General features: G+C 33.9%; 23 protein-coding genes across 30 annotated transcripts; 10 read left to right on the forward strand and 13 right to left on the reverse strand.

The window, feature by feature from the left end:
* Positions 1-5,488: 5,488 nt before the first annotated feature.
* On the forward strand, positions 5,489-9,470 carry LOC146532314 (nose resistant to fluoxetine protein 6-like). Its single transcript, XM_085197779.1, has 7 exons — positions 5,489-5,553; positions 6,551-6,739; positions 7,077-7,256; positions 7,815-7,959; positions 8,617-8,803; positions 8,897-9,039; positions 9,462-9,470. Exons 1-7 carry the CDS (start codon positions 5,489-5,491, stop codon positions 9,468-9,470), a joined length of 918 nt encoding a protein of 305 aa, XP_085053905.1.
* A 1,567-nt stretch (positions 9,471-11,037) lies between these two features.
* On the reverse strand, positions 11,038-13,859 carry LOC146532315 (uncharacterized). The gene is made up of 5 exons (XM_085197183.1): positions 13,685-13,859; positions 12,705-12,849; positions 12,101-12,287; positions 11,715-11,857; positions 11,038-11,422 (listed from the first exon to the last, which is right to left on the reverse strand). Exons 1-5 carry the CDS (start codon positions 13,846-13,848, stop codon positions 11,291-11,293), a joined length of 771 nt encoding a protein of 256 aa, XP_085053309.1. The 5' UTR covers positions 13,849-13,859; the 3' UTR covers positions 11,038-11,290.
* Positions 13,860-15,198: 1,339 nt separating this feature from the next.
* LOC146532316 (nose resistant to fluoxetine protein 6-like) lies at positions 15,199-16,249 on the reverse strand. The gene is made up of 2 exons (XM_085197780.1): positions 16,087-16,249; positions 15,199-15,391 (listed from the first exon to the last, which is right to left on the reverse strand). The coding sequence occupies exons 1-2, from the start codon at positions 16,170-16,172 to the stop codon at positions 15,199-15,201; spliced, it is 279 nt and encodes a 92-aa protein (XP_085053906.1). The 5' UTR covers positions 16,173-16,249.
* A 12,689-nt stretch (positions 16,250-28,938) lies between these two features.
* On the forward strand, positions 28,939-36,464 carry LOC146532317 (nose resistant to fluoxetine protein 6-like). Its single transcript, XM_085197781.1, has 10 exons — positions 28,939-28,986; positions 30,974-31,322; positions 32,608-32,725; positions 33,044-33,128; positions 33,592-33,755; positions 33,960-34,148; positions 34,721-34,900; positions 35,252-35,396; positions 36,027-36,220; positions 36,458-36,464. The coding sequence occupies exons 1-10, from the start codon at positions 28,939-28,941 to the stop codon at positions 36,462-36,464; spliced, it is 1,479 nt and encodes a 492-aa protein (XP_085053907.1).
* A 1,882-nt stretch (positions 36,465-38,346) lies between these two features.
* LOC146532318 (nose resistant to fluoxetine protein 6-like) lies at positions 38,347-46,135 on the reverse strand. Its single transcript, XM_085197398.1, has 12 exons — positions 45,876-46,135; positions 44,566-44,702; positions 43,247-43,583; positions 43,037-43,151; positions 42,791-42,878; positions 42,144-42,310; positions 41,517-41,702; positions 41,047-41,220; positions 40,337-40,487; positions 39,575-39,761; positions 38,909-39,051; positions 38,347-38,562 (listed from the first exon to the last, which is right to left on the reverse strand). Exons 1-12 carry the CDS (start codon positions 45,952-45,954, stop codon positions 38,443-38,445), a joined length of 1,884 nt encoding a protein of 627 aa, XP_085053524.1. The 5' UTR covers positions 45,955-46,135; the 3' UTR covers positions 38,347-38,442.
* A 1,684-nt stretch (positions 46,136-47,819) lies between these two features.
* LOC146532319 (uncharacterized) lies at positions 47,820-55,840 on the reverse strand. 2 transcript variants are annotated; one of them, XM_085197339.1, is made up of 3 exons: positions 55,033-55,839; positions 48,712-48,942; positions 47,820-48,328 (listed from the first exon to the last, which is right to left on the reverse strand). In XM_085197339.1, exons 1-3 carry the CDS (start codon positions 55,798-55,800, stop codon positions 48,146-48,148), a joined length of 1,182 nt encoding a protein of 393 aa, XP_085053465.1. In that variant the 5' UTR covers positions 55,801-55,839; the 3' UTR covers positions 47,820-48,145. The 2 variants fall into 2 exon arrangements, with proteins under 2 accessions (XP_085053465.1, XP_085053466.1); XM_085197340.1 differs by having other exon boundaries at positions 48,193-48,328; positions 48,668-48,942; positions 55,033-55,840.
* Positions 55,841-65,708: 9,868 nt separating this feature from the next.
* Positions 65,709-72,938, reverse strand: LOC146532320 (uncharacterized). Its single transcript, XM_085197783.1, has 12 exons — positions 72,899-72,938; positions 71,321-71,460; positions 70,836-71,181; positions 70,195-70,312; positions 69,889-69,973; positions 69,228-69,391; positions 68,563-68,751; positions 68,045-68,257; positions 67,664-67,808; positions 67,024-67,210; positions 66,318-66,460; positions 65,709-65,916 (listed from the first exon to the last, which is right to left on the reverse strand). The coding sequence occupies exons 1-12, from the start codon at positions 72,936-72,938 to the stop codon at positions 65,773-65,775; spliced, it is 1,914 nt and encodes a 637-aa protein (XP_085053909.1). The 3' UTR covers positions 65,709-65,772.
* A 4,155-nt stretch (positions 72,939-77,093) lies between these two features.
* Positions 77,094-79,586, forward strand: LOC146532321 (uncharacterized). Its single transcript, XM_085197602.1, has 3 exons — positions 77,094-77,902; positions 78,600-78,830; positions 79,179-79,586. The coding sequence occupies exons 1-3, from the start codon at positions 77,135-77,137 to the stop codon at positions 79,359-79,361; spliced, it is 1,182 nt and encodes a 393-aa protein (XP_085053728.1). The 5' UTR covers positions 77,094-77,134; the 3' UTR covers positions 79,362-79,586.
* Positions 79,587-83,381: 3,795 nt separating this feature from the next.
* Positions 83,382-96,885, forward strand: LOC146532322 (nose resistant to fluoxetine protein 6-like). Its single transcript, XM_085197253.1, has 12 exons — positions 83,382-83,513; positions 87,494-87,630; positions 90,864-91,194; positions 92,489-92,603; positions 93,183-93,270; positions 93,611-93,777; positions 93,918-94,103; positions 94,624-94,797; positions 95,054-95,204; positions 95,403-95,589; positions 95,849-95,991; positions 96,702-96,885. Exons 1-12 carry the CDS (start codon positions 83,435-83,437, stop codon positions 96,819-96,821), a joined length of 1,878 nt encoding a protein of 625 aa, XP_085053379.1. The 5' UTR covers positions 83,382-83,434; the 3' UTR covers positions 96,822-96,885.
* Positions 96,886-98,819: 1,934 nt separating this feature from the next.
* Positions 98,820-103,956, forward strand: LOC146532323 (nose resistant to fluoxetine protein 6-like). Its single transcript, XM_085197784.1, has 11 exons — positions 98,820-98,829; positions 99,020-99,131; positions 99,359-99,443; positions 99,898-100,064; positions 100,367-100,445; positions 100,675-100,778; positions 101,302-101,475; positions 101,589-101,739; positions 102,263-102,449; positions 103,247-103,389; positions 103,771-103,956. The coding sequence occupies exons 1-11, from the start codon at positions 98,820-98,822 to the stop codon at positions 103,954-103,956; spliced, it is 1,398 nt and encodes a 465-aa protein (XP_085053910.1).
* Positions 103,698-120,438, reverse strand: LOC146532324 (nose resistant to fluoxetine protein 6-like). The gene is made up of 13 exons (XM_085197254.1): positions 120,286-120,438; positions 116,255-116,394; positions 115,585-115,903; positions 115,017-115,125; positions 114,411-114,495; positions 113,868-114,034; positions 113,607-113,685; positions 113,124-113,227; positions 107,120-107,293; positions 106,446-106,590; positions 105,898-106,084; positions 105,440-105,582; positions 103,698-105,247 (listed from the first exon to the last, which is right to left on the reverse strand). The coding sequence occupies exons 1-13, from the start codon at positions 120,356-120,358 to the stop codon at positions 105,086-105,088; spliced, it is 1,887 nt and encodes a 628-aa protein (XP_085053380.1). The 5' UTR covers positions 120,359-120,438; the 3' UTR covers positions 103,698-105,085.
* Positions 120,439-129,571: 9,133 nt separating this feature from the next.
* On the forward strand, positions 129,572-139,326 carry LOC146532325 (uncharacterized). The gene is made up of 4 exons (XM_085197255.1): positions 129,572-129,731; positions 132,044-132,801; positions 136,006-136,236; positions 138,844-139,326. The coding sequence occupies exons 1-4, from the start codon at positions 129,668-129,670 to the stop codon at positions 139,024-139,026; spliced, it is 1,236 nt and encodes a 411-aa protein (XP_085053381.1). The 5' UTR covers positions 129,572-129,667; the 3' UTR covers positions 139,027-139,326.
* Positions 139,327-139,962: 636 nt separating this feature from the next.
* Positions 139,963-173,939, reverse strand: Eps-15 (Epidermal growth factor receptor pathway substrate 15). Its single transcript, XM_085197256.1, has 17 exons — positions 173,836-173,939; positions 173,344-173,388; positions 171,978-172,112; positions 160,202-160,300; positions 156,915-157,073; positions 155,964-156,074; positions 155,348-155,572; positions 154,647-154,921; positions 153,918-154,098; positions 150,583-150,744; positions 150,124-150,213; positions 149,291-149,488; positions 149,036-149,206; positions 147,932-148,066; positions 147,447-147,539; positions 147,111-147,275; positions 139,963-145,119 (listed from the first exon to the last, which is right to left on the reverse strand). The coding sequence occupies exons 1-17, from the start codon at positions 173,860-173,862 to the stop codon at positions 144,358-144,360; spliced, it is 3,033 nt and encodes a 1,010-aa protein (XP_085053382.1). The 5' UTR covers positions 173,863-173,939; the 3' UTR covers positions 139,963-144,357.
* A 202-nt stretch (positions 173,940-174,141) lies between these two features.
* On the reverse strand, positions 174,142-181,112 carry LOC146532327 (glutathione S-transferase E14-like). Of its 4 annotated transcripts, none has more exons than XM_085197262.1 (5): positions 177,077-177,215; positions 176,889-176,962; positions 174,885-175,082; positions 174,469-174,585; positions 174,142-174,388 (listed from the first exon to the last, which is right to left on the reverse strand). In XM_085197262.1, exons 1-5 carry the CDS (start codon positions 177,081-177,083, stop codon positions 174,215-174,217), a joined length of 570 nt encoding a protein of 189 aa, XP_085053388.1. In that variant the 5' UTR covers positions 177,084-177,215; the 3' UTR covers positions 174,142-174,214. The 4 variants fall into 4 exon arrangements, with proteins under 4 accessions (XP_085053388.1, XP_085053387.1, XP_085053386.1 ...); XM_085197261.1 differs by lacking the exons at positions 176,889-176,962; positions 177,077-177,215 and adding exons at positions 175,550-175,703; positions 180,932-181,112 and having other exon boundaries at positions 174,145-174,388; XM_085197260.1 differs by lacking the exon at positions 177,077-177,215 and adding an exon at positions 175,550-175,703 and having other exon boundaries at positions 174,145-174,388; positions 176,889-177,028.
* Positions 177,493-180,040, forward strand: LOC146532328 (uncharacterized). Its single transcript, XM_085197258.1, has one exon. It carries the CDS (start codon positions 177,493-177,495, stop codon positions 178,795-178,797), a length of 1,305 nt encoding a protein of 434 aa, XP_085053384.1. The 3' UTR covers positions 178,798-180,040.
* Positions 181,113-183,057: 1,945 nt separating the features above from the next.
* On the reverse strand, positions 183,058-186,391 carry LOC146532329 (dnaJ homolog subfamily C member 2). Its single transcript, XM_085197257.1, has 2 exons — positions 185,254-186,391; positions 183,058-184,385 (listed from the first exon to the last, which is right to left on the reverse strand). The coding sequence occupies exons 1-2, from the start codon at positions 186,121-186,123 to the stop codon at positions 183,396-183,398; spliced, it is 1,860 nt and encodes a 619-aa protein (XP_085053383.1). The 5' UTR covers positions 186,124-186,391; the 3' UTR covers positions 183,058-183,395.
* A 264-nt stretch (positions 186,392-186,655) lies between these two features.
* LOC146532330 (pyroglutamyl-peptidase 1-like) lies at positions 186,656-188,452 on the forward strand. 2 transcript variants are annotated; one of them, XM_085197264.1, is made up of 4 exons: positions 186,656-187,011; positions 187,237-187,475; positions 187,614-187,845; positions 188,140-188,452. In XM_085197264.1, exons 1-3 carry the CDS (start codon positions 186,790-186,792, stop codon positions 187,825-187,827), a joined length of 675 nt encoding a protein of 224 aa, XP_085053390.1. In that variant the 5' UTR covers positions 186,656-186,789; the 3' UTR covers positions 187,828-187,845; positions 188,140-188,452. The 2 variants fall into 2 exon arrangements, with proteins under 2 accessions (XP_085053390.1, XP_085053389.1); XM_085197263.1 differs by having other exon boundaries at positions 187,614-188,452.
* A 477-nt stretch (positions 188,453-188,929) lies between these two features.
* Positions 188,930-191,363, reverse strand: RpS9 (ribosomal protein S9). The gene is made up of 4 exons (XM_085197265.1): positions 191,206-191,363; positions 190,462-190,696; positions 189,926-190,112; positions 188,930-189,125 (listed from the first exon to the last, which is right to left on the reverse strand). Exons 2-4 carry the CDS (start codon positions 190,682-190,684, stop codon positions 188,951-188,953), a joined length of 585 nt encoding a protein of 194 aa, XP_085053391.1. The 5' UTR covers positions 190,685-190,696; positions 191,206-191,363; the 3' UTR covers positions 188,930-188,950.
* A 922-nt stretch (positions 191,364-192,285) lies between these two features.
* On the reverse strand, positions 192,286-200,512 carry LOC146532332 (protein KRI1 homolog). The gene is made up of 11 exons (XM_085197266.1): positions 200,284-200,512; positions 199,957-200,160; positions 199,725-199,867; positions 199,173-199,321; positions 197,999-198,143; positions 196,212-196,421; positions 195,553-195,688; positions 194,385-194,470; positions 193,933-194,214; positions 193,288-193,457; positions 192,286-193,136 (listed from the first exon to the last, which is right to left on the reverse strand). Exons 1-11 carry the CDS (start codon positions 200,396-200,398, stop codon positions 192,335-192,337), a joined length of 2,442 nt encoding a protein of 813 aa, XP_085053392.1. The 5' UTR covers positions 200,399-200,512; the 3' UTR covers positions 192,286-192,334.
* A 357-nt stretch (positions 200,513-200,869) lies between these two features.
* On the forward strand, positions 200,870-213,489 carry Cpsf73 (cleavage and polyadenylation specificity factor 73). Its single transcript, XM_085197267.1, has 15 exons — positions 200,870-201,120; positions 201,367-201,430; positions 201,766-201,863; positions 202,352-202,480; positions 203,088-203,265; positions 203,679-203,768; positions 204,484-204,634; positions 204,927-205,102; positions 209,846-209,975; positions 210,287-210,462; positions 210,959-211,099; positions 211,199-211,307; positions 212,011-212,333; positions 212,860-212,982; positions 213,184-213,489. Exons 1-15 carry the CDS (start codon positions 201,047-201,049, stop codon positions 213,292-213,294), a joined length of 2,073 nt encoding a protein of 690 aa, XP_085053393.1. The 5' UTR covers positions 200,870-201,046; the 3' UTR covers positions 213,295-213,489.
* On the reverse strand, positions 205,594-208,544 carry LOC146532334 (delta(24)-sterol reductase-like). Of its 2 annotated transcripts, none has more exons than XM_085197268.1 (4): positions 208,395-208,544; positions 207,799-207,999; positions 207,136-207,403; positions 205,594-206,889 (listed from the first exon to the last, which is right to left on the reverse strand). In XM_085197268.1, exons 1-4 carry the CDS (start codon positions 208,401-208,403, stop codon positions 205,742-205,744), a joined length of 1,626 nt encoding a protein of 541 aa, XP_085053394.1. In that variant the 5' UTR covers positions 208,404-208,544; the 3' UTR covers positions 205,594-205,741. The 2 variants fall into 2 exon arrangements, with proteins under 2 accessions (XP_085053394.1, XP_085053395.1); XM_085197269.1 differs by lacking the exon at positions 208,395-208,544 and adding an exon at positions 208,233-208,256.
* Positions 213,490-214,379: 890 nt separating the features above from the next.
* On the reverse strand, positions 214,380-227,637 carry mrn (general transcription factor IIH subunit 4 marionette). Of its 2 annotated transcripts, none has more exons than XM_085197271.1 (11): positions 227,262-227,637; positions 226,959-227,063; positions 226,537-226,668; positions 225,779-225,964; positions 222,995-223,067; positions 222,716-222,823; positions 222,272-222,355; positions 221,503-221,771; positions 221,061-221,175; positions 220,685-220,825; positions 214,380-214,799 (listed from the first exon to the last, which is right to left on the reverse strand). In XM_085197271.1, the coding sequence occupies exons 1-11, from the start codon at positions 227,411-227,413 to the stop codon at positions 214,653-214,655; spliced, it is 1,512 nt and encodes a 503-aa protein (XP_085053397.1). In that variant the 5' UTR covers positions 227,414-227,637; the 3' UTR covers positions 214,380-214,652. The 2 variants fall into 2 exon arrangements, with proteins under 2 accessions (XP_085053397.1, XP_085053396.1); XM_085197270.1 differs by having other exon boundaries at positions 226,537-226,677; positions 227,262-227,578.
* A 424-nt stretch (positions 227,638-228,061) lies between these two features.
* On the forward strand, positions 228,062-230,574 carry LOC146532336 (protein spitz-like). Its single transcript, XM_085197272.1, has one exon. It carries the CDS (start codon positions 228,523-228,525, stop codon positions 229,039-229,041), a length of 519 nt encoding a protein of 172 aa, XP_085053398.1. The 5' UTR covers positions 228,062-228,522; the 3' UTR covers positions 229,042-230,574.
* The last annotated feature ends 13,219 nt before the right edge of the window (positions 230,575-243,793 follow it).

The raw sequence follows: 243,793 nt of genomic DNA on the forward strand, positions 1-243,793 counted from the left end.
TGACGATATCAGACTTAGCATGGACAAACAAAATCTTACAGTCATTGCTTTGCTGGACTTTAGCAACGCCTTTAATTCTGTTGATACTGATCTCTTGGTTGCTGTTCTGCGTTCAATAAATATCTCTCCTGAAGCCACTGAGTGGTTCAGAAGCTATTTATGTGATCGGCAACAGTACGTTCAAGCCAATGACAAGTCATCTTCCCTTTGCTCTCTTTCTGCCGGTGTTCCCCAAGGTGGTGTCCTCTCTCCTCTCCTTTTCTCCATTTTTATTAATTCAGTTTCCCAAAATCTATACTCTTCCTTTCATCTATATGCTGACGACCTTCAAATTTACTTAGCCGCCCCGTTTGATGATGTTAGTGAGGCTATTCATAAGCTTAACGAAGATTTGCGGAATGTTAGTAGGTGGAGCAAATCTTTTGGCTTAACTGTCAATCCTGCCAAGTCGCAGGTCAGTATTATTGGTGGCCCTAAGCAACTAAAAAAACTTGACCAGAATAGCCTCCCTGCTATACAGTTTGGCGGCGTCGATTTGAGCCTGAGTCCATCTATTAAGAACCTTGGTATTATTATAGACAATTCCCTATCTTGGTCAGTACAGATAGCTGAGGTTAGCCGTAAATTATTTGCCACTATCGGATCGCTCAAACGATGGAAATATTTCCTACCTATAAAGACCAAAACTGCTCTAGCTCATTCACTACTGTTACCGATTTTAGACTATGCTGATTCGTGTTACCCAGACTTATCTGAGGAACAACTAAATAAACTAGCGGTTACAAAATCTATGTATTCGATTTATCTTCGGTTTACGTAAATTTGATCATGTTTCTGATCATCGTCGTCAGCTTGGATGGCTTTCTATCCGACATCGCCGAAATTTCCGCATGCTGACTCTCCTCTATTCTATCCTGTACAACTCTCTCTCTGCCTCCTACTTAAAAGATCGATTTTGTTTCCTAGGTGCCGATTCACTTCTTCACCTCCACCTTAGATCCCGTTGTGATAATCTCCTTAAATTACCAACTTCCCATACCCTATTTTATTCCAAGTCTTTTACTATGAAATCTGCAATTCTTTGGAATGAACTTCCTACAGAAGTTCGACATTCCAAATCTCTATACAGTTTTAAAAATCGTCTAAAAAAGTACTTATTTAATTTAGTATAATAGTTTATCTTTATTTATTTTTTTTAATATTATGTATATATTTTTGAACACGTTTTATGTATGTATGTATATATGTGTAAGTATATATTATTTTTCAATATTTGTATGTATGTATGTGTAAAGTATATAAACATTAAACACATTTTATGTAAGTTTATTTTATATTATTGACTTAGTTTATTATATATTATATAATAATTAATTATATTTCATAAGATTTGCACTGAGACGTTGTCCCCTTTCTCCTCATTACAATTTTTCCGTAATGTTTCAAAGGTTGTCTGGTGGAGATTGCTGAAAGCAATAAGACCGCCTATGCATACGTGTTTTTCTTTAAATTTTATTTGTGTTGTTCTTTCTATATATTTCTTTTATGTGTGCAATAAAGTATATTCTATTCTATTCTTTGTTTGAGCGTATTGATATACAACAAACTAATAAATTGCGCGAGACTATAGTAGAGTACGTATGTCGTAACTGGAATGATTTAAGTATCTACACTAGCGCTCGAAACGGGAATCCTTACTCTTCTAAAGAAGACATGCTTTGCTTAACTACGTACGGAGCTATTTCCGAAATAAAGGCTGCAGTAGATTTGTACAATATTAAGATAGAAGTGTATTATCACAATGGTGTCCTACTTGGTTTATTGGGCAAAGAGAAATGTCCTATGAAGCGCTTACTCTAAACTATCTTTTAAAAAGAGCAACTCTTGAGTTTCTTGCCGTAGTAGCTTCCTATAGGAAAAATACTTGTAATGGGCAAATTGAATAAAGAATATTTTGATTTTGATTACATTATGAATCTTCCTACTTATAATTTCTGAACAAAAAGTAATGATATCCCATCAAAAACATAAATGTAAAATGAAAGCCAAGTTTTGTAATAAAACGTATGCTTTCAGCGATAAAAGAAGTGAGATGTAAATGTATGCCAAGTTCAATGGTCAGTCCTGAAATTTATTTTTAACAATATAAAATATTTTATAACAACTGAAAATGCCCATTCTTCTTACAACTTGGAGACTTTATCTATGTGTAATATCTGACTTGGCTAGTTTTCAAATGAATTTACATCGATATAAATGAATGTATTCAAATTCTATTCTACTCAGATTCTATTGTAGTAAGTACTTGAAAAGATTAGTAGCACAGATTTAAAATTACGGTACCTACTAAAAAATCCTTGCCGAGTAAAACAATTGGAAAATCCTTATTGAAACTACGAAAATGCGGATTGCATCAGAGTTTAATTAATTTTCACATTATCTTAGGTGCTTTGCAAACATACATTATATGAATAATCCAGTAGTAAAAGCGGGCGAAGCCGCAAGGGGGTCGCTAGTTTTGTATAAAATGAACTAAAATTATAAGTTTGCGCAGCGGTACAGGGGTGTGACTGTAACGCGACGTTTGTGGGTTCGATCCCCACTCGAGGAAGTGAAATATTTATTTAAGTTAATATTTCCATTTATTCGCTCTGGTGTCGAGGCAACGCGCGGTGTTGAGTTCTGCCACTCAACACGTAAAGCCTCCAAAATTACTAGGTTCCCTCTGCCTACTCTGCTGCGTGCGGGATACAGCGTAAAGCTGATTTTTTTTTTTAAGTATCCATAAATTTACACTTCCCGTATTTTTTCAAATATTTATACTGCAAGTTCTCACTTCTTGTTAAATTTTGTAACTGATAGGTCTACGGGAAGTACCCTGTAGGATTTGATTCCCTCGCGAGTTTCGAAATTTTGCGGAAATTTGCCGTTTATGCCAAACAGCTTTTGATTGCATTGGCTCAGAAGATTTATTTTCAAGATTTTTTAAAAGATCTAAGGGAGAGTAGACTTGAGTATTCTACGCGTTTTTGAGAAAAAGGGTCTTGACAGACGGACGAATAGCAAAGTGATCCTATAATGGTTCAATTTTTTTTCAAGGTAAGGAAACCCTAACAAGGATTAAAAGTTTTTACTTCGCCGTATTAATGTATAGGTTTAATATCATTGATTTTAACAGAAATTGAATATGAAAAACTGCCGACTCTATTCGAATTGGAAAACTATGAATTATGTCTTGAACATCCGGAAGCCGTATATTGTGTGGCCAGTATGGAGCTATATGGAAATTCTAGTAATAAAATTTACAATACCATGATACTAAGTATTTATACACAGTCGTAATATACGCGACGGTTGTGGGTTCGATTTCCAATCGACAGATGAGGGTTATATTCCGCCACTACACACGTAGTGTCTCGAAAATTAGGAGGATGTTGGGTAATAGAGTAAATTTCTTCTGTCAACCCTATTAAATGCAAAATAAAAGGTGGAGTTAAAAATAACGAATTGTTTGTAAGGTCGGTCAGATCGTCCGAATTTTAGTGATAACGTTATAAGAAAACATCGATAATATAAAGAAATTACTATTTTATTGATAAATTAATTTGAAATATTTTTTTTACTTAAACTCTATAAATTAATTACAAATAACAATGTGGCTCTTAAATTAAAAGTAACAAGCAAAAGTATTTTCAATACAAAATATTGATGATATTTGTTTGCTTACAAAAATCTATATTTTTCCATTAAACAGTATGGAAGCCACTCGTGACGCAGGGACACAAGCATGCGACTGTAAACGCCACAGGTTGTAGGTTCGATTCCCACCGAAGGAAATGGAATTATTTATTTCTTTATATTTCCTCGCTTTGGTAACGCCACTCAACATGCAATATCTTCAGAATTCTTAATGGGAACGGAGTTTTTTAGCACTAGGTTCGCAGGTTTCCCTCTGCCCTCTGCCGTAGCAAAGTATGCTACGTGTGAGATATAGCGTGAAGCAAAAAAAAGCTTTATCATATTTTATTTATTGCAGGGGTATTCCGAGCACGGATTCAAGCATTTCAATTATTCTACTATCGAACGAGGGATATGTGTTACAAAAACCTGCGAGAAATACATCCATAAGTCTAACTTAGATATAAAAGAAGACCTAGAACACATCCTTGATGGATGCCTTAACGAAATGATGAATACTAAATATGGCTGGAGTACACGCATATACAGGCTGAACTGTGACGAAGCGGGAGAAGAACAACTGGATATCGATCTTTTGGATTATACAGTGGCAATATTATTTGCTATTTTACTTGTTTTTATTGTATGTGGTAGTTACTATGACTTACGATATAACCGTGAAATCAATATTGTAACCAATAGTGCAGGTGAGAGTTATCAAAACTTATATATAAGTCGATAAAATTAGATACTAGAGGCCAGTCGTTGCTCTGCGCCAAGTGCAAATGCAAGTGAGTGATTGTAAACACGACTGGTTGTAGGATCGATCCCAAAAAACTCGAGGAAATGAGATATTTATTTAAGTTAATATTTTTTTCGGCGGAAAGTGGGGAACGGAGTATCTTAACATAAAATTTTCTTGGTTTCCTGGTTTCTCGTCCTGTTTTGCACTTACCTAAAAAAATAGTTATTAAAAGTAGCAAAGATTTTAAATAGAGTGGTTTTTCGAGTCATGAATATAATAGTACTGAATTTTTTTACGATTCTATTAAAAAGAAAAACAGACGAACAGACGGACAAAAAATCTGTACTATGAAACTCTAGATTATTCTTTCGATTCCGTAAATGCGGTAAATGCATAATTGGTAATAAACATTATTTAAATTTTTATGTAAAACTATCAACTAAATATTCAGATAGTAAATCATTTTATATATTACACGTAGTTTTAGCCTTCATGATAATTAAGTATAAAATCTCGGTATTATCTAGACATTTTGTAGAATGAAAGAAAATATAGGGGCTGCTACTGTAAACGCTATAGTCGTATATTCCATTCCCACTCAGGGGAATGAAATATTTAATATTTTTATTTTTTCGCTCTGGTGATGAAGAAAACGTGACTTTCTCTCTGCAACACTCTATGTTTTTAGAATTTGGTAGAATTCTCGAAGGTAAAGTGCTGTGGGAACCGAATGAAAAAAAAAACAAAAGAAAAACACAATTCATTTGTATGTACAAAAGTAAATGAAAATACAATATGATAATTACAATATTTTTATTAACTAAACTTAACTACTAAACTTAAGACTAAAATTAAGTTTATACACGCAATTTTATAAACATTAAATAAGATAACATAAATTAAAATTAAAATTTATGTTATCTTATTATTAAATATATTTAAAAATATTATGCTATAAATATTAATTATTACAACACATAATATTTTTATACATGTGATGATGCATTTTCGGAAAATAATAAAAATAATGTGCTACTGTGTTTTTCTGTGTTCCGCAACACTGAGATGTTGAGTCGTGAGCTGGATGTCGATGAAAGACTTCTTGAATTGAAAGGGCTCTATGGAGTTAGGTAAGTTCGATTGACTCGAGGCACAAGCGTGTGACTGTAAACGCGACAGGTTGTGGGTTCGATTTCCACTTGCGTAACTGAAATAATTACTATTTTTATTTCTGACCTCTGGTGTGGAGGCAAAGCGTGGCGTTGAGTTACGCCACTCAACACACAATGCCTCCAGAATTCGGCGGACACTTTCCGCGTAATATTAAGATACTCTGCTTCCTTTGCCTACAATATAACATGTGAAATATAGCGTGAAGCTGAAAAAAAATTATTCAGCATTTGGTCGGCTCTACACTAGGATGGTTTTGGGTTCGATTCTAACTTCACAAAGCTCCATTAATAGTAGTCATGTTATGTAACTACCAACATCTTTATGTGGTCGAAGAATTGAAGAAACAACCAGTTCTGAGAGCTCAATATTTTTATACTCTATATGTTTCAGGACAATAGGCCATATTCTAGTAGTGTTTGGTCACTCAATATTTACCTTAACTGGATTTGTTAGCGATCCTCATAACTTTGAAAAGGTATGATTTAAAATGTACTGTTATGTCGAAAAATCATAAGACACAATTTTTTTTAAATATAAAAGGAAATAGAGTAGCGTTTTAATTCAAAAGAATAACTCTACTGGAATAAAATAATTTATTTTTTCTCTCTTTTGCATGCATATGAAAGTAAATTTCGATTAATCTTTAGTTCCACGAGTTTAGTTCAGTTGTTCTTTTTCATGAGCGGATTCTTTATGATATACTATTTGCAAATCGCTTCGGAAAAGAAACAAATGTCTTGGAAATATATACCGTTAATACTTCTTCGCAGATGGTGGAAGTAAGTGTTTAATATTTTCTTTCTTTTTTGACTGTAAATGGAAAAGATATGGGTTTCATGTTATATCAGAAGTATATTTTCGTTTCATCGCTCTGGTGACAAAGAACTGCGTCCAGTTTCCACTCAACAAAATTAGTTGAAAAAAGAAATATTTATTATATTTTAAATTTTCCAGATTAACCACCCCATTGGCTTTTGTGATAGCATTTATAGCGACCTGGCTCCGTCACGTCGGGTCCGGGCCGCTGTGGAAGTACTTCGTCACAAACGGTGTCACCGCGCAGTGCAGGGACTACTACTGGGCCCACTTCTTCTATTTCAACAATCTTATACGGGATGACAAATTTTGCGTTCTTCAGACATGGTATGCTTCAAATACAAAATAGTTTTCTGTTAAATATACCTTTGCAAGTCTTAAATTATTTAATGAACATAAAGTTACCACTGGTTCGGAAGAGACCACCGGTGTTTGGTGCTGCCTGTGATTTTAAACACAATGGGGTTCGAGTCGTATTCAAGTTATTAACTAAAAACTATATTGAGATGAACAATTTAGTTTTAAATATAATATATTTCAAATTAGCAAACAGTTCAAGTTTCATCAAAATCGATTTAGTAGTTTTTGAGATATGTGTATCTGTATCCACGAATTTCTACCTAGGTAATAAATAGATATTATGCTTTACTATCTATATTTTCAGGCACCTTGCAGTAGACATACAGTTATTCATCATCGGTCTCATAGTCCACTTCATGATCCGTCGCCGAGGCTGGAAGACTAAATGTGCTACCCTACTCGTGTTACTAGCCATCGGCGTTCTGAGTCCTATTTATCACATTTTACAACATGACATAGAGGGAGTCGCTGTGTATAGTCCTGAGTATGTATTAATTAAAAATATGAAATATTGTCGAAGCTTTGAACTTTGCCGCCAATACCTACGACTCGATTTCGGAAGGTGCGTGAGTGTCCCTTTGGGAGGTCTGTGTGCATCGTCCTTAACAAATGGCGTTTTATTTTGAAACGAATTTGTTTTTATTTATTTTGTTTGAAAAAAAACTTTTTTATTTTTGGGTTTTTTTTATTGTCTTTGGCTTTTATAAAGTATTTAAAACTGTGGTCCCATTCAAAGTGGTGCTGATAAAAACACTCTGTATAATCGAAAATTAAGTTATCTCTTCATACATACATAGTATATGTATATTTTGAAAAACAACCGTCGCATAATATTGTAGGTATTATATTTAATTTACTAAACGAGGAGTAACGAGTGATGCCTCAAACCCACGCTGGGACTCTTAACCATCACATTTAATAAGCAATGTCTCGATTTCGGACGGAAAGTGGAGAAGTGTCTTAACGCTTTCCTTTCATCTGCCCTGATGCATGCGGTAAAAGCCTTGAAGCTGTTTTTTTTAAATTAAAATATCTTTTACAGGGCCTTGCGTACTATGAATGATAGGAATTTACATGAACATCATGTGCTAGTAGAAAACAACCTGCCGTGCTTCATCATCGGTATGGGTAGCGCTTACCTTGGCTACTACTTGAGACAGAGGAAAATAGATCTTCGTAATTTTAAGGTACTATTAATACCCGTGTTTTAAGATATTTTGAATTATGCTAATACTTTAAGCTTGTATACCTGTCCTATAAGTGCGAGTATTATGTATGTGAAACTTTATGTGAATATTATATTTGGATACTTACGTATTAACTACCGCAATACAGGTAATTAAGTGCAGGGTAGGTGGGGTTTTCATAAGAAAACATAATTTATAGTATTATAACATAATAAACTAACCTAATCTGTACTTAATAACCTGTATTGCGAAAAGCACAGAAAACTTTTTGCTGAACCGCTAAGAATTTTTCTGTGATCATGCAGAGGGAAAAGATCTAATCCATATACCCTCTTCCAGATCCAGGCCTCCATTTTTCTCCCATAAATTTTACTACCCATGCTTATCAAATCGATAGCCCTATAGCTTGCGTTCCTATCTGTGAATCTTTGGCTTTAAGTCTAAGCGGAACGCAGCTTTGAGTTCGGCCACTCAACACGCAACGCCTCCAGAATTCGGCGGAATATGGGGAATGGAGGGTCTTAACACTAGGTTCCTAATCCACAACCTGTCGCGCTTACACTCACACGCTGCTCCCCTGCGCCACGATTGGTCCCAATAATATAATGATTTTCTTTATTTACGAGTATGCTTCATTTCTATATTTGGTTCTTCCAGCTCGGCAATATTCTCTGCTGGCTCAACATTGTATTACTGCTCGGTGTTTTCCAAACGTTGGCACTTTGGTTTGAAGACTCTAACACAACAGCCTCTTTGGTTTCTTTAATATTTGCAGCGTCACATAGAGTCGTGATTGGACTTATAATGGGTGTGTGGACTTTGGGGATTATATTGAAGTTTAATGGTAATTGGTTTTTTTATTCACTATCATATTGAAATTTATATTTTTTTACCTCACGGCATAGTCATACATATAAAAAAAAATATTGACTTTCAGGTTTATCCCGAACGTTGCTTGAATGGCGCGGCTTTGAAATAATGTCGAAACTGTCGTACGGTGTGTTCTTACTTAATATTGACGTTTATAATTTTATGATGGCTTCGAGGACTCGTCTGGCACCTGTTTCGTTTCTTAATTTGGTAATATATATTTTTTGTTAAGTAATTTTGCATAGATTAGTCCGAGAATCTACAAATTTTGTTTCGGTAAAAAGGGCAGCACAGAGTTTACTAATGGTGGTGTCAATGACTCGAAAATTGGGCAAAAACCGGAGTATCTTAGCACTAGGTTCCCTCTGTCTGTCTTAGTATGCGAGGAAAATGTTGAACCTGTAAAAACATAAAACCCATTTAGAAGCCATTGAGAGGCAGTTGCAAATAACTTGATTGAACAATGGTTGTCTATACTATTTACATATTTGTAAAGAATTACCATATTTAAAAGTATAACCATAAAATCATTCGACTGTAAAGAGTTCTGAGTTGGATTCTGTCTCGATTTTTGTTCTCTCTGTCCTACTAGGTGCTTGAATCTAAATATTAACAAAAATCTTTTCCCATAGAAAACATAGTTGAGTAGAGTGATAATGGCTTTAAATATCACCAATGCTGAAAATAAAGTACAAAACTAATAAATATACAGAGTGGAAGAGGCAGAGCTTCTTTTATTGAAACTCATATAGGGTAATATATTTCAAACCCACACCTAAGAAATTAATCAAGGTACCTCAACAGTTTGGACATAGGATTTTTTTTTCATTTCACGATTTTTATCCATACCCGTATTTCGTGTGACGCACACATACGTGTGCGACGTTTCCGATTTGACAGGTAAGTGTGTGCGTGCCTATGTTATACTATACAAATGGTGTTTTATTTTAAAACGATAATTTTATTATTTATTTTGTTTGAAAAAATAACTTTTTCATTTTTGAGAATATTTTTTTTTCCGAATTATATTAGGCTTTTATAGAGTAGTTAAAACTGTGGTTTCATTTAAAGTGGTGCTGACAATTCCATCCTGTATAATACGTTAGTTGATAATTTGACATTTTTAAATATGAAATTAAATATGAAACAACCGGTTATACATAAAATTTCTCTATATAGGCTGAAAGATTTCCCTACATTGCCTACAAAATATTTAAAATTAATTTAAAAAAAATTACGAGGCTATCGTGGGGCAGGGTGCGACTGTCGGTCGGTTAGATTCCCACCTGGCGGAATGAAATATTTAATATTTTCATTTCCTCGCTCTGGTATCGAGGCAACACGCGACGTTGAGTTTCGCCACTCAACACAAAACAAACGGAAAGTCGGGAACAAAGTGGCTTAACATTAGGTTCTCAAGTCCCCTCTGCCTACTCTGCTATGTGGGTTACAGGGCGAAGCTAAAAAAACATTTTTACAGTTCTACACATTCATTGGAGTGGTGTTCATCTGTTACGTGTTGGCTTTCTTTCTTTACCTGCTGGTAGAGGCCCCTGCCAGCCAATTATTCAAAATGTACATGAAAAGAGGCCCGGTGAAGAAGAAAAAAGTATAAAAAACTTAAACTTATCTTTATTTATCATAAGTTATGAAAAATTAAAATAAATCGGTTCTCTAATAAATTATGTTGTTTTTTTAAGCATCACGTTTGACTTAAGTATAAATAATAAATATTCTATTTATGGTGACAAAACATTAGTATTCAACTGTATGATGGTTATAGGATTAAACATAATTTATATCCAGAGGGTGCCTTGACTAATTAATAATAGTCCAATATTTGTTCTTGGGCATACGTGATCCCAGATCCCCGAGACACCACCTACTATATAATAGTCCAGTCCAGTCCAGTCCTCCATCCAGTCCATAAAAGTCTCCTCTCCTCTTAACCCTCCCCCTATTTCCTAACCTCCCCTTCTACCGCTTATCCTTCCCCTTGTTCTATTCCCCGTGTTCTGGTGTTTTGGAAGTTAAATGGCAGTCGCTCCATTTAAATGCCGCTATATAGACAGACAGAAACTGAGTAAGGCGAGGACTTCGTCGCTAAACGCCGCGCCGCCGGCACAACGACCTACACCTACATTAAAATTGTCTAATGTCGTTTTAAGACAAACTCGTTTCCTTTACGAAGGTAATAAAAAACAATAATAATTATATTATTTATTTATAATTTGCTGATGTCATATTATATTATTTTGTTGTTTAATGAGTGACAAGCTGCGTATTCCTGTAATTACATTTATTTGTATGTAGGTAATTTTAATTACAGTTTAAGGTAAGACAGACTATAATTATAGTCTATTATAGTCTATTCTTCTTCGATACGTAGACTATTTTATAGAAGCAAAAAATAAAAATTGTAATTATTGTAATATTTTGTTATTTCATTTATTTATACTTTCTAATCTTTTTTCTTTTTCCTTTTCCCTTCCATCAACATTTTGATGATCTCATTTGCTGGAGCTTCTACGAATAAATGTAGAAGAAGGGCCAATACTTGGGACAAAAACAGCACTCTGAAGAAGATATATAACTGAAATAAAAGACAATGCTTGAGAATATTTGTCGTTAAAAAGACTTGTCAATAAAGCGGGTTCTATTCACTCCAAGCTACAGTATTGATACGTGTAAAGTCAACCAAGAGGTCATCGTGGTGCAGTGGACAGCGTTTGACTGTTAACGCGGTAGTGGTGGATTTGATCCCCACTTGGGGTCATGAATTGTTTTCAGTTCCCTGCTCTGTTAAGCGGGACGATAGGTCAAGCTAAGAAAAATGAAAGTTAATCAATATCTTTGGAGATGAAACAGAAGTTAAAGTACCTTACCGAATCTGTAATGACAATTTCCATTAATTTAGTTTTTGAGGCTATCATGTAGTGTATAACGTTGTCGTGTATCAAATATAAACAATATGACAATTTGCTCGGTATTAGCCATCCTTTCCATTCTAAAAATGCGTAGGAGTTTCCTGGAAAAAATATGTTTATTGTCAGTCTTTTAAGATCGATCGATACCTTTAAAGTATATTTTAAGGATATTTTTAAACTATTAGTTATGTCAACACAACGTATCTCCTTACCTAATTGAATACATGTGTTCATTTTATGTCTACACTATGTCATTCAATATTAATAGTAGTTTCGTTCTGTCTATCCTGCTATATGCGGCTATATCAAGATAAAGATAGTGATTATAAGAAGCAGTTTCATACCATGAAATTTCAAAGTTAGTCCCAAAATCCAAACGCTCGCAATAACGCCAATAACAAAGCGATGTAACGACGCGTACAATAGACGCCATGTCAGGGACACCTTTTCAACATCATCGAAGGTGCAACCAGTGTAGAAGTAAACTCCATAAGCCGCAGGTACAGTGAGCCAGCATAGGACTTTACCGAGCTTAAAGAAAAAAAAAAGATAATATATGTTAGAAATCAGTATTTATTTTTTTTTTTTTTTCATTTTTTCGCTCTGCTAGTAAGGCAAAAGGCAGTTCCCTCTGCCTTCTTTGCTGTGTACGGGATTTCATCGTCTCTTAGGAGCGACGGGGTATATAAATAAAGCCCAGAAGAATTACTACGATTATTATTGTAGCTGCACGCTGCAAAGTAAATAATTCCACAATTGTGTTAACACATTTAAAGCAATCTCTTCCAGAAAATTTTTGGATACTGGAGTTGTCTAAAGATGAGTCAAAGGTTATCAAATAGAATATTTATATAAATATGTAAAACATTAAGTGTATATTAATTATTGAATCCGTCATGGCCCGGTGCAATGAATGTGTGACTGTAAATAATTGTTCACTATATTTACCGTAAAGTTGGGGAATTCTATTTTGTTCTTTTTTAAATAATATATCAAATATCCATTTCCCATTCCCATGAAGAAGCATGTTAAGTTGTTATAAAATAATGCATGGTACTTCCGGAATGTATCGTCGTATAGCGTTCTGAAGAATCTGTAAAGGAATGCCAACTTAAAACTATGTGTTATGACGCCCCCTTCACTTTTAGCCAGAATTCAAAATACTGCGTGTTGAGTAGCAGAATTCTACGCATTTTTTTGTCTTGCCGGAGCGTAAAGAGACCAAACACACAACCAATTCACATAAAATATAAATTTATCTCCAAGCATCTCCTGATTCAGGCAAACGAATCTATCAATGCTCTGTTTTCAATTTTCTGCCTATTTTAAGAGAATTAAATACTAGTGGGCCACCAGCGATTTGTCAGATATATACAATTATTTATTACAATTAATTTTATTGTAGTAACTAAAATAACTACACATCTACTTTCTTTCATAACTTCCTTAAATACTCTTAAATAATATGAAATAATAAATGTATAGTACACAAAATAAATTAAATGTAATCACACAAATGTATTACGGGGGCAATTACAATCCATTTGGTAGATCCCATTCTACATCCACGTAAGCTAATATAGAATTTTTCTGATGTTTGATATCTCTTGCTAGGGGCAAAGCAAAATTAATTTGTTAACGGAGTCTACAGGGCTATTAGAATCACTTTTATGGACTGGATGGAGGTATAACAATGGTGGCTCGAGAATCCGAGTACGCATACCTGTATGCAACACAGTTTCCGTATTTTAAGACTGTGATATCTTCTAAAATATCATTTGCATTATCTGATGTAAAACTCATTTTTGATCTACTTAAGTTGCACATAACTAACGTATTTATTTGGATAAGAAACAATTATTCCTTGCTACATGCGAGATAAAGCCCGAAGCTGTAAAAACACTTCGATAGATATATAAAATACTAACTCAGGTTTGATTAGTAAGAGTCCGTCCAAGTCCATCGTCCATATATGCAGTGCAGGACTTAGCATACCGGCCACTATGAACAAGCCCAGTGTCGCAGCTTTGAATCTCCAGCTTTTCTTGTGAATATACAAGTACACTACAATGCCAAGGAGGAACAGCTGCATGTCTGTAGCTATGTGCCTGGAAATTATATTGATTATGATTTGTTGCAGTTGATATATCTTAGTGAATGTGATTGCCACGTGATTTTGAGATAAATGCTCTTGACAGACGGATAATAAAATGATCCTATTAGGGTGCCATATTTACTTTTTAAGATACGGGACCCTAAACAAAGAAAAGATAGAAACAGCAAAGAACCAATATGCAAATAATCTTATTTTATTATTATTCTTTTTTAGCTTCACGGTATCCTTATAAGTTTATGCTTATATGTATATCTGTAGGTTTAAATAAAAACATATTTTAACATAATTAATTAATCTATATATATAAAAGGACTTGTCCTCACTGACTGAGGTAAGACGCACGCGCAGCCGTAACCGCTGATGGTAGACACGTAGAATTTGGACAGATGTTTACTTTCGTAATCTGGACATCTACCAAGAAGGAATTTTGAAAAATTGTAACCCTAAAGGGGTGAAATAGGGGTTGAAAGTTTGTATGGAAAAAAAATTAAATCGGCGCCGATTTCTATAAAATTTGAAATTTAGATTTTTAAAAGTATTTAATTGAATACGTGTTTCATCGTTTTCTAGCATTCTCCCCCTAAGGGTGCAAATTATGGGTTGAAAGTTTGTATGGAAAAATCCTTAAATGGTCACTGATTTTTATAAAATTTGAAACTTAGACTCTTAAAAGTATTTAATTGAACACACGTTTCATGATTTTCTAGAATTCTTCCGCTAAGGGTGCAAACAAGGGGTTGAAAGTTTGTATGGAAAAATCTTTAAATCGCCACCGATTTCTATAAAATTTTAAATTCAGACTCTTAAAAATATAACATTAAACATGTGTTTCGTGGTTTATTACATTTTACCCCCTAAGGGTGCAAACAAGGGGTTTAAAGTTTGTATGGAAAAAAACTTAAATCGGCATCAATTTTCATAAAATTTTAAATTTAGATTTTTAAAAGTATTTAATTGAACACGTGTTTCATCGTTTTCTAGAATTCTCTCACTAAGGGTGCATAAAAGGGGTTGAAAGTTTGTATAGATTTTTTTTTAAATCGGCACCAATTTTTATAAAATTTGAAATTCAGACTCTTAAAAGTATATAATTGAATATGTGTTTCATGGTTTTCTAGAATTCACCCCCTAAGGGTGCAAATAAGGGGTTGAAAGTTTCTATAGAAAAATCTTTAAATCGCCATCGATTTTTAAAAAATTAGAAATTTAGACTCTTAAAAACATTTCATTGAACACATGTTTTATGATTTATTAGAATTCACCCCCAAAACACGCAAGCGAACCTGCGCGCGTGCGCTAGTCTATGATATGACTTAATAATATTACTTACCAAGATTCTATAGAGCACATGATGTCATCAATCATGAAATTATTAAAATAGAAGATATGGGTCCAATAATACGTCCTACACTGAGTCGACACTCCATCAACGACGTGGTGTTTCCATGTGGGGCCGGACCCAATGTGACGGAACAGAGTCGCCATTATGCCCAATACGACGGCAAACGGTGGTGTCAATCTGAAATGTAAAATATAATCATTTTAGATTAGATAACAAAATAGTTTTATTTTTATCGATTTATTAATTAATTAAGAGATTTACGGAGAAATTTTAGCAATATACAACTCCGATCTCTCCGCAAAAGGATGCATTTTCTGCAAGTACGCAGACAGGTCTTATGACGTGTTTGTGTACGAGTACATGTGTATCTGTGTATCAGGCTTTTGCATCAGAATTCCAAAACAACTGGACTGATTTTTTTTGGGACTTTCACTGACTGATAAATGTAATGGAGCAATGCATATGCTACTTTTTACCCTGGAATTCCGAGATAGGAATTAGCGCAAAAAGATTAAAATTATATAATTTATATAAAATATACAATAATAAGTATTTAGCGGATGGAGTTACAATTTTGTTTTAAATATACTTAAATAATACAAAATAAAAAAGAAGCGGACGTAGCTGCGGAGGTGTCACTAGGGTCACGATACTCTTTTCATGGTCTCATGGTCACCTAATTTTAAAGATATTGTGTATGTAGTGGCGGAACTAAGCCTCGCGTTTTCTACTAGAGCGTGAAAATTATGGTAATTTATAATATATAATAATACCTGTAAATACAATAATTAGCAACCATTGCATTTACAGTAAGGCGTGGTTCCACGGCGTCACGATGGCCTAGGCAGTTTAGATGCAAAATATTGTCTTACCTCCACCATCTCATGAATACGATTTTAGGTAAATTCTTCCAGGACATTTTCAACTTTTCTTCCTTTATTAACATTATATAAGTCATGAGGAAGCCAGAGATGAAGAAGAAGTATTGTACTATGCTTGAGTAGGTATAAAAGCTTCTGAACCAAACATTTTCGAACGTCTGAAAAATATAACACATAAGTCATTAATTGGCAGGATCTATTTAATTCTGAAATGTAGATTTAAATTCCTCTTATATATAGGGTGGAAGAGGCAGCGATTCTTTTATTGAAAGTGCATATAGAAATAAGTAAAATATTTCAAACACAGAACTAAAGAAATTAATCAAGGTACCTCAACTGTTTGGACGTAGGATTTTTTCTTTTCACGATTTTTATCCATACCTGTATTTCGTGTGACGCACGTACGTGTGCGACGTTGCCGCTTTGACAGGTAAGTGTGCGTGTTTATGTTATACTTTACAAATGGCGTTTTATTTTGAAACGATAATTTTATTATTTATTTTGTTTGAAAAAATAACTTTTCATTTTTGGGAATTATTTTTTTTCTGAATTATATTAGGCTTTTATAGAGTAGTTAAAACTGTGGTTTCATTTAAAGTGGTGCTGACAATTCCACCCTGTATATTCGCATATATGGAATTTCCAGGATTTTATTTCTATTTTGAATGCGATCCAAATAAAGATAGAATAAATGACGTCATAATTGTCAATTCCAATTATAATTCTGCCATGTCTGAAAGCTTTAGAATAGATACATTGTCTTTGCCATACGTCAAAAATAAGAGAGAAAAAATATTGTCTTAAAAAAAATCTTCAGTCACCTTCCAGTTTCATCGACAAGTGAAAATGATATATCAAGAAGATTTGGTTTGATTTTAAGTGAGAATGAACTAGACATTTTCATTTCCAATTCTCTTGTAACAAAATAAAGCGCCGTTGAATTCTACTACTTTACATGTAATGGTCGAATTGGACTGTGCGCTAATTGCCATTGCCTACCCTGCTATATGCTGGATCTACATCCAACTTCAAGCTATCGTGAACAAATATAGAATTACTAGCGGACGCGCGCAGCTTCGCTTGCGAATTTAATAAACCATAAAACATGTGTTCAATGAAATGTTTTTAAGAGACTAAATATCTAATTTTATAGAAATCGGTGGCGATTTAAAGATTTTTCCATACAAACTTTCAACCCCTTATTTGCACCCTTAGGGGGTGAATTCTAGAAAACTATGAGACACATGTTCAATTAAATACTTATAAGAGTCTGAATTTCTAATTTTATAAAAATTGGTGCCGATTTAAAAAAAAATCTATACAAACTTTCAACCCCTTATATGCACCCTTAGGGGGAGAATTCTAGAAAACGATGAAACACGTGTTCAATTAAATACTTTTAAAAATCTAAATTTAAAATTTTATGAAAATTGATGCCGATTTAAATTTTTTTCCATACAATCTTTCTACCCCTATTTCACCCCTTTAGGGTTAAAATTTTTCAAAATCCCTTCTTAGTGGATGTCCAGATTACGAAAGTAAACATCTGTCCAAATTTCACGTTTCTACACACAGCGGTTACGGCTGTGCGTGCGTCTTACCTCAGTCAGTGAGGACAAGTCCTTTTATATATATAATAGATATAGATTATCAATTGTAAAGACTACATTGTTTCCATACCTTTTCAAATTCGTGTGGATTCTTGATATATTTCGCTAATATGAAAAAGCTGTGACTGTACACTATAATACATTCGACGATTACACTGAAAATGAATTGTTAAAGCTTATCCTCTGATCTAGAAGTACTAGTATTTTCATTTGCTTTTGAATTTAATGTTTTACTATGGTTGCAATATGTTTGTTTAATTAATAATATATTTTCACACAAAACTACTTAAAAATTATAGTAAGTAAAACTTACCGAATCCCGTGAATTCCTTTCAGCTCTGTCAATCTTTCATCATTTTTTTCCACTTCAGATAATTTTTGTAAATTTCGAAATATTGAGAAACACAGGAAAAATTGAAAACCTAAAATTTATTGAAATATTTTCTCAAAATAATAAGCCTTTATCTCAATGGGTTATTTATTTTGAGAAAATTAATGTTTCTTGCAAATCCTAAACATCTACTACAAAACAGTAGCGCAGCAACAGAGCATTTGTTAATAAGCGTGACGGTCGTGAATTGGACTCTCCCTCTCACTCTCAATTATTTTAATTTCCTAGTAACAAGACAAAGTACAGTTCCGAATTCCGCTACTCAACACGTAACGTCTCGAAAGTTGGGCAGTGTGTGTGTTGGGGAACGGAATGTCTTAACACTGGGTTCCATTTACCTTCTATATTCATCATAAAGTTAATTTTTCAAACTATATAGGATACTAAGATTTGATTTAGATGCCATTTTAAAGTGCATTGTCGACAACATTGAAATAACAATAATTTTGAAGTTGAGAGCACTATACGAAACAAAATGTGTTTTTTTATTGAATGATATTTCAAAAACAACGTCGAAATTTGAAAAAAATGTAATTCATCTCTAGGTTCATCTATTTTAAAAACATTAGATTCCGCGTTATGGACTTAAATTTAAGGTTAAAAGTTCATGTTAACAAACCGCGTGTTTTCTATTCAATTTGAAACTTGTTTTAATTTTGGTACACACTTTACTATACCTTTAGGAATATTTTCATTTTCATTGTTCCTTTGGCGTAAGTCGTAATAACTCCCTATAACAACCGACGCGCACAAACTCAGTACAACTACACCCATAATGACATCTGTAGTATCAACAGAAAGCTTTGTTTGAGTAGGTCCTTCGCAGCTTCTTGATTGTAATCGTGAACTCAAATTATATTCTTCCTTCATCGTTTGATTAAAGCATCCCTCAATTATCATCTCCAGGTTCTGGTTTATATCAAAATTATATTTCTTTATGTATTTCTGACATGTCGTCTCAACACATATTCCTCTGTTCACTCTCGTGTAGTTAAAATGCTTGAGGTTGTATTTTGAGTATCCCTGAGAAAGACATAGACTATAAAAAAAAACTTAAACCCTCACAAAAAGCTTGATGCTTTTTATGAATAATAGTTTTTTTTAGTTTAACGCTGTATGTTTTTCCATTTCCAAAAACATTTTTTAAATTCCGTCTGTACTAAACGTACTTCTCAGATATACCATTTTATTTACTTCTGTATTATTTTTCGGTCTAATATTATTTTCACATTCTTTTTTCAAAATGCGTGACAAGTGTGTCTTAAAAATCTCGCATTCTCGTGATACAATGAATAATAGTTGAGGCAAATAATTATACTTAAGGCAAATATAATGATGATAAAATTAAAGTATGTTCGATGTAAGGCGCTAAATGAGAACACAAAAAATAACAAAAATCTAGAAATACAAAAATATAGTAATCTTAATATAAATGCTTACTCGTATAAGTGTATATATTTCGTTATCATCTTCTCCATAGAGGTCGAAAGTTGCGAGGCAGTACGTATGAGAGTCCTGCAAACAAGCGTCATAGTCTTCTAGTCCGAATAATTGCGGCATTTTGGCATGTTCCTTGTCTGCAAAGTTACATTAATTTAAATTAAAAAAAATGAATATTTATAAAAGAATCAATCAATGATTCCTTTATAAATATTCATTCTATTGTTGTCTTTGTAACCTAAAACTATAATTATATTTAAAAGTAAACGTAGGTGAGGCGTCTGGATTGTTTTCAGGCACAGGGAACCTATTGTTAATATACTACGTTCCAATTATCTAGACAATGCTTGTTGAGAAGCGTAAACCAACGCCGCGCTATGTCATGTTACCAGAGCGAATAAGTATTCTCCAAGGGCATCAAATCGACGTCCATACCGTCACGTTTACAGCACGACGATGTGCCGCTGCGCTACGATGGCCTCGGTGTCGTCCTGGTTGTTAAAATATTTTTTTTATAATGTATATATTTATATACTAGCGGCTCCAGCTCGATTTCGTTCGCTTGAAATAATCGAATATATATTTAAGTGCTTAAGAAAAGATAATAATTTATTTCAGTAAATATTTTTTTACAGGATGGAAGCGTCTACGGTCCTTTTACAGGAGCAGCATATAGGGAAAATAATATAATATTTCAATTCCATTAAACACATAAAAAAAGTTAAGATTCGTCAACAGTTTAACGTAGTATTTTTTTTTCATTTCACGATGTTTATTCATACCTGCAATACGTGTGACGCAGGTACGAATAGATGCCAATAACGTTAACACTTACTACTACAAAAATACTAATAGAGGTTAAACAACTTTGAACTTTATCGCCAATACCTACAACTCGATTTCGGAAGGAGGCGTGTGCGGCGGGGTACCTTTGTTAGGTTTGTGTTTGTGTTCCGTTCTTAATTATTTTGTTTAATAACTTTTTAATTTTTGGCAAAATTTATTTTGTTTTAATTGTATAAGGCTTTTATAGAGTTGTTAAAATTGTGGTTTCATTTAAAGTAGAGATGATAAAAACACTCCAGTAGATGGTTATCTATACCGCAATGCACTAAGTAAATTAAGTTAATTTAAGTTTTTCGATAATTTATTGAGATTTTTAAAAACATTTTTAGTTATTTAACATCTATTTAGGGGCAAACGCAATTCCGCGTAAATTTCGACTCGACAGATGTAGATCATTACAAACGAAATATGACAAAAAAAAGAAAATTAAAAAAACCTTTCAAAATTTCCGTAATATCTTGAAATCTCGGTGATCACACAACCTCATTTTTTTATCATAACATAAATCACCATTTTAGAAACAATATTAAACAACGAAACATCGAAAACTAGCCAAATCAATAAGACATTTTAAATATTTTAATTAGCAAGTAGCAATTTTGTCGAACAATATACTTAAAATTTTTATCGGTTTTTTTAAGAACCGATTGTAATAAAACAAACGCACAGACAAACAGATACACAGACAAAAATTATAAGAATTATTGCTTTGGGTTCTATTACACTAATAAATGCCCCCAGTACTTAGATAATCGTTTTTCTAATATATTTTCCATGCACATGCACCGATCAGTTACGATTTAATTATAAGTATAAATTTATTTCGAAATATATTTTTATCTGTAATGTTAAAAAATAAAAAAGTAAATAATATAAAAAACTCACCACTTAAATGAAATATGAAACCTAAACTATTATTGAAAATATTGAATAACAGTAGCAAATATAAAAAAATCATTGTAACCACAGGCGTCACTAGTGCCAAGCTGCTATAATGAGACTATCCACCTTTATATAGATACATCTGTTTATTAACTAGCTCCTTCGTGCAGCTACATATATTTGAATTTTTTTAAATTGCTTTATGAGTAATATAAAAATTAAGTTATATGAATGTTTTTGACATTTTTAAGTGTCATTCCACACTAAGGATTTTTTTTGAAACTATACAAGACGGTTTCAGGAACCAATGTTTAAATATCATTCCCAACATTTCGATACGTAGCACTCTACTTCTGTGTGTTTGAGAGGAATTCCTTATGTATTCCACAAAGCCGTAGAACGACCTACCTGCAGCAGTGTTTCCTTGTTGATACAGCATGTATATACCTTCAAAAAAGATCTTAAAGACCGGCAACGGATGCTGTAGCCAATTTTAGTAACACAGGGTCGTGCCGGCCTCTGGTGCTGCACGGGGTCGTGGGCGACGGTGATCATCATCAGGTGACCCGAACGCTCGTTTGCCTTGTCCTTTTTCCATAAAAAAAAATATGTATATTACTTGCCATCAGCTAAGACGTACGCTCGTTTGGTTTGTCTTTTCTATAAAAAATGAAGACAAAAATTTACCTTTTCAGTCAGAGGAAACGAAGCGCCAAGCGTTACATTGTCATCTAATGTCATCTTCTTTACAGAAGCTTTCCAGGTGGTCCTCATGCTTTTGATATGATCTTGCTCTAGTATCATTGATACTGTGTTGTAAATTTCTTAAAAAAGTGCGAATATTTTATATAGGGCTATTCCTTATGTTTTAAAAACATTGGACTATGAATCGTTAAATTAAAAACACCCATTTGAGTGAAAATGTTAGTTGTTTAATATACAGAGTGGATATAAAACATAATAAATATTCTGAAAAAAGAAACTTAAATAAATAAACTGGCAGTCACCCTGTGTGATATTGAATAGATTTTAATTCCATACATCTTTATTTTGTAAATATTCTTGAACAGTAGAATAAGCTTTAATTATTAGTATTGTTTTTATGGTTACTTAAAATTTTTATGTTGGCAAACTTAAATTTCATTGCGGAATTTTACCTTTACTAATATTATAAAGAGGAAACATTTGTATTGTTGTATGTATGTTTCTATTGTTTTCACACAAAAACTACCGGACCAATATCAAAAATTGTTTCACTATTAGATAACTGCAACTTCACTGGTACATCACTTCCAGGTGCGTCGATATCTACACTAAAATTATAAAGACAACAGATTATAGTTTTTGTATCTTTCTTCCAATTGAGTAGATTCTGAAATTACTGGACCAATTTTGAAAATTCTTTTACACTGAGACGATTAACGTGATGAAATGTGATGTATTACAGTTTTATACAGGACATCAGTTATCCTCTGTAGAATATACTATTTTATTTTATGTCATAATAAACGCTAGAATTCATAAAATACTTAAATATTCTTCATAACACAGCATTTACTAATCTAACGTCTGACGTTAAGGATAGACATAAAAACTTGACAATCCAGTAATCAATTTAACGTAAAACAATCATATTGGATAGACATTTTATTCTTATACGTCGTAGTTAAGTAGGAAAGCGTTTATAAACTTTTTTTTGACGAGCGTTTTTGTTTTGGGTTCGATAACTTACTGCACCGCTTTAATAGGTACGGCCGAGCACGCATTGGTACATAACTTAACTAACTAAGGAGGTAACTTAATGTTAAGAAACTCTATTTCCCACGTTCCGACAAAAAAAGGAAGAATCACGATCAAAACATTCCATTCCTGATTCTAACGGGTTGGCATATAATTCATAAACGTCACGTTTCACAGGCGGCGTGACGTTCTATCCGGCACGTGCAACTTGCGAGAGCACACTGCTAGGGCGTCCTCCCTAGGCGACGCGTTCCCAGCGTCGCGACCAGTGCGTCCCAGCTGCCATGTCCGGAATGGTTTGAGATGGAGGACGGAGCTACAAATAGCAAAAAGGTATGTAAGAGAACATGAATGAATCATCACTGGGTCTGCGTACTAGATAGTGAGCGGGGCCGTCAAGGTGTAGGTGTGTTATTGTCCATCCATTGTTTCTGAAAGCGATTTCGAGCTCCAATTGTTAGGCTTCCAGCTATTACTGTGAGCGCAACTTCTGTTTCAGTTATTAGTTGAGACCTTGTTCTGAAGGTCAACCTTTAGTCTATCTCCAAAAATGATAATAGTAGCCTTTACCGGTATTTGTATGTGAGTAGTGCATGATGACGTGATGCCGCTGCTTCCTACGTATAGTTCCTGTACTAGAGCTATCTCTATACCCGCGTCTTTTGCCATTTATTAAAGGTGCGATCTTGGCCCTATATAGATTCACCTGGATGAAGCTTATATATGCCGTCTCAGGCTACATAGATTGTGAGAAACTTCGTATTTGTCCGCCTGCGTGACTTTAGCAATACACTATCTTAGATCGTGCGAACAGATCCCACCTGGCACGCTCGGTGCATTCAACGCTAAATGCTTTGTGTTTCAAGTTTATGTCTTTTGCATTGGATTTTGCACAATTGTCACAACAAAATGTCGGGGCCTTCCCCTCTGTGGGCGTTACCACAGTAACTAGAAAGTTCATTCTTTTCTCGGCATCTGAGAATCTTTGCTATATTTTCGGTGATAGCTCAAGTATAGCATGGCACTCATGAGGATTTCTTGCCCTTTGACCAGAGGCAACTTGGAAATCTAGTGTTCCGTTCCCATTAAGACACTTCCGTTCCCCATTTTCTACCAAAACATGGAGACATTACGTGTTGAGTGGCGGAACTCAACGCCACGTTTTGCTTCGTTGCCAGAGCGAAGTAATTAAAATATTAAATATATCTATTTCCTCGAGTGGGAATCGAATTTACAACCTGTCGTGTATTTGAAAAAATATTCATGTTCACTTTTTTAAAGCTAAGACCAGGCGACCGAGCTAGTTGATGTTAAGTGCCATTTCACACACAAACAAGGTCCTCATATAAAACAAACTTCCGTAACAAATATAAAATGTGGTACAACACAACTGTGAAATGGCCTATTTGCGGCAAAGCTTCCTGGTCCAGATGACCCAAGCGCTTGTTTGCCTTTTAATAAAAAAATCACTTTCAGAAATGATCATATATCATCATAAAAAAATCTCACGTCACTCAAACTCACACTTGAACTTGCAAGTTCTCAAATGAAAAACGGCAGAGCCTGATTAGTATTGAAAGGATACGTCTATCAGGATAATCCTCATCAAAACTATTCTTGGCTCAAAGTAGGAAGTAAGGAAGCACGAGCGCCTCGTTTTAACATAGACGGTCGGCGGCTGCCGCCCGATACCATGAACAATTTCTAAATATTTTTTAACGTAAGCTTAAAAAAACATTCTAAAAATAAAATATACAGGATGGAAGAGGCAGCGCTTCTTTTACTGAAACTGCATATAGGGTAAAATATTTCAAACTCAGAATTAAAAAAAATAATCAAGGTACCTCAACGGTTTGGACGTAGGATTTTTTTTACATTTCACGATTTTTATCCATACCTGTATTTCGTGTCACGCACACATACGTGTGCGACGTTGCTGCTTTGACAGGTAAGTGTGTGCGTGCCTATGTTATACTTTAAATGGCGTTTTATTTTAAAACGATAATTTTATTATTTATTTTGTTTGAAAAAATAACTTTTTCAGTTTTAAGAATTATTTTTTTTTCCGAATTATATTAGGCTTTTATAGAGTAGTTAAAACTGTGGTTTCATTTAAAGTGGCGCTGACAATTCCACCTGTATAATAATAAATTAAATTTGAGAATATTCATATTACAGTAAAAATTTACATATCAAGGTTATAATATAAGGTTTGATATGTAATTTTTTTTTACATCCGCTGTATGCCGTCGTGGCGCAGCGCTACAAGGGTGACTGTAACGCGACAGTTGTGGGTTCGATCCCCGCTCGAGGAAGTGAAATATTTATTGACGTTTATATTTCCATTTTTTCGCCCTGGTGTAGAGGAAAAAGCCACTCAACACGCAATGCCTCCAGAATTCGGTAGAAAGTGTGGAACGGATTGTTTTAACACTAGGTTCCCTCTGCCTACCCTGCTTTGCGCGGGATACAGCGTGAAGCTGACATGTGAATTACACAAATGTTCTACGCAGTTAAAAGATAATAAATTAATTAGTTAAAGATAATTTAAAATGAAAAATGATAAATTTATACCATACATAAAAATAAGATAACTACATAAATAGATTTATGGTTATAGCTTTGAGTTAGTTCTCGTTGTTTTTGATTTGAATACAGTTGTGTAGCAACTAATTTTGAACCAGGCTTTTTTTATTTTAAACCAAATCTTAGTTTGCTATTTGATTTAAAATAATTTTAAATAATAATAATTTATTTTTTTGTCAAATGTTCAAAATTATATAATCTTAGTAGAAGTTTCATTTAAAAATACAAAGAAAAAATATATAAAATTTTAAAAATGTATCAGTTTATTTTTTATATATTTTTATTATTTATGTGCGATAAGAGTTATGGAGTAATATATGATTTGAATGGTGAGTTTTTTTAAATATTTGATAGTTTATTATTATATATAATAAATAATAATAGCGGCATATTCCGGTTTTCTTGATCTGGACCATAACATTTTTATTTAATAAAATTTAAATTCAACACATTTATTTTTACAAAGCTTTTTTATCGTTATCGTAATCGTTTAATTTTGAAGATTTTTGTTCTTTTTACACATATTTTTTTAGATTTTGGATGAAACGCAGAATAATATTAGTCAAATTAATGTTGTGCAATCACGATTCATGAATATTCAAAATTGAAAACTAAGACTTCAATATTTATGCTACCATATCCATTTTTTATTTTTACTTTTTTATAAAAAATCCGTATAGATAATATTTTGATTAAGTTTGCTTTGAACAGTTCTGCAACTATTATTTGATTAATTTCCTGCCAAAATAATATATACTCGTATATATCTCAACATTAACCGTTGAACCGGTTATTTATCATTTTTAAGTAAAATACTCCAGCGGTGATATCACGCCAATCGAAAAACCGTTGATCGGGAAAAAGTCAATCATAGGATCTTGTGTCTTTTCGTGAAGAATGCTCTGAGACCCAGAAACTGATGACGGCAAGGTGACGTACTGTCGGATATTGCCGGTATTTACGCTTGCGTGTTGCTTCAAAACATCCGTCGTCTGCTCAACATTTTGTTAGTTTCGGAAATTAAAATACATTTTTTCTGAAATCATCTTTGCCATGCAATACACACAATACTGATTATCAAATCTTTTTTTTAATTTAGCTATTTCTTAGCAGAATTGTTTAAGACATAAGACTGTGTCATGTATAATATACGCAGAACTGAATACATGACACAGTCTTACGTCTTAAACAATTTTGCTAAGAAATAGCTAAATACGAGAACATCCGTCATCTCGTGATACGAACATAACGCATATTGTCATCGTCGATCATATGCATTACCATCGTTGCCAGCGTAGCGTTTGGCGGGCGTGGCGTGGTTTCTCTTTTTCTGGATTATTGGATCCAGGCGATCTCGGAATAAATGGTGTTGACAGACGGACAGACGGATAACAAAGTAGTCCCGGTTTTACATTTTGAGCTACGGAATCCTAAAATCGGGATATAGATAAAGAAATAAAAATATTAAACATGTTTAATTTATGTATATTTGTAGTTTCATATCTCAAAAACCATATCGTCGATAACATTTACTATGACAGTGTAGTCACGGTAACGTCAAAATTTTGCTAAATAAATGTGGTTAGTAAAATGTTACTTAATTTTAAATAATTATTTTTTATCATATGTATTAGAATAATTTAAACATTTATAAGCGTATACATTAATTTTAAAATATTTATGGCTTTGTAATGTACGTTTATACTTATTTTTTTGTTAAAAATCTCTAAACTTTTCTTATTTAGTAGTCTATTTTTTATTTTAACGATAAAAAAGACTATCCTTGGGTTCCGTACCTTGTATGTAATTGAAATCTATAGGGTACTTCTCAGGAGCTTACAGTTACAAAGTTTGGCACGAAGTGAGAACGTACTATACGTACAAATAAAAGAAAAAGTCCTAAAAATTATTGGTATTTCATAAAAATAATCGTTATAAATTTATTTGTACTTCATTTCTTAGCTAATGCTATAACAAACTTACTACAATTTTAAATTATGGTATGGTTGTTTAATAATTTAAGCCTGTATATTATACTTGGCACCGACTGCAAAATTATAAAATATTTTATAAATTATTTTTGTTTAACAAAATAAAAGTACGGCCTACTTTATGTAACATTATTTTTGGAACGAAGTTCCTTACGGCTGATTTACTTTTTAATTCGTTTTCTGAAGTCAGTTTTTTTTTGTTAATAAGTCGGTGTCGATGAAAAATGAGTGGAAATGTGGACAAATTTTAGTTTTTTCACGTAGTCAAAACCTATTAAACTCACGTAGGCCGACAACTATGAAATGAAGAAAAAAAATGGTAAAAAGAGAGAGCATGTAAGAGAGCGTATGTGAAAAATAGGAATTTATATTTAAACTAGTGGACCCGAACGCGGCTACGCCCGCTTCAACTATACGGATTTTTATTAAATATATTTATGAAATTATTTTCAGTTTTCAATAAAGAGATGCGTTAAGCAAACTCATTTTGGGTGACGTTTTCTAACAACAAACTTTGCAAATCGTTGCTTAGCAACGGCGGTTGTTATAAACATGGCGGAATAAATTGCATGTCAAATTAATAAGTATTTTAATATATTGGTATATATCGACAGTATTAGAAATATGAGAAAAAAAAGTATCCTATGTTCATTCCGAGACCCTCAAGTATCTCTATATGAGTATTTTATCACAATTAAATTGTAAAAGACAGACAGACAAACAGACAGAGTTACTTTCGAATTTATAATATAGGCATGGAGGTATGGATTACAGATAAAACTATTATAAACTTTATTAGTATTTATTAGTTAATTTCACTCAAAATCAGTATATATCGCAACCTTAAGTAAAAGCCCGCAGGCCAGTGTCAGTGTCAACTTTTATAACCTTTCGTTGTACTTCCCGTTGACCTGCAATCATTAAATTGTTATGAAACTCTCGGAAGGCGATTGCGACTAGTTTTTTTTTAAACTTAACCGGTTTTTTTTAAATGGTGGTAACAGCTTAGAGATGTCTAAATATGGGCACATATATATACGATATTTCGGCTTTCAATTCCAGCTCTGGGGTACTATTATATGTTAGATACACACGACGTTCAGTTCTGGGTTGAACAACTTTCACAAATATTTCTATGATCACCTTGATAAAAACAATTGATACATAAAGCTAAATAAAACTGCTATTTTTTATAACGTTATATAAGTTTTATACTTTGTCTTGCCATAAATATTGTTTAGATTTAATGTAATTTATTTCAACAGAAATTGAATATGAAAAATTGCCGAGCCTATTTGAATTGGAAAACTATGAATCGTGCCTTGAACGTCCTAAAGCCGTTTATTGTGTAGCCAGTATGGAGCTATATGGAGATTCAAATAATAAAATTTACAATACTATGCGAGTAAGTATAAATGAAGTTGTTGTATGGGTGTTTAATAAATGTTTATTTTGTTCTGCTGCTACTATAACAATAAATAGTATTTGTTGTTATAGCGGAAACAGAAATATATAACCTGTAAAAAAATTACTGTCTAACTATCACGATTCATGAGATATGAGCTTGGTAACAGACTAACAGAGAAACAGATATGAGGGTCTTAATAATAGGGTCTCATTTTACCCTTTGGGTACGGTGGTGGTGGGTAAAAAGGAGGCTGGAGGCTATTATGGCACAGAGGGTGACTATAAGTGACGGTTGTGAGTTCCATTTCGAAAAGCAGGATGAAATTATTTTAATTTCTCCGCTCTGGTAAATAAAAGTAAAGTGGGTACAAATTGTCTTAAAATTAGGGGCCGTTTGCCCTATTATATGCAGAATAAAACGTGATGCTATAAAGATTAAATAAATATATTTTTTAACATTTTCTTAACGCTCTTAAGGAATAGAAGAGAAAATCTATATATCAGTCTTTTCTACTCATTTTGACGCATTTTGCTTAACACTAGAAGCGCCGCCGTCCCATTTTTGACCCAAACGCAAGGTTAATTGTTTATAACTTTTTTGTTTGTTAATGTATGTAGATGAAACTTTTTGACTATTACCAATTTTACACCTTTATTTAATTAAAAATATAAATAATTTTATAGCAGTTATACTTTTTGAAAAAAAATGAGATTTACCTAGAACTGCCGCTGGGTCATTTTTGTCCCGCCATTATTATTTTATTATTTGAGGGTATAATTTGACATATTTCCATGCCTCGGGGACGAGGTGGAGGGGAAAGGGCAATGCGGGGGCGGAAAAAATTTGAATAGTAGGTTTAGCAGTCAATGCCTAAGTTTTTAGGGTTCTGTAGCTTTTAAGGAAAAAAAAACCCTTATAAGATCATTTTTTTGTCCATCCGTCTGTCTGTGCCTTTATCTCAGGAATGCTTGGAGAAATCGAGTTGATATTCATATGAGTATATGAATATGAACTATATGACGATCTACAGTCCCTTGATTTCCTGAAAAAGCGCCCTTAAAAAAAGATATGACTATTTATATAGTAAAAAACATGTATTTCGACACTATAAAGGGAATCAAATTAATAAGGTACTTTCAGTTAACTTAGAATTATGAAATTTGGCAGCTAGCATCTACATGTAGTACTAGTACAGGAAAAAATCTGAAAACTATACATTTATGTATAAATCTTAAAAAATAATAGCCTGAAAAGTGGGGTAAAATTGGTGTCAATACTAAATTTTGCCGCTAGTCCAAGTGAGGTATCAGATGAAAGGATGACTAAGCTAGGCTAAAATTTCAGAAAAACACTTGATACCAAATGTGGGCAATTGTAGGGTAGGTAGAGGGAACCTGGGAACCTAGTGCTATGCACTCCGCTGGCATTTTCCGCTGAATTCTGGAGGCATTACCACGCAATGTTATAAATCATCTGTGATGTATCACTGATGAAGAATATATTAATGCATTACTTGGCCTACTAATAATATTAACTAATTTCAATAACTTATAATTTTGTAAGAGTTATTCAGTTAGTTGTCACGACCTTAGAACGTATTAGAAATATTTGATTCTTTCTTTGTGTTTAATTTTTTGGTACTTTTATGTTTGTTAAAGAATAAGAATTGATTATTAAATATGGTCTACATATTTTATGAATTATTTTAATTTTTTTTTTTTGTATTATACCAACAATCAACATAATAAGTAGAATGGGACAAATTTGTCACGACGGCGGTTCAAGGAGGGTATCAATCTTCGGCACTTCTAGTGTTAACCAAACAGATAAGCAAAAATATTTTAAATTATAAGTATAGATAAAAACAGATATTAACAGCTAACTAAAGGCTTTTTTAGAACATTCTTAAAGAAGATCTATTAAAAAATATTTTTAATTTTTTGTATTTTTTCATATAGCTATACCAACTTTTTATTTATTGCAGGAGTATTCCGAGCACGGATTCAAGCATTTCAATTATTCTACTATCGAACGAGGGATATGTGTTACAAAAACCTGCGAGAAATACATCCATAAATCTAACTTAGATATAAAAGAGGACTTAGAATACATCCTTGAGGGATGCCTTAACGAAATGATGAATACAAAATATGGCTTGAGTACACGCATATACAGGCTGAACTGTGACGAAGCGGGAGAAGAGCGAGTGGATATCGATCTTTTGGATTATACAGTGGCAATATTATTTGCTATTTTACTTGTTTTTAACGTAGCTGGTAGTTACTATGACTTACGATATAACCGCGACACCAATACTGTAAAAAATACTGCAGGTGAGAATTTTCAATACTTATATATAAGTTTTACACTGTATATACAGCAGCGTAGGCAGAGGCAACCTAGTGTTAAGACACTCCGTTGCCCATTTTTCGCCGGATTCTGGACGCTTTGCCTGTTGAGTGGCGGAACTCAACGCCTCGTTTTGACTCGACACTAGAGCAAAGAAATGAAAATATTATAAATTTAAATAACTACATTTCCTCAACAGACGATCGAACGAACCATGTCTCATATTTGTGCCTAAATAATGTAATAAATCGATAAAGAGAAGTACTAAAGTTAAGACTTAATGTAATCGCGGTTTTTGAGAATTTGATAATTACGAGGACAAATTATTATATTTAAACTATTTTCATTTTCTCCTGAGCTTTGATTTGAATTGGTTCAGTGTCTTGTCTCTCCTCCTATTTTGCATATATCTAAAATAATAGTTATTTAAATTACATAAATAATAATTATTCATACTGACGTTTTTACGATCCTATTGAAAACAAAAAAAGAGATGGACGGGCGGAAAAAACCGACAGACGGACAAAAAATATACATATACTATGAAATTTTAGAATTTTCTTTTGATATATGGAATCAAAAAAAAAAAACATTTGCAAATGCATAGTTGGTATTAAATTTTATTTAAATTTTAATATCGGTAATGTAACCAAGTATGAAGACCTTCATGGTGATTACGGAATCTAGATATTATCTAGATATTTTGTAAAACGGATGATAACATAAGGTCGTCGTGGAGCAGGGCCACAAGGTTGCGACTGTAAACGCGTTAGTTGTGGATTCGATTACCGTTCGGAGTAATGAAATAGTTCATATTTCTTATAATTCATTTCTTTGCTCTAGTGATGAGGCAAAACGCGGCGTTGACTTTCATTTCGAATGAACACGCTATATATACAGTTTGGCGGAAAATGGGAAACGGTAATGCTTAGGGAACGGAGTGTCTTGACACTGGGTTCCCATTTTCCATTTGCTTACCCTGCTGTGTGCTGGATACATCGTGAAGCTATCAAGTTTCGAGGAATCGTCCCACTGGGGGGAATGCATTTTTTTATTTCCTAGCTTTGGTAACAATACAAAACGTAAAAATTTTACCACCTATAACGTCAATTCTGGAAAGTAAGGCGCTGTGTGAACCTAATGAAAAAAAAAACAAAAAATACACCATTTTTACATTTAAATTATTTTAATAATAAAGAGAATTTTGTAACTACTTAATATTGAATAAGATAATATAAATTTTAATAACATTTTATGATGTATTTTCAGAAAATAAAAATAATAATGTGCTACTGTGCTTTTCTGTGTTCCGCAACACTGAGATGTTGAGTCGTGAGCTGGATGTCGATGAAAGACTTCTTGAATTAAAAGGGCTCTATGGAGTTAGGTAAGCTAGATTGACTAGGTTAGGTAGTCTAGGCAGGCAGGTCGAGCGTGTGACTGTAAACGCGACAAGTTGTGGATTCCATTGTAGTGTGGAGTGGGGAGGGGAGTGTTCTAACACTAGGCTCTACCTAAAAAGCTAGGTGAAGTTGAAAAATAAATAAGTTTAGGATTTAATTGGGTCTACTTACACTTAGGATCTATGTGGGTTCGATTCCGCTAAGTGGGGAAAATGCAATGTCTTGTTATGGGACCCACAACATCTTTATATTGTCGAAGAATTGACGTAACAATTTGTTATGAGTTTCTCTATATGTTTCAGGACAATCTGCCATATTTTAGTAGTATTTGGACACTCTATATTTACTTTAACTGGATTTGTTAGCGATCCTCACAGTTTTGAAAAGGTATGGCGTTTAATATATTATTTTCTCGAAAACTATTGTTTAATATATTTATACAGAGAAATAAAGTAATATTTATTAATGAATGGCCAGCGGGAAATGAACTATATTAAAGTCAGGTTTTCCCCGTCTACCCTGCTATTTCAGTTAGTAGATAGATTCAAATTCAAATTCAAAATATTCTCTATTCAAATAGGCAATAATTACAAGCACTTTTGAATCGTCGAATGAACATATGAATAAAAAGCTACCACCAACTATTAACCGCAGCGTTGAGTCACCCTTAACCACTAAGCACTAAGAGTTGGTGGTCAGAGCGCCTGGACTACATTCAGTTTCCAGGAGGCGCGAATTTGAATCCCGCTACGTTCAAATTTTTATACGTTTTCTAAATAAATATTTTTCTATCCTTAGTGTGGAATAATACTTTAAAAATGTTAACAACAAATTGTTTCTTTTTTTCCAGGCATACGATAGTAAATTTCGATTAATCTTTAGTTCAACAAGTTTAGTTCAGTTGTTCTTTTACATGAGCGGATTCTTTATGATATACTATTTGCAAATCTCTTCGGAAAAGAAACAAATGTCTTGGAAAGATATACCGTTAATACTTCTTCGCAGATGGTGGAAGTAAGTGTTTAATATTTTCTTTCTTTTTTGACTGTAAATGGAAAAGATATGGAAGGTTTGATTTTAAATCAGAAGTATATTTTCGTTTCATCGTTCTGGTGACAAGGCACTGCGTCCAGCTCCTCCACTCAACACGTAATGTCTGGAAAAATTGGCAAAAATTAGGTGAAAAAAGAAATATTTATAATATTTTGAATTTTCCAGATTAACCGCCCCATTAGCCTTTGTGATAGCATTCGTAGCGACCTGGCTCCGTCACGTCGGGTCGGGGCCGCTGTGGAAGTACTTCGTCACAAACGGGGTCAGCGCGCAGTGCAGGGACTACTACTGGGCCCATTTCTTTTATTTCAACAATCTTATACAGAATGACAAATTTTGTGTACTTCAAACGTGGTATGGTTTATACTAAACAAATATTTTTAATTTAATATACCTTTATAAGTACCTAATTTTGAATTATTGAATGCACATAAGTTACTAAAGGTTCGGAAGATTGTGCACGTCACCGTGGTTTGGTGCAGCCTCTAACTTTAAATATATATATATAATAGGTTGTGAGTTCGATTCCCATTTAAGTTATTTTCATTTTTTTAATAAGGTTTATTTTTTTAAAAGTACTTAAATATAACTCCCAAGGGCAAAGGACGTTATTAATTTGAGTTATATATGAAGTTGGAATTGGATGCTATTTGAAAAGATGATGATTTAATGAGGGTTATGTCTGATAAATTTCGTAAATGTATGTATGCTTGTACAATTATCTATTATCGTTAACTAAAAATCATATTAATCCATTTAGATTTAAATGTATTTAAAATTAGGGTACAGTTCAAGTCTCATTAAAAACGATTTAGTAGTTTTTTTATATATATCTCTATCCACGCATTTCTACATAAGTAAATATTTTAAATCAGTTATTAATTTTAATTGTTATTTTTATTATGCTTTACTATTCATATTTTCAGGCACCTTGCAGTAGACATACAGTTATTCATCATCGGTCTCATAGTCCACTTCATGATCCGTCGCCGAGGCTGGAAGACTAAATGTGCTACCCTACTCGTGTTGCTAGCCATCGGCGTTCTGAGTCCCATTTATCACATTTTACAACATGACATAGAGGGAGTCGCTGTGTACAGTCCTGAGTATGTATCAGTTAAAAATTATCAAAGCTAGCTAAGTTAAATTAGTTAAGTTATTAAGGCCGTTGGGGCGCAATGGAAGAACGTTGGTGGTGTAGGGTACAATCTCCAGAAAAAGCAAAACGAGTAACTTAACAGTTAACGCCAACTTCTTTCGGTCTAAGAGTTACAAAAAAATGTAATACAAAAAAATCGTTTTAATTAAGTCTCGCAAACTGCAGGAGCTTTTATTGTTTACTATACTACGGTATAATAATGTCAAAAACAATAATTAAAATTTTTATATATTATATAAATTCATATAAAAAAAAAGAAAAAGAGTGAATGGTTTTTTTATTAAAATAACTTTTACAGGGCCCTGCGTACAATGAAAGATTTGAATTTCCATAAATACCATGTGCTAGTAGAAAACAACCTGCCGTGCTTCATCATCGGTATGGGTAGCGGTTACCTCGGGTATTACTTGAGACAAAGGAAAATAGATCTTCGTAATTTCAAGGTACTATTAATATTCGTATTATAAGATCTTTTCATTTAGACTAATAATTTAAACTTGTTAACCTATGTTATTAAACTAATATTATGTGTTATTAAACTAATATTATTTTTGATTATTTATTTCGATTACCACTCGGAGCAATGAATTATTATTTGTTAATATTGAGGCTGTAGTGGCGCAGCGGCAAGGGTGCAGTGGCGTAGCTAGGGGGGTGCGAGCGGGGCGGTCGCACCGGGTATTAAAAGGAAAAGGGCATCAAAGTCGACGATTAGTGTGTTTTTTCTTTGTTTTTTAGACCTTATACCATTTTAAAGTGCATCAAGTCCTCTAAGCCGCACCGGGCATCAAAAGGAAAGGGGCATCAAAGTCGACGATCACTTTGTTTTTTTTTTTTGAACTCATCAACAGGAAAGGGGCATCAAGTCCCCCAAGCCGCACCGGTCAGCAAATACCCTAGCTACGCCGCTGCAAGGGTGTGACTGTACGCGACCGTTGTGGGTTTGATCCCCATTCGAAGAAACTCTCTTCAGTGGTGTTACGATGGGCCTAAATCATCTGTTTAAGTAAACATTACTAAATAAAGTAATATTTTAATTAGTCATATTTAATTTCTCGATTTCTTTCTTCCAGCTCGGCAATATTCTCTGCTGGCTCAACATTGTATTACTGCTCGGTGTTTTCCAAACGTTGGCACTTTGGTTTGAAGACTCTAACACAACAGCCTCCTTGGCTTCTTTAATATTTGCAGCGTCACATAGAGTCGTGATTGGACTTATAATGGGTGTGTGGACTTTGGGGATGATATTGAAGTTTAATGGTAATTGGTTTTTTTTTTATTTTGAATTACCTATAATATTGAAATTTATACCTACTTTTATTAGGTTCACGCTGTATCCCGTAGCGTGCTCGACAGAGGGAACCTATTATTAATACACTCTGTTCCCCATTTTTCAAGATTGCGTGTTAAGAGGCGGAACTTGTTTTCAGTCAATGTAGCCTACCCCAGTATACTAACTTGAATCATGAAATAATAATTCTAATTTTACTACATATTTATATAGGTTATGAGTTCGATTCCACTTTGAGTAACGGGGCAATGCGCGGTGTTGAGTTCCGTCGCTTTACAAGCAATGCCTTCAGAATTCGGCGGAAAGTGAGGAACGGAAGTGTCTCAAATATGAACGAAGTATCATAATACTCTATCCCAGGCCCTTTCAGCCTATCCTGCTATGCCAGGGATGCAACGTGAAGCTAAAAAAACGATAGAGAAATATTGTTTTTCCGTAGAAAATATATATAAAAAAAAAATATTAATTTTAGGTTTATTATTTCAGGTTTATGCGCGTTGCTTGAATGGCGAGGCTTTGAAATAATGGCGAAACTGTCGTACGGAGTGTTCTTACTTAATATTGATGTTTATAACTTTATGATGGCTTCGAGGACTCGTCTGGTACCTGTTTCGTTTCTGAATTTGGTAATATATATACTTTTGTAATATAATTTTGCGTAGATTAGTCTTAGAGTCTTAAAATAAATAAATTTTGTTTTGGTAGACAAAGCGTAGCGTTAAGCTTCGCCACTCAACAGGCAATGATTAGAAAATTGGACGAAAAAAATGGGGAAACTCGGTCTGTCTTAAAGCTAGGATTTCTCTGCTTACTCTACTATGCGCGACAAATTATTATATTTATAACCATACAAGTATCGACTATAGAGGGTTGTGGGTTCGATATCCTCTGTCCGTATACATAATACATAAATAAATACTACAAAAATTTAATTTTTCCGTAGAAAACGAGGTTGAGTAGAGAAATTACGGGTTTATATATCATAAATGTCATAAATATTATCTACATAATATTACATGAAATATTTTTTTTCTCTATAGGCTGAAAGTATTCCTGCATTGTCTACAAAATAATATTTTTTTTATTAAAAAGAATATTTCTTGCCGAGGCAGTCGTGCCGCAGCTTGTGACTGTAACTCGATGGGTTCGATTCCTACTCGGCGGAAAAAAATATATATATATTTTCGTTTCCTCACTCTGATAACGAGCGCGCCGTTGAGTTCCGTCACTCAACACCCCCCAAGAATGCCTCAAGACTATGGTGGAAAGTGGGGAATGAAGTGGGTAACAGTAGGTTCCCAAGTTTCATGAAGCTAAAAAATAATATTTTACAGTTCTTCGTATTCGTTGGAGTGGTGCTTATCTGTTACGCATTGGCTTTCGTTCTATACCTGCTAGTAGAGGCCCCTGCAAGCCAATTATTCAAAATGTACATGAAAAGAAGTCCGATGAAGAAGAAAAAAGTGTGAAAAACTTAAATTTTCTGTAATTTATCATAACCTACAAAAATATATTAAATAAATTGTTTGTCTAATAAATGATATTGTTTTATTTTTGGGCATTACTTTTGACTTTGCTGTAAATAAGGAATTATAGCGAAGTCTAATTCTATTCATAGTCAAGAAATATAAGTATTTAATTGGGAAATATGATGGTTATAAATACATTTAATATTCAGAGCCATTCAAATAACCTAATTCCTAACTCGGAAACATTCACGACATAAATTCTTTTCGAATTCAATAAAATTATTTTGATCTATTTTTAGTTTTTTTATTTCATTAATATATAATAGAATAGATTACAATTCCCTAAATAACCCTTGACTAAATGAACCATAAATGTAATAAAATTATTTTCAGTTTTATTTTATTGATAACTTGTTTTAAGCAACCTATTTGTATATATTTATTCTGTCCCAGTCACTTATTAAATGTCAATTATTGGGAATTTTCCTTATTTATGGTTAATACAAATTTTATCTATGTATTAACCATAAATAATTTGAACATTTTTTACAAATACAAATTATAATTATAAATTAATTTTTAACAAAAAGAAAAACCGACTTCTAACAACGAACTAAAAAGTGAAAAATAATTTTACAAAGATTTTATAATTTTGAAGTCTTTTGATTTCAATTTCATCTTATATTATTATTTATTACTATAATGTTGCAGTAAAACTGTAAACCTAACCTATTCTTTTTTCTTAGTCAATAATGCTTTAGTGAGTCCAGCGACGGGCGCTTCGACTAGAAGCCAGAGCCAGGCTCCACATAAAAATGAAAGGAAGACCGACACGCTAAGCAGAACTAGCTGAAAAGGAAACGAAAGTATTAAATTAAAATGTTTGGCGGATTTTATCTTCGAGGAACTCTAAAAAACTAATATTTTGTTATTTATAATTCAATTAATTTCAAATTTTGACTGTGATATGAAAGTTGTGAGTTCGATTCCTACTCGGAAAGTTGAATTATTTTCGTTTCTTCTCTCTTCTTGTCGAAAGAAAACGTTCAGCACACAATATTTTAAATTTTATGCGAAAAAAGTTAAGAAGTTTTCATTTTACCTCGCGCACGCTTTACACTTTTACACGAAAGTAGCAGAGGGAGCGATCCATAGAATATTTCTATTCTATTTTCCCATAAAAATCCCAACTTACCACATTATAATCCGACATAGTTAAAGTCGTAGTTTGACTTCCTATATAAGTCCTTTGGAATATAGTGTGCAGTAAGAACGCGCAATAGGACACTCTGCCCATCCATGAGAATCCTCGCCACTCCACTATACCTCGGTAAACAGCTGAAATGAAAGAAAATGTATGAGAAACTGGTGGTCGCCCAAAATTTCGTTTTAGTAAGCTATAATTGTAAGTAAGTAAGTTATAATTGTGGGTTTCAGTCCCAATCAGGGTATACTGTAAAATGTTTTGTAAAATACTAATCTATATATAAAATAAAATTGGAACTGATCGTTGTCTGCATATGGAAGATATACGAGAAAATCTAGTATGTAATGCATGTAATCTAAGGCATGTATCAATGTGACAGAATTCAAAGCTATGGCCTTTAAAATATTTGTTTGTTTGTGTGTGCGTTTTTGGCTAAACCATAAGTTTTTTATTAGTATTTTAGCATAGGCATAGGTTCGATTCCTATTTAGAGGAGGAAATAATGATAAAATAAAATATGAATAAATAAAAAAAAATGTAAAAAGTAGAATTGAATATCGCCAAAAAGGCAGACTCTAGATCTACCTCTCTATCTCTGCCTACCTTGCTCTATGGATGTGAGCTTAAAAAACATATAAGAATATTACTACTTACATTCTAATTTAAATATAGCACCAAGTATAATCAGAACAACACACAGTTGAAACAAGGGTTTGTATAGAGACGCGTAAATGACTTTCACAAAGACTGGTGGTGTGTAGTCATCGATGTAGAAAATGCCACCAGACAGAATGATCGCCACGGCCAGTGGGAACATCAACCAGATGAGGATACGGTATTTCTAGAAATTAAAACAATGTTTTATATTATATTAAAGTGTTGCTTTTGGGCGAGGAAATGAAAAAAAATCAATAATTCATTTCCTCGAGTGGGAGTCGATTGCACAACCTGTCGTGTATACAATCGCAAGCTTGTGCCCCCGCGCCGCGACTGTATTCTAAAAAGATTACGCTTTTTTATAATTTGACTAAAATTTGTACATATTACTTTTAGTCAAATCATACAAAAATATATACATTTCATTGAAATTACATCAGTGGACAGCGGCATTCTTATTGCATCATAAAATAAAATTAAAATAATTTCCGTTAATAAAAAACGAACGTTTGATATAGTTTTTATATTTCTACACTAGTAAAATAGTTTTGATATTAATATAAATAATATGCCTTATAACAGAATTCACTAACAAAATATATTAAAATTTAAAGCGTTACTTTAAAAAAGGAACATGAAATATTAAATATTAGGACTCTAAGTCATTCGAGTCAGAAACACTTAAAAAGCGCCAAAGTATCGTATATATTCGTATAAATTGATTTAATGTTGAGTTTTTACAGTATTTTTTGTACTAACCTTATATTTAGACATATCCTTTTCCTCTGTTTGCCACTTGTAGCAAAGGAAGCCCGCGGCGAGCCCTAGCACGTAAGTGGAGAGATTCGTATGACCTCTGATGAAAACTAGATTGAATGTGTCGTCGTGGGCGTAGAGTAAACGATATGATCTAAAAAATATTTTGTTTTGAATCCAGATTATGGTTCTTCTATAAAATTAAATATTTTGGCATATTTAAGGTTCTGTACCTCAAACATAAAAACGGAACCCTTGTAGATTACTTTTCGTGTAACTGTACCACGAAGTGACAACTTACAACATACAATTAAGGAAAAAGATCAAAAATTGTAAATAGATATTTTGTAGAAAGAAAAAAACAACATATTACATTATATATTAAAACATTATTTTACCCGAGCTTAAGTTCGTCAATTTTTATAAGCTCCTGTTGACCTAATTTCTGAAATTGGTCGGAACCTTTAGTGGGTGAGTGCAACCCTTTATTTTAATTACCTCTATTATTAAAATAACATAGTTGGGGAAGGGGGGTGGATAATTTTCGATACCCCCTCTAAAAAGAAAAAGCTTGCACACTTACCTCGAAAAGGCTTAACCGCTTTACTTTACATGATTCATAAGTATAAAAGTTACATCACTTTTAAGCGGACGAAATGAGTGAATAAAAATACATATAAAAGACAATAGATAGAAAAAAACAATATTCTTACTCGGGAGATTGTATGACAACCGCGTCTAAGTTGTCGAAGTAAGTATGAGCGCCTGTAATGACTATAGACGCCAGAAGTAGCGTAATGAGAGCGACCTTCCTGTAGCGTGGACTTTGGATGAGCACAAACACGATTAGGGCAAATATGAAGAGTTGGGTATCTGCTGCCAAGTACCTGGTGAAAAGAAATTAATAAATAAATATTATTTGGCTTATAATATTTTTTTTGTTACGAATTGAAATAACTTATATTTTTATGTCTTCACTCAAAATATATGTCAAAATAACTTGTTATATTTAAAATATTTTCTATTTTCGACTCTTTTAATATATAGATAGTATAATAGACTTTTCGAATGTTGGGTGGCGCATGGAGAACGAAATGTCTTAACAATAGGCTACCTGTATTTACCCTGCTAAGCAGAAAAAAGCGTGAAGTTGCAATTTTCTAAAACAAATGAAATGACTTACCATCCTTGAGGGAAGCACACATCATTGGAGTAAATATAATTATTGAAATAGAATATGCTCGCCCACCAGTACTGCCTGCATACGTTAGATTCGTATGTCACTAACAAGTCCCAGAGAGGGCCAGTTCCCAAATGCCTCACCCAAGTGCAAATAGAAGCTATTATGAGGAAGTAGGGGGGAGTTAGCCTGAAACAAAAATAATAATAAATAATAAAATCCTTAAAAATAAAATAACTTAAACAAAGCTCGGCCTTGAGTTCCGTCACTAAGCACAAAATGTATTGAAAAGTGAATGGAAAATGGGAGACATTTATAATGGGTGATATACGACAAAAAGCGTCTCTGTCTTTTATCAATAATAAACAACAAATTAATAAAAAATTGAATCAGCGTTACGCGCAATTTTTCGAGACATTGTGTGTTAGTGGAGGAACTCAACGCCGATTTTTTTGCCTTGATGCCAGAGCGAAGAAATGAAACTATTTATATATAATAATTTATTCCCTCGAGTGTCGAATCTCGAGTGGGATTCGTTTCCTAGAACCCTCAACCGTCGCTTTACCGTTATAGCCATCTGCCCCTACGCCATTGCGGTCCCAACAAATTAAATAATAATTACTTATTTACCTAATCCATCTAAATATAATGCCTGTCGGTATATGCGACCACGTGACAGCACGCTTCTCGGCGAGAACCTGCAAGTTGAATGCGAGCAAGAAACTGGACATTACGAAGAATGTATAAGTGACCAAACTGCCGTTGTAGAGGATTTGCTTCAGAGGATCATCGTAAGCCTGAAAATTATACAAAACTTAAAATGTATTTAGGATTTGAGTCGACTTGGAAAAAGATTTTTTTCAGCTTTACGCTGTATACAGCAGGTAGCTGGGTAGGCAGAGGCAGCCTAGTGTTAAGACACTCCGCTCCCCACTTTCCACCGAATCTTAAAGATATTTATACCTCATCGCCGCGGAATCCTTCCTTACAAGTGCGAGGAAATAAAAATATGAAATATTTCAAATCTCAGAGTTGTAATCGAACCCGCATTCTATCGGGTTCACAATCATGAAAATATCAAATATTTCATTTCCTCGATTGAGAATCGAACTCACAAACTGACCGATTGAGCTGATGTTGTTGTGAGCAACTTTATTCACAATTTTGCTTTAATATTAAAAATTAACCAAGTGGAAATCGAACCCACAATGGTCGCGTTTAAAGTCCTTGTGTAAGTGCCTTGACATAAAAAATATATTATTAAAATAAGATATTACCCTTTCCATGTATAATGGATTTTGAATATATGTCATCGACATCGCCAGGGCGGTGTGGGAGAATATTACGCACACCATTGTCATTGATCTAAAATATGAATAGTATATTTTCTCATATTAACAAATTTTAATATTTTTTAACGTTAAGATCATTAAGATACTTTAAATATAATCATCGATTGCATTTAAATATCGTGTAAACAAGTATCGGCCAGCCTATCATTATAGATAAAAGTTAAGATGTACCTCAGTCCATTAAATAATTTCAATCTTTCATATCTAGGGTCGGAACCTTTTCCACCAGGCGCTACAAGCTTGGCCCAATTTCTCTTTAATGAGAATGCTAATAAATATGGATTGCCTGTAAACAAATACAAACAAAAGTCGCGTTTACAATCGCAAACTTGTACCTCTATATGTATCCTGGCATACTATAAAAACAATATAACTTATTACCTTTAACTTTTTTATTGTCACCTTTGCAAATAATAATGTCGTAAAAGCTACCAATTATGTTGAGTATTATTATAATCGCGTACACGGCCGCCATCACGAAATCAGTCGCATCCAAAACAATTTTCTCATCATATCTCTTACAATAATGGAATTTTGCTAATTTAGCTTCTATTTTGTATTTTTCCCATATAGTTTCGTTGACGCATTCTTCAAGGCGTCTCTTTAGGTCCGGTGTTGTTTCCAATATATGGTTTAAGTGCCTGCTGCATTTAGTAACACAGGTACCTCTGTGTATGACTGTGTGATTGAAGTGCTTTATTTTGTGATCTGAATATTCCTGTAAATTATTATAGAAATAAGAAGCTGAACCCAGAACTGTTGCGGCACCTGACTGTGTCGCCGGGCCACGATAGCCTCTAATTAAATTAAAGTATGATAAGCATATTGCATCTTGTTTTTATTTATGCAAAGAGTGCAACCACTCCCTTGACCTACTTGTCTTATACTAAAATGTGAATATAAATAAATATATAAATACATAAAATAGGTTTATTAATAAAATTTGTACCTACCTAAAGAAGACATTAAAGTACTCTAGCCAACTATTCAAATTTTATGCCCCTCCGCCACGACGGCCTCAAACAATTAAAATTAATTTATAAATAAAATTTTCAAAAAATCAGAAATAAGTCGGGCTGTTCATTTAAATGATCGTAAAATTGATAACAGTGTACGTGAATCGTAGAATATATATAAAAACTGTAAAGTTAAATTTGACCAGGAAAAAGTATGGAAATAAAAAAAATATAAGGATACGGCCATGTGTAAATTTATTAGGATATTCATATAATGTGAAGTGAATTGAATTGAATTCTTGATATATGGGGTTTCGAGCGTGCCAGTTGACATATAATGTGAATATCCTAATAAACTTTGCAGAGACGCAAGCATGTCACTGTAAGCGCGACGGGTCGTGGGTTCGATTTCTACTCGACGATATTTAATAGTTTCACTTCTTCGCTCAGATATCGAGCCAGTCCGCCACTCAAATTGCAATACCTTTAGAATTCACCAAAAAGTGGTTAACGGAAGTGTCTTAACACTAGGTTCCCAGGGTTTCTCTGCTTACCCTGCTATGTGCGGAAAAAGCGTGAAGCTAAAAAAAATATTAGCACCTGAGCTACCTACGAGTATAACTGACTAAATTATTATATATTTGGCTTGTATAATTGGGTCTTCACTTCTTAGATACTTTTATTTAGTTAAATAGATATAAGCATGTTAAAACAAATATGGTGAAACACATATAAATATCTTACCTTTATTAAATTTAACAGCTCAGAGTAATATTTGCTATATAGATCGTAATCTGCTAAACAGTACACGCCGCCGGGCTCCATGCACTCTGCATAGTTGTCCATAGCGAAGAGCGGCGGCATTTTGTGATACTCAGTTTCTGTGACAGGTAAGCATAGGTTGAATTCTTAGGTGATTACTTCATTTATAAGTGATTGTATTTTAGGCTCACTTGCAGTTGCTTTGGTCCTCTACAACAGTGCTATCACCTGCGTACCCGAAGATTCCAGGCTTGAGCATACTATTTTATAAAGATTAGGAAAATTTTTGCAGAAAGCTAACCCTTGAGGAACACCGACATTTATTCAAATTCAAATTCAAAATATTCTTTATTCAAATAAACTTTATAAGCACTTTTGAATCGTCGAATGTACATGTCAACAAAAAGCTACCACCGGTTCGGAAGGCAGTTCTGCTGAGAAGAGCCGGCAAGAAACTCAACAGTTGCTCTTTTTAAAGTCAATGGTATACTCGTATTTTACTATTACATTAGCTGGCGGCTGTCCTGCCTGACATTCAATAGACCTTAATTCCATACATGCTTATCCTCTAAATATTCTTGAACAGTGTAATAAGCTTTACTTGTTAGAATTTTTTTTACAGATATTTTAAATTTTGGAAGTGGCAAATTAAGAATACACTGCGGAATTTTATTATATACACGTATACTCAGACCCATAAAGGATTTATTAACTTTCTGGAGGCGAAAACTTGGTGTAACAAGCTTATCTTTATTTCTCGTTTCTATCATATGATTGTCACTATTTTTTCTATGATAATGTATATTTTGTCGGACAAAGAGCCTGCATCTTTGAAAACATCTCGCAGAGAATCTCGAGCTTTATATGTATTATATCTTGTATTATAGCTTTATATGTATTATATCTGACTAATAGTCATCCATGATGAACTAGTGTTATTGGCCAATCCCTTAAGAAAACCAATGAACAAGCACATAAGCTTTCGGGTAAGCCATATGCTGGTAGCTTTCCAATAAGGCTATCATGTTTAACCTTGTCAAAAGCCGATGCGAAGAAAAATTACGATTTGCCTTTCAATAGTCTCATTTCAGGGTCGCTAGCAATTCTATACCGAGAGAAAGAGATGCTATTAATGTTTTGCTTCATATAAAGCAGGGAAGCGAAAGATGCTTAGTGATAAGCCACAACACACATCTAGGTATCTCTAATATGATCTAATATATCTAGGTATAATAATAAACCTGGTTGTCCTTAATGTAAAACGTTAAAAACTCAAAATATTATGAACTCACCATTAACTTTAAAAATGACACCGGAACTTCCATCGAAAATTAATAAAAAAAACAATATTTTAAACATTATTTCATACATTATGCTTGCACACGTCCAGTTATAATCGAGTATTTCGCGCTTAATAAGTAATATTTAAGTTAACATTGAATGTCCTTATTACTCTCAATAATAGAGTGACCATAAAATTAATAGGACAAATCTGTCAAGATCATTTATCTCATGATTGTATCATTAAACTGAAATTAATAGCAAATATTCAAGTCACTACGGTCCCTTGGAGCACAGAAAAAAAGTAAATTATAGGTCATCGCAATCAAAAGATACAAGTATTTATGCATAATTTTTTTGCATTGTGTATAAAGGATACTTCTCGTGGACCTGCACTTCTAAAATTTGGCATGAACTGAGAACTTACAAAACAAATAAATAAGAAAATCCAAGTAGTAAAAACTCATAGGTATTTCATAGAATAAAATCACCACACACTTATATTATATTAAACATAATTATATTTAATTTTATATAAAATGAGTTTCACACACCTGCAAATTTAAGTTTGTCAACTTTTATAAGTTGTACGGAACGGATACGGAAACATCGGTGGACGAGTCCTACTTGCACTTGACCGGTTTTTTATCAAGCTTATTCTTCATTCTGACAAATTTTAAAATAATCGAATGAAGCTAATATGTTAATGCCAGTGATAGACTGGCTCGGTGGCTCTGCTGAGAAGAGCTGGAAACAATATCTTCTAACCAAAAAATATGATCATAGATTCCTAATATTAGGTTAATTAAATAATAGAAGATGATTGAAAAAAGATAATAATCAATTTAATTTTGATATTAACTTTGATTCAATTGTAACTTTTACATTTCTTGTGTTTGACACACATAAAGTAGCGCATGCTATATTTATTTAAAAGTATTTCTAATGTACTGTCGTAATGTTTTTGTTTCTGCACTAATTCTTCACTTTAAGTATAAAATACTAATAATATAAGTATAATACACATCCACAATTTTCGTTAAAAATTCAAAATCCTTAAGCCTTCAAAATTACCATAATTATTAATATTAGGAAAGAAATATATACATAAAAATCTTCCGTACTGGTTGAGAGTCGCCAAATAGCCTAGAATAAATGCCGGTGTCCCAGTGTCCGAGAAGAAAAATCATAATTCATAGTCATGATGTTCAGCCAGGCATATTCCAACACTAACAATGACGTAAAATGCAGATTTCAAGTTTATAAGAATTTAATAAATTTTTTAGTTACATTTTTTCTCTTTCCAGATTTATTATTTATACATGGATACCCATTTTAATTTCATGCATAATCTATGTAATAATGTTCTAAATTTTTATATTTTAATTATTAGCATTGCTTTTTGTGTTCATAATATTAGTTATTCTAGTTTTAGAATATTCTAGTTTACTTATATAGTTGTATGTATTTATCTATGTACTTCTATTATGTATGCATCTATTTATATATGCTTGAGTACCCTTGCACTTAAATATTATTAGAAGCTCTTATCAAAAAGCTTATTTTCTCCCATACCTTAGAGATAGGTTTATCGGGTGACTATAATTTGATATTTTTTTATATATTTTACTTTTACAAAGTGTAATAAAGGGAACAGTAACATCAGTAATGATAATAGTAGGTATTTATAATTGAAAAGCCATTTGTTTAGTCTTTATATTTTTTTATTTTCACTTAATCTTAAATTTAATAATTACCACCCGCACCAAGAGATGTTAATTAAGATTATGTTGGTGACAGTGCTTCACGCTGTATCCCCCACAACACTGCATCACGCTGTATCCCGCACAAAGCAGGGTGGTCAGAGGGAACCTAATGGGAAGGCAGTTTCGTTTCCCACTTTTCGCCGAATTCTAGAAGCATGCGTGTTGAGTCACGCCCAGACCAGAGCGAAAAAATGAAAACATTAAATATTTTATGTCTTTTTAAAACCTTTAACCGCATTTACAGAATAATATACAAAGTACAAAACATTTTATTAAAAAAAATGCTAAAATTAATAATGTTGCTTAATTAATTTCTTTTGCTTAACTTTGGCTTTCAATGTCCTTAAAATTATACAGATGATAAATTAAAAGAATACAGTTCTTAGATTTTAAAATTAAAGAAGTAAGAAAATCGTGGGCTATGTTTTAACAAATTTCACATCTATCTATCATCGATTTCTTCTTATGTTCCACGCAGTCGAAGTCGTAGATACAGCTAATTCTCAATATAGATGTTAAACGACTCCCCAAGCGAAACAATCATTTACTATGCCGCTAAATCTTTTAGCGTATAACTCGTTAGCTTTAAATACAAAGGCTTCCACTTGTATTTCTTGGTCCATTTTGGGTGCTGACTCGGCTTCCACCGTCACTATGGGAAGAATCGCTACGCCGAGTACTAAGCCATATGTGAGTAACTGTAAAAATAATAACATATATATATCTAATCTAATTTATCTAATTTAATACAGCCATCGTGTTGCAGTCGAACAGTCTGACTGTAAATGTGACGATTGAGGGCTAAATAATCGATTCCCATTTGGGGAATATATTATCTTCATTTCATCAATCTGATCAATACGCAAGGTCTTTAAAAATTTACTAGTGTATGGGGGACAAAGTATTTCAACATTGGATTTCTTCTACCCACGCTTCTATGCGGGAAAGCGTGAAGAGCTCAAAGCTGGAAAAAAACATGCTACTCGTATATATGTATAATATAATTATTATACTACTGGTAGATAAACGCTTATTACCATTTTTCAGTTTGGAGATATGTGTTTATCATTCATAAACTGACCTCTTTGACATCATCATCGAATTTGTTTCTGGGATAAACTTCAACGGCATCTATAGACAATCTTTCCAGCGCTTGTTCTAAATTCTTGTAGTAGTGATCAAGTAGTTGATTGAAGTGCTCCTTCCTGAACTCCTCATCTGAGCCCAGGAAGATGAAGTACAAGAGGTCAGCTACTGGGTTGCCAGCGTGCACCGTTTGATAGTCCACTGTGATTGTGTTTAAAGAATTGTCCTGAAAAAGAAAAGGTTTTCTTATTATTATCGGAGAAAATACAAATATAGTTGACTTGAAGACGTCGTGGTGCAGGGGCATAAGCGTGCGACTGAAAACGCGACGGTTGTGAGTTCGATTCCCATTACAGGGAATGAGATATTAAAATATTAATTTACATTTTATCGACAAGATACAGTCACCTCATTCTGGAAGAATTGACGACAGTAGACGAGGTGACTAAGAAGTCGTTGCAGATAGTTTAACCTTTAACTATGGACGTGATTTTTTTATCACACACATATGGACGTCGGGTCTGCCAGACCAGTGTATTTATTGGTCATATTCCGTCTGTTTTTTAAAGGAAGAAGACAATTTTATGTTTTAGTTTACATGAATAGCCTCAAATGAAGCAAAATCAATATAAATAAAATCGCTTTTTATTAAAGTTTACGCATCACAACGATTTAAGTAACTTAAAGTCACAATTTCAGTCTTTGGCAACATGGGATGACTCTTAAGAAAATAATACTATAAAAAAAGACAGATAATAAAATGAATATTTTTTTAACAAAATATAAAGTCTTACAAATAAAAAAAATAAACAAATTACATCTTATGTTATAAAATAAAAATTTTGACAACACCTCAAGATAAGGTAGTAGGCAAACAGGACGATTGCAGTCAACATAAGTATGTGTGGTGTTTCTGTTACTATATATCTTTTAGGGGCAAAGTGTACATGTTTTTCAAGAACCCAAAACTATTTTTTTAGCGTCATGTTCAATAAATGATAGATCAGATCGCGAAACGCGAGTCAAAGTCGTTCTCAATTCTTAGAGTAGTTTAGTATACGAAACGCGTCTTTTTATTTGATAAAGTGCTATTTTCTTTATAAAATGTCGTCGTCCAATTCTTTTGTTTGATGTTGATTATAAAGTACCGATATTTTTGTCCCTGACGTGCTAGGTCGATCATTTTTTTCCATTTTATCATAAAAACAAAAAAAATTGAATCTTTTTTAGGTAAATAATATTTATATTACTAAAATATATAACAAACAATGCAAAATAATATATGATATATAACAATAAAAACATTTGAATACAATTAAAATATTAAAGTATATTTTGTAATATTATAAAAATATATGGCGTTTGAAATCATTCAAGTATGGGAAACATGGACGTCGGGTCTGACAGACCCAGGCCTCGTTTAAAAAGTTAAATACTCACGTGTTTTGAACCCAGAGACACAACCACTGCTATCTACATTCATTTTGTCATTAATACGAAAGGTACTGAGCGACTCAGTGGCTGAGGTCACCGAGAAGTGGTCGATTTGTAGAAAGAATAGAACTAGATGGGTCTGTCAGATCCGACGTCCATACTTAAAGGTTAATATAATAATTCAATTAATTTCAATCAACTCCTTCGTTCAATCTTCACTTGGAGAAATTATTATATTGAAATTCCCCCTTTTTCAGTTCCTGCCTTTGATTTACCTACAGTGCGAAATTGACACGTTCCGCCACACAATACACAATTTATTCAAATTTAGGCCGCAAATGGAGGACGAAGTTACTTAACACTAGGTTCCCTGTGCGTACCCTTACATACCTACATTATATATTAATGATAATCAACAATAAGTATAATTATTTTATTTTTGTTGTTCAACAAGACGCGGTGACACGCATATCTTGATTGAAGGTCAAATGGAACTAGAGATCGACATTAAAAACATTGCCTAATTCGTTCGGCCTTGACGCTCGAAATCATTTGGCAACTATTTGTTAGCTTGTTTTGCTATCAGTGTTTTTTGGCCCGATATTAAAGTTAAATTCGAAATCAAATAATTTTATTCAAAATATGAATAAAATATTTCTTGTTATATCATGCTGCTATTAAAGTTACTTTCTAAGACCCGAGTAGAACCAGAGCAAAACTTATGACGCTCAGGAACTACTGGTGCTAATAAAAGTAAAAAAAGAGAGAGAGAGAGATAGATATCTGTATCATGTCAAACGCAACCATCTGTCACTTTCATTTGGTCACGGGGACGAAACCTTTTTCCTTGTCCTTTTTCCATAAAAAAAAACCGCATGTAACAGCGACTAAGAACTCAACGTTTGTAATGATCGTATAAAATTTTTATCTCACAACTCTTTAATTGAAACGTATACAACATGACAATTTACTGCCATTAATGATTTTTTTCTTTATTCATGACTATTTTTTATAATACATTTTTTTAAACATTATATTTTATTAGGTATTTTTAATTTCTATTTCTTTCTATTTAATCTTATTGTATATTATTGCTAGTCGTCATAAATTATTGTTTTTTTTTTAACTTTTGCTTTATTATGATTTTTCTGTATATTTTATATAGAAATGTAATTCGATTGTATATTATTTTATAAAATTTCTAATGCTTGTGAACTCTGCATTCTGTTTGTTTGTTGTTTCCCTATTCTTATAATAAGCTGCCGGTACTTGTACCGTCTGTTTATCGTCAACTATAATCAAAGCAGGTACAGTATTATTAATAGGTATATACTTATGTATTTAGCTTTCGTATTTAATTACTTCTTTATATATTATTATGTCTACTATATATTTAACTTAAAGGTTAACTTATATTAACTTGCCAATTATTGCCGCACTAGCACAATTAAAATTTTAATTCGAATAATCCAATTCTAATATATGCACCGATTAATTTAAAATTAAATTGTAATTGTAGTCCTACAGAGCGATCGTTATTGGAATTAGAGCTGAAGAGATATAATTTAATCTCCTGTAAACTACTCGTATCTTTCTCGCTTTGAATACTTTAGAAGATATAAACATAAGTAAGAAATGACTAAATTTGAGAAATTAATTTATTAGCTGTTATGTTATTAATAATAACTCTACATGATGTGAATGTTATTATATTTAGTTGGGGCCGTAACGGCGCAGGGGCACAAGGTTGTGCCTGTAACGCGACGATTGTAGGTTCGATCCCGGCGTTGAGTTCCGAAAATCAACACGCAATGCAAAATGGGGTACGAAGTGTGATTTAATTAGGTGAAAAGAAACAAATGTTTAAAATATATTAATAAACAATAATTATTTCATAATTTATTTACATCCGCATAGTTTATATGGAAATCATAATAATATAACCTAGGTATTACAAAACTTCGCCGACATGACGTAGTCACTATAAGTGCGCACTGCGCAGTAAATATACATATTATATTAGCAGTTAAATCACGGACGCTATTCATATAATTAAATAAATAATCAATTGGATTAAGCCGGCGAAGCCGCCGGAGGGTCGCTGGTAATTTATAATTAATAATCTATACTAATATAATAAAGCGGAAGAGTTTGTTTGTTTGTTTGTTTGAACGCTAAGATCTCTGGATCTACTGGTCCGATTTACTTTGTTTTTGTTTTGTATGAAAGCTGCATTCTTCAGAAGTGCTATAGGCTATATAACATTACATTACACATATATACTAATATATTTTAAATTTCTATTTTAATTAATAATAAATTATAAATAATAAATTTAAATTTCTTTCTAATTTGACATGCAATTTATTCTGCCATGTTAATAACAACCGTCGCGTCGCTACGCAACCGTTACCGCGACATTTTGATATTCCTCCTTATGAAAATAAATATAATAATCAGTTTTAGCATTTTATCTAGATTGAAATTATAGTTTACTGTACAACATTCTAATAAATAATTAAGGAGATGTCACTGATTCGAAATGACCTAGCCTACGGGCGGCACAGTATGACCGACGCAAAAATATTCTTATAGTTCAAGCAGGCGTAGCTGCGTCCGGGTCCACTAGTATAATATATCCCCCGAGTGAAATCGAACTCACAAGCATCTCGGTACAGTCAGATATATGCTTCGTTGATCAATGAGCCATGACGGCTTTAAAATTTTAATAATAATGTTAAGTACTCGACATGTAAAACCACCCAGTAGGATACTTCTTTATAAAGATTTAATGATAACACAAGTAATATTGTAACATGTAATAAGTATGATAATGATATTATTTTAATAATGATGTATTTAAAGGTCAAACCTTATCACAATTATTTAGTTTTGATAAGAACATCCATAATAAATATATTGCAATCATATTTGAAAATGAAAGCGCTCATTTCCTCGCTCAGGTAAAGTAAGTTGAGACGTTGAGTTACACCAAACAATATAATTATATAATTTTAAGACATGGTGTGTTGAGTGACAGTCTTTAACGCCGCGTTATTTTCTACATAAGTGGTAAAATTAAGATAATATAAACATAATTAACAGCATTCCCATGAGTGGTTCCGCTGCGCCTTCACCAATACGAACTTCTATTTTTATGGAATAATTTTAGATAACGTGTTAACACTATTTAGATACAATTTAGAGTTATGTCACTTTTATTACATGAATACGGCATGTTACTGTGTACACGTTAAGTGGGTTAATTATATGAACATTAGATCGCAGTCTATTTGAACAAATATTTACTTTAAGTAATCACAGGCGCTGCAGGCGCAGGGCACAATGGTTATAGGTTCAATTTCCATTCATTACTTCGGTCTAGTAACAAAGCGAAGCGTAGCGTAAGGTTCTGCCATTCAACACCTATTGCCTGGAGAATTAAGGGGAAGTGTCTTAACGCTAGGTTACTAGATTACCCATTAAGCCAAAAAAAATTCTTTCTATTCCATACGAACAATGCTATTTCATAACTAATTTACTGATTTTTTATCGTTTATAACGTCTAACATAGGTTTTTAGTGGTATGATCTCCATCGCCACTATGGCTCTCCTCTCTCCAGCAGAGTAGGCAGGTAGAGATTAATGCTAACTTCATCGAGTTCCATTTTCTAATTTCAAATTCAAAACACTGTGTAGTGAAAGAGTCGAACGACGACGAAACAAGACGTTTTAACTAACCAGAGTTAGAGGGGATAATATAACTTTAAACATAGAATGTCATTCGACTGGGGAAGTTAAATATTTTTAACTGCAATGCGAGGGCCATAAATCGATATATGGGGCTACGCTACGCTAAATATTTTTAATCAACAAAATTGGCATAATAAATTGATATAATAGTATTTACTTTAGGAGTTATGGGGGCTCAAGTCGTGAGTAACTGTTGGACACAGTGGACATGCACTCTTTCAAATCTCGTTATCCAATATTAATAAGTGACAAATAAATAAATAAAGTCGTGAAATAGCTTCTTCATCAAATGTGCTTTTTAATGATATTTCAGTTAATTATAATTATTCTATTAGCTGGCGCAATCTCTAACTCTAAGGTTTTAAAGGACGAAAGTAACTCGGATGAGAAAAAAATATAATATATATAGTACATGCGGCCGAAGCCGCAAGCAGGGCGCTAGTATGAAATACATTTATTTTAGAATGTATGTTCAATACAGATTTATCTTAATTCAACTACAACTATTCTCACTGGGAGAGATAACAATTGACAAACGTCGCGTGGGCTTCCGATTGAATTAACTTAAAAATTTACAACTTTTTAACAATAGGTTTCTAATTTTAGTAATTATATCATTTTTATAGAACAATTTATAGAAAAAGTTCAAAATATAGAATTAGAATATTGTAAAAAAACTTAATATGTTTATAAATATTATAAACAAACAATGACATATTATTATATTAGTTCAGTTTATATTTGCTTTTAAATAAGAGATAAACAATTCAATTTATTTATAAATTAATGATATCATTATAATGTTTAGATTAAATGGTTACGAAGGCGTGATAACGTTTTATTGGCGCTGACACAGTTGTAAAATGTCTCATTGTACAGGATTCGAATCCATATTAAGGATTTTTTTAAGCTTCACGTTTTATCCTTATTTTGTTTTCCACGCATTCCACAATTTTCGAGATATTGCGTGTTGAATAGTAGAATTTAATGTCGCGATTTGTCTTTTTGCCAGAGGAGGGATTATAAAATAATACGAGTTGAAATCCAAATTACAACCGTTGCGCTCTAACGTGGCCTCTGCGTAAGTTAGTGAAGTAGCAATAAATAAATTGCACATAAATAAACTCACCCCTTCACAAAACAAAAGATTACTCATCCTGTAGTCTCCATGGGCAATGACGGGATTGCCAATAACTCTATTATACGTCCGTAGATTGAAATTATTTTGAATAAATTTGCCCACTGACTCCTTTTGTTCGTCTTTGATGACATCCAATGACCTTTTGACCATCTTCTCAAATATATCTTTCATTGATTCATCTATTTCCTCGTTGGCATCTCCGCCAATTTTGTAAGGCATATCTGCTGTTAACTTTTCAAACTCTTCCGGCTCATACTTAGCAAAAGCAAAGGATAAAGCGTGAAATTTTGCCAAATTTTCGACAGCCTTACTACCGTGAGCCCAGTCCATGGACAAAAATCTGCTATACGGATTATATCCTTTCTCTGTTAAATTCTCCATAACAACAATTTCGTTACCAAATTCGGCGTTGCATCCGTAGCACTTTGGGAATGTGTATCTGTGTTCTTCCGGAACATTCATCTTTTCTTCTAATTTTTTGTATATTTTTGCCAGTTTCCCATAAACGAACCTCTCTGTGTCGAAAAGCCAATCGGCATTCATGCGTTTCCTCATTTCCTCTTTCACGATAGCCACTTTCGCGAATAATTTGAGTTCATCTTTATTCGGAGAAGTTACATTTACTAGGAAAATGGCCGATGTAAAATTTCCACCACCAGTCGATATAGCTTTTATGTCAGTTTCTCGCGGTATATAATTTATTTCATCCAATATTTTGTTTAGATATTCACGTAGAGTTTGTTCCGCGTCCGCCATGGCTCAATGCTAATTTACAACTGGTTCTATTGAGAGCCGCCTGAGCAATCAAAGTAGTTATCTCCTATTGGTACAGTCATTGAGATTTACGCTCAATGGCAATACAGGCGATATTTGTGTGTAGTGTGTGCGCTCCATGTTTAGATATAAATAATAACAAAGGAAGAATACGTGATAAGTCATTTGGGTGTTGTTATAATACTAGCTTCAGCTCGCGTTTTTATAAAAACCTAATAAACCCTTTATTTTTTACCAACTTTTATTTCTTTTTAAGATTTAAAAATGTCCATTGCAGAGCGCTTACTGTAAATAGGTGAAAGAAAGTTACCTTAATGTTGTCTATAGAATGTCAGCTTTTTACTCTTTTGACTTAATTCACATTATTGGAACGACCATTTACAAAAGTAAATATTGTGACATTAGCTTACACGCTTTTATGATCTATTGTTAGGTTGTTATGATAATAAGATGTAGAATTATAAGCATATATCATTGTAAATACACCATCAAGGAAAATATATACTTGTAGGGGTATTACACAAGTCTTATTATATTCTCTATAAACACGCTAAATCAGCGCCCTGAATTTATTCGCTACAAATTGTAAAATAATGTTCCACTATTATTTTGTAGCGTATAAATAACCAAATTAAATATATAATAAAATAGTTGAATATAAGGTCTAGCCTTAGTAACATAGCCATATATCCGTTGCCCACATACTCAACTAGTGTACGACAAGCAGTATTGCCACGTGGACTACACGATTTTGACATGTGGGTGAAAAGTTATACACGGACTTCGAAATGGGTTTCACAGACCCATTTTTAGATATCAGTTATTGCAATACTTTATTTATGAAAATGGTAAAATTTATATTATTTGATTTTTTAAGTATAAATTATGATTTTTTTTATTTTCAAATTTGTGCTCGTACAACTGCCACTATATTAAAGTAAAGTATTTACCTGTACAGAGAGCAACAACACTGACCCATCCCCAATGAACCCAGGTTGACTGTTATAGAAATCTGAAATCGAGCCACTTGAAATAATTGTATCTTCATGAAACTTATTGTTATACGTAGTTAAAGTGACAATATAAAATTGTAGAATGATTAAGCTAATCTGTCAACTCTGAGAGAGCGAAAATATATTTTTGAAAATACCTTTTTAGGGTTCCCTTATATTATATCTCCTTTGTCGGTATGTATGTCCATCTGTCCCTTAGTGCGTGTCAAAACCATTTATTTTCGGATCGTTTAATTCACCGTGAGTTCGCAAAAGTGTATACAATCCGTCCGCGTCATTTCCTTTTTGAACGCAATTATATCAATATCAGATCATAACAATTTATAAAACATATATTAAATATATATTTATACCTACATATAAAAATAGAAAAAAATATATAATATAATAATAATTGAGTCTGTCGTCGCGCAGCGGTAAAGCATCTAATTGTAACGCGACTGAACTAAACGCGGCGGTTGTTGGTCCTTTCGAACCGGGTTAATCGAAATAGTGAATTATTTTCATTTCTTTGATCTGGTAATAATACAAAGCGCAGCGTTAAGATCCGCCACTCCATACGCATGTCCCGAAAATTTTAAAAATTGAGAATAGAGTGCATTAACACTAGGTCACCTCTGCCTATCTTGCTATATCCGGCATCAAGCGTAAAGGTTAAAAAAAACAATGGAATTTTTATTCTAATCAATTCTATTTCAATGTCATCTTTACTTGATTATTATTGTAGTATATTGAAATATTAGTTTATCAGTAAATAACAGTCTGACTATATATTTAAATACTCAATTGATATGATAGCCTGATATACTGCTTGGGAGGTTAGACAGGATAGGATAGGAATAAGAATACCGAGCTCGTATTATAAACTAGCTTTTTGATTTTAACATTGGCCACGTGGTATTCGATTTTCTTATGAGATATTTTCTCGAGGCAAAATAGAATCTACAATGTCTAAAAATGGATGAACATTTAAGACGAAGGAAGACGGTAGTAAATGATACTTCCTTTTTTAAAGCTTCAAGCTGTATTCTGCATTTAGCAAGATAAGAACCTGCGAAACTAATTTAAGGCACTCCGTCCTCACTTTCGTTCCTCTCTCACTTAGAACGTTTACAATTGCATGCTTATAGTATTGCTTTATTATATTAACTTGACTTCTCCTTTAGAGAAGTCGGTAAAATACTATATATAAATGCTTTCAAGCAAGCAATCTCTTAAGCTTTATAACATTGATTATAGATAGTATATGAGCAATGCGTGCACGTGCCCGCTATCACTGCTTATTTATTGAATAGGATAATCAGCTTTCTAAGATAAGTGAATGACTGTACCTGACGATTTTAAATTTGATTTCAATTCTGAGAAATGTTTGACAAACTAGAAAGGTCGCGTTGTTAAGTTACGACACCACACATGATATCTCTAGAGTAGAGTCGAAGACTGATATTCTATTTGCTTATTCGCAGTGGTGTAGCTAGGGTTTTTGCTGCCTGGTGCAGCTTAGGACTTGATGCCCTTTATAATGGTCAAAATAATTTTAGATTTCAGAACACAGTAGAGTAGATATATAAATTTTATTGCTTCAAAACTATAATAACTATAAATAAGTTTTAAAATTAGATTTTGGTAAAAATTATTGCAAAAATTTGAAAACGGACATTACGCGCTTTATAACTAGCAAATTGATCGTCGCCTTTGATGCCCTTTTCCTTTTGATGCCCGATGCGACCGCATCACTTGCACCCCCACCGCCGCGCACCACGCACCTTGAGAAAACAATTGGAAACGACAGCTTGTCACAAAAATTTGACGTTTCTGTGACAAGCTGTCATTTCCAATTCCGGCGACTATATATCACACGATTAAAAGGGGATTTAAAAAATACCACGAGTCAAATTTCGGATTGCTCTTTATGAGGTCATCATTATTGGAGATACCTCCTGTACTGCAGTTTGTCAAATAATCTGTAAGGGTGAAATTAAAAATAGATTCAACCCAAACCACGCGACTAGATCTAATATTTAAAGAAGAAAATAAATGAGTCAATTTCTATATAGTCTCCAAATTCTCCAATATACATTTAGCCGCTAGTGACAGGTTAAAGATGGGTATGATAAGATGGCTTTTTAACCGCGACGCGTCGATGTGAGTACTCTGTGCGCGTGCGCATTATCGCTATTTATAAATTATTAAGTTGATCAGCTTTCGAAGATACTTGTGTGATTGTACGTGATTCGGATTCGAAGAATTGTTTACATATATTTAAAATATTAGCGTTACCCCGGTCTGATCCGTTTCTCCCGTCCGGTCTTTCTCTCATGTCTCTAAATGAGTGTAAAGCGAAGGGTGGATATTCTCTCTGCGTATTCCGCAATAGATATAGTCAAATTCAAAATATTCTTTATTCAAATAAACTTTATAAGCACTTTTGAATCGTCGAATGTACATGTCAACAAAAAGCTACCACCGGTTCGGAAGGCAGTTCTGCTGAGAAGAGCCGGCAAGAAACTCAACAGTTGCTCTTTTTAAAGTCAATGGTATATTTTACTATTACATTAGCTGGCAGCTATCCTGCCTGACATTCAATAGACATTAATTCCACACATCTTTATCCTCTAAATATTCTTGAACAGTGTAATAAGCTTTACTTGTTAGAATTTTTTTTACAGATATTTTAAATTTTGGAAGTGGCAAACTAAGAATACACTGCGGAATTTTATTATATACACGTATGCTCAGACCCATAAAGGATTTATTAACTTTCTGGAGGCGAAAACTTGGTGTAACAAGTTTATCTTCATTTCTCGTTCCTATCGTATGACTGTCGCTATTTTTTCTATGACAAAGTATATTTTGTCGGACAAAGAGAATATTATAGTATAGAAATTGGAAAGCAACTGTAATAATACCTGCATCTTCGAAAACATCTCGCAGAGAATCTCGAGCTCTTAGATTATAAATATATCTTACGGCTCTTTTTTGGAGAATAAATATTGAATTTATGTCTGAAGCACTGCCCCATAACAGCATTCCATAAGATAAAATACTATGGAAATAGCTATAGTAGACTAGTCGGGCAGTTGCAACGTCCGTCATTTGTCTTATTTTCTTAATTGCGAACGCGGCAGAGCTGAGTTTATCTGCAAGTGCTTCCAGATGAGCGTTCCACTGGAGTTTGGAATCTATAGTAACACCTAAGAAAAAAGCTGATTCCGACACATTAAGAGATTCTCCTTTAATTATTACATTAAAATTATGTTTTTTAACATTTGGTAAGGCAAACTCGATGCATTTCGTTTTTTTAGCATTTAACATTAGATTATTAACATCAAACCAACGAAGAATATGCGATAATGCACTATTCACTTCGTCATAGTTTATTATATTTCTGTCAACCTTAAATATTAAAGAGGTATCATCCGCGAAAAGTACAATATCACATAGGTTAGATAGAATAGATGTATAGAATTATATAGTAAAAAGATAAATATATATATTCAAAAATGAATGTAGTCTTGGTTGGTTGGTTGATATATAATAAAACGCAGGTTATTAAGTTAATATGAAAAAAAAATACTTGACATTCCATGGATTAACCATGCAGGTGCTGAACAAATCGCGTTGCAGACGAGCTCAGAGCAGTAGTATAATGCGTATAACACCTCCGCTGTTACATCTTAAATGTCCGACCTAATTTCTATCTCTATCGACTCCAAATTGGAATTTTTTGTTCTATTGCCACTTTCGAAGTACGCTATATAAATCAATTAATAGTAATCTAGCCAGGCAGGGGTCGTTTAAAAAGCTATAGGGGTCATAATCAGAAAAGTGGACATTTTCGAATTCGTAACGTAACTGATAAGTAACAACACTGATAATGTTTGTTACGAAACTGATGTCATAAGGCATTATACACAACAAAATAAGGATATTATATGAATAAAACTATTGTTTTTTTTTTATTTAATGAGACACAGATCAAAATTTTAAAGATTCTATCGTTGAATTAACAGATTATAAATGTAAGAAGAAAACATAAAGTGACAATATTAACAATATAATAATGCTAGTTCGTAACGTAATAAACTTATATTTCTAGTTAGAGATCACAAAGTTAATGATAAAATTAAATCCACTTTTAAATATATCAAAATTTGAGTCGTTATCACTGGAATTAAGTTTAATTCTTTGTAAGTGTTTATTCCGCATATCTTTATATTTAATAGGATTGGTCTTTTTAAGACGTTCTCTGCATCTTTTATGTTTCAGCATTTGACATAGGAGCCATGACGCTTACTGAAAATACAAAAATATTTATCAAGAAATAATAATCACAAAATCACAACTAATTTCAGGAAGAATAAAAAAATATTTTTAACTAAATCGGTTGAGCTGTTTCTGAGATTAGCGTGCACAAACACAGACAAACAAGCAAACAAGCAAAAAACTTAAAACTCATTATTTTTGGTTACTTTACTTTATGAAAAGTCACTAATAGTTTTTTTCATATGCCAGCAATTTTTTTTTCTTATATACATATCTTCCACTAGTGGACCCGGATGCGGCTACGCCTGCTTAAACTATAAGAATATTTATTAAATATATTTTCAATTTTCAATAGAATTAGTAAGATAATATAAGCTTAAATAATCAAAAAGAATAATAGTTAGAGACATATTATTAGAAAAATTATCTGAGAAATTGAAAACCAACATAAGAAGTAAAAGTAACTAAAGGATATTTTTAATATTAGAAAAAGTACCTAAAAACTACCTAAAAATATTTTTTGCCAACAATATCAAATAGAAAAAGAAGAGAACCAAAGTGTATTTTAAATTAATTATAAACAGCAAATAAAGTTCGAAAATGTATGAAAATTTATAAAACCATCAACGTCATCTGCCCGTTCGCGTCGGTCATAGGTACTCATACTATGCCGCCCGAAGGCTACGTCATTTCGAATCAGTGACATCTCCTTAATTATTTATTAGAATGTTATACAGTAAACTATAATTTCAATCTAGATAAAATGCTAAGAGTGACTATTATATTTATTTTCATAAGGATGAATATCAAAATGTCGCGGTAACGGTTGCGTAGCGACGCGACGATTGTTATTAACATGGCAGAATAAATTGCATGTCAAATTAGAAAGTACTTTAAAATATATTAGTATATATGTGTAATGTAATGTTATATAGCCTATAGCACTTCTGAAGAATGCAGCTTTCATACAAAACAAAAACAATGTAAATCGAACCAGTAAATCCAGAGATCTTAGCGTTCAAACAAACAAACAAACAAACAAACAAACTCTTCCGCTTTATTATATTAGTATAGATATACAAGCACCGGTTCGATACAATTTTATTATAAACACTAGCGGACCCGGACGCGGCTACGCCTGCTTCAACTATAAGAATATTTATTAAATATATTCATGAAATTATTTTCAATTTTCAATAGAATTAGTAAGAAAATATAAGCTTAAATAATCGAAAAGAATAATAAACAGAGACGTATTATTAGAAAAAAATATCAGAGTTATTGAAATGAACCAACAAAATCATTAAAAGTAACTAAAGGATAGGTATTCTTAATAATAGAAAAAGTACATAAAGTTTTCCGTGCGTGCGTACATAGATATCGACTCTATGAAATAACTAAACATTTCTCTCTATTAAATAGGATAATTTTAGCGGGCAATATCAAATAAAATAAGAAGAGAATCAAAGTGTAGTTTAAATTAATTATAAACAGCAAATAATTACACAAAAATTAACAATAATTCGAAAATGTATGAAAATAAACAAAACCGTCAACGTCATCTGCCGGCAAGTGACTATTATATTTATTTTCATAAGGATCAATATCAAAATGTCGCGGTAACGGTTGCGTAGCGACGCGACGGTTGTTATTAACATGGCAGAATAAATTGCATGTCAAATTAGAAAGTACTTTAAAATATATTAGTTTATATGTATAATGTAATATTATATAGCCTATAGCACTTCTAAAGAATGCAGCTTTCATACAAAACAAAAACAAAGTAAATCGATCCAGTAGATCCAGAGATCTTAGCGTTCAAACAAACAAACAAACAAACAAACAAACAAACAAACAAACAAACTCTTCCGCTTTATTATATTAATATAGATATATAAGAAAACATTGGTACCGTAATTGTGAACTAGGCTTCATATTTTCTCAATTTCGTTACGTATCGAAATATAACGAAATTGAGAATGAAATCTGAGAAATTCTAACCCTTTTAAATATTTGCTCATAAGCCACGTGTTGCATCTGCAAGCACTGAAGTTCTTTTTTGAGATTTTGTAAAAAGAAGCAAATAACATAAACAAGAAAACGAAATTATAGAATACTTACCAAAATAAAAGCCGTTTATAACCCTGAGATGTAATTTCAGGCATTCCCTCTAAAACATTTGAACCCCTCAACTGCTGCGAGAACACTACTTGTTGTAGCTACGACAGCATTGACTTTTAGAAATATGGAGCCACAAAAAAAAAAATATTAAACACCATCCAAAATAATTGCATTCATAATTTAATTGCACGTTACTAGCCCTGAGTAACAAAAAGACAATATTTTGGGACAAATTTACTTAACTAATATATATTATTTATTAAATAATGTATCAATAAAAGTAGTTATATTTAATATTATGCATAAAGTAAAGTAATATAAACATATCTGAAATCAAATAAAACCATAAATATTCGTAACAAATCAATTCTTAAAAAGTAAAGTGGTGAATGGGACACGAAAAATTGTATGGAAGCATTTTGAAAGGTTTTTTGCAACTAACAACAAATACTACTATTTGCCATAATACATTTAAAATATTACAAAAATCTTTAAGTTAATAAATAAATTTATCGTAAATGGCAAAATATTTAAATAATCTTTAAAATTGTATTTTTAAAACGCATTCAAAGTAGCGGGACAAGAAAAGACACAAAAAGGAAACTTTTTCTGATTATGACCCATAGATCTTTTGTTTTTTCTACTCTTACACCTTCATGTTGCTCTTTTTGTTTCATTTTTTTTTGAAAAAAAATTGAAATTATTTAGTAGTAAAAGTAGAAATATAAAATCAAAAGTAAGGAGCATTGCTCTATACAAATGAACAGGCACATTTACGTATTGTTGTTTCTTGCCGGCTCTTCTCAGCAGAACTGCCTTCCGAACCGGTGGTAGCTTTTTGTTCATATGTTCATTCGACGATTCAAAAGTGCTTATTATAAGTTTATTTGAATAAAAAATATTTTGAATTTGAATTTGAATTTGGACTTGTCATATAGGTCATAATGAAGTTCACTATTAAGATTGATTGAAATCAAAAAAAGCAGATAAACATTATTTCCTAAATGTATCATAACAAACCGGTTTCCAATGTGTAACTGACGAAAACCACTTCAATGGATACGAAAAACTGTATGAAATACAAAATGTATTTCATACAGTATTTTAAAAAGAAATCGTGGCAAAACTGGGTAAGTACTCTCACGTGACGACTTTTAATTCATATCTTTATTGCATATTTAACCTTTAACTATGGACGTGATTTTTTTATAACACACATATGGACGTCGGGTCTGTCAGACCAGTGTATTTATTGGTCATATTCCGTCTGTTTTTAAAGGAAGAAGACAATTTTATGTTTTAGTTTACATGAATAGCCTCAAATCAAGCAAAATCAATATAAATAAAATCGCTTTTTATTAAAGTTTACGCATCACAACGATTTAAGTAACTTAAAGTCACAATTTCAGTCTTTGGCCACATGGGATGACTCTTAAGAAAATAATACTATAAAAAAAAGACAGATAATAAAATAAATACTTTTTTAACAAAATATAAAGTCTAACAAATAAAAAAAATAAACAAATTACATCTTATGTTATAAAATAAAAATTTTGACAACACCTCAAGATAAGGTATTATTGAACATCGATACATAATGGCTTTCAACATTGTAGGCAAACAGGACGATTGCAGTCAACGTCAGTTGTCTTTCTATATATATTTTGGGGACAAAGTGTACATATTTTTCAAGAACCCAAAACTACAAATGTTCAATAAATAATAGATCAGATCGCGAAACGCGAGTCAAAGTCATTCTCAATTCTTAGAGTAGTTTAGTATACGAAACGCGTCTTTTTATTTGATAAAGTGCTATTTTCTTTATAAAATGTCGTCGTCCAATTCTTTTGTTTGATGTTGATTATAAAGTACCGATATTTTTGTCCCTGACGTGCTTGGTCGATCATTTTTTTTCCATTTTATCAAAAAAACAAAAAAAATTGAATCTTTTTTAGGTAAATAATATTTATATTACTAAAATATATAACAAACAATGCAAAATAATAAATGATATATAACAATAAAAACATTTGAATACAAATAATACAATTAAAATATTAAAGTATATTTTGTAATATTATAAAAATATATGGCGTTTTGAAATCATTCATGAATGGGAAACATGGACGTCGGGTCTGACAGACCCAGGCCCCGTTTAGAAAGTTAAATACTCACGTGTTTTAAACCCAGAGACACAATCACTGCTATCTACATTCATTTTGTCATTAATACGAAAGGTACTGAGCGACTCAGTGGCGGAGGTGACCGAGAAGTGGCCGATTTGTAGAATTCGTAGACCTAGATGGGTCTCTCAGACCCGACGTACATACTTAAAGGTTAAAGGAGGACGCCAAACAATGTAGTTGTTATAATTTTAATTGATCCCATCTGCTGTAAATGAATCAAGTGTAACTTAGAGGTTGCGTGCTGATGTCGATCCTCAATGATATAAAGTTAAAAACAAAACAATAAAATGTATATGTAAAAGTATTTATTTTAACATTTTGTAGTCAATTATAAGGTATAGTTATATTATTAATAAAGTATAGTAAATTTAAGCGTCTTTATTTTTTTGATTCTTGATAGGACCTCTTTCGAAGAAAATTTTGAATAATTGATAAGCTGGAGCCTCTACCAGCAGGTACAAGATGAAAGCCAACACGTAACAGACGAACGCCACTCCAATGAATAAGAAAAACTGTAAGGAATAATGTGTTATAATTCATATTTTTAATATTTTATAGGAACAGTGAAAATCTAGCGAAAAGTCACTACTTTTAACTCATGTAGAGTATTGTATATTTAAAGGAGAATGCCAAATAATATAATTATTATAATTTTAATTTAATTATTTTGAAAGGAAATATTTATTTAAATTGTAATCGTGTGAGTCGAACGCACAACGATCGCGCTTATAGACACATTCACTTCATTTACTATCATTCACTACTGCCCCATGATAGTTATGTACAATGTAAATATCATTAAATTAATTAAAATTAGTTATGTCAAAAATATGCGTTATTTTTAGGGAATATTTTCATTATAAGTTGTCGTTGGAACAATATATAAAAAAAATATTTACAAAAAATATCTTACCAAATTCAAAAACGAAACAGGCATTAGATGTGTTCTTGAAGCTATCAAAAAATTATACACGTCAATATTAAGTAAGAACACTCCGTAAGACAGTTTCCCCATTATTTCAAATCCGTGCCATTCAAATAATGCTTGTGATAAACCTAGAACCAAATAAAGCATGATGAGGTTAAAAGCTGATACGTACCGACCGTACGACCGTATCTATACCGTAATTCTAATTACTTTATTATACGTCCGTATATCTGTCTGTCCAGGTCCAAATATTGAAAACTGACTGAAATCTATATACTCGTAGTCTACAGTTCCATGGAGCACAGTAAATTAGCTAGAAGTGACTGCCATCGAAAGATATCAGTCATTATTATATATTGTCGTTGAATTACGAAAAAAAGAATAAACTGCAATTAACTATCCGGTACACTTAGAAGCATTTTACTCTTGACTTACATGCATTCTCCTATCGTGTAATATTATCTCTTTTTTACCGTACAACCTCCTTTGTGTGTTCTCCATACAACGTGACATTGGCGAAGTGAATAGTGCTCAACTGGCACGCTCGAAGCGCCATAAATAAAGAACCGAACCGAACCTCTTGACTTATGTTTGGGTTTCGTACATACTGAGAAGTATGCATATAAATAATAATTTATTTCCGTTTTTCATTTCCAACCAGTTGCCCTTTTGTTATTAAAAAAGAAATTACCATTAAACTTCAATATAACCCCCAAAGTCCACACACAAGTTATGAGTCCAATCACAAATCTATGTAGCGCTGCGAATATTAAGGTAAACATCGGCGGTGGTGTATAGGGATGTTCAAACGAGAGGCTCATGCTTTGAAATACACAGATTAATAAAACAATGCTGAGCCAGCACATCACATTGCCGAGCTGGAAGAAAAAAATACAGTAAATATGTGCAATATAAAAAAACACACCTTTACGCAAGCAATAACCGTATAAGAATTTCCACGTAGCTCAATAAGTATGACTTAGTTAGTCAGAGCGCTAGAACGGTTTCCAAATGGGCTCTATTCCCGCTATGTTCAAATTTTTGTACGTTTTCTTAATAAGTATTTTTCTTTCTTAAGTGTGGACTAACACCTTAAAAATGTTTGAAACTACAATCCTTGATTTGTCCAAAACATTTGATTGTGTTGAGCACTCAACAAAGGTCATGAAGCTATACCTTTACGGCATAAGAAGAGGACTTATATTGGCTAATAGACTTGTCTCAACAGCTTTCGCAATTAAAACATAAGAATATTAACTAAAACGAAACTAGCCTTTTTCCAAAAATAATTAATCATTAATAAAAATACCTTAAGGCATTTTTCATACTACCTTGAAATAACGGATTTCTGTTTTCCTCTGTTTCAAGTAATACCCAAGGTAGGCGCTGCCCATACCCGTTATAAAGCACGGTAGATTATTTTGTACAAGTACGTGGTAGTTATGAAAATTTCTATCCGTTAATGCACGCAGAGCTCTGTAACATAGTTAGTAAATTAAAATCTAATACTACACCAATAAGTAAAAAAAAACAAGTAAAACAAAATAAGTAAAAAAGCTTCAACATTTTATGGACCTATTATTAAGATTCACGCACCGGCTAATTCTGGAACTCTACGCCGCACTAGAGCGGAGAAAAGAAATATTTTAAATGTAATCATTCCCCCCAATAGTAATAGAATCTGCAACCGTCAGACGCTGTCACTGCAGCACGAAAGCCTTAATGTCATTTTTTTAAAAACATACTCAGGGCTATATGCCGTGACACCTTCCAAGTCTTGTTGTAAAATGTGGAAGATTGGGCTAATGATGCCAATGGCTATTAACAAAAGGAGCGTGGCACATTTAATCTTCCAACTTCGGTTACGAAGCATGAAGTAAGCAATGAGCCCGATGATGAAAAGCTGCACGTCCACTGCAAGGTGCCTGAAAATATATATGGTGAAGCATGAGAAATGGATGAATATCATAAATTTGTCGTCGTTGACGAGTCGTTTTCGTTTAGTTACACAGACTACATAAATGTCAGTAGTTTTTGAAGTCTCTTGTGCTCCCGAAAGTTATTGGTTAAAATTAGTTTAATGCTTTATCTATGTTTTCTTTGTCTTTATGTTTTTATAGCTGGTTTTTGAGGCGAAAAGAAAAAAGTGTTGAGACACTCTCAAAAATTGTAAGGAAAACCTAGGCATTGTATTTACAGGCGAAGGCTTACTCAACTACGCAGTACTTACCATGTTTGTAGTAAACAAAACTTGTCGTCTGGTAAAAAATTGTTGAAATAGAAGAAATGGGCCCAGTAGTAGTCCCTGCACTGCGCGCTGACACCGTTTGTGACGAAGTACTTCCACAGCGGTCCGGACCCCATGTGACGCAGCCAAGTCGCTATGAAGGCTATTACAAAGACTAATGGGGCGGTTAATCTGGAAAATTAAAATTATCAAATATTTTTAGCATTTTAAAGGTGTTTTTTTCCACTTAGGAAAGAAGCATACTTATTTAGAAAATGTATAAAATTTAAGCGTAGTTTGACTTGAACCCGCGCCTCTTGAAAACCATCTTAGTGCCTTGACTGCTAGGTCTTAGTTCTACCTATCTACCTCGTAATTCTTATAAGCTTGTTGCAACTTATTCGTATTTCTCATAAGGAAACATGCGTGTGGATAGAGAAAATCTGCTGTTTCGATTTTCCTATGTTTTTTTGAATGTCAAAAAATGATGTAAGTTTTTATTCGGAAGAGCAGAAAGAAATAAATAAAAAAGAGTCTAGTCAACCGTAGAATAGGTTTGTTTACAAATAATTGACAAATTATTTTATGTAGTATCTTGTCCTATAAATATAAGGTCCGTATGAAATAGCATGAACTGATCTTAAAATATTAAATATATTAATACTCACTTCCACCATCTGTTAAAAATTAATAATAGAATATCTCTCCAAGACAATTTATTTTTTTCCGTATAAATTTGCAAATAATATGTCATGAGAAATCCGGTCATGAAAAAGTACAACTGAATTAAACTTGATGCACTGAAGATAATTCGAAATTTACTATCGTACGCCTGCGAGATAGAAAAAGAAAAATACAATATTTTATTTCTTCAAGCTTTATCGAATGTATAGAATGGTATACTTTTTGGTTTCTAACTTTTTTTAGAAAGTCAGCTTTGATTGTATTTCTTGCAACATTTTAAGTAGTGCAATTGCCACCAAATTACCAATATGATGCTAAAAATGAATTCTGCATTTTCTCTAACTCGAGTACATAAAAAAGCGTGAGGGCACAAATGGTCGTGGCGCAGAGGATTAGTATCTGTCTTCATACGCAACGATCATGGGTCCGATTCCCACTCGGGGAACTCCTCTTGAATCATTGAATGAACATAAAGCTACCACTGTCCAGAAAGATAATTCTGCTGAGAAGATCCAGTAACAAAGTCAGGAGTAATTTTTTTGTAGCTTCACGCCGTACTGCGTATTTAATAAAGTTTTAGTAAGTGTTAAAAATGTATAAAAAATGTAAAGAAATATTTGATATAAAAAATATTGTATACCATACCTTTTCAAAATTATGAGGATCACTAATAAATCCAGAAAAGGAAAATAGTGAGTGACCAAACACTACTAAAATTTGGCAAATTGTCCTTAAAAAAAATAGTGTATTAATTTTTGATTATTAGTACAAGAAAGTATAACTGCAAAACTGAAGGTCTTTGAAAATAAATATATGATTTTTATCTATATATTTTGTATTGTATTTGTTTTGTATCTAGAAGTTTATAAAGAAAGCTTCAGTAAATAGCTTCACCTAGTTTCACAAAACTTAGATTAACTTTTGTAACTTAATGTATATAGTAATACTTACCTAACTCCATAAAGTCCTTTTAATTCAAGAAGTCTTTCATCCATATTGGATTCCCTCATCAATCTCTCCGTGTTGCGGAACACAGAAAAACAAAGCAGCGCATTATTTTGTTTATTTTCTGGAAATTGTATTGACAATGATGCAATGATGCAATATTGCAATGCAATTACTCTATTGCATTTTCATACATTTAAATATGTTTTTCACCTCCTAATCATCTATACATTGCGACAATCAGATTCACAATTATTAATAATACTCAATATTGGCCTATTTTAAATAATAATATTTCAATTTTCCGCATTTTTTTATAAAATGACGTCTAAAGTGAATGACATGAAAATAAAAATAATATAAAACCCATATACATACATACATACTCAGTACTTTAATATTCATAACTTACGCTCACTTTACATGGAAACTTAAGTTATATTGTCTACTACTCTCTGTCTATAATGTATGTGCGTTAGTCGTGGGTTTGATGCCCACGTGGGACAAATATTACATTTAAGCATTTCATTTGAAGATAAATAGAAAAAGGAAATATTCTTCAGGTCTCAGATATTAATTTTAGTGACCATGCAACTACGCAGTATTTTTATTTTGTTTATGTATGCGCATATAGAAAAAAAACTCACCTCCACTTCTCTTTCCATTAGCGGTACAGTTATATCGTAAGTCATAGATACTTCCGGATACAACGATAATAAGTAAAATAACGAATAATATGGCCACTGTATAATCCAAAATATCAATATTCATTTGTTTTTCCGCCGCATCATCACAATTCAACCTGTATATCCTGGAACTCAAACCATATTTTTCTTTCATAATTTCATTGAGGCATTCCTCAAGGATGTGTTCGAGATCCACTTTTATATCTAGCTTAGACTTTCGGATGTATTTCTCACATGTTTTTGTAACACATATCCCTCTATCGATGTTGGAGTAATTGAAGTGTTTGAACCTTTGCTTTGAATATTCCTGCAATAAGAAAATATGGTAAAGTAATAAAAAATATATAAATAAATTTCATCTTTGATTTATCTTTCTGTGCCAGTACTAAATTATTATTTGTCTAAATTACTTGCAAGAAACTTAAACTTAAATGATTTGCACTCACTCGTATGGTATTGTATATTGTACTATTTGAATCCCCGTATAACTCCACGCTCGCTACACAATATACGGCTTCAGGATTTTCGAGACATAATTCATAATTTTCTAATTCGAATAGATTCGGCAATTTTTCATATTCAGTTTCTGTTAAAATTAATTTTATTCAATAGGTTATAATTAAAAATTAAATCAAAAAAATCCGCTTCACGCTGTATCTCGCACACAGCAGGGTAAACCGACAACACCTAAAACGACCACAAGTAAAACGAAGTATCTTCATGCTAGATTATCCCTACCTAACCTGCTATGCATTCCGCATTAGCGTGAAGCTGAAAAACAATTAGCAGGGCTAGCTTATCTTACCCAAATTAAAAAAAGTATAACTTATATTTATGAATCATTATAATCCATCTCCAGACACATTTAGCTCTTGTACTTTAAGACCTGCAAAATTTTAACTTTCTCCCCCACCTGTAAATATGTCTGGAAGAAATCCCTATCAGTGAACTTAAGCAACATTACCCAATAATATTCTGGGCTATTTATTAATCATTGTTGCTAAATACAATAAATAATAATAAAGAATACTCAATTTGCTTTGAATCTACAACTATGTGAAATGAAGTCTATATGAGTGTCATATTTTTATGTCATATTTTTTTTCAGTTTCACGCTTTTTTCAGTGGAAATAGACTTCATGTCAATTTTATATATCCTCCTTTTATTTATAAATTCTCTTATTATTTTATTGCCATGCCCCGTTATCACTGCCTTCAAACAAAAAAACTGAATGACAATTTTTCACTAATCTGTCTCAGTTCCAATATACAATTTTTTTTATTTTATTTATAGCTTAGTTTATAATAAACCAAATGACTCACCATTTAAATGATGTATCACTCCATAACATCTATCACACATCAATATAAAAAATATATAAAAAAGAAACTGATACATTTTTAATTGCAATATATATATTTTTATTTTACATTAAAATATTTAAAAAAATTAAGATTATTATTTTTATATAAAAAAAGTTAAAAAAAATTAAGCTTTATTATATTTTTTTCAAAATCCGTTGCTGTACCTGTATATTCAAATGGCAAGCAACGAGGACTGACCACATGTTATAATTATAAATCTATATAAATACTTAGTAATACCTTATATTTATGTGCGATATTAAATTTTTATTTTACTATATAATATATTATGTACTTATGTAAAACTTACATATCGAGGTCGACGAGCAATAACTTTGTAAATGAATATTGGTACATTTTATTTACTTTTATTTATATTAGTTTCTTGATTTTTAGGGCTTTGTGTTCAAGAGGACTATCTTAACACTGAATTCGCGGGTTCCCTCTGCCTTTCCTTCTATATCTAGTCATATTTTCAACAATATGAAAAATATGCATAATATAATACTTTGTAGTGCATCGAAACTGGGAAATAAAAATTATACGTATATGTTTTATATATATATGTGTGTTTTTCGAAACTTAACTTATCTTCACGCTTTATCCCTAGCGGGGTAGTCAGAGAGATCGGAGCGCCAAACGCTACGGTCTCTACATACCTCTTTCGCCTCGTCCATTGTCATTTACCTCTTCATACATGCCCTCCGGGAGGTCCTAATGCTTTTTACGGAACCTTCCTCCAGTATCTTTGATACCGTGTTTTCGAAGGTCAACCGAGGCTTCCCCCTACCTCTGTTAGAACTCACTTTTCCATCAAAAATCTTTTGCCATTCTTTAATCACTCATTCGTTCTTTTGTTAATTTTAATTTGACAATTTTCCATAACCTCGTAAATGTATGTATGACCTAAGTAGTGACTTAAGCAGCACAAAAACGGAAAAGAGAAAATGTGCAAAAAAACTATATTATTATTATTATTTTATCTTAACGCTGTATATTGAATGGAACCTGTTAACCCTGTTTATTATCACGCTGTATCTCTCCTACATGTCTCTGTCTTCCACTTCGCCACGACAGTGTTTACAAAACGACAGCCAATTATCTATACTTCTATACTAATATAATAAAGCGGAAGAGTTTGTTTGTTTGTTTGTTTGTTTGTTTGTTTGAACGCTAAGATCTCTGGATCTACTGGTCCGATTTACTATGTTTTTGTTTTGTATGAAAGCTGCATTCTTCAGAAGTGCTATAGGCTATATAATATTACATTACACATATATACTAATAAATTATAATACTTTCTAATTTGACATGCAATTTATTCTGCCATGTTAATAACAACCGTCGTTGCTAAGCAACGGTTTGCAAAGTTTCTTTGTTGTTTTAAGAAAACGTCACCCAAAATGAACTTATATTTTGATATTCATCCTTATAAAATTAAATATATTATATAATATTTAATAAATATTCTTATAGTTCAAGCAGGCGTAGCCGTGTTAGCCACTAGTTTTTAATATATAGAATATATTGTCATTTTAATAATATGTACAAAAAATAAATAACCAAACCAGTAGGTATTTTTTAATAAACATAAATACTCTTTATTTTTTAAAGTGATTATTCGATATTATTTTAATCCTCGTAAATATATAAAATGGATATTATAAAATCAATAAATTCAAAGACTTATTTATTTAAGACTTATTTTCCTCTTTTTTATTCATTTATGTGACGTCATTATTTTGGATATTTATTTTAATATCTTACTAGTGACACTCGCGGCTTTGCTCGCTTGAACTGCATAATTATTTAAATAACTAGCGGACGCGCGCAGCTTTGCTCGCTTATTTAGGGGTGAATTCTAATAAACCACGAAACATGTGTTCAATGAAATATTTTTAAGAGTCTAAATTTCAAATTTAATAAAAATCGGTAACGATTTAAAGATTTTTTCATACAAACTTTCAACCCCTTTTTTGCACCTTTAGGGGGTGAATTCTAGAAAACCATGAAACACATGTTTTATTAAATATTTTTAAGAGTCTAAATTTCAAATTTTATAAAAATCGGTGGCGATTTAAAGATTTTTCCATACAAACTGTCAACCCCTTATTGGCACCCTTAGAGGGTAAGTTCTAAAAAACCGTGATATACGTGTTCAATTAAATGTCTTTAAGAGTCTGAATTTATAATTTTATAAATATCGGTGCCGATTTAATTTTTTTCCATACAAACTTTCAATCCCCCTTTCACTCTTTAGGGTTAAAATTTTGCAAAATCCGTTCTTAGTGGATGTCCAGATTACGAAAGTAAACATCTGTCTAAATTTCACGTGTCTACCATCACCGGTTACGGCTGTGCGTGCGTCTTACCTCAGTCAGTGAGGACAAGTCCTTTCATATACAGGATGTCCCAGGAGTCAGTGATAAAACGAAAACAGGTGATAGCCCAAGTCATGACAGTTATGAAAAAAAAATAAAAAAAAATTGTGTCATGTATTTTTCATATTATATTGATTTAAAAAAATATCGGAAAAACCGACAACCTGTGATGATTTTTCAAGTTTTAAGACTACAAATATTACTCTTTTTTATTTATTTTTTTCTGTAATGTAATCATGAGTAACCCTTCTGTGAATTACAGTTCAAAATTGAAACATACCTGCATCGGTTTTCAATAAAATTCCGTGTTTTTGCCAAACATTAAATTCAAAATATTTAGTACACCCAACTTTAACCGACTGTACTATAAAAAAAATGTACTACACTGTTTTTGCAAGTAACTTTAAAAGTTGGCGCATTTAATCTGGATTCCGAAATGGTACGATACTTGCTGGACTTCTTTGTTGAAGAGAGAAAAATCTAAATATACGATAATCGGGATGACGTTCAACGTTTTGGTATCTTTTCCGATACATTCTAGCTACAGCATTAGCATTACATAACCTTTCTCCATGAATGAAATGCATATTGGCAATGTGTCAAAGACCGAGTATATGGCCTGCGAAAGCCCGAACTCGAGCACTATCCTTATAAGTCCTGGGCCAGCCTCTAAGTCGAAAAAGTTCAGGTATCTTAGATTCGTCATGCACGAGTCTGGAGGTATCGATCACGATCTCCATGGTCGGATAAGCGTTGCCTGGGCTAAATGGCGGGAGGTCACTGGTATGGTCTGTGATCGCAGGATACCGTCCAAACCTTTTCCGACCAAACCATGTACCGTCCAAACCATGACTTGGTCTATCTCCTGTTTTCGTTTTATCGTTGACTCCTGGGACACCTATATATAGATAACTATAGTAAATTAAATTAATACAAATAAAGTAAATTACAATTCAAAAGTGTTTATATTAGTCTATTTGAAAGAATATTTTGAATTTGAATTACATTCATGCTGTAATATATGTTTGCTTTGTCGAACTAAGTACTTTAAATTGATATATATATATATTATTTATGAACCTATTGCAATAAAACAAACTATATAATAAGTTAACGGCAGTTTGTGAGAATCCCATAGTGAAAACCACATTTTAATCGGTTTAGCTAATCTCATATTAGCGAGAACAAACGCACAGACAATTTCACAAAAAAAAATAAAATTCATTGTTTAAAATATGACGATTTTTTATCGAAATCGTTCATATAAATAAAGTTTTTCCTCAAGTGAAATGGCACATGCCAAATCGATAACAAAGACTTGCATCAGCTAGCAACAACTAATTAAGTTGAACAGGTATTTTATCAACTGATAATATAAAAAAACCAATAAATAATCTAGCAATCGATAAAATCAAGAACGTCCAAAATTCATCACAAAAATATAAACAAATTAAATAAATTTGTTAAACTACAAATACGATAAGAAAATGGAAAATTTTGATACAGAAAATAAAAAAAATAAAGAAATAATGCTTTGAATAAAGAACATTTTGAATTTGAATTTGAATATTAAATTGTCTATGTCTGTATGATAAGAGATGGTGACTAAGTCTCAGGCCAAAACTACCACTTTAGCTGTAACATAGCGCTAGTGAAGATCTAAATTAATAATAATTCGTAAATCGTAGTATACCATGACAGTTTCTCTGAGCTATAGTCAATGAAATACAGAAGAAAATAATTTCAGGCAAAACTTATTTTACGTAAAAAAAAAATATCTCAGTAATAAATTATAAATTAAAATTTATTACTGAGATAATTGCGTTTCACCAGGTATGACGTGCATTGCCTTTACTATTGCGAATTCACGATGACTCTCCACTGATTGTAATATGTTTTTACTTTAACTTGCAATGCAGCTAAGGCACCGCGAACTCTCTTACCGGCAGCAATACGCATTTCTACATTTATTTCGTATCTTCCGTCTCTACTAAACATTCTTCCCAAACAAACCTGTAAACAAACCTTCATTCAGTTGTTACCATTTACTCTGATCTTGCAGTCCAGGATGGACTTCATTTCTTTAAAATTTCAGAATTTTTATTAAAACGGCGCTACAAATAGCTATATATTTTTTTGCAGGAAAAAAATCTCTCGATCTATTATAATGAAATATATGATTAAATATTTTTATGAAAATTAGCTGTCTTCAAATAAAGAACCGTATAACTTGTAAGTTCAAGTCTTGGTAAACAATAAAGTATTTATTCATAATTGGAGACAGTAAGTTACTTCCTAATAATAAAATAAATCTTGGGACTACTGATAACCACCCGAGAATGTTTTGTTAAAACGGCATTGTTATTCACATGCAAACATGAACGTACTTATGACATACAAATATCGCCTGTGTCGTCTATAAACGTAACACCCAATGACTGTATCAATATAAGATAACAACTTTGATTGCTCGTTCAGGTCTCAATACAACCACTTGTAAATTAGTATTGAACCATGGCGGACGCAGAGCAAAATCTACGAAAGTATCTCAATAAAATATTGGATGAAATAAATTATAAGCCGCGAGAAACTAATATAGAAGCTATACCGACTGGTGGTGGAAATTTTACATCAGCTCTTTTCCTAGTAAATGTAACTTCTCCAAATAAAGATGAGCTCAAATTATTCGCCAAAGTGTCTATCGTGAACGAGAAAATGCGGAAGCACATGAATGCCGACTGGCTCTTCGACACGGAGAGGTTCGTTTATGGTAGACTAATAAATATATACAAGGACTTAGAAGAAAAACTGAATGTACCGGAAGAACACAGATATACATTCCCAAAGTGCTACGGATGCAACGCCAAATTTAGTAACGAGATTGTTGTTATGGAGAATTTAGCAGAGAAAGGATACAATCCGTATAGCAGATTCTTGTCCATGGACTGGGCTCACGGTAGTAAGGCTGTTGAAAATTTGGCAAAATTTCACGCTTTATCCTTTGCCTTTGCTAAATATGAACCGGAAGAGTTTGATAAGTTAACAGCAAATATGCCTTACAAAGTCGGAGGTGATACCACCGACAAAATAGACGAATCATCGAAAGCTATATTTGAGAAGATGATCAAAAGATCATTGGATGTCATTAAAGATGAGCAAAAGGAATCGGTGGGTAAATTCATTCAGACTAATTTCAATCTCCAGACGTATAACAGAGTGATTGGTAAACCAGTAATTGCTCACGGAGACTATAGAATGAGTAACCTTTTGTTTTGTAAGGAGGTGAGTTTATTTATGTGTATTAGTTTTACGTCTATTTTACTTACTTAAGCAGAAGCCGTGTGGTTTCGATTTAACATTATTATATTATTCCCCTACCTCGAAAATGCCAAAAAAGGGAAAACTTATTTATGTAGTTTTTAAGTGGCCCTTATGACATTTTACAATTTTCTTAAGCTATAAGAAGATAATATTTTAAGCATATATAAACAAAGATCATTCCCTTAATCAGGAATCCATTCCAATCCACAACCATTGATAAGCCACGATAAGCCACGATTGATTGTCAAGACACGCGCCAAAGTGACCAGTGAAGTTAAAAATGGTTCGTGCAATTAAAACAACACATTGTGCTTTTTAACTTAACTGGATATTCTTTAATTTTAAGCACATACGGAAATTATAGAAATTAGAAGAGTCTTTAGAACTTTTATTCATTATAGTTCGTTGATTTTACATTTAGTGTATGTATAGAAAGACAAAGAAAAGCTATTGCTTGTCACTAATCACTGTCGCTTTTACAACTGTAAAAGCTGGAGCAAATAACTCGTCTCTCAAGTAAATCACCTTTCAAAAATAATTAATTAAAACCATTTGAGAACTACAAGGCCACAGCTGCAATGTCAGGGACTAAAATTGTTAAAAACATTTCATATTATTATTATTTTTTCTCCAATAAAAATAAAAAAATATTTTTTAGGGCAATTCTTTAAACACAATCACAGTGGACTTTCAAACGGTGCACGCTGGCAACCCAGTGGCTGACCTCTTGTACTTCATCTTCCTGGGCTCAGATGAAGAGTTCAGGAAGGAGCACTACAATGAACTACTTGACCACTACTACAAGAATTTAGAACAAGCGCTGGAAAGGTTGTCTATAGATGCCGTTGAAGTTTATCCTAGAAACAAATTCGATGATGATGTCAAAGAGGTAAGTTGAGCATTTGATTTGAATATAAAGAGCCGCACCTAGGAAGGCACCTAGAATTATTGTTTAGCATTTAATGGACTTTACATTGGTATAAATAAACATACATATTATATTGTATATATTTTTTAAAACTTTCCGGCATAGAAGGGTAGGTAGAGAAAACTTGGTATTAAGAAAGTCTATTCCCCAGTCATTTCCAATTCCCTTAATGTTAAATTTCCAGACATTGCGTATTTAATGGCGGATCATAACGCCAAGCTTTACCTTGTTACCAAAGTAAAATGAAAGTAATATACTCCCCGAATGACTATTATATTTAGATATATATTTTTTTAATTATATTTACAGTTACTCTCATATGGTTTGTTACTCGGCGTGGTGGTTCTTCCCATAGTGACGGTGGAAGCCGAGTCAGCTCCCAAAATGGACCAAGAAATACAAGTGGAAGCCTTTGCTGTTGAAGCTAACGAGTTATACGCTAAAAGATTTAGGGGCATAGTAAATGATTGTTTCGCTTGGGGAGTCGTTTAAAATCTATATTAACATTTAGCTGTTTCTGCGACTTCAACTGCGTGGGAAAGTAAATTTGAAGAATTCGATAGATCAGTCTTATTTTGATGGCTCTACATCATAGATTTTCAAAACATAGCCCACGCCTTTCTCACTTCTTTTGTTTCAAAATGTTGAATACTGTTATTTTTAGTTATCATCAAAACAATTACATCATAGCAATTTTTTTTAGAATAAAATATTTAATTTTCTATAATATTTTCATTTAAAAATCGATATCAAATATTAAGAGGCACTTACCTAAATACAACATTAAGAACTTGCTTGAATAAGTTAAGTTTTTTTCTGAATTTACAGTGCGCAAGCGCACTGATAACTAGTTAAAAAAAATTATTGTTTTGGATTCTATCACATTGATAGATGTCCCCAATAATAATGTTTCTCAAACATCTTCCATGTACAGAAAGCGATGAGTTACACTTTTTTATATGTACTTACCTATAATCGAATACATTTACCATAGACCAGTAAGACCAGTCGTGATGCAGGTGCATAAGCGTCTGACGGTGAACGCGGTAGGTTGTGGGTTCGATTCCCACTCGAGGAAATGAAATATTTGATACGTTCTTTTCTTCGCTCTAGTGTCTAGGCAAAGCGTGGCGTTGAGTTCTCACTCAACACGCAAAGCCTCCTGTTTGAAATTGAATTAGTGTTTATGAAGCATTATGTTTGTAACACTATTTATTATCAACATAATGTTACCAGCATAATATTAATTTTCGCCTTTATGTGCTGGGGGTCATTATTAAATTTAATATAAATAGTGAAAATAATTATTTATTAAGAGTAAATAAAAGGCTTTCAATTATAGATCCTTGTAATTATCACTATTATTTATATACTATACTAATATTATACTAAGGTTATCTCTCTTATGCGAGAGATACCTACAGCATAAAGCTAAAAAAAATAAAAATATTTAATATTAAATAAAATATATCCGACTTATGATATAATGATGATTTATTACTGATTATCACGTCGGTAACATTCCACTGCTCATTGTATCGATATCTTATCTGTGAGTAGTAAATATTTATATTTAGTGTATTTATGTCTGATTGTATTTGTGTGTTTTTAGGGTACCGCATAAAAAAACGGAACTCTTAGAGTAGTTACAGTATTACTTTATTGTCTGTCTGTTAAGACAATGATTTATTTTGAGATTAGCGGAGGTAACGAGCTGTAAAGAATACATTTTTTTTAAATATTATGCAAAATATTAGTGTAGATCTACAATTATGAAAATAAGCAATGTTTATAGTACTTATATTATAGATAATCGCCCTCGCCGCCTATGACGTCCTATCATATATACCAGTAGTATAGTGTTCATGATCGAATGTATCAATCCGTTTGCAAATGCAGCATAATAAAAGTATTATAGGTGGTACGCGGGCGAAGCCGTGAATACCTTTTATAAACATATAATTATAGTTCATTTTAAACAAACTTACATTTGTCAATTTGAAGCCTCAGACCTAGGTAATTCCGGATTATTGAGTTTTACAATGACAGTTTAATTAATATAATATATTGCGGTGAATTTTGACACTTGCATAAAGGTTCTATTTCTTATCGATGATGCATTTCGATAAAAAAAAACTGCGAGTAGGACTCGCCCCGCTCTTTCTGTACCAATTTTAAGACTGTAGATCAACTGGAACTACCACTTATAAAAATCAACAAATTTAAAGTTTGAATATATAGAGCACTCATTTTGTATGAAGTGAACAACAGGTACAGGTTTGTAATGGCTGTCAACTAACTCAAAGCTACGTTTTGTCTCGAAGCCAGAGGAATAAATGAAAATATTAAATAATTCGTTTCCTCGAGTGGCAATCGAACCTACAACTACACTGTACTAAGCCTTAACCCTTTGCCGACGCTGCTATATGCTGGATATAGTGAGAAGTATCAAGGGAGCTTCTCCTACAGGAAAATATATAGCAATTTTTTGTTGAATCGAATATCTGGTGCTATATTTTTTATAAAGGAATTTTGCTTGTTTAATTAGTAATGATGAATAGCAAATAAATATTATTTCAGACTGTAAGCTGAGAGGCATCGGCAGACAGTGCGTCGACGATGTTTGTGGAAGCAGGACTAGATGATTTTTATCCAATCAAGTGTAAGCGGCTCTCTTCCATGATAAGTTAATTTACGAGGAGCACTAACACTCTCCTCTACACATTGGCACTTAAAGCGAGCAAGCAGGAGGTAGCCAGACCTCGGCCTTATTCTCGATAAGATCCGCGTTGCCAGATGTCCCGATGTTGGAGGGACGTCTCTATTTTTTGCCAATAAATTTTTATTACTAATTTTAATTAGTGAGTAACAATTTCATTGAAATAATGATGATGTGTAATCGTAAGTTACGTATAATTATTCTGAATTCTTAACTGCCTTCCATAATATGTGGAAACCAAAACAACATCTTTTAAGTTATAGCGATGTTTTTCCGTTAAAAAACATTTTGAATCATATATATTACTATTGAAAGCTTTATTTTTAAATTAATGCTAAATAATAAATTAAATCCTAATTATTATTTTTTTTCGCTTTTAACAAAAGAATTCCGCTTTTTTACTTAAAATGTTTATATTAAATCTATACCGTCTACCGATGTAGTCATAATTGATACATTATTGAAGGTAATGCTGCGGAAGCGGAGGCACGTATGCACGCACAGAGATTTTGGACATTATCTTCGCATCTGAGGAAGAAAACATTATAAAAACCTATATTGCGTCTCATCTGGCTATCGTGAATACGTTCGTTTAAAAGAATCCTCAGCACCTCATCAAGTATGAGTGGAGAGAGAGAATTCCACTCGACTCTAATTAATTACTTGTTGATCTGAAACGTACCTAATGTATGAAAATAGTATTTTAATATACCATTCGTTCGTGATTTTCTTCTTCAATCACTTGTTCTGCTAGAAAAAATGTAATAAAAATCTGTCGCGCACTTTAATTTTCTATATACATATAGAAGTGCTTAAAAAATAAAATATAATTAGTTTATTAAATAACTTCATCTTCGTACTTACTTGTGATCTGTTACACGCGATTAAATCATATAATATTCCAATAGTATAATTGTAGGGCGACAATAATTCTTACTATTATTTTGTTTTTTCTTGCGATAAGCAGAAGACATTCGGTTTTTTCCCCCCTATTTCTAGAAATTAAGTGTTATATATATAGCATTATCTAAGTCTGCACTTGGGTTGTTTATCTTTAAAGTTTGATACAAAGTTACATCCCACCGATATACGCCGTCGATTTTTGATAGTAAATAACGGATGTTGAGACGGTTTTACTAATAGACAAAATTTTATGAGAGGATAATTTGTATAATATATTAAATTAGAACAACAATTATAAGATCTTAGATTTATAATGCAACTTATAAAAAACACACTTGTGCTCTAAATTGGAATTAATGAAAAAACAATGATCGCATAGAAACGGACAGAAAAATATTTTATGCGATGTATATAATATTTACGTGTTAAATTAAATTTCATTTCTTCGCCCTGGTGTTAATGCAGGGAGTGTTTTAACACTAGATTCCCTCTAACTGAGAATGAAGTTGATTGATTAAACTATGTCTTTACATGGAAGATATAATAGAAAATTCATTATAATAGTACTCAAAACAAAGTTCCTTGATCTCTCATCATTCGCAAGCTAGCTTAACTTTAGCTTTATGTTCAATTGAAGATTTAGAAATTCTTGTAAAAGTTAAGTATATAAATAAGAAATATCTCAAATTTGAATTTGAATAGCAGAACCTAAAACCAAATCATATTAAAACAAAAATATTTTACGAAACTACAAAATAACACTGACTCAAAAATCGAACTAGCATTCGTGGTACCTACATACATCATTTACGAGTGTGTCACGTCAGTTTCTTATAAAATTCATGGCCACCCTACAACTGATGGTAATAAGGATATACAATACTAACTTAACTGTTACTTACAAAGCGTGATATACTCCATTCTAACTGGACGTGCGTACATCATGTATGGAACAATGTTGAAAGTATTCCTTTTTTTCTTTATCTTCGATGGAAGTTTAGCTGTCATTTATAAAGTTAATGGTAAGTTAAAAGTTTTTAATGTTTTTATTGAGGACCATTTTATAATTCTAAATATTTTATTAATACATATAGGTTAAGATGTTTCTATTTGTTTACTTAGATCCTGCACCTATCATGCCCCTAGGAAGTCTAAGCCGACATTATATATCTAAAAAGCTTTGTTGAACGCGCTGATCTTAAGGAAGACTGGTTCTAATTGGAAATATATTTAATAATTTAATAATCGTCGCTAATAATTGTCGTATAAATGCCGCAGTAAAACACTAGTATCACGATATTACAATTTTAATATTGTTCGGGATCCAATATCCGCTTTTGTCTTTGATGTTAACCTCAATAGATGATAACAATATCGACTTGACATGTTTGAACTATATCTAACATCCGGATTTTTATTCTTACAATTTGAATAATAGTTTTTGTGTATGACATAATTTCTCAAAAGAAATTTATCTTTGCCTCTCATCAGTATAAAAACCATTGAGGCCAGTGGCGGCGGAGGGCACAAGCTTGCGTCTGCGAGAAACGTTTTGAGTTCGATTCCTACTAGAGGAAATTAATTGTTATATATTATTATTTCTTCGCTCCGTGGCAACAAAACGCGGTGTTGAGTTTCGCCACTCAAATTAATCAAGAATTCGGCGAAAAGTAGGAAACGGAACAACGAAAAGTATGTTAACGATATTTAGAACGGTTTACTGCGTCTAGTCCGTGGTCACAAGTAGCCAATCTACATCGTAAGTGGAGAGTTTTCTAAATTATATTTTCATATGCGCGAATAATCCGATCAAAATAGATTCATTTTAAATGTACTTAAATCAAAAAATTAACTACATATCTTATTTTATCTATACTTCTATACTAATAGCAATATTAAAAAGTCTAAGAATTTATTTGGTGAACACACTAAACTAGGGTTTTGAAGAAAAACCCATTTTTAAGATCCTTTTTGCGTTGTACTATCCTTATATCGAGGCTATAAACTTTATCATGTAACTCGCTCAGCACCCACGAGGGCGAAGGCGCTAATCTAGGAACCAAAGGCGAACTCTAATTTTAAATATGCTTATTAAGAGATGAGTAAGTTAGGGCAAAATAATTTTAAGTTTTGATATCGTAAGCCTTGGTATCTAGAAATATATAAAAAACTAAATTCTGTAAAGGAAATAAGTATATGGGTATAAACAAAATATCCTTTAGATTAAATAATCATTAGTTTTGGAAATTACGTAAATAAATCAATAATAATTAATATAAAAAATTGTACAATTTAATCCGTGTTTTCTTAAACTTTAACTTTTAATAATTATTATTTATTTTTATTTGTTAAGGTACATGACCTTAATAAATAATAATATAATATAAGACACTAATATAATAATTATTATTCATTACATCGGTTTTTTTTCTAACTCCGTATCTCGTATATAGCAGGGTAGGTAGAGAAAACCTAATGTTAACACACTGAGACGTCGAAAGTAGTGCTAAGCCACTCTGCTTGCTAAATTTTTAACACATAGCGTGTTGAGTGGCGGAACTCACCACTGTAAATTAAATATTACCATTCCACAACCAGGAATCGAACTCAAACATATCAATAAGTCGAAAACTGTTGCACTGCTCCATAATAACAATTATTATACCTGTATAGTCTACAATACGTGCTATTAAGTCATTTCCTTAAAGTGTATACTTGAACTGTAGGTCAATGTAATGTCCAGTGACAAGTTACAAGTGGCCTTCCTTAGAAGCTAATTTCGCAAATTTAGACCTATTTGAGTGTTGGGTGCAAGCTCTCAAAACTTAGTTTAGTTACGTACGCAATGCAATGCCGCAAAAATTCGGGGCAAAGTGAAAAAATGAGAGTTTGATATGTATGTATCAACAATACATATTTTTAAACCCTAAAGATAAATATGCACTTATACTATGTCTGTTTGCCCAATAATTTCTCAGAAACTAAAAGTGATGCAGAGACAAACGTCGACGGATTATGAGAAATAGGTTATAATATAATTGTTATATTTCAACTGCACGTATTCCCAGCATCGGGGGTCAAAAGCTAAATAAATATAAATAATAATTAATTACCTCGAGTGGGGATCGAACCCATAACCGTCGTATTACAGTCACACTCTTCTGGCTGCTGCGCCACGTCGACGTCGCCTTGCAATGAATAATAATCGTGAAATATACAGTAGAATTGAGAACCTCCTTTTCTTACAAAAGTCGGCTAAAAATCAAACATCTTTTTTACTTCCGACTTCAACAGTTGGTGTCTTTTATATAAAACCCTTGTTTTCTCAGTACTTAAGTATAGTATGAACATGTTTCCAAAACTTTTAAGAAGGCTATTTAAATTCTTTGCGCTTATTATAATACCGACATAAACATTTTCCTTATTGTCAGTGTTATCTAGATCGTATTATTATGACCATTTTACCTTTTATATGGTCAAAATTATATTGGCGGAAATAATGTGAAAGAATATTAAACGGAGAAGAATGACAAGACTTTAAATAGATAGATAGATATTTTTTCTTTGCTTCACGGTGTATCCCTCACTTAGTAGGATAGGCAGAAGGAGCCTAGAAAACTATCGTTAAGACACTTCTGCTGAATTCTAGAGGCGTGTTGACCGGCGGAACTCAACACCTTGGCCTGTACGTACTAAATATTATTTTGTCTTATCAAATAGTGCATTAAGGACTGCGATTGCTATTTACAGTGTAGCATACAGAATGGTAATTATTACCACAAAATAAAAATGTTAACAGCCGAGACATCATTGAGACCTACTATGTTGCACATGACATTGATTGACAAGTGTTAGAGTCTGGTTGTGTCGATTTCTAGATAAAATTCTTTATTTCATTTTATTTTTTAAGGAGGCAAACAGGACCCAGTTCCTAACGATTCTCCAATTTCTTATTTATTAACGGAACGTTAGACCGCGTTATGTCGTACCAGGGGCTGGAAATGAAAATTATTCCAAACTTTTATCGATATTGATGTACGTACTTACGTCGTTACCAAATCCTAATAACGCATTAAGTAGGATATGGTAACAAGGCAAAGCACAGCGCTAAGTGCGAGCACAGAAAATGGGAAATTAAAATATCTTGATGGGAACACTAGGTTCCCAGGGTTCCCCTATCTACTCTGTACGTCTGCTATGTATGGGATACAGCGTGTAGCTATAAAACATACATTAAGCCAACATCAACAAAATCTAATTTATAAACAAAAAGTTAATAATTGTGACCGCAAATTACTTACGGAAATATACGGATTAACCCTTTTGTACTGATAAGCTGTTAGAAACGAGATCATTTTAATGTTTCATATTTTTTTGGTTAATGTTATTATAGTTATTACTATGGCATAATTGAATTTCCTTTAAGTACCCAAGTTCGTTATATTAGGTTAGTTTCATTTTGAAAACTTATAATTTCTAGATAAGATGTCTTAAAGAAAATAGAAGAAAGGATTTGTTTTCTTCCATGTTCTTAAGTAAAAAGTGTACTTTGATTGACATAAGTTTGAAATCGTAACGTCACTTCCACTGAGACACTTCCGTTTCACATTTTCCGCCGAATCCTAGCAGTGTTGAGTGGCAGAACTCAACGCTGCACTTTGAATCTTTGTCAAAGCGAAGAAACGAACTATAAACTGTGTGCATTATACTAAATGTAATAATTTTTTGTGTCAGTCCGCTCCTTTTGATCGTGATGTTATCAGCTTTCCTCGATAAATAGACTAAAAGACAAAAAAAAATCTTAAATCGACTCCACAGTTCCTGAGATTAGCGCCTTGAAACTCTTCATCTTTATAAGATATATAAAAGTACATATATATAAATTTAAAACGTTATTTATTCAAATAGATTTTTACAAGCACATAAATAAGGATATTTTCGTATGAATTTTAGTTTTTTAGAAGTGTAAATATTTTAAGATTCAAATTCACTCTTATTACAGAAACTGAGTATTTAAAAATGCCACCGCTCTTCGCTATGGACGACTATGATACATGTATGGAGCCTGGCGGCGTGTACTGTTTGGCAGATTACGAGCTCCACAGCAAAGACTACTCTGAACTATTAAATTTTATAAAGGTGAAGTATTTATATATTCTATTTTTAACCGGTTTTCTTAATACGTCGACGTATTTACAAGTCAAAAAAAAACAAGAATTGGACCATACATCCCCCTTCATTATATCAACGCCATAAACTGAGAACAGAACATCAAGAATCTGTAGAATCAGGGTAGTTGATAACGAAAGCTTAGCATGGTCAATCTTGAGGCCAGTCGTGATCGTGGCGTTTGTATTTCATATTTGCATTTCTTCGCTCTGGTGTCGAGGAAAAAGCACGTCTTAACAGTTAGTGTTTTATTGTATGGTACGATATAACTATTAAGAAGTACTAGTGCGAGTAGAAGTAATCGACGTATCAGCGAGAGGAAACCGAGGAACCTGCTATGTGCGGGACATAGCGTTAAGTTAAAAAAGTAACATTAAAATCTTGAGTTGGTTTTAATTTTGAAACTTTTAATATACGTTGACGGCACATATTTTTACGTTAAAATATGTTTATTTAAAACATTAATATGAATATTCAAAAATATACAAACTTTAACGCTTTTTATTTATTTGCATATTAACTAAAAAAATATTTTAAAGAAAAAATATTTCTTTAATTATCACCGTTTAGAGAGAAAAATATTTAAACATGTTGTCATTTAAGTGATTATATCACATATTATAATTATTAGTGCTATTGTAAAGATTGGTGTTAAGAGTTCAAGCTTATATTTATAAGTGAATATCCTTGTAAACTACACACGTGACTCTTGAATAGGTAAAATAATTCCTTCAGTCCTCTAGAGCAGAATAGACAGGTACCCTCTGCCTACCACGAGTACCACGCTATGCGCGGGATATAGCGTGATGGTAAAAGAATTGTTTTTAATAATAAGTCAGCCCCAGATAAATAAACAATTTCAACAACAACTAAGTTTGATATTTTTAACATTATAAGGAAATTGAAAGAATTGAATTGATTGAAAGGAAAATATAATTTCAAAAGCGAATAAAATTTTGAAACCTTCCAAGCGCTCTGACTAGTAAGGTATACGTTTTCATCAATTTACTTGAAGATTCTGATTTGCTCAATAAAATGTATTTATTTATGTTGTTAGCATCTCTGCGGGAATATTTTTACTAAATTATTCTACCCAAAGATAATTGCTTAGAATTGAATTTGATAATTTGCATCTCGTGAGATGGGGGTACGCACTGAGGGAAGGGGGACATAAGTCTCCCTGTGACTGTGGCGCGGATTCACAAACGATGGCACACTTACTCTCCTGGCCGAAATGTCCAATCACCTGCTCACATGACGGTCTGATGGAGGCAACAGATGCCGCAGTCGACGTGGCTAAATACTGGCAAAATATGATATGAATTCTCCATTCCATTGACACGAAGAAGAAGATTGCTTAGAATTATCTTTTAAGGAGATAGAATGTACATATTTTAAATAGTCTTAGACTTCAAATAGAGAGAGGAACTCAGACAATGGCGGTGAACGTTATTAAAAATTTCAAAAGAGTCTTTAAATCTATATTATCCAACTGTTCCAAGTCGCAAGCACTTCTCTGAACTCCTCGACTTCCATTGCGATGGTCATCCGCAGGGTTCCGCAGAGTTTATTTTTTTAGCATAACGCTGTAACCTGCACATAGCAGGGTTGATAGAGGGAAGCTGGGAACGTAGTCCGAGGATACTCCAATCGCCATTCGACACATGCTTCTCCACTTTCCGTCGATTTTTAACGCTTAAGACATTGCGTGTTTAGTGGCGGCACTTAACACCGTGCTTAACCCGATAACCAGAGCGTAGAAATTACAATAATATTAAATATCTCATGCCCTCGACTGGGAATCAAAACCACAGTCATCGCTTTTAAAGTTGCACGCTTGTGCTCATGACTACATCGGAGTTTCTTTTATATATAATTTGTATAAATATTTCTTTTTACATAATTATAAAAACAATATAATTATATTTAATAAACACTCGTCAACACTGAACCAGACCTTATCTACCTCTTGGAAAATTATATGTTTCTGTAACCTCAACAAGGTTACTTTATTTATTGCTGTTTATGGAATAAATAAAAATGTATAATTTTTCACAATCGCGAATAAGTCCTAGTTAGACTTTTTCAATAAAATCTTTATACATTTTTTGAAATATTAAGGAATTAGCTAATGGAGGAAAATGACTCCTTCATTCAATTACATTGTAAAAATATTGAGATCTTAGTGGCGCAGAGGCAGATGCGTGTGACTGTTAATTTCGTGATAACTTGTTTTCTATTTCTACTCGTAGAAATAGAAATATTGAAATGTTTTCATGAGGCCAGTCGTGGCGAAGAGGTACAAAGTAAGACAGTAAATGAGACAGGTTGTGGGTTCGAATCCCCGCTAGAAGAAATGAAATATTAATCTTTATGTCGTTTCTGCGCCTGTTCCCTTTTGCTTCGACAGGCCTCTAAAAGAATCCAAAAAATATTTTTATACTATAAAAATATATTCTTTAATCTGAAGAAAATTGTAATGTAATCTGTAGTTTTGAATAAACTACTGCTAGGATACATGGTTAATTATTGCTAATTCATAAAATTTGCAAAAATTTACAATAAATCTAGTTTTTATTTTGGCTAATGATTGTAAGACTGATAAAGTGCATGTAAACCGTAAAGTACACATAAATTAAAACAACTTTAAACATATAAAGCGCATCATTAAAAAATATATATTTAATATTTCCATTTCCTCGCTCTGGTAATGAGGCAAAGCGCGGCGTTGACTCAACGCACAATGTCTTGAAATTTCGGCGGAAAGTGAGGAAAAAAATGTATTTGTTTATATTTTATATTTCAATATAAGACAAAGAGAGTCGTCAATTACACCAAGACTGGGTGCCCGTGTCCTATCCAAAATAATCTGGAGCTCACTCAAAATTTTTTGCTAAAAAGAATTAAGACTGAAAAATTATAAGGCCGTCGTGGCACCAGTGGATGATTGTACAAACCGAAACGAGACGGATCTATTTCCACTCAGGGGATTAAAATATTTAATATTTCCATTTTTTCGCTTTGATAATAAGGCAATCCACGTAGTTGAGTTGCGCAACTCAATATGCAATGCCTCAAGAATTTGGAAATAGAGATCAGTTCGACGAAAAAAGATAATTATTAACTACATGTATATGTACTATGACTATCTTATTTAAAGTATTTTTAATTGTATGATATTTTTTTTCTACAACAATTTACAGGAGTATTCAGATCACAAAATAAAACACTTCAACCACACAGTCATACACAGAGGTACCTGCGCCACCAGATACACCACCCACCTAAACCATACATTGGAAACAACACCGGACCTAAAGAGCTACCTCGAAGAATCCGTCAACGAAACTATATGGGAGAAATATAAAATAGAAGCGAAATTAGCAAAATTCCATTATTGTAAGAGATATGATGAGAAAATTATTTTGGATGCGACAGATTTCGCGATGGCAGCCGTATGCGCCATAATACTAATACTTAATATAATTGGTAGCTTTTACGACATTATTATTTGCGAAGAGGATATTAAAAAAGGTAATTAATAAATACAATATTGTTTATTATTGTATGAAAGCATGTATTGGCGTGTTAATTTTGAATGACTGTAAATGATTCTAGATTCGAATCCAGGAGTGGGTTAGGCAGAGTATTTTTTTAGCTGTTCTGCATAGGTATACCATGATAGGCAGCCTAGTGTTAGTGCGTGTCGAGTGGTGATACGTCCACCACTTTGTTTAAGAAGAGGGAAAATAAAAATAATTCCATTCCCTCAAGAAGAAGATCCTACATAAAACCGTCACTTATACGATAACACGTCTCACTGTGCTGATGACAAGTTTATTAGTCAACTTTTACGAATTTTTAAACTTAATTACAGAGTTCTCTTCTTCGTTATATTATATATATTATTCGAGTATGTTTTTGCTTTTATGATAATAATCTAAAAACACCATAATAAACGTTCGCAATAAAATATTATACAACAATTATAAAGTTAATGTTTGTAATCTTGGAAATGCTAAATCATACGTCACGCATATTAATTACAATGTAAACAAGCACAATTATTTTGTTGACTTTATGTTGAATTTAAATTTTCATCACTAAGGAAAAGAATATATTGAAGAGATTCACGTTTCTCTAATTTAGCAGGGTTGTCAGAGAAGAAGTAAGAGACTCATTCTTCACTTTCTTCCTTTCTTCGAAACCGTGCAAGCAAAATGGCAGTACTCAAAGCCACTTTTAAAAACAATTCATTTCTCCGCCGGAAAGTCGCACTCAGACCTGTCGCGTTTCTAGTGAGACGCAATGCCGCGGCGCCACGATGGCCTCACTAAGTTCACTACCTATCTTACTTATATACTTAAAATGATATATCTTATAGATAACAAATAATAAGGTTTTAATTGATGATACCAATCACAGATTAAAATCTCACGTAAGGTAATGTTAATAGATTTATTAGACCCGCGGCTTCGCTATTGTAAATCACGCTTAAACACTTTCATGGGAATCGGTCGAATAATTTACGCATTAAAATATAAAAACGTTTGGTTTTTATTTTAACACATATTAACTCAGTCAATACAGCGTTTACTTACGCCACTCAACACAAAATCTCGCCAGAATTCCGCGGAAAGTTCCGTCTGCCTGCTTCGCCCGTCTGTCAGCGTAAAGCTAAAAAACATAAAAGAACTAGCTTGTTTGTCTAAAAAAACGTCTTTTAGTCATTTCTACAATAGTCAAACAGCAAAACGATGACAAACGTGAAATATATAGAATTTTTCTAATTCTATTTTTCTCAATTTTTTTTTTGTTTTTTTTACAGGCAATCCATATTTACTAGCGTTTTCGCTAAAAAGAAATTGGGCCAAACTAGTGGCGCCTGGTGGAAGAGGATCTGACCCAAGATTTGAAAGACTGAAACTATTTAATGGACTAAGGTACTTATTCAATTTTATTTTTTTGCCTCACGCTGTATCCCGTACATATCAAAATAGATAGGGACCTGGGAATCTAAAAAATTAAAGATCTGAAATATCTGATGAAATTATAATTAATAACATAGATTGTCGTACTTAAATAAAACATTTCTTTTAATTGCTATGGTTATGAAATTGATAGAGACTCATGAATATTACTCTATTTAAATTGGCTTTGTTTCTTCACTGTGGTAACACAAAGTGTAATCCTAATTCTGAGATCGATCTTGAGCTGAAGTTTCTATTCATAGATTATTAAAATGGCATCTGCGGATCGATCACAGAGTTGAGAGCAGTTTAAGGATACAAGCTGTAATCACAGTCGCAAGTATATCACGCGTATAGGAGAGAGGGCAGCCATTAAATTATTATGTATTTTTTTATCTCTTTATTTATTTTTAAGCCTAGTTTTAGGAGAGCAATAATACGCTTTCACAGTTAATAATTTAGAAAAGCAAGTAAAAGATAAAAAATAAATTATTATATTGGATCAAAAATATTATAAAATTATAAAAAATGCAATTAATATTTATATTTCAGATCAATGACAATGGCATGCGTCATTTTCTCACACACCGCGCTCATCATGTCGGTTACATATGTTGAAAATCCCTTATACTTGGAGAGGGTAACTTTTTTTATAAGTTATAATATCTTACTATATTAATTTTTTAAATAATTAAGGACTGTGTGGCTGTAAACGCGAGGATTGTGGGTTTATTTCGCACTTGGGAGAATAAATTAAATTAAAAAATAAATTAAATATTGTCATTATTCTTGCTCTGGAAACAACACAAAGCGCGGCGTTGAGTTCCACCACGCAACACGCAATGCTTCCAGAATTTGGCGGAAAATAGGAGGCAGGTGTTTTAACACTAGACTCCCTCTGCCTACGTTACTACATGCGGAATGCAGCGTAAACTGAATGGAGGATCCTAAATGCATTTTAATATTTGTATAATTTTCAGGCTTACGATGATCCCCTGAAGCAAATTCTCTACAACGGCAGTTTGGTCACTCACACTTTCTTCGTAATGTCCAGTTTCTTGCTGGCGTTTAACTTACAGGTCCTCGCCGAGAAGCGCGAGGTGACGTGGTCGCATATACCGACAGGCATTATATTTAGATGGATTAGGTAATAAAAAAATAAATAAATAGCAATGGGTAAGCCTTAGTAAAAGCCTTCTGCTACAGGAAAACCGAATATAACCAAAAATTAATATCCTTAATAAAAATTGCAACAATTTTATTTATTTATTTTCAAAATTATTTCAGGCTAACTCCCACCTACTTCTTCATAATAGCATCTATTTGCACTTGGGTGAGGCATTTGAACACTGGCCCTCTCTGGGACTTGATAGTGACATACGAATCTAACGTATGCAGGCAGTACTGGTGGGCGAACATATTCTATTTCAATAATTACATTTATCCAAATGATGTCTGTTTTCCTCAAGGATGGTAAGTTTTATTTATTATTTTACTTTTACCTATTATTCCGAATATAACACGATAGGCAAGGAGAACGGAGAGTACTGTAAAAGGTCTCCTGCCTCCGCTCTTTTTTCTGCTCTTTTATTAGATTTTATATAAAGATCCGCACATAGCAGACATAGATTAGGTAGGCAGATGGAACATAGTTATCCCTCCTTACTCTCCGTTGAATGAACTGGTTCATTCAACGGAGAGTTAACCAGAATGGGAAAATTGTTGCCTTTACAGTTTCATACAGTGTCATACTTTTCGTCGATGACCTATCTCTGCGTACATAATTCGCAACTTAAAAATATTTGAATTTGAACTTGAAAGTCAAAGGGAATCTGGCAATCTTATACTAGGTTTAAAACACTATATTTCGATTCAGAAACACTTCTACTCCCGTTTCTCATTTTCTGCCTAATACTTGTGAAGCAATGCGTATTGAGTGGCGAAATTCGTCGCGTTTTGCCTCTAAATTTAAATTATCTTTTCTTTTCATCAGGTATTTAGCAGCAGATACTCAACTCTTTATTTTAGCCATTACCCTGTTTGTGCTCATCCAAAATCCACGCTACAGGAAGTTCACTCTCATAACGCTTCTTTTAGCGTCTATAGTGATAACAAGCGCTCATACTTACTTTGACAACTTAAATGCGGTTGTCATACAATCTCCCGAGTAAGGAAATATTTTTTATTTATCTTTTTCTGTTAAGCCGTCGTGTTGCAGTGAGAATAATCATATTTAAATATTTTAAATTCCCTTGTTATGGAAGACAAGGCGGCGTGTTGTGTTTCTAAAATGGGGAACCGAGTGTTTTCGCACTAGATTCCCTCTGCCTAACCTGCTATTACTCATAAAACCTGAAGTTTAGTATCTATTGGAGCATGGATAATACTCTAGAATCTCTGATTTAAAATAATCTATTTTTCAGATCATATCGTTCTCTTTACATCCACGACGATACATTTAATCTAGTCTACATTAGAGGACATACGAATCTCTCCACTTACGTGCTAGGGCTCGCCGCGGGCTTCCTTTGCTACAAGTGGCAAACAGAGGAAAAGGATATGTCTAAATATAAGGTTAGTACAAAAAATACTGTAAAAGCACAATTTTGAGTCGATTTATGATAATTATGTTAGACTTGAGAACTTATTCAGATTTGTATCAATTTTTATACTACGGTAAAATATAACGACTTGAAACTTTTGTAGCAACTTTGTATTTTTTAAATTATTTTATTAAAAAAGAAATTACTTTATAAATATTTTAATTTTTAGAAATATCGTATCGTCGTGTGGTCGCTGTTCCCATTGGGCGTGGCGATCATTCTATCTGGCGGTTTCTTCTACATCGACGACTACACACCATCAACTCTAGTGACAGTTACTTACGCGTGTCTATACAAACCCTTGTTCCAATTGTGTGTTGTTATGTTTATACTAAGTGTTATATTCAAATTAGAAAGTAAGTATGTTTCATTTTATTTCTCATTGAGGCCAGTAGTGGCACAAAGGCACAAAGTGTGACTATAAAACCGTTTGGTTGTGGGTTCGATCCCCACTCGGGGAGTGATTTATTATTTCAATTTATATTTCCATTTATTCGCTTTGGTGTCGACTTCCGCCACTCAACACGCAATGCCTCCAGAATCCATGATAGAATCCATGTAGTCGGGGACAACTAAGTACTAAAATCACTTTTATTTCATATACGTTCTTTTCAGCTGTTTACCGAGGTATAGTGGAGTGGCGAGGATTCTCATGGATGGGCAGAGTGTCCTATTGCGCGTTCTTACTGCACACTATATTTCAAAGGACTTATATAGGAAGTCAAACTACCACTTTAACTATGTCGGATTATAATGTGGTAAGTTGGGATTTTTTCATTTTTTCATTAGTTAGAAAAAAAAATAGCAAGTAATAAATGCTTTGTTATGTCCCGCCACTCAACATGCAATACGACAACACAAGGTCCCCAGGTTCCCTTTGCCTACTATGGTTTGTGCAGGATTCAACGTGAAGCTAAAAAAAATAAAACCATCGTAGCGCAGTGTACAGCGTCATTTTCCTGCCCTGACAAAACAAAAGAGCGGCGTTAAGTTCCGCCACTCAACTACTAGTAGTATGGATGGACTAGATTATCTTTATCTACCCTGAAAAAAAAACAAAATATTAAGAAATTCTCTGTTGAGATTAATGCACATTATTCTGTAATGTTGCGTACTACGTTTTGTCAAAAATAAATAAAAAAAATATTATATATTTAAATCACCTCAATAAACTAAATTTGCTGTTTAACTTTTAGATTTTATCTTAAAAAAACTGTTTGGCTATATTTTTTTTGTTTTTACTGTTGTAGAATTTATTTTGCGTCATAAATGTCTGTAAGAAGAATTATTTTCGACAATTTTTTTTGGAGGAATTCTGGAGGCATTCTTTGCTAGAGCTAGGGAATTTCCTCGAATGGAAATTGGACCCACGTTTAAAGTCACACGTTTATGGGCACAAGGGTGCGCCACGACTGGCCTCAAAATTAAACTAATAGATTAACTTTTTAATAATTCCTTTTATTTTCAGCTAATTCTGCTTAGTGCATCGATCTTCTTCTCATTTTTATGTGGAGCTGGACTCTGGGTTCTAGTCGAGGCGCCCGTCGCTGGACTCACTAAAGCTTTATTGACTAAGAAAAAAGAGTGAATGTTATAGTAAATGTAAAATTAGTGCAATATTATTGTAATAAATGTAACGTATAGGTGTTTTATTCCTTTTTTTGGTAATCCTCTTGAATGTCACCATTACTACATATAGTTTTTCTTTAGCTTTTGAATTGAATTCTTGATATATGGCGTTTCGAGCGTGCCAGTTGAGCACAATTCATTTCGCCAATGTCACGTTGTGTGGAAAACACACGGAGGAAATTGTACGGTAATAAAAAAGATAAATATACACAATTATAGAATGCCTGACACGACCTGACTTGACGTACAGACACTTGTCCCTTTTTCTGCTCAATTTTTGAGATAATTAATCAACAACAATTTTCAAGTTGAGTGACGCAACCTAACGCCGCCGTCTTGTTACGAGAATCATAGAATCATCAATACAAAAATATTTTTTAGCTTTGCATTATATCTTGCATACAGTACGTTGGGCAGACGGAACCAGGGAACCTAGTGTTAAGACACTCCGTTCTTTATTAAGACACTTCCGTTTCCCACTTTCCGCTGAATTTTTGGGGCATAACGTGTTGAGGGGCGGAAGTTATCGCCGCGCTTTGCCACCAGGGCAACCACAAGGGCAACCTTTTTTTTGCACGCTTGTGCCCCTGCGCCACGACGCGACACTGTATAACAAAATATAATAATAATGAACATTTTTTTATAAATTTAATCGCGAAGGCTTATATTCGGAAAAAAATAAATGCTAGTATAACATATTTTAATTTTTTTTTTTTCATATCTAAAGGTTAAATCACCTGTATAAGCCTAATTGTGTTATTATAGTAATAACTCAAGTAGTTAAATTTAACTATTTTATGGCAATGGCAATAGTTATATAGTCTTGTACTTATACAGTAAAACTCACATTTGCATTGATTTGTTAATAGAGCCAAGTTCTTTACAATATTCACAACTTAATTTTATATTTAGATAATGTGCAGAAACCCGGTTTAAACTAAGACTTAAAGGGCTAAACATCAAAATGTATAAATTTACGTTATATTTGATTATTTCCTTAGTGCATCACAGTTATGCAGTTATTTATAATTTGAATGGTGAGATATTATTTATTTTCTACCTGTAGCTTCATCATCCAGTATAATAGTGTTAAGACACTCGGTTCCTATTAAGACACTTTTGTCCCCCACTGGACGTCGTCTGGAGGCATTGTGTGTTAAGCTTCGGAACTCAACGCCGCGATCTGCTACGTTACCAGAGCGAGGAAATTAAAATATTATTTAATTCATTCCTTCGGGCGGAAATCGATTCCATAACCCAAATAATGTTTTACATTGTCAATAAGGTTTTTATTTTAAATTTTAGATACGGAATACAGACAAATGCCTCCCGTGTATCATATAGACGATTACGAAAACTGTTTTTTATCTCCTAAAAACGTGTATTGCTCTATAAACTTTGACCTCGTGTCAGACCAGCCGAATAAACTTCTTCATAACATACAGGTATTTTTCCTATCTTTATAGTTAATAATTTTCTATAATATTTAGACAATAAAAATATTTTTGTAATATTAACAGTACTTTTTAAATTATTTACACAATTTTTATTATTTAACTTTGTTTATAATTTCAGGAATATTCTCGACATTTAATAACGCATTACAATCACACAAAACTAAGATACGGATTGTGCGTCACAAATAACTGTCAGTATATACGAAATGAATCAGAGGTCTCACAGTACACCCTTGAGGGATGCCTCAACAAAACTATGTGGAAAATGTATAAATTAAAAGCAAAAGTTCAAAATTATGTCTGTTACAATGATTCCGATAACAATGTCCAAATAGATGCAGCTGATGTAATTGTTTTTATTGTCCTCCTGTCATTATTTGTTTTAAATATTATCGGAAGTATATACGACGAATATTGGAATAAATCGGGGGGTAAGTTTGAGAATTCGTTCATATTTTATTCATTCCTTTTATTTTATTCTCTCCACATGTAGAGGATAGATGGAGATTAGTGCCAGGAAACTCTTTTTCCTTATCGTCGGAGACATCGTATGTTAATGCGCAATGAAAATAATTCGTTCCTCTGAGTGAGAAATTTAAAGAAAAAAAATATTAATTGAAATTTAAATAACAAGCAACATAACAAGACTTACATACTAATATACACCTAAGTCTTTTATAAATAAAAATATTTGTTCTAGACAAAGCCTTCTTACTATGTTTCTCACTAAAACGAAATTGGAAACGGCTAACAACGCCACCTCAGGGTACGGAGCCAAGACTGCAAAAATTCGAAGGAATAGATGGCATTAGGTAACATTATAATATATTTCATACAAATCCACTTAAATATGTATATAAAACTATCTGTTACGGAGTGACTCACAGACAACACAAAGCCGAAGCCACTGAACTGAAGCTACTGTAAACTTAAAAGTGTCTAGCCGCATAAGCATAAGAAACCTGCACTGGCTTCTAATGAATTGTTTTTAATATGATTGTATTCATTTGAATCCTTTATTCTTTTTCTTTTATCATAGGTGTATTATTCTGTTCGGAGTGATAATTGTTCATTCATTTTGGGCATATTTGGTGGCGATAAAAAATGCTCATGCCTTAGAACAGGTAAGCTCCACCCGCTTGTTCTATACTATTATTTATTAAGTATTGGTTAGCGTGTTAGTCCCATAATAATCGGTCAGCTGTTCCGAAGCTTAGTCCGGACAGACAAAGACAAACAAACAAAAAAGGTTTAAATTGTTGATTTGTGTTTTGGTCGCGAAAATAATTATAACTTTAAATGCACTTGCATTCACTACGAAGTACGAATTACTTAAGGGTAATGGCAGCGGGCCGGCAGCTCTATTCAGCCGGGACTCTAAAAGGTTAGGGAAGAGGGTACTCTGTAGAATAAATTTATAAATCTACAGACACCGATCAGTTATCATTTTATTAAAAGTATAGATAAATATAATTCCAAATTATAATTATAATAAAAAAAAATTTTTTCTTAATATAGAACCACATTAAAAATGTAATATATCTTTTTGTAATTTATTATTCATTTATATTTTTTCAGATGTTTCACAGCTTAGCCCTTCACCTGTTCTTTAACGGCTCGACCGCAATACAAGCTTATATAGTTATATCAGGTTTACTCTTGGCTCACAAAATGAGGCTATACGCAGAAAAACACCAAATAACTTGGTGCTTTATTCCTAAGGGTATTTTCCTGCGTTATTTAAGGTAACGATTTTAACGTATTATTTGTTGTCGTTTAACTGTAAGTGCGACGGTGTGGGTTCTATTCCCACTAAGGGAAACAAAGTCTTTTTAATTCCTCGCTCTGATCAAAATTTTGATCTCTATAAGCCTATCTCGATGTCGCCTCTCAATATGCAATGTCTTGAAAATTGGACGAATACGATGGGAAACTGAATGTCTTAAAAAGTTGCCTTTGCCTATCCCACTGTAAGGAAAAAAGGATGAAGCTGCTTTTTTTACAAGTTTTGTAATTTATATCAACCTTACTCATGTTTCTTCAACAGGTTAACTCCAGCATACGCAGTTGTGATAGCTTTGAGTGCTACATGGCTGAAATTTTTAGGACCATCAGCTTTATGGGAGGTAATTTATTTAATCTATACTAGTATTATATAGATGAAGAGTTTGTTTGGTTAAACACGCTAATCTAAGGAAATATGCTAGGAATTATATTATGTAGTTAATTTCGTACAAAATGAGTATAAACGATCGCAACCTTACATTTGTAAATTTTTAGAATTTGTACCTCTCGTTGAACTACGAACTACTTCTATTTTATATTATGTTTTAATAACGCTATTCTCAAATTTAGGTAACAGCAAAACCCGCTCTGGCAGATTGTCAAAACCGCTGGTGGTTGAATCTCTTATACTTGAACAATTATGTTTATAATTCACAATGTATGCTCCACGGATGGTAATTTTATCTATTTTTTTTTATTTTAAGCTTTTCTTAATCAATGCGAAATAGTATTATTATTAACTTATTTTCCACCAAACATCCTTGTGTCACAGAGGAAATACTAAAGTGTAAACTACCCTTAACACGCTGTATCCCGCATAAAGTAGGTAAGGTAGAGAGAACGTAGTGTTAAAACACTTAAAACCCCTCTTGTCACTGAGTTTTGATTCGAGAGATTATGTGTTGAGAGGCGGAAGTCAACGCCGGGCTTTGTATTTTTACAAAAGTGAAATGAAAATAATTCCGTACCGACAGCCATCGTGTTTACAGTCAAAATCTGTGCCGCTGAGCCACGAGGGCCTCCAAAATTAATAAAATTTAAATAAAGGACAACAAATAATATTACACATTTAAATGTTAAGCGCGTTAATCTACTTGGAATTACCAAAATATTATTAGAATTATCATAATATAAGTCTATAATTTTATACGTAAGTATGACTACTATATATATTTTTGTTTTATTTTTTCATTTTAGGTACGTAGCAGTGGACATGCAACTGTTCTGTCTAGGACTAGTTTTGTGTGTTTTACTAAATAAATCTAGATATCAAAGGATTATTTTAGCTGCCATTTTTGTAGTAGGAATGGCGGTTCCAGGAATAATTACGTATTTAAAAGATCTCGATGCTTTATTACTTATAGCACCTGGGTAAGGATATTTATAATTTAGATTAGAATTGAAAAAGAAACCCAAAAAAAAATAAAAAAATATATAAAAATGAAGTGAAGATTATAATTTATAATAAGAAATTATTATTTTAGGGAAGCCCGATATTTATTCGAAACTGACCCCACATTCAATGAGGTGTATAAGGTTGGTCACACTAATATTGCCAGTTTCATAATTGGCATTGCACTTGGCTACATCGTTTATGGACTTCAGCAGAGGAAAATAGATACGAATCTATTTAAGGTATGATATTATATCTTGAATACAGTTCTTTTCCATATGTACACTAATATTATAAATCTAAAGAGTTCGGTGCGTTGAACACGCTAATAATTTCGCCATCGTAGCCCCGTAGCACTAGGGTCTGATCGTAAGCGCGACGGAAAATGTAATGCTTAATATTTTCATTTCCTTACTCTGGCACAGTGCGGTGAGAAATCGACAGAGTGTAGGGAACGGAAGTATTGTAATGGGAACGGAGTGTCTAAAAACCAGGTTCCCAGGTTCTCTTTGCCTACCCTGTTATGTGCGGGACACAGAGTGAAGCTAAAAAAAAGTCTATTTCCAAACGCGACGATACGAAAATAGGATGGTGAGTGGAGATTGAAGTATTTTAACACTAGGTAATACTTCCCTACCTACGCTACTATATGTACTAAATTTCACGATTTCCCACATTCCCTCTGCCTATACTGCGCATGATGAAGAATCCTGGTGCTAAGACACTCCATTGATGTAAATTTAAAGATTTAAATGACTGTTTCAGAACTACCGCATCATACATTGGGCTTCGCTTCCTCTCCTCATTGCTATAGTTATATCGGGGAGTGTCTTCTATCAAGATGCGCCAGAAGAACCGCTCTATATAAGAGTTATATATGCGACCTTAGCAAAACCCTTATTTGGATTTGTAATGGCTATATTTATTTGTGGATTGATTTTTAGAATAGAAAGTAAGTGGTTACTAATAGTCTTCAATTTTAAATCAAAATTTAAATTGACTATTGCAAGCGCACGTCAAAATTATATGAATTAATAAAATTGATAAATTAATAAATTTAAAAAATGATAGCTATGCTGTGCCGCTGCTGTTGCCTACGTGGTTCTGCAAGCTCAGTAGTACCAGTCGGTGGCAAGTCACAGCTTTGGTTGGATATCAAATCTGGTCTGAGACACCGGTTACTGAGGATCGAGACAATACTTCACGCCAAACACCTAATGGCCACAGGGCCACCGGGTCGCCCACACATCGTTGGGGTCACTGTCACAAACTCAAATACCATCCACATCATCTGAATATAAGACACTACTGCGTGGTTTCGTAGGAACTTGTTTCTACGATCCACGCAACTGTGGACTGGTCTACCTGCAGTGTTTCCAGGTCGATTTAGATACCATCAAAAAGCGTACTCGGAGTAATATACTTTTAAATAGTAGGTAAAGATAATAGTTTAAATGAAGAGACTTTAACGAAATTTCAGACTACATTTTAAATTTATTTGGTTGTTTGCTTAGCTTAGCTTTTCTGTATCCCGTATATCGAACACTGACTACCCGTCAGAGGGAACCTTTTGTTAAGAAACTCCACTCCCTATTTGCCGCCGAATTTCCGAGGCATTGCGTGTTGAGTGGTGGAACTCAACGCCGCGGTTTGCTAGACTACTGTTACTAGAGCGAAGAAATGTAAACATTAAGCATTTTATTCTCCAAAGTGGGAGTCGAACATAAAGTATTTTACTTTCTTTTTTAGATATTTACAGCACATTTTTCGAAAGCAAAATTTGGTCTGTTCCGAGCAAGTTGTCATACTGTGTGTATATAATACATTTTTCGTATCTACGTATACACGTAGCTATGCACTCGCATTTGCTGTACATCACTATTTATCATATGGTAAGAACTCCTTTTTTTAAATCAACTTCACGCTGTGTCTTGCACACAGCCAGGTAGCCAGAGGGGACCTGATGATAAGACGGTTTGTTCCCAACGTACCGCAAAATTTTCGAGACATTTTGTTTTGATTGGCGGAATTCAACGCCACACTTTGTCCTGTTATGAGAAAAAAAAAAAGAAAATATTTTATTCCCAAAGTGCGAATCGGAGTCGCAATAGTCGAAAGCTTACAGTTACACGCTCTGTCGCTGTGTCAGTCACGTGTTTACACGGCATCAAGAAAGCCTTTTTTAATGAAAATATTGAAATCTAATTACAAGCATCTTTATTTATAATGAATATTCCTTAACAACAAATAACACATACTTTTCTTCCTCGCAGGTTCTGATGGCAACGTGCGTTACAACAATATCTCTGTTGACTGCGGTCCCTCTATGGCTATTCGTTGAAGCACCCTTCACAGAACTCACTAAATATATTACTTCAAACTCACCGCAGGAGAAAAAGCAAATTGAAAAAACCAACTGTGAAAATTACGAACGAATAGATAGTAATACTTATTTGTAAAAAATAATTTTCTTATTATTATTTTGCTGCTATAACTCTCTAAGAGAAACCAATTGACGCGTACAATACGTGAGTTAGTGAATATTGTCGAAAATTACTAAAATAGTGTGTGTTATGTTTAAAATATATTTTTAATGAATTATTGAAAGAATATATATATACTTTTGTTGTTATCTCCCTCGTTACACAAGGTATCGGCGCCGGTAAACGACCACCTTGAACTTCTTGCTATTACTTTCTCATCAACTTTTAACTTTGGAAGCTACATTGAAGCTCAATTGAATAAGAAACTTGGCATCCTCTCTAAAGTGAGACAGTTCTTTACATCTAAACATCGTTCGCTTCAAGCAGGCAGAACGGACCCCGCGTGTTTTTACGGAAAAAATCTCACTAATTCCATTCCTGGTGAAGGAATCCATGCCTAGTAATGATGTTTTCTATAATATTCCATATTTGTTGATATTCTTTGTTTCGCTGCATTCAATTCTATGTTTGTAATAGTTATTGTCTTAGTACATAAGAGCCCATACATGGCTCCGTAAAAAAAAACAAAATAGACATAGATTAATTTTCTTTTGTTGTTTAGTGAGTTGATAATTCTAAAAAACCAATTTCCACAAAGCGGTTTTTCAACGCTTTATTAATTCATGCAGCAAAGGCTTAACATACATAATATGTATTTTCAAAAACGTATTAAGATGCAAAATGTATTGAAATATTTTCATTTCCTCGCTTTGTTAGCGGCGCGGTGTTGAGCCCCACTACTCGACACACGATGTCTCCATAATTCGACGGAAAATGGGGAACGGAGTGTCTTAACACTAGGTACCCTCTGCCTACACTGCTGTGTGCGGAATACAGCGTGAAGCTAATTGATAGATTTAATAAATACTTTTTTGACTTAATAAATACTTTTTTGACTTAATAAATACTTTTTAAAGTTCTCATTGAAATGACTAAACTACTTCATGCATTACAATAATTAACCTATATAGGGTAATGGCACCATTAAGCAACCTTATGGGGTAGAATAATTAATTAAAGAAATATTTCTTAATTTTAAAGTCGATTCGATTCGAATTGGAAATGTAAAGTGATAATAATCTTTTAAATTTTTATTGCAATACTATTAATTAATACTAAAGGCCTTATTAACCTTCTCTTCCACTTTTTTCTTTTCCTTTGGTTTCGATCTGCTTCTCGTCAGTTCAGTGAAAGGACACTCGACTAGTAACCACAGGGGTACCGCAAGAGCAAACATAGCGATTACTACCCAGAATGATACGAGATACTAAAAAAATATAATTAGGTTATTATTTTAGTCAGTTGTAAAATAGGAAGCCAGGGAAGGGTTACGTAAGGACCCTGGGAGGTGCGGGTTGATGACAATGGACACGGCGAAAGGAGTAAGTAGCGAAAATAGAAAAAAAAATCAAGAACGATACCTCAACTATAAAATAATAACAAACATTATAACACTCACCACATCATAAGGTCCTACAGTTTTTAATTTAGTTTGTAGTGATGTATATACGGAAAGCAAACAGAAGTGTATCAAAAAGGCGCAATAGGAAAGACGCCCAGGAACAGTCCATCCCTTCCACTCCAAAAATCCGCGGTAATAATCTTAAAATCGATAAAGAAAATCCGATTATTAGGTAAAAAGTTATAATTATAAATTTAAAAAATCTGATCTGAAATGAATGAATGAAAATAAATATGATCGGCCCATGAAGGTTCCGTAGTGGTAAGCATAATATATTGAGCTTAATACCATTTTTATCTGTTTTCATGTCATCATCAGAATGTAGCAATCTCGCGTATAGCAGGGTAAACACAGAGAACCTAGTGTCACGATACTCCACTCTCGGCTTTATCTTGTAATACTGATGTAATATGTCGAATTTAATCATATAATTCTTTAATCATCAGTCAACTTACCTTCGTACTTTAAAATCGAACCACAGATTATAACAGCGACAACAAATCCCAGGATTGGCTTCGCTAATGCTCCATAAAGCATCCGTATGTACACCGAATCTCTTGGCGCGTCTCTGAAGAATATACGGCCGGACAGTAATATGGCGATAACTATAGGCAATGTTAACCAGTAGAGGATGCGGTATTTCTGGAAAATAAATAGAATATTTATAAAATTAATTTAGGTGCTTTGTTCGACGAGTGCTCGTTCGTTTTTTTTTTGGGTAGAAATCAAAGTGAGACTTAATGCTCTTTAAACAATTCAATTAAGTTTGAATCTGCTATTCACTTTCTCCGTTCCCCATTTTCGCCGATATCTGGAGACATTGCGTGTAGTAGTGGATCTCAACGCCGCTCTTTGCCTCGATTTCCTTCCCCCTCCAGATTTCGACGGAAAGTGGGGAACAGAGTGTCTTAACACTAGGTTCTTTCCTGCACACAGCAGGGTAGGCACCCTGCTATATGCGGGATGTAGTTTAAAACCAATTTTGATTATTTTATTCACTTACTTTATATTTTTCAATATTCTGCTTCTGCCAATCACATACCAAATAGCCTAAAGCTAGTCCTATGACATAGCTTGCTATGTTCGTATGACCTCGTCTGTATACTTCATTGAAAGTAGGTTCGTCAATAAATAGTTTCGTAGTGTCTCTAGAAAAAATGACATAAATATAAATTTTAAAAAATCACAGGTCTATTTCATATATAATTTCACTAACGACAATCGGTTTTTTTGGTTAGATGATAGAAAGACTAAGAATTTACTATTTAAAACTGGAACGGCAATCCGTTAAGGCCCCTCGCCTTAACGGATTGCCGTTCCAGTTAATTGCTGAGATGAGGTAGAAAAAGGCTGTTTACCAGGGCTGGGAAATAAAAAATAAATTATTTTCTCGAAAGGGTAACGAAGTCAAAATCATCAAGTTTATAGCCAGACGATGTTATGCTGTTATCTCCACAAAATATTTTTTTCTTTCATTCTTCTTCTGTAATATCCACATTTAGTAGCCGTAAAACAGCGTCGGCATTAATATTGCTTTGGATTATGCCAAACGTGCATCTGTTGACGTTTGGCCATCTCATAGCACATCATCACGTTTCCACTTCCCAGCATGTTTTCGAGACTTTGTGTGGCGGTGTTAAGTGGCGGAAATCAATACAAATAGAAATTTAAACTTACTCCAAATTAATCATTAAAATGGCATCCAAATCCTGAAAGTATATATGTGCTGCTGGTATAATCAGGCCAATTATAAAGAGAGCAGTGAGAACTATACGTCTTTTACCTGGATTTTTCAATAAAACACAAAGTATTAGGCCAAATATGTATAGCTGCATATCTACCGCTAGATACCTGTGAACAAGGTATAGTAATATTATTTGTACGAGCACAACATTTTCTAATATAGGCATGAGTAAATCTAGATGATATTACAAATTTCTCATTACTGAATAAGAAACTACTCTAATACACTATTATGATACAATGGAACAGTATCTAAGTGCAAAAGTCTAAGTTTAAGTCCCACCATAAATTTATTAAGTCTTTTTAAGTCACACAATTTACTTAATTTATTTATGGAGCCAACCAGAATAACTCCTACGACTAGTACTTGTATAGATAACATATTTACTGACATTATTCCATGCTACAAAAGCATTATTAATAAATTGGATTCTGACCACTCTGGTCAGCTAGTAGAATTCTCTAGTAAGAAAAAACAGGTGGCTAAGAGAAAAATTGCTTTTGTACCTGTCACAGCTAGTCGTTTGGAACGTATGAGAGTTCGTTTACTAACTAATTTACTAGTTTTAGATATAACTTTACCTCCTAATTCTTTGTACAATTCTTTTTTTTACTCTTTTATTAATAAATTTCATTCAATATTTACTCCCAAAGAGATTACAATTACTGATAGTCCTATCTTTGGAGACTGGGCCACAGCAGGTATTTATAAGAGTAGGGAGACGCTGTATATGTTATATTATGAAAAACAGTTTAATAGTGGTGAAGAGTTTAAAGAGTACTTAAAATCTTACTCTAAAATTTTCAAAAGTGTTTGCAAAATTGCAAAATCTTTATTTATTAAAACAAAAATCAGAAATAGTAATAATAAAATTGAAGCCACTTGGAAGGTTGTTAATGCCGAGACTGGGAGAACTAGAGTGAAAGATTCTAATTTTAAACTTAGTATTGACGGTCACATTGTTGATTCCGATTTGGAAGTGGCCATTGCATTTGAAAAGTTTTTCTCTACTTTCCCAGTCAGTCTAACAAACGATAGATAGATAGATAGATAAAACTCTTTATTGCATACATAAACAAACACATAACTAAATAGTAAGACAGAAGACATAGAGTAGCATGCAAGGGCGACCATATCACTATTAGTGATCTAGGTTCTTCTACCACTATTGCAGAATCGTTAATTAAAGACAATGTTCCCGAATTTTATAATGGTTTCGTTTTCCGTCATGTAAATTATTCAGACATTAGTGTAGCTTTCAAATCAATTAGTATGAAAAAGACAGCCGACTTGTGGGGTGTCTCAGTTAATATCATAAATTCTTCCTATATCTTATAAAACAAAGTCGCTTTTTGTGTCTGTCTGAACTTTCTAACTCTTCTTCTTCTAAACCACCCAACGGATTTGGATGCGGTTTTCACCATTAGGTCGAGTATTTCTTAGGGAAGGTTTATATATAGTTTATTATTTGTACATTCTTATGTAAATTAACATAAATACGATAAATGTGTATAAAGTCCTCCCGCTGAGACACTTTGGCGCATGCGCTGCTTTGATGGTAAATATTACATGAAAAAAATGTACTGGAGTATTATTCCTCTTAATAAGATCTACAAAAAAGTCCGCGATGGCATATTCGTATCTTTTAAGAATAACGTGTAGTGATCATATTTCCGTCTAAAAATAGTAATTTCAATATATTTTTTATTGTGAGGGATATTTTTCCATAATGGTATCAATCCTTATCCTTTAAAATACTTTATTAAATTTCTACGTTAAACGAAGATAAAATTTGCTTTTTAAACTATTTCGAAATTGGCAATAGTTTTAGAGAAAAACGCATTTAATTATTGACACATCACGCCGTTCACTCATCAACTGCATCGAGTCAAGTTTCACTTATTCCTTACTCTCATATAAATAAGTATATTAGTTACGTTGGCCATTTAATGTAGATCAAAACTGTCTTTTCTGTTTTTCATTTTAATAAGTACTTTAGAAGTTGTTACAATATCAAAAAATCCTTGCTGCGAAACGCGCCTCGCGACGTTATGCTTATACAAGCGAGTCCGCCGCGCCCGCCTGCCTTACACGCATCGGTGGTTCAGTGGTAGAATGCTCGCCTGCCACGCGGGCAGCCCGGGTTCAATTCCCGGCCGATGCATTCTATTTAATTTTCCTCACAGGCAGCCACGTAGTGCTTGCTTTTCATCAGGGACAGAATACCCTCTTCAGCATCAACCACAAGCTCGAAAAAAAAAACCCGCCTGCCTCTATAGCAACGAAGATTTAGATGCGTTCGCACGTATTGGATAATTCAAGTTGAATGTATTATTTAATGTCATTTAACTATCTAAAAATAGTAATTTAAATATATTTTAATAAGTACTTGAAAAGATTAGTAGCACAGATTTAAAATTACGGTACCTACTAAAAAATCCTCGCTGTGTAAAACAATTGGAAAATCCTTATTGAAACTACGAAAATGCGGGTTGCATTAGGGTTTAATTAATTTTCACATTATCTTAAGTGCATTGCAAACATACATTATATGAATAATCCAGTAGTAAAAGCGGGCGAAGCCGCAAAAGGGTCGCTAGTTAATTGATATTTTGATTCCTGATTTAGTTACAATTTTTAATAGATGTATTGATTGTGGAGTGTTTCCTGATTTGATGAAATATAGTAAAATAACTCCATTGTTTAAATCAGGTAGTACGCAAGACCCTACAAATTTCAGACCGATTTCAGTACTACCTACGTTTAGTAAAATTTTTGAAAAGCTGATACTCAGTCAGCTTCTTACTTATTTTAATAAAAATAAATTACTGCACACAGGTCAATTTGGTTTCACTCGTGGAAGGTCAACATCTGATGCTGGGGTCAAATTATTAGAGAGTGTATTCGCGGCTTGGGAGGAGTCACGTGATGCCTTTGGGGTGTTTTGTGACTTGTCCAAAGCATTTGACTGTGTGCAGCATAAAACTCTTATCAGGAAGCTACACCACTATGGTATAAGAGGCATTGCTTTGGATCTTCTCACTTCTTATTTAAGTGATAGGATTCAAAAAGTAAATGTCAACGGGAAACTATCACACGGGTCACCTGTAGCATTGGGGGTGCCACAAGGCTCTATTCTGGGTCCGTTTTTGTTCCTTTTGTACATCAATGACTTACCTCACCTTATGAGAGATATCTGTGAAATAGTGTTGTTTGCAGATGATACATCTTTAGTTTTTAAGGTTAATAGACGGCAATTGGAAATTGACGATGTAAACAATGCTCTTTCTAGGATATTACACTGGTTTAGTGTCAATAACTTGCTTTTAAATAGTAGTAAAACTAAATGTATCAGGTTCTTTACTAGGAATGTGCAACAAGTAGAAACCAGGGTTTTGATGAACAATGAGGAACTTAAAGTAGTTAATGAAACTGTTTTCTTAGGTATAACATTAGATGCTAAGTAACAATGGGGTCCGCATATAGAAACTTTATCTGGTAGACTTAGTTCGGCAGCGTATGCTGTCCGTAAGATTCGTCAACTGACCGATGTTGACACCGCGCGTTTAGTATACTTCAGCTATTTTCATAGCATTATGTCTTACGGCCTATTACTTTGGGGCAGTGCCGCTGACATAGATACCATTTTTGTGCTCCAAAAACGGGCTGTCCGAGCAGTCTATAAAATGGGTCCACGGGAGTCACTAAGAAATAAATTCAAAGACTTTAACATCCTCACACTACACTCCCAATATATTTACGATAACTTAGTATATGTGCATAAAAATATTAATAAATTTAATAAAAACAGTGACCTCCATCAACATAATTTAAGAAATAAAAATAAGCTTGCTGTGCCCTTCTCTAGGCTCCATAAAGTGTCTCACTCATTCGTAGGTCAAAGTATACACTTTTATAACAAACTTCCAAACGACATGGTTAATTTATCACTGAACAAATTTAAAAAAGTGGTAAAGCACAGGCTCTGCCAAAAAGCATATTACTCTGTTAAAGATTATGTTCGCGATAAAGATGTTTGGAAATGAGTTGCTCTATTTCTAAGTTAAAATTGTTAATTGTAATTTGTAACAAATGTTGGCATTTAAAAAGAGTGGCCATGAGTTTCTTTGCCTGTATCTTCTCATGAGCTCAACCATTTGAACGGGCTTTTTTCAAGTCAAAATTGCACATTTTTTTTTTGTTATTTTTAATTTGCATTTTTTTTTCTACTTTATGACATGTCCAAGTAAATGTTAAGCATTTTTATGGAATAAAGATATTTTGACTTTGACTTTGACTTTGACTTTGACAAATGCTACGGTAGAGGGCCTCATTCCCATTTACAGGGACAGCAGTGTCCCTATGGTCTATGAAGGAAATATTTTGAGCAATATTAAAGTTCGTTGCAAAAAAAGTCATAATAATGGGTAATATACCCTCAATAATATATTTTTACTACTGCAGATTATGTTTTGAAAGGGACGTGGAATTTTTGAACTCAAGGAAGATGGAATTTGACATATTTTGATGGGAGATAATAGTGACGTTGAAGACAATTTACTGCTCGACGAAGAAGAACAAAAACTATTGACACAGGATGAAGACCAAGGCGTACTTGATGTTAACATCCAGAAATAAGAAGAAAATCACCTTAGCCTTCAACTTCTGCTACAAATCCTACCATAGTACAACAAAGCAGCAGTCAACCTGATTTTAAGTGAAGGAAGAGATCATACATTCCGAATGTTTTTTCAAATATAGAGTATCAATATGGAAAGGTGGAAATTTGTCAAGATACTGAAAACAATATTTTGACCCATTTTGATATATTTGTTTCTACAACAAATATTTATATTTTAGTTCAAATGATAGTAACAGAATCAGTGCGATACGCGGATCAAAATTGACGGGAAATTTTAATTGAAATAGATGAGATGAAAGCTTTTCTTGGAACGAATTTAGTTATGGGCTATGTTTACCACCTTTTATGGCGGTACCTTTTATATGAAATATTATGCGACGGGTTCGATTGGAAGACATACGTAAAAATCAACATTTTTTTAATAATGAAATAGTAAGGCTAGTTCAAACTTTGATCGAGCTTTTATATGCAAATTTTATAATTAGGCCCATAATAACACATTAGAATACATCGTTTCAAAGTGCTCTCAACAATAAGTTTACAATGAAAAGAAACTGGAAGGAAGTCTTTTCACCAGCCTACAGTTGAGACAAGTCGTAGCTCGGAGTTTAGTCAACTGCTTTACTTCCAGACACAGAGATGTTCTTACTTCTAAAACAAGTGCCGTACGAAAGTCTATAAAGCGCCAGTTACCACTACATCCAATGGAAAAGGCCAGTGCCAGAAAGAGATGCGTAAATTGTACCAAGATTAAAAGAGGAAAACCGTACAAATATTACTTGTTCTATTTGTAAAGTTCATATCTACTGTACAAATGAAAGAAATTGTTGCGCTGACTTTCATAACCAGTAAAGTTTAGTAAATTGATTATTTAGGTAAAGTAATATATCATTTCATTTAAAAATAAGAATACATGTAATAATAATAGCGATTAGTTTTATTAAAACCTCTATTTAATTTATAATTAACATAATAATAAAGATGATTTCTATGATAAAAAGTTACCTCTTACGACCATAGGGACAACCGTGTCCCATAAAAGTAAAAGTAATTTTAACTTTTTTATTTAAAAATATGTTTTTTAGATCGGCAATTAACTATTTTAAACAGTTAAAATGATTGCAATACCTCTCAAAATCTTATGGTCCTGAAAGGGTTAATGAAATCGAACATGTACAATATTTGGATGGGTACAATTTGAATGAATATGGAATTAATTATTTTCATTTCTTTGCTCTGGCTCACCTGAAAATGCAGGAAAATACAGAATGAAGCTTTAAAAAAATATTTCTCACCATGTATGCATCATACAGGACCAATTAGGTACGTAGTTATTAATAAACAAAAAACTTGCCCACCATCTACTACGACAGTCTGCTGCATCTAGAGCTCCGGTGTACTGAAAAAAGATCATAAATAACAATTAAGTATTTGTTTAAATTGTTTAAGTATCACCAATCTTTCTCATAAAGCAGAATAGTTAAAAAGAAACTCAACAGAATGTCTTGTCAGAATGAGGAACACGTTATTTCAGCCCTTTCTGATTAAGTCATTAGTGGCGCAATTGGATTTTCAATGCCTACTCAAGTCTGGTCATAAGACAAAGAGCGGTGTTAAGTTCCGCTACTCAACCCAGTATGTCATCAGTGGCGGAAATTTGGGAACGAAGTGTCCTAACACTAGGCTCCCACTGTCTATCCTGCTATTCGGCGAAAAAAGTGGAGCTGTAAAAAATGAGTTAAGATAGATAAGTAAGATAGATTAAAAAGAATCCTTACTTCCCAAAACGGGCCGGGTCCTAAAAACCTCAACCATGTCGCCCACAACGCTATAAGAACTGCCCAAGACGGGGTTAAACTGAAATGAAAATAAATAATATTTATATCACGCTATGCACACATCGCGCTGCAAGGCGAGAAGTTAGAGCAGTGCCTCCAGAGTAATTCTTTGCAGTCCAGACCAGAGACTTGCGATCTAAGTATAGCCTTAAAGAGCTCTCCCAATTTTGTTAGACAACAACTATAAAATGTTACACGTACCGTAGATATCTTAACATAATTCCTTTCGGCACCAAAGACCAATTTACTTCGTGTTTTTCCGAATATATCAGCACTTTGTAGACAAGCAGGAATCCTGAGATCACTAGATACGCTTGAATAGCTAAAGGTCCATTGAGTAAAATATACTGTGACAATTTGTAATAGGCCTGTATAATATAAAAAATAATAAATATAAAATATACATAAATATAAAGGAGCACCACCTCCAGAAGGATTAACTGAATACATTAAAATCTAATTACAAAAAAAATAAATGTTAGAGACCAGTCGTGGCGCAGGTTAAGTGTGCAACTGTTAATGGTTGTGGGTTCTTGAGGAAATGAAATATTATTAAATATTATTGTCTCGAGACAAAGCGCGGCGTAGAGTCCCGCCACTCAACACGCAGTTTCAGAATTCGGCGGAATGGGGAACAGAGTGTCTTAACACAAGATTCCCTCTGCCCACCCTGTTGTGTACAAGATTTTGTATCTTGTGAAGTGAAGCTGATTAAACTAAAAATGAATATTGCAAAAATCGTACCAATTCTAAGCCGTGCAAATTTTCCGATACAATCAATATTGGATAAATACAGTGAGCCATTGCGACGCCCACGAGAATTATAGACCTGAAATAAATACAAAAATAAATTAATTAACACCGTATGTGTAATACACATTTTAATAGTATATCCAAAAAGGTAGACATTGAAACTTTCTTTGATTAGCAGCCCTTATGTCGTGATAAAATATTGGAGTCCTTGAGATCACGTAAGCTAATTGTTAATTTGTGATTATTTCTTACTTGTCGTTTATCAGTATATATATTTGTAAATAACTTATTTTTTTTACTTCACATACATATAAGATATTTATAAGATATTTATGTTATAGGTGTAAAACTGGCACACCGTCAACACCTGTAATGGCGATTGCATTTTGTATGTTGTTTTTAGATTTATATTTCTTATTTTTAAAGCTTGTTAGTTTTCGCTATGTTGGTGTTCTATATAAATAATTAAACAGTCACTTATTTCAATGTGAAGGTTACAATTTTATGGTTTAATATAATAAAAAGCCATCCAGCTCAAAGTTCAAATGATCTAAATTTGACACATTTTCATTATTTAAATATTTTTTAACAACTTACTTAATGCCATTTAGCCCCTTTAGGTGATATAAGCGAGAATCAGGCCTTTCTTGATAAGTCAACCGTTTCCAATTTTCAATAATTGAGAAGCACAACAGTACTGAATTATCTAAAGAAAAACATTTTAATTAAAATTGAACAAAACAATTTTCGGCAGATCGTGCGTTGAGTGGTGGAAAATAAACGACTCGCTTTGTCTAATGAAGCGGGAAATAAAAATTATTTAAATTTAACCATATTCTCCTAATGGAGAACGAACCACTTCTCACGCCGGACTAATTTAAAAATTATATTTTTGTTATTTTTATAGTATATAGATATAGATAACCTGGGAACCTAGTGTTAAAACACATTAGTCCCGTTAAGATACTTCCACTCCTTGCTTTTCGCCGAATTCTAGGGACATTGCGCTGTGAGTGAAGAAACTCAACGTTATAAAATATTAATTATTTCATTTCCTAGAGTGGGAATCAAACTGACAAGCTAACGCTTTTGCACGTTTGTGCCCTGGTGCCACTTTTGGCTTAAAAATATTTTATTGTTATAAAAGTCATTAAATATTTATTACCTTTTGATTTATCTGATTTAGACAGCCCATACAAAGTTCCAAAAACATTAAGCATTAAAATAAACCCTAAAATAAGACCCACGACCCAATCACCAGCATCGATATCTTGAGTATTATCAGTTAGGCTAAAACAGCTGAGACGCGTCACTCTTGTCTTTAATTCATAATTTTTCCAAAGAGAATCGTTCAGGCATCCCTCGAAGGAGTGTTTTGTCACCGGTGTTATATTTTGTGTATAGTTTTGACATCTACCCGCTATGCATAGTCCATATTTTAATTTGGTGTGGTTGAAGTGCGTTGCTTTTACTTTAGAGTATTCCTAAAATTAAATTATTACTACTTAATTAAAATTGAAAAATACATGAATTAAATATTTTTATTGTAAATAAAAATTTATAGTAATCTTAAGAAAATTCCACGCAATTCGAAGCCCAAGCATGGGATTCTAAACTCGAATTCTGGAGGCATTGCGTGTTGAGTGAAGGAACTCAACGCTGTGCTTTTGCCGCGACACCAGAGCGTAGCAATAATATTTCACCGCCTCCAGAAGAAATCGAGACTACAACCTGTTGCATTATTGCACCACAGCTGGCCTCGTTTCCTTTTCTTATCCTTAATATCCTGACAGCATTTTAAAATTTTAACAACAAATTTTAACAATTTCCAATACCTGTATCATATTTAAGAGTTCACTTGGCTTATCTGAGACCAATTCGAAGTCGACGGTGCAGTAACGTCCACCAGGCTGTTGTACACAATCATCGTAATCATCGAGAGAATATTTTGGTGGCATACGTGCATATTCTGTGTCTGAAATAAAAAGTTTCTTAGATTAATCATTAAATAACTGGTTATTTTTTAACGACTGTGAAAAAAATCCACTCAGCCATTATACCATGTTGGCACAAACAATTAAAATAACGGATGTTAAATAGTATCTAAACAGGTACCAGTATCATGAAGTGACCTTTGGTTTGAAGTTGGATTTTTTAATCGCTCTGATATCCATTGCAAAGCGCGGCGTTAAGTTCCGCCACTTGAGTATAAGGTGAAAGTGGGGAACGGAGTATCTGGGTTATACGCGGGAGTAACTTGTGTCTTTCCGCATTACTGATCAGTTAATTGCATCGCGCATAAGAATATCTAATTATATTACACAACATATTTACTAAATTGTAAATAATTGGCGTTACGTAGCTCAATTGCTATTCAACGTTCGCCTTTCTTCACTAGTTATATGAACCATAGTAAATATTGTAATTCAAAAAACATAATAATAATACCTACAAATATTTTAAAGGATGAGAGTTTGTTTGGTTGGACGGGCTAATCTCGTAAACTATTGATTCGATTTAAAAATATTTTTATGTTCGATAGTCAATTTGTCAAGGATGTCTTCAAGACAATATCAGACTACGCTAAGACTTATAGAAGAGGATAAAAAAATAGAAAATACAACGCCACTATGTCCACATTTTCTTTAATTATGACACCTATATATTAAGCCAGAGAGCCAAGTCTATTAAGAAGCCAGTCGTGGCGTAAGGGCACAAAGGTAAGTTGATTTGATCGATTCTTCGCTCTGGTGCCGAGGCAAAAGCGCGGTGTTAAGTTCCGCCAATCAATACGCAATGCTTCTAGAAAGTAGTATTGCGGATTGCAGCAGATTTGGCGGAAAGTTGGGAACGGAGTGTTTTAACACGAGGTTCCTTCTGCCTACCCTGCTGTGAATGGGATACAGCGATTAGAGCAAGTTAAATAAAAACTAAATAAGATGTAAATACAAACAAAATTGAATTATTTAATAATGTAATAAACGTAATGTTAATCATATACATTGTTTTTATTTAGTTACTCAATATACAGAATATCTTATATCATTAGCTTATAAGCCCATCGTGGCGCAGTGGCACAGTGTTTTACTGTACTCGCCCTGGTAGTGGGTTCGATTCCCGTTGGAAACGTGAGGCAACATTTGCAGTAATATTAGGATAAATATTACTACATTTAAATTATATAGGATATAGATTACGCATGGCATGGTGACAGGGGACAGAGGAGGCGTAGTGTTCAAGCACTCCGATCACGACATCCTGCCAAATTTTGAGACATTGTGTGTTCATTGACGCAACTCAACCCCGCGCTTATTCTGCCAGAGCGTGGGAATGGAAATAAATAAAAAATAACTCAAATATGAATCGAACCCACGACTACACCTACCTGTCTACCTGTCCTACCTGTCGCAACCGCCTCAAAATCCGACAACTCAAAGGATTACTACAAGTTTTTATTATATTTTTTTATAAAATGAATAGGAAAATTATGTATAAATGTGAGTTTAATAAAAGGTGAATGCAATTTTAACGAACCACGTGACATCGATAAATTGGAAAAAAAATGCATCTATTATTTAAATATTGGCAGTTATTGTATGATTAAACAACTTGTCTAGCGTCGAAATTACGTGCTGAATTTTGGCCATGATGGTATACTAGTTTTTTTTTTACCTGCTTCGCTCGTTCGTCCGTAAATGATCAGAGAGATTTCGTAGTATCTAGAAGTTTAACCCATGACTACAGTAATGCCACGATAGTGTAATTATAATATAATCTATACTAATATAATAAAGCGGAAGAGTTTGTTTGTTTGTTTGTTTGTTTGTTTGTTTGTTTGTTTGTTTGTTTGTTTGTTTGTTTGTTTGAACGCTAAGATCTCTGGATCTACTGGATCGATTTACTTTGTTTTTGTTTTGTATGAAAGCTGCATATTTCAGAAGTGCTATAGGCTATATAATATTACATTACACATATATACTAATAAATTAAAATACTTTCTAATTTGACATGCAATTTATTCTGCCATGTTAATAACAACCGTCGTCGCTACGCGACCGCGTTCGTTACCGCGTCATTTTGATATTCATCCTTATGAAAATAAATATAATAGTCACTTTAAGCATTTCATCTAGATTGAAATTATATTTCTATAGAAATTATATTCTTATATTTCAAGCAGGCGTAGCCGCGTCCGGGTCCGCTAGTCTATATATATAAAAGGACTTGTCCTCACTGACTGAGGTAAGACGCACGCACAGCCGTAACCACTGTGCGTAGAAACGTGGAATTTGGACAAATGTTTACTTTCATATTCTGGACATCCACTAAGAAGGGATTTTGAAAAATTTTAACCCTAAAGGGGTGAAAAAGGGGTTCAAAGTTTGTATGGAAAAAAAAATTAATAGGCACCGATTTTTATAAAATTTTTAATTTTTTATTTTTAAAAGTATTTAATTGAACACGTGTTTCATCGTTTTCTAGAATTCTTCCCCTAAGGGTGCAAAGAAGGGGTTGAAAGTTTGTATGGGAAAATTCTTAAATCGCCACCGACTTTTATAAAATTTGATATTTAGACTCTTAAAAATATTTAATTGAACATATCTTTCATGGTTTTCTAGAATTCACCCCCTAAGGGTGCAAATAAGGGGTTGAAAGTTTGTATGGATAAATCTTTAAATCGCCACCGATTTTTATAAAATTTGAAATTTAGACTCTTAAAAATATTTCATTGAACACATATTTCATGGGTTATTAGAATTCACCCCTAAATACGCAAGCGAAGCTGCGCGCGTCCGCTAGTTTTGTATATTTACACTTTTTAGACTTTCTTCTTACATTTGTATCGTATAAAGTTATAATAAATTATACTTTATTTTCCCCGTTCTGGCAGCGTGACTGTGCGCAGCGATGAGTTCCGCGACATACGGTACGAGAAAAGGCGGGAAACGTTTATACGTATATTATATACTAGCGGACGCGCGCAGCTTCGCATGCGTATTTATGGGTGAATTCTAATAACCCATGAAACATGTATTCGATGAAATATTTTTAAGAGTCTAAATTTCAAATTTTATAAAAATCGGTGGCGATTTAAGAATTTTTCCATATAAACTTTCAACCCCTTATTTGCACCCTTAGGGGGTGAATTCTAGAAAACCATGAAACACATGTTCAATTAAATATTTTTAAGAGTCTAAATATCAAATTTTATAAAAATCGGTGGCGATTTAAGAATTTGTCCATACAAACTTTGATCCTCTTATTTGCACCCTTAGGGGAAGAATTCTAGAAAAATATGAAACACGTATTCAATTAAATACTTTTAAAAATCTAAATTTAAAATTTTATAACAATCGGTGCCGATTTAATTTTTTTTCCATACAAACTTTGAGCCCCTATTTTACCCCTTTAGGATTAAAATTTTTCAAAATCCCTTCTTAGTGGATGTCCAGATTACGAAAGTAAACATCTGTCCAAATTTCCCGTTTCTACGCACATCGGTTACGGCTGTGCGTGCGTCTTACCTCAGTCAGTGAGGACAAGTCCTTTTATATATATAGATAATATGTATTAAATACTTGAACCACTTTCATTAAAGTCTAAAATCATTATTCCATCCATTGCAATAATTTGTATTTTATTTTCAAACATGTCTATCATATTTACACATAGGCACTATATATTTTCCTAATCGTAAAAAAATAACTCTAATTATTTCAAATAATTTCCAACCCTTTCATCAAATATCTGTAGCGGTTTATTGTTAATTAAATGGTTATGTAATTTTCTTTTTTTTTATCAGTCCAGATTTTCCACAAACAGTTTTCGACTTACATTTTAAAAACAAACATTTTTTATCACTCACCATTTAAATAGTAAATGACACACAAACCCTCTGTTAACATAAAAAGGAGAAATACGACACTACACGACCACATCGTGACATTAAGATCTACAGTACTACGAGACGAGCTACTAAGAAAGACGGTAACGCTTAACTGAACTAACTATAGACGAGCTTTCGTAATAAATAACAGCCTTTTTATAAAAAAAAACTGACTGACTCTAGAATAGTTAGGATGGATAAACAAATGGGCTTAGTTCAAACGAGACTGTTGACCGGCTGACGCTGTGTTCGAGATTTGGTCATTAAAATTAAACCTAAATTCGGTTAAAACAATATCTATATAGGGTAATGGCATCGTTAAACAACACTTACAGTTAGCTAAAAAATCACTCAGCAGAATTTTCGTCTGTCTGCCTGTCGAAAGATAATGATTTTTTCTACGGTGATAGCCTAGGGCCTGGACTGAGGTACCTACATCTTGTTTAGGTGTCATCCAGGTTTTTGGTAAAAAATTAAAAACTGAAAATACAAATCACTTATAAATTAATTTTTAACAAAAACAAAAACCGACTTCTAACAACGAACTAAAAAGTGAAAAATAATTATATAAAGATTTTGTAATTTTGAAGTCGGTGCCAAGTAAAACAAACAGGCTTAGTAATTAGATATTGTAGTAAAGGTGTTGTAGCATTAGTTTGACACCGACTTCAAAATTATAAAATCTTTATATAATTATTTTTCACTTTTTAGTTCGTTGTTAGAAGTCGGTTTTTGTTTTTGTTAAAAATTAATTTATTTTGCGATTTTTAGTGATGGGTAGATCTTAAAATGATGCTTCTTGAACGAGTGGTGATGGTGGTGGTAGTGGTTGTCAACGAGTGGTTGTGATTGTTCTATGTAAAACTTCATTTAATTAGGTATTATTTTTGTGCAAAGTTACATTTTGGTATATTGACAAGAACAAACATAAAAAGTATTCGGGTGAATTCGGAATCTCCCTTTTTTGAAGTTGGTTGAAAATGAGAACATCCTCTTTTTTGAGATTGGTTGAAAAGAAATGCAACGATCAGGAATCTCACTTCTGACATCAATTTAAAAAGTTTTTGCTTGTAACTATTACAGTATAATTAATTTTTGACCAAAAAAAACAAACTTTCTCAATTTTCTCCGGATTCCATAATCGAAACCTAACCAAACTTTCACCAAATTATCCTTGAAGTGTATCCTTTCAAATAAAAAAAGAATCATCAAAATCGGTTGGCGCGACATTGAGTTATTCGGCTATTAGTCGCGCACATGCATAATGCAAATTTAAGACTTATGTGATTTTCTCATGGATACCATTGTCAGACATGGACCAAAAAAAAAATGGGACCATTCGGGAAGCTACACCTTTCAAATAAAAAAAAAATTATCAAAATCGGTCCACCCAGTTAAAAGTTATGAGGTAACAAACATAAAAAAAAAATAATTAAAAAAAAAAAAATACAGTCGAATTGATAACCTCCTTTTCTTACAGAAGTCGGTTAAAAATACTGAAAACTACTGGATGTCTCTGAAGTGAATGGAATTTGACATATTTAACATACATTACATACAATTTGGCAAGATACTGTCAGCCTGTCCTGGACGAATTCAGGGCAAGCAAATAAATCATCAATTAGTTATGTGAACTGATTTAAAAAATACAGATAGCTACTTTCATTGAGACACTTGTTCTACGTTTCAATTCGATATTATTGAACAAAACGGCAGGAAAAAATTATATTGTGCTAAATGTCAGCATTAAGTATGTACATACGTATCTTCTATGTATATGCATTTATTTATTTTTATGTTGACTCAACACGCGATGTGCGTGCGTTACAAAATTTGTATGGGATGGAATGCCTTAACACTAGATTCTTCTGCCTACCGCAGGGTTATTATAATATTAGGTATTTCCAACATTCTAGAGCACACAGGCGAACCCACAAGACAAAACTAGTTCAAGTAGATATTATATCTTACGGCTGCCTTTTCCGTATAATGCAAGCAATTTAGTTTAGTACAAGATATTTTGCACGTTGAAGAGAGATTATCTAAAAGATAAATATTATTATAAGTTAATTATTTCGACTCCTATTGTGTTTTAAGAGACCTTTGATTTTTTAAATCACTTCCACATACATTTAATATATTTTCCTCCTCCTATCCTATATCTTATAATACAAAGTCGCTTTTCGTGTCTGTCTGTTGTTTCTATCTCTTCTTCTTCTAAACCACCCAACGGATTTTGATGCGGTTTTCACCATTAGGTCGAGTATTTTTCGTAGAAGGTTTATATATAGTTTATTATTTGTACATTCTTATGTAAATTAACATAAATACGATAAATGTGTATAAAGTCCTACCCGTTGAGACACTTTCACGCATGCGCTGCTTTAATGGTAAGTACTACATGAAAATAATGTACTGGAGTATTATTCCTCTTAATAAGATCTACAAAAAAGTCTGCGACAGCATATTTTTATCTTTTAAGAATAACGTGTAGTGATCATATTTCTGTCTAAAAATAGTAATTTCAATATATTTTTTATTGTGAGGGATATTTTTCCATAATGGTATTAATCCTTATCCTTTAAAATACTTTATTAATTTTCTACGTTAAACGAAGATAAAATTTGCTTTTTACACTATTTCGAAATTGCGAATAGTATTAGAGAAAAACGCATTTAATTGTTGACACATCCCGCCGTTGACTCATCAGCTGTGCCGACTCAAGTTTTACTTATCCCTTACACTCAGCATATAAATAAGTATATAAGTTTTCAAGTCGAGGGCCAGGGTTCGATTCCCGGCCAATGCATTCTATTTAATATTCCTCACAGGCAGCCACGTAGTGCTTGCTTTTCATCAGGGACAGAATATATTTAAATTGTTTTTCATTTCAAATAGCTAAAATACCGCGTTGAACTCCGCCACTTTACACACATTTCCTTTAAAAAATAGAGCGTGCGGCTGTCGTAGGACACACACGCGGCACAGCGCGATGGTTGTAGATTTTATTTCTCACTTGGAGGAATAACTTATTTTATTTTAATTATGCCCTAACTCAGGTAACGAGACAAAAATATCAATGTCTCGATATTTATGGGGAACTGAGTGTCTTCTAGATTTCCTATGCTTGGTTAGACAGGCTAGGCAGGTAGTAGCAGGTTTGCTACTAGGTTCCTTCTGTCTAACCTGATATATATGGAATTCAGACCAGCATTCCGGACCGGTATTTAAGATGAAGTGGTGCCTAAGCCAATGCACGAAACTAAGAAAACATAATTAATTATATGTTTCAGAGCGTACGTATGTATATTCCTATATTGATATATAAGTGATAATCACTTAGTTTTCTCACAAAGAAATATGGCGAATGAAATTAAATTTCTTACCATTTTAATTCACGCACATGACATTCTGCTTAAGGAAGCATCCTAACAATAAATAGGGTTAAAGGGATCCTTTAAAATCCGCGTTAACTCTTCCTACTGTGCTGTCATGGAGGTGCACGTTTGTGTCAACTATTATTTTAGTTTACTTCTTATTGACAAATCCTAAAATTGTTAATATACGGAAAATTAACAAATAATATATAGATATATTTTTGATATTTTGCTTACGAAATTTCAATTAATTGAATGAAAATTGAATTATATTTTGTAACCCAAAATATCAAATATATTATGTCAATAGCGTAGCATTTTCTTGCTTTCTTGATTTATTTAATAGAATAATAACTTTAATAGAACAGACGACTTTAAAAGAACGGAGAAATGAAAAATATTTAAATGTAAAGCCTAAATAAATATAACACATAATTACGGACTAATGTACTATTGTTTCCAAGAGTTACAAATAAATGAAGAATACGGCAAACTTTTTTAATATCAAACGAAAAAATGGCGGGAATATGACGTGGCGAGACTTAGGTCATAAATACGAACATTTTATTACGAAACTAGTTCCGCTTCGTATCATTTAGGCATTGTACGATGATATGACTCAAATTAAAAATATTTTTCAACTGTGTAATGTTTTTATTTAATTATATTTTAAGGAAGAGATTTACCCGATACTCAATTTATTAGTATAATCAATAAAATCTTTTTACGTCATTGGCATTATTAATGAGGTACTTATGATTCTGAAAATAACATTATTAATTTCATGTATTTTTCTAAAATTTTCGATTCTAATCGTGGTACACGGCCATAAGCGAGCGGGTACCAATGCGACTGGTTGTGGATTCGATCTCACTCGATAAAATTAAATATTTAATAATTTTTATTTCCTCGCTCTGGTAATAAGGCAAAGCGCGGTATTGAATTCCGCGGAAAGTTAGGAATGGATTATCTCACCATAAGGTTCCCTGATTCCCTCTGTCGTCTTTAAAGATAAATATTTTTAAATAAAATTTTCTTATCTTATAGTGATGTTACTAATTCTTTTTTTGGTCCAAAAATACTTTGCCATTATGTACGTACTGCATTTCATGAATTTACAATATATAATTCTTAAAATCCTACAAAAAAATAGAATTTTGATGTAGGAAACATAAATATAAATTTAATTTGTATAGAAAAAAAAACAGGAAGTACGTAGAAATTAAGCAAAATATAAAAACAATATTAAACCTTATTAAACAACAATGAGTTTATTTTATGATTTACGATAATACTGTTCATAATATTTTTATTTGTAAGACGTACCTACAATCAAGTATCTCTGAATTAAAAAGCAGGTTTACGATTTTTCCTGTAAGAAGGCTAGACAGAGTGAAGTTAGCTTTAGGACACTAACTTACAAAAACCTCGTTGTTCTTTCAAGATTATTTTTTCTTTGCAGCAGCAGCAGATATATAGATAAGGCATTGAATATATTGAGATTTTTTTGCCTCACGTTATACTCGTATAGGCAGGAGGAACCTAGTAGGTATTAAGACAATCGTTTCCGCACTTTCCTCTCAACTTAAAACAATGTGTGATAGTTACTAGAGAGAAAGAAAGAAAATAATTTCACCTCCGATTGGAAATCGAACCCATAATCGTCGATTTTACAATCAGAAGCGGTACCGCTGCGCCACGAGGGTCTTAAATATAATGATAATAAAACCATAATCCGAAATATTCCAATTGTGAACTCATGGCGTTAAATTGTTATTTATTCAAATGATGTAATTACCCCGAGCCTCCATGCTTGGAACGAAAAAAATACACATAATGAAAAAACATTAATAATTATTAATATCTATTTTATCTATACATACCTACCTAATACTTATGTATTCAATATTTTTTTCTAATATCTAGTAATATTATCGTAGGAAATACAGTGTCATAATCGTGTAAATATCTACTTAATTATTTTTTTTGCTTGGTGTCTCTTTAAGATTTACTACAATATTAAGAAAAAAAAACTAAATTTGTTAAAAAAAATCACGTTTTTGCTAAATCAGTTCAACCAATTTTCATATTGGCAAAATGTTCTCGTCTCGTTCTCGATGTGACTATCTTACTACTTCGACTATCTTATAGCATTCAGATCTGATAATATAATACTTAGGAAAGATTACACCTTTTGCTTTTTTAATTAGTTTCTTTTCATTTAATAATTGGGATCATCTTCCACTCAGGGGAATGTTTCTTTCACATTTCTTCCAGTCTTCAGAAAAAGTCTCTAGAAAGACCTCGGCCTTGCTCAAAAAACATATTATTTCGTTGGTTAAAATACGGCTATAAAGATAAGATAACCTGTTTAGTTATATTCCGTTGACTAATTGGGAAGTTTCTTTAGGGCTTCATCATCATCATAAATACGGTCATTTTCTTTGATAAAATATTAATAATAAATAATAATTATTATTATAAATATAATTTATTGCACATTAACGAAAAAAACATACCATCTTTAAAAAATAATAAAAAAGTACAACGAGGCGACCTTATCGTTTAAACCGATCTCTTCCAGGCAACCTTTGGATGTTGGAGTTGTATACAAGTGAGCGGTGCATAAAATAGAAAATTTACATATTTAATAAAAAATAATTATATATTAAATACATAAATACTACATACACACAGACATATAAATAAATTTATATTTCTGTATACTACAATTATATACTCACAATATTATATATATTGTGTAATATAATATATAAATAAATAAAAAAAGAAAATACAAGATTTGGGGAACATTTATTTTATTTTTATTTTCCTTCCTTGGTAAGGCATAACTCAGCATGGAGTTCAGAGAGTACCAAATTTTGACACTAGATACTCTCAGCTTGTCTGACCACTAAGCTATATGTTCTCATATACAAGTTAACGTATATATATTTATTTGATCATACGTAACCGATTTCTACATCATCACCATTTCTTACTATAAGAATCTCTCGTATCTACGTGAAGGACAGAACAATTTCATCATGGACCAACCAGATCGGCGGTCCACCTAGAAGGGCCACTCCACGAAGCTCCGCTTCGCAAAGCGCCATCTATTCCCACTCCGTCCCATTGTTCGGCCGTCCTCTAAACTAATTCGCCAAAAAAATATTTTTATTATATTTTGTTACTTAACTAGGCTTCGATATATATAGAATTTGAATTCCTAAGAAAGTAAAAAATATTACAATTTTTTTTTTTTCGATTATAATCTTTAACGTATGAATAACATAAAATGTTGTTCCTGAAATATAAATTTTAAGTATTATTTTATACTATGCGCACTAAAACTATAATATTTTCACTATTAAAGTTTATAGTATACTCAATATTTATTTTTATTATGTACTTCTCTTCCTTAATGAAAAATAGACATTTACCGCATAAATTTGTTATCCGACGAGTACCTTTATTTACAAACTAGCGGCCTCCCCGCGACTTCGCCCGCTTAAACTACATGATTATTCATTTAATAAACAGACAGTGACTGACAATCAAATGTGTTGACGTCAATGAATAATTTAATTTACTCGTTCAGAAACAGCCTTAAATGTTAAATTATTGATTTGGGTAATGATTTATAATATTCTTTGTAAAATAACTGTAATGATTGCATATTACAAAAAATACCCAAATCGAATCGAATAATTCAATATCGAATATAAAATCGAAAATAATTAATTGGGAATCTCCTCCTTGTTTTAAAAGTCGGTTTAACATACAGATTAATTACAAAAAAATAGAGATTTATTATAAGTATAAGTATAGATATGGATTGCTTTATATTTGCAGGCAAATTCATGCCTTGAGTTCATTCAAATGACAATAACTTTTTTTTTTAATGAACCTATTTTGATGAAACAAACTTTAGATGTTAAGCTAAGTTAAAACAAAGAAATTGGTGAAAGTTTTACATAAATCGGTAGTACTTTCAGAGATTAGCGTGATCATACATACAGACAGACAGATAAACAGACAGACAGACAAGAATTTTTTTAAAAATATTTTTTGTTTTCTATGATTCTTATATATATTGAATATATACAAATCAGTATAAATTCTCGGTTTATTTAAACAATGCGCAATATGATAATAAGTACCGGTTTTTGAATCGAAACAAAGTAAATTTCAAAAGAAAAATTCTTAGAAGATTTACGTAAACATGTATGTACATATAATTATGAAAAATAAAACAAAAAGCTTTAAAGTTATATAATTTCAAAGATTATTATTTATCTGTTAAAATAATCACAACAGAATAAAAAATATATGTTATACCTACGATTTTTACGTACACTTAATATTCAAATAATAGATCACTTTTTCCCGTCCCAACGCTCAATATATTTATTTAGTTTCACGCTGTATCCCGCAGCAGGGTAGGCAAAGGGAACCTAGTGTTAAGACACCCCATTCCCCACGGACCCCTAAATTTCGAGACAATGCGTGTTGAGTCGCAAAACTAAAAGCCCCGCTTTGTTTTGTTACCAGAGCAAATTTATTTAGTTAAGAATTAAAATAATTCATTAATACACTGGGAATTAAACACAACCATCGCGCTTACTTATATGCCACGTCTCGAATCCGATAAAAACAACTTTGGTTTTAAACCACACGTATTGTAGTAGGTAAACTAGGAAAAACGAGGCCATCATGGCTTAAAGACATAAGCGTGCCACTGGTGTGGATTCTATTCCCACTCGGGGGGGTGACCTCGACCCTGGTAACGAGGTTCGAGTAGAATGCGGTTTTGAGTTCCACCGCCCAACACAATGTCTAAACACTAGGTTCCCAGGTGCCGCCTGCTTGCCCTGCTAAGTGGTGGGAAGAGCGTCTTTCCCCACATTTATATCGAACTCGCAACCAAGGCAGTAACTACAATATTTGACTTTAATATACGTATACAGGTACTCTTACTCGTATATAACAAAGATTACCCAAACATCGTTTGTTTGGCAACAATTTTAAATCGAATGAACCTAAAGAAGTAATTACTTTATTTTATTTTATCTAGTAAATTATAAATTTTTTTTGCTAATTAATCTTTGTTCAAATTTTAAGCAAAAAAATGTTAACATATGTATTATGACTATTTTATCATTAATTTTATGCAATAGATCTATTGCGTAAAATGTTTACTTTAGACAAACAGATAATTGCAAGGCCGTAATGACGCAGCCGCACAGCGACTGCTTAAACGAGACGGTTGTGGGTTTGATTACACTCCTGAAAATGAACAACTATTACTATTTCATTTTACAACTAAGGTCAAAGTGCAGCGTTGAGTTCCGCCAATCAACACGCCTCAAAAATTCGGCCGAAAGTGAGAAACGGAAATGTATTAATAGGGAATGCATTGTCTTAATATTAGGTTCCCAGGTACGCTGTATAGTTCACATAGGAGGGTAGACAGAGACTACCCTCAAAAGCTCACAAAAACGCAAGTAGACAAAAGTGCAGCACTAATTTCCTCATCATTGGGTTTCAAATTTGGGCAGAAATCAGAGAACTGAGTATCTTAACACTTCCTCTGTCTACTCTACTGATTTCAAAAAACAATGAAAATATTTAATAAAACTTAATAAGTAATTGAAATATATTATGCAATATTTATACTTCCGTATTGTTTATTATGACTCAATTTAAATAAAAAAAGTAATATAATCTGTGCAAATTACTAGACAAATAAAATAAACATCACTTGTCAATTGTCTATTAAGCACAGATAAAAAATAGTACAAAATATACAACCACTAGGCATTACTTATTTAAAAAAAAATGGTTATCAAATATTTAATTTTCTGTTAATTTAATCAATATAATAAGCATATATTCTGACATTTATTGTTATTAATAAATATATTTAAATATAATTTTTAACAATAAGTTATAAATACATATTAATTATCTAGATTTGTCCTATGTCTAGTATAACGTTTAGAGTTAATTCAAGGTTGACATATTCTTGGCGCGGACGCTTGTTGTGTAAGTAAATTTGTTTTCTACATATAAATATAAAAAATTCGAAAAATATATGCATATAAGTTTATTAATGTAGGTAAACATATATTTAATATATTTTTTAAATAACAGTAGTAATTAAAAAAATAATTAAATTTTAAATAGTACTATTAAATTAATTTTAAATGCTATACGAGTATAATATCAGTAATTATTTTATTAATTTGCTTAATAAAAGCTTAATACATACTGTTGTTAAAATTCTAAATTAACATCAGTCAACTCCCACAAGTAAATATTTATAGCGAATCATATACAACTGTGCTTGATAGAATTATTATGTTAAAATCATTTAAAGATAATAACGAAATTCTTAACAAACACACTATTATATCGTTAATTTATAAAATAGTTTATGTAAAATATGTCGTGAAATATGCATCTACCTTCATTTATTTTTATTAAATTGTAATTAATTCTCCCGCATATAGCAGGGTAGGTAGAGAAGAGACTCTGTCTCTCCTCTTTCCTGTCTATAAGGGCACAACAAGTGTGACTAAAAACGCGACTGGCAGTGGGTTCGATCCCCACTCAAGGAATTAATTTATTTGAATGTATATTACCATTTTTCGCTCTTTTATCAAGGCAAAGCGAGGCGGTGATTTCCGCAACTCAACACTCAATGCCTCCAGGATCCAGCCGAAAGTAGGGAATGAAGTCTCATTACACTAGGTTCCCTCTGCCTACCTGCCTGCTGTGTGCGGGATACAGCATGAAGCTGATAAAAAATGTATTTCCAATCGTATATTTTCATTTCTTCGCTCTAGCGTCGGAACCAAGCGCGGAGTTGAGTTATGCCAATCAACACGTAATGCCTCCAGAATTCGGAGGAAAGTGGAGAACGTAAAAGTCCTAATGGGAAACGGAGTTTCTTAAAATCAATAACAATTGTCTAATCCCCACAGAGCTGCAACTGTACATTAGTTTTGTGTATTTGTGTAATCCATGCTCTTTTGGATTTGAACCTAATTCGATCCATGAAGTTTCTTTTTAACAGGGATAGATAATATATGCACTTGGAAAGGAAATCTTAGTCTATACATAAAAAAATATTATTAGACATTTCCTTCTGAGCATTCATGTAGTAGTTGTGTAACGTATATACCTATTACCTATACACGTGCAGTTATTAGATAAAAAAATATATTTTTAGGACATTGTGATGCAGTGGCGCATTTTGTCTGGCTGTAAAACCGATGATTGTGGGTTCAATCCTCATTCGGGAAAATGAAGAACTTTTAATTTTTTTATTCTGGGAAAGAAAAGGGCGGCGGACTCTCTCTGTTCGTGTTGAATTTCGGACTTAGGTATCATCAAACAGAGTATCCCCACTATATTTTCTTTGCCTATCCTGCTATGCTAGAAACGCAAATTGGATTTATTGTATATTTCAATAGGTATTCGTGGTTATTACTTGTTTATAGACGTAAATTTTGTATAAGTTTTTCATATGAGGGGCGTACCTGCATCGGCAATACTTATATCTATTAATAACTAGTGGCCACCCACAAATTCGTTTGCGTGGACCGTGGAGTTTACAGCACTTACCACCAGTTGTGACAAGTACCGTGACAAATCAAACCTACAATCATCGCTCATAAGCAACAGACTACCCACAGTGCTACCACGGTGTCAACATAGGAAGTATAATGATAAAATGCATAACGTATGTACTAGCCTCTGTTATCTTACTGGTACAGATAGCACCTACTATCTATTATTATAATATCATTGCAAATTCTATTATAATATGAGGATACGTAATGGCACAACGGTGTTTATTTATTTATTCAATAGGAAGCCAACTTAGTATACAATCATAATTCTTATGCTTAAAACAAAAAAAAAACTTACGAGATTAAAACATAAATTTAGGGATACTAAAATTTCAAACTTGATGTCATTTTTTATTCTTTTAACACACAGCAGTGTAGGCAGAGGGAACCTAGTGTTATGACACTCCGTTCTCCATTTTCCGCCGAATTCTGAAGGCATTACGTGTTGAGTCATACAACTGAATGAGTGACACGATACGACTGGCCTCAAATATATAAAGCTTTATAAATATCACCTCCATAATGTGAGTTTCCGCTTCCAGAAGGCAAGGGGCTAAAGCGGCTTCTTAGTACCCGTACCAAAATCTTATACATTTGTCTGTCTTATCCACTAAGAATTCAGAAATCAGATTTATTTTGAATTTGTACTTTGTACATTAGATCTCAGCAATCTAGTTCATTGTTATTGTTATATTTCACTTCTAACGTTTTTTTTTAAAGATACAATGGATCATGAAAAAGTGCTAAAAGACATCTTACAAAAAGTGGCTGACGAACAAAAATATGAAAATTGCGAAATAAATTTTAATAAAACTTCAAGCGGAGGTGCAAATTATACCAGCCATATTTATTTAGCCACTATCTCCTCACCAGACAAAGATGACCTTAGACTTTTTGCGAAGGTAGCAGCCATCGGGGACAAGATGAGATCTGCCACGCCAATCAGAATATTCCAAATAGAAACATTTTTTTATAAAAAAATAAAGAAAGTCTACGAAGATTTGGAGGAGAAGCACATGGTACCCCCTGAACATAGGATCGTTACAGCCAAATTTTATGCAGCAGACGACGAAAGCTACAAGGAAGCTCTAGTTCTAGAGGACCTGGCCGTAGCTGGATATAAATCTTATGACAGATTTAAGCCATTCACCAGGGAATATGCTAAAGCAGGTGTGTTAAATTTGGCCAAACTCCACGCCTTGTCCATTGCTTGGTCAGTTTACGATCCTATTGCTTTCGAAGAATCGGCTAATATATTAAAAACTGAACAAAACGATGCGGCTCTGATGGAATATTTTCAAAATGTGGTGAAAATTGCGTTAGAAGCAACAAGAGAGGAGAATAAAGAGAGGTTGCAAAAATTCATTGAGCATTTTTCGGAAGATCAGGACTTTCGCAAGTTTCAAAGGCCACTGCGACGTCCCGTTGTCGCTTACGGAGACTACAGACCGAGCAACTTGATGCATAAAGAACGTGAGGTAAACTAATTATGCTATATCTTTTTGGTTGTTAATGATATTGTTATCAATCCGACCGTATTTTTTTTTGGTTTGTTACCTCAGAACTTTTAACTAGGTGAACCGATTTTGATGAGTCTAGATTTTCGTATATATTTTGTAATCATATTTTTAAGCGAAGCAATGGTTAGTAGTGGTCTCAGAATTAACGCAAAGAGGGAAACAAAACAAAGTAGGTAATTTATCATTAGATTATTTTTGCTTTCGTAAAATATGTGTTAATTTTTTATACTTTTAATTGTAGGCTAGCGGCCCCCCCGCGGGCCTGTCCGCTTGAACTATACAAATATTTATTTAAGTGTAATTAAAAAACTTTTAGTATAATTTTTATATACTGTAATGCAGTAAAAATAAACTGACTGTAATTTAAACCTTTTCGGATTTTAGAAAAATCTAGTTAAGTAGTTCATACGGTAAACGCAGTTTTCGCCCGTAAATTAAAAAAAATGTTCGTTTGTATTTTGGTGTCAGGCAAATTAATATCTATACGAGTATATGCTCTTGAAAAATATAGTTATCTTGCAATCACAAACAGACCCTCCAATTTTTATTTATATGTATAGATAAGAAATATATAAGTGCAGTGTTCAGTTCCGCCACTCATCACGTAATGTCAAGAAAATTGTGTGACAACTGTGAGCTGTGAGTAGCGAACAGAGTGTCTCAACACTGGATTTACTACATGCAGGATTCAACATAAAGCTGCCTTGGTTTATTGTTATATGTATTTACAAGTTTATATAAAGATGTACATAAATTTGAATTACATTATAGATACAAATGTTAAAACCAGTCGTCGAGGCGCGGAGCTACAGCTTGTAGGATCGATTCCCACTCGAGGAAATGAAATATTTTATATATTTTCGTTTTCACGTTTTAGTAACGAGGCAAGGCTTAGAGTTCCGCCACTTAACACGCTGCAATGCCTCCAGAATTTGACATAAAGTGGAGAACAGAAGTATCTTAATGGGAACTGAGTGCCTTGATATTAGGTTCCCAGGTTCCCTCTTCCTACTTTGCTTTGTGCGGGATACAGCATAAAGTTAAAAAAATTACATATTACGTACGTGTCCAGAGATCCGACTCAATATAAAATCTCATAGCTGTTTTACATAACAATTAATAAATTGCATTTTTATTCATATGAGATTACATCAAAGGCGTCAAGTGTATTATACTTAGAATGAATGATTTATTTATTAATAGGTATTTTATGTACGTTGGTACAGGCATACCTGGCTGTCGAAGGTCGTGGATTCAAATCTCTTGGGGTTATAGCAGTGGCGTAGCTAGGGTATTTGCTGCCTGGTGCGGTTTAGGACTCGATGTCCTTTAAAATGGTCTAAAAAAAAAGTGAAAAAAAAGGGACACTGAAATGTGACATTGGCTACTTTTAAAAAAATTAATCGTCGACTTTGATGCCTTTTGATGCCCTTTCCTTTTGATGCCCGGTGCGACCGCACCGCTCGCGCCCCCCTAGCTACGCCACTGGGTTATAGTATCTACCTATAAATCATTCTTAGTAACAAGTAGTCTAGTAGAATACACGTATAAGCGGTCATTCAATATCTCCAAAATAATATGAAAATATAATTTTCATCAAATAAAAACCGACTTCCACTGGATCCCATAATTAGAACCAAATTCTCATCAAACTACCCTTAAAGTGTATCCTTTCCAATAAAAAAAGAATCATCGAAATCGGTCGGCGTCATATTGAGTGATTTGTCCTTTTGGTGCGCACAGATTTAATGCAAATTTAAGATTTTTGTAATTTTCACATATTGGATATTGAATGGATAACATTGTCAGAAACGGACCAAATTAACATGGGACTACACGGGAATCTAGTTAGCTAGCTTACAAATAAAAAAGAATCATCAAAATCGGTTCAACCAGTCGAAACTTCTGTAGTAACAAACATAAAAAAACTATACGAGTATATGGTCGGTACTCGGTTCTTTTCAGCCGACTTCCATAACTTAAACAAAACTTAAATTGTAGAAAAATAATTACTTCAAAGTAAAGAAAATTGAAAAATAATAAGTGATATTTTCATTTCTTCGCTCTGGTAACAAGGCAAATCGTTGCGCTAAATTCCGTCACTTAAGAGGCAATGCCTCTTGGCTCTTCCTCTCGGCGGGAAGTGTCTTAATGGGAACGGAGTTTCTGAACTTATACTTATAGTTCATTTGATACGCCGCGTAATCAAAAACTAAAGGGTATTTCCGTAGAATATGCATTTTAGGCTAGCTATATACGGGATATAGTGAGCAGCTTAAAAACATATTACTAACATATTATGTTAGATCTCAGTCCTTGAATTAAAAGTCAGCTCTTCTAAATAATAAGTTATATTGACATAGCTGTATTATTACTTCTTATATAAGTACTTATACTCACGGTATCTAGGACAGTAAATAATAATTAAATTATACTGCATATTGTTATAAGAAAATTAATAAACATTTTATTTGCATAATTGATGCAAATAGCATCAAATTCAGTACATTTTCTAAGAATAGAATAATACATTTAAAATGTTAAAAATAACACTATTTTTGTAAAACACAAAATATTTGCCCCGTTTTCCTACTTTCGTCCATTTTTAAAAATACCGCGTAATGTGGCGTAACTTAACATTGTACATTGTCTATATCAGATTAGGTTTTTAGATTATTTTTTAGGGTAGGCAGATGAAATCTGGGAACCCAATGATAAGACACACTCTTCGAAGAATTCTCGAGGCATTGCGTGTTGAGTGGCGGGAGTGGATGCGGTTTGCTGAAAGGACAGCTCCTTAGATACCGAAATTTATCCAGATTAGAGAATCCACAATCACATTAGCCTTCGCCTTCGGCCTTCGCTCAAATGTCTTTCCAGGACAATGATGGTCTTTTTTATTTGTCTTACGGCATTGATGATAGTTTCTTTTTCAATATAAACTTGCTTCGACTTTTACACCTACATGTGCATATAAATCACACCCAATTATTTATCTAACCTCCTCCAACATCCAAAGGTTGTCTGGGAAAGATCGTTTTATGGCTTAAAAGGCTGTCCTATTGTACTTTCTATTATTTTTACGTTTGTTTTTTTATTGGTTTAATTTGCAGTAAAGTAAATTTATTATTATAAACAAAAAATTATTACAATTTCTTGCAGGACGGTACAATGGCCATCATATCTCTAGACTATCAAACACTCCAGATCGGCAATCCTATAGTCGATCTAATGTACTTCATATTCAATGGATCAGATAAGGAGTTCAGGAAGAAGCACTTCAAAGCAACTCTTGAGCTTTACTATAGGGAGCTGAGAGAGGCGTTGGAGAGGCTAGACGTGGACCCTGATTCTGTTTATCCGAGAGAAGACTTCGATTTTGAAGTGGAACAGGTAAAACTTCACGCCGTATCCTGCATAAAGAAGAGTAACGCTGCTCACTTTATCTTGTTACCAGAGTGAGGAAATGAAAATGTTAAATAATTCATTTCCCTGCACAGGAATAGAACCCGCATCCGGCGAATTTAGTCACAAGTTGTGCTATCGCGAAACAATGGGAAAGCAGGTAAGTGATTGTTGGTTTCGTGGCTAAATGTTAAGCTTAAGGTCGTAGATTTGATTCTAGCAAAGAAATGGTTTTCGTGAGATGAAGTGTTTGTCATTTTGTCGAGCCATTAATTTATTATATACTTACTAGTGGGCCCGTGCGGGGATACGCCCGCTTGAAATAGAAATATTAATAAAGAAATTGAAAACTAAAGATTCAGTCAATTCAGTAAAACAGTTGTTTAAAATAACTGTTACGGCAATTAACAAATTTGTCGAACTAAATACTTTAAATAGACTTTTATGAACCGATTGTAATAAAATAACCCTAGATATTTTCGGAAGCTTGCCAGAACCCAAAACAGTACAGTACCAAGTACAGACGTACTTGGTACTGTACTTGTTTAAAAAAAAAATATAATAAAATCTTATTTATATTTTATATAATATGTAGGTATCTAAATCTACGTATGTGTATTTATTTTGCAAGTGACTAGCTTGTGTGGGTAGTATCAATATTTATGCGTTATACCTTACCTTAGCACGTGTTGCCAATCGTGGCGCTGGGGCAGTCGTACGAAACTGCGCTCTGGAAACAAGACAACGCTCGGCGTTGATTTTCGATACTTAACAGGCAATGCCTCAAAAATTCGGCGGATAATATAAAACAAAATTGTTTTAATGGAGACACGAAGTGTCACAGCACTATGTTTCCAGGTTCTCTATGCCTACCCTGCTATGTGCGGGATATATCTGGAAGTTAAATCTCAATATTGTAAAAAACAAAAAGTCTCAGCTCTTAAAGAGTGTATTCGCGGCTTGGGAGGAGTCACGTGATGCCTTTGGGGTGTTTTGTGACTTGTCCAAAGCATTTGATTGTGTGCAGCATAAAACTCTTATCAGGAAGCTACACCACTATGGTATAAGAGGCATTGCTTTGGATCTTCTCACTTCTTATTTAAGTGATAGGATTCAAAAGGTAAATGTCAACGGGAAACTATCACACGGGTCACCTGTAGCATTGGGGGTGCCACAAGGCTCTATTCTGGGTCCGTTTTTGTTCCTTTTGTACATTAATGACTTACCTCACCTTATGAGAGATATCTGTGAAATGGTGTTGTTTGCAGATGATACATCTTTAGTTTTTAAGGTTAATAGACGGCTATTGGAAATTGACGATGTAAACAATGCTCTTTCTAGGATATTACACTGGTTTAGTGCCAATAACTTGCTTTTAAATAGTAGTAAAACTAAATGTATCAGGTTCTTTACTAAGAATGTTCAACAAGTAGAAACCAGGGTTTTGATGAACAATAAGGAACTTAAAGTAGTTAATGAAACTGTTTTCTTAGGTATAACATTAGATGCTAAGTTACAATGGGGTCCGCATATAGAAACTTTATCTGGTAGACTTAGTTCGGCAGCGTATGCTGTCCGCAAGATTCGTCAACTGACCGATGTTGACACCGCGCGTTTAGTATACTTCAGCTATTTTCATAGCATTATGTCTTACGGCCTATTACTTTGGGGTAGTGCCGCTGACATAGATACCATTTTTGTGCTCCAAAAACGGGCTGTCCGAGCAGTCTATAAAATGGGTCCACGGGAGTCACTAAGGAATAAATTCAAAGACTTTAACATCCTCACACTACACTCCCAATATATTTACGACAACTTAGTATATGTGCATAAGAATATTAATAAATTTAATAAAAACAGTGACCTCCATCAATATAATTTAAGAAATAAAAATAAGCTTGCTGTGCCCTTCTCTAGGCTCCATAAAGTGTCTCACTCATTCGTAGGTCAAAGTATACACTTCTATAACAAACTTCCAAACGACGTGGTTAATTTATCACTGAACAAATTTAAAAAAGTGGTAAAGCACAGGCTCTGCCAAAAAGCTTATTACTCTGTTAAAGATTATGTTCGCGATAAAGATGTTTGGAAATGAGTTGCTCTATTTCTAAGTTAAAATTGTTAATTGTGATTTATAACAAATGTTGGCATTTAAAAAGAGTGGCCATGAGTTTCTTTGCCTGTATCTTCTCATGAGCTCAACCATTTGAACGGGCTTTTTTCAAGTCAAAATTGCACATTTTTTTTTGGTTATTTTGTTCTGCATTTTTTTATCTTTTATGACATGTCCAAGTGAATGTTAAGCATTTTTATGGAATAAAGATATTTTGACTTTGACTTTGACCGTTTATTCAAATTATGAGTAATAATTTTACACAGTAAACAATACTTATTATTGTAATTCATTTAAATTAAATATAAATTAAAAGATGTCATTTATAATAAGGAAAGTACTTATCTATGTTAATATTTCTATTTTTCTAACCAGACTATTCTCCAGTTCTCCAATTTATAGAAATATTTTTTTCCTCAAAGATTTCGCCACCCACTACCATTTACCAATAAAAACACTGTAATCTGTTATATTCTTTTCAGGTATTACCTTACGGCTTAATTCAAAGCATCTTCTGTCTCCTCATCGTGACCGTTGACGCTGAAGACGCTCCTAAAGTAGATGAAAATATAGAGATAAAGGATTTCGCGGTCAGTCCCAGCACTCTGTACGTTGAGAGAATGAACGACATTGTTGACGATTTCATTGATATGGGTATTATTTAATTATTTAACATAATTTTGTAATAACATTATTATTATAAGATTTCGTTTTTCTTGATAATATTTAGCTTAATTGCCAGTGTGAAAATTGTAATTTGATAATGTAATTTGTGTAATGGCAACACTTTATTGAATATAATGTGGAAACCACCATTTTACTGTATGAAGATTTTAAAGGCAATAACAAAATTGTGAATGTGACTGACTATTTTAATTTAAAAATTAATAATATTAAGAAATTTAAAATAATTTTAATTGTAATGACAGGACAAATCACAAAATATAACGCTAAGTAAGCAGTTAAAACAAAATAAAAATTAAAAATGAAGTAACTGGTCAAAATATAAGAGATTATACAAATTAAAGAAAACTATTTGTTACTAACATATCACTACATTATATTGTTTATGCGAATATAAGCAATATATGCAAAATTAATTTTATTTGTTTATTATTTTTTTATTTTTATTATTACCTTTCTTTTTTATTATTAAGCAAGTAATTTTAAAAGCATTTTCTATTGATTTAAACATTTTATAACTGTTAAATTATTCCTCCGCTGTTGCTGTCGTTTAATAAAATCAATATGACGCCTTATATTTTAACATATTTTGTGAAACTTATACAATTTTATAGTTGATAAATTTGTATTAAAATGTATTTTTAAATAATTATCGTTTATTTGTAGAACAATAATTTAATATATGAAATTAAATACATAACTTAACCAACATTAACATAAGTGAATTAAAGTATTACTATGTATGTAAGTATTGATATGACATAATCTTGTTTTAAATACTTAATTTTGTCTATCAATTGTTAAAGTTATATCTGAGAGTACGTTATTTTTTTTTAATTTACTACTAAATTGACATTTGACTAATAAAATAAAAGAATTAAAAAATATCGGGTAAAAATTCCAATAAAACAAGTGTATTACAGTATGCTGTTCATTTTATTATCTCAGAAGTTATTTTCATATTAATATAATATCAGTTTCATTACAATGTCAGCGGGTAATGACGTATGGCGGTACTTTAGCTGGCCGAGTTCATACGATCCAACTATATATTATAAATCGAGGCACACAAGCTTTCCAATATTCTGCAGAAATTAACAGTTTTTCTTTGAAAATAAAATAAATTAAAGCGTACAGTTTTAAGACAAACATTTTATTTAGGTCGACGTAGTGCATTTAACCTAACACAATTTCCCTCAAATTCTGTAATTTCGATGCTAATGGCAACACTTGTCACATGTCATCTGTCAAATTGACGTTTCATTCAAAACGCTACACACTAAGGTACAAACATACAACGCGTATAAATATTCAACTTTCATTTTAACTAGAAGACTCCACTATATTTTATTTATCTAGTGCATAAACAATTTAAATCGTATCGTGGTTAATAACGATTTGCACATAAGATGGGTCCCTGTTATAATAATATAAAAAACGCTAATTAAATATAAACAAAATTCATAAGCTTATAAATCAGAGTACTGATTTTTCTGAATATTTATTAAAAAAATTGATGCCTACAAAGATTTTGGACGAAAAAATAATTCTTTTACCAGTAAAGAACAAAAAATGGAAATTTAGACCTTAATAGTACGGTAATGATAATTGAACACACATATATTATTGTTTATACGATGAATAGTAGAAAACTACTGCTAAAGTATATGAAATACGATTTAAAGCCTTTTTCTATTGGAGTTGCCATAAAGATATCCTAAATCTAGATACATATAGATATATCTAGATATCTGGCAAGTGTTTTCAGTTGACACAGCTTCATTACCTCGTACCTCAGGAAAGTATATGAAAGAGCTTGATAACAGCAGTTTTATACGTGTTTTAAGCAATTGCATAGATATAAGCTTAAAATTTTCGATTTTTACAATTTTTAAGCAAATTGAAATATCAATTTCGCCTTTTCTTTAAGCAAATGTGCTGTGCCACGAGTCAACACACTCCACTCTAGTACAGTATACAGAACACCTAAGTACGCTAAATCACAAGTTAACATACAACGAACGCGATAATTTGATATGAAATATTGTACTTTTAAATTTATTTCTAGCACAAAATTAGGTAACTTTAGGGGACTGCTTTTCTGTCGCGTATACGTGCTAAAACTGAAGTTAAAATTAGAGTATTTCTTCACAATATTATAGTGATATCCTTCCTCAATCTCATTTTCTTTGTTAGTAAAAAGCAAATGTGGTTGTACCGAATATAATATATATAGGTAATTGTTTTAATAGAAAATTTTTTAATTATTAGTTTCGTTCATCTTTTATTTGCAACCTAAATAATGCAATAAAATAAGGTTTATGTATTTTCTTTATACAAGAAAGGATTTTTTTTAAATATTAGCTTTATCAACAATGTTCAGCCAAGCTATGTTATGTTGTAAATTACAAGCACGTTTACGACGACCTTTAAAGACTCTATAAGTAAAATTTCGAAATACAATCATAACTTTCATATATTCTTTACATTTTTTTACTAAAACAAAAACACGCAATGAAAATCAAAAAATTTACACTGCAAAATCATTAAATATATGAATAAATAACATTTTGGAATGACTCTAGAATTTACAATTCGTTGCATAAAAAAAGCTACGAGAAACAGGCAAACAGACCGACAGACTGATAGTAGATGAAAATAAACTATCTTAAAATATAAAAACTTCAATAAATGCATATATTATACATATATTAATCAATTAATATTACGTTAGATTACAACAACGAATTAACTATTATAATTATAATAATGTGATGTCTTTATAATATTATGTTTAATTTTAATATCTTCTATAACCACTAACCTACTATAACGGGTTAGAGCTGGCAACACTTCACCAAAGTGTCAAAAAGCTAATGAGCAGAAAAGCTTAACATTTTCAACACAACAGTTTAATATAATTAAATAGCCTTTAGTTATATTTTAAATAGTTTTTTAACATAATGTCGTCTACACTAGGCGCGCGGTCCCGTATAATACTGATTAGCGTTAAAAATAATATTTATATTGCCATCTCGCTCTAATGCAGTGTGCGCGAAAGAGAAGGAAGTACCAACCGTTCAACGAATCAACGCCCGCGCACCGTCACTACCAGCTTTTGTAAACCACTCGACAAATTGAAATCTTCTAATACTATTAAAAAATCTTTTTTTATATATAAAAAAGCCAATTTCCTTAGCATTGTTATGTATATGGGTAATAATCCAGCGATATGGCAACATATGCGATAAAAATTACAGATTTAAACTTGTCGAGGGGAATTCGAAGCATATCTTAGTACCTAATTAATAATATTATCAAATTTTACGTTTTTTTTATTATTTATAGCTTTAAATACACATATACACGTCAACGTCAAGGAGTCATATAATCCGCTATTGAAGGTACGTTACATATATAATTGATAACAGTTGGGGACGATTCACGCGGTTTGTAACCTAGACATACAAAATGAAAAAAAAAAACATCACGATGAAATTTAAAAAAAAACTAATCAAAAAAAATTACAAATCGCGCGAATCTTCCATTTATAAACAACAGCGCCTAAGAAAGAGTTAACAGATAACAATTTATTTAAGGATATTACAATTATACGTTTTATCATCATACATTTACACTTAACTAATGACCTCGCGGGGAGAAGAGAGTGTTGCCACTGTCACAGTAACGCGCCCCCGCAAGTTGTGAGTAGCTATAATAATTATTGTATTTAGCGGCGGCGAGTGTTGCCCAATGTTACGCTGCTAAGCTTAAAACTAATAATTTGGTATGAATTTCTTTAATATACGTCGATTATTTGACTTAATGTATGGGAGACGCTTTTTTTAAATGGTAAATGAAATGAAGATGTGGATACAACGTTATGTATTTAAGAGTTAAAAGGGTTTTTAAGAAACATACATAAAAAGATGTATATATCGCACGTTTAATAAAAATAAAAAAAATCGTTAAAAAGAAGGTTTATATCAACTATTAGTATTTGAAACATTTAAACAACTATTGTACAATTTAAAAAATATAGCCAATTTTTTTTATTTTTGTTTTTAGGCATTTTATCAATTATAGTGCGATGTATAAATATGATAATAACAAAACATTTTATAAATCGGTGGTAAAAATACAGGTCGCTAACAAATATATTATATATGCAACGATTACTATTTTTCAAATCTTCTTGGCTAAAAAAAAAACAATCATACTGTAGGTATATTTGCGATTATTTAAAAACCTAACAAAACTAAACAGTTTTGTACAATAATAAGGTAATATAAAAAAATAACTGGGAAATAATTACATACAAATAAATAACAATAAAATGCAAATTTTGCACTCAACACCTTGCATTTGATCAATGACATTTAATAAACAAAAGAAATCGATATTTTTTTATACAAATAAGAGTATATTAAGTATATTAAATAAAGTCGATTTTATGTTTGCCATCAATCAAACAAGGATTTCTCGATGATAATTCAACATCGAATGGAATTATACAGATACGTTATATACAAAATAACTAGCTGTAAACAAAACAAAACGTACACAACTCTAATGTCACTTGAATTGGGAAAAACGTAAAATGAAAAATTTATATAATTACTAATAAAATTGTTTCTTTTAAATATAAATTCGATAAAAAAAATTAAAATATCATTTTTCTATAATAACTATTTTTTTTTCACATTACAAGTATCATTAAAATCATTTGATTAACAATATTAACAGTTAATGGTAAAGGACCCGGGATATTTTTTTTTTGTAATTTTTTATATGATTTCTGAAACAGGTCCAAAATAGTTTTAATTAAAATTATAAAGTAACCAATAAACTAAGGTACTGTACAAATTATATAATACAACATTAGGCCTTTTAAGACATTACATGTACACATTAAACTATCGAGAAAAATATGCCAGGGACACAATTAATTTTTAATCTATACTCTGGATATGGGATAAAAATATAAATAATTACATTTATTTATTAAATGGTTACTAAAGGTCAAAATTTAATATTAAGAATTGTACCACATCACTGTCAGTAAATGAATGCAAGAGCGAATGAACGACTTATTTCTCTTAATAGCTTTTTTATTAGATAATTAATTGTTCGAAGACCCCAATCAATAATTTTGCATTCCATGTTGACTAGCGAATACAATAACCGTCAATCGAATCCAATACGAATTATTTGCGTAAGGCAAGAATTAGTCCCGTTCGCGTCCACTTTAACCGACCGATTTTAATCGATTAATAAATCGATTTCTTCCCAAAGAAAAGGGAATTTTTGGGTCATTTCTCCTGGCGAGATATAGCCAACGCTAATTGTAATTCGGCATCTTCTCGGTTCCTCCTGGCCTCAGCCTCAGCCTCTAATCGTTTGGACTCAGCTGCAGCCCACGCCCACTGTTGCTCCTCCGTGGGCAAAAACTCAGTACTTTTCGCCTCTGTGGGTTTCTTTTTCTCCTTGTTATGCCTCGACCTGCCTATACCCCCGATAGTGTGTACCAAAGATTTCGCATATTTCACTGGTTTAGGCGATTTCTCTTTTTTGCTGGGCAACGTGCTCGTGGGCCAGGTTTCGTTTAGATTTTTATTAGTGTTAGAATTAGCGTTTGCATTCGCGTTGGTATCCCAGTCGGTGGCCCAATTGTCAGTTTTGTTGGCCCAATTGTCTGTTTTCCAGTCGCTTGCAGAGGTCTTGCTGGAGTTGGCCCAGGCATCTTGGCTAGGTTTGTTCCAGGCGTCCTCCATAGCCCAGTTATCGTTGGGCCAAGCAGTCCACGTTTCATTATTATTGGATTTTGCCGCAAAGGGGTCATATGGGAGGGGTGGTGCTGATACCCTCCCACTTTGTTTCTCAGGCTTCGAGAAAGTTCCGTTGAGTGCCGATGCGTTGAAAAAGTCATCTGTTTCGAATCCGGCGACAGATGTGGGTCGGGCAAAGGGGTCGATTTTTTTAGGATCATCCGCAAATGGGTCCTCTATATTAAATGGGTCCTCGTATCGGTAGTCCTTGAAGGGGTCCTCGGGGAAGTCGAGGGCGGGTTTTTTCTGGGCGAACAGAGATTCGGTGAATGGGTGTGTGTCAGGGTGTCGGGGGGTGTGTATGTGGGAGACAGGGGGGAGAGGAGGTGCCTGGGGGAGGTTCCCGCCCGCCGTATCCGCTTAGCGCTGCAATGTGGGACAAGCGCGAGCGTGTTAGCTTTATGTTAGTGATATGTGAGAGAATGGTATGAAAACAAATACAGGACGCCAGGTGTTAGTCATATTTTTTAATTTAAATTATTTTATGTTTCATTTTAATTATATGTAGTTTTTTTTTGGTATACGTGTTAGTCTTTAACATTTTTAAATAGTTTTAGATTTTTCTTTCGATTGCTGGCGTCATGTGACAGAAATACAACAATATTTATAAAAAGAATTATTTACATAGAATTATTTATTTAATTAATGAAAATAAAAGTGAAATAATATTTTAAAAAACAAGATAACCAGAGTAAATATAAAACAAATAAGGATAGGAATTTCATGCATCTAGCATGTCAAGCTAATTTACAATGAACTAAATAGAACAGGCCAAATATAACAACAAAAAATATGTATTTTTTTGCATTTTTTTAAAACTAAGGGATTAATTAGTTTTTGCTGTACAAATACCATATATAATGTATGATTAAAAAAAAGGAAGAAATTTTCTGTAAATCATAAAAATTTGCATTTTAAATTTATTATTATTTATTATATTATTAAACTAAATCTTTTTTTTTTTATATATTAACTAAATTTAATGCATGCACTAATTTCATTAATTTATATTTGTTCCTGTTCCTGTCTTTCCTGGATAACTTATGAATATATAAAAAATACCATGAAATAGAAATCCTAAATAAATTAAAAATAGCAATAGAAATATTATGATAAGCTAACATGCAAATAAATAAATAAATAAAAAAATGAAATGTTTATAAAAATAATGAATAAATGCAAATAAAACGCTCGTCCCAAAAAGCGCTAAGCGAAGCGGAACAAAATGGCGGTATATAAAATTCAAACTTTTTTTTCAATTAAATTATTTAACTAAAAGTTTAAATTTTAGTTCTATAAATTAAAAAACAAATCAAATTAAAATACCCTTAAGGCTCTATGTGCACAAACATACGAGAATGGCATAATGCGCAACAGAGAAAGTAAAAAAAAATATTACTTAAAAAATGCACGTCATATTACCAAAAAAAAAGTTAAAACAAAATGGCCGCAAAGTTATCAAAACCGAAAAAGTAATACAAAATGCCATTCTCCTATAGACGTGCGTTCTACAGATAAAAAATAAATTTACATACATTTATTATCTTTTACTTTCTCTGCAGCATTAAAATAAAAAATAGAATAAAAATAAAAAAAACAGCACTAAATTACCAAAATCACTTGAAACATGCCACTTTAAAAAGGGTGGGAGGGAATAAACGGCTAAAATAACCAACTAAAAATCTGAAAATAATCTATTTTTAAACCCAAAAAAACATTTAATAAAATAAAAAATATTTATTTATATATCCTAATAACCAAAATAAACTAGAATTCACTTTTTTTTATATTTATCAATATTAAAATAAAAACTTATTTCGAGGTCATTTTACATTAACACCACATTCTGCTCCCCACTTTCCGCCGAATTCTGGAGACAGTACGTGTTGAGTGGCGGAACTCAATGCCGCACTTTGCCACATTACCAGAGCAAGGAAATGAAAATAATAAATATTTTACTTCCTCGAGAGGCCTCAAACCTCAAGGCCCAAGGCTCAAACCCACACCCTGTCACGTTTACAGTCGCAGGCTTGTGTCCTTGCGCTACCTATATCAAATCCTATACAAACATTTTTAACAATTTCCAAACCCTTGGAATTGAATCCTTGGATTAAATGGATCAGGTAAAATTTTTCACGTTATCCTATTGTTACCTTATGGGGCGTGAATTTAGGTAATTTCCAAAAACAATTAAGTCAGGTAACTTTTATGCCCTTTTAAAGTCATCTCATGATTACCTTATTTGGTAGCATAGGGCGAGGGGGCGCCGGGCGTGGAGGCGGCGTTTTGTGCCTCTTGCCAGCTGCAGTGGGGCCACTGGGGCCCGTGGGACCAGTGGGATTGTTCACCGAGTTCCTTGTGGGCGCGTGGAGTACTGCAAAGGGGTCTGAGTCCCAGGCAGGCTGGAAATTAGTTATTTTTCAATTTATTTTTATTTAAGCTGGTAACAAATGGTGCAGTAATAAAAAGATATAATATATATAAAGTTTAAAGTTATAGTACTCCATGGTCACTCGGGTAGTTTTCTCTAATAGTTTTATAAATGTGTAAATTTTCTATTTATTTAAGCTTACATCAGTAGCGGGTTTCTGCGCATTATCGGTTGGGGCAAAGGCGTCGCCTGCGAAAGGATCCGAGTTCGAAAATGCATCGCCACTGAATGCATCCTGCAATATTAAAAAATATATTTAAATATAATAAGGCCAGACGAGGGGCAGGGGCACAAACGGTGAGCGACGTTGAGTTCTAGAATTCAAGGGAAAAAGGGATACGGAGTGTCTTAAAATGATGTTCCCAGGATCACTCTGTCTCAGCATAACAGTGTCTGAATGTAAACGCGATGATTGTAGATTCCATGCTCACTCGAAGAAACGAATTATTCGCGTTTTAATGTAAGCGTTGAGTTGCACCACACAATGATTTGGATTCGGGTAAACCCTGGACCTATTAATTACTTACACACAAAATTTCACTCAAATCGGTATACCCGTTTAGGAGATGTAGAATGACAAATACACATACACAAAAATTATAAATATAAAATAAAAGCGAAACGAACCTTTACAGAGTTATTAGTAGGCGCGAAAGGGTCATGTGGGGTCGACGAGAACGCATTATCCTTGAAGGGATCCGATGCGAAACCCGTTGAACCGTTCATTGTACCAAATTCGTTTGTAGCAAAAGATTCGTCTTCCTGGAGAGTGAAATAATAATATTATCGTATAACCGTGCTGGTAGTAGCTGTAAGGACACTTGTTTGGACGACACGATGCACAACCGGCTCCGGCAAAAGTCTAGTGTCAACTAAATCTAAATCCAAAATTAGATCCGATAATGATAGATTTTCGATAAACATCGATGTTTTAACATCGATCGAATAAATCTTAAAACATCGTAACATCGATGTCAGCAGGGACAAATAATTGAAATTTAGTCGCTTTTGAAATTATTATTTTTTTAGTCGATTGACATAAAAAGCATTGGGATATATAATGTTTTAATTTTTAATTTTTCAATAACTTTTTTTGACGATATGTGCAAAAAAATATATCGATGTTGGCTGACATCGATGTTTTTCTTTCCATTTTTATCGAACATCGGGCATCACTACTCTGTCTCTACCATTCACGCCCACCACATACTAATACAATATTTCCATTACCTCTTATCTTACTTCAACATACTAAAATACTACAATGACGTTTCAATTATCCGGATTCGCAGTTATCCGGGCTATCGAACAACGTGATGTTTTAATTGAAAGATTAAGAAAAATGTTCAATTAATGTTATGAAAAGTGATGGTTAAAATATATTTATTTATTTATCTTGAAACTCAGTTTTAACCCATTTTTTTCTTCACTCATGCTAAACTTTGACAATTAAATATTTTAATTTTTCTTAGCTTCATTATTTTCATAAAGAGATTAATGTGAAATAATTTTTATTTTATTATATATATTTTTTGAGAGAATGAAAAACGTGCTCAGCTGGTTTGGAGTGATGTAAGAATGGCAAAAAATATTTATGATGGAAAAGTGAACGGTAAAAGGGGCAGGTTGATATTCGAAAACACAGTATCAAAGACAGTGGAGGTAGGTTACATAGGTCTGAGTTTCCCGCAAGGGTTAAAGCGTGAAGCTAAGTCAAGTGTCACCCCTCACCACAGCGTCGTGCGGCGTAGAGCCCCGCACGAGGCGCTGCAGGTGCTGCGCCTCGTGTAGCGGCTGCAGGGACAGCGCCGCCGCCGCCGCCGCGCCACCTGTGGTCAGCGCCGAGAGGGCCGCCTCCAACGCCGCCTCGTGCTCCTCTAGGTGGTTGAGCTTGATATTGGCCTGGAAAATAGAAAAAAGTATTTAAAATTTAGTGTCACAGCATCTTCGGCCTGCCCCTGGAGGTCCCCCTCTACCATCACTCACCTGGCTCACAGCAAGCACGGTGCGGCTGAGGCTGGCGGTGACAGCGTCGGCTTCTTGACGCGCGAGGTCAGTCTGCCTCTGGAGGTCGAGTTCACGGTCGCGTGCAGAGGCGGCGGCCGCGCGACGTGCGGCCACCTCGGCCTCCGTCTCCGCCGCGGCCGCCTCCTGAGCCGTCACTTGGGAACGAAGCTTCTCAACCTGAGAAAAGAAATTAATAGAAAAATGTTACTGCATATACACATCGAGGCCAGTCGTAGCACAGAGGCACAAAGTGTACTTATAAACGCGACTGGTTGTGAGATCGAGGAAATAAATATATAAAAGCCTAATACAATTAGAACAAAAAAGATTTTGACAAGAATTAAACAGTGATTTTTTTCAAACAAAATAAATAATAAAATTATACACACACAGACACAAACTTTTCAAAGCGACAACGCTGCACACACTTCATTTACGAAGTCGAGTAGGTATTGGTGGCGAAGTTGAACGTTGTTTAGGTTTAATAGAAAAATAGAGACGGATAACGGGAGATATCCCTTTCTCGTTGATGTTTATTGAGAATGAAAAGTGGCAAATCGGCAATGTTTAGTATAATTTTGGTAGTAGTATGTGTTTACGTTATTGGTATCCATAACAGCATCACTAATACAGTATGGATAAAAATGAAGAAATGGAAATAATAATCCTATGTCTAAACTGTTGACGGATCTTAATATGTTTTTAGGTATGGGTTTAAAATATTATACCCTATTTGTTGCTCGCGTAAAAGGAGGCGCAGATGCTTCGATTCCGTATATAAATGTTCACAGCGAAAAATAAAAATATCTTACTTGTGATTTCAAATCGTTTAACCTCTTTTGCGCTTCGCCTTTTTGGTTTTCTAACTGTTTCAATGTCGCTGTCAGTGTGTCCAGTTCGCTCTGAAAAAAAATTAAGATATGTATAAACATTTTTTGTGTTTAATATTGTTTCCTCCAGTAGTGTGTTTTTTATCGTAAACAAGGTCAGTGTGACCTCCATATATGTCAGCAGAGTAAATATTACCTGTACTTAGGTCCGTAATGTCCGTATAAACTTCCAAGTCAGTATACCCTCACCCTAAAGCTACTAATTCTCAACTAATTCTGGTTTATTTTTATAGTAGGTGATGCCAGTATAAGATCTAAGAATAAGATGAAAGATCTAAGATAAAAGTAAATATCGTCAGTATAACTTATACTTATGTATGTCAACAGTCTCTACACATCATATATTTATGTCAGCAATGCCCTGTGTCAGTGTACCCTCACCTGCAAGCTATCAGCCTCTCCCCCCTTCACAGCGAGCTCGCGTTGCCGGGCCCCCACTTCAGCCTCTAATGCCAATCGCTCCCGAGCTAATGCATCCACTTCGCGGGCTATTGCATCCATTTCTGGTGTGGGCTGAGGTCCAAGGCTTACTGGTTCTGGGATCTACAATGGAAATGTTATATGTTAAGTCTTAACGCCTTAGTAAAAAAGTAGACAATAACTATAAAATAGTACGAAGTCCACTGTTGTGCAGTGGAGCTGTTTAATTTTACATGAAACGATTTTCAGATCTATCTGCACTCAAAGAAATATTTGTATTTATGAAACAATTAAAAATGCATTTTTTTTTATTAAATTATGAATATGTAACGTAAGTAATATTTATATTTGTACAAGTGGGTTCATAAAATGAAAAACGTAAATGCATTTAATAATTATATTTAACACGTCTGAGTAAACAGACACGCTTTCCGAGTAATTTAAGTAATAAAATTTTATTTATAATGTGAAAATAAAATAATATTTTGATTATAATTTATCTTTACCTTAAAATTAAAATTTCCTGTGAATTATGTATAATTTTTTTTATTATTATTTTAAGTTACTTTGTTAATTTGTTAAATTAATTTAATTTGTTAAATTTACTTAATTTTTATGTATTAGTTAACAAATATTGACTATTAACAAAATAAAAATTCCCAAAACTAAGTTTCTCTCAGTCGCCAATAAATCCATTGAACTTAAAAACACAAATAACAAAAAAAACTTCTTATAAATCAAACTAAAACCACGTTCGTAATTAAAAAAATCACAATTTAACTGTGATTTTTTGTACTATCATAGTACAATATAAAGCAAAAAGTAGATAACCTTCAATTTAAAACACATTGTTGAATTCAGTTAAAAACAAAACAGTCATAAAAAATGATAACTCCAGTTAATCAGTCAATCATTTAATACTTTTGAAATGTTATTCACATATTGACTATAAATGAGGAAAATGTAATAAAAAACATAAATGGTGTTGAATTTGAACCCGCACTGTGAAAGCAAAGCTTTAGAAATAGTCTTTTTTACAATTTCGCGCGGTATCCAGCATATAGCAGAATAAGTAAAGAGAATCTAGTGTTACCACTCGCCTAATTTTCAAGAGATTGCGGAACTCAACTCTGTACTTTTATTACCAGAGCGAGGGAATGAAAATAAATTAATTGAAGAATTCATTAAAGCAAATACAGATAAATCGTAACAAACAAAAATTTGATTGAACTCATACAACATTTTTAATGCAATAGATCTTTAAGAATATTTTAATTCTTAGATTTTATAATGATTTGCCAAGAAAAACTATTTTTTATTTTAATATAAGTAATATTTGTGGCGTTAAGTTTCGCCACTCATCAAGCAATGCCTTCAGATTTCTAAAGAAATTGGGGAACGAAAGTATCTTAACACTAGGTGCTCAGATTCCCTCTGCCTAACCCGGATACAGCGTAAAGCTAAGGAAGAAGAAATATAGATAAGCAGTGTAAATAGCTACTATATTTATGGGCATTGAACTCAAGACTACGTCTTAGCCGTCAATAAATATAATCTTCGTACATTTGTAATGATTTTATATAAATAGTTTTTATATTTACGATAATTTGTTATAGAAAAATGTAAATCAACCTCTTTGTTTAATAAAAAGATATATTTGAAAATTTATACATAGAACTAGCGCGACGCTTGATGTGTTGAAAATTCTGATGCGCATTATTAGATTTGGAGCTGAAGAGGAAAGTGATCCTCTAGAATAAAATATTGTATTATAATTTAAGATATACATTGTACAAGCCTAATGGTATCTAGCCCTGGAAGAAGTATAAGTTCTGTAAAAGTCCTGAGATATAAATTGTAGAAGCCTAATGTTATTTAGCCCTGGAAGAAATATAAGTTCTGTAAAAGCCTCGAGGTGTTTGATTTCTTTACACATTATACTGTATTTATGATTCATTGATTAATTTTTATATTAATGTTATAAAGCTGATGTGAGTTCGTTAGCTTTGACGCGCTAATCTCACGAAATACTGGTGGGAATTAAAAATATTAATATTAAAATATTAAATAGTAAAATTACCGAGGAAGGCATAAAATTTATATTGAAGTGTAATTGATATAGTTACAATGTAATTGAAAAAAATATATAAATGTAATTCATATATTCGAATGAGTTGTTCAGATCTTTTTTGTATATCTATACAAATAAATACTACTACTGTTAAAAAACTCTTAATTTTAAAAGTACAGCAAGAAACTGTTAGACAATATATATAACACGCAATGCCTATAGAATTCGACGAAAAATGAGGAACGCAGTATCTTAACACTACGTACTCTTACTAGCTGATTTTAATGTACTAAACATCATTTTCAGCCGGAACTAAAACAGAACCTTCGCTTCATTATCAGTTTACATCCTCATTCAAGAACATCCTCGCATTGTCTTATTTCATTTGATACGAAATAAGTATTGCTTTAACTATTAATTTTAAGATATTTGAACTCGAATCCCCTCTTATGCCTTAGTGATCTTAGTGATCAGGAATGTTTCTTAGAGGAACAGTTCTATCGTAACTTTAAAAATAAATACATAAGTTTTCAATATGTATCGTGTCACATATCAAACAACTACCAACCAACCATTTATTTAATATGTTATACTACAAATCAAATTTTAACTAGTTTTTATTGTTTCACTCACTACAACTCTCCGCGCAAGATTTCAGATTTGATCGCACTTTTAATTTTTTTTTTCTTCATTTTGGAATTAATAAAGAATTGATTGGTTATATTGTGAACATGTTTGTCTTCAACAAAAAAGGAAATTTTATCAAAACTCAGCATATTACAGCATATAATTGACATTTATAGTATATCAGTATCAGGTGATTTTATTACTCGTTTACCACAATGTAGAAGGCAGAGTGATGCCCGACAGTACTAAGTTTGGCCGAAACTACGATATTCGCTTAAAAATTACCGAAACCGAAATTTAGACATAGCAGTTATGTAATAAAAAAACAAAACAAAGCCAAATCAATTACATCTTATTTCAAAATAGTGTCAAAGTGGGACACTATGGTACTAGTTGTAGGTTCCATTTTAACTGAAAACAGTACTTAAAATTTCTACACCCCCAGTCTGATAAAAAACATCACATTGAGTTTCACTATTCACCAAATGTACAACAATGAAATGGTATATTTGTAAGTTACTAAAATAATATTAAGTGACTTATGCAAAAAAGGGTAATAATCTACATATTCAAACTTGCCTAGACTGTTCTATCTTACCTGAGGAGCGGCTAGGGGCACTATGGGGGCCCGGGAAGCCCCAACAGGAGAAGGCCCCCTCAATTCAGGGGGCAGCGTAGTCGGCAAGGGCAGGCCCCTTAGTGCACGTTGTACAAGCCACATGGCAGCTACAAACTGGTCTTTGGTCAGCTTTCCCAAGCTCTCCGTATCGCAGAGTGCCCTGTAATAATTAATAATCTGTATTTAGTTAATTTTTTACGCACTGGAGTAACCTGTATATCCAGGTATAAGATAGGATCTTATATATTGGTGGTTACTATCTTTTATATTATAAAGCTTAACACAATTAAAATTGACAAAAAAACAGATGATTCATCAAGTAACACACTTTATATGGCCACCCATTGGACGTCACGCATTTTAAAGTGACTGAAATTAAGCTTCTTAAATAATTACAGAAAATATAGGGGACAATATTCTATACTTGCTTTAACTTTCTATGTCAACAGAAAGTAGTTATTGATGTATGATATTCTTACAAAATTATACACATACGCTTGTATCTTTGATTGCATTTACTTAGAAGCCATTATTTCTTTGTGCTCCACAAAACCGTAGACCTCGATATTTGATATAAATTTCAGCTTCATACTTTCACGTGACCTTTAGAAAAATAGTTTTAACAGACAGGCAAAAGTGACCGCTAAGATTTTCCATTCCGGTTCAGGTAAAAAAACCCTAAAAGCAATATCAAAACCCAAGACTCACCAAATCTGTGCCAATTTAGGCTGAGGCAATCCTGTATCCAACAAAACATGACGTATTTCCTGCCCACTGACATAGCCGTCTCTGTCCGTGTCCGCCGCTAGGAACTGGGTTTCGTATTGAGCCCGTTCAGCTGCTGTTATGTATTGATTGGATCCGATTGTTCCAGTTGGCCCGGATAGCCCACCCATACCGCTTAGTGTGTTTGGTCCAGTTAGTCCTGTGAGTCCGGATAGTCCACCGAACGAAGCGGCTGGTGTGGGTGATGGTGCGGGAGGCTAGACGAACAAAGTTAAACAAATATTTAAATATATATCATAGCATAAAAGCTTATTTTCTTCGCCATCAATCATCCACATGTTATATATGTACATATATCATCTATCTTTATGCACTTTTTAAACATTATAAGAAAATAATTTCCGGTCCTCTAGACATCTTCTATTAAGTGATGGAATAAATTGTCACTGTTCATAATAAAATAACATCTAGTTTTGGTTTTCGCGATTTGATTTGATCTGGTTAACTACTAAGATTTCAATTAAATATGAATAAATAAATAAATGGCACACATAATATTTCATTTTAAATACAAATATTTCTGGAGTCGAATACACACAATGACATCAAATTTCACTAAATAAATAAATAAACAAACAAACGGTGTGAGCTAAACAAAACCGTTTAAAAAAAAAGACACTTACACTAGACAAGTCCAGCAATCCGTCCAACAGGCTCCCACTACTGGGAGGAGGCTGGGGCCTCGGTGGAGGCATCCTCGGTTGAGGTGAAGGGGGCCTCGACGGCGGCCTGGAGGGAGGCCTTGACGGGGGCCGCGAGGGGGGCCTGGCAGGACGTGCCCGCAATTCCGGAGGTAGAGTGGTTGGAACTGCATGTTTTTCAAGCGCTTTGTACACTAGGTGCATTGCCTGGGAAAAAAATTATAACTTTAGATAAAAGATAAATTTCAACGCAGTATGCCGTGTGTGTATGAGGTCTAAGAAGAAATTCTGGTAATTAACCCGATTTTAATATAGCAAAACGTTCATCTAATAGTTTCTGATCTTAAAATTAAACCATTTATCCAACAACTAATCTCCAAATCTTTATATTAAAATTTATTGAGAATTTATATTGCTACGAGGAATTAGTAGGTACCGGGCGGCTAGTATATAGCTCTATTAATTGATCTATATACGTACGTATTTCATCGAATAAATAACGAAACTAAACTTAACACCAAGTAAAATATTAAAATTTTTACATATCTTTCACACATAAAGTCAAGTCAAGTCAATATAATATAAATATAATACTCACAACAATAAACTCGTGTCTATCGAGCATGCCGTCCTTGTCCTGGTCTGCGAGGTCCCATATCTTACCCAGCGTGTCCAGGGGGAGCTTTGACTCCATCAAAACTCCTTTCACCTGAAATATTAATAAATAAACATTTTAATCATACAATAATGAAATACATGGAATGAAATATTTAATATTTTCATTTTGTCATTCTGGTAACGAGGCAAAGTGCCTGCTTGCTGCCTGCCACGCATTGCCTGTTGAATCTACCTGCACTAGACTTCCTCTACTTACCCTGGTACTTGCTGGATGCAGCGTAAGTCGTGGCGCAGATGCTCAAGCGAGCCACAGGTTATGGGTTCGATTCCCACTAGAGGAAATCATATATATATAATCTTTAATTACCTCACTCTGGTAACGAAGCAAAGCGCAGCATTGAGTATCGCAACTCAACTCGCTCAATTCTACGGAAAGTGGGGAGCGGAAGTGTCTTATATACCGGATGTGTCTTATACAGGGTGGAATTGTCAGCACCACTTTAAATGAATCCACAGTTTTAACTACTCTATAAAAGCCTAATATAATTCAGAAAAAAAATAATTCCTAAAAATGAAAAAGTTATTTTTTCAAACAAAATAAATAATAAAATTATCGTTTTAAAATAAAACGCCATTTGTAAAGTATAACATAGGCACGCACACACTTACCTGTCAAAGCGGCAACGTCGCACACGTATGCGTGCGTCACACGAAATACAGGTATGGATAAAAATCATGAAATGAAAAAAAAATCCTACGTCCATACTGTTGACGTACTTTGATAATTTTTTTTAATTCTGGGTTTGAAATATTTTACCCTATATGCAGTTTCAGTAAAAAGGGCGCTGCCTCTTCCACCCTGTATATATAGGTTCTCAGGTTCCCCCTAACTGTCCTATAGCGAGAAGCACATAAAAAAAAACAATCCTACCTTATTCCCGGGTATAAATCCATTGCTAGGCTGTAAGGAATCAAACAGCTGGCTGTACTTGTCGCGCTCCGCCGGCTTCACGCTCCAGTCGCTGAGAGGCGCGAGCGCGGGCGCTGAGGCCGGCATGGCTGATGGCGGGGGTACCTTTGGGAGTTCACCCTGGGGAGAACAAAGGGAACCTTTAGTAATACTTAAAATTCTGAATATTTTAACAAATAAAAAACAATTTGAATGCTTAATAATAATTATCTTATAAAAATTACTTTTGTAATATATTTTTTAAATTGAGTGGATAATGTAAAATGTAATGCCACGATTTGTTTTTGACTTTTGATAAATCATCATAAAAAAATTGAGTCAGGTTATTGAATAAATAAATTTACATTTAATTAATAAACACAAAAATACCTACTAAATTACTAAATTGAAATGAAGCATTACATTTATCCTGTTCCAATTTAATAAAATTTAATAAGTTAACAATTAATTACTTAACAATTTAGACTATCGTGGAGGAATGGGGATGTGCCCTGATGATAAATTCAATGTATCGATTTCCGTAATCTGGCCTCTGACAACCAAACCAACAATATCTCCGAAAATTGAACGGAAAGCGGATAACAAAGTGTTTCAACTGTTTTTTTCAATTTATATATTTTTTAACTAGCTTTTTTTTACAAAGCAAAAATAATGCATATAACAAAATCATTCAAAAGTGCACTTTTGACACCAAGTTCTCCTAAAAAATAGGGAGGTTATAGTAAAAAAAAATCATTTAAATTTCATCTACAACCAGACATCGTGAATTATATCGAGATAACACTTGAAATGTAACTTTTAACGTTTGGCGTTACGCCAGGCGTCGAACCGATTTGAAAGATAATGAACACTCATACATAGTGTATTGGAGGCTTAACCCGAGACTGATAAGAAACAAGCCTTCACTCGAGTGTAAATAGACTATATTTTTTTTTAGATTATTTAACGAGATTGAAATACGTCTTTTTCAACATAACACTTTAATAAGAAAATGATAATGAGCACAAATCCGATATATTTATTAGTAGGTGAAAAAAAATTCCACCAGCCATCTTCCAATTCCATCATCAGACCAGTTCCATGATGGTATGATATTAAATTATCATCTAATCTGCATATAATTGCCATGTTTCATGATGATAGAAAAGAAATACGTTTAATTCAGATTCTTAGACTTTATTACATAGTTACTCAGTTACAGCCCAACCTAATAAAACCGTGATTTTTAAGGCTTTACGTGTGCAATGGCGCAACACAACGCCTCAATTACATTACCAAATATTATGAATATAATAAATTTTAAAATTATTTTAAATGAACGTATAAATATTTTAAATACAATTTAGTAAGTACGTGTAACGTGTATGTATATTATGTATGTTAATATGCTTGACCAGAATTTTTTCGAAAACTAAAAGTTGATCGAGATCGCGAAGATCTTTAATTTAAACGTAGTATATTCGAACTTAGAGAAGAGCCCAAGTCTAATCAAAATTGATTCAGAAGTTTTTAATATATGAATATCCATCATGGATATATCCTATCACTACAGCCAAGACCCTGTACAAATATATCGACTATTGCGTAGTTATTTATCTTCATCAAATTTCATATCGATCTTTCCCGTGGCGTTGATAGACAATTGAATCCACTTGCCACAACAATGCCATAAGCACTACTTCCTAAACAACTTATTTTTTCCGAAGATAATTGAAGAACGGCGTTGAGTTCGCCACCCAACACGCAATACCTCAGAATCTAGTGTAAACTGGGGAACGAAAAGTCTTAATCGGACCGGCGTGTTCTAAAACTAGACTTCCCTGTGGCTTTTAATATACTTAGACACAGATTTTCCGCATATCAGAGTAGGTAAAAAGAACATTAAGATACATCCATTCTTGAATTCTACCCGTAGAGAGATCCGAGACAATGTGTGTTGAGTGTATTAATTTGTGTGATAATCGCCCATTAAAATAAATAACTTATAAAGAAAATAAATCAGTTAATGTCATCTTAACGAATCTATTTTCTTCATGTACCTACAATAATGAAACGGCGCAATTCTCGCAAGGCACACTACAGTACACGATGAATGGCGGACTCGTTAGATGTCGAGTGTTATACAAGAGTCCTAGTTCAAGGACGTCTACGCTTAATGACTCAAATATCGATATTTCATTTATTTTTTATCTATGGGTACAATAATTTATTTTTTAGTTTCACACCAATCACCAGCATGTAACAGAGGAAACAAAGTTTTTAGGCACATATTTCTCCAGGTATAGCCCAAATTTAAGATACGCGTAAGTCAACGCCGATAATGTCCCGTAAAATTGGGCGGTGCGCGTTTCATGGAGTGTCTTAACTCTAGGTTTCCTCGGCTACTCGAAAAAAAATTACGATAAAAAATTACGATTACGCCCTATACGAGAAAAAAATATGAAGCTGACAAAAAAAATATAGGAAAATCATCGAAATAGCCGTCTTCCCCTATAAATATTTAACTTATGTTTTCGTTGAGCAATATTTAATTCACCTGAAAAGCTAAAGTGAAGATTTTAGCGATGAGAAATGTGAACGTTCAAAGTTGTAGGAACCGAAAGACAAATAGAAGCGACTCATTTATTATTAAATTGCGTGCCCAAAATATAAACAGGGTCTGAGAAGCCGAGATTTATATATAATTTGTAAGGGTAATGCGACATTTGTATCTTATACTATGACTATACTAACAAATAAGGCTTTGGCGCTACCTTCAAAACAAACTATATACTAACAAAAAAAGACTTTTACACTGTCTAGGAATATTTCAAGGATAAAAATGTATGAATAACTACCAATGTAGGTAATAATTAACTTGTAACATTAGTATTGAAGAGAGCAACTGTTAAGTTTGTTCCCGGCTCTTATCATCAGAACTGCACAACTCAAAAGAGCTTGCAAAATTTCATTACGAATAAAGAATATTTTGAATTTGAATATACTAATATAATAAAACTAAAGGGCTCGTTTGTTTAACGCGATGAAGACGATCTCAAGATGTACTGGTTCGTATTAGTAAACTGAAAAATTCTATTTGTATAGATAGTTAATTATTTTTAATTAGGTAGTCGTATGTACCTACTATGTAAGTTTCAATGTAACTGACTGCATCTGCGGTCAGTTATCGCGGACAGTCAAAATGTGTTAAGTGTTCTCTCTGCATATCCTGCTAAATGCAGGATAAAACGTGAACAAAAGATACTTACAACTTTGGGAGGCGGCGTTTCCGAATTTATATTGCTCATGTTGATATCCTTGCCGGCCTGAGCCAGCGCCACCAGCTTCAGCGCCACGAACAGACCCGCCTGTGGACAAGGAAAATAATAGTATAATATTGTAAGCAACTCGAGTAAAAGAGGGTACCTAGTAACTACCTGTATGTGAAACAGACTGCAAGAACAATGAAATTGCGGCAATCTGGGCAGTTGTATGTAGACAACAGCCTTTTTTGGTAAGAAACTCGTATGAAGCAATTACGAGTAAGTAAGTAGAGTCTCTTTCCGAATAATCAAAGAAAATATAGTCGATATGCATTTTTGTTTAGTTTTTAAACCACGTTTTCCAATTCTGATTCTAACAATATTATAATCTTAAATGCTAATAGCTTTAAAGGCTTAGTTTTTATTTCACTAAATTAAAATAAAATGTTTGTATAGCAAATTTTAAAGTATTATTCCACACCTAGGTGGCGCAGGTATGAATATATTAAGAATAGATAACTTTGGAGACACAATTTTGTTTACTTCACTAGCTTTAACAATTTTCCATATCGGTAGTTCTAGTTTATGGTCACGTGCGTTTTACTTCCAACTCTATAAGATCTAACCTCGCACGCTTCATAAACACAATAATCAATTTAACACGTTACCATAATATTGTATGTTGTTTATATTGACGGAACCTGGTGAAAGATCTCTCCGAAAATAGTTACACAATTTTTAGTTATCTAAAATATCTTTCAGGCCGTCGTGGTGTAGTGGGGCAGCATCAGACTGTAAATAGAAAGTAGAGAAGAAAAAGCCAATCGGAGTCTGGCTTCTCAACTAAAATACCTTCTCTCTCATTGTCCTGCCATATGCGGGAAAAGCGTGAAGCTGATGTATAATAGCGTTAAAATTTTATTTAAAATATATATATAATTATACCAGTAGACACCTACTATCAACGCCACTGAACACCACACATCCGATCGTACACTGTTGCGAGTCAACACTGCACTTATCAAACCGTTCGTTATCACGCATAGAAAGAACTACATTAATTATTACAAAATTAATGTTTAATTTTAACCTTGTTTTTAAAAAAGTCATAATTTTTTAAATTTTACTCTCTTAATAATTATACTTTCTTTATGGAATTGTCCGTTTTTACACTATGATAGATACTTCCATCTGCTACAGCTACAGAAAAAAGCATAAGACGCAAATTATAATGGTGAAAGTAATTATCTTGTATATTACATTACCTTAACTTAAAAAATAAAAAAAATCCTAAATTAAAATAAATCACAAAACATTTTTTTACAAACTTATTAATTAATTACTTAAAAGATTAACGAAGTCCTAATACTTTTCAACATATTGACAAATAAAATCAATATTCATTCGGTGGGGGAAAAATTACGCAACATACCTACTTTCAAATTAGAAGAAAAACCTCCTTTTCAACGTCGGTTAAAAAACCATTCGAGAGGGAGTGGAGGCGACAAAAGGTACACAAAGATCTTGGCGACCTTTTTAAAGGCTAATATTACATTAGGCAGTATAATACAGCTATATGAAAGAAATCAATTTCTTTTCATTATATAAACTTTGGCCATTTAGGCAAAACTCAAATCAAATCAGTTTCACGCTGTATCCCGCACACAGCAGGGTAGGCAGAGCCTAATGTTAAGTTCAGCAAGCATCTCCGTGTTGAAAGGCGGAACTCAACGCCGCAAATTTTTATTTAGGCCATCATCCGAATTGTTTTCAAAAAGGTCAGGGTTTGTAGCAATTGCTTCCTCGTATTTCTAAAGTGGCATGACCGACGAGTGCACTCGAAAATTATTATCAATAGACAGGTCAACATAAAAAGTGTATTTTCATACGTTTTTATACCAGATACTGCTGTAATCATATTTCAAATATATATTTTTTCAAAGTCATTGTCAACCTTTTTAGAACAGTCATTACTAATGTTTATTCTTCGGGAACATTTAATTTTAAATGTCTACTGCCCTTGTTAGTTCCAGACATTTGGGCGCTTACATATATAAAGGAATTAAATTATCTTCCCTCGTTTTTGTATTAGTTCAACTACTCTAGTCTATAAATGTAGAAATTAGAGGCTCTTGTAAAAAACATCAAAATTATGCCTTAGAAAAAGAGATTTAGAAAAAAACACAATCAATTTGGACTTCCACTCTCAGGACAAATACAAATGCAACGTGTCCTAAATGTCCCATCTGGATAGCAATTTAATTCTTTAAAAATTATAAAATAAAGAAAAAATATTTGCATTCTATGTACCTAATCTAAATGTTCCTGGGACTTAAAAAGCGCATTAACTCTAACCTTCACTCAGATCCGATTCGGCCTTGCTTCGGTGAGGTCGCACAATTGGGCTATTATATTTATTTCGATCCCTTGTCGAAGTGATACTGTATTTATATTAGTGTTGTGCTGCGGATACCTGCGACTGCTGAGCTGCGTGGCGTCCTGCTGCGCTGCGTTGCCCTGTGGTTGCCGAGTCCCGCATCGCTCGTTTCCAGCGTCCGGATTGTTTGTTCAGTAAGTGAATACACAGTTGTTATTAGATAGGTACTCACCTACTGTTCACCGACGGTAGATTTTGCTTGTTATATATAGTGTTAGTTTTAAAGCACACACCCCGTCCCTCGCCGCAAGGTGAGGGGAGAGACAAAGCATGGCCGGCCTCAGTAGCTCCGAGCTGCTGAGGTACTTAGAGACCTTCCACGGGGAGGCATTCAACGCCGTGATGAAGTTCGCGCAAACGCGACACGATGCGCCTAGCTCGCCTAGCGCGCCAGAGGTCGGCCCGGATGCCGATATGCAGCCTTCAGCTGCCGGCCCGAGTGCCGAAGATGAGCCGTTGTTCTCCGGTGGGCCTTGCGACCTCGGAGTCGCCCCGCCGAGGGAGCATTCTCGTGCCCCTACGCCGATCCAGACTGAGGTAGAGATGGAGGAGGGCACTTGCCTGTCCTCCGATTCGGACGATGACGGTTTCGAGACCGTCGGATCGCGCTCGGCCAAGCGTAAGGCCAGGGCCCCTAAGGCCCCCCCCCCGCCCAAAAAGGCGAACAAACCCGACGGCCGGCGTTCCCGCGCGAACGACTTAACGGTTTTCCCCTCCCCTGCCCCCGCCTCTGCGGTTGAGCGGGAAGAGGATGTACCCCCCCGCGCGCCCCGCGTTAAACCCCCGCCGCCCATTTATGTGCAAGATAAGCACAAATGGGGCAAGGTGTCGCAGTGGCTCAATAGCCACAATGTCCAATATTCCACCGCGCGCTTAACGCAGGTTGGAATCAAAATCCAAGTTAGGTCTTCGTCGGAACACCGACAATTTACCTCTTTCCTTCGTGAGTACCAGATAGGGTACCACTCTTACGCCCTGGAGGACGAGCGCCAATTGCGCGTCGTTCTCAAGGGCATTCCCAAAGAGATCGAAGTCGATCTCGTGTTAGATGACCTTCGTAGCAAAGGCTACCCCGTGCGCCAGGCGCACCGTCTCTATAATTCGCGTACCAAAGCGAAATTCGATATCGTGTTAGTCATCCTTGACCTCACTAAGGAGGGAAAGGAAATATTCAATCTGAGGTCGGTGTGTTCTCTCACCGGCATCAGAGTCGAACCCCCACATACGAGGGGTCTCATTGGGCAGTGTCATCGCTGCCAATTATACGGGCACTCTGCCCGCAATTGTTTCGCGCGGCCTAGGTGCGTTAAGTGCCTAGACGATCACGCGACTGCGGATTGTCCCCGCAAAGTCCCCGATCCCGCTGTGCCCCCAAGCTGCGTGCTATGCGAGACGCAGGGCCATCCCGCGAACTATCGCGGATGTTCCCGCGCGCCGCGCAGACGCACTAGGCGCGGAGGCAAAAAGCGCACCTCCAATAAAAAGGAGCCGGTTCCTACTCAATACGAGCCCGCCCCTCTCCCTAAAGAGAATGCGTGGTTTAAACCCGCACCTACACCGGTCGTCGCCCTCGCCGCGGCACCGGTACAGCCGCCTACCCCTCAGGTAGCGGCTCCCCGCCCCGCGCTCGCGCCTTCCGGCGCGACCGCGATCGCGCCCTTGCGCCCGGCGCCTTCCCGCGCCGCGCCCGCGCCCGCACCCGCGCATTCCCGCGCCGCGCCCGCCCCCTCTTCTAACGCTAGCGACTTAGCACTTGTGTTAAGATTCGCTAGATGTTTTGATTTCAAAGAAATCAAAGTCCTCGCGGCGAAACTTAGGAACACGAACGGTTCCGACGATCGCGCTCAAGTTATTATAGATCATATAGATCTCATCGAAGCCATTCAAGGCTTCGTCGCGGTTTAAATTTTTCCAATGGCGGTCATAAATAGATTTACCCCACGGCCCGCTGACTCGCAACTCGCGCGTATTAAACCTAGAGCCCTGTCAATAGCGACCTTTAACGCAAACGGTGTCAAACGCCAAAAAGAGGCTGTGAGCGCCTTCGCGCACGCCCATCAAATAGATATCTTATGTATACAGGAGACTTTTCTTAAACCTGCTGTTCGTAGTCCTGGCATTGCGAACTACAGGATTGTAAGAAATGATAGAGCCACCCACGGTGGAGGCACTATGATTTATTACAAGAAGAATTTACACTGTATACCACTCGACCCTCCGTCTCTCGAAGCAGCCGAGGCGTCGGTGTGTCAGGTATTCCTCACAGGCCATCAGCCTTTAATTATAGCTTCAGTTTATCGTTCGCCGTCTAGGCAATTATTAGAAAGCGACATTTTGGCGCTACTTAGTATGGGAGACTCGGTCCTTCTGATCGGGGATTTCAATTGCAAACATAGACTTTGGAATTCGTCGGTGACTAATGTCAGCGGCAAGAGGCTTCTAGCCTTCACAGAGAAATATAACGCTTGTGTTATAGGCCCGCCTTCTCCCACTCGCTTTAGTGTCCTCGGCACAGGCGATGTACTCGATATTGCCATACTTTCGAACGTTGCACTGTCGCTACGTTCAATAGATACCATTCTCGACCTAGATTCGGACCATCGTCCTGTCATTCTCAAGTTAGGTGACGAGCGCCCCTCTGGCCCTCCCACCAAAACTGTGGTCGACTGGAGGAGATTCGCAAAGCTCCTCCGCTCGAATGAATCCCCTCTTAAGGAATTAATACCTGGCATCGCCGACTCCGCGGCGCTAGCGATAGACGCGGCGAATAAATTTACCGATTATATTTTAAATACAATCCAGAGTTGTTCGAAAGAGGTAACAAACTTACCCGACGGTAGGTTTGATATCTCAGAAAAGCTCAGGCGATTGATTAGACGCAGGAACGTAGCTATGCGACGACACGATACCTACCCGACTGACAAAAATCGTAGGGAATTTTACAGATTAAAGAGGAGAGTTCGATTCGAATTCGAACTTCTGCGCGGTGAGTCGTGGGATAAGAAGCTCGAGGGGCTCGCACCATCGCACCAGGCATTCTGGGCGCTGTCGCGAGCTTTTAGAGTCGATTGTCTCTCGACTATGCCTCCTCTAGTTAGGTCAGATTGTTCAATTGCCGCCGATGACACCGAAAAAGCGGAATGTCTCGCTGACAGTTTAGAGGCTCAATGTACCCCGAGTAGTCAGCCCTGCGATCCGAGCCACATTGCGCGTGTGGATTCCGCGGTCGCAGAATGGGCGCTGACGCCCCCGCAAGGGGAACCGCTCCGCCCGACCTCTGAAGACGAGGTCAAAGTCATCATCAAAAACCTCAAAGATAGGAAGGCCCCGGGGCCCGATAAATTGTCTAATAGAATGTTCAAGTCCCTACCGGCTCAGTTCATATCTCTATTGGTCATTATTTTCAATTCCCTTCTTAAGTCGTGCTCATTCCCCGACGAATGGAAGGAGGCCATAGTCATAGGCATTCCCAAGCCTAATAAGCCGCGGAATATCCCGTCCAGTTATCGACCTATCAGCCTTCTCAGCTGTTTAGGTAAAATTTACGAGAGAATCATTCTCGTTAGACTCTCAGAGGTGGTAGAGGCCGACTCTCTGCTCTGCAATGAGCAATTCGGTTTCAGAAAGAAACATTCCGCCATACATCAAGTCCACCGTGTTGTAGAGCATATAGCTCGATACAACCTTAGGGATCCTTCTCACAGCAATACAGCTGCTATTTTTCTCGATATAGCGAAAGCTTTCGATAAAGTCTGGCATAACGGCTTGATTTACAAGCTGCGCGCCGTTTACGGCTTGCCAGACTGTCTCGTACACATCCTGCGGGACTTTCTCTCGAATAGATACTTTCGCTATAAAGTCGAAGGCACTCTCTCTTCCCCCCGCCTCCTCCGCGCAGGCGTGCCACAAGGCTCTACGCTAAGTCCTATCCTGTACTCGTTGTACTCCAGTGATATCCCGCTCACTCCGGGTGTTCACCTGGCTATGTACGCCGACGATACAGCCCTCTTCACAACCTCGCGTTGTACTATCCTATTAAAAGATCGACTCCAGAAAGCGGCCCGCGCACTCGGTGAGTGGTTCCGCCAATGGAGAATCGAAGTCAATCCCGAGAAGAGTAAAGCAATACTCTTCCCTCTCAATAAAAATATTAGAGTCTCTACCATCCATCTCTTAGACAAACCCATTCCCTGGGAAAAACAGGTCAAATATCTAGGTGTCACTCTAGACTCTAGATTAACTTTCAAACCCCACATTACAAAAGTCTGCAATAAAGCAAAGTACATTCTCAATAGATTATATTATCTCATAAACAAGAATAGTAAAATGTCACTTAGAAATAAGCTGACACTATACAAAGCTTGTATTAGACCTGTCCTCACTTACGCTTGCGTTGCGTTCGCGCACACCAAGCTTGCTCCCTTGCAAAAAGTGCAAAATAAATTCCTGCGCATCGCATCAGGTTCCCCCTGGTACGTGCGTAATGTCGACCTACATAGAGATTTTGAACTGGAATCGATTCACGAGCACTGCAAACGCTTAGCGAAGCGCTACTTTGAGCGCGCAGGCTCGCACGCGAACCCCCTCGTCGCCGCGGCGTGTAATTACACGCCTCACGCGATTCGTAGACGCCCGCGTAGCGTCCTCTTAGACCCCGATGACGCCATTACCGTAGCAAACGGCCCGTACGTAGGTAGGAAACACACTACACACGCACGACACACACACCGTCGTCGCCGGAATCGACGACGTAGTCTAGCTTATCTCACGGCCCGGCGGCGCCTCGGCGCCGTCGGGTCCAGCGGTTAGGGACCGTTAGCTCCCTTAGATTAGTCTAATTTTATCCCCCGGTCGCGGCTTCTGTGTCGCGGCCGGCTTTGCTTAGAATAGGGAAACTCCCAGCCCGCTCGACGACCGCAAGCCGAGGTTCGAGCCCCGCAGGGGGCGCCCTTGCGTCGTCGGCACTCCCCACAGGCAGCCACACAGTGCCTGCATATTTTCAGGGACAGAGTACCCTCTTCCCTACCCACCCGGTGTCGCTGTAAAGGCCAGTAAGGCTAACAGCATTAAAGTCAAGTCCGAAAAAAAAAAAAAAAAAAAAATAACCTTCACTGTTCGAATTCACGTGTCTACTTCAAGTATTTATTGAAAATTCATTGTAACCACCTCTAGAAACTACTATTTACTACTATAAGGGACAAGTAGGTCAGAATTGATAAAAGGAGAGCACACATCGACCTCATTACCATAAGAGTTGTCATTATGACAAATGCTGAATGTTAAAAATAGCAAAACTTACTTTGGCATATTTTTTTATTGTATTGTAGTATAGATTGATTGAACGCGCTAATCTTAGGAAGTACTGATTTAAATCAAAAATTTTACGTAGAAATGTCTATCTGTTCATCAAATGAGGCAATACATCTCATCTCGTTAATTGTTTTGATGGAGCCTTTTATACCTACGGTCGAAGTTACTACGGACACTTCGTGAGTGTCATATTACGTCAAACACAATTTATAGTATAATAGGACTTAGCAGGCGAAGCCAAAAGTAAAAGGTAGTTTTAATTAAGCTATACTTAACGGAATTTGAACAACAGAACCGAACCGAACCTAACGAAAGGAATAAAACTGAAAATAAAAAAAAAACAGCAATAATAATTTACTATTAATTACGACGGAAAATAAAAAATGTCGTCGGTAGTCTAGACAGCAAAGGCACAACAATGTCAGGCCGGAGACGGGTCGACTTTACAACTGTGTAGGCAGGCTGGCTGTCTGCTTCAAACGAATTCATCTTTTCCCTTCTGTCTTTTATAAATTTGAAACTCTTTCATAAAACTGTAGACACCATCGTTAGTTACAGGTTCATGGCAGGACCCACGCCTCACCAGGATAACATAGTTAAGAAAATATTTCGTTCCAACACTAAATACTTAGTTATTCTTTGAATATGTCATACAAACTAACATTATCTAATTTAAACATAGGATTATAATAATTGATTGATTTCTCGAAATATGGCGTTTCGATTATAATAATAAAAAAATATGAAACCGAAAGATTGACGTTTGTCAATTAAATTACTTTACGTTTTTGTTTAAAAAAACATTTGATATTAAGGGTTGAAGTTATTGTTTAAAAAAATTTTTAACAAATGTTTGTACTGAAACGGAGTATTTCTGTTCATACAGCTTTTCTTATATTTACAGTTTAAATTTGATTGGTCCATCTACAGAAATTATTCTCGGAATTGGTAGGTACGGCAACGGTAAAAAACGAGGTTTAATTTTTATGGTCCGCGTAAATGATTATTATTTTTAAGGTTGTCGTGACACAACGACACAGCGTCTGTCTGTAAACGAGTCCAGTCGTGGATTCATTTCCCACTTGGGGGAATGAATTATAATTATTTTAGTTTCTGCACTCTAATAAAAAAGTAAACAACGCAGGCACTGTGTGGAAAACGGAGTGTCTCCCACCGAAAGAGAACCGAAATCGGGATTATCGTATACGATAACATACCTTGTAAGTGCGTGGCGTGCTAAAAGGCGGAAACTAAATTCTCCTCACTAATCTCTACAGTACGCTTAACTCGAAGTATTTCATTTGTTTAACTTTAATCAGTATATCACGAGATGTATCGAATGTACGTAATTAGTGTAGCGAAATGGTAAGTTAGTAAAAAATCATTCAATAACAAACTCCGCTTATCAAATAGTATACTAGGGATAACTATGTTTTCTGTTAGCGTCTCGCACACAGTAGGGTAGGCAGAAGGAACCTAGTGTTAAGACACTCCGCTCCCCATTAAAACACTTCCGTCTCTCACTTTCCGCCGAATTCTGTAGGCATTTCGTGTTGAGTGGCGGAACTCACCAATGAAATTATTACATATTTCATTTCCTCGAATGGAAATCAAACCCACCATAATATACCAATAAGATTAAGCGGGCGAAGCCGCATATGGGTAGCTAGTGTAACGTAATGCACAGAGGGCCCGCATGAGCAACACCACTTGCTACCCTCCGCCTCTCATTAGAAGGGCACTTGTCCATAATGGAATTGGCACTCAAAAAATCGTTCACTGCAGCAGCTGCAATTTAATATTCCTTATACAATTTTAGTTAAATATAATATTATAAACATAAATTGAGGCCGTCTGACTATAAATACGACGGTTGCGGGTTCGATTCCCACTCGGGGAATGATTGGGGAATGATTTGATGAATGATGAAACAGTTTGCCGCACTAGTGGGTTTTGTTTGTAGCACTAGGCTCTGTTGGGAATAAATCATAAAGCTACTTTTTCTATAATTATGAATCTGCATGGATTTATTAGAATAACTATTATAATTTTCTGCGTTGTTGATTAGAACCCTTAATGTAATAAATTGTATCATTGATTTTGAAAAGAGCAACTGTTGAGTTTCTTGCCGGTTCTTCTCAGCAGAACTGCCTTCCGAACCGGTGGTAGCTTTTTGTTGACATGTACATTCGACAATTCAAAAGTGCTTGTAATAGTTTATTTGAATAAAGAATATTTTGAATTTGAATAAAAAAACTGTGCAAAAAAGGTGTATAACCATTCTTTATCGATTTAATTGAATGACGATCCGTTTCGCAATTGCGGTGTCTATCACTTAATATAGGTCGGGAGTCTGATCTTAGAATCTACTACACTCCCTGACCTACTAATATATTTTAACTTACTAATTCCAGTAATTTCGTTTGTTCGTTGTCTATCCATCGTTTAGTAACAGAATCATTGACAGTTCACACTGTTTCCCACATACAGCAGGGTAGGTAGGGGAGACCTAATGTTATGACACTCCGTTCCCCACTTTATATATGTTATATAGATTATAGATCTATTCTATTAGGTTCGCCCTCTTTGTTCACAAATTACAATAATTCTTATTTGCCGAAATTTTGCAGACTCTCGTTTGCATATAATAATTCAAACGACTTTTGTTGGTTGCTTGCGTTTTGCGAACTTATGCAGATCTACTCGACGAGAAAACATTATTCTGACCGTAAAATTCACGTTTGGCCGTAAAAATTCCAAGATACGTTTACGTTACGTACGTTCTACTACAGATTCATTCTTCTTTAATGCGATGCTTGACAAAAGGCGGTCGTGCCGCAGGGGCACAAGCTGCACGCAATACCTCAAAAATTCGGCGGAGAGTAGGGAACAGAAGAAGTGTCTTAATGAACAACGGAATGTCGTAACACTAGGTTCCCAGGAAAGCTCAAAAAGTATAAAAACGTTCTCATCTCAGGTAAAACTTGCCAAGCACAACATAAGCCACATATCCACAACTTTCCCCACAATAGCACATGTATATGAAACCGAAAGATATTTATGTGTAATAGCACATATCAAATAGTAAATTTTTTTTAAGTTTATGAAAAAATAAACGAGTTCTAGAGCATGTCATCTACGATCGTTTAGTACAGAGGATGTTATTTTTAAGTCGAAAGCTGTTTAATATTTTGGGAAAACAGTCACTTATGCATAATAATGTATTCAATTATAACTGAAAATAATCATATTATACATATAAATTGGAAATAACAGTTAAGTAGTCAATATTGCATAATAACGTCGTCTCATCCGAGTAACTACTTGGCACTAAAATATTTTACGATATCCAGACTCATAACTGTGGCCGCCTTGTTTTATTGGGGCGCATAAAATTATATAAGCCTATTATATGTTAAATATGGGTAAAAAATATATCGAAGAAAAATAAAAAAAGGTTAGCTTAACTTTTAATATTAAAAGTAATTTAACTATGACGAAGATAAGTTTAAACCGTGAAGGTAAAGATAAGCTTTACGGTTTAGCTTTCCCTAGCAGGAATGGAGTAGCCCTAGTCAAATGCTACGGTCTCTGCATACCTCTTTCGCCTCATTCACTGTCATCAACAACTATGAAGTGGTTGATGACTTTATTTAGTTATTATACTTTATTTTGTTGATTTAACCGGAACAAAATATACGTGTAAAATGGATAAATAATATAATTAAAAAAAAAAACAGTGTACCTTATTATTTTTCTTATTAAAATAGTTTAAAAATAGTAAATATCTCAAACAACGTTAGTTCTCATTCTTAGAGATAAAGACCTTGGCACGCTGGAAGCACCATAAATTAAGAACTGAACTAAGATAAAGTCCTTATTGTGATAAGATAAAAAAATCTTGTTGAGTCATTAAAATAAATACAACTAGGTGATTGAAAGTTATTTAAACAAAAAACAACTTAAAAAACTCATATACATATTGTTGCTAGATGAAAAATATGTTAAGCCTTTCTAATTCCAATATTTACTTACTTTGTCCAAATATCCTTTGCCATTGGGGTCAGAGAGATCCCATATTTTGCTAAGCACCACATCGCTGAGACGTGATTTCTTGAGAAATCGGGCTGCATCCAATGCCTGGATGGCACCTGTACCATTTGGGTCCACCTGCAATTTATATAGAAATATTTACTAAATTATAACAGCAATCACAAAATATTATAATGATTACTTACATACACCACCATTTTCTCACCAAATCATATTTTTTAAGTTCTCCATTCTTTACCCAATTTCAAGGACATGGCTTATTCAGTGGCAGAAACCTCTATGTTACCAAATCAAAAAATGAAATTAATTTATTCATTCACAAATGTGATCATTATACCTGCAACTATCACACTTAGACCCTGCTAGTTAGATTTCTTTATAAGCTTCACAATGTATCCTATATAATCTAGCGGGGATTAGATTATTATTGTTGGTTTGATTCCCACTTAAAGCATTTCCTCATGTAGGAATGACACCGACAATAATAGAATAAAATATTTAGAATGTGGGACAAAGAGACAGCATTTGACTAAAAATCTAATAGTTGTGGAATCAGATACCTAGGAAAAAATCTGTTGGAAAGTAGAGAATAGTGTCTTGACACTGAGTGCTTCTAGATTCAGTTTGCACAATTATTTCTTTATATATTTATATACTAATGTGAAAATATATAATCTAAAGAATTTTAAAAATAAAAAAAAAATGTGCTATTTATCCAATCTGTATAAGCTATACTAGAAAAAAATATTTTGTTAAGAGCCACAAATGTACTTTTAAAATAGATTATGTATATTTAGATCTATAAATGAATGATAGAAGATATTAAAATAGATGAAAATTATATACATACAAACACACAGGTCATTTTCATTAACCCTTTATTAGCTTCAATAAATCCATAGGAAAACAGTAGCTAAATTAACAGAAAGTAGCTAATAAAATAGATTACAGTAAACAATAAATGATATATTAAAAATATGGTACAAATCAGTCTATTATTCCAATCAGAGACTAACGATGGAATCAACAATTCCATAAAATGATTATTTAATAGACATTTAATCCACATGTTTGCTGGTGATTGTGTAATCATATGTAGAAAATATAACTTAATCTGTTTAATATATAATATTTTAAGGCAGAAACTAAATAAATTATTAAGTTGACAATTGTTGATAAAGAAATATTGATTTTGCTGTCATATGATGATTTGACATATATATTCACCTTGTGTTTTTTGAAGATGTACAATACTTTACTATGTATAATTCTATAGAACTCTTCAATTAAAAACATATTTGAAGCATAAAAGGATTCGGAACAAGTGACAACATTGTAACACACTTACTTGGTGATAATACGCTTCGTATATAGAACTGTGGGTCCCTGCCACCTGCAACGGTTCAATCCACATATTGAGAAGATTTTTTACGCTATATATGCACTATATTTATTATACACGATTATTTTCAGTTGTTTTATGGGTGTGACATATCTAGTGTTCGTGACATTTAGTGTTCGCGGATAGTATAAGATTTTTAAAGATAATTAAATAACTGAGAGGCTATAACTTAAATTAGCACCACAAATTTACACTACACCATGTAGTAAATTATTTGACTGTAACAATAACTAATTATAACGAGTAAAAGTATAAGTTTAAACAGCAGCGTAATCCGTTTATAGTTCGTGACACTTCAACGTCGAATATCGTAATGTTCCAACTTCTTCTACAGTAACAAAACCTCACTAAACATTAGACAATATAGTCAACTCTGTTCAAATTCACGAATCGCTTTAATCTGCACTATATAAATAATTGAATTTACGTTAATTCTACCTGAGTAGGAGAAGGCAAGGCAGCCATTTTTTACATCTCCCCGTCGACCAATCAATAGAGTCCATAGACAATAAAAAATTTGACAATCACATTGAACTAGTGCTGTTTATAATAAATTAATGCACTATTGTATTATCTATGGTTTCTGTTATCGGTAATATTATTGTATAATATTTTTGATAAAATCATTACACATAACAGGTAAACTAATTAGAAACTTATAGAGCTATTTTGTCAATGTATTTATAAATAAGTTTTTAATATTTATATACATTTATTATAAATATATGACTATGGAAGTGTTACCTATTAGGGTTATTAAAATCTTTATTGCTTATGAATTATTTATTTATTTACCGAATCAATAATATTTGAAAATTTATTTCTTTATACGTATATTCAAAGAAGATAAACCTTTTTCGTTAATATTATAAAATGGTAAGCTTTCAAAACTCTTTATCCATTGTTGTACTCTAAAATGCCTTTGTGTTAATGGTACCAAGGACATCATTGAAGTTACAACTGTTACAGCGCAAACATCGCATAAATACATCTGAAATTTTAGAACATAATATGTAAAAAAATATAAAACTACATATTTGAATACTGGTTCCTAAATTTAGTAACATTTACCCTTTCCCCAGCCAACCAATTGTTTTCACATAAAAGATTCTCTAAGAAGTCCAACGCTGAATACCATTGTTTTATTGCTAAATCTTCCGTAGACCATTGTCCAGCAAAGTATTTTGTCTATAATAAAATGTTTTTTCAATTATTGTACATTACATATGATGATATTGGCAGCATTTTACTAGTTTTTACATCTAAGGACACACAATCAAATAAATTTAAATTCAACATACAGATTTCTTGAAGGTTGTATCATGTATGGGAGCGTTAAGCAAGAATTTCCAACAAAAGTCCTATGGAAATGGGATTATATTTTAAAATACTCTCAAACTAAGTTGGAGTATAGGCAAGTTTCTAAAAAATATAAACCAAAACTTATTGAGACATAAAAGATTTAACCCGAGTAAATGAAAACTTACCATTAGTTCACTATCAATACGAAACAAGGTACTCGAGTTAAAAAATAAAATTTGATTTATTTTTGCTCTCTCAATAGGTTCTGTTGGATAGAGGCAACAATCATTAGCAAGCTGGCAAAGGTATATAGCAATCGCATGACTATCACATATACTTGTATCTTTTATAGTCAACGTCGGTACTTTCTGAAGTGGATTTATCTGAAAATATATAATTAATTAAAACTATCTATTTACTTTAATTTGAAATATCTATCGAGCCCAGTCGTGGCGCAGCGGTACAAAGTGTGACTGTAAATGCAACTGGTTGTGGGTTCGATCTAATGAAATATTTATTTAAATTTATATTTCCATTTCTTCGCTCCGGTGTCGTCGAGGCAAAGCGCGGCGTTGAGTACCGCCACTCAACACGCAACTATATCGGTGAACTTGAACGAACTTCTCTTTTTCATTAAAATTTTAACGATTTTTTTAACAATTTTCTTTATATTAATAATCAAATCCACATTTAGTTTAGTTAAGTTCATTAATTATGGCTTTTCGAGCGTGCCAGTTGAGCTATAATAGTTTTGTCAAGGTTTCTTAAGTTAATAATATACAGAAGTAAAGTATTATCATTACTCTTTAAATATTCTTTCATTTTATGAATATAATTTGAAAAAAAATACCTCTTTATAAAACTGACTTCTATTTTCACGTTTAAATAAATCGATTTTATGAAAATCTAAATCGATTTTCAAAATGGACGCTGTCATCAAAACAAACCTTACAGGCGGTGATATTTCATCTCCGTACAGAATAGGTTTCTTAACGGCCAGTGTTCTGCAATTTTTTTGTAATTTAATCCCACATTCATTATATTTATATATTTAAGAAACAAAACGTTTTAATATATTATACTAAAATACATTTTTATCCATAGATATAATAAAACTGTAAGTTGTAACTCAGCGCTGTCTGTACATTGAAAATTTAAGAGAAAAAAATATTATTGGGGACATTTATTAATGTATATTATAATATAACCCAAAACAGTCATTTCAATTTTTTTTGTATCAATTTGTCAGTTCACGCTTATCTCGGAAACGGCTTAACCGATTTGCCTCATTACCAGAGCCATGGAATGAAAATATTAAATACTTCATTTGCTCGAGAATCCCACAACCTGTCACGTTTACGATCGCACGCTTGGACCCCTACGTCATAACTGCAGGTCATATGAAGAGTGATAATAAATATAATATTACGATAATTGTTAAATGAAAAATCAATTTTTACAACCAATAGTACCTACCTAATACTGGTTAAAGAACAATTTTGAAACAGTTTTATAGGCAAATCACTTTTTATTGTACGAAACTTCAGCATTTTAACAAAATATATTTGATCACGAGTCAAACGTAGCTTTCAGAGTGCGGAAAGTGATATAAGCATTCGAATCTATTAAAATTCAACTGTATCTTTTTGTCACAGTAAGACTAAAAAACGAGGATACTGCTGAATAATGTATCTGAATAGTAAAATATGTTTTTGTTTGGACGATATTTGTAATATGTCGCGGACAAACTTTGATAAGTAATTATCTTCGTACGTAATATAATTTATTATAGGGACTAATTACACAAAATAGTCATACTATATATATCATACCATATATTATGATAAATTACATGAATAGAAATGAATCAAATAACGTAGTCAATTTTTATTTGCAAACAACATCAACAACGTTATACATTTTTGTATCAAATTACTTTTATTGTCAAGTTGGAGTTGCTGACTTCGGTTATACGGTTTCTTATCTCTTAAACTGTGTTATAAAATTTTTATAAGAGACAATTTTGTCAAAGGAATGTATTCCTTATTTGATAGTTGATTTCATAATATTACAAATAAAGAAATAAATGCTACGGCCCAACAGTGTAGAATAAAACAAATAAATTTAAATTAATGAATAGATGATGATTCTCTCGGATTTCAGCATTCTATTTAGTTAAAGAATAATACCTTAAAAAATGTGTATGCAAGGACTTTATTTAAGAGCTTTGTCGTGACAACGACCATGCCGCCTTTTGTTTCCACTTTAAAAGATGGTTTAAAATAATATAAATCGATAATGATGTGTAATCGATAATGACGTCACAGGCTCCCGATGATTATTCATTGACCATTGTACATCACTGAGAGGAATCCACCTGTCATGCTTGTACATGTCAATGATTGGAATGGAATTCTAAATTGTTGTGAAGACTAGGTAGAGAGGGATAGACGAGGCCCCCAAGGTGCAAGCTCAGCAGTTAATTATGTAGATTATCAAAGCTATTGTTCGCGCTTCCGACGCTGTGAAACTTTACACAAATATACGCTTATTCTCACGTAACGCGAAGAAAGTTCGTGCTTATTGTGAAAGGTATTTGTATGCCGTTGATAACACCTAGTGACTACTTACTGACTGTCCCGACATGAGTGTTCGTGTTCGTGCTAATCACCAATAACATTACGTTATAATCTCGTCTAGCTACTCGTTAAGAATTGAATAATCTCAAGAATCTCTTCAAAATAGTACGTAATAAGTGACTAATTGTAACTCATCATACACTGTTGTTCACGGATGTCGGGCTTGAAAACAAGTGATACAATGCCAAAGATTGGGCATGTGACGGATTTGCGGGAGCAGTGGCTGGTGCGCGCTGATGGGGCTTTGGCGCATCATCTCCAAGATCGGGAAATATCTTCACATTTGTGCGAAAACAGGTATCGGAACCAACAGATACGAGAAGATTTCCCTGTGGCTTTAAACGAACAAAGGGATATAGAATTTGAAGTTCACCAGCATGAGCTGTCACGACGTCGCCAGGCTGAAATTGATGCTGAAATAGCTCGAGAAATGGCTGAAATTAACATTCGTCGTCAACGACGTCGTCCTAGTAGAGATGCGCTCCCTCCGACACCTCAGCCGTGCTCGTCAAAAGCACCCGCGCCTCAACCTCCTGATATAGATCCAGAAGAGTTAGGTCTATCTGCAACTGAAATAGAAGAATTGAGAAAACGCATGGAACAAGAAGAAAAAGATGCAAGGTTAGCTAGAGAGTTGAGCCACGAAAGTCAAGGTCAAGATGCTTTGCTGGCAGACATGAGATGCGCTGTGGAAGCCCAGGATGGGGAACTGGCACGGTTGCTGCAAGAGAGAGAATACAAGAAGTTACAAAGAGCTAAGGAGAAGGCGAAACAAAAAGCCCTTTTAAAAAAACAGCAAAGGCAAGCTATGCAACTGCAAATACCCCTACCGGACCCCCCACAAACCACTTTATGTGATGCTTACAGCAACCCTCGAGATATGATAAGAGAGAATGGCTTAAGACTTTGTAAATCAGTTGACTCTGACCTCAATTATGTGGAGCCATTTGAAAAAGAGCATATACAGTCAAAAGCGAATGCATTGTTGTCCAAAGAGTTATCCAAACAATATTATAACAGTGAAGCAGGAACTTCGAGCACAAATTTAAATATATCACACAAGCACTCAAAATCATTTGAATCCCACCATTCAAGTAATTCTGGTTCTCTAAACTCCTCAATTCATCACAGACATCCTCCTCCTCCGCCTTCTACTGGGAAAAAGCCTCGATTTCCAGATCCTGTCAGTATCAGACCAGCATCACACTATCCAACAGACAATGTTCTGTCAGGGATGGAAAATACAAACACCTCTATGTCACATAGCCTAAGTGAAAATAATAACTTATATAGTTCAACATATCCACCCGACAATTCCATAACATCACAAGACTTTGAGCGACCAGATCCTTCTAAAAGACTGTCTGTTATATCTGACATTACTGCAGAAGGACTTGCTAAAAAGAAAAGTAAACAAGCTGATATGCAAAAAAAGAAAAAGGGATGCAAAATTCAGTAATTATATTTTTCTTATGATTTGTGGGTTCAATTCCCACTTGAATTGGCGGCCCACTTATTGATTTAAATTAAACTTTATTGATTGTCTTAAAGTTCAAATTTAATAATATAAAAATAGATTTTTATGGGTGCATAAATCAGTGGCTTAGATATTAATTTATACAGCCAGTGAAAGTTTGTTTTAATTAGACACAGTATTTTTTTCTGAATCTTCCAAAAAAAACATAAGTAGGTTAAAGTTTCAATGAATAAGTTAAAAAATATTGTATAATAAGCTATGTTTACTTTTTTATGTTCATTTTAAGATTTTATTTATTCTTTATTTACTTTGTAGGCAGTACCTGCATGGAAGTGACCAATGATTATTTTTGTTGGGCGGAGATGCCCTTAAGTTTAATTGTTAATTTACATTTAACATTCCAATTTTGTGATTTTTTTTATCTCGATTTTTTCTCAAGCACCCATTTTTCTGTTACATTTTTAATTTCTTTTATATAAGCTTATGTTTAAGATTTTTGATACATTTACAAGAGAAGCACAGAATTTAATTTTAAAATCTTTATATTTAACAGTAAATACTAAAAGTAATCTCATTTATCAAAATTTTTACAATTTTTATGTAGAAAGTAGGGAAAACAGAATTATTTTAGGTATATATCATTTAAAAAAAAACGTATTTCTAGTACTTAACTCAAATTTATATTTTAAGACTGAAAAAAAGTTAACCTTTGTTTAAAAAAAAATCTTTCAAAGAATCTTTTTTCATATTTGGCTCATTAATTTGATAGTTTATAATTTTATGGTGCTCATTGCATTTCATATTTATTATCTTAAGATAACTTAGTTACGCTCTCTCGAATTTATTTTTATTCTTTATTTTAATGGTTATTTGTAAGTTTTTCAATGTTGATTGTAAAATTAATAAGTTGACAGCTAGAGTAATTATAAATAATGATTATCTTTTATTTTTTTTCACACCTGCGCCACCGCGGCCTTAATTTTATCATCTATATTTATTTTTATTTTCTTATAAATACGTAGAAACTCGTTGCATTGTCAGCTCGTAATCAGTTGTGATTATTTTTTTTCTAAATTTTGTTAATTTTACATTCAATCACTTGAAATAGGTAATTACTATAAGTAATGTTTAGCTTTAAACGCAATGTACGGCCTTAGACGTGCCTTAATGGAACCGAACCAAACTTGAATTATTAATTTTAATAATAAATAATTATAATATTGTAGATAATTGTTTTATTTTCATATGCCTTATTAGTTTTAAGATAAATCATTTTATTAATGCTATGCCGTGGGTTTGTACGCTATTGGTAGTAAAATATCTCATATAACTGCTGTATCCTACATATAGCAAGGTAGGCAAAGTGAATCTAGGAACCTATTGTTAAGACACTCCGTTCCCTATACCAACTTTCGTTCCCTACTTTCCGCTGAATTCTGGAGACATTGCGCATTGAGTAGCGGAACTAAACGCCGCGCTTTGCCTCGTTTTCATATATTTTCAAAATATTAAATATTTCTTTCCACCGATTGAGAAACGAACCAATACTTTATATTTTTGTTTATAACATATTATAGATAAGTACTCAAATACCGACGGAGTTCTAGCAATTTTTTAAAAAGACAAGTTTGGTTATTAAAACGACTTCTTTATTAGACAGCTAGTTTAAGAATTTAAGAGTAACTTAAACTCTACTTGATTCTATTTGGCTTATAGAGAGCACCACTAGGTGGTATGATGAAATTGAACGTGCCTTATCTTCTGCTGACTACGTGTGGACAATCATAGTGCGCATTGGTACTAGTTGGTGGTCACTGGTCAGGGATCCGCATTGCATGACTAAGTAAGTATGTTTGAAACAACAGAATTATATTATGATAAATTTCAATAAACGGGTGATTGATAACGATAATAAAGAATACCTACAAATGTAAATATAAATGATTATTGACGTTTCCTCTTCTAAGTGCAGTCAGGCTACAGCTAGTTAGATCTAAATTATTATTAGTAGGTCACTGAGCAACGGTTATAAACTATAATTAATACTGCCAACAGAATTGTATGCAAATTATGCTTCATATGTAGTCTGTTTAGTGATAAATGCATTAATACTTACATTCATACATTTTAAGTAGATTTTCGCACTAGTGGTGCAATGGACCGTTCTCATTTTATAGAGTACAGTGGTCTTGAAGTCCTACTCTGGGAGTTTAAGACGTTTTATTTAACTTCGCCTTATCACTAGCGTCATAGCTAGAGCGAACGGAGTTTAGCGCTCCGCTACCTCGCCTCGTAGACTATACTTCTCATCCTCTTCTGTATTATGCATATCAATGTATCTTCTGCATGCATCATCTTCTTGTATACTCTCCGGGGGAAATTACTAGCTATTTTTAACTCGCTTAGAATGTGTAAATACCTGCACAACCCTTAGTTATATCCATTTGACCATGGGAGCAAAACCATAGAGAAAAAGGAGTAGGCATATTAAGCAGGATGGAAGCGTCAGCGCTCCTTTTACGGGCACAGTATATAGGGTTTAATATTTTAAACCCATACCTCAATGGCGTAGTGAGGGGCGAGGCAAGGGGGGTCATCATGCCCCGGGTGTCGCTCATTAAGAAGCGCTAAATAGTCCGCAACACTATTTAAACATACATATGAAATTATATTGTCTTCGCCTGGGGGGCGCTATGCTTAAAAGTATTGTGCTCCGGTGCGCGAGTTAAGCTCGCTACGTCACTGAGTGGTTGCCTCGTTTTTCGTCGTCCAAGTTTTTTCGTTGATAACAAAGTTAAAAACGAACTAAAAATTCCTAAAATAACAATAGGTAGAATTAAACGGTAAAACTTGAAGATCACGATAACAAAAACCCTTGAACCTGAGCTGTCCGTAAGTCGTAACTCCTGTATAACGGGTTTGTGTCGGGTTCAAATTCGAATGCTATAAAGTGGATAGTCTTTTTACGTAAATATATTACTTGTAGTTGTAGACTTATAGACACAGTCGTAATCGTAGCTTCGAGTTAATCTTTTTATATGAGTTTTTATAGTAAAAATTTAGGATACTCTGGTTATTCTGGGGTTGGTACGAACCACCCAGTGGTTTATAGTGGTAGGGCCATTCTTCATCAGCCTATCGCCGTCCACTGCTGAACGTAGGCCTTCCTCATCAAGCGCCAACCATCCCGGTCTTGGGCTTCTCGCATCCATCCGGTGCCAGCCACCTTCTTTAAATCGTCTGTCCATCGTGCTGCTCTCTCCACTCTAGCACATATCGGCTCCATCGACTGTCGGTACGTCTGGAGACGTGGCCGGCCCAGTTCCACTTCAGCGTGCTGACTCTTCGTGCAATGTCAGTGACTTTGGTTCACTGGCGAATCGCTTCATTGCGGATTCTATCTGCCAGAGATTATAGGGCCATTCATATATAATATATTTCACTGTGCCCATGGACATAGTAATTTAAGTATGTTTTTCTTATAGAATGTCATTTATACATATACTTTTTTTAAATAATTCTACGCAGTGTATAAATTATATAATGTATATTGATCATCTTATGGCAAGTCCAGCATAATAAAAGAATTATAAGTGGTATACGGCGAAGCCGCGAGTAGGCCGCTAGTACATATCTAAAAAATGAGCTGAATGAATAAATGATGAATGTTTCTTATCTCTTTCTTTACCCTGATGTGTGTCGCTTAAAAAAACAAATTATTTTATTTGCTTGGGTGATTTACATAAAGCGCGTTGTTAATACATAAAGATTTTGTACTATGTTATTTGTTATCGCAAGATTACTATTTGTGCTTTTATCACTTTCAATTTTAAGATAGCCATGGGCGTAGGAGTAGGACTCACGCCATGCGGCAAGCAAAATAAAATAAAACAAATTTAAAATGCCTCTAGATACGACCATGGGCGCGAGAAAAACATTAATTTTCCAGAGGCATTCCAGAGCAATTAATGTTTTTCGCGCTAGTCATACTCAGAAGAAATACGTGGCGTTGAGTTCCGCTACTGAACTTATAATGTCAGAAAGTTAAATGGTTCGTGGAAAAACCTAACATAACACTAAATTCTCTTTAGACCACTAATTATATTTTCACTTTTTTAATATATTATTAGCTAGCTAGGATAATTTGGAGGATATTCAATTTAAAACATATTTTACTAGATTTCTTTTGTACAAGCCCTAAATAATGTATGAATATAAATAAATAATAATGAAAGAACAGTATAGAATGTACAATTTATAATTATGTGACAATTCTATTATAATAAATACTTAGAATCAAAACTATACATGTAACATTCTGGTTCATTTTTTTAATTCCAAAAAATATTATATTTTTTTATCTTTTATTATTACAAAGTAAATTTTATATTGAAAACTCAAAATCAAAGTCAAACATTTTTTAATCATAATAACACATTTTTATAATAATTTTGGACATCAAGTGAATTTAGTTAAGTGGAACGGTAGGCAAAACAATTTTAATACAAAATTTACTTTATACATTTCGCTTTTTCTAAAATGCTTTCACACTTTGATAAAAGAATATCTTCATTTCTGCATTATTTAGCAATATTAGCCGCTTGTTTTTTAGCTTTTACCAGCTCCACAAGTTCTTTGTATCTCTTCATACAGTCCTTCTTAGATCTATTTGGTATACATTCAGCTATCTTGTCCCATCTTTCCGGAGTACTCACTGGGAATGTCTTTATCGCTTGCTCTAACAATTCTTGTTCAGTTTTAGTCCAGGTTTTATCTTCTTTCGTCTCCTTTTCTTTGATCTCTCCGTTAACTTTGGGTTTCGCTGTACCATTGACTAACTTTGGGGCATCATTCTTCGATATGCTGTTATCATCGACTACGTTAATCACTTTCTTCTTATCTTTCTCGAATTGATCAAACGCTTCTTCATTTGCGGCTTTTTTAAGGCTGCTCTTAGAGAAATCCGAACTTTGTAAATCTTTTGCTTTATTTAAAACTTCTTTTGCGTTGAATCGTCTGTCGTCTGTAAAAGTGCCGTGTTGATTCAAGAAATTGGCTACAACATCCCATCTCTGATTTGTTCCTGCAGGGAACAAGTTAACTGCCTTTATAAGAAGCTGCATCATTTCCGGCGACCACTCCAAAGGTGCCTTTAATGCTGCACCTTTCTTAGCTTTATGTTCCTCTACCTTCTTATTCTCGAACAGAGCTCGTCTTTCAGCTTCGAGTTTCTCTTCAGATTCATTTAGAGCTTCCACAAAAGCTTCTCGGCCTTTACTTTCTAAACCCTTAATTAGTTCCTGTAATTCAACTGCTTTGAGCAGTTCACATATTTTGTCAACGGCGGCCATGTGTGAAACAGTTTCATCATCATTATTAACATAATAATTATTTGCTTTACACAGATCTCTAAAGGATTTTCGTTCTTTCCGCAAGTTCTTTTTTTGCAATTCTCTTTCAGCTCTGGCTGCTTCTATTCTAGCTCGTTCCGCTTCTTCTGCCTTCTGTTTCGCAAGTTGAGCTTCTTTTATTAATTTTTCTTCTTCAGCTTTCTTAGCTTGCACTGCATCCTGAAATATAAAAGTTTTTGTTAGTAAAGGAAAATCAATGATCAAATATTACAAGATTATTCTTTAAAGGAAATAATCAAGGACTAATAAATATAAAGGTGCTATCATGAAACAATGGAACAGCATCAGACTGTAAAACAATGGTTTTAAGTTTTTTTATATTTTTACTTTGAGGACAGTGGTCGTGGTCAGGAGCAAGCCTAAATGTGCAAGCCTGTTGATTCTGATTTTATTCTTTAATATTTCCCTGCTAGTAGCAGGATATTAAGTAAATGAAAAAAAAAGAAAAATATATTTTAACTGAACAATACAGACAGACATGTGGTCCATAGCTTTTTTTTTTACTTTATGAAAATTATAAGGTTTAATAATATTTTATTTTTACAGTTTTCAGTTTGTGACAAATAAAATGTGAACTTGAAGAAGCAATGATTGAACACATAAAATAATCATAAAAATTACAATTCTTTTAACATTAACTTATCAAAATAAATTGACCATTTCTAGAATATTTGTATGTCAAATAAAGTTTGCTAAACTTTATTGAATAAAAGAACTGTACAATCAATTTGTAAAATTTTTTTACTCTGCTAGTTAAAGCATTCTTCAGTATTATTTGCTTTGATTTATATTATTATTACAGCCTTACAATTTATCTCGCATATATCTAGAGTGATTGACACATACAAGATTTTGTAATTACATACTATGTTGATTGACAGAACTCTATCAGACACCTTATAATATACAGTTATTTAACTTTAAAGAACATAAGTTCACAAAAAGCCCTTTACTTAAGTTGGAAATAATTATAAAAATTTTAAGAAAAAAAAAACTACACAGTTTATAAATTTTATATCATAATTACCTGTCTTGCTCTCTTAACAGCTAATTTTTTATCCTTGTCCTCTTGCTTGAACCGCTGTATCCTGGGATCATTGGCATACGCTAGATCAACCAAGCTGCGTATCCTGGCCATTTCCTCCTTTTTTAGTTTTGCTCGAGCAGCTTTGTTTTGTTTCTCTATCCACCTCCGTTCCTCCCGGTCAGATCCCTTCTCTTTTTCCTCCTCGTCTAAATACGAAAACTCGCGCCAGGAATCGAATTCATACCAGAATGAGTAAAACTTTTCAACAAACTCACGAGGACTGTTCTCATCACCTAGTAGAGGCACATTCCTCTTTTCGGACCATCTGGCATTAATTTCGAAGTATTTAGCAAATGATTTAAAGAATCCATCTTTTTTTATTTCACTGGACGTCGGAATGGAGTCGTCAAACTCAGGGTCAACAGAATCATATGATCGTCTAATTTTAGGAGTTCCGAGGGTCTCGTAAGCCTTTGTGATGCACGTGAAATAGTCGTCATCGCTTCTCACCTCCTCGCCTAGTGCCTTGCGTTTGTCTGGATGATGTTTAAGTACTTTCTGTCTGTAAGCACGTTTGATGTCATCGTCTGTTGCTTCGTAACGTAATTTTTTTATACCTAGCACGGCGTAGTGGTCTTGCTTCTTCCACTCTTTAGGGTCCAAGCTCCGCAGGTACTCCACGTCATCCTCAAATATAACTTCTTCAGCCTTATCTTTTGAATTCGAAGTGAGTAGTAATGTATCTTCGCCGTGACATTTTATGTTATAATATCTCAGAAAGGTACCCCCAGCACATTCTACTTTCCGTTTCACAAAGGGACATGGTATCGCTACGACCCGGCTATTGTTCTCAAATTCTCCCTCGGTCATCGTTTAAATGTTTTATACAATAAATACGAACTCGTTACTAACATAACCTAAAAGCGAATTAAATTGTAACAAATTCACGTCGTTCGTTCGAACGTCGTCCTCGACGTTTTTATTGAAAACAAACTATAATAAATTAAACTATCAGTTAATGTTATGACAAATACATTATATTTTACAAATTCCCTAACGCGTTTCAACCCGTGGAAATATTTCCATACGACATTTTCTGTCTTACTCCGGTATTGTCCTTTTGAATTGTGAATGGATGATTCAATGAACAATATTGAATGGTTCAAGTGACAATTATTGTTACAGATAATAAATAAATGAATATAGATAAATAATTATTACCACAGATATATATATATTTATACTTTTTAGAAAACGTATGAAAATTACAAAAGAATTTTCGGGATTTTAACCTATACCTCTTGTATTTTTTTATTACTTAGTGTAAAATACCACTACAAAATATTTTTGTAATATTCGAAAAAAAAAAATGTATACCAACATGAAAAATAAAATCAGCTGACTGTCTGTTGTCCTATTGACTGATAAGAGATAAGGCATAACATAAAATTTTGTGTTTAAGACTTTAAGACAGTTGATCTTTAATTTTTTATGCATTTTTAAAATACATATTATTAAATTATTTTTGAATTAAAAATGAGTAACATGGACTATCTCTTCAAGCCTATAGTACTTGTCACAGGTTTTGGTCCTTTTATAAATCATCCAGTGAACGCAAGTTGGGAAGCTGTTAAATTAATGAATAAAGATGAAATAGAAATGAAACATAACGTAGAATTCGTAGCATTGGAAATACCCGTGACATATGAAAACGTCGACGAATTTGTTCCAGCACTCTGGGATACACACACGCCTAAGGTAATTTATTTATGGACTAAGTATAGTAGGTATATTATAATTTTTTTTATTTTTATGTTGCCCGGTCTGGTAAAACAACGCGGAAACTGAATTTCACCTCTGTAAAAATATCTAAAAAAAAGTCAACCTTAATGCTAGTTTCTATATGTTTTTCTAAAAAATATTATAATATAAATTATATCTATAATATTTTCTTATAAATCAGTTAGTACATATTTATTTCAGTTAATGATACATGTTGGTGTATCAAGTCAAGCAAATAAAATCACATTAGAATCTCAAGCACATAAAAAAGGCTACCAAAGGCTGGACTATCTAGAGAAATGTCCTGGTAACCATACATGTACTGCTGAGGGAGCTATAAGGATTCACACTAAATTAGATGTAGAAAGAATTTGTCAGGACTTTAATGAAAATGATCCCCTAACAGATACTAGTGCTGTGGTATCGAGAGATGCTGGAAGGTAAACAATTGTTTTTTCTCTGTAAGAGTTATTAGGTTTGAATGTACTTTGGGATGGTTGTTATTTTTCAATTAGGTGCTATAATTTTTATAATTCATGAAATAATATATATATATATATATAATATGTTTCTTTCAGATATCTATGTGAATACATATATTATACATCGCTAAGTGTTGACAACACAAGGACACTCTTTGTTCATGTTCCAGACATCAGCATTTACCCATCAGACCAAACAGCAAAAGCTTTGGAAAGGATTTTAGACTTAACCTGGGAACAAGTTAAAGCAATGGACTCTGCAAAGGAACTGTCTGATAAATTAGAAAATGCTAATTTAAAGTCCGAATGATCTCTTCAGCTATTCCTAGTTAGTAGCTAGTTCAAATTCATAAGTATTTACTTTAAAAGTACTGAGTGAATACTTAAAATTGTAATGCTACATAAAAGTATATTGTTAATTCTTGTTCTTGTTACATTGGTAATTCTTGGGTGAATTGTCTATATTTTTCCTGACTCCTGACAGGGTTATTATTCAATATTGTTAAATTTACTTTGTTTTTTTTGGTAGAGTTGCAGATGTTTTTCTTCATTATTTATCTTTTTTTTTTTTAAATTGATGTTATTATAAAAATATTTTACTTTTAATACTACTGTTTTACAGGACAATGGACATTCCAATGATTTATGTTACTATTATTTACTTTCAAAATAAGAAGTCATGGTATGAGTTAGGATAGTGACCAATGCAAGTATCGGTTTTGGGAGTCGTACGACCGCTGTTAAATACCAGCTTTTTTTGAACAAAAAACTTTTGACATCCTGTAGGTATTACGAAATTTCGGTTTTGGTCGATATTGGCTGAATACATTGTTTAGGTCGGATACTATAATTACAGCCAATGTACAAGTTATTGTATTGACATTTATATTCATTTCTATATATTTATAGAAATTTAAATAAATTTTATTATGAAAGTTGGTTCTTTTATTGCTGTCATGCAAAACATTTGACACAGCTCAAACGTTATACTCCTTATTAATCTTCCAGTCTTAATTATCAGTTATAAAGCCGTAATTATTACTTAAAGGCCATCGTGGCGCTGTGGCACAAGGGTGCGACTGTATCGCGACGGTTATGTTCGATCCCCACTCGGGGAAGTCAAATATTTATTTACGTTTATATTTCCATTTCTTCGCTCTGGTGTAGAGGCAAAGCACGGCGTTGAGTTCTGCCACTCAACACACAATGTCTCCAGAAAGAGGTGAACAGTGTCTTAACATTAGGTTCCCTCTGCCTACCGTGCAGTGTGCAAGATATACAGCGTGAAGCTGATTTATTTATTACTTATACATGTATAGCACAGTACGGCCCAGAGCCCATCCGTCCCTTTACATATGGGTGACCATTAATCTAACAGCTGTCTTTATAAATCCAACAAATAAAACAACAACTAGATATTAAGCATTTAATATCTAATCCTCCTCCTCATCATTGGTGGCACCACCGCCCTGGCCCTTGCGGAGGTTCTTCCTCTTGACACGTCCTGGCCTGCCGCCTCCAAATGGTGACTTCAGGGAGAAGTCAATGTGCTTGCCGGAGTCCAGGCGGACAATGAAGGAGGGGATGTTTACAACTTGTTTGCGGACACTGGAAATAAGAATTTAGTTAAATTTTTACTTTATAATGAGGATTTTATACTTCTAATAAATGAGAAAGTGCCAATAATTATAATATATTTTTAACAACAAACAAATACTTATATATTTACAAATAATTATATATTTTTTAAGCTAAACGATACTTATAGCAACAGGTATCAGAACTTTTTCACTGAGCTTTTTCATTTCTTTTACCATTTAATTTTGTTTCCTTTACATTTTTTTAAAACTTAACTTAAATATTTATAACTTATCTCAATTATGTTGAATACATTTCTTATTTAAAATGGTAATAAATTTATTAGAATTATATTTATTAATATTGATATGGAAATAATTATTTAAAATTTTGGTAAATAGTAAATGTTAATATTTTTTAATAAAAATAAAAAGTATACATTACCTGCATTCAGCTCAAAAAGGGTATAAAACTTTCTAGACATTGATTTCACAAAGTGAAAATCAAGTGGTCTTTTAGAACATATCAATACCAGCCATTCCGGCAATAGCAGCTTGTTACCTGTAGTTTGTTTTGATTAGCATATTTATATATGTTACAGAAATAGTTGAATGTTATATAACAATCTATACCAAAATTAGAAAGCTGAAGTTTTAAAGTTGGTTGAATGCAGTAACTAGGTTACCGATTCAATTGAAAAAAAAGAACATTTTATTTCATGGTTCAGAGTGATTTTAGAATGTTATACATTACTCCCTCTAATTTTCATTTCACTATTCAAGGCAGTAATATGTACAAACTTAAATATTAAAAGATACTACTATTCTTACCGAATATGCCTCTGTCTGATCAAGATGCGAGCATGATGGATGGACTTAGCGAGACCAGCCTTAAACACCTGGGTCTGGAGACGGCGCTCCAAGAAGTCTTCAATCTTGAGGCCAAGCACATAATCAAGCTTCATTTGCTTCTCATCCAAGACTCCAATCCTGACGAGACGACGTAGGAGTGCATTACCTAAAAGAAAAGTTATTTTAAGTAAAGATTGTTTACTCAATGTTTGCCATTTATATGAAAGATTAGTCAGTTTTGTAAAAATCACCATGAAGTTATCTGACAAGAGGTTGCCATTTTTATCATCATTTACGTAAATACTTTATTAGCTTAAATACATCATATATTTTTCTGATCTGTCGAAATAAATAATGATTTTGTACTAGGATTTAAAGATTTACAAGTTAGTTCTGTCTCCAATATTATAAAAACACGAAGAATAAGATTTAAAACAACCTAAAACACATGTGTATAACAAACCCACATGGGCCATGGCCCATTAAAAAAAATCAAAAGCTGTATTGGTCCACACCTTCGAAAAGACGTTTAGGATCTTTTTCCTCCAGGGTAAGCAGCTCACGAGCGGCTTTCCGGATCCTGGCGAGAGTGTATTTGACTCTCCACACTTCACGTTTGTTCCTTAGACCATATTCACCGATGATCTTTAACTCCTGGTCTAGACGCGCCTTCTCGAAGGGACGACGCGGTGTGACATAAGTCTTCGAAAAGACCGACGGTACTCTGTTGTTCACCATGATGGCGAGCTACTGTGGAGTATAATTTGATAATAAGCCAAAACTCATACTCATAACTCTTAGTTACTTATTAATCTGGCAATTAACGATAGAAAATAGTTGTAATAGTCTATTTTAATAAATAAGATTGAGATTAAATATAATTGTTAAAGATTTTTTTTTTAGGGGGGGGTTTGTCGCCACTAGCCGTTGCAATCGTAAATTACCAGGAATACTAAGGACGATGGGAGTATCCCTGGATAAAATACGTTTGGGAATCTATGCATGTGGCATTAATGTCGCCTTTTTGTCCACTCACAACAACCAATGCGAGACTGTTATGATCTACTTCAAGGCCTACATGAAAACTAGAAATATTTTAGGTTATATTAGATGAAAGATAGAATCCATTATCATCGCTTGATAGAGTGAATTTATAGCAATTTGTAACTTACCACCCTTTTATATACAACAATTAATCAAAGAAATTAAATATATTTTATTAAATGAAACGCAAAATTTAATAATATTATTGCACGCACCTTGCAGCAACGCGGCCCGCCGAAAAAGAGACTGGAAGATAGTCAATGAACAAATTGTCAATGTCAATAGAGATGTGAAATCGATTCTTTAATACCAATGTCCTTAATAGAATCGATTAAAATGGTATTAGTTAAATATTTTTTTGCAATAAATTACAATAACTACTGTGCTATTATCTTTTATATTTTCTTAGAAAGTTATTATTAACAGAATATTAGAAATATATCCGATATTTGAAGTGATTATTGCATGTGTGCTTTGAATATTTTTTTAAAAACAAATGTACAGCTCAATGTTAAAATTGTATTTTTACTTGAATTTCAAACTTAAATATAAATTTATATAAAGAAAATTGGACTGCTATAACATATATGAAAAATAACAAAACAAACAAAGATATAAAACGTTTATAATTTTTTTCCATTTACACTAAAAATATTAATGTATAAGTGCTGTAGTTCAATTCGCGTTTTCTATCGATAATTAGGTAAAGATGGTTGAATTAATTGTGTTTTTGTTCTATTAATATATTTATCTTAAAATATTTAGGATATACATATATTTATATTTCTTATACTCATATAAATTTAGCATTTGATTGTAAGCACTACGGTTGTGGGTTCGATTCCTACTTGAAAGAGTAATTTATTTGAAGTTCCTCGCTCAGGTAACAAGACAAAGATCAAGGCATTAAGTTGTGTCACTCAATACGCTTTCTCAAAAATTGAGAGGCACATAGGGAATAGCGTGTCTTATTAATATTTTCTCTCTGATTACCCTGCCCTTTTTTTTTTTCATCAGCCTGTCGCCGTCCACTGCTGAACGTAGTACGCCTCCCTCATCAAGTGCCAACCATCCCGGTCTTGGGCTTCTCGCATCCATCCGGTGCCAGCCACCTTCTTTAAATCGTCCATCCATCGTGCTGCATGGCGTTCTACACTACGCTTGCCTAAGCGCGGTCTCCACTCTACCCTACCCTACTAGGAAGGAAAAAACATGAAGCTGCTTTTTTACCTACTAACTTTGGTTTTATTTATTTTGATTAAAATAAAATAGTATAAAAAAAAAATTAATAGATATTTTTTATACATAATATTTATTTAATATACTTAAAAGACTTGACATAAATTAAAATTTCTTATATTTTAAGAAACCTCTATATTTCTTCGGATTTAATCCATAGGCTTTGAGTCTTTCATCAGACAATTTATTTAATGGATCATTTGATTTATCACTTTGTTGATTCTTATTCTTATGTTTAAAGTTCTTTTTATTATCTTTTGTATTATTTGCGAGAGGTTTATTATCTGTACCTTTCTTTTTATTTTTCTTTTTTTTCTTCTTTGGCACTGAATCCGATTCAGAATCTATTTTCCGTTTAAGACTACCTTTTGCTTTAATGGAATCATAATTATTAGATTGATTAATTTCGTTTTTTTCAGTATTTTCTGAATCATCTGCAAGTTTTTTCTGTTTCTTACACTTTTTAGATTTTTTCTTACTTTCAAGAATATTATTTAATCCACTATCAGTTTTACTAGGACCTTCATTTTCAATATTATCAATAGTGAATGAATTTGTAACATTTTTATTTTTCTTTTTTGTTTTTTGTGTATTTAAATCATTAACACTTCTTTCTTCATTATGTTCATTATTTTCATCATCATTTTGATTGATAGGTTCTTTACTTTCTGTAGCATCTGCATTTCTATTACTTCCTGGTTCAGCAACATTTACAATGTTGCCATTTACTTTGTTTTTTCGTTTTTTCTTCTTTTTAGGCGTTTCTTCTGAAGCTACTGGTGCATCAATATCATTATTTTCTAAAATATTTACATGGTCATTGTTTTCTTCAGTATCAGTTTTATTTTTCTTCTTCTTTTTTTTCTTTTTGTTTATTTCTTGTGGTGGCACCACTATTTCTGGATCTCTGTAATACAAGTAAAATTTTCGTAAGATTTTTTTATCAGATTCACGTTATATCTCGCATATATCAGAAAAGGCAGAGGGAACCTAATGTTAATGCATGCTAGCTGCAAATTCAATACAAAAACATAATTTCATATAAATAAAAAAATTACTCCGGTAACTCCTTAAATAAACTTGGCAACATTTTCTTCTTCAGTCGAACATCAGCTGCTTTCTGTGAATACACTTTGACTTCACCCTTTTCTACGTTCTCCGGCCTGTATTTGACTATCTTCTTTAATGGCACCCATTGCGTTAATTCTTTGTCGTCTGCTAGAAGAATCTAGAATATATTGAGTAATTTAATAAAATTTGTATTTTTAGTAATATGAAGGTGTGGAAATTTTATTTCTTGATTTTTAAAAAGGCGTGAGTTAAATTCTTGTATAAATATTACTAAACACATTACAAATATTACACAAGGTACATACATGCGTAATATACCTACGCATTATGCCATAGTAATTTTTATATTAAAAGCATATTTTTTTATTTCAATAACTAATATTAGGTTTTTTTTATTGAAACATACACTCAAAGTTACCTATTTGTGATTTTAGATAACTATGTGCAGATAGTAAAACTTGTGTATTATTGTTATCCCAATAATGTCAAAATATATTTACACATGTATAGACTAGATTAAGAGTAGACACTCTTAATCTGAATTTACCAAAGAAGAGAGAAGACAAGAGATTTTTTTTACTAACTAATTAATGGTTAATTAGTTTGTTAACTAAAATTACAAATAATATTACCTCTTCAACAGTCAAGCCGTAATCGTTAGGCACAACCTGCCTATACTTAAACCTGGTCGGTAGATCACCACCAATGACATCCTCACAGTCCATTTTATAGTACTCTTCCATAAAGTCCGCATAAGTTTTTTCAATGTCTGGCACAAATTTAGGCTTTTCATTTGATAATAATTCGGCTAATTTAGATTTTTTCTTTCTGTTTCTGCGTTTCTTTCCCATGTTCCTTTTCAGTTCTTCTAGAAGATTCTCTTTCGCTTTCTTTGGATCGTAGTCGGCGTCCATCTTTAATAGTGTTTAGAAAATTAATTGTATTAGATTTATAATGTGTAAGACAATAACCAAGGCGACCTTTTAAAAATATATTTAGGTATATATAAGAACTTAGATGTAGCAGACCTTCTGAAACTGCAGGAAGTTTAGCAAAAAAACATTTATTATTGTTGTATACATACATTAAAATTATCATCTTCACAGTGTGGTGCGTTGCCATCATCATGTCCATCATATTTGTCATCTTCATCAAACTTTTCCCAATTTTCTGTTATAGAAAAACACATTTCATTGATTATTTTAAAATATATATTTCGGAAAGTTATTATATCAATAGAAATAAAATATTAATGAAAAGAATCTTTTTAAAAACAACATTTATGGATATTTTTCATGGTGCTTTGTGTTTCACAAATAAATCCCTTTAATTTTTTTAGCGTCACGCTGCCAGTCTCACAAAACAGAGTAGGCAGAGGGTACCTAGTTTTAGGACACCCTGTTCCCCATTTTCCACTGAACTCTGGAGACATTGCGTGTTGAGTAGTGAAACTCATCGCCACGTTTTGCTTCTACACTAGAGGGACGAATATGGAAATATTAAATATTTCGTTTTGTGTAGGTATCAGATCTAGCGAAAGAGATTGCAGCAAACTAAACGGCTGCTTGTTTCAATATAAAAATTACAATTTAGATATTTAAAGTATTATTAATTACTAGTGCGCCCGTGCGGGGCTACGCCCGCTTGGAATAGAAATATAAATAAAGAAATTGAAAACTAAAGATTCAGTCAACTCAGTAAAACAGTTGTATAAAATAACTCTTACGGCAATTAGCAAATTTGTCGAACTGAGTACTTTAAATTGACACAACTTTTATATTTACGAACCGATTGTAATAAAATAAAACCTATATGTTTTCGGAAGCTTGCCAGAACCCAATAGTAAAAACTACATCTAAATAGGTTAAGCCGATTCCGAGATTAGCGATTACAAACGCACAGACAAACAGACATAATTTAAAAAATCATTCTTTTTGGTTCTATTACGTTAATAAAGGTTCCCAACAACATTTTTTTAAATACCTTCCAAGTACAGACACCGACCCTCTTACGATTTTATTATAAGTATAGATTTCAACTTGACGCCAGTAGCGCAAGGGGCACAAGGTGGGACTGTAACGCGACAAGTTGTGGATTCTATTACTACTTGAGGAGATGAGATATTTAATATTTTAATTTATACGCTCTGGTGTCGAGACGGAACCCAACGTTGAGTTCCGCCAATGGTGGCTCTGCCTACCCTGCTACATGAGAGATGCGAGCGTGAAGCTGAAAAAATATATTTAAACTACCTATTTCCAATTCCTCATCCAGATCAGGGAATACAGGTTTCTCATCATCGGCCTCTCCGTAGTACTGTTCATCGAATAGAGCTTTCATCCGCCTGTCGTGTTCTTCTGGATCAAAGTCACCTTCTATGTCTTCATCCTATTCAATAAAGGTAGAAGTGAGGGTATATTAATTCACCAGTTTATTTCACAAGTAATTTTTTTTTTTAGCTTAACGTTGTATCCTGCATAGCAGGGCAGGCAGAGGGAACCCGGGTATCTGGTGTTAAAGACACTCTGTTCCCATTAGGACACTTACCGACAGAGTCTGTACGCAATGCGTTTTCAGTGTCAGAACTCACCGCTGCGCTTTGCCTCGTTACCAGAGTGCGAATGGAACCCACAACATGTCACATTAACAATTACGTGCCTTTGCGCACGACTGGCCACTTTCTCTCTCTTCTTTCTCTTTATAGTACTGAAGTACTATAAGAGAAAAAGATATAATGATCATACGTGTTATTGTCTTGCAAGCTGGAAAACTTAAGTATTAAAGATATGTACATCCCAACCCATTACTAACTAAATAGTATATATTAACAGTATAAATATATTTATAATATTTTTTTATATTAAACTTTATACTCCTCTTTTATTTATATTAATAAATTTATACACATTACCTTAAAAGCCAAATCTTCATTCCCCGTAACTTCCTTAATCTTGGCAATCTTTTCTTGTATCTCTTTCAATTTCAGCGCCTTCATTCTCGCTATTTCTTCCATTTTCTTCTTTTTCTCATCTTCCTTCCTTTCTCGTATCTCTGCTCGTTTGCGGGAACGTCGGTCATCTTTAGGACGTATATAGTTCATTGTACGCGGGAATCTTTTTAACTGGAAACAATACAAAGTAAACAAATTATTTACTAAAAATAGTTGTTTTATTCCTATTTCTAGCAATAATAAATTATAAAAATAAAATTTTGTTACGAAGCAATGGTTACTCCCATCTGATAGACAGTGATTGTAGTCCAATTCCCATTAGGAAGAGTAAACATTTTAAAAAACTATTCTTGTTTTCAAACTATAAATCTTGGCATGCGGGTGCGGTGTTAAGTTCCACTATCTCAACAGTTATTTCCAATTTGGTGATGTATGTAGTTGCATTGGACAATACTATTGACATCATCAATATCTGACATGCAAGAACTTGCAAAGGCAAAGACTATTAAAAGAGATCGAAAAACTTGATCTTACGATCAACCGAAGCAAGACCAAGCTAATGAAAGTAGATCGCGCCGGCCTTCTGTCTGAGACACATACAATTTAGGGCACAAATTTCGTCGAAAACTTAATATACGGTGCGAACGCACCGCTCGCACTCCCCCAGCTACGCCACTGACGATGGCAGCTGTGTTCCGGAAATTAAGAGACGCATAAGTATGGCCAAGGATGGCTATGACACGGCAAAATCATGGAATTTCCACTTATGCGAGCCCTTGTGTTCCCTATATTTAGTTATGGAGCTGAAACTTGGACCATCAAAAGTAAAAAGTAAGCATTGCATTGGAGGCGCACGAACGGTTACGAATACCTTGAACTGCGAAACGTTCAAATGAGTCTATACTTTTTGAGCTCAAAATAAAGACGCGTGCCTCTTTAATAATTGAGCAGCAGTTTATTTGCTATTTTGGCCATATAATGATAAAAGGTGAAGAAATTTTGGAACGGTTAGTCGTAGTTGGGAATACAGAAAGCAAGAGATCACGTGGCCAATCCCCAGCGCGATGTACCTACCAACTATAGAGTGGAAATCTCTCTCACAAATTCCATGAGGTGAAGTGCGCAATGGATCGCAAAAAATTGCAGGTATGCACTCGTGCTCGTGTGAAGACCTCCAACCACGATCATCAGTCATGATAGATACGAATAACAAGCAAGTAGTTGCATTGTATCTCAACACTAGGATTCCTTAAGATTCGTTAGAAAGAAAGAAGCAGAAATATTTTCTTTTTCAGCTTCTTCACGCTGTACCATGTATATAGCAGAGTAGGCAATGGAAACCTACTATTAAGATATTTTGTTTCCCACTTGCCGCCGAATTTTTGACGTCATATTTTGCCGTGATACCAGAGTGAAGAAATGAAAACATTATTAACCACCGAAACGAAGCCCCAACCGTCGCGTTCACAGCCACGCGCTAATACATTTCTTTTCTTTCTTTTCGTTACTTAACTCTACAAGCTTAGCATTGGTTTCAAAACAAAAGAGGTATGGATAAGTGCCACTAGTCTCAAAACACCTCATATTTAACTTTTCTTATAAGTTGGAAACATTTCTCGGGATTCTTTGCTTATCCAGATCAGAGAAATGAAAATAATGTCATTGTTATTATTTAACCAAAAGGAGATCCACAACCCATGTATGTACGATTTGACACTGTTAAAATAATGTAAAATTGTAATACCCACATATTCCTCATCAGGTTCTTCAAAACGGAAGTTGTAAGCTCTTTCAAACTTGCCCTGTTCCTCCACAGTTTTCTCATCCTCTTCTAAATCATCGTCATCACATATTTTGTCTAGAGCCTCCCCCGCGTCGCCTTCTTCAAGATATCTGATAGATCAAAATATTATTTTTATGGTTCATATACATAATAGAAATAATTGTCGTTTTTTTTCTATTTAAGATTCACGTTGTATCCCGCAGAAACTTGACAGCCTAGTGTTAACACTCTCCGTTTCACAGTTTTCGCCGAATTCTTAAAGCATTGCGTATAGAGTTGCAGAGCGAGGAAATAAAAAAAAACAATTCAAGTATCAATCAAACCCGCCGTCGGCTTCGTAGTCGTGCTAAGAGTCGTACGCTTGTGCGCGTGGGCTACGACGGCCTCACAATAATAAGAAAATTTTTTAAGATTTTTATAAAATAAAGGTACATTAATAAATCAGCTTCACGCTGTATCCTGCATGTAGTGGGGTAGGGAGAGGAAGCCTAGTGTTAAGACACTCCATTACCCACTTTCCGCCGAATTACATTAAACTTCAAATAATAAAAAATATTAATTTTGATGGCTGCAAGATATTGCAACGACAATGCTGGATTTTTTTAATAGTAGTGTTGTCCTTGATCTCCACACATTTTCATAAATGGCGGGACTTAACGCAGCGCTTTGTTTTCGCGCTAGAATGATGACATGAAAATATTTTTTTCTCTAATTGATAATCAAACTCACAACCGTCACATTTATATTCAAATGCATATATACGCATATATTTCATTGCTCTAAGTAATAATGGAACCCACAACCGTCGCGCTCATAGCCCCTGCCCTTGCCCACACCGGCTTCAATCATGTGACATTATGTGCGAATTTACTGTTATTTGGCTCAATATAAAAGGTTGAAAATCTTCAACCCAACCGCGAACCTGCAAAAGGTCTTGCTACATTTAATAATATAAAAAAAATGTTTTCTGATATTTTTCTATCTTTAATATGTAACAAAAGTAAAAAAAAGATTATATTTACTAACCTATACTACTATTTATTTTATAAAATGTACTACGCTCATGCTTCTGCCTACGCCACTGTGTGTATGTGTTGATTATGTACAGTGTGAAGATGACTTATTTTATGCATATTTACCTTTTATTCAAAATATAATCTCTTAGAAATGCCTCCCCCTCATTCAGCGATGGATCTGACCACAGTGCTCTCAGTGGTGCCAGTTCCTTTTCCACTTCATTGTCTACATGCTCCACTTTACCAATAAGAAAGTCTTTGATTCTTTCATTCTGTAGAAGTAGCAATTATATCAATATGACTTTTATTTGATAAACTATAAAAAGCTTTTATGCTTATTGGTATAAAATTATAGTTTTAAATATATTTAAGGGAAGAAATAAATATTATATTGTTGTCAAAAGCCATTTTTATGCAACTAGATTTTTTTGTTAAAGTATGTGAGTTTTGTATGGTAGGATAGACAAACAGCACCTTGTGTTAAGACACTCCATTCTTCTCTTCCTGCCCAATTTGAATAATTCATATGGACTGGCTGAACTCATTGCCAAATTTTGTCTTGCCAGAGCAAAAAAACGACAATGATCAATTCTCTGAACGGAAACTGAATCCACTACTATCATTTTTACATTCTCTCATATATTTTTAAAGTATTTCTTAAATTTATTGTTTTACCTTTGATGATTTTACTTTTTCGTTTTCATCATCAGATTCATCGATTTCAGCTTTCTTCTCTATACTAAAGATATTGGGATTGCCGTCATCATCATCATCACTGCTGTCGCCAAAAGTCACTTTTTTTATTTCAGGCTCCTTTTCTAAAATTATTGGTTTAAGTGCATTGAAATAATGGAATAATTAAACAAATGAACATAATTAAGGTGTTATTATAACATATATTTTTTACCTTTTTCTTTTTCAACTTTTTCATCAAAAAATTTGTAATTAGGATCATAAATTTTAGGATCTTTAGTTTTTAAAAGTGCTAAAGTTTTAAGGAATTGTTTTTCAACTTCTTCTGATTCTTCAGGAGACTCATCACTCTCATCTTCACTATCAGATGATACAGAGGCATCTGAGTTTAGAGCTTTTGGGCCATATTTTTGTTCCACTGTAAAAAATAAGTTAATGTGTAAATTTTATACATTAAAGGTAAAGTATTTTTAGTATATCTGGTATATTGTATAAATGATATTCTAAAGTCCTTAGAATGTTAATATTATTATGTTCTCACATTTATGTAATTCTTCTTTTTCACGCCAAGCATCATATTTTTTAGCATATTCATTTTCTGTTCTAAGAGCCACTTCATCCTCCGAATCTTCATCAAACAATGTTGGTTTAGTCATTTTAGTTATTTATAAGCCACATTTAATTTAATTAGACACGTATTATTTATAACCAAAAATGTAAATACAGCTGCAAGCATGGCCATCCATAATAAAATAAATGTCAATTGACATCTGTTGATCTGTCATTGTCTAAGAAATTAAACTGAAATAATTATTACGAATCGTAATTTGATTAAATTATTTAATTTAATGTACAATACGGTGTCGTATTCAATTTCAAAAACGAAAAAATTTGAGATGAATTTTAATTTTAGTAATAGATATGATATTTTATTAAATTTAGTTTTATTTCATTACTAAAATTATTTTAATTATTAATTAACATTTAAATAAGAAAAATGTCTTTTTAATTTAGGTATTTCATTACAATTATTATACCGTACCTACCGTACAGTATAATATAAGGAAATACTATATATTTATCAGTGGCATTTTTTTATCTTAGTTATAGTTTATCTATAGTTATAGTTTTTTTTTTATAGTAAGATAAGCAAAAGATAAGTAAACTAGTTAGTTGTCAAAACTAACTAACCTAAGTTGCAACCGGCTATATTGATAATTGCTTATTATTAGAAATTAGATATATTTGAATCTTAGAACAGTGTTTGTAATTATAAGTTAATTGTTTATAGACAAAAAATATAAATGACGACAAACCCGCGTAAAGGCACCGATCCGGTGCCTTTGGAGGAAAGTGATCAACTTACTATTCGTCCATTGTAAATATCAACAAATTTGTGTATTTATTTGTTTGATTATTAATAATATTTAGTCAAGTTTCGGGTACATTTAATAGTTTTTAAGAATTAACTTTATGATTAACTTTAAATAATTACTTATAATTTATTGTTTATAAGCGACAGGCAGTACTGCAACTTAGCAATGTTATTAAATGCCTATTATAAGACAGCAATAGTAAATTTTGAGTATTCATATTGTATTGAATAATGAATTAAAAATTTCAGAGGAGCTGGGCAAGAAGTAGGAAGATCATGCATCATGTTAGAATTCAAAGGAAAGAAAATAATGGTATGTTTTTAATAAAATTATATATTTCGTTAGATTATTTTATGAATATAAAGACTAAATTTCAAGAAGCCAAAGGATCTTTACCGTTTATTTGTATATTATGTAATAATTAATTTAATATTAACATTGGCCTGGTTAAATACTTAACCAGTTTCTTGTGTTATTCTCACTCTAAAGCAAGACAAATATTTAGAAATATATGAGAATGTAGCATGACTCGAAACTTGCACTTTGCATATTCACACACATTTCCTGCTATTTTTTATGTTTCTGAACATAAATAACTACTGTCGTAATAACTACTACTGTAACTAATAACTGCTACTTGCTTGTAGTTGGATTGTGGTATCCACCCTGGACTATCTGGAATGGATGCCTTACCATTTGTTGATTTGATAGAAGCAGATGAAGTAGATTTATTATTGATCTCACAGTAAGTATTACCTTAGTAATAATAAAAAATACTAAGAGATCCATGAATAGTGTGAGGCCGTTGTGGTCCAGGGGCACAAGTGACTGTAATGCGGCAGTTGTGGGTTTGATCCCCACTCGATGAAATTAAATATTTATCTAAATTTAGATTTCCATTTCTTTGCTCTACTAGATTTATAGTATTAGTATATATAATTCTACATAAGTTATAATAAATTAGATATGCCTCAGTAAGGGGAAATAGCTTAGTAATATACTGGTTCAAATCCTTTTTCATTAAATTTTTAATATCATTGCCATTATTAATACTATTGAAGTAATGTTTGCTTTGTCTATGCCTACAGGGATACAGGGAATGGTATAATGAATAAAAAGGGTCTATGCATATAGAGAATGAAAATAATTAAAATATAATAATTTGTAACTGGGAATTGAACCCACAATGTGTAACTGCCTCAAATTCCAGTTTTGATCAAGAATTTTTTTCAGCTTCCATTTGGATCACAGTGGAGCACTTCCTTGGTTTCTTACAAAGACATCCTTCAAGGGCAGGGTGTTTATGACACATGCTACTAAAGCTATCTATAGGTGGCTTGTATCTGATTATATTAAAGTTAGGTGAGTTTGTGTATGTTTTAAAAGTATTTCTTTTTAGCTTTACTCTCTATCTTGCACATAGCAGAATAGACTGAGGGAACCTGGGAACCTAGTTAACACTATGTTAACTAGTGAATTCACTACCTATCGCAATTAGAGTCACACGCTTATGACCCAGCACCACGACTAGCCTCTTAAAGATTCTTTGTATATAAATGAACAAAATTTGTGATTTTTTATGAAACTATAAATTAAAGTTTTTTTATATTTATGCATCTATGGTACTATGCATGTTATTTTTTAGTTATTTATTTATATTAAATGTAATAAAGTAAATCAATGTATAAATAAAAAATATTTATTACCCATTATCTCAAAACTTAATATAAAATATTAGTAATATTTTATATCTTATATAGAACAGTTTCACCCCAGTCGGTTTGTTTTGTTGGGCTAATCTCGGGAACTACTGGTTTGATTTGAAAAATTAATTTATGTTGGATGAGGGCAGTCGTGACGCAGATGCACAAGCGTGCAGCGTGCAACAAAAAGACACTGGAAGTAATGTAAAAGCTAGTACAATATATTATTTAACTCTTTTATTTTTTTATTTGTATATTTATTACAGCAACATATCAACAGAGCAAATGCTATACACTGAATCAGACCTGGAAGGTTCCATGGATCGTATAGAAACTATTAATTTTCATGAAGAGAAGGATGTGAGGGGTGTTAGATTTTGGGCGTACAACGCTGGACACGTGCTCGGGGCAGCCATGTTTATGATTGAAATTGCTGGGGTTAAGGTAATTTGGTGTTGTTTTTATACCTCTTTTACAATCTATATATATAAAATCGATAGGTCACTCACTCATCACGAAATCTCAGAAACTACAAGAGCTAGGAATCTCAAATTTCGCATAGGAGTTACTTATAGGACGTAGGTGCTCGCTGAGACGGGAATTTGCAATATTCGGCTTCTAAGGGGTTGTTTTTGGGGTCGAAAGTTTGTATGAAACTTCGTTACTACAAATGCTGGGAGTCTCAAATTTTGCATAGACGTCACTGACGTAGTCATGGAGACAGAAATTAATAATTACATAGTTCACGCGGGTGAAACCGCGAGCGGGCCGCTAGTTTAATATATTTTTAAAATATAAACATAAAATTTAATAATGATAATAAGTATATATAATAATTTACCTTATTTTTGTTAAAGGTATTATACACTGGTGATTTCTCTCGACAAGAAGACAGACATTTGATGGCGGCCGAGATACCTACAGTTCACCCTGACGTACTTATAACTGTAAGTAATTTGAAATTCACCTTTAAACATAGCAAATATAGACGGTAATTTTGTAGTTCTGCCGGTATAAACGCTGTGGCTGTAAATCGTTACTTTATGTATACTATGATGAATGCGGAAATCTAAATCTCGAAAATTCGCCAATTCATTAATATGAAGGTCATTGTAATTTTGAGTCAATATTATTGCCAAATATTCTACGAAAATTATATTATTTTGGCCTATATGTTTTCGGTTTTGACTTGAAATTGATCAATGCAATTCACAATTGATATAGATCAAAATGAATAAAGGGCCCCCTAGGCCCCCCAGTAGACCCCTGTGGGACTCCTTCACTGTTAGTAGCCAATTTACTTTTTGCTCAAATAACCCGAAACAAAGCCCATTCCAGGAGTAAGGTCTCCTTTACGGATTTCCGTGATAATTGGTCCAGCGCCGGTGGTTACGGGATGCGCAGGTCAAAACTGTTTCAAAACATAACAAAATAAACACAAGATGATTTACTGAAATATTATTTAATTATTATTTATAAATATTTTAATTCCTTTGCTCGGGCATCAAGGCACAAGCCCGGCGTTGAGTTTGGCTACTCAACAACGACAATGCTTCGAAAAATTTGGTTTAAACCGCGGAACTGTTGTTTTAACACTAGGTTCCCACTAGGTGTGGTATACAGCTAATTATTTTTTATTAACAATAATCTATACCTAAACAGGAATCCACATACGGAACACACATCCATGAAAAGAGGGAGGAGCGCGAGTCGCGCTTCACGGGGCTCGTGAGCGACATAGTGCTGCGTGGCGGACGCTGCCTCATACCGGTGTTCGCGCTGGGCAGGGCGCAGGAGCTGTTGCTTATACTGGGTGAGTGTTGTGCACTTTTCACATACACCTTGTATTTTCCGTGTTTAGTAAATATACTTGCCAGATAAATCACTTCATTCACTTGTTCTAATATCTTTCCATTTGCACTGATCTTGCATTCCTTTCTCTTTGTCTTATATGCAATAACGATTTTTAAATAGTAAATAGATTTATCTGTGTTTAAAGCTTAAAGTTGTGTATGTATTCTTTTAAAATGTATAAAATTCGCGGAAATCATAGATTAAACTATCATGAACAACTAACAGGTCATTTGATATTATGATTTTTACAGACGAATACTGGTCTCTACACCCGGAGCTACAAGACATACCCATATACTACGCGTCTTCTCTCGCCAAGAAATGCATGGCGGTCTACCAGACCTATGTGAATGCGATGAACGATCGCATTCGTAGACAGATTGCTGTTAACAATCCTTTTGTGTTCCGGCATATATCTAATTTGAAGGTATGTCACTTTTTACTTTATTATTTTTGTGGTTTTTCTTAATTTTTTTGTGTGTGTGTTTTTGCAGGACGAGGAGTGAAAGGTTGTGGTAATATAGCGGAGTAATTTATTTATTGGGTTCCCTGGACCTCTCCTATAGAAAAAATATTAGATAGTATCGGATTCTTTAATAAAATATGTTAGTACAAGTGTATAGCGAAGTACATATACGCCATATTTTAGTTAAATTATTATTATTATTGTATTGTTATTTTGCATTAGTGCAAATTTATTTTAAATTTATTTAAGAGTATAGTTGTAAGTTATTTCAAATAATACAGTTTGAGTTGAATACATCAGAACTAGACAAAAATATTGTGTGTTTTAAATTTCATAAGTAATATTTAACTAATATTATAAATGTGAATTTTTATATGGATGGATGTTTGATCCACTTTAATGCAAAAATTTCACAGAAATGTAGCTTAAACATTAGAATAACATATGAGCAATTTAATTAAGTAAAAAAAATATAATTTAGTTATAATAAAACAAGAAATTTTGCAGGTTAGATTGCTAGTTTTTATATTAGATTTATCATTAATTAGACAAAAGAAACAATTAATAATAAAAAATAAAATACTTTTTAATCATAAAATACTAACTACGTATTGCATTCTCTTCGCCAATCGCGAACACATCTATTTCTGGTTTTACCTTTTCATAAAGATGCGGGAAAGCGCCTTCAGCCTTATACTTCTTTCTCACCACCTCGTACAACGCCAAATCAAACATTTCCTCAAATTCTTCTCTATTCATGAATATATCCGCGTATAAAAATGAGTATCCACCGACGTCGCGAGTGAATTTTTCCATTTTTCTCATCGCATTCACTGGGTTATAAGGTTTCTTCTCTTTGACTTTTCCTGGGACTCCGTAGACTCCTAAATCGTTGTACATCGCATAATTAGTTCTTGGTATTAAATATTTTCCCTTTGGGCGTCTCAATTGACCAGATAATGGGCCGTGGTCTATAATCTTGCATGGATATACTAGGAGTGGAAACTTCTCGAACAGTTCGCTAGCTACTTCAATCTGTTGTTCCAATTCTTGGATAGGAAGAACAATGTCTTGGAATACTTGTTTTGTGAAAGTGTAAGCTCGTACTCCAGGGGTCGTAGTAAATTTGAGGAAGGCAGGTTTTGGGGGCAGCAGCCAGCCAAAAAAGAATCTAAATAAGGGATCGTTCCCAAATGATATCATGTCCTCTACTACCCAGAATATAGGTCTGTTGTGACGTAACAAGTAGTCCCTGAGCGGTATCAGTTCAATACTATCTCCTTTTTCTAAGAATGATTCTACATGTTTATAAAACCAGGGCTTGTACCATCTTGAACAGTGATTAACAGTTATTTTTCTGTCATAATCTGAGTATTCCCCTGTCATGACTACAGCCTTATCTTTACTAAATATAGTGCCTTCGATATAATCAGGATGCTCTTTAGGACTGGCTTCGTTAGCTCCAGAAAGTTCTCGAATCATATCACAATAGTTTTTTTGTCCATCAACAGGAATGTATTTAATTTTGATATATGGCTTAATTTTGACGATTTTTAACGTCATGGCGACTAAGAAACCAAGGCTGCCGTGAGACCAGGGCAAAGCTTGGTAGAGGTCAGCGTATTGGTTGTCTGCAGTAGCCGTGACAAGAGACCCGTCTCCTAGGACCACTTCGTAGCTGGTGATCGTCTCGTGATAGAGGCCGGCTTTGTGAGAATGTGTTGACATTCCAGTACCTAGAGCTAGTCCTGAAATTAGATTTTAATATTTTAATAAGCTTAATATCAATTTAGTAAAACATGTTTTAGAATTATTATACGAATAGCATATTTGTATATCCAAAAACAAAAGATATAAAAGGCTGTATTCCTGCTTTAACAAAAAGTTATACATTTTTCGAAAATAACACGGTGACCCATGTAGTTTATTTAGTAAATCGATCATATCTTTCTCCTTCAGTCTATTAGAATTAAAGTAAAAGATCTTCCACAAACCTCCCAAAGTGGCATCCACGAGTTCTATAGTGACAGCCAAAGAGTACCCTTTAGGTATCAAATACTCTGTTATATCACCGATGGTAGCCATGGGTTCCACCCTCACTGCCATAGCTTTTTCATCCAATTCTAAAATATCGTATAAAGGAATCTCGACCTTATGGTGTAGGTGCTTTTGGAAGAAAGTGGTAGAAAGTGACAGCCAATTAGGCCTTGATGTGCAAAGGAGTTTTCGTTTGTTTGCCGGTTGCTTGTTCCATTCTTGTACCTAAAATTGTTAATAAAGTAACTTTTTAAAATCTTTTTTATAATTTATACAATTATTGAGGCTGTTGCGCCGTCACTAGGATAATGAATTATATTTTCATTTCGCCTTTTCTAGCAAGATCCACGCCACTCAAAAGGCAATGTATAAAATTCGTGCGGAAAGTGAAGAAGGGAGTGTCGTTGTGTAGTAGACACTACAAGTTAACAAGTTTAATACTTTTTTTTAGTTTAAAAACAATCAGAAATATATTTTATTCATTCATTGAGGCGAGGCGTCGAGCAGGGGCACAAGCGTGTGTCTATAATGGGTGATGGTGGGAAACGGAAGTATCCTAATGGGAACGGAGTGCAAGTGCGGGATACAGCGTGAAGCTAAAACAATCATAACTAACTTACCTTATTCTGTATTTGCCTAACGGCAGAAGCATGCCTGTGAGGATCACTATTACGCTTCCTTATGAAAGCTCGTAAACGTAACATCAAAGTGAATATAAAGCTCGCCGGCAAACAAAAGGCGCACACGACAAACTCCCTGTGGTCTTCCAGCCATTGTATTATTTTATTTTTTATTGATGTTGGTATCATTGCTATTAGAAGCTAAAAAAAAAATATATATATTTTTAGTGACTGAAAATTAAATTATATTTGTAGAAAAAAAAATATAAGCACGTTTTTAAAGCTCGCTTATGAATTTTAATTAAGGAAGTTTATTGAGAATTTCAAATAAATTAAAAAATATTGTTAATAATTGGAATTTCAAAAAGTATTCGCGACAAATTCATTACATGGCTATTACATAAACTTTATATTAATTAAGTTCATAAACTTACTCTATTTGCTTAGAAAATTCGATATGATGTATTCAATTAAGTAATGTATATTGTATGAAATTGAAACTTATCAAAATGTTTTTTCTTTCTATTTGTTATAAAAAAAATAACACACTAACGAAAAAAATACTATGAATAACTAAATATCATTGTAATACTAACCTCAAACATTTTTACTTTAATCTATACACTTTGCCCTTGCCATTGAAACTAAACTAAATTTAATCAATTAATGAGAAAAGAATAATCATAAACGAACGTAAAGATACCGTATCTGGCAGCTGTGCTCTGTCCGCAATCACTGTTACCTACACAGATAATGTATCTTTTTTTTTATCGTGCAATAGGTATATGACTTTTAAAAAGTGTGTGGGTATATATTTATATAAATTTTATTAATAAAATAAATTTACGCCATATTTTTTTTTTATTTTATGCCCATTTTCATAGTTTTTTTTTAAGATGTGTAATGACTTTTACATAAGGCGGAACGTTGTAAATTGTAATGCCCAAAATATGATACTGTCCTTGACCTTGTATTTGTAGTAGTAATTACGAGGTTATTCCCCTTCGCTTATGTTTCTATGATCGCTTTTAAGTTAATTTAGGGTTCTGGCAGGGGATTAAAACTATACTAAGTGTTGGCAACGGATAAACGTCATTTCTAATATTGTTCCTAAGAAAATAAAAAATAATGAGCTTTATAATTTAACATTATTTTATATTATAATTTTCATTTTATTATTTTCTACAGAGGCCAGTCGTGGCGCAGGGGCTCAAAGTGTGTGTGTATGTGTGTGTGTGTGTAAATGCGACTGGTTGTGAGTGCGACCCCACTCGAGGAAATTAAATATTTATTTATATTTATATTTCCATTTCTTCGGTCTGGTGTCGTTAAGTAGTGGCTTTTGAAACTGCGTTTCGCATTAAATAATGCAGGGCCATGACGCCGATCCCTAACTCCTTCCTGGAATATGATAGCGGCTCTTAGAGACATTTTTACCCCAGGAACCTAACAGCACCTTCGGTGCCTCTACGGACTCAGTCCGCCCATCGAATTCTGAGGAGGGCACCCGGCAAAGTAACGCGGTTTAGACAACACAAATAAGGTGTACTCTACACGGCAGCTCTTGCCACGCTTAACGTAGACTTGTAACATCATCAATTTCACCTACCTGAATGCCGTCCACCACCATTTTGAGACTGCACAGCCGGCGTTGTAATTCCTGACTGAGATTGCCCGACCGAGCGACAGAGGCTACTTTCAACACCCTGGGTACAAAATAGAGCTTAATATTATGTTTTATGCCGGGGTCGCTGTGTTTATAAGGGAGGACTTGAGTTTCCCTCGTCTTGCCTTTTGAAGGTCAACTATCTTTCTCCATGTTGATTCGTACGATCGTGTCCGCTTCTACGTTTGCTTGTACAGATGCTATAGTCGTAACGCAGAAACAGAGATCGACTCAAGCAACAAGCAATCGAAGTGGAAGACGATACTATTTGGGTACCTTCAAAAAGTGGTCTATTTTTACCTTTAAGGCTGGCAATGTTCCTTTGGTGTTAAAAGAATCAATTAAAAAAATAATTGACGAAATTTAAATTACTAATTCCAGGGAATAGATCACTTCGAAGACATAGGTCCGTGTGTGATAATGGCGTCCCCGGGAATGATGCAGTCGGGTCTATCCAGGGAGCTCTTCGAGTCATGGTGCACGGATCCTAAGAATGGAGTTATTATAGCTGGTAAGATTAATAATAGATTGTTATTTTCCAAATATAGAGGTAGTATTAACAATATAGTATCAATTTATATTTTAGAACAAATTAATGACTGAGTGAATGGGTGGATAATATTTTAGAAAATAAAACAAAATTAAAGACATTTTTTTATGATTGAATAAATAAATATATAACAAAGTTAGTAGTGCATTCTTGACAGAGTGGTCGCGGTTACTTAGATGGCCCAATAGGTTGAGGTATGCAGACATGGCCGAGTTAATTATTGTAATCAGTCCCGGACCGCTCCCCTAGTAATGTCTAAATAATAATTACAGGTTATTGCGTAGAAGGCACCTTAGCCAAGACGATTCTATCTGAGCCCGAAGAAATAACCTCTATGTCGGGACAGAAGCTGCCACTCAAGATGTCGGTCGATTATATATCGTTTAGTGCTCACACCGATTATCAACAGACATCAGAATTTATTAATATATTGAAACCTCCTCATGTGGTGAGAATTTTGTGTATATCTTATTATTAATTATTAAACTGAGGCTGTCGTGATGCAATGGCACAGCATCTGATTGTGAACGCGATGCTTGTGGGTTCGATTCTCACTTGGGGAAATGATAATGTTTACATGATCGCTCTGATAACAAGATTAAGTATGGTGTTGAGTTTCTTTATTTAAAATGGAATATCTCGAAAAATTTATCAGTGTACTAGGAACAGAGTATCGTATCACTAGATTCCCTCTGCATACCCGGGATGCATACTATGTGTGGGATACAAAAGTGCTGAAAATAGAAGCTAAAAAAATTATAAAATCATGTGGGACATCATCTGACTCTAAAAGTGAAAGGGTGTAGGTTTAAATTTTTTTCAGAGAGGCGAAAGTCTTGATGAGAATGGAGTGTCCGTAATACTTGGTTCCCAGGTTTCCTCTCCTACATTGCTATGTGCGGGATACAAAGTGAAACTGTAATAAATTCTCCCAATGAGTGCAGGTGCTGGTGCACGGCGAGCAGAACGAGATGTCGCGGTTGAAGGCGGCGCTGCAGCGCGAGCACCGCGGCCGCCTCGCCATACACACGCCGCGCAACACGCAGCAGCTCGCTCTCTCCTTCCGTGGCGACAAGACCGCCAAGGTACCAACGAAATTATAAGGGTTTCGTTTTTTGCCATTTGACTGCGGAACCCTAAAAATATTGATATTTTTCACAATAATTGTTCCCGTTTGTGAACAGGTAATGGGCTCATTAGCAATGGAGGCGCCAGTGCCGGGAACACAGCTGCAGGGTATTCTTGTCAAGAGGAACTTTAATTATCACATATTGGCGCCGGAGGACCTTAACAGTAGGTATTGTTTAGATTAACTAGGTTTTGGATATTTGGAGAAAATATGCCATTTTTTGCGTCACGCTATATCCCGCACATAGCAGGGTAGGCAGAGGAAAGTACTACGATCGGAGTGTCCCAACACTAGGCTCTCAGGTCTAGTGTTGGGACACTCCGATCTTATTAAACCACTTTCGCTCCCCACTTTGCGTCGAATTCTGAATATATTGCGTGTTGAGAAGCGGAACCCAATATCGCGCTTTGTTTCGTTACTAGAGCGAGGAAAATTAAAAGAATCAGCGTCACGCTGTATCCCATATGCAGCAGGGTAGGCAAAGAGAACCTAGTGTTAAGACACTCTGTTCCCCACTTTTTGAATTTTTCGAGGCATTGCTATTTCGAATAGCTATTGTGAATAGCAATGCATCGAAAAATTCGGCGGAATACTCAATAGAGTGACGAAAGTCGCCGGGCTTTTGCCATGTTGCCAGAGCGAAGAAGTGAAAATATTAATAAATAATATTTAATTCCCTCGAGTGGGGATCGAACCCCTAATAATTGTGCCCCTGCGCCACGACGGCCTAACAATGAAAATATTAAATATTTCGTTTTCTCGAGTGGGAGTCAAACCCACAACCAGTCGCGTTTACAGTCGTACGCTTCTTCCCCACAATATGCTTTGTTTGGAAGCTATAAAAAAATCATAATATCTATCCAACAGAATACACAGAACTATCCCAATCGTCGGTCCGTCAGAGGGTTTCCCTCCATTTCTCGGGAACTATAGCCACACTCCGGCACGCCATACTTCGGATATGCGGCACCTCAATACCCTCACCTTCGGATACCAGGTGGAGGCTCTACAACTGCCTCGACCTGGTCGTAGAACTGCCGACCCTGACCCTGGAGTGGAGGGCCCAACCTGTGGCGGACATGTATGCGGACGCGGTGTTGGCGGCGTTGATCGCCGCGTCAGGGAGTGGTGGTAGTGCTAGTGGTGGTCTCGTGCCTGTTGCACCCAAATTGGATAGGATGCATTTTAAGGTCTGTTAAATTTAAAAACTTTAAAACGTGATAAGGATTTTTAAAATTAATATGATTCATTTTCAGGTTCGATTTTGTTTTTATTTGTGTTTGTAAGTTGAAAAGAATGGGCGTAATATATATTGTTATATATAATATTGTCTTTCTTTATTTATATGACAGGTTGTGAGTTTGATTCCAACTTGAGGAAATGAAATATTTAATATTTTTATTCGGCGTCGAGTTTTGTTACGAAACACATATTGCTTTCAAATTCGTTAAAAAGTGCGGAACGGAAGAGGCTTATTGGCGGCGATTATTGGTTTAAAACTGGGTTTCCTCTGCCTACCTTGCTGTGTGCGAGATATAGCGTGAAGCTAATTTTTGTTTTTTTATTTGTATGGTATGTTAGGCAAGCGGAGCAATGAGAGCGGAGTGTTAAGACACTATTTCATATAGTGGGTGTTGGGTAGCGTAACTAAACGCTGATTTTTTAAAATATTTTTTTTATTATATACATATTCTTAAACAGATATATATATTCCAGGAGTGTGTGATCGAGATGTTCCAAGAGATGTTCGGCGAGGATGCCGTACCCAAGATGTTCAAAGGCGACAAGTTGTATGTGGACGTGGCGGGGAAGAGGGCACATATCGATCTTAATTCTATGGTAAATAGATTTTTTTTTATACTATTGTTAGTATTGCTGCTATGTTAATTGAATACATATATGGTAATAACATTATAATCAAAATTGAGAAAAAGTTGAAAATAAAAATAGTTTTGTATTTTTTCTATAATAATCATAGTCATAGTCAATGTAATGTAATTTTTGATTGGCATACGAATAAAGAGTTGTTTACCATGTCAGGAGGCATCGTGCCCCGCGGACGCGCGCCTTGAGCGCACGGCGCAGGCGGCGCTGTCGCAGCTACACGCCGCGCTGGCGCCCGCGCGCGCGCCGCACCCGCCCACAGAGTAGGCGCAGCTACTCTCAATGTGCTACCAGCGGCTATGGATACACTACTACTTATATAGATAAGTTCAATGGATTTGTAAAAAACAAAAATACCAATTTTAAGGTCACGAACAGAGGTGAAGCAATATTAACATTTTATTAAATTCATTTTTGTAAACCTGATTTTTGGATTTATTAACCTCAATGAAATAAAATGTTGCTGGCTTTTGAAATATATTTTTTACAACCTTTATAGAGGTATTCGTCTAATGTAAAAAATATAATTTAATTTCATACAATTGTACATTTCATAAATTCATTAATTCAAAGTTCTTATATAAAAAAAATATTAAAACATTTTTTCTACATTTTTTTAAAAAAATAATATAAGAATTTATGACTGAAATTTAGATTCATTTAAAATTTATTAATTTAAAATACATGTTATGTCATTTTTTTCAATTTACTAACATTATATTTTCATTTAAAAAAAGGAACAATAAATTTAATCAATATAGAAATGCTTAATACATAATTGGTTACAAAAAAACATGTCAAAAAATTATGAAATCGTTTATTTCTTTAAAATAAAAAATTGTACATATTACTTTATTGTTTCATTTCTTTAATAACAGTTTTTATAAATTATACATAATTTTGTTACTAGAGAAAATTATATAAAAGTATACAATGATTCGAGGCCATAGTGGACCATTGTGACTGTAAACACTACGGTTGTAGATTCGATTTGCACTGACGGGAATAAAAATGCATAACACTTTTCCCGCTCTGATAACTTGAGGAACGGAAGTGTTTCATGGGAACGGAGTGACTCAACACTAGGTTTTTAGGTTCTCTCTGTCTAGTCTTAGTGTCATATACAGCATGAAACAAAATAAATATTTCCTTCAATTAAGATAACAAGATTAATTTTAAAGTTCACATTGTTTTATTTTAAAACAATTAATACTTCAGTTTTCAATAAATCGATTGATTTCTCGGTATATGGCGTTTCGAGCGTGCCAGTTGAGCACAATTCATTTCGCCAATGTCACGTTGTATGGAAAACACACGAAGGAAATTGACCGGTAATTTCAATAAATCTATAACTTCTTGAACTTTTGACATTTACAAATGCAATCCGGGCTATAATACATCTATAGTAGCGGTGCAGTCCCATTGACAAGTTAATTCACTTCTCTTCCAAAACTTTACATCATCACCATCTTATCATCATCATACATACCCAGAAGTAGGCGTTACTTCAATTCTGCGGCTTTGTGGCTTCCAAACATCTTTTCCCCTATACACACTATAGTTCCATAAAACAGTAATCACATCAATTCATGTTCACTACGGGCACGTCGCACACCACTACGACACTAGTTCTGCGGCCTGGCGTGCCTCTTCCAGAACTTGCGCACGTCGTCGTGCGAGGCGCGCGTGAGCACGAGAGTGCGCGCGCGCTCGCTGGCCCACGTCACGTACCCGGCGCGCGACGCGTACTCGCGCAGCACCGAGTACTCCGCCTGCGAGACGTCATATATAGAGAGCATGTATGTCTGTCTGTGGAGGTAATTAATGTGTGTCGCTCTCTCTTTTTGTGTGTAATATAAATGAAAGCATGTATGATTATGTAAATGTCAATAACGACATTAGTGTTTTGTCTGTGTAAAGGGGAGGTTGTGTGTACTAATATAAGTCAGTGTGTAGACTTGTACACGAATGTAGCGTAATGTGTATTATATATATTATATATACATAAAGCGATACAGATACAGCTGAGTACGAAGGCGGCGGTGGAACGGCGGAACTCAACGCAGCATTGTCTCTTACCAAATCGAGGAAATGAACATACCTAATTCATTATCATTTTTTTTTTTTCGCTTCTGGCAACCCCGGTGCTAACAGCTGATTCCGACTGAGAATTTTAATTTAATTTAATTTAATTCAATTTGAAGCCCATTTCCACAATAATTGCTAAATTTAATAAGCAAATAGTGTTACTTACGTAATTATAATAGTTTCTATGTTTTAAATAGATTTTATTGTGAATTGTAAAGTGTTCTTTGTGTAAGTGACTGGTAGTGTACCGGCATAATATTTAAGTATATTTTACTGTAAGTACGCGTTTTTATCATTGTTTTTAATTATTAGGTACTATAGAAACCATATAACGTTGATTTAATTGTGGTTTACTTGCGTAAATTAGTAGTTAAAGCTTAGTTTTCCGTCGTGCATAAACTACCCGTTATTTGCATATAATCCAAATCCTTAACGTTACTCGAAAAATCCTTTATTCAAAATGATGACTCGCAGAGCATTATCTCGTCAGGAGGAGTCCAAACTCCAACTGACTTTACAAGAATTAAAAAACACTAAGGATTTGTGTGCCCAATTATAGTGTGAAAGGCAAGATAATGAAGTAGAACTTTTACAGTTATTAGACAATAACACTAGGCTTAAGAAAGAAATGACTGCTATACACATAGAATTAACAACAATTGTAAAGGAACGGGATACTCTCAAAGATTTAGTAGATAAGTTTGACCGGTGCAGCGATGAATATGAGCAGGCCCTTACTAGGATAACAACCTTGGAGCAGGAGCTGCAAGAGGCTCACACACTCATCAATAAGCTACAGGAGGATGCTCAGAATGCTACCGTGTTACATAATATTAGCTTGTATAATGAGTTAGTTGAGAGTGCCCCGCAGTTGGTTTCTCCTGCGTTGGACAGACATAGTCACTCAATTATTGATCTCACCAAGGATGACACATCGTTATTCAATCTTAAAAAAGGATCAAGTCTGCCTCACTGCAGTAGAAACAAACTAAAAAAATACATAAAAATCAATAAGTTTATTGTCAAAACTAAAAAATTAATAAAACAACATAGTTATATGTCCAAGTGTGCAAAATTAAGTAAGGAGAAATTGGAACTATATGATGATTTAGAAATGTGCACAAAAAAACTAGATAAGTGTAGGTTAAATTATGAAGCTGACACACAAGCACTACAAAGTGAAATTAATTATTTAAAAGACTCCCTTGATATACTTAATAAAAAGTATGTCAATTCATTGAACGAAATACAAGAGTATTCCAAGGCGATGGACAATCTTATTACACTGTCCACAAATAACACTGAACGTTTTGATTCTTTAATCAACAATCACTCTTGTGATTGTGCCCGCTCATCACAGCAATCGCCTGCAAGTACTCCGGTGTGTGTCCCCTTGACCAACCCCTTGTGTGACAGCCATAATAATAGTAGTAGTAGGTTCAGGTCACAGCAGTCATTTCGTGCATCAATTCATGAACCTAGTTCATCAGTTAATGCACAAAACATAGTTTTATTTAGTGATGATATTGGAAGGAATATGGGTTCAATTTTGAATTCTTGTTTACCGGGACAGTCAGCTGTTAGTTTTTGTTATCCGTCAGAATCCTTTGAAGTTCTCATGCAGAGAAGTTTAAGTTATAAATTTAATAAGTGTGACAAACTTGTTATATTATCAAGTAATAGGGGAAATTTAAACAAAAAACAGTTAAATGACTATTGTGAGTCATTATTAAACTTAGATATAAGTAAAATAATTTTGTTTACATTTCCTTATTGTAAAAGTCAGCCAGAAGCGGAAAATAATTACAGATTTAAGCTAAACTCTACTCTGCACACCATAAGCACATATAATGACAAATTACATTTAATTGACACTAACAAAATAGTTAGTAAAACTTTATTTTTGACTCAAAGTAAATATTACTTTGGTCATAGGTTTAAGAGACAGATAGCTTCTGTGCTATCCTATTATTTTGACTTATCAGCCAAGAACTTGGCTACTACTTCAACTGCTTCTATTGAGCAGACTGACATTCCAATTTATTCTGACATTATGTCTAATAATTTACATTCTGTTGACATTTCTCAACATTTAAATTAATTTCTCAGACAACAGAGGTAGCAACCTCTAGCTCTAATTTATTATTAAATGACCCTTTGATCCAGCTAGCTTTACAATTAAATTACAATGATAACGCACACTGCACATCACAATATCCATGCAAAAATAATAATAAAAATGTTAAGTCTATTAGATTAGTTTATCAGAACATCCGTTGCTTGACGGGGGGCAAGCAGCTAGAGCTGGAATTATTCATGAACTCGGAGGAAATTAGTATTATGTGTATTACTGAACATTGGTTAAAGGTGAACCAGCTCATGTTTAATTTCAGAAACCACCGGGTAGGAAGCTCATTCTGCAGAATCAACACAATACACGGGGGGTCGCTTATTATATTAAACAAGAACCTTAAGTTCAAGGAACGGAAAGATATTGTGTCCCTTTCTGTAGAATGTTCTATCGAATTAGCGTGTGTTCAACTAGAGCAATTCATTGTTATATGTGTATACAGACCTCCCTCCGCCAATTTAAAATTATTTTTAGAAGTAATGGATGAGGCCTTAAGCAAACTTACCAAGTCGGGTAAGCCTTTGTTAGTGTGTGGGGACTTTAATGTTAATATTTTGGAAAGTTTAAGTCCCACCATAAATTTATTAAGTCTTTTTAAGTCACACAATTTACTTAATTTATTTATGGAGCCAACCAGAATAACTCCTACGACTAGTACTTGTATAGATAACATATTTACTGACATTATTCCATGCTACAAAAGCATTATTAATAAATTGGATTCTGACCACTCTGGTCAGCTAGTAGAATTCTCTAGTAAGAAAAAACAGGTGGCTAAGAGAAAAATTGCTTTTGTACCTGTCACAGCTAGTCGTTTGGAACGTATGAGAGTTAGTTTACTAACTAATTTACTAGTTTTAGATATAACTTTACCTTCTAATTCTTTGTACAATTCTTTTTTTTACTCTTTTATTAATAAATTTCATTCAATATTTACTCCCAAAGAGATTACAATTACCGATAGTCCTATCTTTGGTGACTGGGCCACAGCAGGTATTTATAAGAGTAGGGAGACGCTGTATATGTTATATTATGAAAAACAGTTTAATAGTGGTGAAGAGTTTAAAGAGTACTTAAAATCTTACTCTAAAATTTTCAAAAGTGTTTGCAAAATTGCAAAATCTTTATTTATTAAAACAAAAATCAGAAATAGTAATAATAAAATTGAAGCCACTTGGAAGGTTGTTAATGCCGAGACTGGGAGAACTAGAGTGAAAGATTCTAATTTTAAACTTAGTATTGACGGTCACATTGTTGATTCCGATTTGGAAGTGGCCATTGCATTTGAAAAGTTTTTCTCTACTTTCCCAGTCAGTCTAACAAACGATTTAGGTTCTTCTACCACTATTGCAGAATCGTTAATTAAAGACATTCCCGAATTTTATAATGGTTTCGTTTTCCGTCATGTAAATTATTCAGACATTAGTGTAGCTTTCAAATCAATTAGTATGAAAAAGACAGCCGACTTGTGGGGTGTCTCAGTTAATATCATAAATTCTTTAATTGATATTTTGATTCCTGATTTAGTTACAATTTTTAATAGATGTATTGATTGTGGAGTGTTTCCTGATTTGATGAAATATAGTAAAATAACTCCATTGTTTAAATCAGGTAGTACGCAAGACCCTACAAATTTCAGACCGATTTCAGTACTACCTACGTTTAGTAAAATTTTTGAAAAGCTGATACTCAGTCAGCTTCTTACTTATTTTAATAAAAATAAATTACTGCACACAGGTCAATTTGGTTTCACTCGTGGAAGGTCAACATCTGATGCTGGGGTCAAATTATTAGAGAGTGTATTCGCGGCTTGGGAGGAGTCACGTGATGCCTTTGGGGTGTTTTGTGACTTGTCCAAAGCCTTTGACTGTGTGCAGCATAAAACTCTTATCAGGAAGCTACACCACTATGGTATAAGAGGCATTGCTTTGGATCTTCTCACTTTTTATTTAAGTGATAGGATTCAAAAAGTAAATGTCAACGGGAAACTATCACACGGGTCACCTGTAGCATTGGGGGTGCCACAAGGCTCTATTCTGGGTCCGTTTTTGTTCCTTTTGTACATCAATGACTTACCTCACCTTATGAGAGATATCTGTGAAATAGTGTTGTTTGCAGATGATACATCTTTAGTTTTTAAGGTTAATAGACGGCAATTGGAAATTGACGATGTAAACAATGCTCTTTCTAGGATATTACACTGGTTTAGTGTCAATAACTTGCTTTTAAATAGTAGTAAAACTAAATGTATCAGGTTCTTTACTAAGAATGTGCAACAAGTAGAAACCAGGGTTTTGATGAACAATGAGGAACTTAAAGTAGTTAATGAAACTGTTTTCTTAGGTATAACATTAGATGCTAAGTTACAATGGGGTCCGCATATAGAAACTTTATCTGGTAGACTTAGTTCGGCAGCGTATGCTGTCCGTAAGATTCGTCAACTGACCGATGTTGACACCGCGCGTTTAGTATACTTCAGCTATTTTCATAGCATTATGTCTTACGGCATATTACTTTGGGGCAGTGCCGCTGACATAGATACCATTTTTGTGCTCTAAAAACGGGCTGTCCGAGCAGTCTATAAAATGGGTCCACGGGAGTCACTAAGAAATAAATTCAAAGACTTTAACATCCTCACACTACACTCCCAATATATTTACGATAACTTAGTATATGTGCATAAAAATATTAATAAATTTAATAAAAACAGTGACCTCCATCAACATAATTTAAGAAATAAAAATAAGCTTGCTGTGCCCTTCTCTAGGCTCCATAAAGTATCTCACTCATTCGTAGGTCAAAGTATACACTTTTATAACAAACTTCCAAACGACATGGTTAATTTATCACTGAACAAATTTAAAAAAGTGGTAAAGCACAGGCTCTGCCAAAAAGCATATTACTCTGTTAAAGATTATGTTCGCGATAAAGATGTTTGGAAATGAGTTGCTCTATTTCTAAGTTAAAATTGTTAATTGTAATTTGTAACAAATGTTGGCATTTAAAAAGAGTGGCCATGAGTTTCTTTGCCTGTATCTTCTCATGAGCTCAACCATTTGAACGGGCTTTTTTCAAGTCAAAATTGCACATTTTTTTTTGTTATTTTTAATTTGCATTTTTTTTTCTACTTTATGACATGTCCAAGTAAATGTTAAGCATTTTTATGGAATAAAGATATTTTGACTTTGACTTTGACTTTGATTATCAATCACATCAAGTGATGTTTGAAGTCACAATCTTTTATTTTACATATTATTTTTTGCATTTCTATTACTTAAAATTACAGTCAAAAGCTTCATGATTCCTCTATATAATTGCAGAGAGAATTCTTTTTGAACATGCACTTTAATTGTCATTATCTTTTTATCTAACTAAATATTTAATTAATTTCAAGTAGGATATGTGTCTGTGTGTACATATACATATATTTATACGTACCTGAGATAAAAACTGATTATATATAATCCCCTCTGTGTATGTGAACCTGTTACGTTCACTTTCCCATAACTGTATCTGATCCACAACCGTCGGGGGAAGAACTGATCGGGATATAATACCGCCTGTTTCGGATTTCAGCATCTATAAACATAATTATTTAAAAAATATTTGTTTACTTTTAATATTATATTGGTTATTTAACCATAAACATATAGCTCTGGTAGACGAAACGCAGCGTTGAGTGCCGCCACTCAACACTCAAAAAATAAATGGTGCGTGGGGACCCAAATGTCTCAACACATCCTCCCTCTGCCTATCCTGATATGCGTGAAAAAAAGTGTGAAGCTGCAAATAATATTATATTATAAATATATACCTGCGGGTGCGCATGTTGCTCCAGATACTTGACTATCTGTTGCGCGGAGATGCCGCCTCTTAACGCCGCGCGCACCGACTCACGGGTCAGTACACCCACCACCACGTTTGGAAACCTGGGACAAACAGTCAATAAGCCGTTATTTAGACAATAAGCCGGAATTGCGCAAAAAAAAAATTACTAGTTAATTGAAATAATTGCAAATTTGTTTTAATTGAAAAATATCAAATTATTATTTACTTATAAGATATTTATATTATAATCTACTAAGATATCTATATTATATTATAATTTTTTCGCAATATTTCTAACAAAATTCAATAAAATAAATATTCTTCCTATTCAAATTATAAATGTTCATGGCAAACAAATTATTATTACTATTTCCAATACAAATAACAAATTAATAAAACTAAATCTTAAAAAAAGCCAAAAAAATTACCTATAAATAAGCTCAGTGAACAATCCCAGCAGCGCCACTTGCAAGCTACTTTGCGTATACGCGTATACTCTATAATTAGTTTCCACAACTATATAACCAGTGCCTGAGGTCCCAGAGATCGCCTGACTCGAAGTCCCCTGGCCTGAGGTCCCTGATACCACTGGGCCTGTTGTCGGGGCCCCTAATACGGGTTGGAGGGGGCCTGAATCGTCTCGTACTCGAGCCATGTGGAGCGCAAGACTAGTGGGGTAGAAACGACCAGCTTTACGCTGTGGAAAGAAAAGAAATATATTTTTATATTTTTAAATCGCTAATCTCAGGAACTATTGTTATTTTTTTATTAATTATTGTAGTTCAATGGGAACATATGGGTTAGTAGTCAAAGAGCTTAGACAGTTAACGACAGGCGTGGGCGCAAATTTCTGTATATTTTCTCAAAAAAGCAGAATATAATATCCTTTCAAAAATTATACACAATGTGTTCCTTAATAATGTTTATATGAAATTTAATAACATTAGAACATTGTTAGAAATTTAGTTTATTTTACATATATATTTTTATTTTTTTAAATTAAATGTTGAAGTACGTAAAAAAAATTTTTAAATGTACATACAAATAATTTAAAAAAATTATAAAAATCTTCCAACATAAATGGTAACAACGGGTTCGAATCACACTCTGTACCGTAAATCAACATTTTAATACATTTTCTAAATATTAAGCATTTTCTTTTACATTATTAGACTAGTATATTATATAAAAAATTACCTTTCTCTGATAAACAAGTCCAAATTCCCTCAAATGTTGCAAAAACACTAACATGTTATTACTCATGCCCTCTGTACTGTAATCCTGGAATAGAAAATAAAAAATATTATAAGAATATAGAGAAAAACACTTTTACATAAATGTTTTATTCACATACATTTTATGAATAAATAGAAAGGTGATACTTAATATTATTAAGCTGAAGAATTTGTTTGGTTACCCATACCCTAATCTCAGGAAGTACTTGTTCCAATTGAAATAAAATATTTTTGTGTTGGCTATGATGGACCATTTATTGAGGAAGGCTATATTACATATATAGCCATATACATTTATGGCGTGCTATTGGAGAGGCCTATGTCCAGCAGTGGACGAGGACAGGCTGATGATGATGATGATGATGATGATATTACATAAGTGTTGAAAATTAGTAAAAAATTATACCTTTCCAAGTGTACTAAAACTAAGTTGATACAAAAATGCAAGGCACTCCGCTGCACTCAGACTGCGTTTCTCCGCCGTATGCAGGTAATGCTGGAGGAACAGCCACACCTGGATTTTTATTAAAAAAAAAAAAATTGGAGTAATATCATATGAAAAATAAATAAAAAGACAAGAGTGTGAAGAGAATTTGTTCTCCACACACCACATAATTTTCAATATATTTTGTGTTGAATTGCGGAACTAAAAGCCGTTTTTACTAATACTTGAATATATATTCACCTGTTTAGGAGTGCTAAGAAGTAAAAATTGAAAGCCTGCTCTCGTTATCACTGCAGAACCATCTTCTGCATCCCTGTAATTGACAAAAATTTCAAAAAGAAAAAAAAAGAGTAAAACTCAAGAGTTTAAAGCTTGTTTAACAATTAAAAAATCAATATATTCATAATAATGAATACATAATAATAATAATAACAATTCGTTGCTATTCGTTATGCTAGTAATTGGAAATGTCCCGGGCTAGATGGGTTGCATAATTTCTGGCTGAAGTGGTTTCGCAGTTCACATTCCGTTTTCGTAACACAATTCCAGGATGCCCTTGACTCTGGATCATCAACCAACATTTCTGACAACAGGTGTGACATTCCTGTCATACAAATCCGGATGTACCACGGAGCCTAAAAACTATCGCCCAATAACATGCTTACCTACCATCTATAAGCTCCTTACATCTATTCTGAATAAAAAAATCACAGGACATATTGTTCGTAACAAAATTTTGGCACCGACTCAGAATGGATGTAAGGCTGGTGGCCGTGGTACAAAGGAACTTCTTCTCATTGACACAACTATAAGCCAACAGGTAAGGCGGAACAGGAAAAATCTCACTACTGCTTGGATAGACTATAAGAAGGCATATGATTCAGTGCCACATACTTGGCTCTTGAAGGTCTTGGAGTTATATAAGATTGATATTACTTTGAGATCATTTTTGGAGGCTTGTATGGGACAATGGGTCACTGTCCTTCGTCATCTAGGGGAGTGTGATATTCCTGCAACGTCTGAACCGATAAGGATAAAGAGGGGTATATTTCAGGGTGACAGTCTGAGTCCTTTATGGTTTTGCCTAGCTCTGAATCCTCTTAGCACTTTGTTAGAGGATTCAGGTTTAGGCTTTCGTCTTCGCCGGGGGGGTAAGGTCATATCTCACTTGCTGTACATGGATGATCTGAAATTATTTGCGTCAAAACGTTCTGATCTTATGCGGCTACTAAAGGTAACTCAAACCTTTAGTAGTGATATAGGAATGGAATTTGGCGTCAATAAATGTGCTAGCATGCATGTAGTGCGGGGGAGTGTGATCAGATCTGATAATATTTGCATTTCAGATTCTGTTTCCTTCAGAACTCTTGGTGAAGGTGAGACTTATAAATATCTTGGAATGTCTGAAGCATTGGGTATTGATGAGCGGAGCATAAAGCAATTGGTGAAGGAGCGTTTCTTTAGCCGCCTGAAAAAAGTGCTTGGCAGCCTTTTATCTGGTGGCAACAAGGTGCGTGCTTTCAACGGTTGGGTTATGCCGCTTTTAGCCTATACTTTTGGTATTGTAAGATGGACACAGACTGAGTTAGACTCCGTAGATCGCCAAATACGTAAATTGTTGACGACATACCGAATGCACCATCCGCGTTCGTCTGTAATGAGACTGTATATCCCGCGTAAGTGTGGAGGTCGTGGCTTTTTGAATGTCAAGAACCTCCATAACCACGAGGTATGCAGTCTTAGAGAATATTTTCTCAAGATTGACGTGGATATGCACAAGGATGTGGTAACAGTTGACAAAGGCCTTACTCCTCTTTCCTTGGGCAAAGAGAACTGGCGTCGGCCTGTATTACTTACTACTTCTGATCGCATGGCTGTATGGAAGAGCAAGGAGCTGCATGGTAGATTCCATAGAGCCCTAGTGGGCCAGGACGTGGATACTGTTTCATCATTATCTTGGTTACAGTTCGGGGATCTTTTCGGAGAAACTGAAGGTTTTGTCTGTGCAATTATGGACGAAGTTATCAAGACACGGAACTACCAGAGACATATTATGAAAGATGGCACTATCGACATCTGCCGGGCGTGTCATCGACCTGGGGAGTCCCTCAGACATATTGTCTCTGGTTGTTCTCATCTTGCTAATGGCGAGTATTTGCATAGACACAATCAAGTAGCCAAGATAATACACCAGCAACTTGCTCTTCAATATGGCCTTGTAGAATTGGAGGTGCCTTACTACAGGTACAATCCCATGTCTGTTCTTGAAAATAGCTGTGCTTTGCTCTACTGGGATCGGTCTATTATTACTGACAGGTATATTGTTGCCAATAGACCTGATATAGTACTAGTAGACCGAGCGGCGCGCCGCGCAGTGATTGTTGACGTTACTATCCCACATGATGAAAATCTCGTGAAGGCCGAAAAAGAAAAACAATCTAAATATTTGGACCTAGCCCATGAGATTACCGCCATGTGGGATGTCAATGCGACTATCATTGTGCCGATAGTGGTTTCGGTTAACGGTTTAATAGCGAAAAGCCTCGACCAACACCTTAAGAGGCTATCGCTTAGCTGTTGGATCAAGAACCGGATACAGAAGGCAGTAATACTTGAGACGGCACGTATTGTGCGGAGGTTCCTCTTTCTGGAGCCCTAGCCACCGATGGCTTGGACCCTTGTCCCGCCCTCGGAAGTGTGGTTTTTTATATTTTTAAATGTATCTTTTTTATAATAATTTATATTTAAAAATGTAAAATTGATTCGCTTATTTAATAAAAGTATATTCTGTATAATAACAATTTATATTTAAGAATGTATAATTTATTTCTCTTATGTAATAAAAGTAATACATACTATTAATAAAGTATCATCATCTTCTTAGGCTTTATTTTAAAGTAAAAATAACAATAAAAGAATGAAGGAATTTTTTTTCATTATTAATAATTAACATATATTTAAAGAAAAAATATCTGTTACAATTTAATTATAAATTATTAAACACTCCAAGAAAAAACAGCTTACCTAGTCATTAGTCCAGCGTGTAACAAGATTCTAACTGCGTCTGCACTAATACCCTCAGTTTGTGCTGATCCCACCATATAGTGCAGCACGCATTCCCATCTCTCTAAAGCATATGCATCTAAAAATGCCACATCTCGTGCTTTACCGTCTGGTTCTAGTGATGATGACAGGCTCCAAGGACGGCCACTGGAATATTTAAAATATTTTTGTAGAATGGAATTTGTTGAATGAAAGAACAAAATTAAGTGTTATGCCCTACTTAGAAAAGAAAAGTTTTGATTTAGAAAACATAAAAAACTTTAATGTAGTTGAATTTGAACCCTTGTCTCTTAGAAACTGTTTAAGCACTCTGATCACTAAGCCATATATATGTATTAAGATATATTCAAATTCTTATATGCTTGTTATAAATTGTTTATGTTGTCATCATCTCTGTAGAGAGATGGTTGAGTATTTATGTTTTTAAATGAGTTTTCCTCTTTAAGTATGTTTCTTTCATTCCTTAAGTCAAGAATAGCACTTTAAAAATGTCAAAAACTTGTTAGATAGTGCAAAATGTAAAAAAAATTAGGTTACCAAATTTACATTTAGAGATACACTTCATTTTCAGATGAAAATGTTTTAGACATAATGAAAATCATAGTCTTAATATTATGTTCTATCTGCCTATACAGTCAGATATACAAGAAATTAAACTATTGTACCTATTAGAATCAAAAACCATAGCAAAATTAATATTATAGTTTTTAGAAACTTACCCTCCAAGTAATGCAACTTTCAAATTCTTCTTAAATGATTGTGAAAGGATCCATCCTGGCAAACCGCCTGGTATTGGTGCTTCTTGCCACACTGATAATTCTGAGAGTGCTTCACATGCTTTACTTTGTTCTCTAAAAAAACTTTTTTTTAGTTTTCACATATTGCCTATTTTTAGAGACTATATATTGAGTGGTAAATAATAATGAAGCATAAAAAATATTGTTTATATCTTTGGTAAAGATTTTATATCATTATCAAAAATAATTGAGTGTTCAGTAATTCTAATTATTCCTAAAAATTTGAATAAAAATTATTATAAATAAAAATATACACTACATTGCACTTGTATTACTTGCTTTTATTATTATATAATAATATATTACGTACTAAAAACAGCAAATTAAGACATAAATTTACATACTTAGCATGAGTTTGTGTGACCCATGATGCAACCACCGCCTGTGGGACTGGTTGCTCTACGAAGAGGAGGCGTATTACAAAGTGTCTGGCTAAGTCTGGAAGTTCTCTGCCAACAAAAATCAAATATTTACTGTAGTTAAAAAAAAAACGCGTTACTAGCTTGATTAAAGTAACAAATATACTTGGTTTATCTATACATAGATGTAAATATAACGATCAAAAATTACAAATTGTAATGTTGTAACCTATATAAGTGAAGGAAACCTTATAATAAACATAAACCATTGCTAACATTATTATTTACCGATAGACTGCTAGACATATTGTAGGATAATTATACACAGTTTGTAAAAAATGAGGCGAACGACTTTTTAAATATTCGTGTAAATCTTTACACTGGAGTGTTGGGGATGGATTTAAATTTAGTGACGATTTTGATTTGGAAGATTCTGACATATTTGAAAGATTTTGAACTTATTAATAAAAAAAATATAAAAACTATTTTTTTACAAAGCTTTTAAATAATAAAAATATACATATTAAGTTTAAATGTTAAGAGATAAACAGAAACACCGCTTTGTGGGATTAATAAATATATACACCAGATGTAGTGACAATGACATTTAAGTTTTGACAATTATTGTTCTCTTATGTATTTTAAAATATAGATACAAAATAAACGTGTTTCTTATTATATATTTTGATTTTTATATTGGTAAGGTATCGTAAATAACTAGGATCTATACAGGCTTTATTTGTTTTTATTAATTGTTCATTTATGTAGGAATTAATTATTTGAAATAGAAGACTAACTTCTATAACAAGCTGAAATATTTATTAATTCATAGTCATCAAACACCATCACAAAATATAAGCGCAGGGTTTTCAAATAATAAATAGATACATTATCACCGTTATACATTTATATTATAGTAATTTAGCTATTTATCTGGTTGAAAAAAATATGTGAAACGAAACTAAAAATTAATAACAAGTATATTAATTTACCGTCATAAGGCTCAAGTTTGCTGATACAATAAAAAAACATATAATGTCTGTATAAGCCTACACCAATGGGATTTTATCATCAGCTCTTTTGTCCCATACAAAAGAAAAAAGTACACGCACACACGGCTACGTACTACGCACACAGATACAACTGCGCGTGTGTACAGTGTGCGACGAGCGCACACTCAGTGCGCGGCGGAGTTCACCGCAGTCATTCTCGTCGGCAGATGGCGGATGCAGTGGACGCTTTCCGTCAGTCGTGCATAGACAACTCGCCGAGAACGGTCAACAGTGCCCCTGCGTACCGTTCAGCTCCATTTTGTGTGTTGTATACCTCGTATAGCAGTCGAACGGGACATTGTGTATGTGCTCCGCGGATAGTAGCGGGCCACGAGTGTTTCACTGCCGACATGCCCGCGGAGGGATCGATGCGACACCTCGGGCGCTCGTAGAGACGGGCGACATGTCCGGAGCCGCGGCCGCGAGCGAAGGGTTCGAGTTCGAAATTCGAAAGCGGTCATGTCATCCGGATTGGGCGTGAGCTTGTGTCCGATGCGATGCGATCGTTGGTAGTGTGGTGGGCGGTGGTGTCGGCGGCCGCGCTGGCGCACGCGTGCTCCAGCTCCATCTCCAAGCGGCCGGCGCGGCCCGCGCGCCCGCAGCCGGCCGCGCCCGCGCCCGCGCCGCGCCTCAACGTCACCTTCCCCACCTTCAAGTGCGAGCCCGACTACTCCGAGTACTACTGCCTCAACGGCGGCGCCTGCTTCACCGTGGTCATCTCCGACAGCCCCATCTACAACTGCGAGTGCCGCAGCGGCTTCGTGGGCCCGCGCTGCGAGTTCAAGGACCTGGACGACTCCTACGTGCTCACCAGCCGCCACCTCATGATGGAGACAGCTTCCATCGCGGGCGGCGCCACCGTGGCTGTGTTCCTGGCCATTCTAGTCTGCTTTGGCGCGTGGGTGCGCTTGCACCGCCGCGGCAAGGCGCCCCCGCAGCCCGAGCGCGGCCTGGTGCAGCTCGTGGCCGTGGCGGCGCCCCGGGGCCGCGTGCACTTGTGTCCTGCCGTGCCCTAGTGACTCCTCAGTGTACATAGTGTTGGACGGACCGACCGGGAGGTGTTAAATTTATGTGATAATTATTTTATGAAGCTCATAATTTATTTTGATGTATTTCAAATGTACATACCGTATTGGAGCCGCTCTGAAGTGTTGTGTTATTGTCAAATTTCAGTCTTTCTCTTGTTGTTTGTGAAATTCAGTGTATGGACTGGTGAGATCAGCGATAACTGTGTACCTAATGCTACCCGCTTCAACTAGAGCTGTTATGTTGTATATTGTTGGCACTATATAGCAGGATGTGGGTGCTTCGCCCCTCTCATACTAGATAATTGTTAGCTGTTTATAGTTCATGTTAAATTCTTATTGGAGTTCACACTACTTTGTTTACAATTGTAATTTGTCATTATGTTAGTGTGAGAGAAGCGGAGTGGCCGCTGGTGCCTCAGGTTCCACTGCATGTTATTGTTTTGTAATGTAGCAAATGTTTAGTAAGAGAGCCCAGGGGGCCTGGAGAGTGGTGGTGACAGGTGGCCACTGCGGCGGGTGTTGTATCAATGTTACTTGTATTTATAGTTGTATAGATTAGAAGTGATGAACTACAAGTGTGGAGTAGCGCAGTTCCTACCGCACATTCCATCCGCGAGTGTTTGGTATCAGTATTATTTTGTAATACGAATGTTAAGCCGGCAGCTTTACTTTATTTTTTAATTTATACCTGATATCCCGCTGGGATAGAGCTGTATTATATTCGTTTAAAGGCTGAGAGGTGACCTTGATGAGAAGGCTTCTTGTAATTTGTAAATATAGCCTGTGTAGGTATTTATTAGATATTTATAAACATTTATTTATTGACTGCTTATTTAGTTAAACTCGATGATCAGCCGCATCGACTCGCCTAATAACTATTAACGGTTGCATCTATGAAGCCCGCTAGGACGGCCTGCCCGCCAGTATGTGATGTATTCCCTCTGTAATTTCATTATGAATCTCGTTGAACATTGGATGGTGTGTAAGTGTGTAAACCCGCTCTCGCAGTGTAAACGGCCGAGCTCTTTTTCTCCTTTCCGACGCTAAATCTCATTGTTGACATTTCACTAATAATAATCCGTTTATTTCTGCCTATTATGTCTGTATTTTCGATGTTCTTCTAACTTGTGCGCCGGCCGCTTTATACTGCGAGAGTGGAATGAAAAAAATAGCAAATGTATTAAATGTATGTACTGTAATGCGAGTTTGGGAACTGATAAGTTGGCGTTGTTTTATTCTAGACCATTTTGCACCATTAGGTGGCCGTTTCATGTTTTTGACGTATCTGTTGAGTGATGTCACCATCTTCTCAGTTCCAAAATCGATTTAACGTTCGAGTCGAGTCCTGTGTCGTATCGATTCATATGAGATTGTTTATATGAACATTCCAAAGTATATGTAAAATATTACCTACATCGCTAATAATTTTGAAATATCTGTTAAGATGCTACATTGTTAATTATACAGTTTTCTATTGATCATTTGTTAAAAGAAAATTATACGAAACTAAATCCTTAGAAATGTTTTTCATTCGTCACGGCCGCCTTAAGTTCACCGCCTACACATGATCGCCATGTATTTTTCCATGAATGGACAAAGATGCATTGAATTCTACAATTTATCGAATATCTCCTCTGACCAAATATTTATGTACTCGCCGTGTGAGGGTGAGGGCGCTCCGTGTTAACGCGTCGAGCTGCTCGTTCACACATCCCAGCGAGAACTAACTTGGTCAGTAATCGATAATCATTTTAATCTTGACCTCCTTTTACATAAAGACTGAAAGATTTTTACCTTTTCGCTAATTGAAGTACGCTGCACGCCGGTCGGACCGGTTTCTATCGATAATCTAAATTGTGCAAATATTTTAATGAGAGGTTGAGTAACAGCGCGCGCGACGTCACAGCCGCAGACGAGCTCGTACGCATCACGCATTGCCAGTGGCCACCCACATTTGTGCAATCCACCTGTTATTTAAATTAGCCCAAAGATAACAATTTTCACGCTCGAAATTGAACGACAGTAATCGATATTAGCAATCACTCGCGTGTTTTACTCAATTTGTTAACATTTTTGAGTAATCTGTAATAAAAAAATATAATACTTTAAATTTACAAAGCGTGTATTTTGTCGGTTATAAATTATAATATGATTTGAAATTATAATAATATAAGAAAAAAATACGCTAATATAATTTTACAAATTGATGAAATGTAATTCGAGTACAGTATTTCCGTTTGACACGCCAAGTTACGCATAGGCCGCGTTTAATTTCGGGTCGCACGCAATTGAAAGCCGCCATTTCTCTCGTCGAGAGAGTAGAGGTACCTATAGTTGTGTAGCGTAGTGTTTTTAACGAACAATGCGGCTAGCGCGGGGCCTAGGAAAAAAAACGTCATGCCCATTGAGAGTCGGGGGGCATATTTTTATGAATAGTTACCCGCAGACCGTGGACCGTAGACCGTGGACCGCGGACCGCGGACCGGTCCGCCACCGGCGTTGTATGCATGAGTTCATTGAATGAACGCCCGTCCGTGTGTTGACATTCCCCGAAAACCTGCCCCGCCCGGAATAGAGCGATCCCGGTGGATCCGTCACTAGCGTTGCCAGGCGTCAGGATAAACAAGGACATAGCTAGGCTTTTTAATTGTGTTTCCGCCTAAACGGTCTTTGACTTAATTTAATGTATTACTTAATTTGAATAAACAGTAAGTATTTACTGATTTGGCTTTCGTTTTTACAATACAATTGAAGAATCTTGGCCGCCTTGAGGTAAGGTTTTCTGAACTAATAAAACAAAAATAATCAAAAGTAAGAAAAATACTACAATCAAATCGGCGCAGTCATCTATAGCCAAATTCCAGGCGGCCACGATTCGTCGACCTTACTGTATTTCACTAGAATCTAATAGGATTTATGGTAAATAGTCAAAAAAGCTTCGTTTTACATATAATTCTTTTGCCGTATTAGTACTAAGAAAATAAATCCTTATATTCAAAGTCCGGCTAAGCTGGCTGGTCTGTCCGGCTATTGGGTTTGGCGACCTGGCAACCCTAATCGTGACAGAAATAGACGCTTAGATTTAACTAAGTATTTGGGATTTCAATAGTTAAGTTGTCTGTTCGTCTGTTGTACGCGAGCAGGACGCCGGCCGCGGTCGAGGAGGCGATGGTGAAATATAGCTGTTCTTCAAAAAATCGGTTTTAACACTTTACACGCTTTTACACAACTATTTTTAGTTTCGGTTTTATCTGATATCGGTAGAAGGACCCTAATGTTAAGACACTCTCCTCTATCCGCCCAATTTCAAAAACGTTTCGTCCTGAGTGGCGGTACTCAACTCCGCGCTTTGTCGTAATATCAGAGCGAGAAAATGAAAATAACAAACAAAACAAAATACTCTTTATTGTACCATAGAAAAGATACATATATATACATGTATTAATACATAGAACAGTACAATTGGCGGCCTTATCGCTAAGAGAGCGATCTCTTCCAGACAACCTTTGGGTAGAGGAGAGAATACATGGTCTGAAAAGGGAAGGGGTGTACAGAGCTGATATCTAGTTTTACACACACACACATAAATACATACATACACACAAACATAAATATATAAATAAATATATAATACTTTGTTTATAAAATAATCTTTTTTTTTTCTGAACAAGACTACGACTAAAATAGTTCATACTCTGGAGTGGGAGTCGAACCCACAATCGTCGCGAATACTGTTAGACGGCCTTAAACACTCTTACACAACGTTTAATGATTTTACGTATAAATAAAGAATAATTGAGGCTGTCGTGTCGTCGGCCCAAGGATGTGACTGTAACGCGGCGGTTTATATTTCCATTTTCTTCGTTCTGGTGTCGAGGCAAAGCGTGGCGTTGAGTTCTGCCACTCAATACGCAATTCGGCAGAAAGTGGGGAACGGCGTGTCTTAACAGGTTCCCTCTGCCTATCCTGCTGTGTGCGGGATACCGCGTGAAGCTGATTTAATTTAATTTATTTTTTTAAAGAATACATGATTAATTAGACTAACATGTCTTGTTACGGAGATTAGTTTTATTTAAAATCCTTGAATTGCATACTAAAGTAATAAATATCACAAATTAACACATTTTGACATCACTTTTTTACATAAAAAATGTAAAAGTCTAAAAATACCCGATGATCTGTATAATTTCACAACTTTGAGAAATTATAAAGTGACGCAACAGTGCCTATTGTATAACGAAGTCTCCTGTTCTATGATTAAGCTGCAATTAATTTAAAATTCTAACTAAGTATCTGTCAGTTTGGAACTAGGTTATTTATGTATAACAAATAATATGGTTAATCCTTACGACATATTGGTTAATTAAGGTGGATATAAATATGCAAAAGCTAGTTGTTGGTTCGATTCCCACTTTAAAAAAATAATTAAATGAAGAAATAAGGAATTATTGTCCTCGCTCCGGTAAACGGCGGCGTTGAGTTGGATGTTGAAAGTGGGGAGCGGAGTGTCTTAACAGTCGGTTCCCTCTGCTTACCTTATGCTTTCGCATAGACTGAGGCGTAGTTGTTAAAGAGATGCTTATGTTAATCTTAAAATATTTCTTTCGGTTTCGTTAGATTAATATTGCGGCATTGCAAATTATTGTGTTATACAACTTGTAAATTGAAGAACGGGGTGATGTATTATTATGTTCTCCGTGTAAATATACTAATCTAATGGAATAAATCTCTATACAAACAAATTAAAAAAAAAAACCTAACGTAAAAAATAAATAAAACACAAATTTATTTTATTAGGTCCACAAAGCAAAACTGTGAATGAACACATCAGCCCAACATTTGGCGACGTGCAGCGTCGACCAGCACAACCTGGTCTTCCTCGCCCCCTGACCTCAAGACAAGATAACCAGATCCAGGGTAAAGTTAGGACATGCTGTGGCTCTTTGGTCTGGTCGGTGTTTGAGACGCAGCGTCGCTCTGCCCACGCTCGTCGGTTATGGGCATGGCAGTGTAGTGGTCATTTCGTCCAATTAACATGCCTACGTGGCGGCCCACTTTGTTATTATACACCGCGAAAATCTTCCTACTTCATTCATTTTGGTGTGCTAGTTGTTTTATTTGGGTTTGCTTGTTTTTAATATAATGCTAATATATTCTATATGTATAATAGAATTGTAACTGATCGTTGTCTGCACATGGAAGGCATATAAGAAAATCTATTGTTGGGGACATGTACCCATGTAATAGAACCCAAAAAAATGATTTGTCAGTTTGTCGGTTTGTTTCTAAAGCGTTATTCACGCAAAATCTCAGAAACGATTTGAAGCTATTATTGGCTATTGTATTTTGAAAAACTTTCCTTTAAATTGTTAGTAAGTGTTAGTTTTATATAAATCGGTTCATAAAAAAAGTTTTATTATTATAAATGATTTTATTCGACAACATTATAATAAATTTATTGAATTTCCTGAATCCTTAGTTTCCAATGTATGGATAATGTTATTAGAACACGAAGGTTATTTAGATTAGTAAAGAAATATTTGTGTAGTTCCAGCGGGCGAAGCCACGTGCGGGTCGTTAGTATAATTTAAATATAGATTGTTATATCTATACTAATATTCTAAAGCTGAAGAGATTATTTGGTTGAACGTGTGAAATCTCAGGAACAACTTATTGGAATTGAAATAAATAGTATAGTAGTTTATAGAGAACAGGTTAAAGGTTAAATAGACTATACAATAATGTTTAATTTAATCCAAATATATATATATATATATATATATTTTACATTTTTCTTTTCAAAAATAAATATTATTTCACTAAGTACATAACACAGACCGACAATATAACTACAAATTTGTAGTAGCTATATCACTACGTATAATTTGACACCTTGTTGCATTGCACCAGTGGTGACAATGGCGTGCGCTGTTTCTAATCCTTTAGTTTGCGGATGTACTATTGAATTATGCCACTCGGTTAATTTCTAAATGATTTCATTAGCGCGAATGCTTCACAAATGACAAATATGGGGCAATCTGCACTTCCTCACGCGGTGCAGTGGGACTGTCTCTGTTGTGGGTTGGAACAGTGTCTGGGAAGTTGGTTGGAAAATAGAGAATGGAGTGCCTTAACACTGCCATGTAGGAAAAACCGTGGACCTGGCTATGAATTACTTACGGGTACTGTTGATTGAAGAAAATAGTATATTTTACTTATTAATTTTTATAAATATTTTTTGGGGTCGTAGAGTAAAGCAATTAATTAAAAGAGATTATAAATTATATTAATTTGACGCAATGTTTGCACGATCGAGGCCCGTTCGAGGGTTTTTTTATTTCACCTTTAAGTTTAATTATTTTGTAATTAGTAAATGAAGTTACTTATCGATAGGTTCTGCTTAGATGCGGATCGTGTATGTAGTAAACACAAATAGCTATATAACAACAGGTATATTATGAAAATAAAACGTTTTTGCTGTACGCTTTATTCTGCTCATAGCACAGTATGCAAACATAACCTAATATTAAGACAAAAATAGGGGTTCTCCGCCTTCCGCCTGATTTTGAGCGGAAGTTAACGCCGCATAATAAAGAATTAACAACGAAAAACTTAACTTAATTAACAATGAACACCAATAATCAGTTCCAAGTCCATCATTCCAGTGGACACACCGAAGGAGATGACATCTTAAACGCTCGTCGAGTAAGGCCAGTTTTTGCCCCGGCATATCTTTCACCCGGCCAGTTTGAGGCCACAAGGATAGAATATTGTTGACAGCGAACCAGTCGTGTCAGTTTTTCGTCCTGCACCTGTGACCGTCAGGCTGGAAGCCCATGCTTCCTGCGACAGATGGCGGCACGTGCTCGATGCTGTTATACAAAAACATTGCAATATAAATCGACTCGTGAGCTATCTTTGCACGACATTCTCTGAATGACAGATAGATTTGTTATTAAAAAATGAATTATTTTTTTTTAAACTAAAAACCTCGTATCTCGGAGTTGTTGAGTTCATCTCGAAAAAAATAGCAACTTTGATGATACGTAGGTATAGTTAATATTTTGGACATTTACATGCAAATTTCGACTATTCATTACCATATATTGACACTAATTAGTAGATAATTATTAAATATAATAATGGTCAAATTAAATAAACTCATACTCCAATTATACTCATTAAATAAAACATGTATCATTATATTTAATTATAATAACATATCTTTGCATTTTTTTTTATTTTAATAGTCTTTATTACATATATTTATAGTCTGTGTGGCAGTTTTTGTCTATTAAAAAGTTAGGTTCGAGGGTGGGCCTAAAAAAAAGTGAAACGCACGTGTCACCTGCCTTTTATCTCGCTATTGTTTTACTGAGAGGCTGTCGTCGGGCGTGCGTTGTTACCGAAATAATTTTAATTGGTAGTCAATTATCAAGTAGGTATATAAGTAATTATGTCAGGTACTTACTACTGAGGTGCTGAACACGGCTTTTGTTTGTTAGCCGCGAGCGGGATATCGATTTTTTTGAAGACTACTTCACTTGTAATTAAAAAGGCAGAGGCACGCTGTAAATCGATTTTGATCGGACAGTGTTATGATCAACTTTTATAGAAAAGAAATCACTAATTTAATAAAAAATATATATATTATCCAAATTAAGAGTACCTACACAGTAATTAATTTTGTTTTGTTTAATTATTATAATAAATATACGTATTAATTATAATATGTTTAGTTATAAAATAATTAGCAAACACTTTTTTGGCATGAGAAAATCGCTATAGTGATGTGTATTTAAAGAAAAATCTGTCATGTTTTAATCGGATCATAAAGTTTTATGTTGGGAATGTCTCGAATATAGTCTTATTTTAATTATTAATTTTATTTTATATTCTGGTTGTCTCTAGACTAAATGGCGTCGTGGGCTTATAAATAATATTATACATAATATGTTTCTATAATTTTCTGTCCATTTCTGCATTGATTTTTAATAAGGTTGTTTTCAAGGTAGTCTGTTATTTTTTGGCTTGTATTTTTGAATAAACTTTTAGCGTTTTATGTATCACGATTCGCAATGAGTTATTATGACAGTTAAATAATTTATTTAAGATACTAAACAATTAGTAGATTATTACATCTACTAATTTTTATTAAAGTGCACCTCAAATATTATTATCTGGAGATCTTCTTGAGGTCTGCCACTCAACACGCAATGCCTCCAGAATTCGGCGGAAAATAGGGAACTTAGTGTCTTAAACTTAGTGTCTCTGCCTACCCTGTTATGCACAGGATACAGGCGTGACGCTAAAAATACATATATATATATATATTTACCTTCTTTTCCATTCTTCCCTAACAAAATAAGTTGAATTGCGCACAGAATATTTTTTTGAGCAATACTACAGATTTCCATGGAAACGCATATTTTATTCATCATGAAGTAGGTATGCTTGGGTGCAAGTGACGTAACCTGGTCGTCGCCGGCCGCATCGGCCACGACCGCGGACCTACGCTACCTGCCCACGTGTAGAGTTGGCGATGAATGGCCAGCCATCATTGTAGATAAATATAATTATAATATTATCATATTAAACATTGATGACTGTAAACACGACGGTCATGGGTTCGATTCCCCCTCGGGGCAATAAATTATAAAATTTTTAAATTCTTTCCTCTACTCTTCTTTCATTTCTCTTACTTAACCACTCAACACGCAGTGTTTCGAAAATTTGGCGGAAACTGGGGAACAGAGTATCTTAGGTTTTCTTTGCCCAAAAATTATATTAATTTCACGCTGTATCCCGCATGTACCTATTAGGATAGCCCTAGGAGATCTATTAATCTATTGTGAATTTCTTTTGCCAAAGAAAGGGTTTGCTAATTATTTTAATATAGCCATTCACTCACGCCTTGTTCCTATTTTTCTATACTATATTACTATTACATCATGAGCTGTTGGATAGGCTTATTGGTTTTTATTTCTGAACTTCACGTTCATAAGGACACTGTTCTCTACTTTCCGACCAAATTCAAGACTTTGCGTTTTGAGTGGCCCTTTCTAACTAGAGCGAGAAAATAGAAGCCGTGGGGGCGCAGCATCTGACTGCAATCGTGACGTGAGCATGACAGCACCACTCAAGGCGCAATTTCTCGAACTGGGAGGTGCTTGGAAAACGGAATAGGATACAGCGTGTGTATAAAAAAGCTTCCTTTCCTAAAATAAGCCTACCATTTTATTTCTAAGAACTTAACAGCGGCACAAGTATTGTAGGCTATGAAAGGTATGTCAGTACTTATAGCTAAATAATAATGAATAACTGGTACCCTCGTGCGTCACTTCGATTTCCCTTCGGGGTCCTTTGATCGATTGGTCTGGTGTGTGACAGTATGATAACTTGGCGAATCGGTATTTCTTTTAACTCTTTTGAAGTAGTTTTTTTTGTAGGAGGTACCTGCTTTATTTGCTAATAATACGTGATTATTATATTAAACCTATAATAATAAATATTAAGGCCAGTCGTGGCGCAGGAGCAAAGCGTGTGACTCTAAGCGCGACAGGTTGTAGGTTTGATTCCCTCTCGAGGAAATAACATATTTGATTTTGCTTCCTCTGGTAACGGGGCAAAACGACGTGTTGAGTTCCGCGAAAGTAGGGAACGGAAATTATTACGGGTACGAAAACGGTGTCTTTAAATCAAAAATCTTGTTGTTAGTAAAGTACTTAAAAGTAATAAAAAATGTGAAGTAGAGTTTTTATTTGACTTTATGTTTTTATGACTTATTCACATTTCTACATCTTTTAATTCGTATATTTAGTTTATTTTTTTTTTCAGAAAATGACGCGTTATAGGAACTACTTGTTATGTCATAAAGCCTAACTACCAACACTATATTATAAAATAGTACACCTTAAGTAATCCTTAAGTAATTTTCAAACAATAGGTAGCCACATGTATGAGTCATACAACGTATACTAACGTTCGTGCTATGTGACGACGACTCCCTAATTAGGACAAAGCTATCGAGATAGGCTTTACATCAGAGATATAATCATTGGATAAACATTAAACAAAAGTTGTATAAGCAACAAAGGAGACGATTTCTTATATATTTAATGGATAATTCTAAATTAGGTTTTATTTTTTTGGTAGACGGGAAGATAGTATTGTGATATCGGGGGCCGGGCGGTATGTGTCTACTCCAGATTAGTTTTGTGCCCACCCCAGAAATTTTATTAACAAAATTTATCCTAAAAAAATAAAATTAAATCCCATCCGACCTGTTCAAAATAAAACTATATTTTGAGAACGTTCTACATGACACTCGGTGTTTAGCTTATTTTTTCAGAGACTTTCATATTTTCGTCTTGAAGTGGATCATACTCAAATTTAGAAAAAAAAAAACAACATTATTGTAATTTAAAAAACATTCGAGAATTATTGAGAAACAAGTAAACATATCCTAAATTAGTAGACATTTAGTAGGTAATTTAGGTGAAACTTTATGTTAAGTATTTCCCTTTTATACGAACAAGGGTTAGCATACACGACTTTGTAATTTGCAAGTTTCTTCAAATACCTAAGAATTAACATATTTTCTTAATACGCATAAATATCCTTTGATTTGTTTGGATGCGGGCGTCGACTGCCGACCGTCGCCTCGACCTTTTCAGCTTCATGTTGTGTCCCGTATATACCCGGGTAGGCAGAAGTAACCTATTGCGCAAAAAGAATAGGTAACATGTTTAGTTCTTTTTTCATCCCAATGAAATTTGATTCAAATTCTACTTATATATAACAAGATTACCTATTCTATTTACATAAATAAAAAAATAGAATAAGTTAAATATTTATCCTTATTGATGTATTAATGTCGCACTGGGCTCTGTCCCAATTTCTGAGTAGTTCTAACCCGCAAGCTAACAGGATTTGTGGAGGTGTACACACACAGGTGTAGGTTATTCATTAATTTCCTTTAGTTGCTTTTAAAATAAGATTTAAGAACAGTTAATTAGGTAAATAATTACATTTTGAATAATATTTATTATCGTATTAATTTCTGAAGAGACTGCTCGATAAGACAATTCAAATTCGTACTCGCCGGCCGCTTTAATTAATTTTGAAGATTTGACTACGGTGCCAAAATTAGACACTAATAACCTGTCACTAAGTTTTAAGCCGCCTAACGAACTACGGAGCGAGTTAAGATCGGAGTCTCTTTTAAGAATAAAATCAGTACCTAATGCAGTTATCCGAAAAAGAAGCGGAGTTACCGACATCGCTCGCAGAATTAGTATGTTGACGTGCAGTGGGCTGGACACATCTGTCCAAGGACCGTTGGAGCAGGCCTAGGGCACCTTCCGGATCGAAGCACCGACGACCTATAAAGGTTGCTGGCTTCGATTGGATGCGTCGAATAAAGGCCAGACCGGGAGCTCTGGCGCAGTCTGTGGGAGGCCTATGTCCAGCCATGAACCCAAACACTCGCAGTGGACCCATTTGATTGATTGATCGACACATCCGCTTTTAATTTTTGGCTGGAAGAGATTTCATATAAATATTAGTCCTAGAGTAGATTACAGTAGACATTGTTTTTATATTTTGTTTCTAGATCCAAATCTAATTCGAAATTGAAGCCGCTACCTAAAACATTATTAAATGCCAAAATACATATCGTAAGAAGATACCGCGGGTACAAACAAGGGATCTAAACAATATAACCTCTAAACAAACAACCACTGACCGGCGACCGCCAAACTAAAATATGTCTCTTATTTACAACAATACACACCGTCAACACTATTGTTTTATTGCAAAACCTAAACATGTTTTGTTTAGAATTAATGTTTTTAATATAGATTTCCTTATATAATAGTATTTATTAGTAATTAAACTATGATATCAATAATAAGAATAACAAGACTAGAAACAGTCGTACGCGTTACGCGTACGTCGCCTGGTGTTACTGCGTTTGACTAAACGCAATGACTGTTGGTTTCATTTCCACTCGGGGGTAGTATACGCTCTAGTAGTCCGCACAATCCGTTCCCATTAAGACACTTTCGTTCCCTGAGGCATTGCGTGTTAAGTGGCTTAGCTCAACGTCGTGCTTTTGACTACGTTACTCTGGTAATGAGGCGAGGAAATCAAAATATTACATTTTGTATTTCCTCGATTGGGAATCGAACTCACTACCTGTCGTGTGTGTCATACTTGTGTCCACTACTGGCACGTTTTTTTGTTCGTAAAAAATTATATAATTCAAATAAGTATATACTATCTACAATAAACTGTTTTTAAAAGTATAAGTTAAGATGTAACTACTTAAAATATACAAAAAAAAGTACATCACAAGTAGTTCACCTCAAAATGGCGTATCAGTTCCGACCTTTCTAACACCACTGTCAATACTAATAATAACTAATAATAATAATTCTTAAGGCTATCTTAACAAGGTTTCTTATATTTTAAATATACCACCACCACCACCACCAAATAGCTGTGCAAGAAGCTGTTACGCACGTATCATTAGTTTGGACTGACGGCGAAACGAGAGTCGATTGCGAAATAATGTCATGACAGGGTTTTCATGTAGAACTAACAGACTTAGTAAATTGTACTTTTAACTGTTTTCAACATTGTTAAAGACTTGGGAATAAAACTTTTTAAGAAAAGTGGAAAAAATTCAGAGAGTCAGAGGCAATTGGACAGTTTCTCAGAGTTTCATCAAAAATATTATATGTTTTCTTTAAAACAATTATAGATTCAAGTCTATAAAGTACTGTAGAGTACACAGTTTGTCGACTTTTTGATCTCCCCCATTTTCCCTTATTTGGGGAAATTATTATATTTGAAGTATTTTAATTTTCTAGCTTATATAGATAGGGCGTGGCATTGGTGGCGGGGCTTATTTTTGCATCAACGCCGCAAAGCAACATCAGGAACACGCAAAATGTCAAAAATTAAGCAACAAGTGGAAATGGAATGCTGCTGTTTTAAGTAAATAATTTTACTGACTAATTATAGAATATTTTAAAACTTCAGGCACGATTTAAATTGACTTTCATCGTGTACTACGGAAAAATTACATCTGCGCTATTAAGGTATTGTAAAATTTATATATATTCGTTACTTAAAAGTATATTATAAAAAATTAAATGACTCTCCCAATATAAGATGCTCCATATTTAGCATCAGTTAACAGATTCCCAAGAAGATCTTTCAAAAAGGAAAACCAATATATCCAAACTTATTTACATACAAACTGTAAAGGTTTGTAACTCAATAATAAACAATCGATAATATATACAAAATTGGTATTTTTTCGTAGAATACCTCGCACGCCTTCAAGTAAAAGGTGAAAAGTATTCGAATACTATTCCGTTTAGAAAACTGAGTAAACAGCTGAGACAAATCTCACGAGTCGAGTGGTACGCGGCGTGGGAGACCTCGTACTAGGTGTATGTGCAGACGTCACTCACTAAAAACCTGTTGGACGATGAACCTGGGCACGTAATGACGGGGTTTTGTCATTTTGTTAGGCACATCTAGGGGAAGTGCGTCTTTGTGTTAGGTGGTATAATTTAACGCCGTTGTTTGTCTAATGAGATGTGAGAATGGCTATAATTGTTGAATGAAATCAAGCTCGGAAATGTCACATGTGCTGTCTGCACATATACTGTACATATTACTCCAACTTAACGTCAAGCTTTACTATATTTAAAAGAATACCAGACGCGACCGTCTAATTTTGATATAGCGTGTTGAGTGGCGAAATGCCCCGCTTTATCTTCTCACCAGAGTGAGGAAACGAAAATAAATCATTCCCCTGAGTGGAAATCGAACCAAAAACCGTTGTTCCTACACTACTGTAGCCAAATTTATAAATAGAAATAAGTAAGTTATAGTAAGTTTTCTCGTAAAAAATATTGAATTTATTTATAGCAAGTTCAATTCATAAATTATAACAAACATGGTTGTAAATAAATATGAAAATCATATGTTGCTATATTTGGGTTTTAAAGCAATATTTTAATTTGATATTACATAAATCTTTTGTGTTTATGGCTTTCGAATGAACACTTTTATTAGATGTGTGTTAATTTTTCATAATCACGAGATTAGTTCCAAATGTAGGTGTAAACATATGTAATAATCATTGCCCCCATTCGACTGGGGCTAGTTTCATATATGTAAAGCAGAGTAGGCAGAGGGAACCTAGCGTTAAGGTACCTACTATTCTTCACTTTATGTATTGCGTAATTTTCGAGCTATCATAATAATAATAATAATATAATAATAATATTCATTTATTTCAAAAAAAATTGTAGTTCATAACAAAAACAGTTTATCAAGTGGTCAAACCCAACTACCAGAGTGAGGAAATGAAAATAACTTTCCCCAAGGGAACTGAACCCACAATCGTCGCGTTTACGGTTGAGGCTTTCAGATAAATGTATTTCAAAAAGCTTATTTTAAGACAATATATTTCATCATACACTAATAAGCTTCCGGTGTTAAAATTGAAAAACGAAAAGTATAATGAAGTTATTTTCATAGTTTTTCCGGATGTATATTACAATTAACGAATGTTTTGTGCCAAAATGTGATTCATAGACAAGTATTATAGTTATATTAGTGAAGTAAATCGTCGGCATCCTACTTACGGCAATTGGTGTGATGGCGGCGCTTCCCGCGCAAAAGTGACGCGCGGTGACAAATGACACGCGCACATGGG

This window comes from Heliconius melpomene, chromosome 14 (assembly GCF_056956725.1).
Source record: "Heliconius melpomene rosina isolate 202511_hmr_F chromosome 14, ASM5695672v1, whole genome shotgun sequence".
Classification (NCBI taxonomy): domain Eukaryota; kingdom Metazoa; phylum Arthropoda; class Insecta; order Lepidoptera; family Nymphalidae; genus Heliconius; species Heliconius melpomene.

Excerpts from the sequence above, each read along its gene's own strand:
- LOC146532322 (XM_085197253.1), top strand. The coding sequence starts at position 83,435 with ATGTATGGAACAATGTTGAAAGTATTCCTTTTTTTCTTTATCTTCGAT. Across the intron at positions 93,271-93,610 it reads ATCCCTTATACTTGGAGAGG|GCTTACGATGATCCCCTGAA; the intron begins GTAACTTTTTTT and ends TATAATTTTCAG. Across the intron at positions 95,992-96,701 it reads CTATGTCGGATTATAATGTG|CTAATTCTGCTTAGTGCATC; the intron begins GTAAGTTGGGAT and ends TTTTATTTTCAG.
- LOC146532319 (XM_085197339.1), bottom strand. The coding sequence starts at position 55,800 with ATGGCGGACGCGGAACAAACTCTACGTGAATATCTAAACAAAATATTG. Across the intron at positions 48,943-55,032 it reads ATCTTTTGTTTTGTGAAGGG|GACAATTCTTTAAACACAAT; the intron begins GTGAGTTTATTT and ends TTTCTTTTTCAG. Across the intron at positions 48,329-48,711 it reads TCGATGATGATGTCAAAGAG|TTACTCACATATGGCTTAGT; the intron begins GTCAGTTTATGA and ends TTATTTTTACAG.
- LOC146532314 (XM_085197779.1), top strand. The coding sequence starts at position 5,489 with ATGTTGAGTCGTGAGCTGGATGTCGATGAAAGACTTCTTGAATTGAAA. Across the intron at positions 6,740-7,076 it reads TTTTGCGTTCTTCAGACATG|GCACCTTGCAGTAGACATAC; the intron begins GTATGCTTCAAA and ends CTATATTTTCAG. Across the intron at positions 7,960-8,616 it reads TAGATCTTCGTAATTTTAAG|CTCGGCAATATTCTCTGCTG; the intron begins GTACTATTAATA and ends TGGTTCTTCCAG.
- LOC146532328 (XM_085197258.1), top strand. The coding sequence starts at position 177,493 with ATGTCGGGCTTGAAAACAAGTGATACAATGCCAAAGATTGGGCATGTG.
- Cpsf73 (XM_085197267.1), top strand. The coding sequence starts at position 201,047 with ATGACGACAAACCCGCGTAAAGGCACCGATCCGGTGCCTTTGGAGGAA. Across the intron at positions 201,121-201,366 it reads CAACTTACTATTCGTCCATT|AGGAGCTGGGCAAGAAGTAG; the intron begins GTAAATATCAAC and ends TAAAAATTTCAG. Across the intron at positions 212,983-213,183 it reads ATATCGATCTTAATTCTATG|GAGGCATCGTGCCCCGCGGA; the intron begins GTAAATAGATTT and ends TTACCATGTCAG.
- Eps-15 (XM_085197256.1), bottom strand. The coding sequence starts at position 173,862 with ATGGCTGCCTTGCCTTCTCCTACTCAG. Across the intron at positions 154,922-155,347 it reads GATTGCTGGACTTGTCTAGT|CCTCCCGCACCATCACCCAC; the intron begins GTAAGTGTCTTT and ends TTGTTCGTCTAG. Across the intron at positions 154,099-154,646 it reads CCTAAATTGGCACAGATTTG|GGCACTCTGCGATACGGAGA; the intron begins GTGAGTCTTGGG and ends TAATTATTACAG.
- LOC146532318 (XM_085197398.1), bottom strand. The coding sequence starts at position 45,954 with ATGTATGAAATAATGTTTAAAATATTGTTTTTTTTATTAATTTTCGAT. Across the intron at positions 41,221-41,516 it reads GTGTGCTTCCCTCAAGGATG|GTACTTGGCAGCAGATACCC; the intron begins GTAAGTCATTTC and ends TCTTTTCACCAG. Across the intron at positions 38,563-38,908 it reads CTATGTCGGATTATAATGTG|CTAGTTCTGCTTAGCGTGTC; the intron begins GTAAGTTGGGAT and ends TTTCCTTTTCAG.
- LOC146532316 (XM_085197780.1), bottom strand. The coding sequence starts at position 16,172 with ATGACTTATATAATGTTAATAAAGGAAGAAAAGTTGAAAATGTCCTGG. Across the intron at positions 15,392-16,086 it reads GTATTCATGAGATGGTGGAG|ATTGACACCACCGTTTGCCG; the intron begins GTAAGACAATAT and ends TTTACATTTCAG.
- LOC146532329 (XM_085197257.1), bottom strand. The coding sequence starts at position 186,123 with ATGACCGAGGGAGAATTTGAGAACAATAGCCGGGTCGTAGCGATACCA. Across the intron at positions 184,386-185,253 it reads CTGTTAAGAGAGCAAGACAG|GATGCAGTGCAAGCTAAGAA; the intron begins GTAATTATGATA and ends TTTATATTTCAG.
- LOC146532325 (XM_085197255.1), top strand. The coding sequence starts at position 129,668 with ATGTCTAGTATAACGTTTAGAGTTAATTCAAGGTTGACATATTCTTGG. Across the intron at positions 132,802-136,005 it reads TGATGCATAAAGAACGTGAG|GACGGTACAATGGCCATCAT; the intron begins GTAAACTAATTA and ends AATTTCTTGCAG. Across the intron at positions 136,237-138,843 it reads TCGATTTTGAAGTGGAACAG|GTATTACCTTACGGCTTAAT; the intron begins GTAAAACTTCAC and ends TATTCTTTTCAG.
- LOC146532315 (XM_085197183.1), bottom strand. The coding sequence starts at position 13,848 with ATGCAGCTGTTCCTCCTTGGCATTGTAGTGTACTTGTATATTCACAAG. Across the intron at positions 12,850-13,684 it reads CTCTTACTAATCAAACCTGA|ATTCTTCAGAACGCTATACG; the intron begins GTTAGTATTTTA and ends ATTCCTTTACAG. Across the intron at positions 12,288-12,704 it reads TAGAATTCCCCAACTTTACG|CTCGGTAAAGTCCTATGCTG; the intron begins GTAAATATAGTG and ends TTTTTCTTTAAG.
- LOC146532330 (XM_085197263.1), top strand. The coding sequence starts at position 186,790 with ATGAGTAACATGGACTATCTCTTCAAGCCTATAGTACTTGTCACAGGT. Across the intron at positions 187,012-187,236 it reads GGGATACACACACGCCTAAG|TTAATGATACATGTTGGTGT; the intron begins GTAATTTATTTA and ends TATTTATTTCAG. Across the intron at positions 187,476-187,613 it reads GTATCGAGAGATGCTGGAAG|ATATCTATGTGAATACATAT; the intron begins GTAAACAATTGT and ends TGTTTCTTTCAG.
- LOC146532334 (XM_085197268.1), bottom strand. Across the intron at positions 207,404-207,798 it reads TTAGGCAAATACAGAATAAG|GTACAAGAATGGAACAAGCA; the intron begins GTAAGTTAGTTA and ends TAACAATTTTAG. Across the intron at positions 206,890-207,135 it reads CGTGGATGCCACTTTGGGAG|GACTAGCTCTAGGTACTGGA; the intron begins GTTTGTGGAAGA and ends ATCTAATTTCAG.
- mrn (XM_085197270.1), bottom strand. The coding sequence starts at position 227,413 with ATGTCAGAATCTTCCAAATCAAAATCGTCACTAAATTTAAATCCATCC. Across the intron at positions 227,064-227,261 it reads ATATGTCTAGCAGTCTATCG|AGAACTTCCAGACTTAGCCA; the intron begins GTAAATAATAAT and ends TTTTGTTGGCAG. Across the intron at positions 226,678-226,958 it reads GTCACACAAACTCATGCTAA|TTTTTTTAGAGAACAAAGTA; the intron begins GTATGTAAATTT and ends ACTAAAAAAAAG.
- RpS9 (XM_085197265.1), bottom strand. The coding sequence starts at position 190,684 with ATGGTGAACAACAGAGTACCGTCGGTCTTTTCGAAGACTTATGTCACA. Across the intron at positions 190,113-190,461 it reads TCCTAAACGTCTTTTCGAAG|GTAATGCACTCCTACGTCGT; the intron begins GTGTGGACCAAT and ends CTTTTCTTTTAG. Across the intron at positions 189,126-189,925 it reads ATCAGACAGAGGCATATTCG|TGTCCGCAAACAAGTTGTAA; the intron begins GTAAGAATAGTA and ends TCTTATTTCCAG.
- LOC146532336 (XM_085197272.1), top strand. The coding sequence starts at position 228,523 with ATGCGATCGTTGGTAGTGTGGTGGGCGGTGGTGTCGGCGGCCGCGCTG.
- LOC146532332 (XM_085197266.1), bottom strand. The coding sequence starts at position 200,398 with ATGACTAAACCAACATTGTTTGATGAAGATTCGGAGGATGAAGTGGCT. Across the intron at positions 194,215-194,384 it reads GTGAAGATGATAATTTTAAT|ATGGACGCCGACTACGATCC; the intron begins GTATGTATACAA and ends ACACTATTAAAG. Across the intron at positions 193,458-193,932 it reads ACGGCTTGACTGTTGAAGAG|ATTCTTCTAGCAGACGACAA; the intron begins GTAATATTATTT and ends AATATATTCTAG.
- LOC146532320 (XM_085197783.1), bottom strand. The coding sequence starts at position 72,938 with ATGTATGAAGAGGTAAATGACAATGGACGAGGCGAAAGAG. Across the intron at positions 66,461-67,023 it reads GGTTATATTGAAGTTTAATG|GTTTATCACAAGCATTATTT; the intron begins GTAATTTCTTTT and ends ATTTGGTTCTAG. Across the intron at positions 65,917-66,317 it reads CTGTTTCGTTTTTGAATTTG|TTTTTCTTATTCATTGGAGT; the intron begins GTAAGATATTTT and ends TATTCCTTACAG.
- LOC146532327 (XM_085197259.1), bottom strand. The coding sequence starts at position 176,249 with ATGCTGAAGTTTCGTACAATAAAAAGTGATTTGCCTATAAAACTGTTT. Across the intron at positions 175,083-175,549 it reads GAAGTCAGTTTTATAAAGAG|ATAAATCCACTTCAGAAAGT; the intron begins GTATTTTTTTTC and ends ATATATTTTCAG. Across the intron at positions 174,389-174,468 it reads ATTGGTTGGCTGGGGAAAGG|ATGTATTTATGCGATGTTTG; the intron begins GTAAATGTTACT and ends CTAAAATTTCAG.
- LOC146532323 (XM_085197784.1), top strand. Across the intron at positions 99,444-99,897 it reads ATGCTCATGCCTTAGAACAG|ATGTTTCACAGCTTAGCCCT; the intron begins GTAAGCTCCACC and ends ATATTTTTTCAG. Across the intron at positions 102,450-103,246 it reads ATTGATTTTTAGAATAGAAA|ATATTTACAGCACATTTTTC; the intron begins GTAAGTGGTTAC and ends TTTCTTTTTTAG.
- LOC146532324 (XM_085197254.1), bottom strand. The coding sequence starts at position 120,358 with ATGTGGTCGTGTAGTGTCGTATTTCTCCTTTTTATGTTAACAGAGGGT. Across the intron at positions 107,294-113,123 it reads TCCTGTATGATGCATACATG|GTATCTAGCGGTAGATATGC; the intron begins GTGAGAAATATT and ends CCTTGTTCACAG. Across the intron at positions 105,248-105,439 it reads CTGTAGGACCTTATGATGTG|TATCTCGTATCATTCTGGGT; the intron begins GTGAGTGTTATA and ends ATATTTTTTTAG.
- LOC146532321 (XM_085197602.1), top strand. The coding sequence starts at position 77,135 with ATGGCGGACGCAGAGCAAAATCTACGAAAGTATCTCAATAAAATATTG. Across the intron at positions 77,903-78,599 it reads ACCTTTTGTTTTGTAAGGAG|GGCAATTCTTTAAACACAAT; the intron begins GTGAGTTTATTT and ends AATATTTTTTAG. Across the intron at positions 78,831-79,178 it reads TCGATGATGATGTCAAAGAG|TTACTCTCATATGGTTTGTT; the intron begins GTAAGTTGAGCA and ends TTATATTTACAG.
- LOC146532317 (XM_085197781.1), top strand. The coding sequence starts at position 28,939 with ATGGAGCTATATGGAGATTCAAATAATAAAATTTACAATACTATGCGA. Across the intron at positions 33,129-33,591 it reads ATCCTCACAGTTTTGAAAAG|GCATACGATAGTAAATTTCG; the intron begins GTATGGCGTTTA and ends CTTTTTTTCCAG. Across the intron at positions 34,901-35,251 it reads GTCGCTGTGTACAGTCCTGA|GGCCCTGCGTACAATGAAAG; the intron begins GTATGTATCAGT and ends TAACTTTTACAG.